Source organism: Cotesia typhae, unplaced genomic scaffold (genome assembly GCF_013202065.1).
Source record: "Cotesia typhae breed Kobodo isofemale line unplaced genomic scaffold, CoteBio_Ctyphae contig_4, whole genome shotgun sequence".
In the NCBI taxonomy this organism is placed as follows: domain Eukaryota; kingdom Metazoa; phylum Arthropoda; class Insecta; order Hymenoptera; family Braconidae; genus Cotesia; species Cotesia typhae.
Window position 1 is genome coordinate 7036697 of NW_027423748.1, and position 232214 is coordinate 7268910.

The 232214-nt window shown below is 28.6% G+C and overlaps 19 protein-coding genes, 1 long non-coding RNA gene and 1 other non-coding gene across 35 annotated transcripts; 11 read left to right on the forward strand and 10 right to left on the reverse strand.

The window, feature by feature from the left end:
• Positions 1-1716: 1716 nt before the first annotated feature.
• Positions 1717-25783, reverse strand: LOC141527045 (prostaglandin E2 receptor EP4 subtype). Of its 4 annotated transcripts, none has more exons than XM_074242298.1 (7): positions 8009-8281; positions 6882-7121; positions 5865-6042; positions 4877-5118; positions 3842-4070; positions 3190-3299; positions 1717-2277 (listed from the first exon to the last, which is right to left on the reverse strand). In XM_074242298.1, the coding sequence occupies exons 1-6, from the start codon at positions 8201-8203 to the stop codon at positions 3202-3204; spliced, it is 1182 nt and encodes a 393-aa protein (XP_074098399.1). In that variant the 5' UTR covers positions 8204-8281; the 3' UTR covers positions 1717-2277; positions 3190-3201. The 4 variants fall into 4 exon arrangements, with proteins under 4 accessions (XP_074098399.1, XP_074098398.1, XP_074098400.1 ...); XM_074242297.1 differs by lacking the exon at positions 1717-2277 and adding an exon at positions 2845-3109; XM_074242299.1 differs by lacking the exons at positions 1717-2277; positions 8009-8281 and adding an exon at positions 25667-25783 and having other exon boundaries at positions 2845-3299.
• LOC141527041 (beta-taxilin-like) lies at positions 11934-15629 on the forward strand. The gene is made up of 5 exons (XM_074242289.1): positions 11934-12014; positions 12563-13212; positions 13645-13803; positions 13882-14916; positions 15419-15629. The coding sequence occupies exons 2-5, from the start codon at positions 12673-12675 to the stop codon at positions 15437-15439; spliced, it is 1755 nt and encodes a 584-aa protein (XP_074098390.1). The 5' UTR covers positions 11934-12014; positions 12563-12672; the 3' UTR covers positions 15440-15629.
• Mtg (mind the gap) lies at positions 15766-25056 on the forward strand. Of its 3 annotated transcripts, none has more exons than XM_074242291.1 (7): positions 15766-16582; positions 19602-19736; positions 20681-20793; positions 21741-22172; positions 22445-22723; positions 23354-23658; positions 24064-25056. In XM_074242291.1, exons 1-7 carry the CDS (start codon positions 16543-16545, stop codon positions 24494-24496), a joined length of 1737 nt encoding a protein of 578 aa, XP_074098392.1. In that variant the 5' UTR covers positions 15766-16542; the 3' UTR covers positions 24497-25056. The 3 variants fall into 3 exon arrangements, with proteins under 3 accessions (XP_074098392.1, XP_074098391.1, XP_074098393.1); XM_074242290.1 differs by having other exon boundaries at positions 15828-16582; positions 24061-25053; XM_074242292.1 differs by lacking the exon at positions 19602-19736 and having other exon boundaries at positions 15828-16582; positions 24061-25052.
• A 109-nt stretch (positions 25784-25892) lies between the features above and the next one.
• Positions 25893-27607, forward strand: LOC141527046 (dynein light chain Tctex-type-like). Its single transcript, XM_074242301.1, has 3 exons — positions 25893-26240; positions 26322-26487; positions 27083-27607. The coding sequence occupies exons 1-3, from the start codon at positions 26220-26222 to the stop codon at positions 27229-27231; spliced, it is 336 nt and encodes a 111-aa protein (XP_074098402.1). The 5' UTR covers positions 25893-26219; the 3' UTR covers positions 27232-27607.
• LOC141527039 (uncharacterized) lies at positions 27341-34897 on the reverse strand. 3 transcript variants are annotated; one of them, XM_074242285.1, is made up of 5 exons: positions 34830-34897; positions 34637-34686; positions 33501-33563; positions 30945-31602; positions 27341-30117 (listed from the first exon to the last, which is right to left on the reverse strand). In XM_074242285.1, exons 2-5 carry the CDS (start codon positions 34669-34671, stop codon positions 27682-27684), a joined length of 3192 nt encoding a protein of 1063 aa, XP_074098386.1. In that variant the 5' UTR covers positions 34672-34686; positions 34830-34897; the 3' UTR covers positions 27341-27681. The 3 variants fall into 3 exon arrangements, with proteins under 3 accessions (XP_074098386.1, XP_074098387.1, XP_074098385.1); XM_074242286.1 differs by lacking the exon at positions 33501-33563 and having other exon boundaries at positions 34637-34887; XM_074242284.1 differs by lacking the exons at positions 33501-33563; positions 34637-34686; positions 34830-34897 and adding an exon at positions 31729-31946.
• Positions 33824-140810, forward strand: Mgl (low-density lipoprotein receptor-related protein megalin). Of its 2 annotated transcripts, none has more exons than XM_074242283.1 (7): positions 33824-33899; positions 123663-123797; positions 124893-125024; positions 125108-125614; positions 125710-138307; positions 138719-138815; positions 139168-140810. In XM_074242283.1, exons 1-7 carry the CDS (start codon positions 33839-33841, stop codon positions 139435-139437), a joined length of 13800 nt encoding a protein of 4599 aa, XP_074098384.1. In that variant the 5' UTR covers positions 33824-33838; the 3' UTR covers positions 139438-140810. The 2 variants fall into 2 exon arrangements, with proteins under 2 accessions (XP_074098384.1, XP_074098383.1); XM_074242282.1 differs by lacking the exon at positions 33824-33899 and adding an exon at positions 118869-119181.
• Positions 35418-53426, reverse strand: LOC141527043 (calcium uptake protein 3, mitochondrial-like). 3 transcript variants are annotated; one of them, XM_074242293.1, is made up of 12 exons: positions 53036-53426; positions 41074-41215; positions 40833-40943; positions 39384-39431; positions 38410-38492; positions 38078-38140; positions 37194-37307; positions 36783-36902; positions 36463-36686; positions 36215-36372; positions 35816-35973; positions 35418-35711 (listed from the first exon to the last, which is right to left on the reverse strand). In XM_074242293.1, the coding sequence occupies exons 1-12, from the start codon at positions 53243-53245 to the stop codon at positions 35643-35645; spliced, it is 1500 nt and encodes a 499-aa protein (XP_074098394.1). In that variant the 5' UTR covers positions 53246-53426; the 3' UTR covers positions 35418-35642. The 3 variants fall into 3 exon arrangements, with proteins under 3 accessions (XP_074098394.1, XP_074098395.1, XP_074098396.1); XM_074242294.1 differs by lacking the exon at positions 38078-38140 and having other exon boundaries at positions 53036-53414; XM_074242295.1 differs by lacking the exons at positions 37194-37307; positions 38078-38140 and having other exon boundaries at positions 53036-53414.
• On the reverse strand, positions 58937-90789 carry LOC141527040 (uncharacterized). Its single transcript, XM_074242288.1, has 3 exons — positions 88144-90789; positions 71002-71105; positions 58937-61582 (listed from the first exon to the last, which is right to left on the reverse strand). Exons 1-3 carry the CDS (start codon positions 89273-89275, stop codon positions 60095-60097), a joined length of 2724 nt encoding a protein of 907 aa, XP_074098389.1. The 5' UTR covers positions 89276-90789; the 3' UTR covers positions 58937-60094.
• On the forward strand, positions 93831-93903 carry Trnak-cuu (transfer RNA lysine (anticodon CUU)). Its single transcript has one exon. It is a non-coding gene; the product is annotated as a tRNA-Lys (tRNA).
• Positions 109671-114868, reverse strand: LOC141527227 (cytochrome c oxidase subunit 6B1-like). 2 transcript variants are annotated; one of them, XM_074242586.1, is made up of 3 exons: positions 114734-114868; positions 112242-112346; positions 109671-109992 (listed from the first exon to the last, which is right to left on the reverse strand). In XM_074242586.1, exons 2-3 carry the CDS (start codon positions 112325-112327, stop codon positions 109824-109826), a joined length of 255 nt encoding a protein of 84 aa, XP_074098687.1. In that variant the 5' UTR covers positions 112328-112346; positions 114734-114868; the 3' UTR covers positions 109671-109823. The 2 variants fall into 2 exon arrangements, with proteins under 2 accessions (XP_074098687.1, XP_074098686.1); XM_074242585.1 differs by lacking the exons at positions 109671-109992; positions 112242-112346 and adding an exon at positions 112435-113908 and having other exon boundaries at positions 114734-114831.
• Positions 139688-143835, reverse strand: LOC141527047 (uncharacterized). Its single transcript, XR_012479126.1, has 3 exons — positions 143400-143835; positions 142386-142980; positions 139688-142322 (listed from the first exon to the last, which is right to left on the reverse strand). It is a non-coding gene; the product is annotated as an uncharacterized LOC141527047 (long non-coding RNA).
• Positions 143836-147607: 3772 nt separating this feature from the next.
• LOC141526957 (metabotropic glutamate receptor 8) lies at positions 147608-156390 on the forward strand. The gene is made up of 14 exons (XM_074242130.1): positions 147608-148217; positions 148477-148692; positions 148861-148992; positions 149233-149412; positions 149568-149737; positions 150777-150931; positions 151048-151320; positions 152114-152269; positions 152433-152559; positions 152721-152832; positions 153427-153653; positions 154549-154829; positions 155298-155602; positions 155856-156390. Exons 1-14 carry the CDS (start codon positions 148011-148013, stop codon positions 156270-156272), a joined length of 2958 nt encoding a protein of 985 aa, XP_074098231.1. The 5' UTR covers positions 147608-148010; the 3' UTR covers positions 156273-156390.
• Positions 156391-157291: 901 nt separating this feature from the next.
• Positions 157292-161778, reverse strand: LOC141526958 (uncharacterized protein KIAA2013 homolog). Its single transcript, XM_074242131.1, is given in 8 exon segments — positions 157292-157886; positions 158931-159205; positions 159420-159644; positions 159817-160058; positions 160130-160367; positions 160832-161339; positions 161613-161639; positions 161642-161778. Coding segments are annotated over 8 exon segments (1833 nt in total). The 5' UTR covers positions 161772-161778; the 3' UTR covers positions 157292-157698.
• Positions 161779-161918: 140 nt separating this feature from the next.
• Positions 161919-163647, forward strand: LOC141526959 (U6 snRNA phosphodiesterase 1). Its single transcript, XM_074242132.1, has 4 exons — positions 161919-162050; positions 162151-162302; positions 162952-163286; positions 163351-163647. Exons 1-4 carry the CDS (start codon positions 161941-161943, stop codon positions 163540-163542), a joined length of 789 nt encoding a protein of 262 aa, XP_074098233.1. The 5' UTR covers positions 161919-161940; the 3' UTR covers positions 163543-163647.
• LOC141526956 (tonsoku-like protein) lies at positions 163451-169193 on the reverse strand. The gene is made up of 3 exons (XM_074242129.1): positions 168972-169193; positions 165519-168518; positions 163451-164568 (listed from the first exon to the last, which is right to left on the reverse strand). The coding sequence occupies exons 1-3, from the start codon at positions 168982-168984 to the stop codon at positions 163622-163624; spliced, it is 3960 nt and encodes a 1319-aa protein (XP_074098230.1). The 5' UTR covers positions 168985-169193; the 3' UTR covers positions 163451-163621.
• Positions 169194-170722: 1529 nt separating this feature from the next.
• Tom20 (translocase of outer membrane 20) lies at positions 170723-171989 on the forward strand. The gene is made up of 3 exons (XM_074242533.1): positions 170723-171130; positions 171322-171587; positions 171855-171989. Exons 1-3 carry the CDS (start codon positions 171007-171009, stop codon positions 171897-171899), a joined length of 435 nt encoding a protein of 144 aa, XP_074098634.1. The 5' UTR covers positions 170723-171006; the 3' UTR covers positions 171900-171989.
• A 9-nt stretch (positions 171990-171998) lies between these two features.
• Positions 171999-174890, reverse strand: L(3)02640 (porphobilinogen deaminase-like protein l(3)02640). The gene is made up of 4 exons (XM_074242532.1): positions 174368-174890; positions 174127-174199; positions 173864-174047; positions 171999-173136 (listed from the first exon to the last, which is right to left on the reverse strand). The coding sequence occupies exons 1-4, from the start codon at positions 174431-174433 to the stop codon at positions 172359-172361; spliced, it is 1101 nt and encodes a 366-aa protein (XP_074098633.1). The 5' UTR covers positions 174434-174890; the 3' UTR covers positions 171999-172358.
• Positions 174891-175066: 176 nt separating this feature from the next.
• LOC141527187 (putative ATP-dependent RNA helicase DDX55 homolog) lies at positions 175067-178223 on the forward strand. Its single transcript, XM_074242531.1, has 6 exons — positions 175067-175270; positions 175928-176035; positions 176125-176397; positions 176467-176825; positions 176937-177840; positions 177940-178223. The coding sequence occupies exons 1-6, from the start codon at positions 175166-175168 to the stop codon at positions 177976-177978; spliced, it is 1788 nt and encodes a 595-aa protein (XP_074098632.1). The 5' UTR covers positions 175067-175165; the 3' UTR covers positions 177979-178223.
• A 610-nt stretch (positions 178224-178833) lies between these two features.
• Positions 178834-192893, forward strand: Cyst (rho guanine nucleotide exchange factor 18 cysts). 4 transcript variants are annotated; one of them, XM_074242938.1, is made up of 15 exons: positions 178834-179149; positions 179619-179708; positions 181578-181898; positions 181989-182368; positions 182475-182624; positions 182732-182922; positions 183411-183563; positions 183898-183973; positions 184058-184187; positions 184271-184457; positions 186189-186242; positions 186366-187887; positions 187976-188158; positions 188248-188957; positions 189102-192893. In XM_074242938.1, the coding sequence occupies exons 2-15, from the start codon at positions 179669-179671 to the stop codon at positions 189469-189471; spliced, it is 4467 nt and encodes a 1488-aa protein (XP_074099039.1). In that variant the 5' UTR covers positions 178834-179149; positions 179619-179668; the 3' UTR covers positions 189472-192893. The 4 variants fall into 4 exon arrangements, with proteins under 4 accessions (XP_074099039.1, XP_074099041.1, XP_074099043.1 ...); XM_074242940.1 differs by having other exon boundaries at positions 183414-183563; XM_074242939.1 differs by having other exon boundaries at positions 178852-178918.
• Positions 192894-194609: 1716 nt separating this feature from the next.
• LOC141527455 (WD repeat-containing protein 89) lies at positions 194610-196559 on the reverse strand. Its single transcript, XM_074242954.1, has 7 exons — positions 196280-196559; positions 195985-196211; positions 195581-195915; positions 195371-195499; positions 195101-195195; positions 194912-195014; positions 194610-194848 (listed from the first exon to the last, which is right to left on the reverse strand). The coding sequence occupies exons 1-7, from the start codon at positions 196447-196449 to the stop codon at positions 194696-194698; spliced, it is 1212 nt and encodes a 403-aa protein (XP_074099055.1). The 5' UTR covers positions 196450-196559; the 3' UTR covers positions 194610-194695.
• Positions 196560-197073: 514 nt separating this feature from the next.
• LOC141527456 (uncharacterized) lies at positions 197074-231239 on the forward strand. Its single transcript, XM_074242955.1, has 11 exons — positions 197074-197226; positions 223006-223224; positions 223590-223894; positions 224357-224428; positions 225160-225383; positions 225884-225981; positions 226197-226508; positions 226977-227363; positions 227447-227966; positions 228548-228704; positions 228806-231239. The coding sequence occupies exons 2-11, from the start codon at positions 223114-223116 to the stop codon at positions 230436-230438; spliced, it is 3819 nt and encodes a 1272-aa protein (XP_074099056.1). The 5' UTR covers positions 197074-197226; positions 223006-223113; the 3' UTR covers positions 230439-231239.
• The last annotated feature ends 975 nt before the right edge of the window (positions 231240-232214 follow it).

Sequence of the window (232214 nt, forward strand, 5' to 3'; positions counted from 1 at the left end):
GGGGTGGTTTAACAATGAAAATTTTTATTTTTTAAGCCATAACTCCTACAGACTCCAAATTTAGCTGGAGTCATCTATATGTGATGCAGAAATAATCTAAGAGCAGATTTTACAACAACTCACCGCTGAAAAAGTTTCCGGTGGTGGGTGTTAAAATGTGAAATTTCTATTTCCAAACTGTAACTTCTACAGACTCCAAATGATTATTTTTTTACTGTTTAAATAGAAAAGGTTAAAGTTAATTGTTTTTTTTTTTTATTTAATTAATTTGATTTGTTTTTATATAACCTAATTAATCTTATGATAAAACGTCAGTTCATAAGCGGTTGAGAAGTGAAATAAAAATGTCCGACATTTCAATACAGAAAGTATTGAAAGTTTATGTTTGTGTGCTGACTATGTGTTTGGTTCTAAAAACTGGTCTCATGAGATAAAAGCTCAAACTTTAGGTAAGTAATGATTTGTAAAATATATTGATATATAATTAAATTGTAAATTACAAATTTTTATTAATAATTCGACATTAACTATCAAAAGAATCAAGAAAGTCTTATATTGGATGTTTCACAACAGTCCGAATCACTTTAAGTGACAGAAGATTCCATGAAGGGATTGGTTGCTTTGAAGAATACGATAATATAAGTGAATTTTCCTTTGCAGAGATTAGAGAGGTAAATGTGCATAAAAAATAAAATAAAGTGATGATAAAGTTCAAGAGTTAATTATAAATGTAATAAAAATTATTTGAATTTATCTAGAAATCGTTAATTGACGGAATTTACAACGCTTTATTATACTTTCAAGAAATACGAACTTACTTTGAGAGAAAAGAACAAGTACGAATGATGCGTTTGGTTAAACAGGCTAAACAACAGCAGGAGTGGAAATTAAAAAGTAATTTTCTATTTGTTAATTGAGATATTTATATAAAACATAATAAATAAATTTAATTTTAATACAACCCCATCAGATGAAAAAAACATCGCGACGGAATCAACTGAGATAGAAGACGAAGAAGTCATAAAAGGAAGAGTAGGTGAAGTGGATAAGGAGAAGAACGGAGGAACAAATAAAGGAAGAAAAACGATTAAAAAAATAAAGAAGGAAGTTAGAAAATGTCCAGAAAACAATATTATTGATCTACATTGACGTACATTTAGCTCTAAATTTCCGTTCATTTTCAAGCTACCTTCTCTATTTTTAAAAAAATATTAATGTTTATTATTGTAATTGTAATAAGATTATTTAATATAAGTGCAGCAGTGATAGCTATGCAGCTGGCGTATGATTCAGTTGATCACCCAATCTATGCAGCTTTTAGAGTGGTTAGTACTTTGATGGGTGATCTTCTTAAGAATACGATTGGCCTGCATGAACATCATTGTTGTTAGGTATAAGTTAAAGGCTCATTGATCACTACAATGCAGAATTTTAGTGATTAATGAAAATTTGCCTATCACCGATTGTACTGGCGTGAGTTTTCTCTGTGGTTTCCTCATGTCACTGTGTTCCGCCATGTAATGGGACACAGGGTAGATACGGTACAATAAAGCACATGTCGGTCCACAGCCGCAAAATATATATACATACAAATAATTAAATAAATTTTGTTTGTCATTGATAAATAATTAATACCGTAATATATATATATATATATATATATATATATATATATATATATATATATATATATATATATAGGAGACTTTCTATAGATATAGTCACTCATCACGATATCTCTGGAACTATACGACCTAGAGACTTGAAATTTAGCAGGAATATTCCTTTCACGGAGTAGAGGTCAGCTAAGAACGGATTTTATGAGATTCCACCCACAAGGGGGTCTGCGGGGGCGTTAACAACGAAAAATTCCCGTTTTTAAACTATAGCTCCTATCGACTTCAAACTTGGTAGGAATCTTCTGTAAGAGATGTAGAAATAATCTATCAATGAATTTTACGATATCTCACCCCACAGAGGGTTGCGGGGGTAGGTATTAACAATGAAAATTTTTAATTTCCAAGCTATAGCTTCTATAGACTCCAAATTTAATAGAAGTCGTCTACATGTGATACAAAAATGATCTAAGAATGGATTTTACACCGAATCACCTCCAATAAAGATCGCGGGGGTGGGTGTTAACAATAAAAAATCATAATTTTTAAAATATAGCTTCAAAAAGCTGCAAATTTGGTACGGATCTTTTATTTGTCATGCAGAGATCATCTCAATACGGATTTCAATAAATTCTACTTCCGATTCGATGGAATGTGGAACCTGTGCAAGTCAAAATAATACTCCAATTGAATTTCAAGTCTAGATCTAAAACTACAATTCTATAAAGTGCCCAGCGGAGCGGGCGGGCAACAGCTAGTTTATTCTTATATTAATTGTAATTATTAATCACTGTATAGAACTATTTTAATAAGTACACATTTATATCACTTAAATTTTTTTACTTCGATACTAAAAATTATTTTCTATTTAATTATTTATTTATTTAATTATTCTATTTGTGTTAATTTTTTTAATGACTAGAATATCACTTATGACATTAATTTTTGAGTATTAAGAGACAAAACAAAATATTAAATTAATAAAAAAATTAATTTACTGTTTTGATTTAATTTAGATTATCAATATAAAACAAATCATCTTTAATTTATTTATTAGAATATGTAAAATATTTTTTTCATTAAATAAAGCCATAAATATCACAAGAATAATTGATGATCATAAAAAAATCATAAAAATTTTTTACGTCATTTTTATAAAAAGCCATTAAATTAATATTTTAATATATCTACAAGAGATAAATTTGATTATACAATTTTTTTCGATATTTTAATGAATTTTACTAATTTTTTTTACTTAGTCTTACTCTCTTTTTTTAAATTTAACATGATTTATTAATCAGTACCTTATATGAGCCAGTTTGCCGATAATAAGTCATTAATTAAAATAACTAAAGCGTTTTATATCATAAATTAGTAAATTGATATTTTTCAACGTTTCCGTTTTGTCTCAGTCCTTACTTATAAATAATATAATTACAATAAATAGACAGTAGCATCTTGATCATTCGTTTATGACAAATAACTTTGAGTTTCTTTAGTTGAAAAAATAATTTAAAAAATGTAAGTAAAAAAAAAAAGATAAACCATTTAAGATAGATAAATATTGACTTACAGTGGAAGCGTATTAAAGTGCAATAAATCTTGGATGTTCCGCGATAATTGAAGTAAGTGGTACATCTGTAATTGGTGTCGGAGGATCTTCACCACTGTGATCATGATGATCTAGATGAAATAAAATATTTTTAATAATACAAATCGACGGTCTAATTAGCAATTGGTCTAATTCCTTATTTTTAAGGGGCACACCTACATGGAAAGAACAAGATGACACTGGATATCATCCTAGATTATATACCAAGAGAAAAAAATTTTTTAGATAGTAACCAGTATAATCCATATTATAATGACTATCATCCAGATTATAATGAGTATAATCCAGATATCACACAGTATAATCTCGATTATACTAGCTACTATCTGAAAATTTTTTTCACTACAGATGTCACTGAGTATAATCTGGGATGATATCCAATGTCATCTTGTTCTTTCCGTGTAGTAGATATTGAATGGTTTTTTAAAGTGACAATAAATTATGAATTAATTTTTTTTTTCGTACAAATAAAAGGTTCTTTAAAATGGAGTTAAACAATTTGCTAATTAGAACATCGAAATAATATTTTACAAAAAGTTTAGTAAAATAATTAATTACTCATAACATCTAAAAAATATTATTTTTTCAATACAAATAATATTAAATTTTTTACCACTCGAAGAGCTTGAACGACTTCGAGCCGGCCAACAAATTTTGCACAAGTGTTTCAATAGCGAAAATTTATTCTTCGGTATACGCAGCAGTACGTAAAAATATGGATCCAGGGTAAAATGGACACCAAGTAGTACATCGGCTATTTGGAAAAATATTTTAATACTTTTTTTTATTACAGTCGTGGTCTCTTTTAAACTCAAGTAATATTGAGCTACGGGTATTGTAATCTACAATAAAAATAGATGTGTAATTATAATTAATTATAATTGTACATAGTTTTATTAAATTTGTATTTTTAATTGTGCATAATTCATTTAAATATAAAGTTGTTTTTGAATATTTATTGTTTAAGCATCCGGTAAAACATAAACTTTTTTTATGCAGTTAAAAATATCAACCAACACTCAATACAATAATCACGTCAATAAAACGTGACAATAATACATTACTCGTCAATTAAATACTCGAATTTCTTTCATTAAAATTTACTTAAGAGTTACTCGTACTTTAATCCTTTATCAATTTTACCGTAGGATATTAGGGTGTGCCAAAATGTAACTTCCTTGATGGACCTTATAAAATTGGAATTTTAAGTTCCGCTTTTGAAATCAGCTGTGTTTAGGCCTTTCCTAAGATATTTTAGGGTAAGACGATAAATTTGATTTTCATAGAATTTTTTAACTGGAACTTAGTTAGGGCACTTCCGCTGAAAATTCAAATTTTCGCCGGAAGTGCCCAATTAAACCTCCTGCTAAAAAATTCTATGAAAATAAAATCTATCTTCTTACCCCAAAATATCTTAGGAAAGGCCTAAACACAGCTGATTTCAAAAGCGGAACTGAAAATTCCAATTTTAAAAGGTCCATCAAGGAGGTTACATTTTGGCACACCCTAGTAGGATATATTTCAGTCCAACTTTTAATAAAGAAATGAAATATTTTTTCTATAACTTAATTGATTGAACTTTAAATTGATTAATAGTTCAAGTAATAGAAATTTATTTATTTATTTTTTTTTTTTTTTTTTTAATTACCATGTGAGGCATCCAGCAAATTACAAATGATGTAGAAAGAACGGTCATCAATCTAGCAAATGCTCTTTCTTCACACGTAGAACCAACTTCTCCCAGCGAAAAAGTTTTTGAAGATGAAAATGCTTTATTGTGGGATGCTGCACGTGAACATCTTCTCAATAGTTTATTTTTCTGGCGAAATTTACCCAATACTTTAGTCACCGCTAAATTAAACCAAACAATAGAGAAGCATAGACAAGTTCCTAGTGAAAAAATTTAATTTATTTATTTATTACAACAATAAAATATTAAATATCAATACTACACTGAGAGAAAAAAATTTTTTTGAAAAATGTGAAGAAGAAATTAATTTTTTGGAAATTTTTAACAATTTTATTTATCAGCTGAAGAAATAAAAATTTTTTTCACAGTAACTTTTTTGCTGGAAAAAAGTTTTCTAGATATTCAAAAAAAAAAAAAAAATTTAGATAGACAATTTAAGTCTATCTGAAAAATGTTTTTGATTTTTTTTTTTCAAAATTATTGAAAATTTCCAAAGAATTAATTTCTTCTCAGAAAAATGTTTTTTTTTTTTTTTTTTTTTTTCAAGAGAAATTTAATACTAGATAAAAATTGACATTCTCAAATTTTTTTTTACGTTGCATTTATTTAAAAAAAAAATAAGATAAAAATTTCAAGCTCTTTTTTGCCTTTAAAATTTGTACAAAATTTTGGCGCTCATATTTTTGAATAAAATTTATATTTTATTTTTTTTAGATGTTTTTGATATATATATATATTTTTTTTTTTTTTTGAAAAGTACATAAAAAAACGAACAATTAAAAAAAAAAAATTGATAAATTTGATCAAAAAAAAAAAATAATAACATGGTTTGACCCCACTTGTAAATAATTACCATTTTTTACTTTCAGTGTCATAGTCAAAAAAAAATATATATATATATATATATAGATATATCATCTACTAATGATTATAATGAATATTTTACCAAAAGAAAAAGATAGATACGCATAGGCAATATCTACTGGCATTTTAGCCTCACGATAACGAACACACTGCCCATTATCATAAAATAATCCAAATCCAAATAGTGGTAAACTCGTTACTGTTAACGCAGCTATCCAAAATATTATCATAAAATGTACAATCCTTGGGTAAGTCACGTGCTGAAATAATAATTGAAGTTTTTAAATTTTTACTTAAAAATTATTCTAAAATTTCTTAGCATGTTAAAAAAAAATTAATAAAATTTTAATTATTAAAACATTTTGAAAAAAAAAAAAAAATTTCTAACATTTTTATTTGTAAATTTAAATAATATTTTCAACAGTGTAATTATTTACATTAAAAATAATATTTATCAAATTTGTTGACTCATTTATAGGATGCATATGATTTCTTCTCAAAGACATAACACTAGTATTTACATTGGCACGTTATCAATGAACAATAATTTACATTATTATTACGATATATAATTTTATATAAAAAGAAAAATAATTTCTTATTTTAGTACAAAATTTTAACGAAAAAAAAACTATCAAATAAAAATTATATTGAAAAATAAAAAAAAAAAAAAATACAATAATTTTTGCTATCAATAGTGCAAAAAAATATTGACAGTCTATTTATAATAAATGTGTATGAAATGTAAACAATTATTCAAATAGATCAATAATTAATGGCCAACCGTTCATTATAAAAAATAGATAATGATAACCCACTTAATGAAACTGAGCAATATAAATAAGAGAAAAAAAAAAAAAATTGAGTTTATTTTGAGAAATTCCATTGCTTCTAAATCAATATAACAATACATGTGTTTTAAATTGTTTTACACTTTGATGACCCACGAACTCTACTGATAATTAGTAAATACATTAACTGATATCAGCAAAGTATTTATAAAAAATAATAATAATGAAAACAAATAAAAATCACGTACTTCACGAAGTCAATTATAAATTTTGTGACTTAGAATAGAGTTAAAAATTATTTGATTTACCTTCTGATAAACAAACGGACGCGCTAAAGCTAGCCATCTTTCAACAGCCATAACAATCGCAACCCCGCCACTAAAAAGCCCGAAAGTGCGCCAAAGTATTCTTAACGCGCAAAAATATTGTTGGGTTGCAATTGAAGGTGCATAAGTCGCTACGTACATTTGAACCAATTGCCCCAGAAGAGCGATCAGATCGTTAAAGGCCAGGCATCGCAGCATTAACAAATGCTTATGATTTCTCCTCTAGAAAAAATTAAAAAATAATATTAATTTATGGTGATAATGCAGTTAATGGAACTTAAATTAAGTGATGTCCGAAAATTTTTATTGAAAAAAATTATTAAAAATCTCGTATAAAAAAAAATCGTCTTAAAATTGTCATTTGCTTAAAATCTTAAGGTGACACAAACCAAAACTTTTTTAAGATGCAAAAAAAAAAAAATTCCGAGAGTAGATTTTTGAAATTTGGTTCTCGAATTTTGTTTTGAAAATAAGACGATGTCACAGCGACAGCTCCGGAAAATTATTATAGAGTCTTAAAATAGTCTTAAAATAATCTAAAAATCGTCTTAAAAAAATCTTGAAATAGCTTTAAAAAAAATTTTAAATGGTCTTAAAAAATCTTAAAATAGTCTTAAAAAATTTTAAATACTCTTAAAAAAGTTTTAAAAAATTTTTATCGACTTTTTTAAGATGAGCTAACAATAACAGAGCCCCGGAACATTAAAACGGAGTGTCTTAAAAAAATTTTTAAATTGTTCAATAAAAAGTTTTCAACAATTTCAAATACAATTTAAAAAAAAGAGCGTACTCAAAAATAAAACGGTTAGAAAGTCGTAAAATCGTCTAAAAATTAATTTTCATAACAAATTCAAGAACCAAATTTCAAAAATTTTCTCTCGGAAAATTTGCTCTTTTTTTAGCGTCTTAAAAAAGTCTCAAAATAGTCTTAGTTTGTGTCACATTTAAGATCTTAAACAAACGACAATTTTAAGACGAATTTTATTTTACACGGGATAATAATTTCCTAATTTTTGAAATTTTTCAATTTTTTAGCCGAAAGTTAAAAAATTAAATAAAAACTCTAAAAAATTTTTATTTAAAGTTTCTAATGTATCTTGTATCTCTACCTTGTCTTTATAAAAAAGTATAATCAAAGCTGAAATATTGCCGATTATTCCAAACATAAACACAAGCGTAAGAATAATTTGCTGAACAGCAGTAAGTTTTTTCGGAGTTGTAACATCGGTAAAAGTAATCATTGTTGTTAAATTCAAATCCCAAGTCAATAATGAGTTGTTCCATGACTCTAGTGTACTTGTCATTGTAATTGATTAAATTTAAAATAAATAAAAAAAAAAAAAAACACTGGTTCACATTAATTAAAATGACAAACACAAACAAAAATTAGTTCCATCAAAAACAGAAATAAAATCCGCGCACTTAAATTTACAAAAAACACTAAACTGCTATTTAAACGATTCACTTGATTACTTTGTAATTTAACAACAAGCGCGTCAAATTTAAAATTTTAAATTAAAATTTAATATTTCACAGATAAAAAATTGTTACGATAGTAATTTTTTATTTTTACGATCATCGCTCTCGACAAAATCCTCAATAAAAAATAAAAGGAACTAGAGCTGATTAGTTTTTACTGATAATTATAGTCGGCCGATATAAAAAGTGTGTAATTAATCATTGAAGATGTTTTAAACTTAAAAAAAATCAGAATTAACGTCACTACGATAAATTAAATTTCATAAAAACGTTATCTCATGATTTCTTGAATACGGTTGGCGCGTAACTGATGCCGAGCGTTAACACCGCAGTCGTTTTATTATATTTCGATTTTATGTTATACATCACGCGAATTATTGCAAATTAATCTGCGCAATTGTTTCTACGCATATCTCACATCCCTTGGATACATACAAATTAAATAATAATAATAACAAGTTACTATAAATGATAAGTATGTGTTTAAATTTTAATGAAAATAATAAAAATAGTTCCTGTTGGATATTGGATCTATTAAATAATGCACAACACGTAAGACGCCGCTGCATTGATTTATCATGCATGCATCAATGCAAGTCTGTTACCGGACTACATATGCACCTGATTGCCGATCATTGATGGCCATATCATTTCATTTTATATAAATTTACAATACATGTGTGTGTTTGTGTGAATATTCGATGTAAGGAAACAAAGAAGAAGTATAGTTCAAGGTGGGTTATATGATAAATTTGGCGATCAAAATATTCAATGATTAAAATTTTAATTTATTTTTTTTTGCTTTTGCTTAAAGAGGATTAATTGCAGAAAAATTGCTGAATAATTTTATCATTTTTTTTTTTTTTTTTTTTTTTTTTTTTTTTTTAAGAAGAAGAAAAAAAAGGTGAATTTTAAATTGTCATAATTCAAACAAATTTCACGGAAATCAGATAATTATCGATCTTAAAAATTTTAAATGCTAATTTTAAGCAATGTTGGAAATTTTTTTCTGTCATCAGAAAAATATAGTAATAATAATAGTAATATTGGAATTATTCATTTTGACGGTCATCTAGTTTTTTGGTGATAAAAAGTAGTTTTTAAATTTCGATTTCTTCCTAGTAAATTATGCACAAAAAATTATATTTTTGATAAATTATTGATAAAATTTTATGATTTTTTTTTTTATGAAAGTAAATATTTTTAGATATTTTGTGTGATACAATTATAAAAAAAATCTCTATCAAAAATGAAAACTTTTAAAAAATTTATTGAGACTTGGAAAAATAAAAATTTATTTTCTTCTTTCATTTTTTGATTAAGCCGCATATCTAGTGTGACAGCCTGAAAAAAGGCGATTTTTAGAAATTAAAATTTTGGACTTAATTTTTACTAATTTCTAATTTAAAGAGTTATATTATTTTAGTTAACAAAAACACGATAAGTATACTTAAATAATAAGTAAATAAATTCTATTACGATTATTTAGAGCCCATTATGATTGTAGATTAGATATACAATAAGATTTGATTATTTATTTATTTAGTACACATAGAGTCTAACAATCAAAATTATTTTACTTTCATCTTTTCGTTAGAAAACATTCTGTTTTAAAAAATCCAAGAAGCTATAATTTTTTTCAGCGACTAAAAATTCATTTAAAATTTTACTTAAAGAATAATTAAAGATTACAAGCTAAAAATAGAGTAACTTTGTTTCTTTGCAAAGATTTCAACGATTAAATCAACTCGGTGGTTTTATGAATAATAAATTATTCAAGTTATTTAACAATAATAACAATAAAGTATAAATAAATAAATATTATTCTACAAATCTAAATGTAGAATAGAATATTGAATGAGGCATTGTTAGTAGGCCATTGAATCGTAATTAAAAATATCAGTTATCGTCTGTATGCATGTCTACATCTATTAAATGATTATTGTAATTATTAAAAAAATTTTTAAAATAAACTTTGAATAGTTTATCATAAAAATACAATAGAGATTTATGAATATAATGAGATTGAGGAAATGTATTAAAATATGTGATAAGTCAAGATCACACTTGTATAATGATATTTTTAGTGTGTTTATAATTATAATTTTAATAAATTCTATACAAAAACAGAACGAATTGGTTAAAAATAATTCGGAATAAATTTTAAAAGATATAATTAAAAACTTATCACAGTAAAATATTTATTTTTAAGGGGGTATTCTGGTCTAGAAGTTTAAATTTTAGGTATTTTTCAAACGAACATAAAAAAAATGAAAAACATATTTAGTATCCGTTTTTTATATGATGTTTATTGACATTTCAAGAATATAAAAAAAAAAAATGATAAATTTTACAAATTACAGGATTATACTCAATGATATCTGTGGTGAAAAAAAATTTCAGAAAAATCCAGATTATACTGCGTGATATCTGGATTATACTCATTGTAATCTGGATTATACTCATTGTAATCTGGATTATACTCATTATAATCTGGATTATACTCATTGTAATCTGGATCTCCAAAAATAATTCGAATTTTGAAAAATCCATTTAACGACATTTTTTTAAAAGTTTAAACTTTGATAATATGCAAAAAAAAAATCAATTTTTTCAAATTTCTAGATCAAATTTGTTCTAAAAAATTATTAAAAAAAAATTGCATTTTTAACTTATTAAAATTTCTACTTGTAAATTTTTTTTATAATTGTTTATTTTGCTATAATTTATATGTTAAAAAAAATTCTTAAAATTTTCAAATAACTGGTGAAATAATTTTCATAAATTTTCGTTTAAATATTATTATTGAAAATTAGTTTTGTAGTGACGATCGCGTTGTCCCCACTAGATTTTCAACGTCGACGAATCTAACTTTAAATATATATGCCTATTCCCAAAATAACTGTATGGATTTGGCTTTCAACTCATGCTTCTTTACCTCACTTGTTCACATTTAGTCGATTACGTTCTTTACTATTATTCTTCATATTAGTTTTTTTAAGATTTATCAATAGTTATCTTTTTTGTTAATAAATTATAAATATTTTACAATAATATTGTTGAACTTCATTATCATCATAAGTGACCGAGTATTGTGGTAAGTTTTTTTTTGTAATAATTATTTGTATTTCATCATAATTTTTTTTTTTTATAAATTATAAATAATAAAAAAACTTTATTAATATTTTAAATAAAAAATAAGTTTTAAAAATTTTTCAATTGCAAACTAAAATTATTTTTTTAATAAATTTTCTAACTAAAAATATGATGAAAAATTTTCATTGATAAAATAAAAAATATAAATATATAATAAAACATAAATTTCAATTGAAAAAAAATATTAATATCAATTGTTAATAAAATAGAAAAATGAATTATCAACAAAGTAAAGTTTTTTAAATTCTTGTGTTGAAATTACGAACTAAAATGGTATATAAATAGGTATATCTATATATATATATAATAAGACACCGGATGGGTTATATATTATTGTACTTTGGTTAACGATAAAACTTTTGCTAAATATTTATTTATTATTTATTGCACTTAAAATAGTAAACAATGGATCTGGACAAGGAGAGCTTAGCAGTTTTGAATACTGTACTCAATAATCCACAATCAATTCCTGATGAAGATGTAAGTTATTATTATTTACAATTAAATTAACCTTATAATTTGTTTTTTAAGTTAAATTGTTTATAAAATAAAACAAGTTATTAGAATTAATTGACATTTAATTATTTTCAAAATTTTTTCAACAAATAAATTGTAAAGTTAATAAAAAAAAATCGAAAATAATTTTATGATGTTAATTCTAACAAATTTGACAATTTAATTATAATGCATTAATTATAAAGACTTTTTTCATTAATTAAATGTCAGCTGTTAATTTAAAAAATTTTTTTAACAAATTAATTACAAAAAAAAATGCTTCTGAAAATTTTCACTTGTAATTTTTATTAATTTTCACATGTGAAACTTTTTAATTAATTTTTTTTTATAACAATTGCATTATTATAAAATTTTAAAATAATTTTTAATGTCTGGCAACTTCAGTGTCATTTTTTTAAAATAATTTAATTGTTATAAAATTCCAAAAAAAATTTTAATATCTGTCAACTATATATCAATTAAAATATAAATTTAATAATTATTAATTTAATTTTTTTTTTTTTTTTTGACAGCTGGGCGGAGGCGGAGGAACGCACGGTAAAAAACACACCAAGCCAAAAAAAAAGATTCATCATTGAACCACGGTAATGACTTGACCGAAATATTAAAATCAAATAGCTCAATGGATGAAAAATTGCAATTAGTGTGTAATAAATACTCTGAAATAATGCACGCAAATCGTAAACTGATGGTTGCATACAAAATGTCTGAGGGACGTGCTACTAAATTGCAACAGGAGAATGAACAATGTCAGCAGCAACGTTCAAAAGCAGTATTGGCGCGCTCGCGTTTGGAAAATTTGTGCCGAGAGTTACAGAAGCTTAACAAGGCGCAAAAAGAAGAAATTGATCTTAAGTTACGGCTTGAAGAGGAGAAGAGAAAAGAAATATCGGCTACTTTTCAGAGTGCCTTCGCTGAAATGAGCACTCTTACCAATCAGAACACGGAGAAAAATACTAAGATGCGGGAGGAAAATTTGGAAATGCGGGAGAAAATAAAATCTGTACGCGAGCGTATTGAGTTGAGTGAACAGCAGTTGGAAAAAGTACGTCAACAAGCTCAATTAGAAATTGAACTAGCAGAAGCTAAAATGGCTGCTTCGAAGATGGAAATGGTTGCTGAAAAAGAGAGCTTGTTGAAAGAAAAACAACAATTATTACTGGTAAGTTTTTTTTATAATCAATATTTTTATAATTGTCCATTTTTTTAATTTTTATAATAAATCTTAAAAAATCTCAATAATTAAGAACTCACTTTGCTATCTCGTCAACTAATGATATTTTTGAAGATATAAGCTCATCTCGATATTACACTCATCAAGAGCTTTCATTTAAGTACCCACATCAATTTTTCATATATTTATATATATTATATATATGTATATATGAAAAATATATCAAAAATGCATGTGGGTATTCAAATGAAAGCTCTTAATGAGTGTAACATCGGGATGAGCTTATATCTTTGAAAACGTCAATAGTTAAAAAAATATAGTGCAATTTAACAAAAATTATTATTTAATAAAGCAAAATTTTATTGTTATTAGATTGGTAATAAAATTTAAATTATTTGTAAAACAATTTTTTTTTTACAGAAATTAACGGAGTGTCAAGTACGAATAAGTGAATTACAAGCAACTGAAGTAGGATTGAGAAGTCAAATTAGTATGTACACTGAAAAATATGATGATTTCCAAAATGCATTAGCTAAAAGTAATCAAGTGTTCAGTGGATTCAATGAAGAAATGGAAAAGGTATTTATTTAGTTAATTGTGGATTAGCAGGTGATGAAAAAAAGATAATAAAATAAAATTAATTTTTTTTTTTTGCAGATGTCTAAAAAAATAGTAAAATTAGAAAAAGAAACGAGCTTATGGAAACAACGGTGGGAGAAAAGTCATGCATCGTTGCTGGAAATGGCTACTGACAAACAAAATCGAGATACTGAAATGTCCAAGCTAAATCATAAATTATCATTGCTTCAGGAATTATGCAAGGCTTTTCAACGTGAACGTACGGAATTGTTGGCTCAACTGCGAGCGGTAAATGGCCCCGCTGCATCCAGTGTCCATAATATTAAATTGGATAAGGTTGATATAAAACAAGTTGAAGAGTTATCACAAAACTGTCAACAATTGAAAGATGACTTGGCGCATTTACAAGATAATTTATCTGAAACTATTGTTGAGACTAATGAAGAGAATAGTAAGTCTGGGACGAGTAATGAAGATGATGGTAAAAAGTCTGTTGGTGATAAAAATGAAAGCGATTTAGAATCAACAATTAATGTTAAAGTTAATTCTCAGTCGAGTGAAAATGATGTCAAGGACAGTAAGCCAGAGGTCGAAGTAAAATCAATTAAAGAAGAAGGAAATAAAAATAATGAAGTTGAGCTAAGCAAAGAATCTAGTGACGGAAAAGGAATTAAAGAAGGGAATGAAGTTGAAGAAATTGTTGTAGAAAGCCAAGTTAAGGAAAATAAAATGGAAAGTGGGGTAAAAGAAAATGAAATAAAAGAAAGTACTGAATTAATACCTGTGACAAATGAAAATGAAAATAAAAAATCAAATGATAATAATAATGAAAGATTAAATAGTAATGAATCTCTTCCAGTGTCTCAGTCAATAAACACATCTAATTGTGATATAAATGTAGAAATTCTTAAAACTGATAATTCTAGTGTTAACTCATGCTCAATAATTAAATCTACCGGCAGCTCTACATGTACTGACCTTCAAGAAATTAAAGTTTCTCAAACAAACGGATCAACGCCAGAAATTAAAATTAATGACAGTGATGAATCTAAAGCAAATACCAATGAAGAAAAAAGTAGTAGCTGTACATTGAATAAGAAGAAAAAAGGAAAAGTATGTCTTCTGTTTTAATTTACTCGATTATTTAATAACTAGCTATTACTCGCCCGCTTCCGGGGGAATTTTATAAAATTTTATTTTTAGATTTAAACTTGAAATTTAATTGGAGTATTGTTTTGACTTGCACGAATTTTAAATTCCAAACAGAAATTAAATAAAAAAAAAAAAAAAAAATAAAATAATAAATCGCATTGCTGATGCTATAAGGGCGTATAATAAAAATCATATTTTTTTTTCTAAGTCCAAAAAAAATTTGTAGTTCGGAGAAAAATTTTTTTTTGCATTTCTACACGTTTCATACAAAAATACGTTGATTCCCAAAAAAAAATTTTTTTTTCGGGAAATGCGTGTAGAAATGCAAAAAAAAATTTTTTCTTCAAACTACAAATTTTTTTCGACTTAGAAAAAAAAAACAGAATTTTTATTATACGCCCTTATGGCATCTGTAACGCGTTACATAGATTGCTAAATAATTAAATTTATTTGTTTGTTTCAGGATGGAAAGCGAAAGAAATAATTTATTTTATACGGAAGACTACAAAAATTAACAATAATTTTTACGATTGATTTAAATAGTAAATTAATTAGACTTATCAACAATGAACAATTTTTTTTTCATAATTCATTTAATTATTTATGTAACACATTAATCATTTAATATAATGAGTGGTAAGATGAACTGTTAAAACTAAATCCAATAAATGCGTAAGTAAAAAAAAAAAAAAAAAAACATTTTCAATAAAAAACTTTCTAGCAGAACAAACGTATTTAATTAAAATTAAACATTTTTAATAAATATTATTATAAGTAATTGTCATTATATTTTAGATCAGAAAGTCCCTAATTTTTTAGTTCTCAATCAAAGTATTATTATTAAATTAATATGCATCGCAGAATATATACTTTCTCTCAAATCTTTATACCGTAATTAGAAGTTTAATCTCATTTCACTTCAAATTTGCCACAGCAAATTTTTAGATAATAACCACATACAATTTTTAGTTTTTTATTTTATCAGTCAAATTACGTCAGGAATTTATTTTATTTATATTTTATAACTATGAGAAACAATTTCTGTGGTTTAAATAATTTATTTTTAATTAAAAAATTCTAATGTTTTAGCCAGTTAGTACTATGGGGAAAAAAATTTTTGAATTCTGGTGAATTTTTTCAATTTTTTCAACAGACTCATTCAATAAGTTTATAATATGATACACGCCACTACTGTCCCGTTATAGTTTTTATAAGACTTGAGTGGGTCAGCAGCACTTTACTTATTTACTACATCATCGTGTACAGGCAACACCAATATTATCAAGAATAAAAGTATTAACCGTGTGTAAACGCTATTGGGACTTGGTGGGGCCTGGTGGGGCCTTTTTAGTCTCAAAGTACAACGCGTGCTTGTCTTCTCACTGGGCATTGAGCGATATTAGTGATCGAGAACACGAGATACCTGTCGCACGTATTTTTTAGTCAAAAAAAAAAAAAAAAAAATTAAATTTTAAATTACTAAATAATTTTTTGTGTAATTAATATTATTAAATTATTTCATAAGTTTTTTCATCGACCAATTCAAGATTTTGTAATTTTTAATTTAACCGTGGATTAGCTTCAAATATGAAGTTTACCGCGATTTATTTATTACTCCTGACAATTGGTATGTAAAAAATTATTCAATGTAATTTATTAATTTTTTTTTTTATTTTTAAATTAAAAAAAAAAAAAATATTTTTTTAATTTTTTTTTACCGTTGGTTGAACTTTGTTACTTTTAAAATTGTATTTAAATATTTAGTCACACACTAAATAACATTGTTAAGTTACAATTACACTTTACTTGTATTATTGTTGTTCTTAAAAATGAGAAATCTTGTAAATTTTTCTACCGTAAGATCTAGAATGTTCGCATTAATCAATGTGTCCTTGAATGCTCAAATTAAAAATTGTAACTTGGTTTTAATCAGCAGTAAAAAAATTTATAATAAAAAATAATGGGATAGTTCTTCTTGTAAAAAGTATAAATATATTTTATTCTGTGCTATAATCTATCATAAATTTTCTCATGACTATTATTATTTATCTAAAAAAAATTCTGACTTTTCTCACTAACACATCTTACTATTTTATTTAATTAAATAGTCTGTAAATAAACATTTAAGCAATTGTAGTTATTGAAGTTGCGTGTACATTAAATCATCTTATAAATTATAAATAATAATTACTTCTATTAATTTTTAGATTTTATTTTTTGATTTAAAAGCACTTTCATTTTTTACAGACTAAAAAAGCAAAACTTTTGTATAAAATAAAAACTGTCCATTTCACAAACTAGATTACAAGGATCTAGTACTAGAAAGTGGAAATTAATCGGTAGTATTGGTAAAATGAAAATAAAAAAAATAAAATTCGATCAACTCAGCTGTAAAAAATAGGTTGTATGGATTATTGAAACTTTGGTGTAATCATTAGGTACAAACAATGCCAATTTAACGAATGATATATTAATTGAATAAAAAATATTAAATGAAAATCGGTTCAATAAAATAAATTTTAGATGTATAGTAGTTTTATTATTAAAAATAATTACACTATCGCGTGATGCTGGCAAGTAAAATAGAAAGGTATTTGATATGTTATTAAAAAAAAATTTGCGGAAAACTATCTCAGTGTTTATTTTACACTGACCCTTGTATTTACCGCGGACATTTAATTTCACTTATCTCATTCTCGACAATTATTTTTTTTTACTATAATTAAGTATTTTATTTGTATTTATATTTAAATTACTCTACATAATTATGTCTTTTGCAAGTGAACGAACTTGTCTAGTTAGATAATGAAATTTTGCGGAGGAACGAGATGCAAAAAATGAAGGTAATTATTTACAAGTGAGGTCGAAACTATTTTTGGCCATACAAATTTTATGGCAGATTTATGGTGGTGATATTGAAAGTATCAAAAAATTAATATTTCAATTAAAAAATCATCTTTGAAAGTTGGAAAAAATTTTTGCTCTTATGTACGGAGAAAACAAGATGACACTGGATATTATCCTAGATTATACCGAGAGAAAAGTTTGAAAAGTTTAAAAAAAAACAATTAAATATCACAATTTTCTAAAAAGTTTATAAATTTTTTTGAAAATTTGTAAAATTGTGATAATTAACTTTTTTTTTTTTTTAATTGTTCATTTTTTATGTATTTTTCAAAAAAAAAATATGTCAATACAATCAAATAGAAATTTTGTTCAAAAAATTGAAAATTAAATTGACCCTACTTGTAAATATTTATTATTATCAAAAAAAATAATATCTAAATAATAAATCGATTAATGGTCATTGTCAGGTCATCGAGATTGTCAGCGGGTCATCGTACAGAGTACAATCACACCAAGTGGGTCACTAGGCTATGGCCAATGGCACACCTGTATTTTATTGTGAATGTTTTATTCAGTTGTCTTTAAGATTGAAACAAAGATTTATAATTTTTACAATATTTTTGGAAATTATAACTTGCAAAAAATTATTTGTACAAAGAAAATTAATTACAGAAAGAAAAAAAAGTAAGAAAGTAAATGATATTAAAGTATTAAATAGAAAAATATCGTGAATTATAAATTTAAGATAACGGTAATTCGCGTGGTCGGTGAGAAAAGTTGACTAAGCTTAAATTATATTGATGTTACTCATCCAGGATTTGATGAGTAGTTCAATAATATAATTTTAGTAATACTCATCATTATAAATTATAACTATATAATTATCTACATGCAAATATAAAAGTTATTCTTTGTATTATTTATTTATACTACAGACAAATAAAATACATCCATGTAAATCAAAATTACAAGTAGCTAAATTGCTAAATAATTTAATAGCTAAATAGTTAGCTATTGCTACTAAAGTACACATAATCGTAATTATTATGATATGGTGGCCTTATGACGACGAAAGGGAAAATATACTTTCTCTTATTTTTATAATTATCTCGATTATTGATAATTATTAATAAATGCTATTGCTACGCGTTGATTTATTATTTAAGTAATAATTATAAATGAAATAACAATAATAATTATTATTATATAGTACTGCAAGACGTGTAATTAATCAATTGAAATTATTTGCAATTTATTTCCTAATACAAATAATTTTAATAAATAATAATAATAATAATAATAATAATAATAATAATAATAATAATTTTTTAAAAATAATAAAAGTACACGGGAAGAACAAGATGACACTGGATATCATCCCAGATTATACTAAGTGAAAAAAAATTTCAGATAGTAGCTAGTATAATCCAGATTGCAATGAGTATAATCCAGATTACAATGAGTATAATCCAGATATCATCCAGTATAATCTGGATTTTTCTAGCTACTATCTGAAATTTTTTTTCGTCACAGATATCACTGAGTATATAATCTGGGATGATATCCAGTGTCATCTTGTTCTTTCCGTGTAGTAATAATAATTATAAATTTTTTAAAATAATAATAATAATAATAATAATCAAAAATTTATAAAATAATGACAATAATAATAAAAAAAAAAAATAAAAAAGATCATAGCACAGAGTATAAAATAAAAAAAAAAATCTGACGAGATTTTGATTGATTAAATTTGATAATAAGTGAGGAAAAAAAATGGTATTGCCGGTTTGGTGTTTTAGGATGTACATGGAGAGAGACAATAAGTACGTGTGTACTGGAATCGGACTTTGGTTTCATGCTTAACTGTGTCTTCAAAAAATCATCCCTCTTTCGAGTAAGAAATCTTGGCGGTGTCAAAGGTTACGTCGGCCTCGGTGAGTGTCCGACATCGAATTAAGAATTTTTTTTTCTGACTGTTTTTTTGCTATTGTTATTATTGTGTTTAATATATGACTCGAAGATCGGTGTTTATTCCTTCACTATAATATTTTTTCGGTATGATATTATTTAATAAATAACTGAAATAAGGTCATTTAAAGTTACCTTGAAAATTATTCGAGGGCACTTTCCAAATTCTCGGTGATTTTAGAAACGAAAAATAATTAAAGAAATTTGCGTGCCTTAAAAATTAATTTATAAATTAACAGTTGATTGTTTTTTATAGCAATTCAATATTAATTTTAATTTATTTCTTACTAATAATAATAATACTAATAAAAATTTCTTCTTTTTATAAATACAAATTTATCTTTTCTCTGCATGTTTATTAACTTTTGTAAAATAAAAAAATAATTTTTTAATTTTTAAACAAACACTTTTCTAATATTTATCTATCATAAATAAAAAGAAAAATTTTTTTTTAAACATTTCCTAATAACAGGTAAAATATCTACACATTATGTACAAAGATTACGACAGATACAGCTCTTCGACCTAGATATTTTTCATCTCGTGTGTTAAAATATAAATATAAAACTTTTTTACAGTATTTATTGATATGAATTATTCATAAAACATTTAAACTCATCTGTAATATCAATAAAAGATGCATGTAAAAAATATGTCATTGCCGCTAAAGTGTTTGCATGTATTACACGTGAAGATATACATGTGCACTATAATAGATAAATATTAATATACATTATCCTTTTATGCTATTGACATAAATAAGTTTCATAATTATCACATGGGCTTGCATCGACAATTATTTCTTCTAAGTAAAAAAAAAAAAAAAATAGAATCTTTGGATGAATTATTAGTGTGAAAAATAATATTATAATATAACTGATGAAGAATGACAGTAAATTTTAAATTACAGGTTTTTCTGTCGGTGATGAACTCGGATTTCAAGAATCATTATCCAATTTGGAGAGCAGCAAGCGACGTAGTGTACAAGCCGATGGAAGAAATACTGTTGGTATAGGAAGTGGGGTAAGTTGACTTGACACTAATTATTTATCTACCATACTAGTTATTCAGTCAATCATTTTTTTTCTTGTTAAAAAATATAACTTTTTCGTAATAAAGTTTAAATTATAGATAGCAAGATATTTTATTTTTTATTTTTTATTTCAGTAATATTTATGAAAGTATTAAATTACCTTGTTACCAAATAAAAATTTATAATTTTGCAATAAATTATTTTTTTAAATTTATGTCATTGTCTTATGGGTCAGTTAACTCTAGATTATTATTATTATTATGGATAGAATAAATTATGAATACATTCATTCAAATAATTATATTGAAAGAGATGGAAAGAAAAAAATTTTTTTTTTTATTTTATTAATTTATAATTTAGAAATTTTTTAGAAAATTGTGATATTCAACTTTTTTTTAATTGTTCGTTTTTTTATGCATTAAAAAAAAAAAAAATTAATTAAAAACATCTAAAAAAGATAAAATAGAAATTTTATCCAAAAACATCAGAGCCAAAATTTTTTCCAAATTTTGAAGGCAAAAAAGCTACCGAAAATCTTTATTTTTTTTTTTTTCACATTTTTTATTATAAAACGGGGTTGACCCCACTTGTAAACAATTACCAAAATTTTAACAGATTAAATATTGGTCAGAAAAGTTTAAAATATTTACAATGTTCAAAATTATTAGATTGAGTCTTAATAAGCGCTTGAATTAATAAAAAAAAAAAAAAATTCAATTGTCAGAAAAACTAAAAAATTTAATATTTTTGATCCAGTAAATTTACCAAGAATCAGAATTTAATAATTCAATAAGCAAAATTGATATATTTTTCTTGATTTTTGTTGAAAGATTGTAAAAAAAATTCTATTGTAATTCCATTAAATAGAATAAAATTATTAATTTTTTTTTTTAAATTGTAATAATGAAATAAAACTAACTACCGAAAAATTTTCTAGTTCACCAAGCGAGATGACTTGAGAACAAACACGAAAGTAGTACCTCCGTTCAAGCCATTGCCTCCAGGAGCATCTCGCCCAATGGCAGCTCAACCAGAGCTCCAACGACTGGTCGTTCAGAAAAACTCGACGGCTTTGAAAACAATTCCAGCACCATCGCTGTCAGCAATGCAAGAAGCAGCAGCATTGCGCCAGCAAAAATTGCAACAGCAACAAAAATTAGCGTTGCAGCAACAGCAGCTGCAACAAAGAGCGCAGTACGAAGCAAAGCTGCGCCAGCAGCAGAGGATTCAACAAGAAGCTTTGGCCTTAAAAGTGCTGAAAGAGCAGCGACAACAGCAGCAAGAGGCTCTTATTCAACAACAAAAATTGGCTTTGCAACGTCAGCAGGCCATTCAGCAATCACTGGCTCTCCAGAACAAGCGTGTTCAGGTACTCAATAGTCAATAGTGAATTAAATTATTGGCTCGTGGATAATAAACTCGTATAATGAAATTCTTAAATTAAATAACCCGTCCGTTATGTTTTAACTATCGTTTCGTGTCAATAAAACATGTCACTACTTTCTAAAGATGACGCAGCTTTATCTCAGTATTCTATCAACCAATTTTCCTCTTTCTTATTATCTTCACAAATATCTCTTCTCTCTTCTTACAGTGATTTATTAGACACGATCGTTTAATTATTTGATGAAATCATTACAGGTACCGCAGACCTTAGCAATGAATGTCAACGATCTTTCGTACGCTCAACCTTTGCCGCACATCGTTGCTGCGATACCTCCAGCTGGAAGCATTGTTAACATGAACAACAAAATAGCTAGCGATTCAAAACCTTTGACGAGTGTGGTATCAGTTTCTAATAGTGGGCTACCTTTTATTGCGATGCCTGAATCATCTGCCCAATTGACTGATCGGATTAGTCACAGTCCAGCTATCATACAGGATTCTGATAATCAATTATCTAAGGACAATTTTATTCAGGTAAATTACCTTGTATCTCGTGAACCATTGACTTTTTTAAACATATAAGCTCATCCCGATATCACACTCATCAAGACCTTTTATTTGAGTACCCACATCAATTTTTCATATATTTATATATTTATATATATTTATATATATTATATGTATATATGTATATATGAAAAATATATCAAAATGCATGTGGGTATTCAAATGAAAGCTTTTGATGAGTGTAACATCGGGATGAGCTTAGATCTTTGAAAATGTCAATAATTAAGAAATAACCTTATATCTTGTGAACTATTGAGATTTTTTATTAATTTTATTAAAATTAATTTTGGTGAAAAATAATAATTTCATTTACTTAATCGTATTTTATAAATTGTGTAATAATCTTAAAATTCTAATTTTTCTAATTTATTTTACCATAAATATTTATATTTATAGTCTTCATATCAAAAATAAAAATTCAACCTATCAAGGTCGGGGTCAAAATCAAAAGGCATTTTATTATTCCAAAAAATTGATAAAAATATTTTTATAAATAAATTCCATCCATTAAGTATGGACATGTACTTCTATAATTATTCATTGTGAAAGAAAATTATTTAAAAGATTACATTCTAATAAATAAATTTTTTGTGTTAGCTTCCATTGCCAAATGACGAAATGACGGCATCAGTTAACGAAATGACACTTCAGTCACTAAATCCAGCGAACACAGCAGAAGCTATCGAATCAATAAAGCAACAGAATGAAAAACGTCAATCTCTACCGTCATTAAAACCGATTCAAGGAATGGAAACATCTCTGAAAGCTCTTGCCGAAGCTAGTAATATTACATTGGAAGCTCTCGAAGCAGCTATTCTGCTCAGACAGCAACAGTTGATGGAAAAGCAGCAAGGAACTACGATCACTACAACTACTACGACAACCCAATCCCCAATTAAAAGGTACAATTAATTTATATTATTAATATGCACTGTAATTTCTTAACTATTGACGTTTTAGAAGATATAAGCTCATCCTGATGTTACACTCATCAAGAGCTTTCATTTGAGTACCCACATGCATTTTTTATATATTTTTCATATATACATATATATAATATATATAAATATATAAAATATTGATGTGGGTACTCAAATGAAAGGTCTCGATGATTGTAACATCGGGATGAGCTTATATCTTTGAAAACGTCAATAGTTAAGAAAGTACAGTGCAATTTAATAAAAATCATTATTTAATAAAGCAAAATTTTATTTATTTATAATTCACAAATTACGGCAAATTAATAATTATGATAATAATTAATTAAAAAGACTTTGTTTAATTGATCGTTCATTATTTTCCAGCAGTTACAGTAATTCAGGGACAACAAAAGTAATGAACGCGCCCCGAGAATATTACCCGATGAGTTATGACAAAAATTTCGATGACAATTTCGCAAGCAGAGTTGATTTGCCGGACACGAGTTTTTACTGTGGCGATCAGAAGCATTTTCCTGGATTGTATGCCGATGAAGATCTAGGCTGCATGGTATTCCATGTATGCGCGTTAACAGATCAAGGTTTAATAATGAAAAGTTTTCTGTGTCCTGAATCGACGCTCTTTGATCAGACAATTCTCAAATGTAACTGGTGGTTCTACGTCGACTGTAAATCATCAAAGAGTTTGTATGACAGCAACATTCCTATCAGTAAAAGCTACCAGCTGATGAAAGCACTGGCATTCTTTTCCGCTTACAAGAATCATGATAACGCGACAATGAGCGCTGAAAGTGGCTCTTGAGTTTGTTGTTAACTTTTTATTATTTTAAGACTTTTGAATTTTATCATCAGTCTTTGACGCTCAACGATAAACAATTAAGTTTTTTATTATTATTATTTTTATAATGTATATTGATAAATAGCTTGGTAAAAAGGTCGAAGATTTACTCAGCTTCAACGCACTGTACAATACCTAATTTATTTTACTTTTAAGAGTGACACGTATTTTTAGATTGAATAATTTTATTTATTCAAATATTTATAATATATTTATTGGCATAATTAATTGTATATTCAAAATTCATCATATTGATTTTTTTAAGAATGTATTAATTATTGTTAACTGTAGTTATTAGTTTAAAAAATAGTTATATGGTTTTTTAGAATTATTTTAGACAGTTAATCTCTTTACACAGGGTTGTTAAATGTTATTTTATAATAAAATTAGTAAAAATGGTAGCTATAGTGAAGTTTATTCTTGTCATTCATTTTTTATCATGTTCACGTCCAATAACTCAACTTAATTTATTAATTAACAGCAATGTGGAAAATAATTTAATAAAAATTCTTTTTTTTTTTCTAAGTCCAAAAAAATTTTTAGTTTGAAGAAAAATTTTTTTTTGCTTTTCTACACGTTTCATACAAAAATACGTTAATTCCCGAAAAAAAAAAATTTTTTTTTGGAACCGACGTATTTTTGTGGAAATTGAAGACATATTGAGAAAATTTCTATTACACATTGGTTTTTTTATAAAGAAGAAATCAGTAGACTCTTAAAATATTTTTCTTTTTAAAAAATTAATTAACACTTAAAAAAATATTTTCAAAAATTGCAATGACATTAAAGTTAGCAATCGCTTGACCATTTTTTAATTTTTTATAATAAACAAATTTGCTCCGTAAAATTATTCCTAAAAAATTGCATTTTTTATATTTTTTATTTTCTAAATGTCAATTTTTTTTCTTTTTTTTGATTTTCTTTGACATAATTTATTTATGAAAAAAATTGTAAAATATTTACTAAATTAATGTCATTAAAGTTAGCTGTCACTATTATAATTTTTTTATTTTTTTTTTAATAAATAAATTTGCTCCAAAAAATTATTTCTGAAAAATTGCATTTTTTACTTTTTTAATTTTCTAAATTCTAAATCATAATTTATTTGTTAAAATTTTTTTAATTAATTATTACCTGTTAAATTGATTCTCATATTAAATTAATTTTCATAAAATTGCATTGATAACTTTTAAGAATTTCTGCTTATTTAATAAAAAAAAAATTTGACACCTATACTCAGTTTGATTTTTTTTATTGCGTGATGAAACTCCGTGTCTGACATGTTATTTCTTAAAGTCACGGACCACTTTCTAAATTTGGTTATTTTCTAGTAATTTTCCGTGACTTTAGGAGCATACCAGCTGGTGTCTCAATACTACTCTGTTTTTTTTTATCTACCCGAACAATTGTTTATAAATTTTAATTTTTCAATAACTAAAATACTATACATTTTATAACAAGCAAAAGTTTATTTTATATAATTAACATTCAAACATTTTTTACCAATTAAAAATCAACGAATAAATAAAATAGTTACAATAGTGATTACCAAAAAAGGATTTTATTTTGTTGTCAAATTTTATAGACATCAAAAATAATATATATTTATAAAAAGTTAAAATTTATTTATTAAATCAATTATTTAAACAGACACTTGAGTTATTTTGAAATTTAACAAGGATTTATAATGGACGACATGCAAGAAGAGGTTAGTAATGTCAATATCACTTACTTGATTTTTTTATTCATAAATTTATAATTAATTATTGTTGTTTTTTATTTTTTACAGCCGCAATTTGTTGTCGATGACGTAAGTAAAATAATAAAAGAAGCTATTGAAGTAGCGATAGGTGGTGATGCCTACCATCAGAATAAAGTAGCTCAGTGGACATCTCATGTTGTTGAAAGCTGCTTAGGAAGTCTAACTAAATTACAAAAACCCTACAAATATATTGGTAATTTTTTTTTTTTACTTATTATTATTTTAATAATAATTCAAAAATTATTTTAATTAATTAATAATTAAATTTGTTTTTTGTAATATAATATTAAGCTCATTGTCAATTTTCAATTTTTATCGCGTAAGATTACACTGAATATAATCCGAAAAAATATCCCGTATAATTTGAATTAAACTCAGTAGAATCTTGGATTATATAATTTTTTCCAAAATTGTAAAATTCAATTTTTTTCTTTTGTAATTTATAAATTCTTTTGAAAATTTGTAAAATTTGTGAAAATTATGATAATCAATTTTTTTTTTATTCTTCACTTTTTTATGTATTTTTCAAAAAAAATTTATCTATAAAATCAAATAGAAATTTCGTTCAAAAAAATAAAAATTAAAAAGGTGACACACCACTTGAAAATATTTACCAAAAATTTTTCAACTCCAAATTATCGGAAAAATTGTGCTTAAATGCTCCTTTAATATTTTCTACCCATTGAATTGCATTTTTGAAAAAAAAAAAGAACAATTAAAAAAAAAAATTGATCGTCGCAATAAATTAAAATAAATACAATCGCAATAACACTTGCAATAATTTTCAGTGACGTGTACAATAATGCAAAAAAATGGAGCTGGATTACATACTGCAAGTTCATGCTTCTGGGACAACACATCCGATGGAAGTTGTACAGTCCGATGGGAAAATAAAACGATGTATTGCATAGTATCTGTTTTCGGGCTCGCAATTTAGATAATCTAATAATTTAAAAAAATTGTATTTTTCTTATGTTTAAAATCGTCAGTCTTATTATCAATTATTTAAAAAAAAAAAACATTACCAAAGTCTTGACACTAACGAATTGACTAAAATTGTAATATGTTTATTTATTAATCCACATTTAATGTAAAAGTGCACAATTCAATTTAAAATTAACAAATCAAATATTTGACAGTCTTCTCCATTAAAATGTTTTTATTATTGCTTATAAAAATTGATTACTCATTTATTAATACAGTCTATTAAATTAATTATCAAGTATATATTTATAGAATATCCATTAAGCTATCATGTTAATTTAATTATTTTTATAATTTGACTTTTAAATGTATTAATTTCTTTATTTAAATCATGGTTTATAAAATTATTTAATTTAAAACAATCAATTGTTAGAAGATAAGTTAAATTGATCACACAAATTAATTAAATAATCTCAGTTTGATTTGTTTGAAAATTCTCTTCGCTTATATTGTCAGTGGTTGAATTTCTGTAAGAAAGAAGCATATTTGGTGCGAGATTATTCTCAGTAAACTCATCGTCAATGTAAAAGTCTTCAACAGCCCCATCAGCAATGTCTATTTTTTTACTAATTTCTTTAGCTAACGGTGACTCAGTTCTAGCATTACTACTCCCATTATTTCTCAACTGACATAAAGCAGGCGGTAATGACCGTCTGCGAGATAAAGTTATTTCTGAGTAAGACGTATACTCATTATTTTTCTGTAAATGATCACCGAACAACTCAAAATTATTCTTGTCATAATTACCAAACTTAAAATTTTTTTCCTTTAAATCATCAGAATTAGAGTCATTGATCTTCAGTCTATCGCTTTGAATTTTCTCCTCGTGTCTGATAAATCCTGCGTACTCCTGACAAGTGCGAATAGGAATTCCACACTGCAGAGCAGTTTGTACTTCGACCAAAGTTGGAGATACACGTTGCTCAAAACTCGCCACTGCATGTTGATATTTTTGACAGTCTTCGTCACTATTGCTATAAAATTTTTCAATCTCCAATGTAAAAGTACCAGCGCTCACAGACCTCTCTATCGGACGTATTTCTTCTTCAACATTGTCATTCAATTTATAAAGCTCCTCAAAAACAGACTCTGGAGTGTGCAGAGTATCGTGAGTTTCACCGTATTTTTGAAAGTCTTTGAAGTTCTCAGGCGACGTCAGCGACTGCGGTGACGGATTATTTAAATGTACCGAAGTCTTTACCAAGTCAGTTACGCGATCCAAAGTATCTTTGAGCGCTTTCAGTGATCCAGAACGTGGTATAGCGCTGAGAGCTTCGTCAGTACCACCTTGATTGACAATTAGCTTTCGATTTCCATTTTTACTGCTCACAATAATCTCAGGGGAATTTTTAACCGTGAATGTCTTGTTGCTAGAAGGCGACAAGTTTTTATTGTCCTCCAAGGAATCGTAGAACTGAGTTCTGGAGGCGCACAGAGACCTCTCTTTGCTCCAGAGCGACGATTCAAAAAAACTTTGAGAGTTGTTGTTCAAAACTTGAGGCTGTATTACAGAATTTCTTACCGGAGGCGGTACATAAGAATAAGGCGACCTGGGAGTTTTTCTAGGTGTTACTTTAGATAAAATTGAGTACTCGCTGGACGAATTCATCTTGGGCTCAATACTCGTCTTGTGACTTGCTGGTTTATGGGGCTCGTAGTCTTTGCTGGCTCCCTGTTTTATTATTTGTTCCTTTGTGAGTTGATATCTGTGGAATGGATTGTTATTAATCTGTGAAACATCAGTTGAGAAAAATGAGTTTCGCCGATTAGCTAAGACTTGTTTTAATCTCGTTCGATCAAGCCGGGGCTCTTCTATCGTTTCTTCGGGTATTGAATCGTCTACAATTACTTTATAAGTCGGCCTACGCTGTAGAACTGGGCTCTGTTGAAATTCACGGGCGAAAACGACCTCAGAATGATCATTGCAGTCAATGCTTTGAGTACTTGAACTGTTAAATGAATGATCTTGGAAATTTTCATTCCGATTTTCATCATTTTCAAATAATTTTCGTGACTCTACTTTTTTTTTAGACATCGGAGTAGTTTGTTCAGCTGCAAAATTTTTATGAGCTGGCGTTTTTTGTTGAACTGAAGTTAAATTTCTTTCTTTAGCCAATGGAGTTTTTTGATGGGTCAATGGAGTATTTTTTTTAGTCAGTGGAGTATTTTGCTTAGTCAATGGAGTTTTTTGCTGGATCAGCGGAGTTCTTTGATGAACTATTGGAGTCTTTCGTGGAATTGCCGCAGGAGTTTTCTGTTGAACTAAAATTTTTTCTGGAGATTTCAGCTGATTAATTGAAATTTTTTGTGAGTCAGGTATTTTAATCTTGGCAATAATTTGTTGTGGATTATTAGAAGAAATTGATACAGATCGTAAAATATTTGGCGACGTATCAGAAGTAAGTATCGAAGATTCAGACAAATAACTGTAATCATTAATTGTATTGGTATTAACCAAAGACTGATCAACATAAAGCGGCTTTTGGTTTTCATACTGCATTTCAAGTCTCTGCAAATACCGGCTCATCTTCATCATATCCAGGGTTCTTTTGCTCACATCCAATTGCAATCCAGTTTCCAGTAAATTCTGAAGCTGAGGAGGAAAGTGATTATTACCAGTCATTAAACCTCGCTTTAATTGAAGATACTGGTATTCAAGCTCTTCTTTATTCAAATCTACCCAGGGTACACTCATCGTAGCCATTTCCCAGACAAGTAGCGCCAGTCCATAAACATCAGTCGCCGTGGTGGGTTTCTGACGGTTAAAAAGTTCTGGTGCTTGCCATCTAAATATCTCAGCTCTCAAGCAATCTTCATACTTGCGTGCATCGACAGTAATCTGGAATTAATTTGTTTTTAAATTACAAAATCAATATCATCAATAAAATTATTGAATATTTATTGATAGTCATAAAATAATCATAAATAGCTCTGATCAGTTTATACTGATCGTGTATATGTACCCCATGCAATAGTGATTAGTGTACTTAGTGGTTTTTTGTAGCTGTTATTTGAGAGTTTGAGTGATGTTAGCTGTAAAATTATTATGGCTGGTGATTTCAATACTAATAAGTTTATCAGCCACCAGGCTCGTATATTATATGATGCAAGATTTGCGCTCTTAATGAATTTAATAACTTACTTAAATTTGAACAATACAATCTTGTTACTAATTTGCATTACTGATGCCATAAGGGCGTATAATAAAAATCCCATTTTTTTTTTCTAAGTCCAAAAAAAATTTTTAGTTTGGAGAATTTTTTTTTTTTTTGTATTTCTTCACGTTTCATACAAAAATACGTTGATTCCTAAAAAAAAAATTTTTTATACGCCCTTACGACATCCGAAGTGGGTCCCGGGAGCCATAAGGGCGTATAAAAAAAAATTTTTTTTTAACCGACGTATTTTTTCGAGAAATGCAAAAAAAAATTTTTTTTCTTAAAACCAAAAATTTTTTTTGGACTTAAAAAAAAATAATATAATTTTTATTATACGCCCTTATGGCATTCGAGGTGGGTCCGTGAAGCCATAAGGGCGTATGAAATTTTTTTTTAACATTTTTGCACGTTTCGGACAAATCTACGATTTCCGAAAAAAAAATTTTTACACGCTTTTGGATTTGTTTATATAAATAAATAAATAAAATAAAATAAATAATCAACTTACTTTATTAAGATCCACAGCAAGCTCCCAGCCACCGAGCTTGATAACTCCATTCGATGTCAGGAAGACAGAGTGTGAATTAATAGCAGAATGAACGTATCCTCGCATGTGGACATACTTCAACGCCGCTGCGAGCTGTTCAGTATTTTTAACGATGTCTTGGATAGAAATTTGTTGAAACTGCTCGTGGAGATGATGATGGAGTGTACAATCAATGGGTTCACAAATAGCAGCGATATTGTGGTTAACAGTGTGCGTTGTACCCATCAGCAGCATAATATTTGGGTGCCGTATTTCGCTGAGAATTTTAATGTCAGCTTTTATGGCATTTTTACACCCACCATTGAGATGTCTGCGTAATGAGACTTTTATATTATGCCATTCTGCGTATAACAGCTCAATGTTGCGGTCCTCAGTCCCAGCTACCCAGCCTAGTTCAAATATTTCTGACGGAGATGCGTACGGAATTTCACAGATAGTCACCAAATCCGATGAAAATTCACTCTCGTCAATATTCTTGGCCGTGTTTTCGTAGTTTTTTTTCCACAAAATTGATGTGTTATCTGTACGTCCTTTTTCTGGGGTATTGTTGATGAATCCTGGATCCCCTGGATTGCGACGGCGGTCCAAAAATGCTTGGAATGCCGTACGGTAGGCATCACTATTGAAAACAAAACAAAATAAAGTTAATAAAAAATAATATTAACCAATAAAAATTTTTTTGTCACAAATTTACATAAATTTTAATAAATTAATTAATTAAGTGTACAGACAAATTTTTTTTTACCTCTGACTTTGTTTATTTCTAACACGGATTGATGTTCTAATAATATAAGTCCGACCATGTGAAATTTTTTTTCTCAAACGATTGTTATAACAATAATTATATTCATTGGAAGAATATGACAGCAAAGAAGATACTGATGAAGACGAATCATTATCTGATGAAGTATCAATTGAATTTATCAGCTCGTCAATTAAATCAGGCATTATTATTTTATTAATTATTTAATTTTATTATTAATTAAATAAATATAATTTTAACATTTGCATCTTACATTTTTACGGTTAATTTCTAAGTGATACCAAAGTCCATAGATGGCGACAAAATTTCTTTTTTTTAGGTACGTATTAAAGGGTTCGCAATCCCGCCGTTTTTCATTTACAAAATGGCGTCTAACGGTCAAACGCGCAAAAAAGTTCTTGTCATCCTCTAGAGTCAGTAGCCTTTCTTTGTTTGTTGATGATGATGATAATTGTAAATTATTGATTAGAGTGTTTTGATATTTATTTGTTTGTTTGTTTTAAAGATTTATTTTTTCGGTAATATTTAATTCGATCATTTAAAAGCAAATATATATATATATATATAATACTGAAGTTAACCGTCAATCATTAATTAAAAAAATTTTTTTAATAAATTAATTACAATAAAAAAATACTTCTAAAAATTTTCACTTATAATTTTTATTCATTTTCACATGTGAAACTTTTTAATTATTATTTTTTTTTAATAATTTAATTGCTAGAAAATTCTAAAAAAATTTTTAATATCTGTTAACTTCAGTGTTATATTTTTATGACAATAAAGTTAGCCGACATATAAAAATTTTTTTTATTTTTTTTTGTTGAAAAAATAAAGAAAAAAAATTTTTTGAAAAAATTTCACATGAAGAAAATTTAAAAAATTACAGGTATAATTTTGTAAAAATATTTTTTTTTTGTTTTAATTTAATTTAATTTAAAAAAAATTTTTTTTGAATGTCGCTTAATTTTAATATATTATTTTTTATTGATATTGTTATTATTATCTTTGACCTTATAGTAGAATGAAAATTAAAGTAGCAGATATTTAATGAGTTTTAGAATTTTTTTAAGAAATTAGTACAAAAAAAAATTGATATAGAGAAATTAAAAAAAATTAAAAGTGCAATTTTTTAAAACAAATTTGTTGGTTAAATCTGATTATTGAGGTGAAATAATGAAAATTATTTTTTTATTATCAAAAATAATTTTTAAAATAACAAAAAATTTGTAATAATTTTTTTGGTATTAAAAAATTAAAAAGTTATAATAGTAAAATTAAAAGACATTGCAAAATTTTCTTACAAATAAATTTTGTCAAAAAAATTTCGCAAAAATATTTTTTAAAACTAATTTATTTGTTAATTAAAATTAAAAATATTGAATTATCTGCTCAGATTTCAGAGCCATAAAAAATTTTAATTGCTAAAAGTTTCATTCATTAATTATTGTTGTTAAAAAATAATAATTAATCCCTGATATTTATCAATTATTTTATTTAAAAAAAAAAAAAAATAGTTTAAACTGATCAATCATGCATGTCGTCAATAATGTTTCCCTGATAATGTTTAAATCAACAAACAAATAATGTAATTTAACTAGAATAGGTGTGCCAATTTTTTACGAATAAATTTCCGGTGATTTGTGTGAACGTGAGTTAATTATTTATTCAGTGAATTAGATAATACGCTTTTATAGTTTTATTTATAGTGAGTTCTTAAAAATAAGTGAAAAGAAAATGACAGAAATACGTACTTGTTAAGACCAGATAATTTCGGTGGCAAACTTTGACGACTTCTATCTCTTTGAATCATGTCTCTACAACGATAGGTAAAAAAATTTATTACACGTGTATCGATATTATTTTTGATATATAAATTTATGTAATAATAATGAAATATATTTTTTTTGTCAGTGTTTTAGCGGAAAAATTGGCAGAGGAATTTTAGCTAGTAAATCAACAAGTGTTCGATCGACAGTAAATATATATACAAGCATATTGTACAGGATTCGTCGATTTATTTCATCATCCTGTCTATTCAAAACTCACTTCCTGACATTAATTGTGTAATTTTACAGAAACGGAAGCTTCAATGTTTGATTTGTATTATAAAATTCAAAATACTTTCAACGAATTGGAAACAGCAAGTAAGAGTGAGTAACATAAATTTTATTCATTATTATTATTATTGCAAAAATTCAATATACATCAGCATAAAATGGTTTATATTATTACCGTTTAAATAACATCCAGCGATTCTTTTACATTTTAAACGGAGAAAATCGACCGATAATTTGCTAACATTTTAGTAGTTTAAAATGTCTAAAATAGTTTTATGAGGGTCTCTGAGTATTCCCCGGAACAAAAAGCCCATATTTAACAGGTCTAGTCAGACCCTCAGCTGTTGCCTGATAGGCAAAGAGAGTATTAGGGTTGTAAAGATGGATTATTGGAGACAATGAAAAAGATATTACTAGGTAGACAAGTGTTCATCCGTAGGAAAATTAAGATTTTCACAAGAAAGTGAGTTTTAGCTTAAAATAGCATTGAAGATGTGCTCATTCTACGAACCGTAAATACCCAAAAATTAAACTTGAAGTATACAATTGTTGGCCAACGACCATGACATTCACTTTTACCGTTTAATGCCCGTATACTTCCTTTACTTAGTATATTATTCCACTTATCAGGTAGATTTGTCTATTTTTCACTAAATGTATTTATTTTATTTTTGTTAAATTTATGAACAAATTATTTACTTGAATTTTTTTAAAAACAATATTTACTATTTAAATATTAATATTAAATCCACATTTATTTTGTTTAAAAATATTTTTTGCTCCAAATTAATGCAAAAAAAGAATTTATTTATTAATTGATAAATTCTTACCGTCTAAACCACTTGAATACACCGGTCATTCCCATTCCTCTGATAAAACACTGTTAGCAATTAACTTAAAATTAATTTATTTACAAAATAATAATAAAACTACTAGAGAGAATTAAAATCTCGAGTTAAAAATAAAAAAATATAATAATATAATACAAATTAAAAATAATTACGAATATTAAAACATTCGTACAAGTTTGTCACGTGGATTCTTAACAGAAACTGAAAAGCAAATTTTGCGACGTACTACGTTAACCGACCTGCACTGACTAGTTTACTCATCGTCAACAATACTCTATTGGCCCCCTCCTATTCAAAATATGAATTACTCTAGGTACTGGGTTGGTACAGTTGTAGGGAACTCAATTATACTTAACTTTCTCTCTTTTTCGGCTTTACTACCTTTCGCCATCTATTAACAAATTTAACATAAAAACTACTCAGGTACTATAGTAAGGTGTACGTTCTTCTGAACTTTAATAATTTAAACTAAACAAAGGAATAAATAAATAATAAAAAATTATATAAAGTCATTCAATTTAAATTAATTATTAAAATTGATGTAATTCATTGTTAAAATAGCTTGTCTGAGTTTAAATCAACGTTCTTTAAACCGGAATGCTATGAATTTCCTCAAGACTTGTGATGTGAGGATGTGAGGATGTGAGAGTTTTTTTTTTACGCAATAAATTTATTTAATAGATGACAATTAGATGGATGATAAGTACACACATAACGAGACTTGTTAACTGACAATAAAAGTGTGTTAACTGACAATAAATATTCATCATTTATATATTTTATTTTGTATATACGTTTAATTATTTACATAATCATAAATGATAAATTTTAAAAGTAAATTAGCAAAAAATTAAAAACTTAAAATTTTCTACAGTAGTTTTGCATTTAAATATTTCAATTAAATCGCGAAAAAAAATTTGGCACGGGAAATGATTGCTGATGAGATTGGAGAGATTAAAATAAAAAACAAGTTCATAAATCTTTCTTAGGGTGCTTTCATTTCTTGCTTTAAACAGTATTTAAAAGCTTCCCATCCTTCGCCCCTTGGCTGAGTCTGAAAAAAAAAAAAAAAAAAAAAAAAAAATCAATTAATTTATTTAGTCGTTTCAACTTTAATTTTATTAGCTAGTTTTTTTTTATTTTTTATTTTATGCTTACTTTAAAGCCGCGGTGCAAGCGATCTTTCATTATCGCGATAAACTCCTTGTAAGACAGCTCTCCATCACCATCAGTGTCAAATAAAGCAAATACTGTCTCTATCATATGCATTGGAATAATTGTTCCAGTGCAAATTTTTACTGCGCGGTAAAATTCATCTAAAATAATAAAATTAGTTGAAAATTAACTGCTCTTAAGTAAATTTTAATTGATTCAAGGCAATGCAATTTTTCAAAATTATTTTTTTGGTACAAGAATTTTTTGTAAACGTTGCCAAAGTGATCACCATAGTAACGAAAAGATACAAAAATGAAAACGTCACATTAACTTTTTAATAAAGGAATTTGAACTCAAAATAAAAATTACTTGAATACTTGATAAAAATAAAAAAACAATTACCCTTAGAAATTGGATGATCAGCAAGCGTATACATTCTCATAGCAATTGCAAAGTCATCCAAAGAATTTAAAAACTGATAAAAAAGTCTAAACTCCGGAAAATTAATGTCTTCATGACGTTCTGGATTTTCTAACAATCTACCTAAATATTTGTCATACCTAAAACATGAAAAATGATGTCATTAGGCTTGATATGAATAATAGTAGATTTATTTTTAAATAATAAAAAAAAAAAAAAAAAAAATTAACTCGTCCGTATCCAAATCCGTGTAGCGCAGCAAAATTTTAGCAAAATCCAATGCCGAAATAGTATCACTTCCCTTTGAAAATTCTTGAAACTCAATTTCCAGTACTTCATGCTGTAAATTCTCCATAAATTGTCTAAAGCCATCATACTTGAGTTCTTTGGTCCCGTCTTTTCCAAAGAAATGAATCATAATTGTCGTATCTACCGCGTGCCTTCGTTGCAGTCCCTGGATAATTATTTATCATAACAAAAGACATTAAAAATAAATTAAAAGTAATTTTGTAGCAATAACTTTAAATTATAAAAATAAAAAATAAATTACCTCATCTTCTCTAGGCGTCTCAGCAACAACATTATTATCGCCGGCTACTTTATCCTTATTAGTATTTTGATCATGACCACCGTGTCTTCCTTTCCACGCATAACTAAAAATTTTCTCCATCTATTCCACAAACGTAAAATAAAAATAAATGAGCATTAAGTATTAATTGATAATAAATTAATAATTTTATTACGGAGGCATTAGAGCTAAGAAATAAAATTAATTAGTAAATTATAGAATAAGAGGATTAAATACATATAAAAGGTTTTAAGTAATATAGTACAATAAGGTTGGGATTGGTCCATCAGAATTATTTTAGCAGCAATTTATAATAAACTAATAAAGTGTTAAATTTGCATTTGCATACATAGATGATAGAGTTTGTTGATGATATGTGTTTGATGAACTTACATATGAACTTGATGAGATACTTTGATTCTTTGATGAATTATTATCATGGTTTTCTCGCAGTATTGTTTTCGTGGCAAGTGTCATCTCTTCGCTCGGGGTAACTAGTTTTTGCAGCTGATTTTTTTGAATAAAGCAAACATAATTAAAATAAACTTTTTATATTGCTGAGGCTTAACTACATTTCAAGTGAAGTAAAAACAAAATAAAATAAAAAAAAAAATGTGTAGTTAGTTTAAAACAAATAACAAAAAAACCAAATGTTAGTATGTGTAAAAAGCATGTGTGTGTATGTGTGATAGCTAATATATATTTTATAAAAACAAAGGAAAAAGGATGTGGAGTGCTAATGCATTTTAAAGTGTTTCTATAAATTAATTTTAAATCAACAGTAATACAAAATTAATTAATTAATTTTAATTAATGCGTATAGTTGTTAATTTTTTATATTAAATAATTAAATTGAACAGACATTCGTCTATAAGCATTAATTGGTAATTTGAAAATTAATAGTTAGTAATTAATAATAATAATAACTAATAGTTAAATATATTAATTATTGATACGTCAATTAATAGCTGTTTATAATTTAGCAAACGTATAGTCTTAATTATTAAACAAGTGAAAGTTGTAATTTATAATTAAAGTGATCAATCGGACATACACGTAAAAACACAGCAGATGATTAGAAATTATAAGGCTCCAGCATCTTCAAAAGCAAAAATCCGATTTCCTTCGTAGCGTCATCTAATCTATATATATAAATGTACTTAGATGTTGATAAAATATACACAAGTGTTAATTATATAAATTTTTTAAAATTTATATTATATTATATCATTATGTTCACGTTGCGAAGCGTTTGGAATTCCGCGGCTTCAACTCACGACTCGTTCAGTTGCCTCGTGGAGCTGACGATTTCTTACTCCGGAACCGAACAGCTTCCTCATCTGTGAAAAAATTTATTTCATGCAAAGACTAATGTCAATGGTGGTCCCTCCCACTATTTGTTCGTTTCTTTTATTGATATAATGAATGTAATGTATCCGTGAATTTTGTTTTATAAAATGTCTAAATATAAAAAAATAGAAGCTTTGATGTCAAAGGGATATTAATAAAAATTCAGTCTTAATTGAATGATAATTTAATAAATTAAATAAAATGCACTAAAAATAGGAACCGTTTAAGTGCAATTTTTTTTTTTTTACGTTTGTCTTACCACAAGGAACTCGTCTTTGTCGACTATTTCATTTCCATCGGTATCAAACATATTGAAGGCGATTCGGAATCCAGTTTGTGGTTCTGTAAGATTTAAATTATTTATTAAATTTTATTTATATTTAGATTGAAATTTAATGATAAATTCTTTTTGGTTTTTGTTGAATATTATTTTTTACACTTAAACTTAAATTGATAATTTTAAATTACGGTATTTTTGTTGAAAAAATTAAATTATATTCTATAGAATATCGAGCTGTTTTATTTTAAAATTGTATTTTCAACAAATTTGATCGGTTTATTTTTAAAAGAATTAGTTTAATTATTTTTTCAATTTTTCTGCCTCAATTTGTTTTTATTTAAAAAAAATTTAGAGTATTCAAAAATTTTTTTTTTATTAAAATTAAAAAAATATTTACAATTAAAAATTTAATCAATAATTAGTAAGTTATTACTCCTTTTAAAGATATCAATTAAAACAATTAAATATCCATAGTAAATTTTTTTAATTTTGATGTGACAATTTGATCAAAAGCTACTGCCGTCGGAATTCAAGTAATTTAATAGATGCTGATATATATAAATTTATAATTCTGGTCGCGATGAAATCTTAATTATTACAAGAAAACTAATTTGCGAAATAAATTTATCGCGGGAATTATAATGATATTATAAAGCCTAATACATAATAAAAATAACTATGAAATGTATATTTATTAAACATTAAATTTAAATAAAGATATGAAAAAGTTAAAAAGACAATTCAAATATTATAGAGATGTGTATAAGTATATATATAAGCCCGTTTATAACACACAAGTAGGAAGGATCTTTTCACAAAGATAAATGTACACACAAACGGGTTTTAATATCAGGGTATAGGAAATACGTTAACCGATGTGTCTCGAAGTTTGTTTAGCGCAGTAATTTACGCTATAAATTAACTATAGAATACTGTACTCTTGAGATACTTACTTGTGAGTATAGACAGTAGAAACAGGTACTCCGTGTAAGAAATTATTCCTGAAACCGAGTAAAAAATAATATATATTAAAACCAAAAAGAATATCTTAAACTAAACGATCCATCTTAAAAAAAAAAAAAAAAAAAAATAATAATAATAATAATAATAATAATAATAATAATAATAATAATAATAATAATAATAATAAAAAATACTCGTTAATTTCTTACACTCGCAATAAATTGCTGAGTAAGGTCATATTTAAAGATCACGTCTACCCGCAATGATTTTTCTACCAGCTCAATAAACTCGTTGCACTCTACTTATATTATTATACTGCTGGCTCTATATCTACCTTAATAAAATTATAGACATACATCCTCCAACCTCATACTCATATGATACTATACTCCCTGTTTATTTACATTTGATGTCTCTATAACATGTCGTCGTGTATGGAATAAAATTAAATAAAATAAAATCCATTTTCTGCTGATTCTTGACATGTGTTTTGATAGATATCCGCATATGCTTTTACTCTTCACTGTCTTCCATGTACTGTGTCCATGTTTAATACTGATCTCTACTCTCTTTGTGGTCGTCGAATCACCAATCACTTTCGCAGATGTCGTACGTCTATGCGATATGTCTTACTTTCAATCTAGTTGACGAGTTGTTACGTTGAATTAACCACCATAAACAGTCTTAGCTCATAAATTTATCATGTATGTGTCTATGATTTATGGTAAATAAATAAATCAGCATTGGGGCAGTCGTCAATCCTTCTAAAGTTTTACACAACGTGTAATTTAAAGCTAGATATTTTTTTTTGGTTTAATTATTAGTATGTATTGTGATTCATTCTGCGGTGATTTATGTTTTCTTGATATTCAATTTTTTGTTTGATTTTTAAAAAAGTATTGTGAAAATTAAAAATTTAAATGGTGTTTCATTGATGTAAAAAATTATTTTATGACTTTCAGAAGTCGAAGAAAAAACAAGATTACTAATAATTTAAAATATATTTCTAAAATCGTTGATTTCACTGATTAAAAATATTGATTAAGCCAACTTCCCTGATCCAAATTTTAGATATTTAAAATTTTATTAATTCAATACCACACCATTTCGACGTTTTTTTTAAATACAAATTTTTACTTAACATAATTCAAATTAAGTCTAAAAAATTTTTATTTAATTTTTCATGTCGCAACGTCGTAATATTGAATTTATAAAATTTTAAATGTCTAAAATTTGGTCAGACTTATTCATAATTTTTAAAATAAAAATTTTTTTTTTTAATTTATGAGTTACCTTATAAAAAAAATTATTATCTACATCAAATAAAATTAACTTATAATTAGAATCTTATATAAACAATCAATGTCTGATGACTATGCTTAAAAACTGGTACTTGATGAGTTTTTTTATTATAAAAGGATGTTATTGTTAACACGTACCTTTGTCTTTGAGATTTCTAAACATATGAGAATTCCCTCGTTGCAATAAAGGCGTTGTATTTTTAATCATTTCAATATCTTTGTTAGCAAGAATTCTTCGTTTATATCTAGCTAAAAATATATAAAAATTATTTTTACTTCAAGGTTTATGGTTTTACTTTTTTATAAATTTTATCGTCAACTGTGACATGAGTAAGAGATTTAATGAATCGCGGGAGAAATAAACAATAAAACAACTTACGTCTTGGTTCAGGCTCGATTATACTGTCAAGAAAATCTTGAGGTGTCATATAAAGCTGGCCATTGAATTCGACTGACGCAAATTTGATAAATCTTCGTTCCCTCATAGTCAATTTAACCGCCTTGGGAAAATCATCTTCTCGCTGTAAAGGATTTAAATTTAATTGCTTTTTGTTTATATATAATTTCTTATTAAACAGTAATCTCGGTATTCGATGTAATAATAATAATACATAAAGAAACAAGATAATAGCAACAATAATAAATTTATAAAACAGTAGATTTATGTGTAATTAAAAAAAATTTTTATGTAATGTTTGATTTATGATTAGCGTCAAATAAAAATGATACCTATTAAATTCGAGGTGAAAGGTCGGGGAATTTTCGATAAATTCTAATAAAATAGATAAATAATCCATTTAAAGCTGGAAAAAAAATATTCTCGCAAGCGGTCTTGTTATAGCAAGTTTGAATATAAGAAAAATAGCTGTTGGATTGAAATGTTTCTTCAAGCCGCACGGCGGAGCCACCAACAGGGTTTTCATAACTCATATTAGCTCTGAGGAAGGTCCCTGGATCCCTGGCAGAAAGTGTCGTAGTTTAAGACTACTAGCCTCCACTGCTTCTCAATACAAGGTGGGACGCTTAATTCCTGGGATTTGTTTCTCAGGTTGCTGATCTTTGAGATTGGTGTGAGTGTATTGGTCAAAGTTAAAGTGATGTGCGTTGATCGATTTATCGACAACTCAACAGGGCCTACTGCGAAGAAACTTCTTTTTACACACTTTATAAAATAAATAAAAAAAATTTATGGACAATTAAATTTATTAAAAAAATCCAACGGGAACATTAAATTTTATTATGAAAAAATTTATTAGATAAAAATAATTATTTTTTGGTGAAATTAGAGGAAAAATTTTTAATCTTAAATTTTGGGCTCCAATTTAATTTTATTAACGATAATAATTTATAAAAGTCCAAAAAAATTTTATTACTACATTCGGCCTTGTGGTATTTAATTTTTTTTATTTTAAAAAATATTTTTACAAAGTTAAAATACTAGTAGTTTTATTTTATAAATTATAATAAAGATTTTTTTTTTTTTTTTTTTTTAAATTCGTTAATGTGTTTTTCGCGTAAACGTGTTACGTGCGTTGAAATTGAATTTAAACACGCACGGAAGCGCCAGTTTGGTTGTCGAAACGATCGCTCTGGGAGCTAACGAGCGCACCGAGGGGCGCCAACATATAACATATAAAAGACATAACACCACACGGTGAGATCAAATATAATAATAAAACTCGACCAACAAATAATGCAAAATATTCCGAAAACTCGTTGGTATAAGAGACAACAGTTGGTAACGAAGTCGCACAAGGTTAATGGGAGTTATTTATGATTACCAAAGTCAATAAATATTTTTTTCCTTTTTCTATGACAACAGACAAATTATTATATATTAATTATTATAAAAAACATTCACGAATTTATAATTTCTCTTTTTTATAATTTAAATATCAAGATAACACGTGTATTTTAGCAACCCCCGCCGACTAATGAATAAATTGGTATCTTGTCTCTTGTCTTTTCAACTTATATAGAATCCATTCTATGTCCAATACATTCATACATAGCAAGTCTTACTATGAGTACCATCAGCTATCAATTCATAAAAATAACTTTAGAATTAACCAGAAACACTCTCAAATTCCCGGAAACGGTCGAAAATTATTAAAAAATTTCACAGAATAGTTAAAAAAAAAAAAAAAAGAAAAGGACATATTTAAAACGCCTCAAAAATTTTTAGGTGTCTAAAATAAAAATCAAATTAATGTCCAATAAATAAAAACCGTCACCCAATGAGTCAAAACACTTGTTCTTTAATAGATAAAAAATAAATTATAGCGATAATGATAATGGTAATAATATATTAGTGATTTTCTTAAAGTGGAAATTATTGACATGGGTGGTCCGTTATTTATTTTTAATCACCCACGTTACTTGAATTATATCTCTGAGATGAAATCGTATCAATGGTAATCGAATGTACGTGTAATACATTAACATACGTATATATGTGCTATAGAAATAACTTTAAACGGCTTGATGCCGCTGATAACATCAACCCTCTCAATCCGATACAGGCGTTGTTTCACTGGACTTTGGTGCTGTTGAGCGTGAGGCCACTGGCATGGGCTACTTTTTACGGTTCTCTTACAACCTAACATACCTTACCTTGATCACACTTTACTTACACCTTTATTAAACGGACACCAAAACAATGACGGGTGACAACTGACTCTAAATAATTGTTCCCTGGATAACAATCTCAATCCATTTACTTTACTTCTACTTCCAAGGCCTTTTATTCCTTTTTTGAGCTATATATAAATTACTAACGCGTTTTTTTTTTTGTAACACGTGCTCGAAGGATACTCCGTGACTTTTAAGTTCATCAATTTTAATCCGATTTAACGCAATAATAATAATAATATTAATTTAATTTTATAAAGTAAGTGATTTATATTTTTGATAAAAAAATTAAAAATAAATCATTTTTAATTTTATAAGTAGATTTTTTTTTCATTTGAAAAATAGGTTTCATAAAAAATTTTTTGATTTTAATTTTTGCAGTAAATTGCAATAAATTTTTTACCTCTATTTTTATTTTAAATATTAAATTTATTAAATAAAAATAATTAATTTCTATTTCATACTTGGAAGATTTTTAAATTTATCGTCCGACTAATTGGCCGTATAATCATCGAAATAAATAAGTTTTAGTATTCTAATCAGCCGTGAAATTAACAAATTGCAGAGAGAATTTAGAGTTAAAAAAAACAACTTCAACAATATTTTTATTACTCCATTTGTTTTTCATTATTGTAATGATAAATCAAACAAAAATAGTAAGAATAATTGAATATTTGAGAGGGTAATGAATTTAAAAAAGCACCTTTGGCGATTCGGGATCTTCCATTCAAACGTTAATATAATATATAATATTTGCCATTATAATATAAATTTTGCGTGTGGTTATTCTGTATAGTGTGAGATTATTCATCAGTATTATAAATAATGACTTGGATTTGCTTGGCTACGTACATACCTTTTATACATATATATGAATATATACGCGCCTCATTTTAAATATTTAAGTGTGAACGTGATAACTCGATAATATAACTCAAAATATTTATAATAACGATTTATTTAAATTGATTCCTTTATAAAAATTCCTGCACAGCACTTAATAATATTTTGTTACACTAAATTACACACCCGATCCATGTATCATATATATTTCAATCAATTGCCTCGTTTAGCTTTTTTTAAAGAAAGAGAAAGAGAAATAAAAATAATAAAAAAACAATTTATACATACGGAGAGCCTTTAGGGCTGGAATTTTTAGTAATCCGATAATCACAGGTCCAAGTAAGATTTATTGTCGTGTATGCAAATCGCTCTTTGATCTCAAAGATTTTTTTATTAATTTTTTATCTGAGTTTTTATTTAAGTTAACTGGAGATATTTTTTATTAATGAACAAGATAGTGAAGATGAAGATTTCCTTGGGGATTATAAAATATAAAAGTATCATTCAAGATCCATTAGTCACTTCAGCGGCTCGTCAAGTTTAAACTCGGTAATAAAGACGATGCTTGAGTAATGTTAAATGATAATATAAAATATATTTACACGTACCAAGTGCTAGATACATTAATTTAAAGCCGTATACATATATATACATACTTTATATGATGCACAAGGATGAAAATTGTATTGCAATGTCATCAGAATATATTTAATTTATTTAATCGGAGTAATGTACGATGTTATTTACTTGTAAACTGTCAACATCTCTTATATGCGATTTATAATGTAGGCGATATTTTTATTGCTGACAATAGACACCATGTCAACTTCATTATACACATTTTTAAGTATATCATTAATTTATATATTGTATCTTCTTATCAATTATTTATTTGGCCATTTATTAATTTTTTAATTGGTAATACTTTTAGCGACCATTCATTTAAGTGTTGACAGTAAGAAATTTAAGTAATTAATTAATAATACAGAGCGTAATAAAAAAAAAAATGAAATAATTAGAGTTTAAATTGCATCACAAGTGGGCTTTTTCTGGCGTAAATCGATGATGGAACAAAATTAAAAAACAAGAGTGAATAAAAAAGGGTAAAGTGCCTTATCGATTGGCCTGAAAGAGGCTTAAACGAGAATGAGTAGAGCAAGTTAAGAGTGAGAAAGGGTGGACGTACGCTCCCGCACCCGGAGGCGTCGAAAACTGGTAACTCTCTGGCTTGTCGAGACATGTTAAAAAACGATTCAAAAAGAAATAAATGAGAGTGAATAAAAGATTTGCGATTTGTTAAATACAAAGATGCTACACTGGACACTGGCGTCTCGCGAGTGTCTGCGATCGCTAACTTGGTCCCATTCCATATTATACAAGCTTTTGTATACAAGAGTCTTGTTCTCGGTTTATAAGTATAAGTACAGGTACTGTACCGGTTGTACATGGTTCACTTACACTGATAAAGAGTCCCGTGTCTCGTTGTTACGTTGGTGTCTTGTGTTCATGCCTTTTTTTTTTTTCTTCTTTTCATTTCCTTAAATAACACTTGATTGTGTGTGTCAAAGCACAGTCCGCCGCGATTCGTAAAATCTTACGAGTTTATACATCCAGGTATTTTAATGTACATCTACGTGAAGTACATACGTACCATACACGTTTAGTTACTATTATTTGTATGTAACTCTGTGATTCTTTGGTTATCTCATTGATGTATCAAGGAAAAGAGATAACTGGTTTTGTATCTTGTCGACTTTTTCCTCTCTCAAGAGTATATGAGAATTCAATGTTGTTTTAAACTAAAAAATCCATCTTTTTTTTCGTCTCTTTTTACTGTAAATTCTTAGGGTTTTTTTGCTGCCACTAAATTGAGAATCGACAACTTCACGATATTCTCTTTCTCTCCAGGGCATGATATATCTATTGGTTAATATTTAGTTCCGCCCCTAAGTTTGTTTTTGGAAGCATAGATTCATCGATGATACGGTTTATTAGCCTTTACTCAAATTATATCTTTATTAAATTGTTTGTGGGCTTACAAATTAGCTTAGACGTGTACCATATACCTTACTCTTCTAAAGGAATTCTTTATGTATTGTAATTATTGTGTACGCTGTACCTTTGATTATTAATTTAACTAAACATCTTGATAAGAGTGTACTTTTGTAATTTATACATTTATTATACATTCGTTACATATGCTTATGAAAAAATTAACTTGGTCCAAGAGAAAAAAATCTTGCATTTAAAAAATTACTTTTAAGAATTTTTTTTCTTGGAAACAAAATTTTTCTTATTCTCTTTAAAATATAGATTACTTAAAAAAATGTTTGGTACAATTAAATAAAATTCGAAAAATGTGGTATTTTAAGAAGGCAAAAAATAAAATTATCATGTTAATGATGGTTAAATTTTACGACTTAAAAATTTGTGCTAATTAGACCATAAAAGTTGAATACGGCATAAAAGTCTTGAAATTTTATTTTAAATAATTGGCAGAGTGACGAAAAATAATGAATGGAGGCTGAAATTTTTTAGTGAAAGAATAAAAAAATTAAATAAAAAAAAAAAGTATGAATTGGTAAACTGGTAAACTGAAAATTGAATTCGTTTAGTGTTATATAGAGGATTGTCATGTCCTACGTGATATTCTTATACCAGAGCCAGCTTTTATTTCTCGCCCATTGCACTTGCTGTTTTTTTAATTCTTTACACCTGTCTATCTTATTTCGCGCCTCGTCGACTGCAAGCTGGTTATTCTACATCACTTTAGCACGATCAACATGACGCCCGAAAATTCCGTCTGAGATTTAGCATAATAATATTCACCCTAACGTCTCTTATTAGCGTAATAACTTGTCCATTCACATTTATTTTTCACCAAATTTATTTCTATTAAAATAAGTTTGAAAAATAAAATCAACAAAATAACTAAAATGTTAAATTCAACTGTTGAGTTTATTTTTTAAATAAATAAAAAATACCGTTTTAGAAATAAAATAAAATTGTAAAAGATACTTTCTTTTGAATTATTTAAAGTAGATATGGGAAGTATTCTTGGAAGAAAAAATAATAATTATAATTTTTATTTTATTTCTCGGGACATTAGACATTATAGCTCCAAAACGATTTAGATCAATGTGAACATTTCAGTATTCAGTAGGGACATAAACTTTTCCGGTGACATGATCTGAAGAAGTGTTAAAGAATTTCCGGTACAAAGTTACTACGAAAACACGAAAGCCCACATAACAAGGGAATATCTTGTTTACTTAATTTCTCTGGTTTTATTTTATAGTAAAACATCTAATCGAAATTTCAATACAATATATCAGTTAAGGGCAATAAAATTTTTTTAAATGTTGTAAACAATTTAAAGCAAACGTTTACGATCGAATTTAACAAACTAGACGTTGAATAAATTAAAAATAATAAATTATAAAGTTTAAGAATGGAACAACTAATGTGTGATAATTTTTACTTAACGACTTTGTTATACTGTTGACACAGATTGTGATGAGATATTTCCTTAAAAAACACGAATATTTATAATTCAAACATTAACTCCATCGTTTCAGCGTCTTAAATCCATGGGGTTCACATTTTTTAGGAGAAAAAAAGTTACACAAATTTATATACCTATATACCTCCCGTGGCGATGGTTTTAATTTCACAGATATATCGGATAATAGAGACATTGCCACACTCTTTTTTAAATAACCAACACTTGAGTGTGCTATGCGCCATCCAAAATAGAAGTTAACAAAATTTTCCATTTTTTGCGCCTAACTAATTTTTGTTTATTTTATTCCACCTAGAAATCATATGATTGATGTCGGGTTAACACTATGGTGCCACGGTTTATCTAAATATTTTCATTGGTGAATAATAGACGTGTCGATAGGTACTTTCTTTCAAATTAACTACCAAATTCTCTAAGAAAATTTATATCAAAAGCTACTTTTTTATTCAATTTATATAAAATAAGAATTCTTGGCTGAAACATTGATTAATTATAATATCAAATTTCAATCATAAATTGAATTCTTGATAAATTTTTGCTTCAAATATAATTTTATAGCATAAAAAAAACCACCTAAAAATTATTGAACAAATTAACAATTATTAAATAAATTAAAAAATTTTTATTTTCGTTATAAAAATTTAATTTTTAGTTTTCCAATTTTTGAATATCTTTTTTTTTTTTACTCCAAAGAATAAAAAATCTATTCAATAGAAACAAAAATTAGACACATCGAACACTGTACTGGAGAGTATATTATGTATATTTATCATTTAATAATATATAACAATGCATATCTGATCTCTTACTCGTGTTATCTACGGCGATGATCAAAGTCTTCGCACCATCCAAACAGGCTTGCCTGATTTAGTGAGCCGAAAATTGGTCGGCACAGTCAACGACTTGAGAAGAATATAACGCACATATTTAATATATATATATACATTCATTCATATATATATATATATATATATATATATATATATATATATATATATATATATATATATATATATATAATTTCAGCGAAAGGCAAAATTGAAAATTTAAAGGTCTACTTATAGTCTTTCACGATACATCGCGTGCAGCATCCTTTCATTTTCTTGTGTTATGTATATCGTTTACCCCAAATTACATGTGTTCTTTATAGAAGGTGGAACGGTATTAAATCGGTTTTTACTATCGCTATGCACGTCACATTATTTCCAAAAGATCTAAAACTAAGTTACCTTAAATTTATTTAAAACCGTAGAAAAAGAAACCGAGTTTGAAAAATAGTGATACAATATATAAATATTTTTTTTTATTTTAAACAATATTTTGACTTTATCTCGATGGCAGTGTGTCATCGGCGGACCGCACGACCTCCACGATAGTGTCTCAGGTTCTTTTTTTTTGTTCGCGGAATAAGATGTCTAAATTCACTAGATCCTGTGACTCCAGGTCACTACTATAAACTTTTTTAAATTATGCGATGAGAATTGTAGTAAAGCACCTTGCTTTTATTTATTTGTTTTTTATTTTTCATCAACTTTTAAACGACACTAATCATCAAATTATTATTTTATTAATTTTTTTTTTTTTTTTCATTTATTTAGAAGATATCTTTAGCAGATTTTGTTGATGAAAAAATAAATGTTTGGTTATCGAATTTATGTCTTTATTAAGTTCTTTGTGACACTAAAGAATGTGTGTTGTATTTACCCCTCTTAAAAATAAAGTAAAAAGTTATTTTCTAATCTTCGTGTGTCTCGAACTAGAAAACATTCCGATTCAAAATTCCACTTTAGCCCATTTGAAGTAAATTCCAAACGATTTTCCCTTATCTTTTTCTACTGACGATCCTTTTGTTCTTTACTTAATTATTTTTTCCGATACTTGAAACAATTTTAATATAAAAATAAAGTACACTGGGGCTTAATTTTTTTTTAATTAAAAAATATTTAAATCAATTATACAAATTGAACAAAAATATAACAGTAAAATCGAATTTTTTACAGTGCCATTTTTTAATAAATTATTTTAGTATTTACTCCATTTGTTCTTTTACCGGAAAAAAATGAAAAAAATTATTTTTAAGTGATAATAAAAGTCGAAATAAATAAAAATTTACAGTAGCGTGGGCCTATCGAGTTCAAAAAATCCGAAATAAATATGTACGAACATATATATTCAAAAGTCGCGGAATAAAAGTATCGGTGCAAAGGGTAACCGAAAAAATCATGAATCACAGAGCAAGGTATATAGATACTAAGTTGTAGCTCATATATATATATATATATATATATATATATATATATATATATATATATATATATATATATATATATATATATATATATATATATATATATATATATATATATATTACAGTAGAGAATCGACGGCGTGTTTAACGTTTTATAAATTCCCTTTCATATATAGCGGTGCGGCGGATTTTAAGCAGTTTTAGATACTCGAAAGAAAAAAAAAAATGAACCGTTTTAACAAAAAAAAATTTTTTAGTCTCTTTTTAGGGACCGTAGATTCTATGAAGTAAAAAAAGAAAGATGATATTATTTACGATAACTTTGGGTGGCGCTGCTTTCTACACAAAAAATAATATTTCAATTTTATTGAGTCGATACAATGATAAATTTCGAATAATCTTTAATTAATAACGTCTATTTTATTATTATTAAAAAGCGCACGATGATAGATTTTCTTTAAATTGACAACGGTTACTTATAAATCTAGTATCTGTAAAAAGGAACTATAATTATTGAATAAAATATTTAATAAATTATTAAAATGTGTTATACGCGTGACTTAACATATTAAATCGTACTTAATAATTATTATTTATCGTGTATTTCAATTCATTGATTCCTATAAATGTCTCATATATCTTTAACGGCGTGTTCTTTCGCACATTTTATAATAAACTAAAAAATAAAAGTAATAATAATAAAACTCTAAACTAACGAATCGAATCGTTAAAAACATAAAATAATTTATATGAAAAAAATTAAATAATCAGGCAAGTTTATATGAATTTTTATGTTGCCCTATTGGTCATATGTATGTCACATAAAATATACTCGAATAAACTCTATGGATATTTTTTTTTTCTCTGTTATTATAATTACATATATTTATCTTATATTTTAGCCCTTCCGCATATAGTAATTGCTTCTATCCACAATAAAAGTTGATGTAAAAATGATGATTTATATCACTGGCCAATTAGGAGTCGGTTGAGATCTTAAATCAGGGCAACACGTACACTCCATTTAATTTCTCTCCACTCGTTTTACTTTGCGCGTGGATGATGAGTTGAGAATAAACAAAATAAAATCAGATGAGAGGGAGAATTTAAAATAAAAAAAAATAAAAATAATGACAAATGTTTGCAAGACAAAGAAAACCGATGTACAAAGGGGGTTTATATCGTTCCCACCCACGTGGAAGACATGGCACTCGTTATTATAGCCTCTAATGTATCAACAAACTCTTTAAAGCCTCAGCTTAAATTATTATTTTTTTTTTTCTAGTCGTTATGAACTTTAATTGAAATCAATTTGTATGTGAGCGATGCTGTTAGTGTCAATAACCCATCGACAACAAATTTTATGTACTTGTAATGTTATATATATATATAGTTTTTTTCTCGATAGTTTATGAGCATCTTGAGTGTGATAATTTACCCATGTCATTCGAAAAATTCTTTCGAGTAGTATAAGTAATAAAATAAAAATAAAGTAGACAGGCGCCATTACTATCTCTGCATTAGCTGGGTGGCAAGTGGGATGCACTGGTCAACATTTCATTGAGTTAGTGTCTTTATTTGATAAGTTGAGGTCGCTTTTTCTTAACATTATACATTATATTAATGTCTGCGTAGGAAGATCATGGATTTTAATTTAGATTTAGATTTTCGGAGATTTATGGGATTCTAGAATTTTTTACTATCGGATTAATCAAAAATAACAAATTATTGCTTTTAAATTAATTGTACTCTTTCGAAATGGTATAATTAATAATATCGGTCCCATGTTTCAATTTTAATGGAATTAAACTGATAAAATTTTAGTTACTGTCTCTAAAAACGCTAATGGGAAAATAATATCACCGTGTTCTATTGATGAAAGGCTTGTAACCCAAATAAAAAATACTCTTGATTTATTGATGATTGACATTTGGAGAAAATTTTAATTCGATAACGTCATTTATAAATTTATTTTTTTTTTATATTGATTCAGTTGACTTTTGATGCTTGTAGATCGATACTTGTAACTTTACAGAATATTTTAAATGATAAATATGCAAAACTTTAGCAAACCGACAAAGAAAATTCAGAGCCAGTACGCTAATTAACAACTTCCTTCTATCGACCACCCGGCGGCGTGAAATAACCAGCAGTTGAAACATCAAAAGGAAAATACAGTAAATTACAAATTACAAGCTGTTACGGCTTAAATAAAAACGCAAATAATGATAATAATAATTTCGTGTACAAAAGAATTATTGAAATTTATTTTTGTAATTTTGGGAAGTTATAGTGTGAATAAATTATTTATCAGAGGCATTAATGCTTTGAAATTTTTTTTATAAGATCAAAAAGATCAATAAAAAAGTAGTATTGAAAGTAGTTAAAAGATTATCGATCAATTTAGAATCATATAACACCCAGAAATGACTATGAATAAAATATGAAATTATAATCTAACCCATAATTAAAAAAAATAATTTCGTAACTATTAATGAAATATTACAGCCTATTGTTTGATTAATAATCCTTTTAATAAACACGATAAATTTCGTAAAAAAAATGTTGTCGCTAAAAGGAAATAAATTATTCACAGTAATACAAGATTAATGTTCGAAAATACTTTAACAATGTGCGTGTATTTCTTCTATACTACTAAATGGAGGTACTGAATGGATTTAAAATTTAAATTACACCAGAAATTACATTATTGAATTTCCCCTAAATAACAAAAACTCTACAGAATACTCAATCATTTTTATCTTTTATTTGAAATTTATCACAAGTATCTATTTTATTTTTATAAAAATAAACTACGAAAATAGTTAACATTTGAGCACAAAATGTTGGGTGATGCGCGCGCATACCAGGGAAAAATCAAAACATTATTGATACAAGATTGTATATATGGGTTGTATTTTGTACTTGTACAATAATTAGTATAATGATATCTTGGTAAGTAGGCTATTAAGACAATATTATTGGGCATTATGTTAATAAATTCAGATAATAGTAAATTAAAACTGTGATAAGATACAACGAAAAATAAAAATAAGTAACATGTTTTCCGGTCAAACTGGATACAAGAAAAGTTACCTTGCGTGGTCGAGCTGCTGCATGGACGACATTGACACTGTGATATTTTTTTCCGGCGTAAAATACAATGCCACCGATGGCAATTAATCCAGCACTTGTTTTTATAAATTTAGTTATATTTTCGTTTGTTTTAACGATGTAATTATTAGTAACAATGTTGCTGTAACAATTTTTAATCGGTCTAAATAAACGTCTCGAGATATTCGCCATATTTGTGGTACAATACGGACACGATAGCTTAGTGATCTGAATGTTGTCGGAAAACGATGTGAACTGTTTGCGCGCGCGTACTAAACGTACCGAATATCTTTATAAAGATCGACTGTTATGTACTCACACTACTTAAACTTGTTTGGATTATAAATAGATTTAAATGAGAGATATGTAGATAATTTGTGATATGTAGGTACTAATTGTCGTTTCCTCAATACTGAATACAACATAACACTGAATAAAAATACACTTGAAATAACTGTTGAGCTTACACATACATTTATGTATTATAACTTATAAATTATAACATAAACCAGAAGTGTATGACAATAATTTGATATTTTACTCAGACATACTAACATTCGACTCAATATTCTTAGAATATTTTTATCGGGCATCAAGTTATTTTGGTAGTATACTAATAATAATCATAATCACTTAGAGTTTGAATTATATTGTGTCAAATTTCTTGTTATGAACCCAAGACCTCTTAATCACCGTGGCAATTACTGATAGTGCTTGAGCTTTATTTCCCATGCCGATATTTATAAATAGAAGATTACGTATTCAATTATTATATTTATTTTTAATTTAATTATTATACTGATGGAAAAATTAACTTCATTAAAAAAAAAAAAAATAGTGGACCCGAAAAAATTTTAGTTTTTAATTAAATTGAAAAGTTTTTGAATTAAATTAAATTTTTTTGGTTGCTTAAGAAATTATTAATTAATTAAAAAAATTATTAATAAATTAAAAATTAATTAATTTAGTGTAAGTACACTGAAAAAAAATTCTTGACTGAAGTGTAAATTTTCTTGGCTCAAGAAAATATTAAGGAAATTTGAGAATTTTTCTGATTATGCCGCATAAGATTACACTGGATATAATCCGAAAAAATATGCCGTATAATTTATATTATACTCGATAGTATAATCTTTTCATTTTGTTCTTTCCGTGTAGTTTTAATATTTTTTCTTTTTACATTTTGACGCTCAGTATTTTTTTAGATGTTTCATTTATTTTCGAATTTTTTAACGGAAACTATCCAACGCGCGAAGAGTTAAAACTTTGATGATTACGGTAATTTGTTCGTACTTCCTTGTGGGAAAAAAAAAAAAAAAAAAATAAAAAAATAAAAATAAATAAAACAAAAAATGATAAATAGAAGGGTGCCGTTGGTTAGTTTATTATTTCGTATCCTGGGAGAGGACATTTCATGAGTGTGGACATAAACTAGTCCTGATCGATCGAACGTAATAGTCGATTAATTACCATTACATCGCGATAGAAAATGCATACCCAGAGATATGTACAAGTCATAATTCGTACAATGAACTTTCAAGGCCAATTATTTTTGTACAAGAAAACCCTTCGTAGATATGATATAGTCTTTACCGTTCTATAAGTCATATCGATAATACGGCAATCATCAATGATAACTAGGTAATCCAATAAAATTATTTTAATTATCTAATATCAACTATCAAATCTTGATGACTTTATTCTTACCGTGGGAAATAAACAAATCTATTTTATTATCCCTTGGCAATTAAAAAAAATCAAAGTCAACAGTTTTTATCTATTTAATATCTAAAAGAATAAAAATAAAAAACCGAAGACTATCAAGATAATTATAAATACAGAAATAATTATTCGCTGCATCCCCTTTCCATTTCTTCTCGTATCTTATGCTTCCTAGTTAAAACGAACATGCTTTTTCGCACCAAGTCTTCGAGCCTTTGATATATGATCGTCCGATTATAAAAAAGTCTCATAGTTAATTGTTAATTTCACTTTAAGGATTTAAAAATTTTCATTTTTTCCATCACTTTACTATTTCTTATTTCTACTGTTATGTTATAGTACAAAAACTTGTTATTTCTCACCTCTATGTGCCGGGAGTCAGAAGAGTAGACTCGTAGTACTGCTATAAAATAATATATGTAAGTTATCCTGTTAAGCTCTTTATTACACTCGGAATCCTGCAGCCACACTTTTTATCCACAGGACATAAAATTATTGATGGAAGATGCTAGATGCTAGGTGAATGGTGAATCTTGTACCTGCTAAAATAAGTAACAAATCGAGCTGGATGCTTCACTTTATCAGTTGATCGCATCTTTCTTCATCTCACATATATGTATTATATATACAAAGCACAGCAACATCTATGTATATTTTGGTTGCTCATTTGAATACAATATAGTTATAAATTACATATTTATTCGTCATGGAGTTTTACTTTTATTTTAATATTATTTTAATATTCCGAATGCAAACCGGGTTATCAAAATATACCTGTTTAGACTTTTTTTTATAAAGTTCGAGTATATGTAACATGTGCTTATGATTAATTCTGGAATTAACATCCTCATGATGTTAAGATACATACGAGCATTATTTACGTAATGATATTAATAAATTTTTATTACTTAAGGATTTATCAACTTTTTTTTAATAAATGCAAAAACTTTAATTACTGTGCAATTATGATACAAAGTAGTATAAGATATGTTCTTGAATTTTTTATTCATTTGTTGGAATCTGAGTATGCAAGAAAAAGAATAGTTGAATTTTACAGTTTATAATTCTAATCCAATACCTGCTTCAAGCTAAAAACTGATACAAATTATTTTTACAAAATTTGTAAGATATACATTCTAAAACTGTAAAAATAACATTTTTATCAAATACAGTTTTAAGTATACTGATTTTTAATATTTCAAAATATACAAAGAAAAAAAAGGCTTATTGTGAATTTTTTTTGGAAAGATGAAATTATTTTGAGACAAATTTAACTTCAGCTAGTAAAATTTTCATTTTGCTAAATATTTTATTAAGTTATTAAAATTAGTTCTCCAATAAAGATTTTTTTTTATTGAAAAATACCTTGATAAACTTTAAAAATTCGACTATTTTTTATTTGTATATGTACAATCAACAATTTGAAAGTCTTTAAAATCTTTTCAATTTATCAGTTCAAATATTTACAGTTAGCTTGACTTCATTACATAATTACTAATAATAGCTCAATAATTTTTCCTAGTCAAATGACACTTTAATAATTGAAAATAGTTTAGAATAATAATATTTCATAACATAGAATAATGATAAAACGCGGTTAGAAGATTGGCTTACGAGCCGCAGGCGATTAACTGAATGCTTGTTGCTCGAGTCTTAAATATACATTTGTATTAGATGTATACTATAATATACAATAGGGTTTATTAAAAAATACTGAAAGCACAACCTGGAAGATGCCTGCAGATGAATTGCACCGATTTTAAATTAGACTCAATAGCGGTTAGTAACTGGGTTTGACAGTTTGATGAAAAGTTTAATCAAATGGTAGGCCGTTTGTTGACAGTTGATTTGTTTTATACATAGGTACTGTTTACAAGTGTGACATAAAGTGCAAGTTTAGTGCAATGTTACTGAAGTTAGGTTGTTACACGAGTATCTTTGTTATATTTATATTACTACAACTGTATGGGACATTAAACTATATAGTTTGTTATATTTTAAGGGAGCCCACGCTTTGCACGTGTGTAATCAAATGAAGTACAAAATTCAAGACACAGAAGAAAATTATATAATTCTATAAAAAAATTAAATGGAGTCAAAAGAAAAATTTTGAATCAAGAAAATCACTTTGAATAAATTAATACTAGCAACCTTCTTAAATGAAGTAGAAAAATTCTTGAGCTAAGTAAAATTTAGTTAAATGATCTTCTCGATTCAAGATTTTTTCTCTTAACTCAAGTTAATTTTTTTTATCCAGCTTAAAGGCACAAAATAATTTCTTTTTTCCAAAATATCAGCCGATATATGCAAAAATAAATATTATTTTCATATTCTTAATGCATATAAAATTTGTCCATGACTATTTTTGGTGATAATACATATAAAATAAATATATTTGTGAACATAAATTTTTTATGCAAAAATTGTTCATAAAAAATCCGCAGAAGACCACTTTTTATAAAACTTTATTTGTAGTTTGTAATTTAAAGATTTTTAGTTGTTTGAAACTTACAAAAGTATGAAAAAGGATGTTCTAACTACGTTATTATAAAATTTATTATATATCAATAACATATTACGGTACGTAATAAATGATCTATAGCAAGTCTATAAAGAATATAATCGCATTGAACCTCAGGTAATATAAATTTAACGCCTCGAGCAGTATAATACCCGAGTACCTATGGATAATTGTCTGGATTCATATATTACCTCGATGTAAATCACCTTATAAAATGATAAGTGACACTCGATAATTTCCGGCTGGAGGGAAGCAAAAAATAGTTTTAAACCCCACGAAAAAATAGTGCCTGTCTGAGCTACCAGAATACATTATATTACATGAGTTAAAAAATAATGTGGAATAATAGCAAAAATGGATGGACAAGGCAAAGGTTGAAGTGGTAATTCGTAATGTTAGTTGGTTACCTGGCTGACGATCCATTCAGTTAGCGTCTCAACTCGTTACGTTTAGTTGTTAGAAATATTCTCTTGTGTACTGGCAGGACGTAACGAGCCCAGAGACTTTACGCGTCCTGCTCATAATCGTTAACCGCGATAAAACGGAGAATTCACTTGTGTGTGTGTAAGATACTCTCCTTGTGGGCTGTTAGATTTTTTAGAAAAATTTATCTCGGGTTACTTGCAAAAAGAGTACCTACACAAGTAGCCGTAAACAAAAAATAAAGTAAATAAATAAATAAACAAACAGCTATAGAGTACTTTTAATGGCGGAAAACGTATCTCAATGTCTTGAGTGCGGATTGGCTGGATAAACGGTGTAGTGTCTGGATCTCAACCATCTGGGATTTCCGGTGGTGTATTATACTCAATTGGCTTAAAGTGACTTTTCTTTAAATAGAGAAAAGATCACAAGATAAAGTACTGTACCAGTCTACTCTTTGATCTCATCACATCACTATCAACTATTTTATGTCATCAAGACAAAGTGTAACCTCGTATATCTAAAGATACTTTTATATACTGTAGTTGTACCTGCCTGGAAATAATAATACAACTTAACTCCGACAGCAAAGTCTGGCACTACAGCAGATTAAAGTTCCTCCAGCAGTTTATTTCTTGCGGTTCTTCATACACTATTGATGTCCAGCCGTCCTTTTGCTTCACTTCATCTTGGTTGGGAAAAATAAATAAATAGAAATAAAAACCACGCGTGAGATTCTTGTGCGATCTTAACAAACTCAATGGATCTTAGATATATGTATAATATGATATATGATACAGATTTAATTATTCGACGGCATAATTTCTTTATGTTTTTCTGACCCTATAAAACCGTATCATATTTTTCTCATCGCGATATGTCCATCATATATTTATTAGAAATGAGTTTATAATTGACAGATGGACAGATTTAATTGTTATTTTATAATCGGGCCAATGAACGGATAATTAAAGTCAATTAATATATCGTTTTTGTACAAACAATCAATGAAGCTATATATGACCGCTTAATTTTTGTTTTATATTTTTATTCGCTTTGTTATAAGTTATAATTAATAATTATAGAAGAATATTGTGAATAAGGAATAATAAATAGAAGTTGATATATTTTTTTTTTTAATAATTATTATTGAATATTTAATTAAAATTTTAAATTCCATTATAAGCTTATGTATTTCAATGAAATATCACAAGAAATGGCATCTAAATTTTATATTATAATTATTAATTTTAATTAATACTAAAAAATAGTTATAATAATTTTGTTGTGTGTTTAAGTCACATGTTGACTCTAACGTGACATTATTTACATTTATTGATAAATATAAATTATAATAATTATTATAAATCGTCGACGATTTCCTATACGTCCCCATTGCAATTTTGAAAGTTAGTATTAAATACTCGTTTAACGTTAATATATTTATTTATCGTCAGTCTATGAGATTAAATACATTGTTGCTATTAAAATGGCAATGGGATCTGGTGATATTAAATATATTTATATTTATATTATCATCATTTCGATCCATGAGAATATTCTTAATCACATTTTCAATTAAGTGTTAAGTCTATTTTATTTACACATACTTTATTGACTTTTAAAGTAATTATTTAAAAAAAAAAAAAAAAATAAAACATTAAAATATAAAATACATATATCAATAACATGCTTACAAAGGGGATAGGAATACTTTGTAAAATTTTTAATAGTTATAAATAATTTTTCTCATTGCATTTTAAAATTATAAATTACTTTTTAATTACATAATGCTTAAACAAAGACACTTATTATTATTTATGCACACACATACCTACACACATTAGTTGTGACGTAAATAAATAAAATGTTTTTTATTTTTAGTTATTTTCTTTTTTTTTTTAATTAATTTTTTTTTTTAATAAATAAATCGCTACATTATAATAAAATCGGACATATACATATATAACCATCCGAGATTCGCAAGGAGATTATCATCAGCCTCTTGCTATTAAAGTAATAATTATAATCATCATCATACTGTCGCACTTAATTATTTTTATCTAAAAAAATTAATTATTTAAGTCTCTATTATTCTCTTAACGCGAGTTAATGAATCTCGGTTGTCTTTTATCCCATTTATTATATTCATTAATGTATATAATTATTATTTTGATTAGTAGTTTAATAAAACGTGCAAAATATTTGGGATATTTAATCATTATTATTTAACAATAATTAATTATAAATTACATTGATTTATTGACGTATCCATTATTATTATTTTATAATGATAATAATAGTAATAGCAATAATAATAATAAGAATAACAATATATACACTTTACATAAAGTCTTAAAACACGACAAGAGTTTTCACATAGCGAGTCTCCGAAACGGGAACGAGGAATCGATTATAGATCGATTTAAATAATCAATTAGCGGTCGGCTGGCTTCGATAGACTCTAAAATAGATTGCGTAGTCGTCTTGGCATAGTCTTCGGTTCTCTCCGGCGGAGTGGTGTCCATGGTTGTCATCAGGACGCCATAATCAACCGGGGAAATCCCGTCATCCTCGAGAGTCTCATCCTCGCTTTCATTAGAGCCGTCGGTCAATAAATTTTCAGTTTCCAGGGCGGATAGACTAGTATCTAGAGTTGAAATTTCCGTACTACTGGGATTCCCCTCAATTTTACCGACATCTAAATCATCAGTGTCCTCTTTCTCATCCATAATTATCTTTGGATTCTCAAATGATTTAGTGGCTTGATTGGTGACAGTTGTCGATGGAGTTGATGCTGATTTACGCTTAATGAAAATCTCCCAAGATGACTGAGTTGTTGAAGTCGGCTCGTTGAACCAACTAGCCAGTGTTGCGTTTGAGTTCTCCGATGATGGAGCCGGCACAGTTGTTCTTATCGATCTTCCTGGAAATTTCTTTTTTGATGGACTTAAATTCTCTTTAAAAATCAGTCCCTTAGACTGTTGGACTTCCGTGGCTGGAGTTGAGCCCGCAACGTCGACTAAAATTACTTTTCTTGAATTATTCAATTTTTTATTATTTTTACCTTCTTTTTTCTTATTATTGCGATTATTATTATTATTATTATTATTATTATTATTATTATTATTATTATTATTATTATTATTATTATTATTACGATTATTACTATTGTTATTACCGTCATTTTTGTTAACTAAATCTATCCGTGACTTTCTTTTAAGGACAACAGTCGAATTTAATAACTGTCGCCTGGATAATTCATCAACAGCGGTTGAATTATCGTCGCAGGATGATCTTTTAGCAGGACTGTCATCGCTCCCATTAATATTGTCCTCGGTAATATTATCAGAGCACGGTCTCTCTTCCTTGATATTTAAATTACTATTTATGTTTGTGTCACAGTTTGAATCGACTTTATCATTTTTCTCGCAGCGTCGTTTGCGTTTTTTCCGTTTTCTCCGTTTTCTACAGCGGAACCTGTCGCGGCCGTCCTTCTCCTGGGTCGGGAAACTCGGACAGATCGATTGTTGTAGATTTTGGTGATGCTGCTGGTGATGGTGGTGTTGAGACTGTTGTTGCTGATGGCTCATATGATGGTGCCTTACTTTGTGCTGGAGACCCATCATTCTTGCTTGCAAATTTTCAACACGATCCGGCGATACCACGACAGTCATCACTCGGGCGTAACTTGAAAGCCGGCCTAAATTATGACCCCGGGCTTGAACTCTTCGCGGCTGTCCGTGACGGTTTAAACCAACGTAAAGTGTTTTACGGGGTGTCGACCATCTTATTGAGCTGTATGTGTTGTAATTGTGTGCTTCAAGGGTCTCGTTAAATACGCAGTCCTCGGTGTAGTCCCGCTGAAATCAGATAAAAATAAAATAAAATATTACTATGATAAAAACATGTAATTAATAATACTTATTAATTTTATTTCATTTTAATTACTTATATATATACTAAAAAAAATTAATTTAATTCTAGAGAAAAAATTTTGAACCGAGAAAATTATTTTTAAGAGCTTTATTGTCTGGATTTAAGTAGAAAAGTTCTTAGACTGAAAAAATTTTCTTAATTTAAGTAAAATTTGCTTGACAATGAATTTTTTGTCTTGATTCAAGACAATGAAATTCTTCAAAATTATTTTCTTAGTTTAAAAATTTTTTTCTTAAATCAAATTAATTTTTTAATAAAATTTAGTATAATGGTTTGTATAAATTAAAAAATTTTGAAATTCCATAAAAATATCATCTTATCAGTCAAAGTTTTTTTTATTCATAATTTACAATTCTCAGCAATCACATAGTGACTGCAGGTTGCTAGTTAATATTAATGCCACAGTAAACTTTTTATTGAATATTTAACCGATTATCTGAGAAATAAAATTAGTTGAGGATAATTTGAGTTTAGTTTCTTATTCTTGGTGTTTCAGCTTTTGAAGATAAAATATATTCAATGTAATGGTGATAGATCGTTTTTAGGTATCGCCAATCGAGAATCCTACACTTTTCCTCCTTCCTGAATTCTTTGTAATGTAATGTAATGTAATTCAATGGTTTTCTCATCTTATTCTACGGTATAGTATAAAATAGCTTAGTACTATACCGGATTGAAGAGTGAGTAGATACCAATAGCTGTAGTATAAAGTTGAAGTAGGATAATATGTACAAACCGAGATGTTGAATCGATCACGTAACTTCCTAACGAGACTCTTCCGCTGTCACGCGTCCTATTACTTTCAGGTTTTATTTATTTAACCGTGCAATAAGACATTTATGGAACCAGCGAGTTCAAGTTCAAGATAAAGAACTTTAACTAGCGTACAAAGTAAAGCGTATACACACTGCCAGTCAATTTCCTCCGGGTATTTTATATACATAAACTAAAGAAGTGATTCATTACTTTTCTGTTTAAATAAAATATTAAATTAATCTGCTATAGTACTTTTAAATTGAAGAACAAAAAAAACGCTGCCGATTTAAAATTTAGATTTTTATTATATATTATAAATGTGAGGATATATGTTTGTAAAAAAAAATTTATAGACATGTCGGATAATTTTTTATCCGGTGGTCATTAAATCGCCACGCGAACGTAAGGGATAAAAAAAGGTATGAGGACACCAGTCATCGTCTTCACTGTTATGTTAGTTGTTATGTACTATACATATGTTATATTATACTGTATGTATACTATATAATGTAATACGTTACTCTTGAGTCTTGACTGCAGTGTATATGTAGCACTGGCATGGCATCACACACTTTATAACTATACTACACTTGGGTGATCGTATTGCTTAGATGCTGCTGCCAGGCAGTCGTAACTTTCATCAGACATGATTTATTGTTAAAAACCTACTCTTCTATACTCATGCTTAAATTAAGGCAAATGTACCAGTCAGATGAAATATTCTAGTTTAATTTTAGAATTTATATTTTTTAATCTTGTAACCATCGGTATAAATAAATTTTATTGGTCAGGTAATGCATTTTTTTGCTAAGTGCCCTAGTAATGTAGAGATAAGAAAACAAAAGTTTAATTTTAGAATCATATTTTTCTAAAAAAATCTGGATAAAAAATTACGACATTAAATATAAAATTTTTTTTATCAATTTAATAAAAAAAATAAAAATTAATTGACGAAAAAATGTGTCATCGAAAAAAAGTAAAATTCATACATTAAAAAAAAAAAAAAAATAAAAACTACATTAAATAAAAAAAATTTAAGAAGTATAGTTAAAAAAAAATTAATTGATCATTAACTTAATTATAGAAAAATGTTTCTTTTAAAAAAAAGTTTTATATCAATGAAGACTTTTAAGAAAAAAAAAATTAATTTAGCGGATTTGTGTCTTAATTAATATTTATCTACTTTAAGACGTGTATCCAAATAGAGACTTTAAAAAAAGCGCTATGAGGAATTTATAAAATAAAGGGTGTTAGCAAGTCTACTAATGAAATTTATTATACACAGGAAAGTGTGTTGATAAAAAAGAAGTTTAACAATAAAAATCCATATTAATTATTATTCCTGTAAATTTAGCGGTTAGAGTAATTTAGAAAATTGTCATGTGATTTAGAGAGTATTAAATAATGGTGAGATGTTAAGTGTTAATAGGCAAACTGCTGTCGAAATAATTTTGTTCGGGATTCGGTTTTTATTCATATCAGGCATATTATATAGGATAATACAAACGCGCCGAGATCATAAAGTTCGAAAGAATACGATGTCGATGGCGTCGAAAGACTTGCCAAAGATTGTCAGATGGGAATCTTCCGAATACGCATTTCTTTATTTTTTATCTTCTATAGATATAAAATCTACATTTTTATCCATTTTTATTTAAACATGTACGCCTTTAATCCTCGGAATTAACTTATAACGTCATAAATTTATACCAGCAAAAAAGGGCAAAAAAACTGAAATAGAGTTATTCAAGAACACCGATAAATTTTGAAAAAAATATTTTCTAAAAATTGATTCATTAAGTACAAAATTTTTTTTATCGCTCCAATTTATTTTTTGTTTCTCTCTCTTATTTTAATTTAACATCCAGTGATTACCGTACGTTAAACAGATTACCACCCGTACCGTGTCGACTCGTATTTCAATCTGTATAGCCTCCTAGCTTTTTATAAAAATTAAAACTGCTTATATATATTTTGTTTTATTTATTCTATTTAGCAAGGAGTTAAAGTTTCCACACTGTCACGTGCTGGCTGGTTTTAGCAACGAAGTTAAAAGCTAAACCAAAAGGATACCGATACCAATGATACTGTATCTTTGTCCTTATCCTTTTAAAGTAACGTCAGAGTCCGTAGGATAGCAGCCTACCAGCCGTGTAAAAAAATCAACGGGGATTATTTAAAAGCATTCTCTTTTACGAAACCTAAACCCTTTTATTTATTTATTTATTTATTTTTTTTTTTCCATCAGCATCAACATCAACATTTAATCCTCACCATACTCTTATATACTCTTGCTCTCACTTGGATAATTTTATTTATTTTTTATACCGTGCAGTATATTATATTATAAAACTATTCTCCTGAGCCTTTGAGCTGAGACAAGTCTCAATGGCATGAGTGCGACGTTAAACCGTCCATCATAATATTTGTGCACGTGTCAACGGTTTGAATTATATCGTTAGTATCCATATCCATCATATCCTTATAACGTATAACTTATAATACTTAGCCTCAGCTTGCTGCTATATTATACATATATATTATATATCACATATGTATAAGCTTTTATTTTCTGGCGAGTAGAGGCATTATACCCAATCGCATTTAAAATATACGCGTATGACTCACAAACCTTCTTAACCTTTAAGATGTAATGTACTTAAACTTTTAACACGGACATCCCGACGAAAGCTTCGCTTGTTTATTTTTCGCTATGAATAAGAATACAAATACATTTTTTATTTACTTCCATAAATTTTACAATTGTTTATTTACTTGTAAGTACTCAAGGGAATTCCAAATAACCAACTTGTGATGTACGACCACTGAGACAAGATAGCAAACGTGTTAACTTTAACGAGTCTTTCATTCAGGAGATCTCATGAAGATAAAATAACCAGATACATATAGAGATGTATAGTACTGGTTATTTATTATAATCATAATAATTGCAATGACTGAAGTGACGATAGAGAATTTTTTTTTTACTATGAATCATTTTTCTTTTATTGACATAGCATTTATTGCGATTGAATAAGTTGTAGAGGTCAAAATGGATACGGAAGTTAATGTGGAGTTTTGTAGGCGAATTTAAAATGTTTTGGAAATCCAATGCCTTGTTTAGAGTCTAAAATTACTCGCTCGGATTTCATATCTTACGAATGGTGGTAAATATATGTAAAACAATCACGATGATAGAATAACATTTTTTATTTTAAAATAGAATCGAGTGTTTTCATTACTGAAAATTTTTATTGAAAAATTTATAAATAAATTTATTCATAAAAGATATAAAAAAATATATTTATGCATAAATTTTTTTTCAAGAAAACAATTTGTATAAAATATTATTGTATTGTATAACAACAAAGTCTAAAAAAGATTTATAGATGATATTTGTATTAATGTATATAAATTGGCGTATACAATCTAAAGTATATTAAAGTCATGGTGAATATATATAAGACCGAGAACGAAATTTATATTAGCCAGTGAGTGCTAATTTAGTACTCCAATTGATTTAAGACCAGCGTAGATATTACGCACGTATTAGACTAATATTATTCTAACTAACAGCTTTCTTTTTTTTAGAGTAATAAATTTGTAGGGTAGCACATTTTTATCTAGATCATTTTGTTAGACTAGTAAACTATTTATCAGAATGTCAGCGTTAGTATATTTTGATTAGTAAATTTATACGCTAAAAACTAACTTTATTCAGCCATTGACATTCACATTGAATTAGAAGGAAGCGTAGTATTTAAATTTTGGTGAATGAAACTAAAATAACTTTTGGACTATTTAAAAATGAATATATTTTATTCATCCGATCTACAAAAAAAAAATAAGGCTGGTTATTATCTCGTATGGTAGTCAATCCTATGATATGTTGAAGGTTAAAAAAAAAATTAAAGCCGCGTGGAAAAAAAATAATAGGACTGGTTATTATCGCGCACAGTAGTCAGTACTCTTTTGTGTTGAGTAAAAAAGGGATGGTAGTGGTTGCTGTATAAAAAGTAATGATCCCTCTCAACACAGGAATCAGTCTTGTATTTTTTGTCCGTGAGGTTACAATTGTTTTTGTAACACATGAGCCGAGAAAAAGTTCGTAATGTGTCGGCAAAAAGATCAACTTCTATCACTATAAATTCTTGGTTAGTTAATTTAATTAAAAATTAAAATTTAGAAAAATTAATTTTCTTGAGAAAAATTTGAGGATTGAAAATTCAAATTTGGTTGCATTGTCATCATTTTTTTTTTAATTTAAATCTTAATAAAATTGACAAAATTTCAATTTATCGATTTACTAAAAATAAATTTTTTATTTTTATTTAATAATTCCTTATGTCGATTTTTTATAAAAATTCAATTGAAAAATTCTGGAGAGTTGAAAAAAAAATTGTCATCAGTTTTAAGAAGAATAATTGTTCATTTCACTGTCAGTAGTATTACTCAATAATAATCGGTCAATAGATATTTTACTACTTTCAAAATTGATACCTGTATAAATTATTAAAAAATTACCAAAAGTACAGTGTAGTTATTAGAATATAATCACGCGATAATTAGCCTTTATAATTGATAATTTCCCAGAAAACTAAATGAGGATTTTTTACCGACTCTTACGGTATTTTGGCATGCTTCTAAGTTTCATAAAGTTCCCATCTTCGGAATCTTATAAATAGGGATTCCAAACGATAATTATTACCATGGGAAATAATTTCCATGTATTCCCATAAAATTATGAGTTATTTAGATGAATTACCATAGGAATTTATAAGCTTTTTATAATTTATTACAGATTCTTGTGGCTTCCAGCAAACTCATATCTAACATCTCAATTCTTCTTAAAAAATAAAAAAAAAAAGTAAATTTCGAATTATAAAATATTATTATTTTATTTTAATAATTTATTTTTCATCAGTGGCATTTGTGATTAATTGATACGTTTATTCGAATAACCATGCATTATAATTATGCTAAATTAACTTTAATGAACTTGTACAGTATAAAAAATGAAGAAAAGTAAGAACTCGGAGACTATAAAAAACTTGCTCTTAAAAGTTGTTTACAAAAGGGCAGACAGATTAATTATATACTCTAAACCAGTAAATTCTTATTCTATTTAATTATTCAAATAACATGAAATCAATCACAGGATGAGAAAAATAAATAAAATTATTTTCTAGTTTCTTATTGTTCACTTTTGCACGAGTTTACTTTTCATCTTACTCGACATATTATTACATACATTTTTATACTTTGTAGAGGCATGCTGCAACCGACATCTGTCTGAGCGATTACATATTATGTTGCATTACATCAAATAGGGGATCCTATTTATTACTAAAGTCACGCTCATAAATTGTCTCACTATTAAAATTAATGATTTTATTCTAAAAAGTAAAGGAGAAATTCTAAATTTAATCGATGCAATTTTTTTTCTTTTTTTTTTTCCAAGAATATGATTTATCGAAATGTAACTCTAGACGATATTGTAAGAAAGGAATTGAATAAAAAATTTTAATTAAGTCGTTGGCGTTTAAAATTAGAAATAAAAAAAAAAATTGTTGATTCTTATCGTCGCGTCAAGGAATGAAAATTTTTTACGAAACAATTTTACGACGGCATATTATTATATATAGGTATAGAGAATTAATTTATAACTTTAATTTAAGACAAGCATACTTTCGATATATAGGATTATTATCAAGATTTTTTTCTAACAGATCCTTAAACGATATAATAAATAAAACATTTATGCTATTAGGATACGATATATATTTACGTTGGAATTTATTATCGCGATGTAACACGCGCATATTTATATTTATATTTATATACATATGTTTTGACTTTAGTTGAGTTAACTAGTAAATGTTGAGTATCGCGATTCAATCTAAGTCAAGTTCAACACGCGTGGGTGTAAGTCTCACAATTTAAATTCATAGCAACTCAACCGTGAGAAAACTCCAACGAAACAATGGGAAATTTTTTACCCTTCGTTAAATTTACTTAAATCAAATATTTTCGCCTATACTGTATTTAAAAAATGATGTTAGTACCGTTGTCGTTATTAACAGTACCAGCTACTTATTTACCGCTAAGAATTCAACAATAATATAGATTTCACGAAAGACTCTGCATTTCGTTCTATAAATAACATTTGTATGGATCTCAATACTAAATAAAGATAAATGTTACTTGTATGAGTAAAAGACGAATAATTCCGCGTTCTTGAGAAAACGATATCTGTCCCTCGGCGTAGATCTGTACATCTCGACTCTCGATCATTGCAGCAATGAATAATGTCAACTAAATCACCCCTGAGAGATTAAATCGTTCAATCCAGCTGCCAGCGAGCTGTGAGCTTTAACTTACTATTATTGGTTCATGGAAAAATAATCTACAAGTATCTTTAGTGAGCAGATGACTTCCAGCCGTAGACTGTCTATCGTCGAGATTGTCAGAATTACATTTATCAGCTATACAAACATACATACTTACATACTGTGAGAGAGAGAGAGAGAGAGAGAGAGAAAAAAAATTATTGTCTAGACAAGGATTTCTTGGGTCAGGAATTTTTTTAAATGAGTTATTTAAATTTATTTATTTTTTGACAATATCAATATTTTTATTCGAATTGAGTAAAAACTATTTTGATTAATTTGATCAATTCTTTAGTCAAAATAATATATTCTCGATCATTATTAAGAATTTTTTTTTTCCTTCACTGTAGAAATTATTAATTAATTTTTTGTATTGATTTTGAAAAATTAAAAGAATTGATTTTTGAGTAATTGAGTAAATGGAAATTTTCATACCTCTGAAGATCGTAACAATTTTTCTCTCTTTCGATAAATTCATGCACAGAAAAAAAAATTCTTGCTCCAAAAAAATTTTAAGGAAAACAAAAGTTATTTTAGAGCAAGAAGAAATTTTCTTGGTTCAATAAACTTTGACTTCATTTAAGAAATTTTCAATCTTCCTTAATATTTCTTGAGCTAAGAAAATTTACCCTCGCGGACTTTTCTGATTTAAAATTGCGATTGATAGAGTCATTTTTAATCTAGAAAAAAATCAATATAAGGGATGCGTGTTAAAAATTACAAGATTTGAAATCCGAGTTTTTAATGTTAAGAAAATATTTTTTTTTTCTCAGTATATAGAAAAATCCTTTGAATTTTATCCAAAATTTAGAGCAAAAACACCTTCCGATTTTTTAAAAACAATAAACTAAGTAATAAAACATGCTGTGTAAAAATATTACAGATAGAGTTTGCATGTAAAGTGATGTGACCTCTTATTAAGTATCCCTCATACTCGTTTCCCGTGAAACTGAAGCACGTATGTGCACGCGACGCGCGTGGCTCGCGTCTGCTCCGGTGTTGTGTATAATACAGTTTAGTTGACTTGAGGCAATACGCACACGGTGTGGCCTAGCGTGGAATTTCCTTCAGGCGTTATGCAAGCAGCCAATACATTGATACATTTATGCACACACATATATTGACGCACATCTGTGAGTGTGTGTGTATAAGCAAGTAGCATAAGAGAGCAGCTTATGCCCTCGAGTCTTGTAGTTTCTGAAGTCACGGGACAACTTCAACTCACCGGTGGCAACAGCCAAAGCATCTGGTCGATCATATCGTTTTCTCTCTTTAATTTTCTTTACCTATTATATACTGCTTTATCCAAGACTCTGCCAGTGTAACTAACTAAAGCCACATCACTGGTTTGTAATTACAAAAATCGTTACATAGTTTTGCTTGAAAATTCTTGACTTTTTTATTCATAAAACTCGTGATATTTATTTTTAATCCTGTTTTTAAACTAAAATATCCTGTTTATTTCATCCTATCCCCTTGGCTGATATTTTTTTCATAGAATGTTTATATTTAGTATGGCGGTGATATAAATTTCAATGAGCGTTGTTATAAGGTCATGGCGAATAAAAATAATAAATATGTGGCCAGTGACACTTTTAGGTAGCGGTATAGATCAATTCATGGAAGTTATAAGTTATAAGAAAGCCGTATAGGAGGCAGAGTATAAATTAAATGCCGCGTGTAATGAAGAATTAAAGATACAAGGAAGCTGAGCTCCCGATTGCTCTCGATGCCAATGACATTTAATTAAATTCTTAGGCGTATTTTATTTATTTATTTATTTATTTTAATTATTTTTTTTCGCAACTGAAAAAGGTAATTGGATAAATTCTGGGAATTCATTGAGACATATGGCTGCTAGTAATTCTTGTACAAGCTCTCTTCGTCTGATTAGGAGTCACGATTCTTATTGGCATTCACCTTGCAATCCAAAGCGTCAATTAGACTTGAACTAAGTCATGTTTCATCATGTTTTATATATAAACTCATTTTTTATTTTTCACCCTTTTTTTAATAAACGTCCTTGCGGATATTTTCTTTACGTGCTATCGAGCCATTTATATTAATTTTTAAATTAAGTTGACGACTTAACTTAACTGTTATTATGTCAAGTTTCATTTTTTTTCCTTACTCTAAGATTTTACACTTCCTGTTAGGGGTATTTTTATTATATTATGGTAAAGTATTAAAATACTCACAGATCCGTAAAGAAGACCGCAGGAATCCATGCAGAGGTATAGACATGTCGCGACTCCTTGGATCTTCAGTTGACCACTTGATACGGAAATCCTTTGGAATATGTCTAAAAGCAAAGTATAATCATAGTATTTATTTTATATTCAATAAAATAACATATTTTTTGTATGAAAATTTTATATATTAAAAAAAATTAACTTTTTTTTTTAATTTAATTTAAAAAAAAATATTAAGGAAAATTTTAAATTTCTTGAATGAAGTCAGTTTCTTGAGCCAAGAAAATTTCTTCTTGCTCCAAAATAACTTTTGTATTCCTTAAAATTTTCTTGGCGCAAGAATTTTTTTTTTCTGTGTAAAAATATCTAAATTCATTACTTTACGATACACGGAAAAAAAAAAATAAAAAAAAATTTCATTATCATGTAATAACTGATGACTAGTAACATCTTTGTGGGTAAAGAAATCGTTTACATCAGTTCTGTATATACTACTAACTAAAGATGGTAGCAGTTACTGTCCAACATAATCAATGCAATATAAATTATAATTGTCAATATATCTGTCATCAGGGCATAAAAGGATTATAACTCAAAATAATTTTTTTTTTGTGTATACTATTATAGCTAATTAGAAAATTTTCCAATGACCCGTTTATTACTTTGAAATAATATTTTACAACGAATTTAAATTGACTGACTTCGCGTCCTTTTTCCTACTTCGGAGGATAATTGTAAAACAAAAATTAAAAAAAAAAAAAAAAAAAAACAGTTGATTAAGAGATTGCGAGAATTAATCAAGTAATCAAAGCAAGTTAATATATGTCATAAGTTATTAGACACATATGTGTGAGTTGTTCGGAACATATGTTGAGAAAAATCTAGCGAGTGAAGATATAGTATAGGCACGCTTCTTGAGAATCAACTGGACATTTTGCTCGCGTTGCAGTTAACGACCTCAACTGTTAACAAACTACGACCGGTCTAATTAGTCTCCGAGATCGTTTAGTCTCCAGGCAGTATGCAAACACTCGTAGGGAATATATAGACTGATTTTCAATTATAATTCTTTATTGTTGGCCTTTTTTTTGTTAATAAATGTATTTAATGATATTAGTTAGTAGTTGATACCGGCGAAGGAGTAACGATAATGCTTAAGAATTTAATGAATTTATTATATATAAATATATTTTGAATTTCTCACGTGTTGAAGTTTCTCATGCAATATTCATTAGACTTAATCGCTAATTAAGGCGCCGTGATACAGATTTAACGTGTTAGACTTATCGTGAAATTACGCAAACTCTTTGCCCGTTTTTACATGATAATACCAACGGGATTTTTTTATTTTTTTATTACTAATCGACTTAATATGCCTTTAATTTTATTTAATGGAATTTTTCCGTGAGATAATAGACTTTAGTTTTGATATTTAATAGGGTGTGCCAAAATGTAACTTCCTTGATGGACCTTTTAAAATTGGAATTTTCAGTTCCGCTTTTGAAATCAGCTGTGTTTAGGCCTTTCTTAAGATATTTTGGGGTAAGACGATAGATTTTATTTTCATAGAATTTTTTAGCAGGAGGTTTAATTAGGCACTTCCGGCGAAAATTTGAATTTTCAGCGGAAGTGCCCTAACTAAGCTACAGTTAAAAAATTCTATGAAAATCAAATTTATCGTCTTACCCTAAAATATCTTAGGAAAGGCCTAAACACAGCTGATTTCGAAAGCGGAACTTAAAATTCTAATTTTATAAGGTCCATCAAGGAAGTTACATTTTGGCACATCCTAATATTTAATATTAAAAAAAAAAATTATATAAATTTTTGAAATAAATTTAAAAAAGTTAATCAATAAATTAAAGCCTTTTAATGTACGAAAGATTGAAATTCAAAAAATATGTTAATACACGAGTCGTGCGAAATTTTATGCAAATATTTATGCTTATATAATAAATTAATAAGTATTAAGTGTGTAATAGGAGAAAAAAAGTAAGATGTATAAATTATGGACAATAAAAAAGCGTGTACCGTGAAATTTAATAATTATATACAAAGATAGATAAGTATAAATGTATTTGAAGGTATTTGAATATTAATTAGATGATTAGTTTAAAATAATTTAAATTGAGAGTAGTGTCACGAAAAGGCCACTAACCCGCGGGTTATGTCACTGGTCGCGTCGTTTTCTTATTCACCTCACCGAAATAGAAACTACGTCTACTTAACTTTAGTTGTCTTACTCTTATATTGCCGGCCATCACACAACTTCCTGATCTTTTTAGAGAATTAGTTCATCTGTCTTGCCAGTCACTTGAATCATAAAACTATTGCCTATTGTGGATTCTAGTGACAATAAAACAACCCTGCTCTTATTCATTATTATCCTCGATCTATTCTTTGCCTTGTATTTTATTTATGGTAAACTTTACATTGAATTTTTGGTACAGAGCAACACAATCGTAGGGAATTTAAGCGTCTTCCTGGATTATAAATTTTTTTAGTACATTTTTTTTATTAGTTTATAGAATTTAACCCATCATATTGAAGGTCATAAATTTTTTTACTATAAAAATTATTTTTTAACAAATAAAATTTTAAGGTACAAAATAAACCGTTCAAAATTTTTATGAATAAATATTTCAAGGAAGTTTGGATAGAAGATTTTAATAGAGCGAATTAATAATTTTTTTTATGATGACAATAATTTGTCATTATTTTTTATAGCTACTTTTTGACTAACGGAAAAAATTCAAGCATTAGAGAAAAAAATTGCCAAATGATAGGCATGAAATTATGTCAACGAAATGATATTGGGCAACAGTTCAATGCTTTCTTACCAGCAGGACTTTTAATCTCATCGGTGAAATTCACAACTCGATACTTTAGCACGGCTATCCTATTTCAAAACCCGGTATCTGCAAAATTTTTAATTTTGCTTTTTTTTTTGTTTTATTTTATAGTACTTTAAGTAAAAAATCTGATATTTTTTTTGTATATATCTTCTAATCCGAAAACAAAAATTTTATGGTCAGAATTAACATTTTTTTCCTATAAGGCAAATTTTAAAAAATTTTTAAAATAGCGTGTGTTTAAAATGAGCCAGCTGGGTAATTTTGGCTATAACGGACTAAAAATGACGTAATGTGTGACGAAAAGAAACGAAGTAATAAAAAGCGAATTAGACGCTAATATCAGTAATTTAACATAAATCATCTATATGTAAAAATATTTACTGCTAAATCGTAAAATATTTGTAATAATATCGACTGACAATAGAATATGTTTTCATACTTTTATATCTTTACAAGAGGAATCCCCGGGGCAAAATGATTAGATACAGAACTATAAAGAAATACTCTACAACAAAAAATTCTTTTTGTAAAACTTAGTGTCTTATTTTGTTCTCAAGATCTAAATTTTATGGTGTTACAACTTGCCCTAAACAATAAAAAAATATCTGCTTTAGGCTCCTTTACTTTTTTTAAATTTATTTTTTATACATAATATTTTTCATCAAAAAAATTGATCTTAGTTATTTTTTTCAAAGTTCAAAATATTTTCATGGTTTTAAAATTATAAAACGGATAAAGTTTGAAGTCTTGCCCTTTATCGCATATTATTCATTGTTATATATTCAGTAAAATTTTTAATGGTTTATCAGGGAGTATTGTCACTTGAATGAAGCAAAAGATAGATGATAATGAGAGATTAATGGCCAAAAAAATTTATTTACTCGAAAGAAAGTAACAGTTTGGAAAGGTGTGGCACGGTTCGGTACTTTACAAACAGACCGACTCGATATTGATCTTTCGCGGACTCAGCAACTAATTTGTGTTGCTAAATTGGCAACTGTTGTGTCCAAACATTTAGTTACCACGTATTTTATCCTTTATTATCATTATTTTATTAACATTTTAGTTTTTTCTATTCAACACTATCGAATTGACGACACGTATATGTTAATGATGCGATATAAGAAATTTCTCGCAGAAATTATTGACGTTAAATTCCTGGTTCGTCAATTAAGTTTAATAAAAATAAAAAATAAAAAATCTTACCATATAAATATGTGCGTATAAGTATAGGTATATATATATATATATATATATATATATATATATATATATATATATAATATAAAAATTCAGAACATCTTATTTTCTCTTTCTCCTTGTTAGGCAGTAGTTTTTAAAAAAAATTTTTTCTTTCCTCGTCATTCATAAACGAATATTCGGCGACCATGAAGCCCAGCGTGGCGTCAAGCGTTTTGAGACAAGACAAGATGAAGTATAAAATAAAGTGAAAAAAAAATTAAATAAATACATATATATTTATATATATGTGCACAATAAAATAAAAGAATAAAGTATAAAAATTCAAAGGCTTAGATATTCTACGGTAAAAAAATGTATATGGAGAATCGGTGGTTCTTAAAACGCGGGACGCAATAAACGTTGATTTACAGGACGTATCAGTGTCATTTGTATGAGGTATGGCGACGTTAAATTCGTATATGAAAAGTAGTACTTGAAGACCAACAAACCCATCGTTTTAAAAATTCATGCAATATTATGTGCGATAAAATATATATATATATATATATATATATATATATATATATATATATATATATATATATATATATATATATATACCTATATATCCACATACATTATATATATATATATATATATATATATATATATATATATATATATATATACCTATATATCCACATACATTATACATATATATATATATATATATATATATATATATATATATATATGTATAGGTAGGTATCAAAGAATTAGGCAGAATATCTAAAGGATTATACGCGTTATTTGAATTGCCAATCGTTCAAGGACTAAGTCTTAAAGTCGTTTTATTTTTTTTTATCTAATTTACGATAATTAAGGATTAAATTTTATTTTTAATTTTTATCTTTGCATGATATTTTAAGTTTTTTTATCGGGAATTCCCGAATGGGAATGTTATAATAATAAGTAAGTAATGGACCAAAAAGCAATTTCTGTTCTCTTTATCCGAGTCCTCAAAATTTTTGAATAAACTCAAAAATAGGTAACTAATTTACTCGAAAAAAAAAAACGCATTTAATAATTTTAGTCCTTTTCCAAATTTTGTCAAAATTAAAAAAAAAAATAAAAACAATTGTAATTTAATAATGAATTTGGCATAATATAATTTTTTTATAAAAATATAAAAAAAAATTATAAGCAAAATTTCAGGCAACTAAATTCACTGTTTTTTTTTTCATTCTATTTTTTTATAAGAAAATTGAAATGATTTTATGCCAAATTAATTAATAATGAATAAAACATTTTTTTGCTCAGGTAAATAATAAATGTATAATCTAATTATAACGAAAGTATCAATTAGAAAAGCAGTATATCAATAAAATAAAGTAAATTAATGCAGTCTCTTGCAAAACTAGAAGATAGTAGCCCGATTAATCCTTCAAAACACGGTCGTTAACTCAGTAAATTTAATTAATAATCGATGGTCTATAGATTTTAAATACCGGAGGCGTGTGACTTTTCAGTTGAATCCTTTGCGTTCTCATAGAGTGTGTCGGCGAACCGATAATGCAAACATGCAATTAATGTCCTGTGAGAAGCGTGAATTGCGTGTAATGGGAGCATTCGTAATGCGTCAGATACGCCTCGAGCTCTTTACTTATTATTTTATCAGTAGCTAATACCTAAGATATATTAATATACCTATACGTATATAATATAGCGTTGGCTGATTGAGTTGATAGAAGTGCGAAGAGTTTAACTATTTTTAACACCTGTATTAGCCACTTAATTGCAATTAAGTAGCCATTTATTTTGTCTACCAATAAATTATTTGTCATAACGATAAATAATATTTATTTTAATTTATAATTTCCTTATACGTCGTTAATATTTGGTGAAATAAATCTTTAAATAAAATCATTTATCATCAGTGAAATGGCAAATGGAATAATTAACACCAGGAATTAAAATAAAACCTGGAGAAAGATAATTTTTAATTCTTAAATAAAGAGATGAGAGTGAAAGTATACTCGGAAGATCAATTAGGCAATCCCTTGTATTGTGAAAAAAGAGATTAGAGCAGTAGGTATATGTATTTAATTAAGGGTGCCCCATCGGCAGTGTGGGCCTCCTCCTCCTTATTTGCGGTGTATAATCCACCTACTCGTTATGTCGATCCGTCTTGTCGATAATCGTCCGAGTGATTTAGCATTCGTACACGCCGTCCTTAATATAATTGGCGGTGGAAAAGGTGTGCAGTGTCCAAGAAGAAGAACGAGGGCATAAATTTGATTGAATAAATTAAATAGAAAGTATTAAGCATAAAATATAAGATTAAAATATTTTAAAAGAAAAGGAGTCCAAAATAATAAATTATATTACATCCGATAATATTTATTTATATTTTTTTTTTTTTTTTTTTTTTTTACCATCTAAAATATTATTTCGCTCGGCTACTCATCCGCGTCATCAGCAGGTTTAAGCTCCGGTGCAAAGAAAATAAAATATAAAGTATAAATTGTCGAACGAGTTAACGGCGGTATTTATAAGAAATGGAGAGAGGATCGGGAAAATTGATCGCTATCGTGATTAAAGATAAGTGAACACATTAATTGACTCGGACCATTTATATCCTTGTTTACTAAACGTACAATCACACGTAATTATCGTGTTCGGTTGATTACTTGTAGATAATTAATTTTAGGACAACCTCGAATTGCCGCTTTATTAACACCGCGGCGCGTAAACAGCCAAGTGGGAGGGAGAGAAGGCGATGATGAATGAATAGTTAATTTCATATAAGTTTGTTAAATAAATTGAGTGGAAAGATGCTGAGTGATTTGACATTAAGTGCAGACAACGTGATTACTCGAGTGACTGATAATCTTCTCTACGAGGTTTATAATACATAGTGAGTCGATATAACGTCAGATAAGTTGTTATTATCAATTCTTTGGTGATTAAAGGCCACCTCCTTATTTCTTATCGTGAATTGAAACTTAGGATCGAGATGAGAGAGCTTACAACAACCAGATTACTGTAAACAGGTGTATTCAATTTCAATAGAGCTTATTAGTTTGTTGTGATATCCGCGCTGGTGATGGTGATAGTGCTAACGATGATCAGTTCTGCATCAACTGTTTGCCCGTAGGTTAATTCGATGTATAAGCTATAAAATTCAATGAGCCATTTTATCATTATCCGTGAAACACATAGTATAACGAATATCGAAAACGGGTTTTAACAGCCAGTATAATAATCATTAAAATAGTTTACTAAATGCTTGAGAGAATTATTATTCAACTACTTGAATTTGCTTTTGTTTGTATTTAATATTATATTCAAGTAAATATTTTTAAACACATATTATTTTTCGAGGTTGAGTTTATAATTTATTTACTTTACTTATTTTCGTTACTTTTTTCAGATTATTTAAATTTTATTTTTTGAGTGTCTTTTTAAATATTATACTCACTAAATTTCAATTATTTATAATGAATTACTGATGTAAGACACAAAATAAATTTTTTTTTTTAATTTGAACCCTTTTTAATAAAATTAATGTCGAGTAAATTTTGACTAATTTTATTACCGATTTTTTGTAAAAATTAAGAAAATGTTTTTTTTTTGCTCTGATAAATTTTTTTTTTAATTCAAAAAATTTTCTCTATAAAAGTCACACTGTCAAGTTAGTACTCTCAGGATTGCAAAAGTCAAAGGTCAAATACAAACTTTCAAAAAGAGACAGAAATAATTTTTAATAATTATAATCACATGCTTTGAATTTGTACTTTTAATTATTAAAAATATTCAATGTTATTTTACTTAATTTTCATCAAAATTTGAACGGTCCTTTAAATAAAATAAAATAATATTTCTCAACAAAAATTTTTTTAATTTAATATCTTTTCTGTAGCTCTTCAAAAATTTAATTTGATTTTTATATTTCTCTATTCTACTAACATACCAAATTTCTTTAAATTCTGAACAGTAGCTCTACTGCCTTAATAACTGCGCAAATTCAGCGACACGCTAACAAACTAATGTTTGTTTAGTCTTCTCAGATCTGAACAAAGTCAAGTACCTTTAAATCAGATAAAATTATTTACACAATGTTAACTTTTTTTTATCTCTGAGCGAATTCATAAATTTGATCATTTAAACACATAGAAAATTTCTACGTTATTCTATATTTAAAATCTTCATATTTTTAAAGGATTTATTTATCTAAAATGATTTTGTTAATTTCAAAAAATTCTTCAAGTTTCAAATTCCAAATAAAAGTCTCAAACATTTAAATTCCGCGACCTATTGGCATATACTAAATCATAAAATGATTTTTATAAAATTATCATTCATTTATTCCTCATTAATCATCAACTATTATCATTTAAATTCGCAATATTCACAGAACTAATCAAAAATAATTTATTTTTACCCAGAAATTGTAACTATTTAACACAAATCGAATCTCTCTATTATCTTTCACATTAAATCTTTAATTTTGCACCCTTTTTTTCTTATTCTAACGCTCATTTATTCTAATAGAAAAAATAAAAATTAAGACAAGACATATTACAAGCATTCTAATCTGTTTCTTAGAATTCATCAAAATAAATGATCATAATAATGATAAAATTTGAATAATGAAAGTTAATTAGTTAATTTTCACAATATATCTTATTGCATTAAATTTACTTAACGCACAAAGTATATCCACATATTAATTTCTAGAATTTTACTGCGGTTAATTGTGCGGTCAACTTATAGTCATTTCGCAAGGAATTTCTCACGCTATTCATAGCTCACAATGTACACATATGAATGAAATCGGTGGCTAATTTCATTCTGCCCTCTAACCAAACAGTTAAATATTCTATAAATAAACAAAATTGATAGCCAATCCCGAAAATAAATAAAAAATCCATAAATATATAAAGATATACAACGCCCATGATCCATGATCTAGCACTTGACGTTTAACATTGCAATATCTACTCATAAACCCATATTTTATCAGGATAAAATATCCAAACATCGATCTATAAATCGGAGCAGAAAAAAAAAAGAGAAGGAGAGGCGCCAGAATCGTTGATTTGAAACCTCCATCGTGGAGATGTCTTAATCTTAATAATGAACGAGTTTGCCTTCGAAGAGGGTCCGAATCCGAGTTCGCGTGTCCGTGGGTGTTCTTGATAATTCATTCTCGATATATATAATGCATATTTATACACATATGTTACATAAAATAAAATATAACATCGGCGTTTATAAAAAAATTCATCATTTTCATATCTGGGTCACTAGAAAATTATTGTATTATTCAATCAAGGCTTTCTGAGGAAAAAAATTCAATTATTTTATTTAATTTTGAATGAAAAAATTTTCGAACAAAAAAAAAATGCAGAAATATTTTTTATTTTCCTCGTTAACTAGAACGAATGGATGATAACTTAAAAGTATCTCTAATAACGTTAATTTAGAAAGTTGTTATTTATTTTTCCGTAACGGAAAAGTTTTTATCAATGATAATGATAATGATATTTTATAATTGCATAGACATAGACAAGAGGGGCAATAATTGTTTGTTGTAAATCGTTAATTAAAATATAAAAATATAAAAAAATGATATTTATATAAAATAAGATAGGATGAAAAAATTTTATATGAGGATGATTTTTAGTGTCACCGACATTCCGACTGCTTTGTGATGGTTGATGGTCCGAATGGAAGCTAAGCTACACTATATTATGTCGTACGGTGGCCGTTAGCTCTTTTCCAGGTATTAAAGTGACATTTAGCGTACTTTTATTAAATACGTGCTAGAGATCTAATGAACTGTAAGACTCAGACTCATAGTCGAGCTTTCAGCGTCATAATGACTTTTCTTCTATTCTAACAAATACTATCTCTTCTTCACCCATTATCAGCCTACAGAACACTCAGCCGGCCTACACGCTATTATATTCTTCAGTATCATGCAGTAGTCACTCTTAAACTGTCGTAAAGAAATCTAATGTTCCGTTTTCTCGTTAAGCTGAGGGCGGAAGGGCACGAAAAAGTGGACAACCGAGTTGTTTATCTGACGATCATCACACAAATGAACCCGAGAAAAATATAAGACATTCTCAAAGTAAGGAAAATAGAAAACATAACGTAAATATCTATAGTAATGATAGAAAAAATTTTTACATGGATTTTTTAAAAAATTTTTCATCCCGAGACATTTTCAAAAAAAGGAAAACAGAGCGTAAATACCTGTAGTAATGATAATTATAATGATAATGATATTAGTATACATGGCTAAAAAATTAAAAAAAAAACTTTTACATTTTATAATAATTTTTTTTATTTTATTTAACAGTAAACTCAAATATTTGTTAATTATTAATTTTTTAAAGCTCCACATTCTGGGATTTTAATTCTTAATTAATAACAATTAACATTTAATAATGGAGGGTAAGATAAAATGATGAGTATGAGAATTACAGGTTTAAAATATTCTTGGCATTCAAGTACATCAAAGTGCATGGTATTGTCTTCTATAAAAGTACATACACACTCGGTAATGGCAATTAGTGAGATGAGATAAATAATAAAAATTAAACACTCAAATTCTTCATGACAATATTACTTTTTTAAAATATTTTTTAGCTTACGGTTCTCGTCTTGTGTTTACTAGACAGTTACTAACAATAATTTTGCAGATGCCTCACTAAATTCCACAATTCAACAGACAATTTTTTTTTTATATATATATTGAACTTACAAGTCAGTAATAAAACGTATGACGTAAGCGAGTATTTTTAAACTTGTGCAAGTCTTATTAATAACTGATTAAAGTAACACAAATATTTAAACGTAAATGTATTTTTTAAAAGTTGTCAAATATCTGTTATGTTGATACTTGGAATTTTTATAAATGTTGTCTGTGGGGATCGTTGAATTTATTCATTATTTTTGTATATTTAACACTATTTTTTCACTTTGAATAATTATTTCATAGAAATTAGTGAGCTTTGAAACCACAAGAATGTCAATCAATTTGTTGATGCAGGAAATACCGTAAATGAAAAATTTGGATGATAATTTTTGGATCTTCTTTTAGTATTTCGTTATCTATTGATTAGATTTGATGGAAAAAGCGTGTAACTTTTTACATAAATCATTTAAGATAATGTAAGATGAATTAAAATCAATTGTTGAATTTTTTCTACAGTAAAATCTTCATCAGTAAAAGTTGAAAGTAAATTAAAAAAAATTTATTTTAAAAAGTTAAAATTTTTACTCAACAAAATTTATTTATTCAAAAATTCAACAAAGGTTTTTTAAAAAAATTTTAATTTTCAAAATTAGCAATTAATTTCAAATTCGAAAAAAAAAATTACTGGAATAGTAAAAATTTTAATTTTATCGGTAAACGATCATATGAAAATGGAATTTAAATAACCAACTGACTCATCTGCTGCGAAGAATATTTATCAATGAAACTGCCGTGAACTCTGTCAATGAACTTTCTATTAACATTCAAATGCGCGCTATAATGTCATGGATGCAATGATTGTCAAGATTAATAATAGATAATAGCATAACCTACAGATAAAAAATAAACAGAAAAAACTAATAAATAGACACTAATAGTGTGATTAATCACCAAGATGGCTTTGAGTTTATGATGTTCGTTGAATAACAATAAAAGGAGGCTCTAAAACTAAATGAAGATAAATTCGATGAGGTGTAATGAGTCGGTAGTAAAATTAATGATCGGAGTTATTATTTCTTAGCCGCGATTTAGTGTGTTACATCATTTCAAGCTCGAGTTTAAGGGTCAATAGTACAACTTCGTTGATGAAGAGAATATTTACTATTCAATTGATCTAGATATCGGGGTTATTGACTCTCAGACTTCAATTGTATATTATTTGTGATGCGTACGTGCAAAATGACACGTTCTTTAAAAGAGGTTTATTTTATTCTCTGCCAAGAAATTTATTGTTTTATTTGTTTATTTAACTCCAGGCTCTACCCGGTGCTTTTATTTTTTTACCGCATCCGCGTTCACGTAATTTTAGTATTTAGCTTATATTTTTATCTTGGACCCTTTACTTTCTATCTGCAGACTAATAGAGTACGTACCAGGCCATCCGGGATATTTCAATTACAATAAACCGTCGGGTTAATCAACAGTGTAGTACAGGCGAAAGCAACTTACTTCCGTACTTCGTGGATACTATAACTATCAGCCACCGGAATAACATAATATACTTATCATTTAGCATATTGGATTTGCATACATTGTAAATATATGTGCATAAGACCTCGGCACACTCCATTCAATACCATTGATTTCAATTTCATTTTATACGTAAGAAATATTTATGTATGAGATAATGCAAACAGTTATGTTTCTTACGAAAAATTTTTTTCCTATTATTTTTTTTTTTTAATTAAATTTGAAGGGCAGAATAGGCAAAATATTTTTTATTTTTCTGATTTCAACTTACGAAAATTTTAAATAAATTTGCAGAATCATAATTATTATATAAATTAGCCAAAATTTTTGTTTGCTATACTTAGAATGCATTCTAATATTAATACAGCGATTGTTTGTGCACGATGTAGTTAAAATAACTGTACAACATCGTTAAGCCTGCATATTATTGTAGAACTGTTTCTATGTTAAAATTATAATAATTTCTATGTTATTATAGCCCTAATTCCCATACAAGCACAGGAAAAATTAACGTATTAAATTATACGAATTAGTTTATTCCGGTATTTTTAAATGAATTATTCTTCAATTGTGAGTAATGTTTGTGGAGTAAATATAGATTTTTAGGCTCAAGAATTTTTTAAAATAAATTTGAATTTAGTGAAAATTATTTTGATTAATTCTTCAGAAAAGAAAATATATTCTTGATAATTATCATTGTTCCAGTGAAATTTTCTCAATAATAATAGTATTTTTTTCTTCAGTAAAGATTGATAATCTTAGAAAAAATGAAATTTAAATAACAATTCAAAATTGGAGTATACATTATATCAAACAAATATTTATAAAAAAATAAACCCGATAACAAGATCCGATATTTTTATCACTAAATTTAAAAAAAATCTTCCGATTCTCTATTCTTTTGAAATTGAAAATAAATTTTCTTTTACTATTGTCATCTTTACAAAAGAAATTAAAAATTCAAATAAATTGACAAAGTTCTTGTAGAAAATTAATGGTAAACATCCAGAAGTGTTCTTCTGAAAAATGTTTTTGACTCTTCAGAATTTTATTTATTCTCATTCCGTAACTATTTGTCTCTGTAGATTGGATAACAAACAAAATTTTGAGCTCAACTTTGTCTGTCACCTATAAGAATCCCACTTATTATTTTTTTTTTCATTTTTGCTCGCAAAGAATTAGGAATAAAAAAAACATCTAAATTGGTCGCGAGATAATTTTGAGCCGAATTCCTCGCTTCAAAATATATACAAACTCTAAATGATTCGGCAATAAAATTTTAAATGAATAATTTATTTGAATGAACAATTTCTAATACGCAATCATTAACATTGCCGGATAAAATAATAAAAAAGTCTTATACATATGTAAGAAGTACACTTGACTTTAAAAAGTATACGCAACAGCCTGTGCCTGCATTGAGGTAGGTCAATACTCAATGGTATGGCAAGTTTATATGCAGAGTACGTGTTACTTTATCTTTGGACGTACGCCCACACATTTTTTTTTATTTTAAAATATAAAAGTAATTTTTTTCGCAAAACTTTTATTTACAAATCAAATAGTTTTTTATTTGACTAATTAAAAGTTTATTAGTCAGATTAAATAAACTCAAGGATTACTATTTTATTTTTCAAGCAAATAAAATCATTAGTAACACTAATAACAATAATTAAACCGGAGCGTATTTGCATTAGCCGAAGACTTAAATAGCCTTGTAAATATTTACTATTTTTAAAAAATTTATTAAATTTATTGAGTATGCACTAACTATTATTTAAAAATGTTATCAAGTACAGAGAATTCGCGTGACTAGATATAATTCGCAGTAGATCAATCGCAGTAACCAAGATGAGAAGAATGAGAAGATAGGATAGAGAGTTAAAGGATAGAGTTATGCTAGAAGCATAAATAGAAACGAGAAGAAATAGACGTTGAAGAAACTACGAAGAAAAGAGCAATAAAAAACAGCAACAAAGTTAAAAAGTAAACAGCATCAAGAGTATAAAGGGTGGATTAAAGCCTGAAGGAAAACTGAAGGAAATATGGAGGAGGAGCGGAACGATGAATGCAGTCTCGATGTACGTGATCCGTCCGTTCTGATCCTATATAACCCTTGAACTACCAATGCAGTTCCAGCTTAGCTAATCGCGCGTTATAATACCCGCTTATTCAGCAATCGAGCAATACAACTACAAACTCCAGTTATTCTATTTTATTTTATCCTTTCTGCTGGATCGCATTGAAGTCTGGTAGCTTTATCTTGATATTTAATCGAGATTACACGACACCATTCGAAATTTTCTCATTTATTTATCATTATTATTATTATTATTATTATTATTATTATTATTATTATTATTATTATTATTATTATTATTTTTAAATGCTTTTATCCAATTAAATTACACACAATTACTCGTAATTTTTAAAGCTTCTTTTTCGTTCGTTTGGTTCAATTAATGCTCGGGCATACATTAACATTTCACGCAGTAATTTAAATTACTAATATACTATGTTATTTTATAATTTATAAACTAATATACCAAATGTGTATAATTAATACTTCCGATCTCGAGAGTACCTATCAGATGTTGTAGGTATTGAAATAATAACCAGATAAAAAATTATCTAAAATGAGGAAAAAAAAATTTTTTTTTTTTTTTCTCAATAAGAAAATAAAATAATTTACTCAGCAGGAATGTAGTTTTAACAACTACAAAAGAAAAAAAAAACAGGTTGCAACTACAACTTCACAGAAGAAATAATATCAAATTATCTCGTAGTTTTCTCGCTTGTAATTTGCATACGTATGAGAGTATGTAAAACCAATAACTAGCAACAACCATCTCTAGTATATTAAAGATATATATATACTGTATCAAGTAAATGAAACTATTTGTATCATCGGAATACATTACAGATAATTAAAACGGGGCAAATAGTACCGGCTACTCAAAGTAATAACGAAGATCATCAAAAATACAAATTAACTGTATAAAAGAAGAGATGAGAGTAGAATTAAGGCGATCAGTTGGTCGCAACAGACATTTAAAGAAAATAACGACACGTGATCACTGCTAGTAAATCTAAATAAGTACAGGAATGAAGAATCACGTATCCAGGTAGGAGAGGCCAATTAAGTAGGCCGGATTCCACGATGATTGATATCCAAAGCGATCTGGTCGTCTTCGTCACTGGACTAAGAATTGCGAATCACCGCCGCTACTATTATCATCATCACCATCATCATCATCATCATCATCTTCATCATACCTTCCGTCTAAGAGTTTAGATTTTTATACTCACTCGGTGATCGGTGATCAGTCTGCACGTGGACCATGTTTAACCAAGTTAGAATAAACTCTCCACTTAATATCATACAAAGCAATCTTGAGAGTTAAATCAAAGCTAGTTTAATTGAAATAGTTTTAAATATGGGAATGAAGTGATCTGAATAATACTCGCTACCGTTCTGTTTCTACTATACTTGTACTGATACGATTATTTCAGCTGTATACACTTGTAAAATACACAACACAGAGTTTACTATGTAATATGCTAAGTTGAGTTACTCTGTGGTTACTAGAATTTAGTTAAAGCACTTGTGTATTGCGTTTAAGCTAAAGTAAACGGGGGACTAAGTAGTGTAACAGCCGGTGAATCGTTTGGTAAGCTTCCAAGTGAATAAGATGTTCTTATCCAATATAACTTGAGTCTTTTATAATTCATATTAAAACATATATAGTGTTATTATTTTCTAGCAGCTTTGCCACGGCGTACCGACAGACAATCACTTAGTATAATTCCCTGTGTAATTTACACCGTCAACCCTTTACACTACCAAGCTGTGTAGGCATAATAATCTTTTTGCAATTACTCTTACAATGTGTTGAGAGTTTTTATTTGCCGAACATGACTATAATAAGGGCAAATAAAATAAAATAAAGCGACTTAAGTATGTAAAAGGAGTGTAAGAAAATTAAAAAACTGTTGGTGAATGTTGGAATTGCAGGAAGATATTTTTATTATTTATTTAGTATCTTTTAGTTAAAGAATGAAGAATGCTGTCTCAAGCCAGGATAGCAAGTAATTAATTGATTGATTTTGCTCTATTTATTTTTTGTTTTTTAAACAAAATGTGTACGTGTGAGAAGGCTAACGAATAACGCCTGTAATTAGGATGAGGGAGGTTGATGAAAAGGTTACTTACTCTACTGTGGACTACTTTAATACAAGTTGGATAGTCGGTGTATTCTTGGATCGCAACTGCTCCGCCAAGAATACACGTCAATCGTTAAATTTGTTGATTCTTAAAAGTTCTTTTTTAAATCTACAGGTAACGCGATCAGCTTTACGGGTTTTAAACTCTTGGTAATTAATTAATTTATTTATTTATTCTGATGCAACTTTAATTATATGGTTATTATTTATTTGTGATTTCTTTTTTAATAATTTATTTTTGAGATAATTAGCCTCTCATTAGTTTCATATTTTCAGATTTTTGATATTTATTAAGGGTAAAATTAATTAAGCTGATTAACTTTCTACTTAATTAATCGTTTATATTAAAAATTTGTAAATTCGTATTTTTTATGATTTTTTATTTGTTGATGAAAGTTTATGGCAGAGAGTTAAATGGACCATCCTCGAAATTTTTAAAGAAAATAATTTTTTAGTAAAATTTTTTTATCAAAATTTTATGCAAATTTTTAATTTTTTTAAATTATTTATTTTTTGTAGAAACTTCATTAATTTTTAAAAATTTTAGCAAAAATAATATTTCATAAATTTTTTTAATTTTTAAAAACAAAATTAAACTTCTATCTTACTCAATAAATATGGGAAAAAAAAAAAAAAAAATAGACTCACTGTAATCAGCAGTAAAGTTTTCCGTCCCATTAACAGTGCCATCGGGTAAAATTTGAAGATATTTATTCTTAATAAATATAAGTATCTTTCTTGAAATGCCAGTGAGATGAGATAAATTAGCAGAGCGTTCAGCCCTAATACCAGCATCACCCAAGTCAACTGGCGCAGCTTTAACGCCGGTCACACCGAACATCGTACCCACGGTAATAATCCCAAGTACACTTGATCTAGGTACACCAATCCCGATGCCCGCTCCGACACCCGTCTGTCCACCAAATGCAATAAAAAACAATAAAAGCACAAATTGGATGTAAAACCGTCTGCATGGGATTCTACGGTCACACTTGTCTTTCAATTTGTAATAACTTGTACTACTTCTACCGCTACCGTTACTTTTGAAACTACTGCTATCAATATCATCATCATTATCATTATCATAATCATTATCATTACTATTGACAATATTATTGTCTTTAAAGTTACACTTGTCACTTTTATAACTCACGAACCATTCATTCTCCACTCTACTAAGCTTTTCTCTGTCAATACTGCCTCTTCCTTTGGAATCTCCCAATGTACGGAAGCGTTGACTAGACTCGACCGGAGACTCAGTTAAATAATTACTAACCCTAGTTAACACTGAATTTTTTTCACATGATGATTCTTCATTTCCACATTTTTTATTATCGTAGCATAAATGCGTCTCACAATAAATCGCGGATTTATCAGCACTTTTTATCAATAGATTTCGTTTATCATTATCATCATCATCATCATCATCATCATCATCATCATCATTATCATCATCAATGGTGTATTTATCCATTGAAGAATATAAATTGTCCTGGATAAGTTTTTTCTTACACAACTTACGGTTAAGATAACAATTTCTGTCTCTGTCTCTCCCTCGTCTGGAGGGTCCACTGGATGAAAATTCATAATTATAACTATTATTACAACTAAAACTATTGCTATTAAAATGATTATTGTTATTGTTATTGCTATCGTAAAAACTAAAACTAATAGAGTCTCTTCGGTAATAAAAAGGTTGAGTAGAATTGGAGATGGATCGTGAACTATCGGTATGAGACTTCACCACTTTTGGATCGCCCGTGTCGATCTCACCGAGCATGACGCTCTCATCTAAACTCTTTATTGCAATCTCCTTCTTCCTTATTATCTTTATTACTATTACACCAGCTATTACTTAGCTATTTTTCTATTTACTCCACGGCTACTAGATTTTTATTGAATTTTTAACTCTATTATTATTTGCTACAAATAATAATTACCACCAACGATTACCAAGTCGATTATTCTCGTTTCTTCCATCAGACAGCCGTGCTGTCGGCTGGCAATCCACCTAGCCTCGCTGTCTTTTTTATCCTGTACCATCATGATACATTTATAAAATAAAACTTAAAACTACCGGCAATAATAACACACCAGTCTACTAAATAATAATAATAATAGTAACAATAATAATAATAACAAAAACAATCATAATAATAATAATATTATCAAGCAAATATTCACTTTATTATTTTGTTTAGAAATAAATGAAACAGCTGTCGCTGGTAAAAGCATAATGAAGATACCACCGCGTTATCATAATCATAAAAATCCTCTTGCGAGTTATTAAACGAATTCATGCTCTAGTGGAGCTATTGTGTCTTCTCATGGTGGTTTACCTTTGATTATTCCTATTTCCTCCCTGCTGTGCTCTACTATTCTTACTCTTATTATTACTCTTATTTGCTCTATAGAGATATAGAGAATAAGAAGAAACTTATCCGTGAGCTTCCTCTTCTTCTTCTTCTTCCTCTTGTTTTATTTCGCGGTTGTTTTCTCGGTCTATCAATCCCACTCTAACGGATCGCCTTAATGGGTCTTGTATATCTTTTTACCACCTTACTGAAAATCCACCCGATTATTCTCGCGGTCAGCCCTACTTACATCAATTCGTTAATTTATTTTTAAAAATACTATTTTTCTATTACTATTAACTTATTATTTAACTCAACTTAAAAAATTTATTTATTTATTTTACTCAATTCAAGTAATGTGTACCACATTGTCCCAGTATAAAGTCATCATCTTTATTACCTCGACACACACGTCACTGTTTTATTAAAATCACATCCAATTAAAAATTTTAATTTACATAATTCACTACACGGCTCTAATCCATTTAAAATCATACGTTTCATTTGTGATTTATTTCTTCCTACTAAATTCAAATATTTAATATTCCTTTCAGCTCCCTCGAACTTTTCTTCTTCAGAGTAAAAAATTTTTCCGAGCAAAGTTGGAGTCACGTGTAGCTAGCTCATCAAAAAATTCCATGTGATAAGGGTGGAAACACACACATATATATTTCTTCTTTATTTTATTAAAAAAAAATTTTTTTTTTTTTATTTAAAAGCGTATTTATAGATCGATATGTTTATTTATTTATTTATTTATTTATTTATTTATTTATTAAGTATAAATAAATATGTATGTATAGGTGGTAATGAATAGTAATTAAGACCAGAGGGTTATCTCTGGTGTATTATTGGAGGTCGGATGATGCCGGTGCGCCGTCCGAGAAACTACTGAACGAGTGCCGTGGTTGTCTTCTTCGGCTTGGCTCGGCCACTTGGTCGGTTCACTCTCGTGTCGGGGCACATAGTCAGGCGCACAGACAGATCACAAGTACACTAATACACAGATGTATGTAAAAAAAAAAAAATGTATATATATATATATATATATATATATATATATATATATATATGTATAAAATATAAGTACAACGACAGCGATAAATACGACGTTAGAGCAGACGTTGGATGAACCAACGAACAGAACAAGTACATAAGTATAAGTGGAAGGATAAGGATAAGTGTAAGTATAAGTAGTGTATAGAGAAGATATAAAAGAGTAACCACACTCGTCGGCACTCTCAAGACTCAAGATCGACCGTGTGCCAACGCCACCGGGAGCATCAACAGCACCAGTATCCACGCCACCACCGTCCTTATTATTTGCAACCAGTATCCAACTAATATCCGAGCGTTTCTCATAACTACTGATTTTAACCATAACCCTTGTGAACTAGTTATACAAGTTTTAATGGTGAAAGTTGCTTCTTGCATTGTTGGTTGACGTTACGCGGTTTTTTTTTTTAATTTTTTTTTTACTCAAATCCTTTCCAAGGGTTGGTGGTTATTATTATCGTTACTATTGCTATTATTCTTATCCGTATTTGTATTTGTATTATTTTTCGTACGTTTTGTAACAATTTTTGTCGGGAGTAGATTAAATCTTTTGAGATTTCATCTTGTATGACAGTAACATCGATCACTAATAACAATGCACCTTGTTTAGGTGATCCTTTCATCCACCTTTTTACTTTTTTTACCTCGTCCAAAAGGTTGTCTGTCAAAGTGTTTTCAGAACAAGTTTCTTTATAGTTTGAGCTCATGTGCTCATGTATGTTCTAGTTCTTTTATCCAACTATTATACATAACTGTGATGCTATTTTTTTAAATCCATTTTTTATTACTGTTCTTCGGGTGTTTCTGCGTATGCAGCCAATCTGAAAGCAGAAAAAAAATATTTATTTTTATTAGATTTAGATTTTTTTTAAGTAACAATGTAATAGGATTTTATTTTGATAAAATAGATTCAAGGAAAATAAGAAGAATTCCTTTGGATCGATTAGACTTGTGGGTTTAAAGGGACTGATAAAATATATTTGTTTTTTTTCCTTTTTCCTGATTTATCCTGGGATACTTTGAGATAAGAATTACGTTAAAAGCCACTATGATTTAAGAAGTAAAAAAAGAGAGACAAATTTTAAACAGGGCTCTTTTTTTTTTTTTTTTTTTTTTTTTTTTTTAAGGTCATTACTCCTTTTTTCTGGGGCTACGTGCCAAATGGTGTCTCTATTACGTCTCTGAAAACCCGTGAGGTATGAGCGGAGGAATTCATACATACATTCAAGTGCCAAAAAATTACTCGGTCACTGAGCGCGTTTTTAAAAGGTTTTGATGTTTTTTATGGGATAAAATTTTAGACAAATTTTTATGTGCAAAAAATTGTTTTACAAATTTTTAATTTGTATTTTGAAACAAATATAATTTTATTATAAAATTTTTTAATCTTCTTACAAAAGTATTTAAAAAAAAATAACGAGTCTGATTTTATAGATTTTTTTACAGTCGAAGCAAAAGATATTTTTTGATTTGTTATTACGTTATTAGAAATCAAAACAATTAAGAAAAGTAATCAATTATAAACTTGATCTGGATTATTATTAAAATAGAGAAAAATTTGTATTGATTCAAACTAATAATATGTTTAGAAAAATGACCTATCAATAATTTTTGTCTGTAGGAAAAATTTATTTGTGATACTATTGTTGCAAAAAAAATTTCATAAATTATGGTCATAAAATTGTATAGATTCATTCCAAAAGTACGATATTTTTGTTTCAACATATAAATTTAAGAACAAAATTCATAATAAATTTTTTTTGCACTGGTATTTTAAATTTTCAGCTTGCAAAATATCACCGGGCCTAATTTAATAACGAGTTTTTACTTAACAGAATACGCTTAATCATTAGGTAAAAATTCTCTGTGAAGTTTTTGCTCTTAAAAGAAGAATTCTAGGTAGGTTATTCAGCGAATCGCTTCATCCGATTTAAAATAAAAGGATGAGATGAGACGAGTTGCTATACGACGAAGGTTTTTCCATCTTAACTCATACACTTACCCCTCGAGTCTGACGCTTTATATACACAGCTTTTATTTCTTTTTCGCACACTAACGACCTGATGTTAACGTCTTTCTATTTCACTTTAAATTGACGTTAAATTTACATTTGATTCCATTTTATTAGGGCGGGCTCGGAAAAGTACGAGGGTCTAACAGACTTCAAAGGATAACGTAATACTTCGCGAGCCGAAAGAAATCTAATAAAGGGGAAGTCAAAGGACTTGGAGTTTGTTCATCAACTTTATTTGATTGAACATAATTTAAAATTTCATTATTAAATTTTTTAATTTACAGAAGAAATATTTTTTCTTCTTCTTTCAGCTTCTGAAATTATTCTACAGCAATGATTATCATGTAAATAAATATAAACGCGAATTGCTCCAATGGAAATGGAAATCATTATCATATAATTTTCTACATGCTGTTTTTTTTTTAAACGGCTTCAAGTCATGTGAGGACCCATTAACATTTTTCACTGAACACACATGATTGTTTCATGACTGATCGCTGGAAAAACAAACGCCAAGACACTTTATGATGTTGGCGTAGGGAAGAGGAATACCATTTACAATAATAGATGGAAGCGCTACAATTTCAAGCAATTTTAGCTTACTGCTTTAACCCAAGACCATGACTTATGTCTTATGTGTTGCTATAAGATTTTAATTTAAAGCGTTTCTTCTGTTCGATCGACAATTTGTACATCGATAGTGATCAAGGGGTTTATTGTTGAATGCAAAAAAATTGAAATGTGAGCAAGTTTCAATGAAAAATTTAACTTTGAGTAAAGAAATACTGTAAAATATGTTATATTTTTTTTTTTTGGGTTGGTTTCATAAAAAAATTTCAAAAATTTCAATAATCCCCAATTTCGTTGTATTTTATATATTTTTTGAACCGCAGTGCCCGTGTGCCACAGTCGCCCGGCTAGCTCAGTCGGTAGAGCATGAGACTCTTAATCTCAGGGTCGTGGGTTCGAGCCCCACGTTGGGCGTTACTTTTGGTTCCAAAACCAAAAAATTCAAAATTTTAATCATTTTTTCGATATTTTGCTCTTTTGATCGATTTTGGAGGACAATAACAACTGATTTCAACCTTAAAATGCTTTTAAATCGTTAAAAATATATAAGTATACATACATTCATATACATATACATTTCGAAACAAATTCATTGGTTATCAGTCTTCCGAGGACTATTGACACCCATTATCGGTCTATCAATTAAGATAAATTTGTATAAATATTGTGATTCAGTCATCTAATAACATGAATGTGTGAACAAGTAATAACAAATTCATTTTTTTTTTTTTATCAATAATGACCCATAACAATATTTACCAAACTTTAGGAAATGCTATGCACTTTCAATACTAGGGCCTCTAGCGGACTATCCTTCAATTTCTTTCGATGCTTAACTATCTACTTGTTCTTGTCAGAAACATTAACGTTTAGAATTTCATGAAGATTTATACCACAAGACGTGAAAAAAATGACGTCAAATAAGTATAGTTTGCTTACGGCGTTGGAAAAAAAAATATGGAACATTCTTCATGTGTGTTGAACCAATTGTTAACGCATATAAGTTTTCCAGTGAAAGAGCGTATTAAGTAGATATTCTTCATTTTTTTTAATGTAGATATAAATCAGACGAAAAACATATTCTTTCTTTCAAGATATCATTCTTCAAACAATTCTAAAACTACTGAATCAATTAACATCAAATCTAATCAGATCTACATTGATAAACTTTTTCAATCACTACCAAGTCATTCTAATCGCTTAATTTCTTCCAAAGATATCTTCCGGCAAAAAAATTACACTCTTACACGTTTTATCTAATAAATTCAGTAACTATTATTTATAAATGTTAAAACAAAATCAATAACTTTTTCAAAAATTTGTATTTTCCTGACGGAAAATTTATCAAAGTATTTTATTTTAAAAAAATTTCTGCGCAGACATACAAATTACTTCTAACAGAAAAGTAACAAGCGTATTTTATCTAGGTGCCTATAAATAAAAACTCCAAAAAAAGATTAAAGCAAAATATTTTTTTAAAAAAAGCTTAGAATGCATATATAAATAATAAAATGATAATTCGTCGAGTTACAGATCATTTCAATAATAAACCGTCATTCACGTCATACTTAACAATAAAATTGACCGAAACGAACGGTACAAATATTATTACTGTTATGATTATTTTTATACAGCAATCAATGTCAATCTTGATTTAAGTCTTAACTTGATTAATCTAGTCATAATGATGCCTTTTGATTGTGATAAACGAGGCAGCTGTTATTTATCTCTCTAACAACTCTAACTAACTCTTGTCCTGCACTTACTACTTTTTTATCAAACAAATTTATTTATTTTGTTCATATAATGTATCGAAGGTACGTACTACACCCCTTTTCAGCAAACCTTGTTCTTCATATCATTATAAACCCACTTCACATACTCATACACATATCCATTAACACAGACACTTACAACACTTTGATAAATGTAGATTATCGTTTTATAATTTCTGTAACGAGTTCTTCGATAATATTTTTTTAGTACCACATGCAGAAATCGATTCGCCATCATAAAACGACCGATTTACACGTGGAGCTTACGCGAAACCCTCGGATTATATAGTATAATAATAGAGCGGTATGGTAAAGGTGTTTGCTTATCGGATACACCTTGTTTGCTCGGGCGTTTGATTTTTGACTCGTAGAACTTTTATTAACAACACATAACCAACTTAATATCGAGAATATACAAAGTGTCTTCGAGGGAATAGGTTAAGGTATTCCCGGATAATAATCGGCCATTATTTCGTCTGGGTACTTGGTAGAATACGCGGCGCTTAAGGCATTAAAAATCCATTTTTTTTTATTACCTTGATTATGATTATGATTATTATTATTAATATTATTATCATTATCATTATCGTCAGGGTGTTCTTTTTTTACATTTTATTTAAATTTACTCTAAAAACCAAGGCGACAATCTTTCCTCTTATCCGGGAGTAAATAAGTGCGTTCATATAACGATGTATAAGTAATTTACATTTTCCCTTACGCTTATTATTATCCTCACTTTTATTTCTATTTCAAACTTGTAAACGTGTGATCACCGTAATAACGATAATTATTATCAATACAAGTAAAAACGGATATATGATATTTAAAAGCCTCAGGGATAATTTTACTCTATTCTAACTAGAATTTTTTAGTTTTACAGCTTTAAAGGAGTATTTTTATAGGCATTAATTTAGGACATTCTTTAAAACATGAAAAAAAAATCCAACATATTTTTTTGCCATTCTTTAATATTTTGAGAAGCTACTAAAAAATATTCAAATGGAATAATTGAAAAATAATTAAGTTACGGATAAGTTAAATAGAGGGTCCAAAAATGAGATCATTCTAGCTCTGCTAGTCATTAAAAACCAAAAAAAAAAATTCTCATCAGTAAAGATTTTGTTATAGTTTCTATTTCAGAGAAGAAAAAAATTTTTTACAAAATAAAATTTTTGAAAAAATAGGTCAATTTTTTTTTTTTTTTTAAATAATAAAAATAAAAATTTTAAGGTAATTATGGTAGGGGCTATTGAGAAATGTATAAAGAAGGTTGATACCGAATTTCAAGCAAATCAACTGATTAAAACCGAAGATATCAGTTTCGTAAATAATTAAAATTTCGAAATCCATAAAACAAAATTTTGGATTTCTATAAATTTAAAAATTAAGATACCCCTTTAAACATCCAGCTCTGAAATCTTATTTAATGTCCGCTGGACTTATAAAAATTTAGATTTGATTGCCAAAAAAATGTTAAACATGCACAATTTCGTTGCAAAAACCTTTATAAGGATTATCTGTATCATCGGAGCAATAAATTCAGAACGGAGGATATATGTTTGAAGTGATTAATTGATAACATAGTAAAATAATCTGTAGGTGGATTAACAGCGACAACGTCGATCTGGATGAGTGTATGTAAGCGAGGGAAAAATTAGCATGAAATAATATTATTATTTAAAATTAATTGTCTACATTTAAAATGATGATGTCACATTTAGTGTAAATATAAATAGCGTATAGATAAGAGATAATATATAATACTAAAGTTCACACGCTGTTAGTGTCTCGGAATTATAATAATTTCGTTGTTAATTTTTTTCGTAAGAGAGGTAGACACTTGAAATGATCCCACTGTCAGATATCACCGCATCTCGCATCGGCTTAGAACCCTTTGGGTCCTGGAACTTTGATGGATGAAACCAATCTCTCAACTCGATAGTCATAGTCTCTACATATATATATATATGGATGTAAAATGATATAATACAATATCATAATAAAAAATCATAGTCATGGCATGATGCGTGTGGGTGGCAATCGCCCATTTTACAGATCGAACTTGTCAAAATTATTTTTTATCTGTCCCTTTGCAAATTATATCTCATGCTCGAAGATAATTTACAATGACAGATAACGTAATAGGAAAAAATTTATGTGAATGTAATAGACAAAAATAGGTCATTAAAAGTAAACTTTAAACTCGTTTAAATAAACGAGATATATGCTGTACTAGTGAGTGACGATTCACACAAAACTATTTGTTCCTTTTTTTTAAGTGATTAATGTCGCGAAGATATATTTATATATGTGTTAGAAGTTGTGAATATATATACACGTATATATGTTTATATATTTAATAGTGAGGCGCGTGAGCCTCGACAAGGCGCCCGGTGCCTCGTGTCGCTTCGCCAAAAAGGATCTCCCAGCACGAAAGAAAGACCAGAAAGAAAGCCATTCGAAAAAAAGTGCAATAAATATAAAAGGATGAGTACAATGCTTGTTTGTTATAAATCCTTTTGTATTTTATTATTACATTCTTTTAGGTGTGCCATTATACCAATTTTTATAGGATTTTTTGAAATATTATTCCCTAATTTATTTTTCAAAATCGTTTTTATAATTTTTTAGTGAATCATCTTTCGTTTATTTTGTAGAAAATTAAAAAAAAATTTTTTTTCTTAATTCTTATAAGTATTCACTACTCTATTAATTTTTTTTAAACAATTAACAAGGTGGTATTATAATAAAAACTAGTTATAGATTTTTAGAAAAATTTTTTACCTCAATTTTATAAATTAGAGATTTTAAGATTTTAAAAATAGGGAAAGAATCATTTTGATGTTTTCTATGAAAATTTTATTACTATTTTTATTATTTATTATAATATTCTAAGGCAATTACAAAAATCAGATGTAATGAGTTATAACTCTAAATACAATAATTAACGTTTATAAAAATTATAAAACTAGAAAATCGAATCAAATTAATACAGTAAATTTTTTAAATTACGCGAAATTCAATACAACAAAATATTTAATTCTAAGATAATAATAATAATGAAATATATAAATATATTGAGAAATGAGTGATAGCAAATTCATTATATAGATTGTCTATTAATTTTTTAGCCAACACGACTACATGCCATGGTAAAAATTAATTTTTAAGTAAATTTGAACGTTTAGAATGTAAAAATTCTACTAAAATTACTTTGACTGGCTAAGAATTTTTTTTTTACTCCAAAATTAATATGCAATCCATTCTATGTTTTAACATAAATTTCAACATTCCATACGATGCAAATTTTACTGATAATTATCTTGAACAATTTAGACAATTGTATTTTTTTAAAACTACTCTCACTACTTTACAGCTTCAAGCTTTTAACTCGATAGAAAATTTTTTTTATAAACTTTTTGATAAAAAGTATAAAAATAAAAAATAAATTCAATAACTAAATCTCATCTGAAATTATCAGTATCAGCTCACGTTTGACATTGTTTAATCTTTCATGCTGGTACGAAATTTTTTGTTGAAACGACAAAGTATGTGATGAATGCGATAGAAGGTCAAAAGGTTGACAATGATATCGATACCGTTCAATCAAATTTCAGTCTAGTCTGGCCAAAAAAATCGAGAGAATTTATTTCATTACTGCCCTTTCATGTCACAGCAAAAAATCTAATGGATCGTAAGAGATTACAAAAAAAAAAAAAAAAAAAAAAAAGCTGTCACAAATAAAATAGACATAAACAACAAATACAAACAAAATATTATTGAAGTAAAAAACATATTTCGTAAATGTAATAAATTGACCGATAAGATTAGGATTAAAACGGTAAAAAATTAGCAACGGCAAAAAATATCACTGACGTAACACCGATATAAATTACAATCTTTAATTCTCACGGTTAAATTGGTTATGAAAAGGAGCTAATCAAATTTGGGTGAATGGCATGTAAGCAGATGCTTGTCTGTAGATTAATATTAAAGTCAATCGTACCAATATTGAATATTGAATTGGACTTTAGATAAAATAAGACAAAACAAATAAATTATTTGTTGAAATATTTAGACAATGCGCACAACAAACCAACCAAGGACAGAAGTGTTGGGATACCATTTATCGTCTGAATTACAAATAGGTCATCGTAAGTGTCAAGTCATTTGTCGTGGTAAGTGATCGCGAACACGCGTCAAGTTCGAGGACCTTAAAAAAATTTATTATCTCTTAAATTCCCGATTTTTTCTCTCGACTAGACAGTATTTTATATTTTTCATTAAATTTTTCTCTGTATCAGTATCACGTGTGTCAAAATAAGCGAATCCGACTCTTCATTCGGCTGCACAGAAAAAATAAAACTCAAAAAATTACAGGATATATTGCAACGTGGCGCTTCGTGATGAAAACTGGAAAAGTTACAGTTTTAGATTGTAATTATTACAGGTTTTATAAAAATTACATTGTAGAATGTAATATTTACATTGAAAGCTCTGAAAATTAAATTAAAAAATTGAATTTAGAAAAATATTATTTCAAACTGTAATTTTTCTAGTTTTGATTATTACGGGATCGATTTTACATTTTATACACAGAAAAAAAAAATTTTCTTGAACCAAGAAAATTATAAGGAAGACTGAAGTTATTTTGGAGCAAGAAGAAATTTTTTTGGTTTAAAAAAATTTAACTTTGTTCAAAAAATTTTAAGATTTTCTTGATTTAAGAAAATTTACGTTTGACTGAAGACTTTTTTTCTTTCTGTGTACTGTAATTATTCCTGTTTTATTTTTTCCGTGTATAACATTCATTTGATACACTTATTTATTTCTTCTTATTCATACATTTGTACATCTATATATATGTTATATATTATTTGAGAATACGTGGTTTATATTCCTCACCAGATCCAGGGAATTCAACTCGTGCGGGCATTGATCAAAGGGGAGATAAAATTTTTGCATTTTAATGTCATTCTTCATTAAACCAATGTCCGCTTGCTTTTGTCCTATTATTTTATAGTCAGTCGGTTGTTTCCAGGACAAAAGTTTTATCCAGACACATAACTTACCACTTTAGTTATAGTATAAAGTATATATATCATACAGATATACATATATAGTCTTCCTAAATAACCATTAACCATTTCTTCCTGGCAATAATTTTTTCACTTAGATGTTTGTGATTTTCATACCAAAGCCCATGCGGCGATTCGAATAAATAAAATATACATTAGGCCTAATCCTGATTAACAAAGCTCGAGAAAAAAAATTTCTACATATATATTTATAGTTGACTATTTATAAATAAAAAAGATAAATCAGCCCTTGACACTTGTTAAGTAGGCGTTAATGGTCTTAGGCCTCCCGGATGCTACGGTTAATTAAAGGAACATAACCCCGGTAATGAGTCTGATTTGATTAAGCTGAGGATCGTGTATTAAATCATCTAAAATAAACGGAGAGTGAGTGAGGACAGAGGCGGAATCATTTAAATTTAAACGAGACAAATTACTTTGTTTAAGAGTTTAAATTTTTCAACGATGTAATTCGATGTGTTTGAATTTTTTCGGGAGTGTTTTTTATCACTATCAGCCTTGGGGAGCAAAAAAACTAAATTTGATTGCCGCAAAGTGTCTCATTGCTCTTTTAAACAGTGTCCCATGTAAATTTATTCTCTTGGAGGTGTGGTGCTGTCTTGTAGCATTGTGTATCTCGTTGTTGAGATAGTACGAAAGGACACCACAGACTCAGACTGCAAAGCAGCGAGGATTCGAGGACGGAGGTACAAAATCCTCGTGATGGCTCTCCGAGGATCCGCATAAGTTATATGCTTCTGCTGGTGATCCTTACAGCCGGTGTAGCTGAAGCTGATGCTGATGTTAGCTCTGAATCCGGCGAGCGCTGTTCTCTGCCAGCTCCACAAAATCACCATTAAAAGGGACAGTATAGAAGAGAGAGAGAGCAAGAGCAAGTCCGAGAGAATTGTGGTTACTTTTGCTTTCGACAAGAGATCGGCAGCGGGGAAAAAACAACGCCGACATGGGTCAGAAAAAGATGGAATTTCTACTGTACTTTATTTCTCCTTCCTTTATAGTCTTCTTTTTAATTCTTTTGTACACTTTATGTATATATATATATATATATATATATATATATATATATATATATATATATATATATATATATATATGCTATTTAACTTTTTTTATTTTTTATTCTTATTATTTTATTTACTACTCTCCCTTTTTAAATTCAAGCATCCAACGAAAATCATGTTCAATCAGCGGCCAATTCGTTTCGAGGATCAGTATCAAATTAGCGATCACCAATACCCCCTTTTTTTACTTATTTTATATAAAGAATATTTATCGACGAATTAGCTGCAACAAATGTTTATCAAATACCCTTTGAGAACATTATTGCTTAGCTTTTTATTTATTTTTAAACATTTCTCAGAGATCATTAAACCAAACCCAACTAAACTAAATTTGAACTTTTTTTTTTTTTAATTATACAAAATTAAAAATTTTTTATTTTTGTCATAAAATTTTGAATTATCTACATTATTTAGAGAATAAGAAAAATTTTGTTTCATAATTAAAAAATGACCTTGTATCTTGTGAAATATTGACTTTTTGAAAAATATAAGCTCATCCCGATGTTACACTCATCAAGACCTTTCATTTGAGTACCCACATCAATTTTTCATATATTTTATATATTTATATATATGAATATATGAAAAATATATAAAAATGCATGTGGGGACTCAAATAAAAGCTCTTGATGAGTGAAACATCGAGATGAGCTTACATCTTTAAAAACGTCAATATTTAAGAAAGTAGAGTGCAATTTAACAAAATTTTTATTTTTTATAGTTAACAAGGTTGCTAATTTCTTTTAATTTATAAAAATTTTTGTTCTACACATTATCGTCAATAAATCTCTGAACAACATAATTTTTTCTTCAATTTAAAGTGTAAAAAATTTTTTTTAAAAATAAAATAATCTGTCATTGTATTTTAAAATAGGTCACCCGACTGTCCAAGATAAACAAAACAAACTTCAATAAAATATCTAAATAAATAAATAAACTTATAACTTGAAAGGATTTTCAAACGTGTAAACTATCGGTAAGATTACTCATCATCAAACAAAAGATTATAATAAATGAATGAAATCTAACATGTTAAACATCTTCACTTATTGCCCATAACAGTTATAAATTTATTTCATTACATACACGTATATACACTAGTACTTGTATTTTATTTATCCAAATAGCCTTTGCTCTGATGGCTAATTCCTAGAACTCTAAAATGATATACATACACATATATTATTCATACAAACACCGTAGAACATAAACATCGGCGCCAACATATTACGCCTTCATTTCTTTTGAACCCACATATATACAAATATATATATATTCAAAGTTGTTCCTTCATTTCTTATATTACGAATCCAGTTTAGTTGTTCATTTAATTCGATGGTAGCATTTCATTCTATTCGGGTTGGCTCTGACCCGAATTTCTTATTGCACCGAAAACCCATTTGAGCCGCAGATAAAATTAGTCTCCAGCCCGAATAATCAATTCGCACATCAACAGCAACAACAACAACTACAAAATGGTTAATGGTTAAGGTGAACTTCCTCTATACATTTCGAGAATCACATTCTCATTTGATACTGATACTTATAGCTTACTATATACACGTACGCACTAAAAACACGTGTACTTGTTATTTTAATCTTTTATTATAGTTCCAAGTACGATAATATCGTGGGTGTTATCAAACCGACGATCTGGTCAGTAATGCTCAACCGTACAACAAATCCAGACATCATCGTCAATTAATTAAAATAGATGGTACAAATCACATCTAGATGGCTACACAGCTCGTAGGAGGTTCTCACATTGCCACAATATATTCGCTATGAATGGCCGAGACTGAGCTTATACTAAGACTCTAACTGAAATAAGTTCATAACTACGTAGCTATTGCTATTGCCATATCCATAATCACAATATATATGTTGTGTATATATATATATATATATATATATATATATATATATATATATATATATATATATAAATACTACATACTTATTTACCTGTTTATTTCCTCGGTTAGTGCACACGAGATTCCAGTAATCTTCGGACTTACGAAAAATCCGCAAAGTAACTTCCTTACAAAACCGGTTCAATTTTTTTTTCAACATTTTTCTCATATATCACCTGTTTTATTCATTAAATCCGTCTACCATATATCATTTTTAAAAAATTTTTATTAATTAAAATTGAATTATTACTCAACAAGCTGCTCATGAGCTACTATCACGGTCACTTTGGTGTTACAATATAATTACTGTAATTGAAGATAAAAAGAACATGCAAAAATATTTAGCCAGCGGCTAACGACCTAATAACGATCGGGGGTCGCGACTGGGGTTGTAAGTTGTTACCGGGGACATGATGAGCAGAGACCCAGGTCCTTTCTGGCTGATGATCATCTCAAATTATAGCTTTGCAATGACTTAATCCGGCATTTGAGTAAACGCCCCGAGGGATCAGGAATATCTCGCAGTCGGGATGGCGGTGATTAAGCGATGGTTATTGTGGGCGGACGTGAGGACGTTGGTAGCACTCGTTTAACCCGCTCGATTAGCAACACCTCGCATTTACTTCCATTCGCGAACCACGGCCATGGACATACACTTTTCTCTCCGGGCATGTACGTTTATTTTTATACACTGACCCCCGGGGGTTTATGACAAGCCGCTTTCACACTTTAGTTACGCATGTCATGCAACTCTCTCGTTATCATACATTACTTGTTCATTCAATCAGCAATTGTTGTTTATTTCGCTCGATAGATAAGCAAATAAATTTAATTATGAATGGTGAAAACATTTTATCTTTCAACATATCAACTTTTACGCGTAAAAGTTATTTTTTACGTTTTTTTCGAGCAATCATCTATATAATTAAGAGAATTAAGAAAATTTTGTATCCAGTGTATTTATGATGATGAAATTAGTTTTTTTTAGTTAAATTTATTATAATTAAAAAAATCAAATTGAATTTATGCCTTTTTAAGCTTTTATATGATTTTTCAGCGATAGTTAATTTATTTAGATACATTATTAAGAAATGACCTTGTGTCTTGTGAAATATTGAGATTTTTAAAGATATAAGCTCATCCCGACATTACACTCATCGAGATCTTTCATTTGAGTACCCACCTCAATTTTTCATATATTTTATATATTTATATATATGAATATATGAAAAATATATCAAAATGCATGTGGGTACTCAAATGAAAGCTCTTGATGAGTGTAATATCGGGATGAGCTTATATCTTTAAAAACGTCAATATTTAAGAAAGTACAGTGCAATTTAAGAAAAGTCTATATAATTAAGAGAGTAACGAAAATTTTGTCTCCAGCGTATTTATTATGATACAATGAGTTTTTTTAGTTAAATTTAGCATCATTTAAAAAGTCAACTTAAATTTTTGCTTTTTTAAGGTTTCACGTGATTTTTTAGAGACAATTAATTTATTATGATAAATTTTTGGAATAGTTATAAATAGATTGAAATTTCGCGCTTGATAAAATTTTTTTTTCATTTACTTTATTTTGTACATCTAAATTAAGTTATAGGTTAAATATCAATCCCCTTATACCCCGTGTACCCATGAAAAATTAATTTTATTCAAAAGGAAAATTTTGTGTCAGACATATATTAATGTAAAAAAAAAAAATTTCTGTAGTTAAATTTTTTATGTAAAGTTTTTAGTAATTTGTTGATTTTATAAATTTATTCCGTCACATTTTTTATTAAATTATTGTTAATTAATTCTGTCAACAATACTATTTTTAAAATTTATTTCAAAAGTAATCAAACTATGTTAATTGTGATGAAAAATATCGAAAAATCATTAATCCAAAGTTTTTACATTCATAATTTCTTAACACTCGACAGTCTAATAGCGCAGGTTTCTAGTTACTATTAATTTAATTTTTTATTTTATTATTATTGCCGACTAAATAAAATTTAATTGCCAAAGAACACTTTCAGTATTTATCTTAATAGTTTATAAACCGACAAAGTGATAAAAAAAAAAACAATTATTGGCAATTTCTCAGCAAAGGTTCCATTCAGCTTAATCATCTTTTGATAAATAATAAGGACCGTTACGGATAAAATAAAACACTGAAATTAATTTTTTATCAATATTAATATAATCTAAATGATACAGTGAATATTGAAATAATTATTAATTACATACTCTGGACTTTGATCTTTCAGTGAGTAAAAAATTTATTTAATATGAAAATATCAATCATATAAGTCCAAAAAAATTTAATAAAAACTTCATGAAAATCATACGTGAATTTCTCGTGATCTTGTAGAAGATTACAAAAAGTGTTCGTAGGGAGGAACTGGTTTTCAATCTATTTAACTCAGACATGCACTTGAGTATTCACGACACCTGCTAAGATCTCGAGATCGTTAACGAATGCACTAAATCCATTTTACCGCACTTTTGGATATTTTTTTTTTTACTTTCAATCTTTCTCATTATTTAATGTTATTATCTTCACTTAGAATATATTCCAGCAAAAAATTAATACCAATAATAATAATAAAGATAAAAAAATATTTAATAATGTCAGAATTTCGATATTCCAGGTAATTTAATCGATAGATTCTAATAGATTTCATCCGATTAAAAAAATGGTAATTTTTTTGTACCGTTACTTTTTTTTAAAAACTTCTCTGTCTATATACACGCATTAATGAACACAGATATTCGCCCCCATAAATGTGTGTCTGTACACACGTGTTGTAAAATAATCATGACAAAATTTTAATATTCGTAAGTAATTAAGTACACACCAGCAAAACCGTTTGGCAGTAAAGAATGCGGACTTAGGATCAAAGTCGACAGATAACATTTTAAAATAAAACTTTAGAACTTAGAAATTAAATAAAATCTAACTTGAAAAGCTATTTAATTCCGAGTGTAATTTTTTTTTTTTTTTAATTTATTAAAAAATATACGGATGCTTTTTTTTTTCTGTAAACACACATTAACGTAATACTGAACGTATATAAACATAAATTACAACTTATTAGTCAGTAAACGCAGTGAGTATCAATGTTTGATTACGCTCAATAGATATTTATCCATACTTGATTATAATTTAATTCACATTCATACCACTTAATTAGGTATAATACTCTCAATTAGTTATTAAAATTTTTAAATAATTTATATGTATTCTCTCGCTCGTAATCCTTGTATAGAATTTTTATATCACCGCTTTCACTTTCAGATAACACTACTGAGGCTTTCCATCGTTAATAAACATTAAAAAATTATTAAATAGCATCAATAATTAAAACTAAACAATATTAAAACCGCAAATATTCAAATTTATTTCTATACTTCTGCACAATATTTAAATTACACCGTAAAATAAAAGGGAAACGGCCGTAAAAAATAGCAACTACTCATTAGAGCTTGGAAAAGATCGGGAACTCTCAGTTCTGTAGCGTATACCGAGTTACCAGGTATCAAGTGCATCTCAGATAATCTCTGTACACGTAAAACTGAAGGCCGAGATACCTTCTTTAATTAATCGCCTTATTGCACGAGTAGGGATGAAAATGATGATGAAGATGATTATTATTAAGATTATGATTGTACCGATAGAATATAAATTTAGCCGGCTGGATATTTTTAATACTTTAACTTCAACTTCAGTTAATATATTTTAGCTTCTCTAAATTTTTTCATGTATTTTCACCGTTGTTTTTTTTTTTTTTTTTAATTTTATTTAGCAAGTTATTTATTACAAACCCCCGGTAATTAATGAAGCAATAAAAAGGCTGATTGATAAACAACAGAGTATAATAAATTAGTTGTTTAATCGCAAATATTGGCTATTCTTAATGGAAAGAGACACTTTTAAATATTTTAGAGATAGCTTATCTGAAACTATGATTATAGTTCAATGGAAGGAATTAATTATCGATGTTGTAAATACGTATCTAGATATTTCTATACCGCGTGTACGTTCGATCTTCGATTGTAAATTAATGAGGATACAATGTTAATAAGCCGAAAAAATGAGTGGATATAATAGCAATTTAAAAAAAAAAAAAAAAAAAAAAAAAACGTGGGGAATATATATCATGTTTAATTTATCGTAATTAAATTCAACACGTAACTCAATATATTATCATAGAATGAATCGAATCTATTGCAGTAAATAAAATAATAAATATTATAATAAATTAAAGTAAATTCTTGCCTCTAATAGATCCCATATCATATCACCGGATCTTCCTCACTTTAAACAGTTTATTTGCTTTAGTTTTTTTTATTAATTTTTTGATTAAAACTTTGCCGATAATTGAGCCGTACTTAAACTTATCACCACCGAGAAAAATACCACAAACAATAAAAAAAACTTTCACCAAATAATTTATCGCGAAAATAAAATCGAGAGAAGCTGCTGGTGTAAGTATCAAGTCTGATACATTTTACCGTTATTGTTAAGAATTATATTAAATAACTGCGCATGCTCACCCGTGACATTGTATCAAATCAGGTGAAACTAACTGATAATACTAAATTTAAATTAAAATATCTATTAATATCTGAACATTAATTTTGCACAGTATTTATCATTTACAGATAGTGTTTGTTAGATTTAAATAATTAGCGGTCTGTGCTGGGTAAAATAAAATAAAATGTTGGTATTAAATAAAGAAGGAGAAGAGACTCGCGGAAAGAACGGAGATCCTCGGAAAAAAAGCGCTCGGAAGAAATATAAAAGAAGAAATAATAAAAATCTTTATTTAATGATAATGACAGATTGTCAAACGGTCCTATCAGGTTGAGTGTGCACGGGGTACTGAACTGCGATTTACTCGTTTCTTGACGTGGTCTCCGTTCCTCGTACACTTGGTGTGCTGTGTGTCTACAAAACCGCTTCTGTATGTACTATACGGTATAGAGGAGTTATTTTATACATGTATATATAAATACGAGAGATGTATGAGCGTGTAAGCTGAGAAATAAAGTAGTGGGACAGGTGGTTTGCTTTTCTGTCTGTTACGACGATTCAACCAACCTGACTGATAATAACGATGTGTACGTGACACTGCACAGCTTTTGCGCTCCTGCATCGGCATCATAAACCGCAGATTTAAATACAAATACATTTACACTTACACTTAAACATAAGAGAACATATCTAAACGATCTTTTATTTCTTCTCTTTATTTCTTCCTCGCCGGTGTTCGTTAGCCCATTAATACGCATTTATAAACTTAACGTATCCTCCGAAATCTTTTCGCGTTCGTGTCTCTTAATGATTTATTGCTTTGAATTAAAAATTGGACCACCGCGTCATCAATCGAAGAAGAAATAAAATAAAAATTTTTTTTTCTTATTTTAATTTATTTATTTTTTTTTTTTTTTTTAATTATAAAACTTTTTTTTCTTCTTATTGTAATTTAGTTTAATTTTTTTTTTTTTTTTTTTTTTTATTATAAAATTTTGATTGAATTATTTTTATTGAGATTGATAATCATTGTTATTATTAAAATTTATTCTGACTAGATTAATCACATGTTGTCAATGAAAATTATGCATAATATTAATATACATAGAAGCATAGTTATAGTGTCTAAAGAAGTTACATTTGTGGGCGTAGCGAAACGTGAAATTAATTTATACCATCTCAGACGCACCCTCTTGTCAGTTAACAGTAATGGCATTTCTCTATGATAATTTTTTTTACTCCAACAGAAATTTTGCCCGTATTTAAATACTTTTAATTATTATTAGGCCGCTTATTACTACACCCTTGTCATGTTTAATTTTATAAATATCAGTTGATATACTCGAGTATTATAAAAATTAATAAAATAATAAAAGTAAGCTTTCTCTGTTAGAAAATATCAACTCACATTTGGGTTATTATGTTAACGCCTACATAAAATAAAGCAAAAAAAAAGATTCACCTAAGAAACAAGTTGAGCTGTTTCACTTCTCATTCGCCGTGTATAATTTTCTTTACAACTTATTATATTATCCGGGACCGCAAACAGGCCATTAGTTGTCTAAGACTAAGCGTCAACAAGACATAACAGTCGGAAATACCATTTAAATTATCTACAATTTAACAATCTCTTATATTTAATCCTACAATTCATTCCACTTATTTATATTATAATTGTTTGACTCAACCGACAACTTAAGTATAACTTCAAAAATACATTAGGCTTAAATATTGTGCAACAAACTACTTATTTCTACAGTAATAAATTATTATTTATTTGATACTAAGTAACAAAATAAAACGGTTAATTACCTTAATTATTTAAATTTTATTTTCATTTTTATTTAATAATTATTGATTTACAAGTAGCAGTAGTTTTCATAATTTATTTCTGCCATGTACAGATTAACTAACTGAGAATATAAGTTAATAGAATAATCGACTTGCTTAACAATAACTTATTAAATTTTACCAGCAAATCTTCCTTCTGCAATTTGTTCGTCCCACTTTTCGATCCACGCATTTGGGCAAATAATTGTGTAGATACGTTTGAAATATTTACAAGCTTCAAAATCTTCGCCACGCACTTTCTTGCATCGGTGAAAATCAATAAAGTTTTGGTAGCAATTCCTATTTAAATAAAAAATGAAAATTATTATTATTATTATTATTATTATATTAAGGGGGTATTCTGGTCTAGAAGCATGAAATTTCAGGTAATTTTTGAAGTGTATTTTTTTATATTATTTATTAACATTATAAGAATACAGAAAAAAATAAAAAAAAATTGAAAATAAAAAAAATTAGCAGCTGATAAAATAGGGAGGGGGGGTCTCAAAAAATTGGCACATGACTATACCCATGATTCCAACCCTCCGAATAATTGGAAAGAGTCATCCTCAAATTTACTATTTTTTAAAAATTCGAAAAAGTCAAAAAAAGTGTTAAAAAAAGGTTTTTTTTTTTTCAGACAGTCGCTATTTTGTAAAAAAATTTTTTTTCAACTTTTCCGTAGTTCCAACCATAATGACATTACTCTAGATTAATAATCTTAATTTAATTAATAATAATAATCTAATTTTATTTTTTTAATTCCAATTGCTAATTTTTTGAATTTTCAACTTTTTTTATTTTTTCTGTATTCTTATAATGTTAACAAATACCTTATAAAAAAAAAAAATATATATATATATATATATATATATATATATATATATATATTAGGGTGGGTCAAAAAAATCGAATAATTTATGTTTGACTTTATACTCTGAAAAATAGGTTCATAGACACCTAAAAAGAATTCTCTCCAAGTATAAGCTCTTAATTATAACGGGAAGGTCCTCCGCTTTGCGGGTTTCTATTTTTTTCGAATAATCAGATAAAAAAATTTATATCTCGCTTCCAACTGCTTGGAAAAATATTCCGTGGCATAGATTTTGTGAGAAATTGAATGCTTTACAAAAAGGTCTCTTATGACTTTTTCAAAAACTCAACCGATTAAAAGATATTCATAGTTGAAGTTTGGCTATTTTAAGGAAAATATTCGTTTTTATTATGAATTTTATAAGTCGATGAAAAAAATTATTTCGGATTGCGGAACTCATGATTTTGTAGGAAATTTACTGCTCTACAAAAACGGTCTCTTATGATTTTTTGATTAAGTGAAGCCGTTACGAGATATTCATCGTCAAACATTAACGAATATCAATATTTCCAGTTTTTGATCAATAATTCGATAAATTTTAATTTAAACTATGAGTTTCAGGAAAATTTACATAAATTTGAGTTTCGATCGATAAAGAAATGTTATAATAAGTTAGATAAAGAATTATTGGAATTATCATTGATTTTCCTTGGAGAAATGCAAAATGAAGAACAATTCCAGTACTTATTGCAAGTTGTCAAAGAACATCAAAAAACATTCCCAAATTGTAATAAAAGAAATTATTTATAGTAATAGCGTACTGTTATGTTAAAAATATAGACAATTATATTGCAATTGATAATTCAATAAAAAATTTATCTATAAAAAAGTTAAATACTGGTTGTTTCTCACTTGATTCAATACTTTTCATATTAAATTTGACAAAGAAATATGTCATTCACTTCAAATTAAACTAATCATTGGCTATATGTCGAAAAAAATGCTCTAATTTCTTGTTTTAATGCAATCAAACAAGCTCAAGACTGAAAACAATATTAAAAAAATTGTTTATAACATTTCTTTATCGATCGAAACTCAAATTTATGTAAATTTTCCTGAAACTCATAGTTTAAATTAAAATTTATCGAATTATTGATCAAAAACTGGAAATATTGATATTTGTTAATGTTTGACGATGAATATCTCGTAACGGCTTCACTTAATCAAAAAATCATAAGAGACCATTTTTGTAGAGCAGTAAATTTCCTACAAAATCATGAGTTCCGCAATCCGAAATAATTTTTTTTCATCGACTTATAAAATTCATAATAAAAACGAATATTTTCCTTAAAATAGCCAAACTTCAACTATGAATATCTTTTAATCGGTTGAGTTTTTGAAAAAGTCATAAGAGACCTTTTTTGTAAAGCATTCAATTTCTCACAAAATCTATGCCACGGAATATTTTTCCAAGCAGTTGGAAGCGAGATATAAATTTTTTTATCTGATTATTCGAAAAAAATAGAAACCCGCAAAGCGGAGGACCTTCCCGTTATAATTAAGAGCTTATACTTGGAGAGAATTCTTTTTAGGTGTCTACGAACCTATTTTTCAGAGTATAAAATCAAAAATAAATTATTCGATTTTTTTGACCCACCCTAATATATATATATAAATGACCAGAATACCCCCTTAATTAATGATTTTTTTTATAAAATAATTTGTACATATTTACCTAGTTTGATTTGTGTTGGGGAATCGCGGATCATAAGGTGCTGACACGTAATTCTCAATGTCTTTTGGAATTCCACCGTAAGCCATTGTAGCTGTATTTATCTATCTGTTTAATAATTATCCATACAAATGAAATTTATTAATAATAGTAATAACATTAAAAAAAATAATAACTCTAATTGACAAACAATAAATTGTTTAAAAACATTATTTATTTTTCAACTGAAAATTTTTTAAAGATATATAATCTTTCGCTCAATTAAAATAATTATCTCTTATTGTTTATTAAAATTATAATATTTTTAAATCTTAATTCAAATATTCAAGTTCATACTAAGAAAGTCTAGCGATAAATAAAAAACAAAAATAAAATAAACGCACTTTAAGTGGTAAAAAAATAAAAACCAAAAATACGTTAATAGATAATCAAATATCAAATAATAAAGCTAATAAATTTAAATGAAAATGCTTAAATAAAAAAACCGAAGAAAATTATTTTACAAGAGGTCTTGTATTATCTTCTTCTTGGCAGCAAACTTCGCGATATTTTTTAACCTCTGCCATGTAAAGAGACCAAGCATCCTTAGGCTGTTCGACAACTTGTTCAGTTTTAGCTTTAGCAACCATCCCAGTCTTAAGAATTCTTCCACCGCGTCTTTTGCCAACCATCAACGGCGGCGGGACAACAGGTTTGTCCTCGAGTAACGAAGTAGCTGGCTTGTCAGCAGCGGGTTGCATTTTTTCTTGCATTTTCTTGAACATCTCCATGAAGCTGCCGTCATTCTTAAAAGCGTTCGACTGGACAGGAATGATTGGCTGAACAATCTGGCCCTGGGGAAAACCGAGGTGATGGTGGTGGTGGTGGTGGTGGTGGTGGTGCTGCTGCTGCTGCTGCTGCTGATCAATGATATCAGGAATATAATCCGAGTCATGCGAAGACGTACGGTAGTGCCTACTATTGCCACGGTATCTGGAGTCTCTTACAGAATCACGGATTTTATTATTCTGACCATTGCTCCTGCTCCTGCTGCGACTACGACTGTAGGTCCGACTGCGTTGACTCGGGCTACGACTGTAACTTCGACTGTGGCGATAGCGCTCGCGCGATCTAGACCTCACTCCCCGTGATCTCGACCTGTTTCCGCGGGATCGCGATCTGGCCCCTCGGGATCCCGACCTGGGGCCACGTGACCTGGATCTGGGCCGCGAGGCTGATCTGGACCTGCGCCGTCGAGAGTATTTACGAGAACGGTCACTGGAGCGCGACCGCTTGTGACGTTTCCGGCGTCTCTCGTGTGAAGACGACGACGAGGACGACGGTATCGTCGTGGTGGTGGTGGTGGTGGTGGTGGTGGTGGTCGCCGCGGTCGCAGCAGATAATTCCTGCATTGATCTTGATGATTTAGTACTGTACTCAGTGTAAGGTGATTGTCGTGAATTAACTTTATAACTTCTTTGTGTGGGTAACTCACTAGCTATCCTGGACTGGGCGCTATAGCTGGGAGGTGAGGGTGGCTCAGGGGGCGAGTCACTCTTCCTGCCACGGTCATATCTTCTTGAATCCATTAGTACTGACACTTTATATCAATCAATCGCTCTCTTTCTTTATCACCCTCGATTGACTGGTGTTGCCGTGATCGCTCTCCAGTTCAATTGATGACAGGTTACCTACAAGGATAGAAACTGCCTTCTATAAGTACACAACCTACTTTCAATACCCTACGCCACTATCGAATTTTATTGTTAATTATTATTATTTTATAATTATTATTATTAATAATTACAATAAGAGATATTTTTTTTTTTTTATTGAAATTGTTTTATAAATATTATTATTAATAATTATGAGGCTGAAGTTACCAGACACTTGATAATTTTTTAATTTTTCTTGAAAAATTAACTAGGCATAGAAAATTATTTATAAAAATGTCATTTATAATTTTTTAGAGCTTAGTTGTTAAAAAAATTATAAAAATTATCAGATGTCTCCCAACTTCAGTGTCATTAATAATTACAATAAGAGACTTTTTTTAATTGAGCGATCTTATATTTTTTTTAACCTTGAGCAGAAACGAAAAATAATTTTTTTTTTCTCATTGAATGTTCAAAGTCAGTACATTAATTATTATTATTTATTTATTTATTTGGCCATCAATACAATCAATATGTCAATATAATTTTTTTAATTATTTTTCTATTTTAATTATTTAAAAAAATAAATTTTGAAAAATAATTTAAAATTTATTAAGCATAAATTAAAATTATCATTCGTCATAATTTATTCCATTTTCATAAATATCAATTTTTTTATTCAATGGAACAAAATAAGGCGAATACTGCGGAAAAAATTTTCAGTAAAAATGAACATTATCACATACTATAAATAATAATATATTGATAAATCCTCAAAAAATATTATCTTAAACGTTTTTATTCATCCTTTAGAATAGTTTATTTATTTTATAAATAAAAGGATTTATCGTTGGTACTTACCCAATTTACTTTAGGCGAAAACAAAATGGCTACTGTTATAAAATTATCCTGGTTTTGATGGTTGAAAATTTCTTACGTTACGTCATGGACAGGGATCGTTTACGGATGCAAAAAAATAAATATAATGTAGTCAGCGGCTATTGCCACGGAGTTGAAAGTAGGTGAAATAAGATCGTCGCGCCATTCAAATGTACCGGAGAAATTTGAACTAAAATCTTTTTTAAAATCAACTCTTATAATTCAGATAAAAAATATAAAAATATTCAACTCTTATAATTTAGATAAAAAATATGAAAATATATCATGTAAGCAAATTATTCGTAACGTGATTAGTCGAATATATCATAAGCATGAAAATATATACAAACGCTACAGTAAGGCGCGCGCTTGCGCGCGCAAATTTGAATTCTAGTTTGAATTTAAAAGTTTATTATATTTTTAATATGACATTAAAGTTAGCTGTCACTTGACAATTTTTTAATTTTTTTTAACAAATAAATTTGCTCAAAAAAATTGCATTTGTAGTTTTTTTAAATTTATAGATATCAATTTTTTTTTGCCATAATTTATTTGTTACAAAAATTCTTAAAATTATCAACTATCTGCTCAATTAATTTTCATATTTTTAATGACACAAAAATTGCTACATAATAAATCACTTTGTGATATTTTAATTCAGTAAACACCTGACAATTTATTTTTATTTTCATTACAAATCAATTGTAAAAAAAAAATGGTTTTAGTAAAAATTTGCACTTGTTAAGCAATGCAAAATAAAAAAAAAAATATGAAACTAAAATTAGCAGTCATTTGACACGTTTTGATTTTTTAAATAAATAAAAAATATTTTAAAAAATTGACTCATAATTTTAAAAATTTTACACGTTAAATTTTTTCTTTTAATAATTTTTTTTGATTAAAAAAATTATAAAAATTTTCATATGTCGGCTAATTTAATTTTAATAAAAAAAATTTAACTTTAAATATGGTACAAATTTTATACAACTCTTTTTAATACAAAGCATGCCATCTATTAGCTACTTTCTATCGGTATTTATTTTAACAACATCCAATACTGCAGTAAAATCTTTCTTCAGTTCCTAAAAGTCAACGAAAAGATTAAAAAAGACCCACAAAGCCTTACAAAAATTTTACTGTAAATATTTCTAATAATTATCTCATAAATAAAAAATATACAAAAGTTTTTAAGTTATCCAATAGCTGAAATTTGCAAAAAACAGGGACACGATTCATTGGTTAAAATTAAGGCGCGCTTAGCGCAATATTCAAATTTCTAGCACACTAAATATCAATAGCGTGATAAATAATTCATAAAATGAAAAAATTGTCAACTTAAGAAATTCCAAAGAGATTTTAACAATCTACTATATCACCATCACTTGTACAATTATCTTCAGCTTGCAATTAAAATGATTTTTTATCGCCCAATAATCAATTAATTATTTTAACTCCAATTAAAGGAACAAATTTTTATTTTATAAAATTAATATTCATATTTTTTTTGTTTTCATTTAAATGACAAGTTAAATTATATAACAGCTCCATAAAAATTGTATTTTTACCAAGAATTTATTTAATTAATTTTTTTTCTATAACCGATAATAATTCTTTCAACGACTTATATCTGTAATTACATACTTGACTAGTCGTTACAATTCATAAACGTTATTTAAAACAAACGAAATAAAAATATTTTATCGCAAACAAAACGCTGAGGAATGAAAAACATTTTTCCCTTTAAAGTATTAAAATTATTAATTTAAAATAAAATATTAAAATAATTTTTTTAAAAAAACAATCACTGTAAGTTAAAGATTATCGAATTCTTAACATAAATGTTTTTGAAATACCATCTCGTACCAGTCGTATAATGACGTCAACATTTTTCTGGTACCATTTAAATACAGGTGTTCATAAATCTGTGGAATTTATTTTTTTAGGAACTCAGCACTATAATAACATGAAATAAAAATAAAAATAAAAAATCTGAAAATTAATTCATTGAGTTACTGTAAATAATAAAAAATCAATTAGAATAAAATACTGATAAAATGTTTACGTAATAATTTTTATTATGATTGATGATTGATAAAAATAATAGTCTTCGGCATTTGCAGAATGCAGATTTGTATGTGCATCTTATAATGTTATATGTTACGTTATAGTTACTAGAGGTTACATTGTTGTCTCGATGGAAGGCGCAGCGATCTCGCGGCGTTTTCTGTGCGCTTACAAGTGACCTTGTGGCATTCGGTACCTGGCTGTACCAGGCTGAGTGTGCACACCACTGATTGTAAGAGAGCCATAAACGATCCCACGAGAACACGGGATTATATGAACGACTCTATACAATATACACATACATTTATAAAACTAAATAACATATAACATTAATACCATCAACCATTGGAATTTTAAATCTGGAGATATTAATTTACTTTTCCATACATATAATATTGTTTTTTCCTTTTTGCATAACTTTTAATTAATATAATACAAGTTTGCTAAACAAAACAACTAAATACTTTAGTTTTCTCTTAAATTTTTAATTTTATTACTAAATTTGCAATTTAGACGTCTAAATAAACTGTCATTAAATTTAGTTTGTTAAAAAACAAATTATACGTACAAAAAATTATTATGTTTAAATTATTTGCGCCAGAAAAAATATTAAATTTGTAGTTTTAAAAATATATTATTTTTAAAGTTATATGAGACGTAAATTTTAAGGATAAAAATAGATCTAACTGTGTATTATGTTAGAAAAACACCTGCTCTATCCTAGACTAAAAGATTTAGGACCTGGGTAGAAAAAAAAGGAAGAAAGGTTAAAATTTCTAAGAAACCTGTTTTGATTTTTCACTTTTCACTAAGTGACCGAATGACTTGTAATATATTTTTCCTTCCCTATTTATATTACAGACAGGACTTGTTACCAAAAAATCACTGACTGTAAAAATTGGAAGGTTAATTTACAATCAAGGTCACCTAAAATAGAATATAATTTTATTGCATGTGAAAAAAGACCGCAAAAGCTGTAAAAAATAAGTAAAAAGTTATAAAAATAAAAAAGAAAAAAAGAAAAAAAAAAGAAAAGAAAAGAAGGTAATGTTAGGATAAAAAAGGAGAGTAGTAGCGGTGATGGCAGGCAAAAGGGGGCCTTGTGTCGTCGATGGGCCTCAAACTTTCACAGACACCAAGAAAGAGCACCAAATAAAATAACACCTAAATGCACATGTACGTCGTACACGAAGGATAAAAAGAGTGGGGCTTGAAGAAGGTGAGGGATTGGCTGAGTGAGGTGCCAGCGTGGACGTCGTCTTCGTCTACTTCTTCTTGGTCTTGATCGTGGTCTTCTTCTTCTTCTTCTTCTTCTTCTTCTTCTACTTGAACAAGTTGGTCTTCTGGTTCCTTGGCTGTACTATACTACGTTATTATAAATGTATAAATGTATTCCATGTCTACTTCATATTCACTTGGTCTCGTCTCCTATCCGACTTGGGTTGGTCTCTCTCAGACCTGATTCCAATAGGTCTTGGTATCTTGGTCTTGCATTATAAGCCAGTGGTAGTGTCGGTGTCTTTACTTAATCGTGTAGGTAACAACACATTCAATAAAATATATAATACAACAAGTAGTTGGTTGGATGGATGATGTCGCGATGAATCCTGTGTGTACCAGAACAGAAAGAGACGATTACCATCACATTGGGTCTCTCTTCTTTGCTGCGCCAGTATAACCAGACCAGTATATGTTGGTTGCCAGTCGCCCAGTGACCGCGATCGGATTTATATCGTTCGGGTTTTGTGTACAGACCATGGATTTATTTATTTATTATTATTATTGTTGTTGTTATTATTATTTTTATTATTATTAATTATTAGCAGTAGTATTCATAAGCCAAACAATTTTATTTTATTTATTTTTTTTATTTATTGCAATAAAGAAAAAAAGGTTGTGCTACTGTTAAAGTTAATTAACTATTAATTATCCAGTGAATTAAATGCTACTGGAGGTATCAATTTTAAAAGTGAATTAAAAGGTGAATTAGTTATTTGGAGCGCTCATTATTTTACTTTGTATTTTTTTTTTTTTTTTTTTTTTTTTTTTTTTTTTTTTATTACTGGAGGTCCTTTAAATTGACCAAACTCCAAAACAAGTTTATTTTTATTGTTGGTTTTTTTTTACGTGGAATAATAAATAATTAAACTGACAATACGTGCTTCAAAAGTGTATGTTCATTGACTACACGATGCCGGTAGCCGAAATGCTGCCGGTTATCACTTCCGGTCTTCTTAATTTTCGGAGTAGAGGTGCTCGATTTCGTCGTAGAATTTCACCGGCGATTATTAATAAATTTTTTTTATTTACTGTTATTCTCACTACATTTACGCAAGTCTGTGTTGCTGATGCGGCTAACGGCTCTGGTATGCATTTTTAAATATTCAAAATATTATTTTTAGGTTTTTTATTTATTTATTTATTTTTTTTATTTTTATTTTTGCATTGCTAATCAAGGTTTTATTTTAATTTATTCAAGCTGAGAAATCAAGATAAAGATATTTTTATTTTATACAAATGATTAATGAAGATCAAATTGTACCGTTTAAATTTTAATTACCTGTATTCATAAGTAATTATTTTATTAATTATAATAATGACAATTATATTTAGCTGGCATTTAAATTTACTGTCGGCGTGTTCATTTTTAAAATTTTTAAAATTTATTATTATTTATTTTTTATTATTATTAAAAGAAGCATTCAGATGAAAGAAAAGATAATTTAAACCGGAAAACAATTCAGTTAACATGTTTTTGTAGAGGAAAATATTTTTGTTGAGGATGAAAGGTGCTTTGTCGTTTTTATTTCTCTTTTTTTTTCTTTATTCGTTTGGTAATAGTAACGGTAAATTTTATCGACGAGAAAAAAAACTAAAATCTAGTCCTGAAAATCCAACAAAAAATAATATTATTATTAAATTTAAAAAAATCCCATTAATATATACACATTTTAATTATTTTATTAAGTAAGTTAATAATCATAATATCCATAATGATTATATTGTTCACGATAAATTAATACTCATAAAATTGCTTAGTAATAACAATAATTAAAATATCATCTATTTCATTCACTACAAAGATGATTTTTTATAAAAAAAAATCCTAGAAAAGCCTTAATCGCATTTTAATTTTAAAATTACCTGTTAATCTTTAACGTTTTCTCAATGCTACTTAATAATAATAAATTTTCCAAGATTTTTAAAAGCAAGATATTAAATTAAAATCTTTATTAATATCGTTGCTTAACAGCTTTTATCAATACTTAAAATTAACCGCTAAAAAATGTAAATAAAATTTAATATTCGCAATTTATAACTCGGTAATTTTTCTTATCAGTTTTTACAAAGCATTAAGTAAATATGTATTAATTATTATTTTTTTTATTTTTAATATTTTAATGTCAAATAATGATCATTAATTCGAAGAGAAATACTAAATAAATTAAATACAAAGTTTGCAAAGAGAATAACACGGTGACGATTAATATTATCTAGACTAGTATACATAAAATGACCGTGACACACCCGAGTGTAAAGCAATGACCCGACTTGGCGGCCAATCACGCCGGAACTTTATTTAGCTGTTAATCATTACCATAATTTTGCGAACATGTCACATATCGGTGATATCAATAAATTAATAACTATAAAATTTATTAAATTATTTTATTTAAAAATTATCGAGCAATTTAATTCATTGCACAACTATTGCCCGTAAAAAAAAAAAAAAAAAAATAAAATATGCATATGTATAAAATTTATATTCAGAATTAATGCGCAGAAAAAATGAAATAATTATTTAAAATTGTCTTTATCAGTAACAAAATAACGAATGATGATATAACACCGTCAATACAATAGATCTATTGACAATAGTCAATGTCATGAAAAATTAGATAATTATTACGAGTGAATAACAAATTTTTTTATTGTCATCATCTCTCTACAACAATCTCCAGTTATTGTTATAAATTAATTGATGTTTTTATATTTAATTTTTTTTTTTTTTTTTTTTTTTATTTCCGTGATTGCTGTGATATGGAACACGATGAGGTAGAAGTAAAGTAGTTAATCGAAAGAGAAGGACAAAAGCGAGTTGGGTTTATAAGAGACACAAGTTGTTGGATTGCTAGCACCCGTACTGCCGGCAATGCAAGTTAAGTATTATAAAGAAGAATAAATATATATATAGATATACAGCTCAGGTAAACGTACGTAGGCTCGGGGGTACCACGTAGTAGTTGGGAAGGTAGGCGGACCAAGTTTAGTTCATTGACCTGGTATATACACTAGCGGCCGCGAACGAATAGCGGAACCCTGATGGCTTCCCGCAATGGTCCCGTCCGATTACACTTTGCTCCGGTCTTATGCTCAGACTCGACGTATCAATATTCCGTATGTGGCATTCTTTAAGCATGTTCATGTTCATGTACATGTACATATCCATCTACACCCACAATCAAGCCCCGGCTTTTCATTTTTCCTTTAACTTATTTCATTAATTCCTATTACTTTGACCCAATTCTTGACAGCAATAATCTTCACTGCTGCTGCTACTACTACTATTATTGCTATAAATTAATTTAATTACACACAACTCCTTTATTTTATTTTTTATTTTGACCCAATTACCTCAAAAGTTTTTAAAATTGATTTATCGCCCTCAATTTGTAGTTTACTTGATTATTAATTCAATTTCTCGATGCTTGATACGGCTACTTACAATTGACACGCAGATTTTATTTTTAAGTACAAGATTTGTTCTTGACTTACATTTTAAATGATTATGTCCATTAGTACACACTGTCACAGAAGACAGATAACTAAAGCAATGTCCCACCTGTTGAGTTGTGAATGAGCTTTAACTCAATACTCAAATGGTATTAACTTTAAAAACACTTTTAACCTTGACCTACGCAACAAGTGTCTCGATTATTATATATATATTACATTGCTTAAACTTTTAGTACATATTTATATTTTTAAATCTCTTTACACGTGAAACAGACAAGCGATAATGAACTTGACCGGACAATTACTCCCTAAGATAGCTTAATCAAATTTTTGATTACTACCGCTTGCTAATTATTACATTCATTTTAATTTATACTTTTTATAAAATTTCATAGAAACAATTTAAAAATCGAAATTATTATTTTTTTTTTTTTTTGATTTGATAATAATACATGAAAATAAAATTAGCCGACATCTAAAAATTTTTATAAATTTTTTAATAAAAATAATTGTTGCAAAAAAATTTTTAAAAATATTTTTCATTTTTAAAAATCTTTAAAAACTATGAGAGCAATTTTTAAGTTCTAATTTGATAAATTGACCAAAATTAAAAATATCGGGTAACTTTATTAATATTAATAACAATAAAATTTAAATATACTTTATTGTAATTTAAAAAATTTATACTTTTTATAAAATTTAAGAGAAACAATTTAAAAATCAAAATTATTACTTTTTTTTTTTAATTTGATAAAATAAAATTAGCCGACATCTAAAAATTATTACAAAAAATTTTTTTTTTATTTTTTTAATTTGTAAAAAACTATAAGTGTAATTTTTAAAAAATATTTTAAAGTTCTAATTTAATAAATTAATCAAAATAAAAAATCTCGGCCAATTTTATTGATATTAATAATCCTAAAATTTAAATATACTTTATTGTAATTTAAAATATTATATAGGACATTAACGTATCGGTGAAAGTGTAAAACCTTTCACAGAATTTAGCTGATGAGAACAGTCATCGTGAATTGCACATCAATGCTCTAGTAAACCATAGATAAACAGTGCGGAGTATAAAATATATATATATATATATATATATATATATATATATATATATATATATATATATATATATATATATATACAGTAGCTATTAGTATGCCTCACTTTTCTTTATTCAAATGTACAAATAAATTTAAATGCCAGCCTAGATAAATGGATTGAAAATTTTTCTCCAACTAAAGTCTTAATTGATAATTTAATCTAAGACTGCAAAAATCGGTCAATTAAAAGCGACATAAATTTCGGAGGTTTTTATCAGTAATTATGCATAAGTAAGATATGATACTTATAAGTCAAAAGTTATGACTGATGAATATATGAATAAAAAAAAAAAAATTATTGAGATGACACATATATAATTTGACAGTAATTTTAAGCGCAATTTAAAGCTATATATGACCTTTATACGTTGATAATTCAAGCTTGTTAAACTATGGCAAGTGTGGTATAGTACTATACAGTGCGATGTAGGTAATATCTGTATGTATAGCCATCGGGCGAATGTTCCCGCGGTACCAGGCCACACGGCTGCACGGCCTGGCACGATCGCTGCACTTTAGAAGACGGAACATCCGTATTTTCTATCTCACTTGCTCTTACTACTTATTCATCACATTTACCATTTGCCTACTATTATACACTACAACTCTAACTCAATAATGCATATTTGTTCATAATATATATATATAAATATGTATGTATATCTATAAATATAATGCACTTCACAATGTAATTCATTTACGCACTATCTTGGAGATAAAAAAAAAAAAAAAAAAAAAAAAGAGAGAGAAAAAGAAAAAGTAATTTTATTGTTTTTTTATTTTTACTTTAATACCATATATAAATGAAAAGTCCATTTCATTTTCAAATTTTTCCGCGTAAAAGTTTTACATTAATTTTATGTACCAAGAATATAATTTTATGTTTTATATCTAAGTGAAGGCTTGAATTTTTATTTTTTAAATTGTAATACTAATGTTAAGAATTAGATTATTGTTACAGTATATAATTTTCAACATTTTTTTTTTATTTTCTGCAATAGAAATTATAGATACCTCAAAAATAACTTGCCATGGACTATCATTCAGGTGTCCTGAAGGAAAGTGTATTCCTCCGTCGTTGGTCTGCAATTATCAAAAGGATTGCGAAAACGGCGAGGATGAAATGCAATCGTGTCGTAAGTATTTTATTATTTTATTTTGTTCTTATTTATGCTTTTATATATTTTTAATTTACGTATCGCTCATCGGTGAATTTAATGACACAGCAAATTTTTTTTACAAATTGACGACTATTAATATTTAATCAAGGCCGGTTATGCAAAAAATTCATAAAATAAATTTTATTAAGTCAATTTATGTTTTTGTTTAAAAAATATTTTACTTGTCAAATAAATTACAATGTTTTTATTTAGTAATTACTTTTCATGTTAGTTTTACTTTATATTTAAAGTTCGCTTAGTCGCATAATAATTATTTATATTTTGTCCGTAAGAAATTTTTTTATTATATTTGATAATTTATTTTTAAAATTAAAAAAATTAATTTTTTTATCGTCAATGTTTAAAAAAATCTTCTAGAAAATTTTTCTCTCTTTAGTATTTAATTTAATTAAATACAAAAATTTTTACTGACATAACTAAAAGAAAAAATTAAAAAAAAAATTCCCTTTAAACGCTTGAATAAATTTTTATTTATCACAGAAAAGTTATTGTCTTCAATTATCTATCAGTTTAAAAAAAAAACTTTTGGAAGGAATTTTTTTTCTTTATTATTTAATTTAATTCAAAACATAACTAGCAAACTTGCAGTCACTGTGTGACTGCTGTGACTTATAAACTATAAAAAATTAAAATTTTGTTTTTTTAATTTATGACTTTTGTTAAATTGCACTGTACTTTCTTAAACATTGACATTTTTAAAGATATAAGCACGTCCCGATGTTTCACTCATCAAGAGCTTTCATTTGAGTACCCACATGCATTTTGATATATTTTTCATATATATATATATATATATATATATATATATATATATGAATATCATATATATATATATATATATATATATATATATATATATATATATATATATATATATATATATATATATATATATATATATAAAATATATGAAAAATTGATGTGGGTACTCAAATGAAAGGTCTCGATTAGGGTAATGTCGGAGTGAGCTTATATCTTTAAAAATGTCAATAGTTCACAAGATACAAGGTCATTTCTTAATTGTTGTATATAAATGAATAAATTTTTCAGCACCTCCTGAATGTGACGCGAATCAATTTTCATGTACGCAATATATCTTCAACAAAACCTACTGCATACCAAAATATCAAAAGTGTGACATGACTGTTGACTGTATAGATGGTTCAGACGAGGCTAATTGTCGTAAGTAAATAACAATAAAAATAACAAAAAAAAAAAAAAAAAAAAAAAAACTAATTTATTAACCGACAAAAAAAATTTTCTAGCGGAAATAAAATGTCAACCCGACGACTTCAAGTGCGGTGGTACAGTACCTGAACACTGTATAAGAAAGGAGAAAAGATGTGACGGGTATCTGGACTGTAGAAACGGGAAAGACGAAAAAAATTGTCCGCTACTGCTGAAGCAACCGTGTACTCTAGACCAATTTAGATGCACTTCAACCCAACAATGCATCGAAGAAAGCGCTCGGTGTAATTACAAAGACGATTGTGGAGATAATAGTGACGAGGAAGGCTGTAATTTTCCTCCTTGCAGCGCTGATCAAATTCGATGTGCAAACTCGCTCTGTGTGCCCAAAGGCTACCCTTGCGAGGAGTATATCAATTGTAGCGATAATTCAAATGACAAGCAGTGCAAGCTTACCGTCTGTTCGGGTAATAAATTCATGTGCCCGAAAGGTGCTGAAGGGAAGCCGCTCTGTATTGAACGGGCTCAAGTCTGTGACGGTAAGCAGGATTGTACTGATGGAGCCGACGAAGGAGTTGCCTGCTGTAAGTATATCGCAATAATTTCCCCTCAAATTATCAAATTAAAATTAAATATAACAATTAAAATTAATCTAGATTTTATTTTTTATCTTTTAAAGCAATAAGTAACTGTCCGAGCTTAAATTGCCAGCACAAATGTCAAGCATCACCAACTGGGGGTATTTGCTCCTGTCCTGATGGCAGAGTTCTGATGAATAATACCGGAATTTGTGTCGACAGAAATGAGTGCAATGAATGGGGCTTTTGTGAGCAGCTTTGTGTCAACACTGACGGCTCGTATGTTTGTCGTTGTGTCCCAGGATACAACCTTGTTGATCGTAACAAGTGTCGAATTCAAGACAATCAAAGACCTGTACGTCTATTACTGGCTCAAGATCGTGCTTTATGGAGTATGGATACAACCGGTGAAAAGCGTCAATTAATTGTCAATACCACTGGCGCAAGCGGTATTGATTATTTGTACTCTGAAAATTTGATATTTTGGAGTGATTTAAAAACACGTAAAATTTATTCACAATCATTGACCCAAACTTCGGACAATTATCAGCAAATAGATATATCTTTGACGGGTTCATGGGCGCCCGTAGCGATAGCAGTTGATTTTATTGGAAGAAAATTGTACGTAGTAGACTCAATGGTCCAAAAAATCGACGTATTTGAATTAGACGGTCGTTTTCATGGAATTGTTTTGAGCACAAATTTGACCAGTCCTACGGACATAGCGCTGGATCCAACAGTAGGATTGATGTTTATTGCTGACAGTAAGCAAGTTGTTAAAGCCAATATGGATGGTACTTCGGTAACTAACGTTATTTCAGAGGCAGCTTATAAAGTTTCTGGTGTTGCTGTTGATTTAATAGCCAAAAGAATTTACTGGTGTGATTATTTGCTGGATTATATCGAGACTGCTGATTACAAAGGTGAAAAAAGATTTATTATTCTACGTGGGTTGCACGTACCAGCTCCAATACGGCTCACTGTTTTTGAAAACCGGGTTTACTGGACAGACAGCACTAAGCAGGCGCTGATGAGTGTTGACAAGAATGACGGAGAGTACTCGATTCAAACATTATTCAAAGTACGAGACGCTAAAGCCGTTAAAGTATTGCATCCAATGGCGCAAATAGGTGCTAAGAATATTAAAAATCCCTGTGGTAACAACAACGGAGGCTGCCAGCATATGTGCATCGTCACTGCGGCAGGTGGACGTGAAAGTGGTCTAGGATACCGATGCGCTTGTAATATCGGCTGGAAATTGTCTACAGATTTGCGTAATTGCATTTTAGTCCAGGAATTTTTGATGTACTCGCAACAAAGATTTATCAAGGGACGTATTTTGGATCCAGTTATGGACAGCTTCAGCGATGCAATTCTTCCAGTTGTTTCAAGACGCGCGAGATTTGTTGGACTGGACTACGACGCTCATGATCAGTACATTTATTACAGTGATGTGCTACAGGATGTAATTTATCGTGTGCATCAAAATGGTACGGGAAGAGAAATTGTATTAGCTAGTCAGAATGAAGGTGTCGAGGGCCTTGCCGTTGATTGGGCAGCTAAAAATCTTTATTACATAGACTCACGTAAAGGAACACTAAATGTTTTAAGTACGAGAAATTTTACGTACAGGCGAACACTTTTAAAAAATTTAAAACGGCCTCGAGCTATTGTTATACATCCTAATCACGGTTATATATTTTTCTCTGAGTGGGATCGCCCGGCAAATATAAGCCGTGCTCACGCAGATGGATCTAATTTAGTTATCTTTAAGAACCTTACGCTTGGCTGGCCAAATGGGCTGGCTATTGATTTCGAGAAAGATCGTTTGTATTGGTGTGACGCTTTGTTAGACCACGTCCAACATTCAAATCTTGACGGCGGTGATGTAAAAAGCCTAAGTCCGAAATTAATTCGTCATCCATTTTCAATTGCCATTCATGAACAATGGATGTACATCACTGACTGGCGACTTGATGCTATAATAAGATTACATAAAGAAACTGGAGAACAAGAGAATATATTAGTACATGAACCAGCGACTAATCGTTTGTATGGTATTAAAGTATTTAGCCGTAATATTCAACAATTGACAGACCATCCGTGCTCAATTAATAACGGAGGATGTGAAAAATTATGCTTTGGTATTCCGGCTAATTATACGACTTTACCAAGTACTGTTAAGCCCAAAGAAGACGGAGAAGAAGTTGAAAGAAAAAGGCTTATTCGAGTGTGTGGTTGTCCTTACGGCGAGCGTTTGGCTTCAAATGGACTCTCCTGTACTTTGGACCCTGAATCAGAGCCACCAGTACAGGCGTGTCAGAATCCTTGGGACTTTACTTGCGCTAATCAGCGCTGTGTTCCACAATCCTGGGTTTGCGATGGCGATGATGATTGCCTTGACAATAGTGACGAAATGCAGAACTGTACCAAGCCCACGTGCAGTCCCAATGAGTTCCAATGCAAATCTGGCAAATGTATACGCATGTCATTCCGCTGCGACGCTGAGAACGACTGTGGTGATTACAGTGACGAGATGGGATGTCCTAATGTTACTTGCAGCGCGAGTCAATTTACCTGTGATAACAATCGCTGCATCCCGGCGTCCTGGAAGTGTGACTCTGAAAACGATTGTGGTGATAGCTCTGACGAGGGGCAATTTTGCGCAGCTAAAACGTGCTCTTACTTTCAATTTACTTGTCCCAGATCCGGACACTGTATTCCACAATCTTGGGTCTGTGATGGAGACAACGATTGCTTTGACCACGCAGATGAGCTTGACTGTCCGCCTGTTACTTGTCTCAGCAGCCAATTCCGGTGCGCGGATCGCAAAACTTGTGTTTTAGAATCGTACAAGTGCGACGGGCTGCCCGATTGCAATGATGGAAGCGATGAAGTCGGGTGTCCTTCGCTGGGACCTGACCAATGTAATCCAGAGAAACAATTCCAGTGTGTCGGTACCGGTAATTGTATACCCAAGAGCTGGTACTGCGACAGCACGCCAGACTGCAGTGATAAATCTGACGAGCCGGAAACTTGCAACCAATTTACATCGCCTGATATGTGTGGAAAGGACTTCTTTAAATGCATCTCTCCGGTAAATAAAACATGTGTATTTAAAACTTACATTTGCGATGGCAAAGACGACTGCGGAGATGGCTCTGATGAAGATCCGCTGATTCACGCTTGCGGTCCGCCGCCATTCAAATGCGAATCTGGCGAATGGAAGTGTCCAAATGTCACCAACAGGTGTATAAACATGACAAATGTTTGTGATGGTAAACCAGACTGTCCCAACGGCGCTGACGAAGGAATAGGCTGTGATTTGGCTGAGTGCACTCATCAAGACGGACTTTGCAGCAATGGATGCATTAAAACGCCTCTTGGAGCTCAGTGTACATGTCCGCCTGGAGAAGAACTACGGGATGATGGATTCAACTGTCAAGATGTTGATGAATGTGATCCACCGGGTCGTTGTTCACAAGAGTGTAGAAACACAAAAGGAAGTTACGCTTGTAGTTGTGTTGATGGCTACACTCTGGAGCTTGATAACCGCACCTGCAAGGCTTTCAATCATAGCGCAGCATTTTTAATTATTTCTAATCGGCACACAATCTTAGTTGCAGATCTGCAGGATCAAGCGCTGGAAAGAGTTCCTATAAATGTTGAAAATGTTGTTGCGACAGCCAGCAATATGCATACTGGTACTATATTCTGGTCTGATATGAAGCTAAAGAAGATTTCCCGATTGGAGAGAGGAGGAGATCCACAAGATGTTATTTCAACTGGCCTTGATTTAGTTGAGGGACTTGCTTACGACTGGATTGGCAAGAATTTATACTGGCTGGATTCTAAATTAAATACTATTGAGGTAGTAAAAGAAACTGGAGAAAATCGTATGATTTTAGTGAGAGAAAACATAACTCAGCCACGTGGAATGTGCTTGGATCCAAGCCCTGGTGCTCGTTATTTATTCTGGACTGACTGGGGTGAAAATCCAAGAATTGAACGAGTTGGTATGGACGGAAAAGATCGCTCGACAATTATCAGCACTAAAATCTACTGGCCTAATGGTCTGGCTCTTGACATTGCCAATAAAAGAATTTATTTTGCTGACAGTAAATTAGACTTTATCGACACCTGTAAGTACGATGGGTCACAGCGAATTCAAGTGCTCGCTGGGTCACATTATCTGCTGCATCCTCACTCGCTTACACTCTTTGAGGACACGATGTACTGGACGGATCGTCAATTAAACCGTGTGCTGTCGGCTCACAAATTTTATGGCCGGAATCAGACAGTAGTCTCGCATTTAATATCTCATCCGCTGTCTATCCACGTTCATCATCCAGTTCTCCAGCCAATTACGCAAAATCCTTGCGCAAACGCGTCATGCGATCATCTCTGTCTTCTATCAGCCAGTGACCCCCGTGGTTACAGCTGTAAGTGCCTCAGCGGGTATAAATTAACTTCTACGGGCGGTTGCGCGGAAGACGATATGCCGTATTTAATGGTGCTACGTGGCTCTCAGATCGTTGACATGTCTCTGACGCCGGGTGAAAGTAAGAGTGGATTTATTACACCTGTAGTTGGAATAGAAGGTGGCACAGTAATTGATTATGACCGGCGAGATCGAAAGATATATTGGTTGCAAAGTAAAGATGATGACAATGAGAATGGAACTATTTATACTATTTCAACAAAAGGTGGTAACAAAACAGAATTTCCAAATCCAAATGGTGATTCTGGTATTGTTGGCTCACCATCAACAATTGCCTTTGATTGGTTCGGTAGGAATTTATTCATTGGAAATAAATTTGCCGCTAATATTGAAGCTATAAAGGTTGACGGTGAACCACGTTACCGTACAGTTGTCCTAGCGAACGATGGAAATAGAACGTCTGTGGCTAAACCAAAAGCAATGTGTATTGATCCTCTTGAGGGACAGATCTTTTGGATCGACGAGGGAGATTTTGGAGTACCACACAAAATAGGTCGTGTTAATATGAATGGACAAAATTCAATAGTTCTTGTCGATGATGTGCCACATCTTGAAGCTTTAACAATAGACGTATCTAATAAAATGATTTATTTCAGCTCTCAGTATCCCGCTTTTATAAAGGTCATGACAACTGACGGTCAAAGCATCCGTACAATTTTAACTGAAGCCAATAATATAAACACACCGAAAGCTCTAGCGGTTCATGAGTATAAATTGTATTTCTTGGACCCAGTTTACGATAAAATCGAGCGGATTGATTTAATAAAAGACAATCCAAGTCCGATGATTATTGTTGACAATGATTCGACACTTAAAACTCTGACTATTTATAAAAAACGCGTCACTGGGTCACATCCTTGTTTGGTGAACAACGGAGGCTGCGAACAACTTTGTTTGCCCTCGATAGGTGGTACAAGAGTGTGTGCTTGCAGTATGGAGTACAGAATGGTCGGTGATACCAAATGCGAGCCCTACAAGACATTTGCGATAGTATCACAACTGGACGTAGTACGTGGATACAGTCTGAGCGACACCAAGGAAGCTATGATCCCGATTGCTGGAACAGGACATCATATTCTTCATGTTGACATGTATTACAAAGACAACTGGATCTACTGGGTCGAATTCAACCGTGGAATGTGGAACGGTATCTTCCGTATTCGTCCAAATGGCACCGAGCTAACGACGATTATCAAAAATGGTATTGGGTCTAATGGAATACGTGGATTGACAATTGATTGGATCGCTGGTAATTTGTATTTCTCCAATGTCTTTCCACATGACAATTACATTGAGGTGAGCCGATTGGATGGCAATCATCGAAAAGTCCTGGTTAAAACAACAACAGACGCACCGCGTGAGCTAGCGGTTAATCCAATAAAACGCGTGCTGTACTGGATCGATAATGGGCAGTATCCAAAAATAGGAAAATGTAAATTAGACGGTAGCGAGTGGACGCCAATTGTTACCTCGGGAATTAGCACACCCAGAGATTTAACAATAGATCCTATTAGCCATGATGTGTTTTGGGTTGACTCCAAGTTGGACATGATTCAAAAAGTATCTTGGACTGGAGGAAATCAACAAGTGATACGGAGAAATCTTCCTAATCCAATGGGAATTGCAATTTACGGGTCTAACATTTACTGGGTTGATAGAAATCTTCAGACTGTTTTTAGCTCGTCTAAAACACCAAACAACACTCTGCCAACACGAGTGCGTACAAACTTGCCAAAATTACGAGATATTGTGATATTTGACCCGAGTAACCAGCCAGCGGATAATTCAAACCCTTGTTCAAGGGACAATGGGAATTGTCAACAGCTTTGCTTTGCTTTTCCATTACTTTCAGAGCCCAAGTGTGATTGCGTGACCGGAAAATTGTCGAGTGACCAACGTAAATGCGATAATGTTGACGAGTATCTGATATTTGCTACAAGAACAGAATTAAGAGCCATAAATATTGATCCGCAATCAACAAGTGTACCATTCAAGCCGGTTGGCAACTTAACAAACGTCGTGGGTATTGATTTTGACTATCAAGACAATAAAATTTTATTCACTCAAATACGACCTTGGGCTAAAATAGCCTGGCTATCTGCGGACAATCCACAGTCATCTGATGTACAAACTATTATCAACAAAGGAATAAATCCTGAGGGAATTTCTTATGATTGGACTCAGAAAAAAATTTACTGGACTGATTCATCAAACAACAGCATTTATGCTATGAATTTAGATGGTACATCTCTTGTTATGATTTCCAGAGTTGATAGACCGCGTGCAATAGTTGTAGATCCTTGCAATGGCACACTTTACTTCACAGATTGGGGTCGTTTTGGTACTTCAGGAAAAATATTCCGGACAACAATGGCTGGTTCACTTAAAAAGGCTATCATTGACAAAGATTTATCCCAACCAAGTGGCCTGGCAATAGATTACGAGGAGCGTATGCTCTACTGGACCGACGCTGTTAGAGAAAAAATAGAACGATCTAATTTAGATGGTAAAAATCGTCAAGTTCTTATCAGTGCGACAATATATCCATTTGCAATAACGGTATTCCGTCAGCATATTTACTGGACAGATTTACAGCTACGTGGTGTTTATCGTGCGGAAAAATATACCGGTGCTGATAAAGTTGAAATGGTAAAACGTTTAGAAGATTCACCACGAGATCTACATATTTACTCGGCAACTAAACAACAATGTAAAGTAAATCCATGCAATATAAATAACGGTGGCTGTGATCAGTCTTGTCATCCAGGTGCTAATGGAAAAGCCGAGTGCAAATGTGATGATAACAGTAGACTGGTTAATGAAGGAAGAATGTGTGTTTCAAAGAATGTTACCTGTGACGCCAGTAAATTTGCATGCAAGAATGGAAGATGTATATCACGTATATGGGCGTGCGATGGTGATGATGATTGTGGTGACGGTACTGATGAAGATAAAAATTACTGCTCTTATCACTCATGCAGCCCCAATGAATTCCGTTGTAACAATGGCCGTTGTATCTTCAAATCATGGAAATGCGACCATGAAAATGATTGCCGAGACGGCAGTGACGAGGAGGGCTGCAAGTATCCGCCCTGCGCTCAAGGAGAATTCACTTGTGCCAATTATCGTTGTATACCTCAAGCTCAAGTCTGCAATGGCGTTAACGACTGCAAAGACAACGTCACCTCCGACGAAACCCACGAGCGGTGCCCTAGAAATAATACCTGTCATCCAAATCACCTGCAGTGCAACACAACAAACATCTGCGTGGAGCCTTACTGGCTGTGCGACGGCGACAATGATTGCGGGGACAACAGCGATGAAGATCCGCTACACTGCGCTCAAAGAACTTGTCCACAAAACAGCTTTCGCTGTCCCAACCATCGTTGCATTCCAGCTACCTGGTACTGTGACGGAGACGATGACTGTCTGGATGGAAGCGATGAACCTGCTGGCTATTGTCAATCAGAAGGACGTACTTGCTTTGGTGATTTGTTCACTTGCGACAACGGCAATTGTATTCCTCGGATTTATATCTGCGACGGTGACAATGACTGTCTGGATAATTCAGACGAAGACGAGCGGCACCAGTGCAACGACCGCAAGTGTGACGAAGAAACAGAATTCACTTGCGACGCCAATAAATTGTGGAATCGCGCTCAATGCATACCCAAGAAATGGCTCTGTGATGGTGATCCCGATTGTGTTGACGGAGCTGATGAAAATGTCACGTTGCATCACTGCCCGCCGCCGGTTCCATGCGCGGATAATCAATTTACCTGCGATAATGGAAGATGTCTCAATCGTAAATGGCTCTGCGATCACGATAATGATTGCGGTGATGGTAGTGATGAAGGAAAGTTTTGCAACAGCCAATACAAGCCTTGCTCGGCAAATGAATTTACGTGCCAGAATTTCCGATGTCTGCGTAAACAATTTAGGTGCGATGGCCAGGACGACTGCGGGGACCACTCTGATGAAGTCGGCTGTCCTTCTATCGGATATCATCGCAACAACACGTGCGCTAATCCCTCCGATTTCCAGTGTGGTAATGGTAATTGCATTAATCAACAATTAGTGTGTAATAAAGAATCAGATTGCGGTGACGATAGTGACGAACCGGCTCACTGTAATGTCGATGAATGCGCAAGAGTTGAATTAAACCAGTGTGGCCACAGATGCGTAGATACACCGACCAGCTACTACTGTGAGTGTAATCCAGGCTACAGATTGCTGCCCGACGGTAAAGCTTGCGCAGATATTGACGAGTGCATTGAATCACCTCAAGTATGCAGCCAGCAGTGTGAAAATACACCTGGAAGCTTTTACTGCAAGTGTAATGAACGGTACTACGAGCGAGCTGCTGATGAACATACCTGCAAGCGACGGGATAGAATAGAACCCTGGATTATATTTACAAATAAATATTACGTACGCAATATGTCTTCCGACGCAGCGCAATACAGTATTATGCATCAAGATCTTGTTAACGTTGTCGCTCTTGACGCTGATTATACCAACGAGACTCTCTACTTCTGCGATGTTACTGCTAAAACAATCTACCGTGCTTCCCTGAAAGGCAGAGCGAAAGAACCGATAATACGCCACGACAGTCTCGGGCTGGAGGGTATCGCTGTTGATTGGGTTGGACGTAAACTCTACTGGCTGGATCGTCATGCAAAACATCTGGATGTCGCTGAATTGGACGGATCTAATCGTAAAACTCTGAAGAATGACATCGCAGATCCACGTGCTATTGTCGTACATCCAGGTACTGGTTCTCTGTACTTTACTTCCTGGCATTTGCAAGCTTACATCGGTAAAATGGGTATGGATGGAAGTAATTTCACAATGATATTAAATTGGAATGATGATATTGCTTGGCCTAATGCCCTCACTATTGATTACTTTACGGATCGTATATTTTGGGCTGACGCTCATCTTGATTACATAGCATTCGCTGATTTGGAAGGACACAATCATCGGATTGTTCTCTCTGGCGTTAAAGTACCCCACGTGTTTGCTATTACGGTGTTTGATGATCATATTTATTGGACGGATTGGAATCTCAAGGCAATAATGAAAGCCGAGAAATTCTCTGGTGCAAATATCAAGATGTTGCGTAACACAACTCACCGACCTTATGACATTCATGTGTATCACCCGCTCAGGCAGTTGCCGTATGAAAATCCTTGCAAGGAAAACAACGGCGGCTGCTCACATTTGTGTTTAATCGCGCCGCCTATGAGCTCTTACTTGCTTGAGGGCTACGGACAACCCGGTGTTACATCGTACAAATGCGCTTGTCCGAATCAATTCTTCCTGGACCATGATGGTAAAACTTGCATCGCTAATTGCACAAGTGGACAGCATCGTTGTGGCCAGCCGGAAGAAAAATGCGTCCCCTGGTTCTGGAAGTGCGACGGTGAAAAAGACTGCAAAGACGGATCTGACGAGCTGGCTAACTGTCCCAAGCGTGTTTGTCCACCTAGTCAATTCCAGTGTAAGAACGGCAACTGTACTCCAAGTGTCACTGTATGTGACAGCACTGATGATTGCGGTGACAAAAGCGACGAGTCAAATTGCACTGGCGAGTGTCCAGAGCTGGAATTCAAGTGCAAGTCAAACGGAAGGTGCATTCATGCATCATGGAAGTGCGACGGTGACGCTGACTGCAAAGACGGCAGCGATGAAGATCCAGCTATTTGTCACAACAGAACTTGCGATCCAAATACTGAATTTAGCTGCAAAAACGGCAAATGTATTCCAAAATTGTGGATGTGTGACTTTGACGACGATTGCGGTGATGACAGTGACGAGCCGGCTTACATGTGCCGTCAGAAGAACTGTACAACTGGGTGGCAACGTTGTCCAGGTCATGCGAACTACCGTTGCATACCCAAATGGCTGTTCTGCGACGGGAAAGATGACTGCCGTGATAATTCTGATGAATTGCCAGAAAGCTGTCCAAGCTGCGACCCAATAACGGAATTCAAGTGCTCGAATAATCGTTGCGTGCCCAAACAATGGATGTGCGATTTTGCCGACGACTGCGGGGACGGGAGCGATGAGTCCGAGGCTCTATGTAAAGGAAAATATCGATCGTGCTCAGAATCAGAATTCCACTGCAGCAATGGTAAATGTATTGCATCACGTTGGCGTTGTGATAACGAAGATGACTGCGGTGATAACAGCGATGAAGTAGATTGTCAAGTCTTCCCATGCAAAAATGATACATTTAAATGTGCCTCTGGTCACTGTATAGCCTCATTCTTGCATTGCGATGGTACACGTGATTGCCGGGACGCAAGCGATGAGATTGGATGCCCGCCTCGATATCCCGACGGACGTTATTGTCCGAAATCACGTTTCCAATGTAATAACAATCTATGTGTATCGCTATTCGATCGTTGCGACGGAAATGATGACTGCGGTGACAATTCTGATGAGGATAGAAATCTATGTGCAAACTTTACGTGCGATGTCCTACGTAGATTCCAGTGCAACAATCACAAATGTATACCGAGATATCAATTGTGCGACGGTATTGATAATTGTGGGGACGGTTCTGATGAAAATAATCTGACAATGTGTGCTAAGAGAATACGATCGTGTGACCCGACCACTGAGTTTCAGTGTGCTAATAAAAATTGTATCGATCGCAGCAAGATATGCGACTTTGCCGATGACTGCGGTGATGAGTCTGATGAATTGGGTTGTCATCAGTACAAACATTGTGATTTGGCAAGCAAAGGCGGATGCTCACATCTCTGTCATAATGTTACTGACGGCGGTTATATTTGTATTTGCTACACAGGATATATTGCATCAAGGGAAAATAATAAAATGTGCGAAGACGTTAACGAATGTACAACAGCAAGCCATCACTGCTCTCAGATATGTATTAACGCTAAAGGGGGATACTCTTGCGATTGTCGTGACGGTTTCCGTTTAGTAGACAGCCAAAGTGGCGTATGTCAGCTAATAATTGAAGATGCTTTATTGTTATTCGGCAACGGACCAGAAATACGTGGGTACAATATACATAAACGGGAGGAGATTGATGTGGTAGTCGATGAGAAACGTGTAAAGACTATTGATTTTGACCCCGTTCTAGAGTATATTTATTGGATCGACAGTCATGATAATACAATAAAGCGCTCGTATATGATTGACGCTAAAAAGGGAAAAGCTAAAATTGGATACGCACAGGATTTAAATATCAGAACAAGTGATACTGAGCCGGTCAGCTTGGCTGTAGATTGGCTATCGAATAATCTTTATTGGGGTGAAGTCAATAATACTGGACTCCAACAGTACGGTAGGATACTTGTTGCTAAAGCTGATGGCAGGTACAGAAGAAGTTTAATAACTATTGGACTAGAAAATCCAGCGGCAATAGCACTTGATCCAGAGTACGGGAGGATTGTTTGGTCAGATATTGGCAATCAACCGAAAATAGAAACAGCTTGGATGGACGGCAGCAAAAGACGCACTCTGGTAGAGGATAAATTGGGCAAACCCACGGCGATTGCCATTGACTATGGAATGGATCACACTATTTATTGGGCGGACAGCAAGCTTAATACCATTGAGTCGGTATCACTTGACGGGTCTAATCGCAAACTTATTGTCAGCGGTGAGGGCTTGAAACATCCGGTTTCTTTGGACGTGTTTGAACATTATTTGTTCTGGGCGTCGAAGTATACGGGCGAGCTCATTAAACAGGATAAATTCGGACGCGGAGTGCCGGAAATAATTGTCAAGGGGATTCAGACTGCGGGAAGTGTCAAGCTTTATCACCAATTGAAATACAATACTAGCTCACGTGACCCCTGCAATAGTGCAAGGTGCAGTCATCTTTGTGTTGGTGTACCCTCGGGATACCGATGCCTCTGTCCTGACAGCGCTGGGCCTAGATTATCTCAGACCAGTGAGAGAATCTGCGACGCATCTATTGAACGCCCGAAACCTTCACCTTGGATTTGCCCCTGCGAACACGGCGGACAATGTCAGCAGACGGATGATAAACTTGAATGCGTTTGTCCTAGTAATTATCACGGTGAACACTGCGAGATTAGTCTTATCAATTCAAGGCTGTCTAACTCCACGACAACTATTGTCATACCTATTGTTGTCTGCTTGCTGGTACTGTTTGTTGCAGCTGCTGTTATTCTTGTTGTCAAGAAACGCCCTTTGTAAGTATTTTATTATTATTATTTATATGATACTTAAATCAAAGGATGTTTAAAAACTTTTTTAATTCAATAAGAACTAAAAAAATATTTTCTAAAAATTACACCTAAATTTATTCCGTGTGAAACTATTTATAAATTTAAAAAAAAAATTTTTTTTCAGATGTCTGATGATTTAATTTTCATTTATTAATGGTACTAAAATCAGCAGATGTTCAAAAAATTTTTGATTTTTTTCACTAATTGAATTATAATTTTAAAAATTGCACTTTTATATTTTTTTATCTTTGACATATGAAATTTTTATTTTTATTATTTTTTTTTTTTAATAAAAAAAAAAAAAATCATAAAAATGATCAAATGTCTGCTAATTCCACTTTCTTTAATTAATAAAAATTTTGTTTTGTTAATTAGCGGTAAACCTGGTGGTCTCGGTAGTCTTACTGCTCAAAGTGTATCATTTAGACAAGGTAGCAACGTTGAATTCGGTACACCCGCTCACGAGAGAATGGTAAGTTTTTTTAAATTATATAATAAAGGTAGCCGTTAGTGATTGCATATTTAACTTTTTAACGAGCACCGAGAATACCTATTCCCATTTTCGCTTTATTACTTTTTATTTGTTTGCACAAAAGCGGGCAAATTTAAATAATAAATACTCGAAAGATAAATAAATAAAAAGTTTGAATAAAATAGTAAATATAAAGGATATATTTAATGAAGTCATTAAACTTTTACATGTGAATAATTATTCTAATTATTTATTATTATTATTATTATTATTATTATTATTATTATTATTATTATTATTATTTATTTTTATTTTTATTTACTATTTTTTTGTTTGTTTTTTTGTAATATAGGAGCCACTTGATGTAGAATATAGTTTAGGCGAGGTAACGGATAAAAATCGCGACTTCAGTAACCCAATGTACGATGCAGTGAATTTAGAAACAACGAATGGTACAAGTGGAAGCTCTATATACGAAGTCCCTGCAGAAATGAAACCATCAAGTATGCAACATAAAGAATTACCGCAGCTACATCATAAAAGACGAGAGCTAGATCCTACGACAATAGATTCAGGAAAAGATACTCAGCAATTAGTTGAGGAAGATAAATCCGAAAGCTAAATTGTTTTTATCATTAAATCATTATATATATTTTTTTTTTTACAAATATATAAATATATATATGAATATAAATATAGATATAAATATTGTTTTTGTTTCTGTATAATGCAGAGTTGAATATTTTAATAATTATATTGACTATTGTAAATTTTAAATCTCAATGTATTTTTACTACGATCTATTGTAAGGAAAAATTATGTGATTTTTTCAACATTTATTAATTATTAATTATTAATTATTGCGATCATGATTATGTTTTTTTTTTTTTTTTTTTTTTTTTTATCGAGAGATTTATTAGACAAGTCATGAATGTGTCATTTTTGTTGGATGTTATTTTTACGTATATAAGATTTGTAAATATTCAATCAATAATGAAGTATTAACGTTTTTTCATACGGTTCGTGTGTACTATAGATAAAAAAAAAATATCATAATTTAGTGTAACGTTTACTTAATAAGAAAAAATTTAAAAAAAAAAAAAAATTCTACGATTATTATAATAATTAAAGAAAATTTAGAGAATTTATATGAATTGTTACGTCATATGCGATTTTAGGTAACTAAATATTTTTAGCTGTGGAAAGTTTTAATGGAGATTAATTATCATAATTAATTTACACTGGGACCAACTTTTTTTTATAAATAACTATATTTTACAAGCTAACTTTTATATTTTATAAATAAATTAATATAATTAATATTTGTCTTGTAAGACAAAAAAAAAAGCGACAGATAAAATAAAAGTTAAGAAATAAATTGAAAATTGTATAATTGTAACTGAGTTAGAATCGTTGTATATTTAAGTGTGTGGATTTTGTCATTGAATTTTACTTATTATTTATAAAAAAAAAAAAAAAAAATTACTATTTTATTGGTATAGAAATTAATTATTGATAAATTGGTAAAAATGCTAGAATAATGAATTCAATATAAAAGTAGATTCAACGACACAATTATTTTTTTTTTTTTGTTATAAAAACAAAATAAAAGATTTAAATTTAATAAAATGATAATAAGTACGCAAATATTCTCAATTACCTGGGCCGGACTCCAGCGTTTTTTAAAAAATTATTTTTTTTTACTTCATATATATATAAATATACAAGTAAATATAAATAAATATATATGTATATGATGCAATTATTGCTAATTAAAGCCGTCCAACTAAACGTAGTTCTAAAAAATCTAACAATAGTTTATTACATTTCTAAATATTGCATACCATATAGTTATAAAAAAATTATAGTTAGTAAATTTAATTTAAAAAGAAAAAAAATTAAAAACGCAATTAAACCGGCAATGAGAATTTTTTTATTTAAAATATTGTTTGTACAAAAAACAAAATAATAATAAAGAAAAGTTAATTAATTTAATTTTTTTATGTTTCATGTATTAATTAAACCTTCCAAATTACTTGTAATCTGTAATATTAAGAGAATAAGTGAAATAAGCTGCATTAAAAAATGCTCTATCCCTAGATGGATAATTAAGAAAGGACCTTGTATTTTGTGAAATATTGACATTTTTAAAGATATAAACTCATCCCGATGTTACACTCATCAAGACCTTTCATTTGAGTACCCACATCAATTTATCATATATTTATATATATTATATATATGTATATATGAAAAATATATCAAAATGCATGTGGGTACTCAAATGAAAGCTCTTGATGAGTATAACACCGGGATGAGCTTATATTTTAAAAAACGTCAATATTTAAGCAAGTACAGTGCAATTTAACGAAAGTCATTTTTTAAGAAATGACTTAAGCAAAATTTTACTTATTTATAATTCACAAGTCACGGCAGTCATATAGTGACTGCAAGGTTGCTAGTTTAATTTAATTAAACAGATAATTTTTGTTTCGAGTCTTGATAATTAATGCGCATCAAATTAGCATGATCAACAAGCTCAGTATTCTCAATAAACTCATCATTACCTACAGTAACGTCATTCACAAAATTATAATAATTTGTTATTATAACCATTATTTTCAATAGATTCAGCATGATCATTAGCATTGTCATTTATAATACTGCCACCATCAATATCATTACTCAGATTTGTATTTGCATTTGCATTTACATCAACAGCATTAACATTACGGCTGTTATTTAAATTATTTTTGGCTTATACTTTGGTTTACTACAGTGTCTCTCCATACTATTCAAGTCATACAAGGCCACAAATTTACCACAACCAAACGGTTTATCACCAGCATGCGTCTACAAGTGTCTCCTAATGCTCCACTGAATGTAAACGCAATACCATAAACATCACAAACACAAAGTTTGTCGCTTGTTTTGTAACAATGTACAAAACAATCTTCCTGTGTGGATTTTTACACGTCGCTGGGGTTTGTTGTTGGTCTTTTTCACAAACAACAAAAGAACAGCCCGTACCTATATGTCTGATGGTCGACAAAATAAGAGATATGAATGAATACCTCCGAGAGATTGGTATAATGAAGCAAGTACAAAGTACATGGATATCATATCGCACCGCTTTGACAATTGATATCTTTCATTCCAACGAGTGTGCCATTAATACTACCTAATAAATTATCACTCAAATTGTATCACAATCCCGGTCTAAAGCGTTATCATAACTCTTATTTTTATTGATTTTTTCAGCCACTGTATACGCCTCCTCTCCTTCATCCCCTTTGGGGTTGAGCTACAGGCTCCAGGCTCTCTTCTATTTCTTCGTAATTTATGTATGACAAAAACATGTAATCTAAAGATGGATCAATAGCGTTTATTGGCTCATCTTTAATGCCTAATGTGGAATTCTCCGGATCATAATGTAATATAAAAATAGGAGATCTGATTATTTCTGTCGTCCATCAAATAAATATTCACTGCTTCTTCATCCAATCTCTGTAATAGAAAAATTTTATCAATAAAATTAAAGAATATGATTTAAAAAAATTATTAGCTTACCGCAGTTAATTTTTTTTTTTTTTTAAACTTGAGTGAGGTACTATGTATGATTCTTGTATTAAATTTATCTTTTAAAATCATCAAATGGTAATACTAAAGTTAGCCGACATTATTAATTTTTTCTTTTTTTTTTTAATTAATAAATTAGAATTAAATAATATTTTTAAAAAATTGCATACTGAGTGAAAAAAAATTTCAGATAGTAGCTGGTATTATCCAGATTACAATGAGTATAATCTAGATTTTTCTGGCTACTATCTGAAATTTTTTTTACCACAGATATCACTGAGTATAATTTGGGATGATATACAGTATCATCTTGTTCAAAAAAATTATTTTTAAAAAATTTTGCATTTTTTAATTTTAAAAATTTTTGCATGTCAATTTTTTTTTACCATAATTTATTTGCTATAAAATTTTTTAAATTATTAAATATATGCTAAATTTATTTTCATATTTAGACCTGATTAAAGCAATAAATGAATAAATAAATAAAAAAAAATTTTTAAATGTCAGCTAACTTAATTTTCATCATAAAAAGATTTTTTTATCAGCACATTTAAAATGATATTTTGTTGTCATAATTTTCACTAACCTGAAAAAATAATGAATTGATCAATTAAAAAGTTATTATTAATCATAAACAAAAATTATTAATCGAGTTTTCAAAACAATTTTCATAACTTTTATTTTAATTATTTATAAATTGTAATATTTAATTACAAACTATTACAATGAAAAGTTTATAACTGTCTGAAATTATGACCATTAGAAATTAAATTAATATAGGTACAATTTCATCAATTAAAATAATTTCGTAGCATATTAAAATGGTAATATTATATTCTGAAATAATAAAATTATTTTATCTCTTCCGTTTTTGGTAAAAATATGAGGGAATAAATTAACTTGGCAATTTATCTCACCACAATAATAATAATAATAATAATAATAATAATAATAATAATAATAATAATAATAAAATTAAAATAAATTTAATTTTAAAAAACTTACATCAATATCCGGCAATTTTTTAAGATTATCATCAAAGTCAAACAATGACAACTGTCGACGGGTTTTCATCCATCTTCAGGAAATCTCTCCTTTGCTCATTATTTACCTCAAATTGTAACATATTTGATCATTAAAAAATATTTTAATAACCTGGAAATGGAATATTTTTTATACTTTTTACCTCAAAGTTAATCCTAAGTAATTTATTATCTTTAATTACGACGTATATTTTCAGGTTTGTTATTAAATGTCACAATTAAACTCCAGCAATCACACACATGTTTTTTAATTATCAAAGTAATTATTTACCATTGTATTATTATGATTATAAAAAACAAATTAAGCAAAAATAATTGAAATATTAATCAATCAAGTGAGTAAATAAATTACAAATAATACAAAACAAAATAACTAACCAACAACACTTGTCTGCATATGTAACAAAACCCCAATACGGATGAAGTTGGCGCTGATTCATACTCTATATATTTTTTTCTCTCCCTACTCTGACAGAGACCCTGCGAAAAATCGACAAGGAAAATTATAAATTTCCCAATAGAACTGGTGAAAAATTTTTTTTATTTTCCGCGGGAATATTCAATAATTAATGTAAATTAAATTAGCCGACATTTAAAAATTTTTAGAATTTTTTTTTACTGAAAAAATGATTACAAAAAAATAAAAAAAAATTTTCAAATGTAAAAAAACTTGAAAAAAAATGCGGGAAATTTTTTTAAAATATTTTTTAGTTCTAATTTTTTTTTTTTAATTTTTATTTCTAATTTAATAATATGACATTAAAATTAGCTGTCACTTTACAATTGTTTTAATTTTTTTTTACAAATAAATTATTTAAAAAATGGACCTGTAGAAATTTTAATAAATTAAAAATGCAATTTTTTTTAAATAATTTTTTTTGTCAAAGAAAATCAAAAAATTCAAAACGTCGGTTAACTTTAGTATTATTAATAATAAAATTTTTCAATTGTAAAAACAATGCGTAAAATTTTTTTTTAATATTTTTTAGTTTTTAGTTCTAATTTAATAATTAAAGGAAAATCAAAAAATTAAAAACGTCGGCTAATACTTGATAGTATTATCAATAATGAACTTATTGTGTGTGTGTGTGTGTGTGTGTGTGTGTGTGTGTGTGTGTGTGTGTGTGTGTGTGTGTGTGTGTGTGTGTGTGTGTGTGTGTGTGTGTGTGTGTGTGTGTGTGTGTGTGTGTGTGTGAAGTAACTTACACCTATAGATTTTACGTGGAATGAAGATATGAAGATAGAAGCGAATATTACATGGACATGTGCTACTTTATAGATTTTTATTTTGATCACAGACCTCAAGAGCACCCACTAGCTATTCTTTTATGGACTGAGTGCACTCGAGAGTGAAGATACGTGAAAATCCTAGAATCCAATTACCGAGTGAGACAAAAGATATTTAATCTTTTGATGTATATTTAAATTAGACCCGAAATTAAATTTTTTGAATATATTCACTCAATTATAAAATCAATTAAATAAATGAATACCTATGATATTAAATTGTATTTTTTATTCCCGATTCCCTTTTAGCTATTTTCGGTTCCGTAAATTGAAAATTATTAAACCATGCTTTATAAACATTAAATTGTGATATTTGCCTGAAGGATCGGTTGTTATTTATGCAAATATTTGATTACTACTAAACAATCCATTTTTTTTTAAACTATCAATTTTTTGAATTCTTATAAAAAATCAATCAAATTCTTATAGAATATAATATAAAAAAATTCAATACTTTGCTGTCGATTTATTTAATAAATTTCAATATTCCGACTGAAATAATAATTCCGACGTTTGAAAATAAAATTTGCAAGTAAAAAATTCAACCCATAAAACTATCGCATTGATTTAACTAAAAATGTATGGACTTTCTAGGATCTTGTCATCTCGAAAAATTCAAAATATCTTCAACATTCAGTCCCACGCTATCACATACTTTACTTTAAAGTTCTGATTTAATCTTATAAAAACAACGAAATTTTTATTCATCGTAAAAAAAATAAAAAAAAAATAAATATATCGGAAATTGAGTGTTTTCATAACATTGAACTTATACGACAAAACTTTTAAAGAAGAGTAAGAATTTCAAATTTAACTTACGACCGAGATATCTTTTGCAATTTATATTTTTCGTTAAGTAATTTTTTTTTATACAAGAGCTAGGACTTTATATTTTCAGAGTAATTTCAGGCATAGATTTTCCGAATCATAGAATATTGGGGTAGCTTAGGCCTTGAAAGGGTAATTCAGAGACCCTCCCTTAAGAGTATGATAAAGCGTTTTTTATCATTATATTGAGTACCTTTCCTTTGGATTCTAAGCCATTGTTGATTGTAAGAAGAAAAAAATTTTTCAAGTTACGTCTAAATATTTTTTTTTTTTTTTTTTTTTCAGCTGGGTAATGTTATTCTGACAGGCTTAAGTTTCCCCGATTGCATAATTTTTTTTTTTTCTTCAAACATATAAATTCGGTCAAAACACATTTTTATTTACAAAATTAAACATTTAGCAAGCAGAGTAGCTTTATTTACAATTTAAATTATACAAATTTGTGGCAAATGTCTTGTAGTTTTTTTTACACTGAGAGAAAACATTTTGTTTGCAAAAAAAGGGCATTTTTGTAACAAAAAATTTGATTTTTTAGCTGAAGAAATCAAAATTGTTCTTACAGTAACTTTCTTGTAGAAAAAAAGTTTTCTACACAGAAAGAATAAGATGACACTGGATATCATCCCAGATTATACTGAGTGAAAAAAAAATTTCAGATAGTAGCTGGTATAATCCAGATTACAATGAGTATAATCCAGATTATAATGAGTATAATCCAGATTACAATTAGTATAATCCAGATATCACTCAGTATAATCTAGGATGATATCCAGTGTCATTTTGTTTTTTCCGTTTAGATTTAGGAAAAAACAATTTTGGATGAAAATTCTCAAGTTGTTTATCTAAAATTATTTTTTTTTCCAAATTTAAGAAATTTTTTTCCAACAAGAAAATTAATCCGAGAAAAATATCGATTTTTTCAGCTAAGAAATGAAATTCTTTAAAATTTCTAATAAAAATTAATTTCTCGCACTAAAATGCTTATTTTTTGCAAAAAAATTTTTTCTCAGTGCATTTAATGAGCTTAGAGATAAATAATGAATTTGAGCAGTTAATTAACATATTAACCAGTGTAATCGATACTTATTTACGTCGAAATATTTAATAAATTTCTAAATATGTTTTATGTATCTTCAGATTGATTACAGATAATTCTATAAGATAATAATATCCTAATAATCACATTTTGTATTATCGTGTAAGTTAAGCTCCATGATCCTAGTAATAAATAATAATCAGATAGAAAAAAAAATATCAATAAATCTGAAGATAATATTTAATTTGAAATTGAATTAATGATTGATTGATAGAAGATGATATTAAATATTGATATTATTTATTTAAATAAAAACGAATATAATTGGATACGGAAATTACTGTTTATTTTTTGTAATTATTATTTATTGTATACGGTGGTTCGTTATTTAATTGAGTAATCTACACGATGGGCTGTTTTGTATGAAGATAGATACTTATACAAACGTTTGGAGGTAGCACTTCTATTTCTATCTGTATTAGAGAAATTATACGGTACAATGAATAAAATACCAGCTTCAGGATATGTACCTGGTGAAATAGAAACAAAATAAAATCTAAAAAAGCAATGATTGCATTTGCGCAAACTCGTTGATTTTGGTACAACAAAACGAGAATCCCGATGAGCGCAGCATCAGTTTGCTCCACGAATTTCACTGTGAAGGTACACACTTGTTATATCCATATATAAATTTCAGATTCTATTCAATATCCTTCGTAACCTTCATTCTAAATTTTTTTTTTTATTATTATTATTTGTCTCTTTTTACAGTAATTTATCATGTATACCTCATACGTGATTAAGTGGACATTCCACATGTGGATCGTGTAATTTATATCACAATCGCGGTCTTTTAAAAATAAACCGTGTAAAAAAAATTCTTTAAAGTCCTGGGAAAAAAAAAAAAAAAAAAAAATTAATAATGATAAAGGATAATTATTGTTAATAATAATGGTGATAAAAATTTTTTAAGTGCTGTATTTTAGAAATTTTTAAATAAACCAATTATTCGCGCGGAATTAAATAATTTAAAAATAATGCTGATTATCATCAGCAAAAATTTACAATAATTCTAAAAAAAAAAATTAGTATTATAAAAATAAAAATAAAAATACATCGATAAATGAAAATCAAGATAAAAAATAAAATAAATAATACCAGAACGTGATTTATATTCACAAAATGATCACGAGCTACTTGAATTGAATTTAAGTAAAGTGTTAAGAAGAGTTTTTATAAAGAGAAGCGCTCAATAAATTTTATCTTCTTTTATAAAAAGAAAAAAAAAAGCAATCTAAGTGCACGATGTTTTTAAAATATTTATAAATAATAAAATTCAATAATTTATAAATTAGTGTATAAAAAAAAAAATAATAATAATTTATAAAAACGACTACTGATAAAAAATAAAAATAATTAATAATGAAGAATCAAAAGCGGCGTAGCCCGATGAGTGCACTAATTAAAATTTCAATAATATTACTATGGATATTTTTAATATTTTCGGTGTTTTCTTTAACCAACGCTTATAGCAATATAAAAAGTGATTACAATGGAGCAAACAGCTCAAAATTAATTAGAATTGACGGTGATATTATTTTTGGCGGGATTTTTCCAATGCACGAACAGGTGATTATCATAATTATTTAGTTATTTGACGACGGCATTAATTAATACATCAATCAGTTTATCAAGGTTTAATTGATTGGTAATGAATGAAATTTAGTATTATAATTATTATTGATAAATTGATGATGTTATTACGAGGATAGTAATAGTTATTATCGTTATCGATTAATATTATTATTATAATTATTAATTTTACATTTATGTATTTTATGGGTGTAATAGATGTAGATATTACAAAATATTGAATTTTGGAGTATAGATTGTGGGATTAAGTGGTGAATTACCTTGTGGAGCAGTGAAAGAGGAGAAAGGCGTCCAGCGTTTAGAGGCAATGCTTTTTGCGATCGATGAGATCAATAGAAATGATGAGTTGTTACCAAATACCACTCTTGGAGCACTTATTCTCGATTCATGTAGTAGCGATACATATGCTTTAGATCAAAGTATGGAATTTGTGCGTTCATACATGAATCAGGTATTTCTACAAACATTAATATTAATATTAATATATTAATATATTAAATGTGAAATATTAAATCGATATTTCTGAAACTTTTACCGATATTTACAAAATCAGAACACGGAAAAATTTTAATATCTCTGTATCAAAGCTCACAAAAATATTACCATTGATTTTTTTAAGGATATGACCGAGTATAAATGCGAAGATGGTAAGGCACCGCTTTATGTGCCTCATAAATCTGTCACTGGAGTTATCGGAGCATCATTCAGTGTCGTTTCAATAATGGTTGCTAACATATTGCGGCTCTTCAAGGTAGAAAAGATATACACTGTAACAAATCCTGTTATTATTTTTACTTAACAAAATTTTTGGTACTTATTTGGATAAATACTACTTACTAGAATTATTTAATTTAAAAAAAAAATAAATTTTAGCTCAGCTCTAGCTCTAGTTCTAGTTCTTTAGCTAGTTACAACAGCTTTTTTATATTTTTCGTATTTTTACTTTATTTTTAGTACTCTAATGTATCTACTCGGCGATTCCTTTTGACAGATCCCACAATTGAGCTACGCATCGACGAGCACAGAGCTCTCGGACAAAAGTCGTTTTGAATACTTCAGCAGAGTTGTACCACCGGATAATTTTCAAGCGCAGGCGATGGTTGAAGTGATACATCAGCTCGGATGGAAGTATGTCTCGACGGTTGCTGTTGAGGGGGATTACGGTGAAAAAGTAATATTAATTTATGTTATTACTAAAATAAATTTAACTAAAAAATAATAATTGAAAATAATAAAATACTAAAAGTTTAATATAAGTTTATATGAGAAGTAATATGATAAAATTGAAGAATAAAATTTAATTTAATATACCTCTATGTCCTCCAGGGAATAGCCCGCTTCATTGGTCTCGCCTCAGAATATAACATATGTGTTGCAATAAGTGAAAAAATTCTTCGTAATTCACGTGCTGAAGACTTTGATCGTATTATTGAGCGACTTGGATCTAAGCATAATGCCAGAGGCGTCATTTTATTTGTCGATGAAGATAACATCAGGTATTTAGTTTTTTTTTTTTTTTTCTTGTCATTTATTTCTTCTCTATTTTTATTTTTAATATTTATTTCGTTCCTTTGCTGTGACTTTTCTATATTTATACTTATAAATATCTTCCAGATCGTTAAATTAAACTACAAAATAAATTTAACTGATAGATAAAAAAGTTTTGTGTTGTAATGGTCATTTTACTTCTTTATATTATTAAAAGAATAACAAAAATTTTGTGTTCAGGATTGTCGAATGATAAAATCAATTTTTTTGATGAAATTTGGTGTTATTGCAAAGGTCTTGACTTTAATTTGGGCTTTTGCAAGGTTTCATATCATTTTCATGATAAGTATTTAGGCTGCATTCAAAAATGCTCTATTTCTAGATACATAATTAAGAAATGACCTTAAATATTGTTATCTCTTGACATTTTTACAGATATAAGCTCATCTCGATGTTACACTCACTAAGACCTTTCATTTGAGTACCCACATCAATTTTTTCATATATTTATATATATATGTATATATGAAAAATATATGAAAATGCATGTGGGTACTCAAATGAAAGGTCTCGATGAGTATAATGTCGGGGTGAACTTAAATCTTTAAAAATGTCAATAGTTAAGAAAGTACAGTGCAATTTGATAAGAGAACTTGTATCTTGAGAACTAATGACATTTTTAAAGATCTAAGCTCTCCCCGACATTACACTCATCAAGACCTTTCATTTGAGTACCCACATCAATTTTTCATATATTCATATATATAATATATATAAATATATGAAAAATTTATGTGGGTACTCAAATGAAAACTCTTGATGATTATAACATCGGTATGAGCTTATATCTTCAAAAACTTCAATAGTTAAAAAAGTACAGTGCAATTTAACAAAAGTCATTATTTGATAAAGCAAAATTTTATTTATTTATAGTTTACAAGTCACTGTGTGACTGCAAGTTTGCTAGTTATTATTATTAATAGAGTTAAATATTTATTGTTATTAGTTTTATCATCATCTATTTATCTAGTAACTATTTTTTATTAGAAAACTTTTGCAAGCAACTGTTCGTGCCAATAGAACAGGGCACTTTATGTGGGTCGGAAGTGACTCGTGGGGCGCAAAAGTTCATCCGGTGCGAGATCAAGAGTTTGCTGCTCAAGGCGCGATTACAATCTTGCCATTTGGAAATTCTCTAAAAGGTATATAAAACATTAAAAGCTACCAACTGACACACAATAGAAACTTAAACTTTACCTCATTACTCATGTCGGCACGAAGTCAAGAAAAAATACATTAAAAAAAATCTTTGCTGTAGATTTTGATGAGTACTATAAAAATTTAAGACCTCGAGTCGGTAATGAGTGCAACGGACAGACGGAAAAGAATGTTCCTTATCCATTAGGAAGTAAGACAGGAAAAATGGTTAACTGTCGTAATGTATGGTTCCGTGAGTTCTGGTCCCAACACCACAAGTGCCATTTTATCGAGCAAAATTCTAGCTCTTCAGCAGCTAAAACTGGGGTGAAACGCTGCACAGGTGATGAGGAGCTTGTTGATTATGATCAAGAAGGACTTGTTCCATTTGTAGGCAAGTTATTTTATTTTATAAATCATACTGATTTTTTTTTAACGAAATTTTTGTTTGAAAGTTTTTCTAATTGTTCGTTTTTTTATGTAATTAAAAAAAAAGATAAAATAGAAATTTTATCCAAAAAAATGTGAGCCAAAATTTTTTCCACCTTTTGAAAGCAAAAAATCGATCAAAATATTAATTTTTTTACAGAATAAAAAAAAATTAAAAAATGTTAATTTTTCACCTAGATATTGCCAAAAATAAGTTTGATTCCACTTATAAAAAATTACCTTGTTTTTTTGTAATAATTTTTTTAATAAAAAAAAAAATTGTAAAAATTTTTAGATGGCTAACTTAATTTTTATAAAAAATTTATAACACTGAAGTTGAAAGCCATTAGAAATTTTTTCTCAATTTTATATCAATTAAATTATTATAAAAAAAATTTCACATGTAAAAATTCAAAAAAATTATTAATGGAAATTTTTAAAAGCACTTTTATTAAAGTACTTAAATTGTTATAAGATTTAAAAAAATTGACATTATTCAAAACTTCAGTATCATAAAAAATTTTACATGTAGAATTTAAAAAAAAAATTACAAGTACAAATTTTTTAAAATATTTTTTTTTATGGTAATAAATTTATTATAAAATTTTAAAAAATTGGTAGATGTTTGTTAATTTCAGCATTATGTATTAAAATAATCTTCAACAGACAGAATAAATAATTAAGCTCGCTTAATATAAGATAAGTTGATTAATTATTTAGCTCATTAATAAATCATTTAATACTGTGCCATATTTTAGTTGACGCTGTGTACGCGATGGCACACGCAGTACACAACATTATTAACGACGAGTGTGTTAAAACTCGTGGAACAGTGCACCATCTGTGCGACAGTCTGACGCCAGCACCACCAGGACAACATCTTCTTCACTATATTCGCAATGTAAGCTTCACGGGTATGTATTATTTTTAAAGCTTTAAACTATCTAACGACTAAGTCACTACTTATTATTCTACATATCCAAGCTTTTGAGCTCCATGTAATACCAACAGATATTTATTAGTCTTCGAGATTGTGAATATATTTACATTTAATAATATCACATGAATTTTTTATAGGTCGTCAAGGTACTGAAATAAGATTCAACAATGACGGCGACGCTTTTGGCTTTTATAATATTTATCAGTATCAACATACTGATGAGAATCGTTATGACTACGTCCTTATTGGTTCCTGGAAAGAAGTGTAAGTATTAATAACCGGATTGTCAATGATTTTTTTGGAATAAGTAATAATAGATGGATGAAGATAAACAATAAGCTATTTTATTCATACTCTTGGTATTTTATAATAAACTACTTGCATAATAACAAGCTATTTTATAAATGTTGTGTTTATACATACAGACTAAATCTGGATATAAACATGACCCATTGGCATGGTGGATCTGGTGAAGCTAATATCCCACAGAGCGCTTGTAGCAGTGATTGTCCGGTTGGATATGTTAGAAATTTTCAGGTAATTTTTTCTTCTGTAACTTAAAATAAATCTATATTATTAAGAGAATAAGAAAAATTTTGTGCCTAAAATTCTCTATCTCTAGATTCATAATTAAGAAATGACCTTGTATCTTAAGAACTATTGACATTTTTAAAGATATAAGCTTATCCCGACATTACACTCATCGAGAGCTTTCATTTGAGTACCCACATCAATTTTTCATATATTTTATATATTTATATATATGATATATATGTATATATCAAAAATATATAAAAATGCATGTGGGTACTCAAATGAAAGCTCTTGATGAGTGTAACATCAGGATGAGCTTATATCTTTAAAAATGTCAATAGTTAAAAAAGTACAGTTCAATTTAACATATATCATTATTTGCAAGGTTACTACTTTATTTTAATAAGAATAATTCACAATTAAATAATTTAGAATTAAAGCTTTCAGAATCTTTTAAAAATAAATAATTTGAAAAAAAAAACTAAATATTTAAAATTAATTACTAATAATTGACTATTTAAAATTTAGCAAGTCGGTAAAAAATTTATTGTATAATATTGTTTAAGAAAAAAAAAATTAATAATAATTAATTTATAGGATATGTGTTGTTGGAGTTGTATGCGGTGCCCAGACAATGCCTATGTCTTTAATGACTCGTGTCGAAACTGTGAGCCCGGATGGGCACCTGACAATATCTCAAAGTCACGATGTATCAAAATACCTGCCGAGATAATAACATGGGCAAGTCCATGGGCTATAGTACCTTTGAGTTTTGCAAGTATCGGCATATTAATTACACTCTTTACGATAATTATATTTATACGGTAAGTATTACCTAGAAAATTTAATACTATTATTTAAGTGCTTGAAAAAGAGTAAATTTTTTTTAATGGAGTGAAAAAAAAAAAGTCAATTTATCGGTAAAAAAAATTCTGATGGAAGCTGAACTTTTTTTTTAAGATAAAAAAAAACCTGTGACGGCTGGATTTAAATTTTATTTAAATTATGCAAAAAATTATAGTTTCTAGTAAGTCTATCTATGTATGAAAGTTGTGATAAAAATTCATCAATGCATATTTTTATAGAGAGTTTGATGCTTTGCATAATTTCCCGTAGAGCAAAGTTTCTAAATCCGACTATGAAAAGTTAGAGTATTTAAAGAGAAAATTATATTTAAATTCATTTTCTATTGACTCATGCACTAAAGCTATAAACCGAAAGAAATAATTTTTTAAGTAAATTTTAAATTACTATTTTACAGAAAATTTAATTATATATTTTATTAAACTCTATTAACATTATTTCGTGAAGTTTAGCTCATTTAAAAGCTAGTTGTTACACAACTTTTATTTTAAAAACTTTAAACTTAAAAAAAAAAAAAAAAAAATAAAAACTCTTAGAATTAGAAGCTGGACACTGAATTTTTTAGAAGCCATAAATTTTAAATAGAAATATAGATTAATATACTTGTCATCTTGAGTTTCAATAAGGACTAATTGGGTCACAGGAATAAAGAGATATCGACATAGTTGAAGGCTTTTAAAGTCGCGCTTGAAAATTCTGTTTACCTGGATGAATTTATTTTGACATTCGATATTCTGACTTTTTTTTCTACCTCCAGCTAAAAGAAAATTTTCACTTTTATTTATTTTTTTCAATAAAAATGCAAATAAATTTGATGCGACTATTGATTTTTTAATGAATATTTTTATTGAATAGATTCAATCATACCCCAGTAATTATGGCCTCGGGACGTGAGCTGTGCTACGTTCTTCTAGTTGGAATCCTCTTATGTTATGGAATGAGTTTCGTTATTTTAGGCGAACCAACACGCTGGAATTGTACATATCTACGTATCGGTTTAGGTCTCTGTTTAAGTATCTGCTACAGCGCTATTTTAACAAAAACAAATCGGATATCTAGAATTTTTACTCAAGGAAAAAAATGTCTTAAACGGCCTTCTTACACTTCACCTAAGAGTCAAATAGCTATTTCATTGGGTAACTATTACAATAAAAACTAATAATGTTAACAATAATTGGTAATTATTTAAAAGTGGGGTCTAACATTTTCATTTTCATTTTTTTGGACAAAAATTTTTTTTTGAAAATTTTGATATATATTTTTTTTTAAATACATAAAAAAATGAACAATTAAAAAAAAATTGATTATCACAATTTTAACAAATTAAAAAAAAAAATTTATAAATTTTTTAAAAAACTGATATTCATTTTTTTTTAATTATTCGTTTTTTTATGTACTTTTTAAAAAAAAAAATATATCAAAAAAAGATAAAATAGAAATTTTGACGAAAAATATGAGCCAAAATTTTTTCCAACTTTTGAAGGCAAAAAAAAGCTATCGAAATATTAATTTTTTGATATTTATACACTTGAAAATAATTACCTAATAATCTTACAAATAGTTTAAAAAAATGTAAATATTAACCCATCATTATCCATACGTAGGTATCACATCAATCCAATTAATTGGTACAATTGTCTGGTTGATAATCGAACCACCCGACATAAAAGAAATTCATCCAAGTCCATTAACAGCAGTTCTCACTTGTCGCGTATCAACATTCTCACTCATGATGTCTTTAGTTTACAACATGGTTCTAATCTTAATGTGCACACTTTACGCCTTCAAGACACGTAAAATACCAGCGAACTTTAATGAAGCTAAATATATTGGATTTACGATGTATTCCACGTGCATCGTTTGGCTGGCCTTTGTTCCGATATACTTTAGCACTTATAACGATTACACGGTATTATTACTTAAATACCAAGTTGTCGCACGTGTGTCGTTAATCCACATATTAGATGTTATAGTTATTATTCTTAAACATTATTTTTTTTTGTAAGTGTCCTTGTAATTTTGCACGTTTAATATCCACTGCATGTACCTGTTATTTATTAATATTAATAGATAGAAACCTAGATTAAGAAATTAAAATTAATTTTTATATCTTTAAAATTTACTCCATCCAGCTATCTAAAATTATTAATTTTAAATTACAGATTCAAATTGCCAGCATGTGCATGTGCATCAATATATCGGCGACTGTCGTGCTTGGTTGTCTTTTTATACCAAAAGTTTACTTGGTGCTATTTCAACCAAATAAAAATGTACGGTCTGGTCACACGAATACTGTAAGTGCTGGTGGTCCTGGAAGCGCTGGAGCTCCTTCAGGTGGCAATGCTCAAAACAGTTCGTCAACACACTCAGGATTACGCTCGACATACAGTATGAGATTTGTACCATCTAGAAGCCAGACGATGCAAAGTGTTACTTCATGTTCACGCAGTAGTCCCGTTACTGGTGACAATGATGATACTAATAGTATCAACAAACCTATTACCACAGTATCAGCTTCTACTGAAGCAGTAGTTACAGTCAATGGCGGTGACGCTCAAATTAGTCCTCTAAGTGACTAAATTTTTTTAGCTGAATTACTTTTTTATTTTTATTAGGTAGATTAGCTATTATTATTATTATTATTAATTTTATCAATAAAAAAAACGATGGACGAAATAAGTCTCAATATTAAAAGTAATTGATTAATATATAAGATATACATACCAGTAGTAAAAACGATTATTATTTTTTTTTTATTATTAATATTTTTATTTGTATGAATGTTCATGCTGTTTATGTATTAATTTGAATGTAACTTTTAAAATGTTTCACGGGATCCGTCCACTCGTTATTTCTTTGAAATACTATTTATTATTATTATTATTATTATTTTGCGTGCCTAATGCCAAAAGAGCGTATAATTTTAAACTTCCCGCTAAAAAAATTAAAAATTTATAATTAAATTAAAAATTATTATAATTATTCGAAGTCAAAAAAAAAAAAATACCAGAAAAAACTAATATCAAAATTCGGAAAGTTTATTGGGGTATAATTCTTGCATTTTCTCTATCTGCATCTTCTACATTCTCGTCTGAAAAAAAAAAAAATTTTATAAAAAACGTAAACATTTTAGTACGCAAAAAAACGTTTAATTCAAATTCTTTTTGAATCATTAGACTGTCCAAGATGACAAAAACTATTTTTCGAAATTTAAAAAAATCCTGATTTTTTTTTTTTTTTTTTTTTCGAAGAATGGCAAAAAAAATTTTTTTTATACGGCCTTTTGGCATTAGACACATGATTTATTGCTTTTTTTTAATATCGAGGATAAATTATATCGTATTCAATTAAAATTAGATAATCAAAATAGCAACTAATCATAATCAAATTATTGTAATAATCTTCAGTTGCTTAATTCCAACTGTATTATATTGTCTTCCATACGTGACATGATGCGTGACATTTCAATTGAAATAGAAACAGCATTTATGACGATTTATATTATTATATTGAATTATATTTAATTAAATATGTATATTTGAATTAACAACATGAATATCATTGTTATAGGAATTACTTCTATATATTCTATTGATGATTTTATTTATTATTAATTATATTTCTATAAAAAATGATTATCAATGAATATATATGTATATATATAAAAATACATACTCATTTATTAAATTACTAATATCCTCCGACAATGCTGGTACAAATAATAATCCGCGAAAACTGAAAATTTTTTATATAAATTTATAAAAATCTTATAAAAATAGTTAAAGTCGATATCAAAAAACCACGTTGCCAAGGCCTTACCCGATATCAAAATTATCTCTTTTTACTTATTATATAGTCAGAGAAATACAATTAATATAATTAACAAAAAAATCTTCTTTGATTATTTTTTTTTTAATAAGAAAAATATATACACATTTACACGTGTTTCACTTTTAATTATATTATTGTAATTAATTAATTAAATTAATTAATACCATAAATAAGTCACGGTTTATTGTATCGTCCTCGCTGGCGATCCTGACGGCCATAGTACTCAGTAAAAATGAGTTTACACAAAAACATGTGGAATACTATTATTAGAAAACATATGCTGACCCAAAAGAATGTGGGCAATCCACCAAGTTGATGGCCGTGTTTATGAAGAGCCATAACATGATGATCATGAGCTGGTGCTAAAATATTAATTTTAATAATTAATTAGTAATATAACAATCAATATTGTATTATATTAATAATCTGTACTACTAATAATTGTAATAATAGTAATAATACATAAAAATTCACAGGTAGTTGGAATTAATAAATGATAAAAGAAAACAATCATGTTATTGTTATTATTGCGATGTTTCGACTCTTTGTTGAGTCTTTAATAGGCTCTGAAAAATACATACATAAATTCATCAATACAATTTTTATTTTATTGTGCTCTATTAAAATTATTATCACCAACTATAAAATTTTACCATAACTAGTACATAAAAGTAGTCAAGCAAATAATGTATGTCAAAAAAATTTTTATCTGAAAACATATTCTTTTTTTTTTTTTTTTTTTGTAAATAATTAAACAAATATATTTGTTAAATTATTGACAAAAAAAAATATAGAATGTGTTCATGGAAAGAACAAGATGACACTGGATATCATCCCAGATTATACTGGATATCATCCTAGATTACACTGAGTATAATCCAGATTATAATGAGTATAATCCAGATTATAATTATTATAATCCAGATTATAATGAGTATAATCCAAATATCACGCAGTATAATCTGGATTCTTTTCACCACAGATATCACTGAGTATAATCTGGGATGATATCCAGTGTCATCTTGTTTTTTTCGTTTTCTCAGATAAACAATTTTTTTTTGTAAATAATTAAAAAAATATATTTTTTCAATTATTTCAAAAAAAAAAAAAAAAAAAAAAAAAAATAGAAGGTGTTCTCAGATAAAAAATTTTTTCACATACATTATTTGCTTGACTCCTTTCATGTACTAATTATGGTAAGACTTTATAGTTAGTTATAATAATTTTAACAGAGACCAATAGAATTAAAATTGTATTTTAATAACATGATTGTTATCTTTGTCATTTATTAATTCAAACTACCTGTGAATTATTTTGTATTATTTTATGATTTTGGATGCGATAAAAAAATGGAACTAGTAATAATTATAAAAAAAAAAAAAAAAAAAAAAAAAATTGTAATGTACCCTCTTCGACTTCATGTACATGCAGCGCATTGCGAAGATCCTGCATATGCTGATAATCGGAAGTAATATATAATATAGATGTTAGTGGTTTTGTTAATTTAACCGGAAAATTTGTATAAGACTGACTAAGAAGTACTGGTGAATCTAAACAACCAGCATCACAAGCGTAGTAATCGCTATCACTACGATCCAACGCAACACTCAATATTGCACGATTGTCGTTACCAACCGTCACTGATATATTTACGTGTGTAATATTTCCATAACTAATTCGTCTGCAAATAAAAATTTAATAATTAATAATTATTAATTACACTTAAACTGTTGAATAGTAATTAAGTAATCTAATAAAAAATTTATAATAATATCGGAAAAAATAACATATATATATATATATATATATATATATATATATATATATATATATATATATATATATATATATATATATATATAAATAGTAGATAATAATTAAGAAAAAGCTTTTACCTAAACAAATAATTACGATGTAGATATTGCGGATCAATATTAAAATCTAAATGCTGATTACTAAATCTTAAGCCACCAAGACTCAATACAATTGCTTGTTGTACAGATGATGGCCCAGCTAGTAAATGATGACAACCTTGTTTTTCTAGAGTTATTATCCAAGCTTTAACTACGGAATTTATTCCGTCAATTGTGGACGTATCTTTCCACAAATTTATTGCGTCGCTGTAATAATAATTAATAATAAATAATAAATAATAAATAAATAATGAATAATAATAATAGTTATAGTTATTAATAATTATATTAATTTTACACTTTTAATTGTTAATTAATGTAAACAATAAAAGTAAAAATATATGCTAATAATATTAAGTACGGTAAAAATTCTACTAACAGCGTATGATGGCCGCGGTAACAGCCTTCATTATTTGACATAGATTTTTCAATATTAGGAGTACCGCGTGGTATTTGTGATAGCACATAGTAAATAGTTGAATTTATTTTATGTCCATTAATAGCGCCTTTTGCTTTCGAATCACTGATACTGAACCCAGTATTCCAGTAACTTTGCCAAGTATTTACATGCTGATTTAATAATCCTTCCTGTAGTTGGATACTCACAGCATCTTTCAATGCCTAAAAAATAAATAAAAGATTTTAATAACAAAGAATTGTTTCTCTTTTTATTAATAATTATAAGTACATACTTTAATTGATTTTCGTTCAGTATTTTTACGTTCATTTTCATACTGTCCTAGAGCAACAGGTTCACTGTAACAAATACTCGTCAAAAATTCTAATTTTGTAGTACTTTTTGGTTTAATAGACAAATATTTTGATGGTAATACATAAACAATTGTCACGACAATTATTTTTTCAGAATTTGGTGATGGTACGAAGCCTGACGTAACCATGTATTTGTAATTAGATCCCTCTACTTGAATACTGAAACAGATTTAATTAATATATTTGATATAAAAATATTTAAAAAATCTATATTATTAAAAAGATAAGCAAAATTTTTTGAAAATACTCTATTTCTAGGTACATAATTAAGAAATGACCTTGTATCTTGTTATCTCTTGACATTTTTACAGATATAAGCTCATCCTGGTGTCACATTCATCAAGACCTTTCATTTGAGTACCCACATCAATTTTTCATATATTTTATATATTTATATATATGTGAATATATGAAAAATATATGAAAATGCATGTGGGTACTCAAATGAAAGCTCTTGATGAGTGTAACATCAGGATGAGCTTATATCTTTAAAAATGTCAATAGTTAAAAAAGTACTGTGCAATTTAACAAAATTCATTATTTAAAAAAGCAAAATTTTCCTTATTTATAGTTCACAAATCGGTTGCTAGTATTGAATTAAAAAACTATTTAAATTTACATACTTTGTTGATTTGCTGTCAGTCCAATGTTGATTACCATTCAATTTCAGTGTAACGCTTTGCGCCAACGAAGAAGGATTGGCGATAGTGACATCCTGAACCAGGATTTTATCTAGTACTTGATGTACATAATACTTATGGCTAATTGAATAGCCTTCTCTGATGCACTCATACCTGGACACAATACCCTGAGTGAAGTGTATGACATCAGCGACCCGCTGGTTATTATTATCAGACGTTATTGAGACTAACGGGTCCCATTGAATGTTTAACGAAAGTGTTCTGCCGTGTTTTATAAAAACACGCGCACTATTTTGATTAATTTCCACTCCGAACAATCCATTGCCTATGTAAGGTAAATATTTGTCATCAAATGACAATAATGGAGCTGACAGTGATGATGAGGAAGACGTCTCGTCATCGCTAGTGTGTTCAGTTATTGCTGCATCGTAAATTCGAGCTTCTGCATAAGCACTTGATAATTTTTCTTCAAGGCAAATATCTTCAAATGCTAAAATAAATTATTTGTTAATTAATTAACTAATTTTAATTTATAATTTGTTATAAATAAAATGACACTGAAGTTAGCAGACGTTTAACAATTTTTTATTTTTTTTATTAATTAAATTACAACTAAAAGAATATTTCTAAAAAATTGCACTTGTAGTTTTTCAAGTTTTTACATGTGAAATTTTTTTTTTAATTGTTTGATTCAAATTTTTTCAACTAAAAATTAAAAAAAATTTTTAAATGTTGGCCAACTTCATTATCATTAAATAAATACCTTTTATTGGTGTTTTATCATTAAAAACCACTGAGCTAATGACGATCCAAAGTAGAGTAAAAATAAACAAAATAATACAAGAAATATAAATATTTTACGATTTATTGAATTACTACGTAAACGTTTACCGAACTCATAAATACCACCATTCCTCATCATTTTATTTACAATAAATAAATTTTGTCAACATTTACCACTGGTGCATTATTTACTATTCAACAAAAGTGTGTGCGTGTAATAAAAACAGCTGATTCTTTATTCACCATAGCTTTAACAACCGGAATCCGTAAGCCGTCAAATACAACTTTTAATCCTAACCCTAAAAAATATGGCAGGGTTTAAGTTGATACAAAATTATTTATCTTCGGATTCTGATGAAGACTGTGATAATGAAAAATTTGACAGTAAACCTGTAGCAGATAGTCAATCGATTAATAAGTAAGTTATTAAACTAATAAATAATTTTTTTATTATTGTGAGTATGTAGGTTATGTATTGAAATAATTTATTATGGACATAAATTACTTTTTTTTTGCAGTAAAAATTTACCTTTGCCAAATAATTTATTATCTTGGACAGATAATAAAATTGAACAGTCAATTATTGAAGATAATCCTGAGAAGCATGATGGTCGTATCAGAAATTTTAAACACGTACGTGGTAATTGGGCCACACTTGTTTACATTGAATGTAAGGAATTGACTTTTTTTTTTTTTTTTTTTTTAATTTTACTTAATTATTGTGATACTGAAATTAGAAGACACTTGATAACTTTATGACATTAAAGTTAACCATTTTTTAATTCTTTTAACAAATAAACTTTTTCGAAAAAATTACTCAAAAAAAATTGCATTTTTTATTTTTTTAAATTTCTACATGTCAATTTTTTTCTATAATTTATTTGTTTAAAAAAATTCTTAAAATTATCAAGTATCTGCTAAATTAATTTTCATGACAGTTTTTTGATTTTTTTTTTTTTTTTTTTTTGAAAAATATATTAAATCTGAGAAATTATTTTTGAAAAATTGCATTTGTAATTTTTTAGAGCCTCCAAAAATGGAATTTTTTAAATAAATTTTTCTTGCTATAGTTAATTTGTTAAAAATTATCCGATGTCTCTCAATTTCAGTATCATTAAAATTTTTATAACAATTTAATTATAAAGAAAAAAAATAAGCAAAAAAAATTTCACATGTAAAAATTAAAAAAAATAATAATTGCGAATTTTTTAAAATTGACTTGTTATAAAAATTCCAATAATTATCAGATATCTACTAATTTCAGTATCATAATTTATTTAAAATATTTATTACTCAAATAAAAACAAAATTTTTTTTAGACGAATTATGGGATTTGCTGCAAACATGGATGCAGTCATCAACTGAGGCCTTTACTGATGGTAATTTGATAATTGAAAATAGTCATATTAGTTTGACACGTACTTTAATATTCAAATTTCACTGGATTGACTCTTTTGTGGCTAGTATGAAGAAAATATGCTCATCAGTTGACCCATTTATACTTGAGTTAAATAACGTTAGAGTTTACTGCAATGAGCAGCGAACACGAACGTTCCTGGGGATCGAGTGCCACTATTTGGAGCCAAGCTTCACCTACTTGATGGAGTCATTGAATAAATTATTAGCAGAGTATCAGCTGGAATCCTTTTACGAGGTAATTTTCAACTTAAATCAATTTTATGAAAGCTCAAAATAATTTTTTTCTATTTCACTTTTAGGAAGCCTCATATCACATAAGCTTTTTTTGGATGCTTGGTGATCGGGATAAGGAATTAAAATCTTATGTTGAGGAATTAAATAATAGTTTAAATCAAGTCCTTATAAAAGATTTAGATAAAAACTATATTAAAGTATCAAAATTACACTGCAAAATCGGTAATAAAATATACATATTTACATTAAAGTCATAATCACATTGAAAATTTATTTATTTAGATATTTTTTAAAAAAATTAACTGTAAATAAATAAATTAATAAATATTTTTATATTCAGTAAAATGATTTGAAAATAACAATGTCATGAGGCATTTTAAATTGTTTAGCGCGCCCGTACCATAATATTTCCCAAGAATCACAAACATCCGATGTCATACTAGTTTTTAGAGTGCAAACTGATGGATCATCGATTACTAAATCATAATTTGGAAAAGTATCTATTTTTTGGCATCCAGTAGTATCAATTAAACTGAGCGTCGGCTTGTAAGCCAGCAAAGATTCCAATGCAATTGACGTTACTTGAGAATTATTATTTAAAATGATTTTAGATAAATTTCTACAATTGGTCAGTAATTGAATAACATCTGAATCTGTTAAATTACAACCAGCAAGCTCTAAATTCTCCAAGGTTGCGTAAGCCATTAGATTTATTTCATTATTTACGATAGGAAATCGTGTGGTTTGAGATAAATTTAAATGAACTAATTGTCTTTGCAGTAAATAATCAACTTCATTATCATGCATTTTATTCCACGATAAATCTAAGCTAACTAAATTCGCACTAATAGTGTTTGTCGAATTCAATTCGAGCTTCTTTAATTTACAATTGTGTAAATTCAAATCCTGCAAGCAGTACAGTGATGTGATCAAATCGCGTAGCTTAGTTTGTGATTCAGTATTTAGTGGATTACAGCTTAAATTTAAAATTCGTAATTGTGACGGAAGACTATCTAATTTTTTAATACACTCAGAGTCAATATCACAACCAGATAGATGTAACTCTTGTAGCTGTTTCAATTGATTTAATGTGTAATTAAGTAATTCACCATGACTGAACAAGCTGCATGATGATAGTTCCAGTACTTTAAGATTTTTTTCATACTCAAGACTCTTGAGTAATGCTACCATTTTAATATCTTCGTCTTCGCCTTTTAAACGTAATATTTCTGAATCTTCACAAGCCCGTAATGACTTTAATTGCTTTGAATCACTATTTACACCTAAAAAAAAAAAAAAAAAAAAAAAAAAAAAAAATTAACACATTAGTAACTGAATAAATTAAAGATTAATATAATCTAGCAACCTTGTAGTCACAGTGACGTGTGAACTATAAAAAAATAAAATTTTGCTTGATCAAATAATGACTTTTGTTAAATTGCACTGTACTTTCTTAACAATTGATATTTTTAAAAATATAAGCTCATCCTGATGTTACACTCATCAAGAGCTTTCATTTGAGTACCCACATGTATTTTTATATATTTTTCATATATACAAATATATTAGGGTGTGCCAAAATGTAACTTCCTTGATGGACCTTTTAAAATTGGAATTTTCAGTTCCGCTTTTGAAATCAGCTGTGTTTAGGCCTTTCCTAAGATATTTTGGGGTAAGACGATAGATTTTATTTTCATAGAATTTTATAGCAAGAGGTTTAATTGGGCACTTCCGGCGAAAATTTGAATTTTCAGCGGAAGTGCCCTAACTAAGCTCCAGTTAAAAAATTCTATGAAAATCAAATTTATCGTCTTACCCTAAAATATCTTAGGAAAGGCCTAAACACAGCTGATTTCAAAAGCGGAACTGAAAATTCCAATTTTAAAAGGTCCATCAAGGAAGTTACATTTTGGCACACCCTAATATATATAATATATATAAATATATGAAAAATTGATGTGGGTACTCAAATGAAAGGTCTTGATGAGTGTAACATCGGGATGAGCTTATATCTTTAAAAATGTCAATATTTCACGAGATACAGGGTCATTTCTTAATTATCTAGAGATAGAGAGTTTTCGAATGCAGCCTAAATATTTAACATAATAAATTTACTATCAGTGAGAATAACCTTTGCAATGACACTTAATTTAACTAGAAAAAAATTTAACTAAGAAAATTATTCTTATTCTCTTAATAATATAGATATAAAAAAAAAAAAAAAAAAACTTACGTATATCCATTGCTGAGCAAATTGTTTTATATCTCTCACTTATTTTTGGCACAACGAGATCAATGATTTGTCCATAGAGACTTATAAAATCATTTTGATTGGTATAAACTAAATTTAATAAATTTTCAGGTTGTAATTCTTCATCATTACCAGTAGTAAGAATTATTTTAGCAATGCAACCAGTATTTTGATTAATATATTTAGTAATATCATTTATTAAATTATTATACAAATAACTACTTTCATCTGGACGTTTAAGTTTTAAATTAATTGTCATATTTTCGATAATTATTTTAAAATTTATCGATTCAATATTTAAGCTAGATTTTTTTAAAGTATCTACATCGTTTGTGAATTTTTGTATTGACAACTGATTTATTTGGAAAGTATTTTTGGTAAATCCCGTTACAAATAATGTCTTTTGATTATTTACTTTTTTCGGCTGACTTCGTGAAATATTTTGAATTGCTTTATTATTTTTATTACTAATAGTATCCGAAGCACTGTTGTATCTTCTCACACCTTTTATTGGACTCTTTTTTTCAAAAATATTTTCATCATCATCAATATGATTACTATTAGAATTATCATCATGATAATTTCTATCTCCATCTCCATCATCATCAGAAATAGTAACAGAACTAGAACTAAAGGACATTCTCTTGGAAATTGGATTGACAACTTCATCACTGCTAGCTCGTTTCAAACTACTGGAAGTCACAGGTGCAGACAAATCATCTTCAAGCCAATCGTCAACCAGCTGTTGTTCACTATCAATCAACGGTGTAACTTTGGTGTTAACTGCTTTTAAGCCAGCAGACTCATACGAGTGATTTAAATAATTTCGATTCTTCAAACTTTCAATCGTTCTGCGGTAATCCTCACCAGCAGAAATTTTTTTCGGAGATTGTTTTTTACAAAATTCATCTTCTTTGAAGTCTACAGTAGCTTGGGAACAAATATCTTCATCAATTAAGGGTTCGTTAACAGCCTTGGTGGGTTTTGTTGGTAAGACACGCCGCAATCGATCACGAATAAATTGATAGTCCTGTTCATCAGCATCTGTCCAGTCAACAATTCCCTTTTTACGATCATTCTCCAAACGGCTACGCCAGGTTTCAAAGCAATCCAATATCGATTCACCGTCTTTAGTCTTTAAAGTAATATCCGCACCATGTTTGATCAATAAATTCATCATAGAAAAATGCCCACAAGACGCAGCATCGTGAAGTGGCGTAATATTGCCACACTGTGGACCACCAGGGTCATTTACATTAGCCCCATGATCTATTAATAACTGAGCTATTTCAATGTGACCAAAATTAGCAGCCTCGTGGAGTGGAGTCCACCCAATATTATCCCGAACATCAACAGGATGTCCAGCTGCAAAAAGATTAACAACTTCTTGTATATTATTATTAATACAAGCAACATGAAGTTTTGTTTCTCCTTTTTCATTTCTTTTAATAACAAACCCACGCCTGGATGAACGACGAGAACCTTTTGGTTTATCTTCCTTCTGCAGCTCGGCTTCAACGTCTGACAATTCATCTAAATCAATGTCCATCCCTATAGCATCATTTTCTTCCCCCTCGCTATTATTTGAGGACTCATAATCAATTATCAATGCCCTTAATGTCTCTATTTTATCATTTATCTCAGAAGCTTCCTTAGTAGAGCCTATTTCATTATAATATGCTTGCATTTCTTCCAGTACAGTGAGCTGCAGCCGTTGATCTGATGATTTAGATGCATTAGTTAGCGCTGATTGATAAGCCTCCCGTATCTCTGACTCAATGATTGACGTCCGTTTGATGTTACTAAGCAGATCTGCAAGGAACAACGCTGATCGACAGGCTTCTCGATAATTTTCACTCCAAAGTTTGAGCTCTGATCTAGCATAAATACATGCCTCTTCAAACTGCTTAGCATCTTTGAGCGTTTGTGCCAGACTTACCAAAGCAGCGCTTACGTTACTTCGATTATCACGGGGTTTTTTTTCAGCACACGACAGCATACCTTTATAAAATTCTACCGCTTTTTCATAACAACCACCAACAGCCGCTGCGTCTCCCAAGTTTTCATACAAAGTCATCCGTTTTTCATTGTCCTCTTCTGCGCGTAAATCAAGCTCATATTTGTCAATTACTACGACTATTTTTAATAACTTTTCTATGGTTGAGCTCAGTGACGGTACTTTTTTTCTACTAACATAAAGTGAAACAAGAATTTGCCGTGCTTCGGACCATTCACCCATTTTTATCAGCAGCTCAGCTCGACTAATACGCGCACAAGCTATTTTTTCAGGTTCATGAGCTAACTTAATTGCCAAATCATAACGATTTAATGCATCATCATAATTCTCTTGACGCTCATGAACAGCAGCTAGGGCAATATGAATTCTGTAAAGATCTTCATTCAACTTATGCTTCTCACAAAGCTGAGCAGCCTTTTCAATCAACTCGATAGCTTCATCAAGCTTTTTCTGGACCTCTAAAACCAATCCTAAATTCAACAGTAACCTGGCGCGCATCATCATCACCTCCATCTCCTTGATATCCTTATTTTCTTCCAATTTATCGCACAGTTTTAAACTCTTGCTGTAAGCTCTCTTAGCAGCGGCCAAAGGCTCATGTTCCTTTCCCGTTTTTTCACAAGCTTCGCTCATACAAAAATACATCCTTCCCAATGTAGCGTAAGCTCGTTGCTGTTCTATTAAATTTTTAGTTTCTTTTACACCTTTTAAGTACTTACTCAAATGTGATAAAGCCTCTTCATAGTTACCGCTATCAGTATGGATTTCACCGATCATTCTGTGAGCGACTGCTGTGCTCAGTGGATCATTCAATATTTCACATAATTTTAATTGCTCTACGTACTCTTCAAGAGCTTCATCCATCCGCTTTGATTCAAAGTATAAATCTCCAAGCTCTTTAACTATCTCTGCTAGCTGTTTTATATTTCCATCTTTTTTTGCACGTTGTTTTCTTTTTTTTAGCTCTGTAAATTAAAGATTGTTAATTATTTTAACACTTATAGTTTTTCAAATTTTTTACAGGTGAAAAAATTTTTTTTTATTTTTTTAATTGAAATTTTTTCAATAAAAAATTTCAATTAAATTTTTAAATGTCGGCTAACTATGACACTGAAGTTGACAGATTTAAAAAATGTTTTTAGAATTTTATAGCAATTTAATTATTATAAAAAAAATATTTTTAAAAAGTTTCACATGTGAAAATTAATAAAAATTACAAGTGAAAATTTTTGGAAGCATTTTTTTATTGTAATTTTGTTAAAAAAAATTTTTAAAATCAACAGCTGACGGCTAACTTCATTTTCATTTAATTTCAGTAAAGTATTTATCTCAATACTAGTTAATTAAATTAATTAGCAGATTAATTAATTAAAAAAAAAAAAAAAAAAAAACAGTAATTAAATTAAATATTAACTTACTTTCTTCCTCCATTGTCAAGTATTAAAATATTAAAATTTAATCAACACTTTTAATAATTAATTATGTACTTAAAGTTTAGTTAAAAAATAAGTCATTATTTTTTTTTTTTAATAAATTGGAGTTATTTTTTTCTTTCTTAAAAAACACTTGTTATTTTATTTAAAAATATTTATTCGTAACTATGATAAAATTTTTAAGCCTTAACCACTATCAACAAGTGAATTGACCATCACATTAGATTTAGGCACTAACTATTGGGAAATCCTCCACTTGAATACGCCACCTGGCAAATCAAATGTGAACTACTCTATGCAGGTCGAGTATAAACAGCTAATGTCATATAATATGCCGAAGCTGTAATTAAAAATTGTTGAAATTCTTTTTTAAAATGTTAAGTAATTAATTATTGTCTATAAGCTTAGTTACTATTGAAAATAAGATCAACTTTAACACTTGACCAAAAATTTGTAATCATTGAGTTTCCTCTACGAGAAAATAAAAATAAAACTTTCTGCTGCGTATATGGGTGTAATAGCAAGTCATGACAATAAAGTTAGCCGATATCTAAAAGTTTTTAGAATTTCTTTCATTAAAAAAATTAATTGAAAAAATTTCACATGTAGAAAGTTTTATAAACTATACGTGCAATTTTGTAAAAATATTTTTTTTATTCTAATTTAATTGATAAAAAAAAATCTAAAATTGTTGAATGTCGACTAATTTTAATGTCATTAGCAAGTCTAGTAAGAACAATACAGTTTGATTTTATACTTTTCCTCCGGCAAATTCTAGTTCTGTGGTGATAAAAATAAATTTGGTGAAGATGAAGTTATAAACCGTCGATTAGCTTGGAAAATGCATTAAAAATCTGAAATGAAGTTACACAGCCCAAGAGAGTGTCCATTACATTTCATCAAAAATGACTTTATACCAATTAACATAAATATTGTTGTAATCACAAAAAAACAGTAATTATAAGCTGTGAATTTTAAAATACAATGTAATACGATAGGCTTACATTGCTTAAATAACTTAATAAATATTTTTGTAAAATTAAGAATCGTAATTATAGTTGCAATGTTATAACTACAGTAATAAAAATAAGTTACATGAATAATTTTTAAGTAATTAAGAATTTTTATGACTGGGCTTAGTACTTGCAAATTCATGATGCTGAAAGGGACAGACATCTGTCAATTTTTAGGTTTTTTTAATAAACAGATTCTTACAAGAAGAAAAACAAAAATAAAAAAAAATTAACATATAGAAGTTTTAAAGAACTGAAAGTGAAACATTTCTAAAATATATTTTTGTCTTAATTTAATTCTTTAATAAAATAAAAATTTGACACGTTATCTGCTGATTTCAGTATCATGCAAATTCACAAATTTCTTTAATTGAGATTTTTATTAATTATTTAATTTCTATTAAATACTCGATTCTAATAAAACTTGTAAATACATGATTCAATATAAAAACACGGCAGCTGATTTAAAAAAGCGTCTTAAAGTAGTAACTGCTTCTGCCGCAAGGAGAAGCCACGCCCCCGGCTGATTTCCCAATACTGTGGTAAATAAAAATTTTTATGGAGAATGAAATAAAAAAGGACCAAAATGGAGGGAAAAGAGAAAAGACAATTTTGAATAGTTCGCATGCGCAAATATATATCATAGATATATATTTAGATATATATAAGTATATGTATAACCTCTTTTCTATAGTTTGATGCTAGTTCTCTCCGCTCGATTTTCATTCAATGATCCCATTTCGTCGTGCTGATTGCTAGTAAAGAGGAGCTTATCTTTTTTTTTTTTTACTAAAAAGTACAGTTCTTAAAAGATTTATTCATTCAGCGTTTAATTATGACATAAACTTTATTTTGTTTCGCGTGTTAATTGCTATTCATCAATTACACGTTTTACTGAAGTCTCTGCAATACCAGTTTACTGAAATAAACTTAATAGTTATAGCTTGATAAATTTAACCATTATACATATTATTTTAAAAAAATTATCACTTTTTTTTTTTTACAAAATGACAATGTCTAAAGCTGCGGTGAGCATAACCGTTGGTATTGCTGGTTTATTCGTTGGTTACTGCTTCTACTTTGATAAAAAACGACGGAGTGATCCAGAATTCAAAAATAAATTACGCGAACGTAAGTTGAATAATTTTTTTTTAATAGCAAAATTGAAAAATGTTTTTAAAAAATATTCATTGTCAATAATTTTTTTTTTGGTTTTTTTTTATCAATGAGTCATTTGTAGAGAATTTTTTTTTTTTTTTCATTAAATTTTTAGGTTATATACTCACCCATGAGTTATTTTTAACGTGACTTTATTTTTTAAGGGAGAAAAGCTAGAAAACAAGCACAGAGATCTGGCACGGTCATTCCTGATTTAAAAGATCCCGAAGTCATACAAAAGTTCTTCCTTCAACAAGTTCAGTTGGGTGAAGAGTTGCTTGCTAACGGCGACTTGGAGGGTGGAATCGAGCATTTGGCTAACGCTGTTGCTGTCTGCGGACAACCACAAGAACTCTTGAGAGTTTTACAGAAGACACTTCCTCCAGAAGTCTTTCGTTTACTGTTACAAAGATTACCATTTGTTGGACAGGTAACTAAAAATTTTCAATGAAAATTATTGAAAATTAAGTTAGCCGACGTCTAAAAATTTTTACAATTTTTTTTACTGAAAAAATTATTAAAAAAAAATGCCATTTAAAAAAAATATTTTTTCGTTCCAATTTAATTAATAAAAAAAAAAATTTTAACGTCGACTAACTTTAGTATTATAAATTTTCAATATTAAAATAATAAATAAATCAGTAAATAATTTATCTTAGTCATAAACTAACTAATAAATAACTTTTTATTATTCCAGAACCTCGTATCACAAACTACGATGGATGATGAAGATGTTGAATAAATTATTTTACATACTATTTGTCTTATTTTAAACAACGATAAAAATGTTAATTAAAAAACAGTAATATTAAAAAAAAAAAAAAAAAAAAAACTATTGGTCTTTAATTTGTAAATTCATTTTTGTTTATTAACAAATTGATCAATAACGATCAATATACTATAAATTCTTCCTGCTACATATTTACAGCATTTTTTTAATATCCTGATTATTATATTACATTGCAATCATTACAGACATTATTTAGTCGATGATATTTACAATAAAATTTATTTGTTTGTCTAAGATATGGAAGATAAGTTACGTATGTAAATTCAATTAATAAAATAGCCGCATCACATCATGATAAATGATTTATAACAACATGGTAAAAAACTATACCGTCGGTTGTGCTTTTAAAATTAATTGAACACTTATATATATTATTTATATAAATATTTCCCTAAATAAACACCCATTTTATTAAGACCGTAATATTTCATCCCTAGCCCTTGACATAACATCTAATGCGTTTTTATCAATTAACTTATTAGCCACCTCTTTGCCGAGTTTCTCAGCACCAAGAAGACTCTTCTCATTCATTTTACCTGGAGAAACACTGCAATAGAGTCGGGGTTCTAAAAAAGAGCATTTTTTCGGCGGCTCGTCGTCATTGTCATCATTATCATCTTGGTGGTAAAGTTTCGCAGAAAGTGTATCCTTTATCAGAGTTTCACCATCAAGAGACCAAACAGCACCGGTCATTGACAGGTCGTCGTCAATTAAAGATGAAGCGACTGCAACAGGTGCCGAACAACCACCACCCAGGGTTTTTAAAAAAGATCTTTCGCAGACACACTGCAAAGCAGTATTGACATCCGCGAGTGGCTCGAGAATTGAAAGAATCTTCCAATCAGACTCACGACACTCGATTCCTAATGCTCCTTGACCGACTGCATACAATATCTCCTCGTTAGGTAATTCCATTAGTTCACTTATTCGATTTTCCCAGCCCATTCTTTTCAATCCAGCAATTGCTAATATTATAGCTGCAAATGGCCCGTCTTTGTCATCTAATTTTTTTAAACGCGTGTTTAAGTTTCCTCTGATGCTACGTACTTCTAAGTGTGGTAAGCTTCTAGCTAGTTGTGCTGACCTTCGCAGTGAACTCGTACCAATTACACTACCTGATGGTAGAGTGTGTAATGTTTTGTCAGACATTCGCTTTGACATTACGACTGCATCTCTTGGATCTTCTCGTCTAATGGAAATTAATTTAGCAGATATTTAGTAATTTAAAAAATTTTTGTAACAAATAAATTATGGCAAAAAAAAATTAACATGTAGAAATTTTAAAAAATTAAAAATCCAATTTTTTACCACACTGAAGTTGACAGACATTAAAAATTATTTTAAAATTTTATAATAATACAATTATTATTAAAAAAATTTTATTAAAAAATTCCACATGTGAAAATTAATAAAAATTACAAGTGAAAATTTTTAGAGGTATTTTTTTATTATAATTGATTTGTTATAAAAATTTTTTAAATTGTCAACTGACTGCTAACTTTAATGTCATTCTCGTTTAATACATTTTAAAATTTTAGAAATTATTTATATAAAAAAAAAAAAAAAAAAAAAAAGCAATTGAATTTCTTTATTATTAATCATAAAAATTATTTTTATTTTATTAACCGGATGGATTGATAATTTTTATTTTTTTTCAACAATAAATTTTTTTTAAGCGTATTACTATTAAAAATAATTGTCTTTATCTTTAATCTTCACTATTAAGCGATTCATGAAAATGACTAATCATTTTTTAAGTAAAAAAAAAATTTTTTCCTCAGTAGAAAAACAAAATAAAAGTTCTTGATTATAAAATCGTCCTCTACTTTAGATAAAATTAAAAATAAATATTTTTATCATTATAAACAGCTGAATCAACAGTATAATATGTCAAAAAAAATGTAACAGATACTCACTTCATAATTGCTCCTAACGCCATGCCAGGAGGTAATGTGGTAGGTAAATCTTTTAATGAATGCACGACAAAATCAACATGTCCACGCTCTAAAGCAATCTCTAATTCTTGAGTAAATAATGCCTTCTCCCCAATTTTAGGCAGGGATATATCTAATATTTTATCACCTTTTGTGTTCATTGTCACTGTAATCAAAAACAACAGTCGTAAACATCATTTATATAATTAGTCGCCAATTAAAATATTAGAAAAATTAATGATTACCTATCTCAAATTTTTTTTTTGGATACAAATCTTTTAAACAATCGATTACATAGTTGGTTTGGATGAGAGCCAGCTGAAAAAAAAAAAAAAATTATTATTAATAAATAAAAATTTTTTAAGAAAATTACATTATATAATTTTTTAAAATAATAAAAATGTCATTCAAATATAATTTTACAACTTAAATTCATTGTTGCACTCATATTTTTTTTTTTAGTTTTATGAATAAATGATAACTCACCTCACTTTTACGTGATCCAACTCTTATTACGTCAACAATCGAATTTTCATTATTATGTTTAGACATAATTATCAAAATAACAAGTGATAAATGATTTTTACAATATAAACATTAAATAAAATTTTTTACAAATTTTTTGTATAAATATATTCATAAAAAAAAAAGAAATATGTATTTTTATTTTATAACGGTAACATAAAAATTAAATAACTTTTACGTATTATAAGTAAAACTTGATAAATTATACAGCAGAGAATTAATAATGAACTTTTAAATTACAACTACGAATAATTCACAGTCACTGTCACTGCAGCAGATTGTGAATTTAAATAATTGAATTGACAATTACTATTCTAACTACATTATCACACTTAAAAAATATTGTAAATTTTTATTTAAAAAATAACGTTCCTGGTATGCCATGTGCTACCGTGGCACTGAGAGGAGATCAAGTGAATGTACGATGACTTGGTGAACTCAATAAACTACTCTTTCATCATCATAATATACATCAAACTTCAACGTTTGCGTATCTCGGTGCACACTACACATATGTCTGTAAAATTGCAGAAAACTACATAAGTGTGGATAGCTAAACAGTACTTGCGCGGTACAAAAGAAAACATATTAACCTTCTCGGCTATACTCCTATCTAGAGTGAGCTTTTTCTCCCCACCTCTTTCTGCGCAGTACATTAAAAATAGACATTTAAGTCAGTCGGGGTAAGGTTAGAAAAACACGTGGGTCAATGTTAATAAAATATTTGATTATTTTTTTTATTAAACTCCAATTAACAATATGGCTGATAATAAACAAAAGTGGAGAGATTTGAACATCACTTTGAGTAGTACAATATTAAAAACATTGAAACAACTTGGATTTAAACACCCAACTCCAATACAAGTATGTAAATTTAGTAAAATATGAATGTTAATAAAGTTGGCTGACAATTTTTATATTTTTATTTTGCTTAATTTGTCATGATAATTAATTTAGCAGATATTTATTAATTTTTTAACAAATAAATTATGACAAAAATAAATGAGAAAAAAATTGACATGTAGAAATTTTTAAAAAATTATAAATTCAATTTTTTAAAAATAGTTTTTCAGAAGGGATTTATTTGTTAAATTAAATTAAAAAGTTGTCAACTATATCTGCTAATTTTAATGTCATATCATTAATTTATCAAAGAACTAAAAAATATTTTTTTTTGTAATAATTTTTTCAATAAAAAAAATTATAAAAATTTTTAAATGTCGGCTAACTTTATTTTTTTTTAAATATGAATGTGTCATTAAATATAAATGGAAATTGATTTAGCAGATATTTGATAATTTAAAAAATTTTTTTGACAAGTAAATTATGGCAAAAAAAAATTATGTTAAAAAATTGACATGTAGAAATTTTAAAAAATTAAAAATGCAATTTTTTAAAAATAATTTTTCAGAACAAATTATTTGTCAAAAAAAAAATAAATAATAATCAAGTGACTGCTAACTTTAATGTCATTAAATATAAAATTCTTTGAACAATAACAAAATAATTTTTTTTTTTTAGTCAGCTTGTATTCCTATTTTATTGAATGGAAAGGATGTTGCAGCAGAAGCTGTCACAGGAAGTGGTAAAACTTTATCATTTCTTATCCCATTGCTAGAAATATTACAGGTATTATTTTATTAATCACGATAATTTAATTTTTCGTATATTAATTTTTATCATAAACAATTTTATTCACATTAAATATATTATTGTAGAAAAGAAATGAAGAGTGGAAAACTACAGAAATCGGTGGGATAATAATTTCGCCCACAAGAGAATTAGCTACTCAAATAAGTGAAGTATTAGATAAGTTCCTGATAAATATTCCAAAATTAAAACAAATTTTACTAGTTGGTGGAACAACTGTAAAAGAAGATGCTATAAAGTTGAAAAAAGGTGCACATATTATAATTGCCACTCCGGGAAGATTAGAAGATATTTTTTCTAATTGTAAAGATGTTGATTTAGGGAAAGCAGTCAAATCATTGGTAATTTTTATATCATTATTTGTAACTCAACACTGTAGAGATACTATTAAATATTTTATATTACTCTAGGAATTATTAGTATTAGATGAAGCTGATAGACTATTGGATTCTGGATTTTCAAAAGCAATAAACACAATCTTAAGTCATTTGCCTCGTTTACGACGAACTGGGTTATTTTCTGCAACACAAACAAAAGAAGTGCAACAATTTATTCGAGCAGGCTTAAGATACCCAATAATAATAACTGTTACTGAAAAATCTAGCGTTTCAACACCTGCATTATTAAACAATTATTATGCTATTGTTGAGCCTGATCAGAAGTTTGCAACTTTAGTGAATTTTATTAAATCAACGGGTATTAATCGGAAGTATATGATATTTTTTTCTACATGTGCTTGTGTAGATTATTTCAGTGACGTATTAAAATTGTAAGTAAATATTTATTAAAATTTTATAACTGTAATATATACTAGCAATTTTATTGGACTCAAAATTTTTCTTATTCTCTTAATAATATAGATTATTTTAAAAATTTACAGAATGTTCCCTGGTGGAAATATATTTTCTCTTCACGGAAAATTAAAAGGCCGAAGAAAGAAAATATTTGATGATTTTCATAAAATTGACAGTGGTATTCTTATCTGTACTGATGTAATGGCTCGAGGAATTGATATTCCTGAAGTAGATTGGGTTCTGCAGTATGATCCACCATCCTCTGCAAGTAACTTTGTACATCGGTGTGGCAGAACTGCACGAATCGGTCATAATGGAAATGCACTACTCTTTCTTTTACGTACTGAAGATGCTTACATTGAATTTATTAAACGAAATCAAAAAGTAGAATTGGACCAAATGAATTTTGATAATTCAATTGATGAACTTGTTCAACAATGTTTGAAAACTATGAGAAATTTACAGCTCAGTGATAGGCTTTTATTCGATAAAGCTAATTGTGCTTTTGTTTCATACATACAATCGTACAGTAAACATGAGTGTTATTTAATTTTAAGCTTAAAAGATTTAGATCTCGGTCTGACAGCTATGGGTTTTGGTCTTTTACGAATGCCGCGGATGCCAGAACTAAAAAATCGAAATTTATCGTCTTTTATAGAAGTTGATGTTGATACTAATTCTATTAAATACAAAAATAAACAAAGAGAAGAAAAACGGTTGGAAAATCTTGAAATTTATCGTAAAACTGGCAAATGGCCCAGTAATGTAAAACGACGTATGAAAAATACAGTGTCTTGGTCTGAAACGAAGAAAAAGAAAACTGAAAAACAGGATAAATGTATTGTGAAGAAAGAGAAAAAGTCTAAAAAAGGAAAAACCGATGAATCTGGTAAGCTCAAAAAACGGAAAGCATCTATGCAAGAGATTTTAGATGAATTATCTGTTTACGCTAAAGAAAATGCATTGATGAAGAAATTAAAGAAAAAAAAGGTAAAGCTTAATTAAATATTATTGACAATTAATTAAAATACATTTAAAAGTTTTATTTTGTTTCAAAAATTTGACTCATTAAAAATTATTTAATTCTAGATATCACAAGAAGATTTCGATGAAGCTGTAGACATGTAAGATGTGCCTGTTCACTTTATTAATTATTATATAAATTATATTGATTAATAAATTGAAATTAGTTTTAAAATTTTATTACTAAAAAAAAAAAAAAAAAAAATAATAATAAGAAAAATGTAAAATATATTTTATATTATGTACATAAGAAAAATAAATATTTAAATCTTTTTCTGTATAAAAAAAAATATTAGATATTTAAATATGTAAGTGAATAAAGAAATGTTGAATGTTTTCTTATAAATAAATCTGTATTTTTACTTATTATACTAAGATATTTTAAAACCGACATTTAAAAATTTATTTTATTGAAAAATTATTTAAAAAAAAAAAAAAAAAAACAAAAGAAAAAATTTCACTTGTAGAAAATTTTAAAAATTACACATGCAATTTTTAAAAAATTTTTTTTTTGTTATAATTTAATAAATGAAAAAAAATTAAAAACGTCAGCTAACTTTAGTATTGTGAAAACTGTACTGTCTTATCATCGGCTGAGATATTGCAGTTCATGACTATCTAATGTCAATAAAAAATAATTAAATTTTTCAAGTTCCAGCCATTTAATTATTTTCATTTTTTTTAATTTTTAATGTTAAAATTTTGATAAAAAATTCTTCGTGCACAAATTAATAATAAATATTTAATTATTGTCAAGAAAAATTTAAAGTTTTGAGGTTAGCTGTCAAATAAAACAAAATTATTTAAATTATTTAAAGAGCGCGCTTTACAATAAATTCAAATCAAGAGTGACCAACAAAAAGTTTGAATTTGAATAAATTTATTGGGTTAAGTTGGTAACATAAAAGCGTTATCTTTTGTTCACTTCTCCACTCAAGCACTTTTTAGCTAGTTGTTCAACATCATCAAAAGCAGAAGGTAACAACCACAGAGGTGCTCAGAGAAAGGAGTGTCAGATTTGGAGCCAGTGCATGTATATCTTAAAGTTAGTTACGTTGTGCGTATATGTATTAATATATAAAATGGTCGACGTACGATAAGTGTACGAGAATAATATAAAATATAAAAAATATATAGAGAAGATAGAAACAAAGGGAGCTACTTAGATTTTGGAAATAAATAAACACGTATTCATGGAATACTGAATATGGAAGCATCTGTATTGTGACTGTGTTGGCAGTGACTTGGTTTATTCATTTAAACTTACTTGCGCTGGGTATGTATGTACAATGTACACATACATGTATCTAGATAAAAAAAATTCACATGATTTTTTAGTGAAGTAAATTTGTATTTTGGATAATGTGGCCAGACTCAATAACTACCTGTCATTGCGGCTTTCCCTGGCAACAAGTGTCGTTTCCACCTCCGGAAATAATAATAAATCGACTGTTGGCCCGTGCCTTAGACGCTCATTATATACATGTATAATGTACACACACATACACATACATATGTATAATTTTATTTTTTTTCTAATAGTTACTATAATCGTTATACTTTCACACCGTATAACAATATAAATTTATTGACACGCATGTTGGAATTTTTTTTACAACGATTTCTCAATTATCTTCAATAATTCATCACCGTGACGGCTATCTTGTGTCTTATTTTACTATTTTATATTTATTTTTATTTACTTTTTACTATTTAATTATAAAATCAATTTAACGTGCTTACAGTTGGTGAAAATTGGAGTTTTTAAGTAAAATCATATAAATTTTACGGTAATATGGAAAAACGTCAGGAAGGACTCGCTCCATTTTCATCAGGTAATTTTTTATTTGTTTTATTTTATCATTATCATTAATAACACTGAATTTTACAGATAAAAAATATTTTTTGAATTTTATAGTAATTAAATTATTAAAAAAAAATTTAATTAAAAAATTTTTACATGTGAAAATTAACTTAGCAGATAGTTGATAATTTTAAGAATTTTTGTAACAAATAAATTATGGTAAAAAAAAATTGACATTTAAAAATTTTAAAAAACTACAAATGCAATTTTTTTTAAACAATTTTTTGGAGCAAATTTATTTGTTAAAAAAATTTTAAAAATTGTCAAGTGACAGCTAACTTTAATGTCAAGAAAAATAATAAAAATTACAATCGAAAATTTTTAGAAGAATTTTTTTAATGTAATTAATTTATTAAAAAAATTTTTAAAATTGAGAGCTGATCGCTAACTTCAGTATTATTTATCATTATCATTATTTTTATTATTATTATTCATGTATGAAGGTAAATTATTCATGTGTATTCTTTATTTGTATTGATATTTAAATGCATTTGTGATGCTTCGTAAAGTCGAAAAGAATCCGTGAAAATGTAGGATAAAAATAAAGCTCCATCCACAAAAAGATTTAACGATAAGTGCCAGTGGGATGCCATATATATCGCTATATATCTACACATATATATATATATTTATATGGAGTGGGAGAAGCAGTACGACTTTTGTGATTTTGTTTTATCCAAGGGGTTGGTTGGGGATGGCCTGGATGGTTGACTCTTGTGCCAACAACATAGCAGGGTAGTATAGTAGTAGAATATACTGAGAGGACAGAGAGCACTGGGAGTTGTGCGAGTGCGAGGTCGCGATCAATTCGTCCCCGAGGCTTTTTGTAGTGGATGCAACACCGCGTTTTACTCTTTGCTAAAGGCCAGAACATTTTTTAATTACTTTTTTTCACTTTGTTTGTTCATTTTTTTTTTATCTGTAATTACTCTTTTATTTATTTACCCATCTTTTTGACTGCTGTCAATTTAAATTAATGTTTATCAATACTGTTAAACGCTAACGGTAATTAAAATTTAATTATCGACTAAAATTAAACGACATACTTACTTGGAAAAAAAAAAAAAAAAAAAAAAAAAATACGTATTGTGACGTAAAACTCATCGGACGTATTTTGTATCAGCTGTGCTACTTTAATACTAAAAATGTTTCAAGAGCGAAATCAATAGTTTTAATATTATAATAAAATACATATAAAAATAGAAATGAAATTTATGTAGATTGTTAAATAGAGATGTAGGTGGTGATAATAGTTAATAATGGTCTATTGAATTAAAATAATTGAATACATCATTAATATTATTATTATTATTAAATCTGTGAGTTAAGAATTATTTGACGTTTTTATTCAGTCTCAGTGGTTTGATAACTCTTGACCATGATTTTAGCGGAGTATTATTGTACTATGGCGTATAAATACAAGTCCGAAATATCGATGACGATTTAAATAATAGTTAATGTATGTATGTATAAATATAAATACATGGGTATAAATAGTGACCTGGTTTCTATTGAACATCTTTTGCGGTTACTAATGGGAAATATCTCGAGATAGATGTCTACTAGTTTGAGTACGAGTTTATTCGCTCTCTATAAACCAAGTACAAGTGTGTACTTCATACTTACACATGGAAAATGGATATGCCGTATCGGTTTTCTCATATCTTGATAAATTCCATCTATTCAATTACCTGTACCAATGTCAAGCACTGATGTTACTTTATGAATAAAAATAATTGGATAGGAATTTAGATTTTTTTTATTTTTATCAAGTTATTCAATTTTTATTTTCACTTATTATAAATAAGTAAGTGTAATGTAATGTGATTTTACTTTACAGATGAATGCCCCAATAGCGGAGAAGATAGTGACGAAGATGTGATTACGGATTACTTAGGTTCTGAAATCAATGACTGTAATCACCATGTGTCTGTAGTGAATGGTGAATTGGCGTCGTTGAATCTTGATGACGACAACCATACTAACGCTGAATATACCAAAGATAATCCGGATATCATAATGTCTGAGAGCGGCGAAGATCAGCGTCATTCAGATCCTCCGACGCTTGAAGTTAATATTCGTAACCAACAGAATCCACTGGTTCCGATTATCAGCGTTACTCCTCACTCTCCGGGATTAGCTAAGCATTATCCTGTTTTAGGTAATCTTCAATTTTTATTTAAATTACTTGATATTGTTCTCATAAGTATTGAATCAATAATAAGAGCTCGTTATTTTTTAATTTTTGCAGAAGATAATCTCCAACAGCTTCATGAAATTCATAACAGTATTCAGCGAATGCGTGATTTGACATTATGCACCTTAGGCTTCGGCAATCGTTTACTACAGAATGATCAATCACAGCGACTAAGTGCATCATGTCCATCACTTTGTCCTTTGAGCTTAGCAGCCGCAAAAGGACGTACTGGTGATCGTGGTGGTCCTGGTCCTGGTTCAGATCCTGATCTTGCCAATTGTTCGACCAATAGTTCTCCGACACATTTTCCAAATTCTGGACAATTACCACCTTCAATGCTGGGCGTAGATCGACGTCGCAGTTGGACTGATCTTGAGGAAAGTCGACACCGTCATCGGTGTCAAATTCAAAACCATTTACAAGCACAAAATATGGTATATAAATTTTTTTTTCTTAATATTGGATATAAAATTATTAATTTGATTAATTATCTGATGATTTGATGTAAAAAAAAAAAAAAAAAAAAAATGATATTTTCAGAGACAACGCAGTATCAGTCTGAGTAGTCTAGATAGCGAAATAGACCTTGAATCGGACGGTAAATCACGTTCCCCTTGTGCAGGAGTTACTAATAGATCGTGTAGATCTCAAACAAGTACCCACTCTCTCAATGAGGCTGACCTTGTTCAGGTAAAAATTAATTACACCGCATTTTTAAAATATATTTGTCTCGGGATAATGTAATTAATCATAGATTAATGAATCTTACATTTAACGTGTGAATCTCTTGGATGCAGATTGATTTACAGAAGCTAGCGGTTAAAAGAGGTGGCAATCAAAGGTCGACGGAAACATCAAACTTACTACCAGGGGTTACAGGATCACGTTTACCCCTTCAAAAATCAATTTCCACACCATCAATCATCACCCCACCTGGACAAACTTTACTTGCTGAGTCAGGTTCACGCGCAACCCCCTCTTTAGCCGCGTAAGTTATTTCTAATTGTCGATATTTTATACCATAAAACAGCAAAATTTTTATATATTATACATATATTTAGCTAGCTACAATAATATGCAATCACTTTCAAATTTTCTTTCTTCTTTCTTTAAATATAAGACTGAATCTTTTACTCAATTCATGAGTGCTTGGATCACATATTTATTTGTCGCACATTCAGCATGTCAGTAATACAAATTATCTATCAATTTATCAATTGTTTATATAAATAAAATAAATAAATTAATAGAATAGAGTATTAAAATATTTTATCAATTTTTCTCAATACACTATGTATTAATAAAATATCTATATATTTGGTGTATTTGTTTCTATTTCTTAAGTAAGTTTATAAATTGATATTTAGACTGAGATAAATGATTAAAATTAGACACGATCGTGATTTAGAGACACAATAGTTAATTAGTTTAGTGTGTGTTGCACTGTATATCATTTGCTATAATCATGCATGACAGCAGACGACTTGAAAGAAATGAGAAAGGTAGTGGAAGTGAGACTGAGACTGAGGACCTTCATACAGCCCATAGTCATCATCACCCATTCCATGAAGATTTAATACGTGAAGATTCCGCTAATGTTCAAGTTTCTCTCGACGAGCTTATGACTGAGTGAGTAATTAGATGTATATGTATTTATAAAATAGTTTTAAAAACTAAACTATCTTCTATTTAACACAAGTACTATTTTAATATTTATCAAATTCTAATGATTATAATTATAAATTATAATCCTATCACATTAGTTCAAAGGGTTATGGTTAGTACTTAAACTAAGTCGTGTATATCTGAGTGTATTAATTTTTATCACTGCATTATATTATTTTAATCATTAATCATTATCACAAATAGCTTGTCGAGCTATGCTTTTGCTTTTTATTTATAATTATTATTTTAATTATTTAAAATTTATTTTAAATTAATAATTCATCTGTAATTATTACAGTGGTACAGCTTATGATGATCAGCATTCGGAAAAAACACGTAGGAAGAGAGGTTCATTATTTTTCCGTAAAAAAAAAGTTGGTATTTTTTAATTAATTTATTTTATTTTTTTATTTTATTCTATTATACTAATTGGGTATTTTACTTTTTTTTTTTTTAAGGACAAAAGTGGGAAGAAACCTAGTCCGCAGTCCCATCATTGGATAACAATGACTGCTGGGACTCAGGGAACTGTTGTTTGCGATATTTGCATGAAACAACTCAGCAATAAATCTATTTTACAGTGTGAAAGTAAGTATAACTATAAAATATTATTATAATTTTTATGTACATATTAACATTTACTTATTTTTATTCTTTCTGCATAATTAAAGTTTGCGGAGCATCAGTACATCAAAATCAATCATGTCGCGATCAAGTGTCAACAGAATGTTCAAAGACAAAGAGTACTAAAGGTGCTATTAAATCAATATCAAATGTTTCAATAGCTTCGAGTGTAGGACACGTTAAGCGCGGTTCAACGGCTTCTCTACCGCCAACAAGCTCATCTGGTTCCACTAAGTAAGTTATTAATAATATTATTTATATTAAAATTCGATTATTGCATCGAATCTACGTGTTTATGGTCCAAGTTTCGCACGCTGCCGATGCACAGGCAAATTGAATCTACAAGTTTTTATTTAATATCCATCGTAGCTGATAATTATCCATATTTTTAATAAAAAACAACAACAACAATAATTATCAACTTGAAGTTTCAAATTGTCTCAGGAGCTTATTTAAAATTAATTTTATAATTATTGCAAGAGATAAATAGAGCGGCAGAATTTTTATTAATTACTTTACTGATCGTTGTATTAAAGTAGAAGCGTTGTAGCCCGGTAAATAGTGCTTTACAATCACGTAACTAATTATTTTTTAGCTGATACAATAATATTTTATAATCATAATAATAATAATAACAATAACTAAATGCTAATTGGTAATGCTAGTCAATAAAATAATAAATATTAAAATAAATTGAAATAAATAAATAGAATAAATCGTGAGTAAATGGCAAGATAATGCAAGGAGTGAAGGTAAAAATAATAAAGGGAAAAATTGATTTAAAAAAAAATATAAATAATGAAATCAAAATATGGTATTGTCGCGGATATTAAAAAACATAAGGTTGCGCTAATGCAATGTGTGCTTTTTCCTTCCTCCGTGCATTTCCTCCCGTGCTCTACCACAACGAATACCGTATGGTCACTGATAACAACGATAAAAGGGAAATTACCACCAAGAAAACAGTGACAAGCTACAGCCCTTGGCGGCGTGTTGCCACCAAGCTTGGAGTCAAGTAAGTCGACCCACAGATATCATCTCACAATGTGTCTCACTCTTCCTTATCGAATCGTTTATACTGTTATTGTATATTATGTATAATACATAATCGTTACCTATTTATATATATTTGATCCGTATTATTGGATACACATGTATCCTACGTATAATATTTATACGTATTTTGTCTTTAGGAAAAAAAAAAAAAATTATAACGTGACGCAAGCTATTTTTTATTTTTCGCACACATACTACTCGCGCGTATTTACTACTTACTATTTATTATAAATACCGAATGACCGGCACATATTGCGAAATATTTAATTATATTTTCTGCTTGTCTGAGCTTTTAAAACTTGCCTGCTTGTATTTATTTTATTTATTTATTTTTAATTTATTTAAATGTACCTTTCATTTATTACTGATCGTTATTTTCTTTATTATTTTAATTATTGTATCAAATATTATAGTTTATTTATCACTTATTCCACAGTAGGTAAGCATACATTCCCATGGAAAAAGAAAAAAAAATTATCCTAATTATTTATAGAGTACAAAAAATTAAAAAATAATTATATTTGTGCCTTGTGTCTTATTTTTGTTTTTTTTATTAAAAATTAAACCTTCTCTATGGAAGGTATAGAAATAATAAAATTTTTACGTTGTGTAAATAGACCTTGTTTACCCAATCAGAAGTATAACTTAAAAATTGACTTTAAAATTTTTACTGAAATTTTATCACTAAAAGTTTGATACAGTGCACTCTGTTAAACTATTAATTGTTATTTATTTATTTATTTATTATTTATTTTATTTTATTTTATTTGTAATACCTATGCTTAAATGATTACGCTAACGTTAGGAAAAGGCAACAATCGATCATCTTTTTGCCTATCCAACCGATTAGTTTAATCTATCGGAAGGACTTTATAATGCACTGACTCATGCTAAGAGAATTTTTTACAGTCAAATAATCAGCGAGGAAAAAGACGGCGATACTGGACATCGAGATATTGTTAGGTCAGTTAAAAAATATATTTTTATATATAAATAAACATACATATTTTTTTTTTTTTCCAATATGAATTTATAAACTTGAACTTTAAAAACCATCGATTAAAATGATTTATTTTATTTTTACAGCGGGTGGGAAGAGTTTGACTTTGGGGATGACGTCCACTTACTTACAGTCAGCGACATAGAAGGGCTGGATCCAGAGTTAAAATTGGGAGGAGATGAACCAGATTCTTGGAGCGCAGCAATAGGACGTAGCGAAGCATTGAGACTTGCTGATAATAATGATCGTGAAGTTAAGCGTCAAGAGCATATTTATGAATTTGTCCTTACAGAAAAGCATCACTGTCTTGTATTGCTAGCAATGGATAGAATATTTGCTGAAGGATTGAGGCGGCATTTCCGTTTGGGTGCACCAGATCTTGAACGAATGTTTCCACGGTTGCGTGATTTAATAGACATCCACTTGCGTTTTTTATTAAAATTACGAAAACGCCAGAGCGCTAATTCCGTAGTACCGACGATTGCTGACATACTTGTTGATCAATTTTCAGATGAAAATTCAGCACGTATGACAAGTGCTTACGGTGAATTTTGTAGCCGTCATCGTGATGCTGTTGATACATACAAGTATTATTTACGCATGGACGCTAGATTTTCACGGTTTGTTAAACTATGTCAGACTAATCCTTTGTTGAAGAAAAAAGGTATACCTGAATGTATTTTATTTGTAACGCAACGTTTGACAAAGTATCCATTGCTCGTTGAGCCGTTGATTAAAACGGGTACAGTTAATGAAGAAAAAGAAAATTTACGTCAGGCATTAAATCTTGTTAAACAAATACTGGGTGACGTTAATACTTGTGTTGCTGATAAAGAACGTGAAGATAGAAAATTAGAAATATATAATCGTATTGATGCTAAATCATTTGCTCATCATCGTGGTGTTAAATTTAAGAAATCTGATTTAATGGCATTTAATCGTGTTTTAAAATTCGAGGGTACTGCATATCTTATGCAAGGTCGTGGAAAAATGGTACCAGTAACTGTAGTCGTCTTGTCTGATGTATTATTATTTTTAGCTGAAACACGAGATCAAAAGTATGCTTTCTTTGTACCTGATAATAAAGCTGGAGTTGTATCACTGCAAAAATTATTGGTCCGTGAAAAGGCTGGCCAAGAGTCTCGTAGTATATACGTTATCAGTAGCAATCCCTCTGAACCAGAAATGTTTGAGCTAAAAGTACAGAAACCAAAAGATAAACATTTGTGGATATCGGCTATACGTTCTGCTGTTGAAGCATGTCCACAGGACTGTGAAAATGACACTTTAGATGAAGGCTCTATTGGTGAGATTCCTGGTACTAGGTCATCATCTGCATCTACTTTGTCTATTGATGAACGACAGCGTATTGCTAAAGCCAAGGAAACTCATATACTTCGAATAATAAGTGAGTTGAGAAAAAAAGACACCGAACAAGCGCTTTTGTTGGAAGAAAAAATGGCTCTACAAATGAGGCTGGTCTACGAGGGTAATATGTGCAATGAGAATGATAATGAAGCTGATAAAACCGAGCGGAATGAAAATATACCCGATTACACTCGATTGTGTCGTGGTGATGGCTCTGATTCGTGGCAAGTATGGCAAGAGGTAAAAAACTTATACACTGTGGATCATTATTTAAATATATTTTTATTGATTTATTTTTAATAATTAAATGGTTTAAAAATTTTTTTAGGTTGTAGTAGCTGTACAAGAAGCAACACGACTTGCAAGCTCTCTATCATACGGAGCGGGTGGTGGTTCATTGTCACGAAGTTTAAGCTCTGCTGGTGAACGACACAGTGAAGCTTATATTCCTCCGGCTCTTTGTATTCCGCGGCGAGCAGAAACTTTTGCTGGATTTGACAACAACAATAAAGTAAATTTATTATTTATTTATGTTTTATTAAATTTTACAACATCTCTAGAATATTGTCCTAAAATTTTTTATTTTATTTTTTTACTCAGGAACGATATCCATGGCGAGATTCAGCTACACTACATTCCGTAATGACACCACCAAAAACAAGTGACTTTGTGAAAGAAAGTGATATTAAAAAGGAGGGTGACGCTCATGAAATCAACAAAGATCAGCAAATAGCTGCAATAAGACTGTCCCATTATATTTACACATTACTTTGCATAATAAGTAATCAAATGACGACAATAGATAGCCTTCAAGCTCAATTATCGGCGTGTAAAGATGGTGGAGTAGGTAAATCATCAAACAGCCGGCCAAATCCGAATCGTCAATTAGAGGAGCTGAGAAATTTGCAAGATCAGTTGAGTCGTGAGAAGGCAGCCTTCCGGGCAGCCACTCAGCAGGAACGGAAGGAGTTGTCTGAGGAGCGTGCTGAATTAACGAGACTTAGAGAACAAGTAGCCGCTGAACAGCTCGACGTGACAAATCAACGTGATCAATTGTATCGACGACTTGAAGCATTGGAACGCTCGGGTGTTGTTACAACGCCGACAGTTTGTTCAAATGCAACTCACGTGTCTCACGTTAACCAGTCCAGTGACACTCTTCAGTCACGCAAGTCATTACCGGATGCTAAAAGGATACCGTTGAATTTAATAAGTGCTACTAATCAACAGAAAGCACCAAGTAATCTACCGCCTGTTAAGCAACAACTACCACTTAAGCTTGCCAGCGGCAGCAACAACAATAGTACAAGGTGAAAAATAAATAAATAAATAAATTAGAAAAAACAGCTATGACTTGGCGCATGTGGTATTATTTATTTTTGGGCGAAAAAACGTTTATCAAAGTGATATCGATGCTTATTTCCATTGAGATTAGTCTTCGATGTGTTATACAGGAGTGCCAGTACTGGATGCAATAACAGCCCGGATCGTCACTCACGGACCAGTTCTAGCCCAGCCTCCTCAGTGGTCACTACTTCGGCCTACTCATCTCCAGAATTAGGTCATAACCATCATCATCTCCATCATCACCATCATAACAATGGAAATCATTCATTATTGTCATCGTCATCATCGTCATCATCATCTTCAGCATCTTCATCGAATCGTTCAGTTCGTATTGCACGCTCATCAGTAGAATCTTACCATCATCAACAACCGCAACAACAACAGCAGCAGCAACATCAGTCGACACTACCACCTCAACCACATCAACAGCGTGCTGAGCCACAGCAACCACTCGAAGAGGAAGTTATATTTTTCTGACGATTCTTTCGTTTTGGTCGAAAACACAGTCGACCACCTCGTGCCTCTACAAATGCACCAGGCACACCCACCTCAACTCCAACTCCATCGCGCAGCCCGTCGAAGGAGGCACAATCAAGGAGCCGCGTTAAATCATTTTGACTTCCAATATTCAAAACTGATGATTAATGTATTATTTATACACTGAATAAGGTCAGTGAGTTTGTTTGTTTAAGTCTTTTTGGTTTATAAACAACTGGATAATTTGCTTTTTTGAAATTATTATCCACACGTTTATTTATTAAAGTTACGATATTATTTAAATTATATTTTTAAATATAAACGTGAATAATATAAAAAAAAAAAAATCACAGGTAGTTGGAATTAATAAATTACAAAGAAAACAATCAAGTTATTGTTATTATTGCGACGTTTCGACTCTTTATTGAGTCTTCATCAGGGGGTTGCAGTCAACTAGTCAGACTGACAACATTCCGAATTAATAAATTACTAGAACTTGGAAAGTTAATATAAAATAATTAATTTTACAAATTTTAAAATTCCGAAAAATATAATGTTGAGTAGACAAAAAAACTAAAGCTATATTAATATAATCTTTCAAAGTCTCAATAAATTAAAAAACATAACAACGAAAATTTTTACGCCAAAATTAATGAACAAACAGAGAAATGTATAAATAACATGATGGATTTTTTTTGTCATTTATTAATTCCAACTACTTGTAATTTTTTTTTTTTTTTTGTATTATTTTATGATTTTGGATGCGATAAAAAAATGAAAATAAACGTGAATATTAACGAAGATAAAAAAATTTTTTTTTAACAATGAAATCGATAATTTTTAGATCAGTATAAAACAATAGATAAAGTATTTCAAATAAGTATTAATTAACCGTTTTGGTGAACTAATTTAGATCATCTTGTTGCTAATTCTGGTAATCGACTGAAAGTTTCTTATATAATACTGACAAAATACAAACTCACACATACACACACAAGAGTCGATAACTAGACAATTGTTGAAAATCATAATAAATATATTAAGATTTTTGGACATATAAAGCGTGATCAGTAATTATAAAAAATAATATTTTGAAAGTTATGTTTGTGTTGCTTTTCCAATTTATGTACATATGTATATATTGGTATATATATGTATGTATGTATGTATGGATGTATGTGCAATCGACATTTTTTCTGTCCTCTTACTCCAATAAATGGATAATGATGATCGATTATTATTTTTTACTATTATTGATACAAAAAAAAATTATTTTTGTTGTAAAAAAAAAAAGCCTGTTTAGCGGGAAAAATAATTATTTTTTAATACATTTTCAAGAAATAAAAAAAAAAAAAAAGTTGAAAGCCACGACGATCGGTACATACTACAGTATTAAAAAAATTTATAATAAAAGAATATAAATAAATATTATTAATATATGAAATGATAAACGCACTGTTGAACAAAATAAAGCAATCGTTATTTTAAATTCGTCGTACTTGATAATCGTTAACTTCCAGTTTTGATTGAATTTATTATATAAAAAATGATTCGTCATTGTGTACAATAAAATTTTATAATTAATTTTAAAGATTTTGTATTTGTAATTTGAAATAATGTCATAGTTTGAAAAAACAAAATCCATTAAAAATGAAAATAAATTTATCAAGTAAAACATTTCCTTATCCAACGATTAGACAAAGCAGGTGTTACCCTAATTACGTGTCCTACGACTGATTATTTAAAAAAAATTCTTACCAAGTGTATTTATGAACCAATAAAAATAATTTTGATTCATAAATACGTTTGATGAAAATTTTATTAAATGATGATAGGTTCCGGGTAGTATTCTTTATCATCGAATATTATAAGAGAATAATCTCGATAAAAGGCAACGAATGTGCCTCATTAATTTAATTACAAAATATTTAAAAAAAAAAAAAAAAAAAAAAAAAAAAACCTTTTTGTGATTTTTTATGCATTTATTTTTTATTATTTTTTTCCATGCGCGCTCCAATATATTCCAAGAATAATTGATTGAAAAAAAATATTTATACTCGAATAAATAAACCTGGAGCTCATTTATATTGCATTTAATTAAACAAAATAATTTTAAAAGTAATAATCAACATTAAGAATGGAAATTAGCCAATTGTGAGGAGATATCCTCATTTTCATATTAATTATATCTCACATAATAAATAGCAAATGAGGATTTGGAAAGGCTGGCTTATTCACTGCCATTTGTTAATTAATGATTTTTTAATGACTTTGAAAATTATTTATGATCATTATAATTATTATTAAACTAATTATTGCTTTAAATACGATGGATAAAACATTCAAATGACATTAACTAGATTCATAAAATAAAATCTGTATTAAGGAGAACAAATGTCTTTTTTTTTTTTTTTTTTATTCAATAAATTGATTAATTAAAATTACGTGTAAGCGTGCAATACTTTTAGGGAAAAAAAAAAAAAAAAAAAAAAAAAAACGAATTAAATAATCGATGCAAAAAAACCTGAAGAGAAAATGATCCGTACTTAATAATTAATAATCTGTATAAATTAATATTAAAAAAAATCAATTATAGATTATCATATAATTATAATAATAGTAATATTAATTACTGTTATTTAATAATAACTCTTTAAAAATCAATTGTGGTGACAATAGAATTTTACCGTTATACTGTAAGTTTGTCGGTTGTAAGAGAGTAAATAATAAATAAACAATAACACATGTATCGTGATATGTTAAAAAAAAAAAAAAAAACGTAAGATTGTTACTGGATTATTGTATGTACTTTGTATGTGTGAGTGTATTGATGTAGGTAAACATATATTGTTAAAAAAGAAATTGTATTTAATAATTGATGATTGATTGATTGATAAGTAATATTAAACTATTATTTAAGAAGACTTCCGGTAAAGAATATGGTATATAATAAGTCATTGAATTATTATAGTACTGTAGTTAAAAAAAAAAAAAAAATAATTATTAATATTAACTGATGAAAGATTGATAAAAGTTACTCTGAGAAATTATGTACTAGTTCATGCTCACTAAGTTTAACTTTACTAAAGTCTTTGCTGCAATCGATTATAATTATAATTATATATGTATATATAATTGTAATTAAGCATATACATATGTTGTTTTATGCTCATAAAATTAAATGACACTGTCGTTGATTATTACTATCATTATTATACTACTAAATTGTTAATGCCAATGCCGATTTATTTATTAGTCGGTGCTGTTGATGAAACGTTGGATAATGTCTTACGGCCTACTTTTTATCATAAAAAAATTTTTTTTTGCTTTAAATTGTAAATTTATTTGCGCGTACAATCGCTTATACTTTTTAAGACGTCTTAAAGAAATAAAAAAAAAAAAAAAAAAAAAAAAAAAAAAAAGATAAACAATAATAAGTAAAATGAAATTAAAAGTTTCTAGATTATAAAAATGGGAGGAATAAGAAACATAAGCGGCCCCGGTATTGTCATATTTAAAAATTGACGACAAATATACATATATATATTTCTAATTATTAAAAAATATTTCGGAGCAAGTATTTTTGTACTTAAACTCTGTAACTACTTCTATTGTTATTGTGATATCGGTAATAATGTTAATCGCTTTATTTTTTTTGCTTATAATTGAAATATTTTCTTAATATGAAACTTTATATAGCTGAAATTTCAAGTATTTTTTCTCGCATCGAATGTTTAAAAAAAAAAAATATATATATATATATATATATATATATTTTTAAAAAAATACTCGATTGACGAGCCTCGTAATAAAATAATATACAAATGAATAAATAATGCAATTAAAAGTATTTAAGCGAGACTGTGTTTTAAAATTGCAATTAAAGAGAAAATCATTTTTGCCTGAATTTATATTCCCTTTTAAAGACTTGTTACTATTAAATCTAATTATTATATTTACATAATCAATCTACGCGCTCATAATAGTGATCTTTATTGTTATTATTATTATAATAATTAATTAATCGACTTATTGATTAATTAATATTACTACTTATTTTCTTCTTATTCCAACTTTTTATACTTACATTTAATTAGCCACGTGTTATGACAAAAGCAGTTTTATATATTTATTCCTGTTAAATCGTGTATAAAGTAAATCTTAAAAAGAAAAAAAAAACATTTATTAAGGTGCTCGTAGATAAATTATTTTGATGAGCTAGAACGATTTTGTCGAAATAAAATTTGGTGAAAAAATTTTTTTAGGCTTAATAATTTAAGGGAGTATTTTAGTCTAGAAGCATGAATTGTCGATTTTTAAAAAATTCGAAAATCAAAAAAAGAAGTAAAAAAATTTTTTTCTTTTTCAAACAGTCGTCATATTGAGAAAAAATTTTTTTTCTACTTTTCCATACACGGAAAGAACAAGATGACACTGGATATTATTCCAGATTATACTCAGTGATATCTGTGGTGAAAAAAATTTCGAATAGTAGCTACAAGAATTTAGATTATATTGCGTGATATCTGGATTATACTCATTATAATCTGGAATCATACTAGCTATTATCTAAAAAATTTTTTCATTCTATTCTTGTAATGTTAATCAATAACTTAAAAAAAATGTATAGTAAAAATATTGATTGCCTTTTTTTTACGGCACTTTAAAAAATTACCTGAAGATCATGCTTCTAGACTAAATACCTTCTTAACGACTTGGCAAAGCAGTTGTTATCTCACTTCCATGCTCTAAAATTAATCATCTGGAGAGACACCGCTGGTCATATTTATCTGTACTAAAACTTAAAATTCGCGAATATTAAAATTAATAGAGAACAGTTATCTTAAAAAAAAAAAAATTAAAAAAATATACAGTGTTAACTATATTTTCTAATGACGCCTTACAACTTTCTTATAAAATCATAATAATAAAATTAAAAAAATAATACCGTGCATTTGAATGAACGGAGAGTATACATTCCTATATAATTTAAAATGACATTCTATGTTTTTTATATATTATGAATAATTAGCTGCCTGAGGAAGAAAATAAATGAATAAAATATACTATTTATTATAAATGTAAATAAAACTGTTATTGTAATAAAAATAAAGATAATACATAAATTATCAAATTTATTACTTTTAAATATAAAGATCCATTTATTTTTTTAGGTATTAAATGTAAAAAATTGTACAAAATTTCACGGCAATTTCCATTGCGATTAGTATGGTTTCGTCCTATGCTTATCACGGGCTTTTCCATTGGATTTAGCAATGGATTTACGTTCCGAATGCCTTGGAATTGACAGTGACTCAGGACTTTGCTTCCACAAGTTTAAAATACTGCTCTCCCCTCCAGTTATCATGCATCCACTCTAAATTTTTAAAATAAATTGACATAAGATTCTACTATTAAGTAGTCGTTATTAAAAAATTACCTTCGAATGAAGCCAACTGTCTCGTACAATTTGTTTGTTTCCTATAAAATCATAACATATTTCCATGCCATCACTATTGACAGTGACTCCAGATAAATTCTCGCTAAAAAATAATTATAATTGAATTAAAAAATTCTCACAATAAATTTATTAAATTTAAAATTTACTATCATAATTAATTATAATTACCCTTTCATTGTACTCGAACCAATTAATAAAAATGAATGATCTATTGCCTCAGATTTGTTCATCTTAACAAGGTAACAACTATCTGGATCTTCATTCTAAAATAAATGAAATTAAGTAAATAAAAAACTAAATTATTAAAAATAAATAAATAATTAAAATTAATTAATAAGTCAAAATAATACTCCAATTAAATTTCAAGTTAAGATTTAAAAATACAACTTAATAATAATAATAATAATAATAAATAAATAAATAAATAAATAAATTTACCAAAAAATTGGCAATACAACTGCGGTTATATTTAATAAAAGGTGATGCATCCTCACATTTCCACATCTGGAGTGAATGAGTATGTGTGGTACACCAAATATTACCATCTTCTAGCCACCCTACTCTATCCTGAAATTAAATAATTATTTTAAATATTCTATGTAATTAATCAAGAACATTTACAATCTTATTAATCAATTGTAGTCTCACCACAGATGATTCAGTATTGAGAGAATAGTTAAGAGCAGAGTCTTCAGTGGTTTGTGTTAAATCAAAAATATTTATAAGTCCATCAGTACTTCCCGAAGCAAGGACATTATCTTTTTCACAGTGAAAAGCTAAAGATGTAACATCATCCATGTGAGATTCCCAGTACCCGCCCAGTAAATTATTCTTGCTGTCAAACTTGGAATTATTAAACCTGATGTCCCAGAATAAAATGAATGCATCTCCACCGATGTGCTCAGTACCTGCAGCGACGAGCCTGTCGTCACAGCTAATATCAAAACTGGCTAGAGGTTTTAATTTTCCTTCAGACGAATTATCTACTCAAATAATTTATTTATTAAAGCGATTGTTAGACAGAGTATCTGCGGATAATAAAAAAGTAATACCTTTTAACTCGGCCACGGGTTTGCCCTTAGCTCTCAAATCACATGCAGTAATACTTCCATGCTTTGTAGCAGTATACAAAATATTTTTTGAACCATGACAGAATTTAACGCCGACAATTGGTGACGTGTTGTGATCTAATTTTAAAATTTTTGATAACTGGTCACCAACATTGTAAACAACGCATGTGTAATCAGACAATGCGGCGCAAATACGAAATTCTGGTTCGCTGCAATTAAAAAATTACTTTTAAGAATTTTATTTAATTGATAAATTAAATTTCAGGAAATAAATTACCTCTGAGTACCACAGATACCAAGTATATAATTGTCTTCGGTGGAAATAGTATCTTCCATTGACAATATCATCTCACATCTGTTGATACTCTTATTACAAATGATGTTATTATCTTGTATTTCGCCATTTTCTCCATCTCTCTTTTCGGTTTTTTCAATCATATTCGGCATTTTTTTAAGATATCATTTATCAAAAAATCTTTAATCAATTTTCAATAATTACAAAATTCACTTTTCAAAAAAAACGCATTAGAGTTTTAAAATAATTTAAGTATGTCAAATAGGTTAAGATTCGAAGATAGCAAAGACCCGGGAGTTGAAAGCGCATGAGTCAAAATGTACTTCGTAAGTATCCTGCAAGATGGAAGAAGAATAATCTTCCCACATAAGAATTAATTTAGCAAATATTTAATAACTTTTAGAATTTTTTTAACAAGTAAATTACGGCAAAAAAAATTGACATGTAGAAATTCTTAAAAATTAGAAATGTAAGTTTTTAATACTAAAGTCAGCCGACATTTTTAATTTTTTTTATTCATTAAATTAGAGCTAAAAAAAATTGCACTTACATTTTTTCAAATTTTTTACAAGTTTTCAAAAAAGATTTATTTATAAAATAAAATAAAAAAATTACCAAGTGACTGCTAAAATTTAAATTTCATTTTTCCCGCGCGTGGTGAGTTTTTTTATCGACCCGCGAAAATTTGAATATTTCAAACAAGAAACAGCAGGTGGCGCTGAGCTAGCCGTCAGTTTGACAATTGTAGCAGGAGAGCAGTGTTGCTGGCGCGAGTTGTTCGATAAAAATCAGTCGTTGACGAGGGGCTGTTTTGGCGTGGTCGTGAAAAGTTGTCTCAGTGATAGTGAAATAATATTCTCCACCAGTGAATAAAATCAGTGACTAATAAAACCACCAGTGGTTGCCGTATTTGCAAGTAATTATTCGAGGTGAGTATCTCTGAATAATCTAGTTAATTTATCTCAATCTAGGAGTTAATATTTACCAAAACGTTAATAATAAAATTCATCGAAACATCCGTAGCTGTAATATTACTCCAGAGCAAAATTTAGGATCAGCTGTATCCTTCATCTTGACAATAAAATGATCCAGAAAACAATTTGGCGGGTTGGAGGAAAAAAAATAATGATAACAAATTAAAAAAAAAAACTTACCCTGGGTTGCACCTGCCAAGTTTAGCCGGTTAAAGTGTGTAAAAAACAGTCGATTACTGGCTGGCTGAGGCCAAGGTTAAAGCCAGAATCTCAGTGCATAATCTTCAGTCTATTTATTAATTTAAAAAATTTAAATAATCATCGCAAGTATATAATAATAATTTAGTAATTTAAAAACTAATAATTTAATCTGTAATTTCATCAATTGACGTTTATCCATCATTATTATTATTATTATTATAATACAAATTGGTCTGGTCTAGTCTGGTCTGATCTGTAATAGGAAGAGCTAGAAAATTAATTGCTAATGAAAATGAATTGTTAATGATGAGAGACAATAGATACTTACGTTCCCGAGATAAGACAAGACTTGTATTAACTCTGCTATACATTTATACTACACGAATTCGAGAGTTTAATTGAATTTCACTTGTTTGTCAACTAAAATCGGGTAGGATCATAAGATCCGATCACCCTGAGCTCCCTGACATGGCTGGCGTGTTGTTCATTATTGACGATTAGCTGGATTAAAATCAAAGGGCGTCGAGCGTTGATCTCATGGTCTAAGCTGGTCTAATGCTTTAGCCAATAATAACATAATACAAACCAAGCGCTGTCTGATTAGTTTGATGTGACATAATAGCTCGATTTTATAATAGATTATATGGTTTTACCTTGTGTACCCATGTGAACACGAGTATCACTCTGTCGGACATTTAACTGTCGTCGCCGTTGCTGTAGTCGTTCTGCTCGTGGTCAGTTTATTGAGTCCCGAGCTGTAATTCAATTTGAGTACCGACTACGTCACCTCTCATCAACGGCATTCCATTCTCTCTCTCTCGCTCTACACGAGATCACTAATATAATTCTGATTCAATCATTAGATTATTGGACATTCAATCGCTTATTTATGTTTATCATACTTTTACGTTTTACGTTCATCCACTGACTAACTTACATCCGCAGAACTCCAGGAATTTTAAACTTACCGGTTAAGTTTATCTTAAAACTTTATCATCAGTATTAAATGTTGAGCAATTTGGAACCGTTTGTCTAAAACTGAATTCTACGGTGAATTAAAATTAGCATTAATTAAAATTAACAACAACCACCGCAGGAATTTGTGACCCAACGCGGAAGTCAAGATTCGTTGAGTGTTTTCAAGCTTATTCCAACTTCTATTCGGTGATGAGTCAAAAGTTTACTTTCATCAACATAGCATAGAATATGTATTATTGAGAGAATAAGCTAAATTTTGTGGCCAGTGTAGTTTTATGATAAAATGGGTTTTTATGGTTAAATTTGGTATTGTTGGAAAAATCTTGACCTGGAATTGTGCCTTTTCATGGTTTCATATCATTCTCACCAATAGTCAATTTATGATGATAAGTATTTAGGCTGCATTCGAAAATGCTCTATCTTTAGATACATAATTTAGAAATGACCCTGTATCTCGTGAACTATTGACATTTTTAAAGATATAAGCTCATGTCGATGTTACACTCATCAAGACCTTTCATTTGAGTACCCACATCAATTTTTCATATATTTATATATATATATATATATATATATATATATATATATATATATATATATATATATATATATATATATATATAAATATAAATGAGTGTAACATCGGGATGAGCTTATATCTTTAAAAACGTCAATAGTTAAAAAAGTACAATGCATTATTCTTTATCAACTTGTGTTGAATTAGATTCTCTGTAAAACTCTTGATCTCGGTATAGTATTTGGTCTGCTCTGCTAGAGATCTTATTACTTAGAGCAGTTTTCATCTTGCATTATATTGACCTACGGTTGTGCTGTATTATTACCGCGGAAGCGAGCTATTTTTTTTTATTTTATTATATCATTATATTTATTTACACACTTCCTCATCACTGGAGATTTATCATCACACATCACACCACATAACGCATGCTTATTTTACTCCACACGTACCATTTTCTTTTTTTTTTTTTTTTTTTTACTATTTTTCCCTCTTAATCGTATTATTTACATCTCTAATCATACTATTTATTCACCCATTCATGATAATAACGTTGAGAAAAATTGCTCAAGTAATTTAATATCCACGTAATGGAATATTTTGTTTAAATATAAACAAATAAAAATACACATCCTAGTTTTTTACTATTATTATAATTATTAAATCTCGGTATCCTTGAAGCTTATATCGTCTTGTCAATCTCCGAGTATACTTATGTTCTTGTACCTATCATATGTACTTATGCTTATATTATGTCGCTATATATATATTTATATAAAAAGCTTACGTCATCGCCAAAGCAACGATACTGAGGCATGAAATAACTTTTACCCCAGTAAAGCAAAAAGAAATTTTATGTATCGACTTAAGACGAAAAATAACATAACTGCTTACTCCGTTTTCTTCTTCTTATTATAAGACACTTACTTTTCTTCTTTTCTTAAGATGGAAGATATAAAAAAAAAAAAAAAAAAAAAATGGAGGCGTTTCGCTACAGTTTCTTCGAATCTAGTTGCAAAGTCCGAAAAGCATAACCGAGGATTAGATGATGGGAAAAAAAGTACATCAAGATTTACTGAAATAAAAAAATAAATATGTCGGAATGAAGATACGATTTATGTAGTTACGCTGGTCGCGTTCTTTATGTACACCTGTTCCCCGTTTCGCTCTCTTTCGTTTCTTTATTTGTACCTAACTATTCATAATAACTAAGTACTCGTATCTTTAAATTTATATTTATTTATTTATTTATTTCTTGTTTGCCTAGCGAATGACCGAATTGATTATAGTAATTATTATTTTCAGCCCTAATGATTTGACGCGTTACTAGTTCCAGTTAGGTCTATTCATACGTTTTTTTTTTTTTTTTTTAATATTAAAATAAAATTAAAAACTAATGAAGCAAATAGTTGATTATAAAATATAAATACTTTAAAAAATTTTATTAATTTATTATAAAACTAGCTGTTACCCGCCCGCTTTGCTGGGCGTTTACAGAATTGTATTTATACGCGTAATCCCTTTTGAAGTCAGAATTCGAGAAAAGCTATTTCTAGCTGAATTTAACATCATATGTGAATTTATTTTGTTATTAATACGCTGAAAAATATGTAACCTTGAAATTATTAAAATATTTTTAACCGAGAACACCATTTTAAACAAATAAATTTTCTTGAGTCAATAGAAAAAATTATTGCCTCAAGGATAATTTCTGGGCAACAATTGATATCGCGACATGTTAAATGCGTAAGAATTATGAGGTAGATGTGTAGGAGGAGGTGGGTAGATCAAAAGTATTTTCAAATTCAAGGTTTGCAGGAGCTAAAGCTCGGATATTAAAAATCTTAATTGTTAACACCTACCCCCGCAATCCATATTATAAGTAGGCTATCATAAAATCCGCTCTTATAGCATTCCTACATCACATACAAAAGATTCTTACCACATTTAAAACCTGTAGAAGCTATAGCTTGGAAATTAAAAATCTTAATTGTTAACACCCACCCCTGCAATCCATTTTGAGAGTAGGTTGTTATAAAATTCGCTCTTACATCATTTTGAAATCACTTATAGAAGATTCCTACCAAATTTGAGAACGATGGGAGTTATAGCTTGAAAATTAAAAATTTTCATTGTTAATAGCCACCCCGCAACCCTTTATGGGGTGAGATTTTATCGTGAAATTTGTTCATAGATAATTTCAACATCTCTTACAAAAGATTCCTACCAAATTTGGAGTCGATAGGATTAATAGTTTAAAAACGGGAATTTTTCATTCTTAACGCCCCCGCAAACCCCTTTGGGGAGAAATTTCTTAAAATTCGTTCTTAGCTGACCTCTACATGGTAAAAGTAATATTCCTACGAAATTTCAAGTCTCTAGGTCTTTTAGTTCCAGAGATATCGTGATGAGTCAATCTACCTATAGAACAGCTCCTATATTTTTCATTGTTAACGCTCCCGCAAGTTCCTTTGGGGATGGAATTTCTGAAAATTTGTTCTTAGCTGACCTCTACATGGTAAAAGTAATATCCCTACTAAATTTGAAGTCGATGGGAGTTATAGCTTGAAAATTAAAAATTTTCATTGTTAACAGCCACCCCCGCAACCTCTTATGGGAGTGAGGTATCGTGAAATTCGTTCATAGATTATTTTTACATCTCTTACAAAAGATTTCTATCCAATTTGGAGTCGATAGGAGCAATAGTTTAAAAACGGGAATTTTCCATTGTTAACGCCCCCGCAACCCCCCTTGTGGGTGGAATTTCGTAAAATCCGTTCTTAGCTGACCTCTACTCGGCGAAAGGAATATTCCTACCAAATTTCAAGTTTCTAGGTCTGATGGTTCCCGAGATATCGTGATGAGTGACTTATAGATAGGAATCTCTTATATATATATAGATTATTAATTTATAAAACATAGGTCTAGTTTGTTGATGATTGCGTGCAGATTCGAAGCGACGCTCTACGAGAAAAATAACAGAATAATTGTATTAAAAACAGGCTTTGTATTACAAAAAAAAAATTATTAATTAATTAAGTTAATGGTTTAACAATGTAGGCTGAATTATTAAATAAACAATAGTAATAAAATAAAATGTTTATACGGTGAACTAAATCGGTTTAGCCATCGGGTCAATCGATGACGGCTTGTGCCAGTTTTTATCACTTAGAATCTGCATCTGACCTATGTACATATAATAAAGACTTTACTTATATTCATGCTCTATATATAACTTTTGACCCTGATGTTAAAGTTAATATCATACTTTTTAATATCAAAAACACAGTCACTTTCTTTCACACCAAAATAAAAATCACTATCACAATAATTTTAATAAAATTAAATTCCTAGAGTATTAAAAAAGTAGACTATAAAAATTAAAAAAAAAACCATAAGTGAGAATTTAAAAATAATATAAATACAAAGTTAAAATAAACTTGCAATGATTACCAAAATTAGTTTTTATTTAAATCTACTTAAAGTAAATATTCAACTGCACAAATTAAAATTTAGTATCGGATTATGTTGGTAGGAATAAATATTATGGCTAGAACAAAATTAATTAAAAATATCCAATCCAAAGAATTGTTAATTAAAACACTTTTAATTACCGATTTAAATTCTAAAATAATAACCTACTAGCATAACTTAAATATTAATTGGCTCAGAAAATTTTTTCAGTGTAGCATTAAATTTGCTTTAAAGTTATAATCAAAACTTTCTGTTAAACTTTATATTTACATAAAAACTCGAGATGGATATTAAATTATTTAATTATAAAATATAAGTTTTTAAAATATTTTAAAGTAGTTTTACAACTGTAGTGGAATAAAGAATAGTTTTCTCTACATATACTTTTTAAAGTTTGAGAGATCCAATGTAGAAGTGGATCCCTCAAACTATTATATCTCGAGATTGATATTATATATCTATACTTGCAATATATAAAGATGCAAACTCTTGAAGTAGTAGAAGGAAAGTCTTTTATTATACCAAAACAAGCCGATACATGTTTAATAAAACTAAAATAGAGTTCACAAGCACAGTAGTTTTATGAGTAATCTTTTGCTTACGCTCGAGTATGTAATATAACTGATATTTCCTAGGGATACTACGTACGCTTTGTATTTTTAATACTCGTTTGCTTTAATACGTCTATCTTTATATATAATATGATGGTATCAGATATATGATATCGTACAGGAGCTTAAATCATTCATTCTAATGCAAATAAAATATTATAATGTCATGGAACTAGGCCGTAGATGCGCATCATTTTTACCTTGACATTTTAACGTACCATGACTGATTATTTTGGCGGTTTATTAAAATCTAGAGCATGACTAATCGCTCTACTCGTCTCAAATTTCAATTAATTATTTATTATTTATTTATCTTCATACTATAAATTTTTTTACTTAGTAAATTAAATAAAGAGGTTCGGTATTACGTGGGAAGATATCCGGGATCTGAAAGCTCATGTGTTTTGAACATATGTAAACTTTTTTTAAAGATTTTTTATTTCTTGTCTTCATGATCTCGTATTCCGGTGGCTACACTTTATTTTGTTATTCCAAAACCGCAGCGAAGTGTGAGGAGACGGCGTCATCGACACGTGTGATGCTGGAGACAAATAATAATGCACGTTCTTTCTCTCAAGACTGCTGTGTATTATATGTGTAGTAGACATCATGAGAGGGCTTCAAACTACTGACTAAACCATTTTATAAGGTTGTGATTACAACAAGATAAATAATGTACATTTTTTGCTATTCTTGTTCTCTGGGATTTTTATCTACTATTTTATCGTAAAATCAATTAATATTTCTGGTCACTTATTTGGGATTGAGATTTTTTTTTAGACATTCATTTGTAAAACCAATCAATTTTTGTCTTTAATAATTGATACGACTCAGATGATTCCAATTTTAATCTGACAGAATGTATTGATTTAAAAAAAATAATTTTTCTTAAGGTTTGATGCTTGAGCTTGATGATTTAATAGATTATAAAGAATTTCTTTTTCAAATGAAATTGCACATAAAATTTTAGTGTTTTGAGACTTTTTCCCTTTTTGACGACAAAAAATTAAAAATCAACTCGTTTAATTTTTTTTAATATCATGAAAAAAGAAAATAAATAAAAATTGAAACATTAAATTGATAAAAAAAATTTTTGACTGGAGTATAAATTTTATTGGCTGAAAACATTAAGAAAGATTGAAAATTTCTTGAATAAAGTCATAGTTTTTTAAGCCAAAAAAATTTTCTTTAATCAAGAAAAATTCTTCTTGCTCCAAAATAATTTTTGTCTTCTTTAAAATTTTCTTGGCTCAAAAAATTTGTTTTTTCTGTGTAGAAATTTTATTTTCGCTCCAAAATAACTTCGATAATATTTTTTAATTTTAACGTAAAAAAATCCATACTTGGCTTGTTTTTTATCATAAATATTTTTTATCAAAAAATTTTCAAATTTTGAGGTTTGATGAACTATTGAGAGATACTGTGATAATCTTTCAAAATAAAATCCTCTCTTTGTATTATGCATTAAGAATAGAAAAATTGGAAAAAAAAAATCTTTGATTTTTTATGAGCGAAAAACGGTAGAGCGAAGAGTAAAGAGGTCATTTCATAGAACTGTACTTAAATAGAAGTTTACTCAGTTTTGGAAATACCGAAAAAAACATTTGTGGTTAAATTATTAATATAAAATCCCAGTGATTCATCATCAGCGCGATACATACATTCTAATGGAAAGTTAGGATAAATCAAACGATGCTACCAAAAAAATTAATACAATTTTTTTTTGAAAATACCGTTTAGGTGGGCCGAAAACCACGTAGAGAGTTAAAAAAAAACTCTTTAATGTTTGTAGTCTTTGTTTTTTCTCATTCCACGAATTTCATCGCCGGCCGAGCACCAAAATCGATCAAGCTTTTGCTCGACTCGGTCCGCTGGTCAACGCGAGTGGAGCACCAGCATCTGCAAGAGATATTTCTGACTTCTCTCTGCTCTGTACTCATGTGTTCTCGTTCGCGTCACTCTCCACGTACGTTTGTGAGCTCTCTTCGTAATGCATGAAACGTAGTTCACCTCTTTCAATGTCCGAATTGATGCCGAGCTTCAATTAAAAAAGTATAATATATTCTGCGCTGAAATAAAAAATCAGAAATTCAATTTTAAGGTTTTAAAAAATTTTTTTGACTTATAAAATTTCAACCGACCAATGGATAAACGGAGAATCATATTTTCTTATCAACTCGGGTGAATGCACTGGCAATGTCCTGACCGGAAATGAGATATTTGGACCGTCAGACAGAATTAATGAGAACAAAACCCACCGCCACCGCGGAAAGTAAAAATTCCTTGGGTCAACTTGTTAGTTCTTTATTTAATATTAGCAACCTTGCAGTTACAATGTGACTGCCGTGACTTATGAACTATAAATAAATAAAGTTGTGCTTTATTAAATAATGACTTTTGTTAAATTGCACTGTACTTTTTTAAATATTGACATTTTTAAAAATATAAGCTCACCCTGACATTATACTTATTAAAAGCTTTCATTTGAGTACTCACATCAATTTTTCATATATTTATATATATTATATATATGTATATATAAAAAATATATCAAAATGCATGTGGGTACTCGAATGAAAGGTCTTGATGAGTGTAACATCGGGATGAGCTTATATTTTTAAAAATGTCAATAGTTCACGAGATACAGGGTCATTTCTTAATTATGTGTGTAGAGATAGAGCTTAAATACTTATCACAATAAACTGACTATCGGTGAGAAAGATATAATACTTTGAAAAGGCACAAATTTAAGTGAAGACCTTTACAATGGCAATAAATTTCACTAAAAAAAACTGATTTTATTTCATCTTGAATTTTTAAAAAAATTTTTCATTCAATTTGCGCAGAGCTGAAAAATTAATAATTTAGTTTTAGAATTTTGTGCGTTTGATTTAAATATTTGCCATTAGCTATTTATTATTTAGTTTCAATAAACGAATGTTGGGATTTATAAACTTTAAATCCAAAGCTAAAAATAAACCGGGAGCTTAAATTGTTTGCTAGACCAAAGTATGATACATAGATGTTACATATATTTATGTGTACATGGGGCTTTTGAAGACAGGTATATTTTTCCCCGGAGGTGATAAGGTTGTTCACTAGACCAGAATTTCAGCCGACAGCGTTAAATTTTTATGATCCCTGTCGGGAATCTCTGGGTCTTTAAAATTTTTTAAAAATCAATATTAACCCTCAAAGACATTATCAGAGATTTTGCGAACATTAATCAACTCAAACAATTCCACTCTAAAATAAGCTCGTGATTTTTTTTATTTAATTATTTTTATTATATATACATTTTATTAATAAAAGACAACTCAAGAGAATTTTTTTTCTTCAAACTTTTTAAAAATTAACATGAAAATTTTATTTTAAAAGTCTGGAAGCTGGAAATAATTAAAGGTTATAAAAATAATCAATTATATTATTATTATTTAATTTTTTTTGTTAAAAACAAAATTATCGTGGGTAAAATTTAACAAACAAAATGATAAATTTGCAGAAAACATAAAGGTCAACGAACTAGAGATGAGTTTTAATAGCAGAGAATTCGGTGGGAAAGTGTAAAAAATATTTAGATAAATATAAACTCGTGGTATTTAAAATAACAAATTAAAATTGCAAAAAAATAGTTTAAAACAATTATAAATCATTTATTTACTAGTCGTATTATTTCTTTTTTTTTTCTCATTTATTTTTTTAACGACATAATGAAGTAGTTGGAGAAAAAAAAATAAATCATTTACAAAGGATTCCATCAAGTCTAAGTGGCTTTGTAATCGAATTCCGTTAATTAGAAGTCGTTCCTCAGAAACTAAAAGACCTTCTGTCCTTCGAACCCTGCCTCAGTCTAAATGATTAATTCAGCTGATCTGCGGGAACGCGAAAAAAGAACAACAATATATTTTATTTATACGTATCATTTTTACGTACATTTATCTAAGTATTATTTATACAAGTCAGAAATTTTCTCACGTGTGCTTAAGAACAATCTATTGTATAGCATAAGTACCGCGGAATTTATACTTTATACTTACTAAATTAATATATCAAATAGCTATACAACTTTTGTATATTTTGTCGTGTTTGCTTGGAATAACTCCAGCTTATTTTCTCTCCGTATAAATTTTCTTAACAGTAAAAAAATAGCAAGGTTAATAAAGGTTTTTTTTTTTTTTTTTTTTTTTTTTTTTTTTTTTAATAATTTCTTCTTCTTAATATATATAAATCTCCTGTCACGATGTTTGTCCGCGATGTACTCCTAAACTACTTAAACGATTTTAGTTATTTTTTCGTTTAAATGGGTGTTTTGTTCCAACTTAGGAGATAGGATAGTTTTCATTTGAATTCATGGTCGCAACATTTATTAATTAACAATAAAATGATTACTTATGTTGATTATTGTTATTAATTGTAAGTTTCATAAGTCTGAAACAGATGGCGCCTTACAGTTAACTGTAGTACTGCCTGACATAAATATATCATAAATGGCGGTACGTTTTAATTCAAATTTTCTCAGTGTTGTACACGTTTTCTAAATCACTCAGCCACAGCAACGCGTGGCCGGGTCGCTAGTAATATTATATAATATAAAAAGTAATATTCTTATTTAAGTTTTCAATCCATAAAACTTTTTAACAAGTTCGATGCTGAATTTTCAGTACATAAAATTTTTTATTTCAATGATTTAATTCTTAAGATGTATTAAAAGTTTATTACAAAAAAAAATTGTCAGACGAGACATGAATTTATTTACACTTCTGAAAGTCGCTCACAGTTTCTCACATAAAATAAATATATAAATAAATATGAAAAAAAAAAAAAAAAATTGAATAAATTAAGCGAAAGAATATTAAAGCAGTGCTTTTACGATGACGGATTTGTAATTGTGATTTAAGCCGGTGCATTGGAGTTAATTGATAGAAATTGCTAACAATGAAAGACCGACTTGACCCATTTAAAAGTTACACTGTGAAAAATAATTCTTTAGCATTTTGCATTAACCCGGGTATAAATCCACAGCAATACTCTGTAATCACTTAACAGAGCTCTTAAAAAAATAATTACTTTTCTCTGTTAACAAAATAACTTATAAAACTTTTAGTGAAATGTATCAATTAAAATGATAGAATATAAAATTAAACGCTAATGAGAAGTCACATTAGTCAAATTAGAGCTTAGCATATATAATGATAATTTGATTTCTATAATTACAATGTTGTGCTCTCGCTTTATTACTTCTCGGCTTCCTTGGAGAATTTCTCGGTGATTTATATTCTTGGTCTTGTTATTATCAACATTAATATTTCTTCTTGTAGTTTATGGAGACGCAATTGAGTCTTATGTTAATTCTAGTTGATAACGATAACTATAGAGTACGGACGCCGAGAGTGAAAATTTAACCGCTGGTTGATGCTGGCTGATGCATCAAAGGATTATTTTATGAAAAATTATTACAGCATTCGGTACATTAGACACACACACACACACACACACTGGATTTAAAAGCATGTACGAGAAGACAAGTGTGTGATATGAACTTTGTGATGGCCAGTATGTGGGTTTGGGTGTCTGTTATGGTCACTAGGGAGTGCAGAAGACGTGGGTTTGATGCTTGAGTGACATTGTGCTGCTCATATGAGGCATATATAATACAATTATCGATGTTGCTACAAGGATTATTATAATTTTGCTTTACATTTATGTCCATCTACATATTTAGATGTAAAATATCTGCTGGAACAATTCAAAAGATTAGAATACTGAAATAATAATTGCGATAAAAATTTAGGTCTCTGTTTTAATTAAAATTTTTTAATATTCTTTTACTAGACTGATAAAAAAATTAAAATGAATAAAGAAAGAAAATCTTGGACCAAAAATACCATTTTGAAAAATTTTATCCTTTTGAATCAGAAATAATCTTAAGCTAAAAAGTTTTTTTTGGTTCAAGAAAAATTTAGCTGATTCTTAAAAAAATTTTTCTTGTTTAAATAATTTTTTCTTTCATAAGAAGGGTTTACATTTTTTTTCTCTCGTCCTCTATCAGACAAAAGAAAGTATCTCCGTCATATTTGTACAACAAATGGAATCTTAAAACGCATTTTATGCATAAATAACTGCAAATTTTTTTAATTATTAAAGATTATTTAATTACTTTAATAATTAATATAATTTTTTATTATACATAAGTAAAACACGTTTAAAAATTAACTATCAACCGCTCTTAAGAGATTTTTTTTCTTATACATCGATAATGCCATTCTAATTTGTCGTATCTCACATTTAGAAAATTTTTTCTAAATGTTTCTAAATATTTTTCTATTTTTTGCTATTCTTGCCTCAAACTTATTCTAAATAATTTTATTTTAGTTTAATTTTATATTAAAGCGTGTTTTTTAATTTTTTAAACTACAATTTACAAAAATATCAATGAGGAAAAATTTCGTTTGAGTGATTAAGTTGATTTCATCAATATTTGTAACCAAGAGATGATGAAGTAGTTTAAAAACAAAACAATAGCTTTGTTTAACGAAGCACTCGAGAGTTGATAAGTACAACTTAAGTACGAGAGCAAGTAAGAAAATAAAATTTAAAATCGACGCTCAAGAAGTTAAGTAAAGGAACAAAGTTCGCGCTCAAATGAAGGAGATTAATAGCTAAAAAATGATAACCTTATTTTTATGATTTTTTTTTTTAATAAGTGCTATATCTAATATACGTATAGTTCTACGAGTAAAACTTGATCCATAGCACTCGCAGAGCAGGAATAATCTTTTGTCATCATTCGTTCGTTGACGTCATGAGTTTTTCCTGGGCCACTGCCAGGCAGCCAGTGAACTCTTTTTAAAAATACTATCAAAAGCCGGAAACAGAAAAAGTAGAATAACGCTTTATTGAAATTATCTTAACTGACCCGGTTCATTGTTTATTTTTTTTATTGCATCTCCATCTACATACTTAATTTACTTTTATTACTCCGACAAAAACTTGAATTTTTATTTTTTTTAGCTCATAAAAAAAATACATAAATTTTTGCGGTACTTTGAAGTTTTAAATTAGAGTAAATTTTTTTTTTTATTGAGAACAAGCTGTGACTGTGATACTTCTGATGATGAATGGTAACAATTAACTAATTATTTGAATGATAAAGTTATACAGAAAGTATAAAAAAAATGAGTAAGAATAAGAAGCAAAGTTGTAAGCGAACAAAGTGATTTTCTCTTTTAACTAAAAGTATTGTCGTCGTGTATCAGTAGTTATTCTGTGCAGAAAAAACTCTTGCACTACTTGCGCACAAATAAAAGAGTCAGGTACACATATTATGTATTATATACAATATACGATGTACGATACACGATAAATATATATTACAGATGTATATAGTTGACACACGTGTTTGCTCGGCAGAAAGCGATTAAATTGAGTGATAATACAGAATAAGCTTAGACGAGTGGAGGGCAATTCTGGGTTCTTATACTTGATCACGTTCTTCTACTCTTTGTTACTTTATACTGTATGTTCTACGCTTCTATTCGTAAAAGGGTCAAATTGAATGTAAAATAATACTTTAGAATAATTCATTTATATCATCTATCAATTTAAATTTAAAAATAAAAGTTTGGCTCGTTAAATTATTTATAGTTGAGGAAAATGAAAAAATAATAAATTTAACATTTAATTTTGCGGCTTTAAATTGATGTCTGGAGTAAGGGAATATAAAAATTGCAAGGCAATTTTCCGATCATTTAGCCGCCTACGGTTTTCATCAACGTTCTGCCATTCTGTTATACGAGGGTGGCAAGCTGAAGCTTCAGATACATCTAGTGTGAGTTGTAAAAAAGTGTTGGGTCTACCAGACATACTTTATCATGGTATATAGCATTCTACTTACATACATATGTATGTGTGTGTAGATACCCGGTATAAATGTGTGCTGTATAATATAAGAGAAAAGGGATGAGGTGTAACGAGTAGAGGGTTTTAAACAAAGGAAGACTTAGAGCTACTGGAATTTTTTTTCCCTTCATGACCAAGACAAATATATAGAGTGATACGTCATAGACCACTTTCACTGATGCGAACTTATATAGTTGTGTTGAAAAAAAAATGTTATTTTTCGATAACAAGTGATTGAAAATTTTTTAAAACAATGTTATTTAAATATACTGAGAAAAAAATTTTTTCTGAAGAATTCTGTCTTATCTGTGGAATTGGTCAAGTTGATTAGAATAATTTTTATTTAATTCAAGTGAAGTTATTTTCTTATTTTCTTATAATACTGCAAATGAATATTGACATTCTTCTCTAAAAAAATTACTATATTGAAATGTTTATTTTAAAAAATTCTGGAGTCAAAAAATTATTCTCTGAATATAATTTTTATTTTTATGTTTCTAGAATGGGGTTGAAAATTTGTGAGTTTAAAAATTTTGAATTAAGAATTGTAAATGTAATTTTTTGATTAAATTTTTGGGTAAAAAATTTAAAAAATAGGTTGTGATTGAAATTTTTAAAATAATTTTTAAATAATGATGAAGTAAAAAATTAAGAAATTATTTTCTAATGTAAAAAAGAACTTAAAATTTTTTATTTAATTATTAAATCCTATAAATAAATTTAAATCATTTGACTGAAAGAATTTTTTATTTTAATTGACTGGATGTCAACTTATTAAATTAGTTTAATTGAAAGACGTGAAAAGTGATTTGTGAAGAAAATACTAGTTGACAGGAAGGTATAAATATTTTTATTAGTACCAATGATAGAGAACACATGATTAATTTAAAAGATATTACAAGCTGTCATTCGAAACGCTTTCTCGTCAATAACTATAAAAAAATAGATTGAGATAAAAAAGTTTAAGGTTTTATTTCTATCTTACAATATCATGGTCCAGTAAATCGAGGGTAACTGAAACTAACCACCATCATCTTTGTTGACCTAGATCAATTCACAACAGAGCACGGGATTATTGCTCTGTACTGACAAATTAATTTTTTTTAAATTATCGAAATAGAGTGATAAAACGGTTTAGTGAAAATATGATTTAACAATAGTATGAATGATAACAATAGTAATACGTACAAAAAAAAATACTAAACAGAAAAGGAAATTGGTGTTCTGAGAAGCTTACAGTTATCTTGTTCCAGTTACTTTGCATCTTAAACTCTAGTGCGCAGGTCCTGGACCATAAGATCCTGGATAGCTGTTGACCTACTTAATCCTTGATAAAACATTAATATATACTTAATACAATTTTATTAATTACAATTATTAATCAACTCAAATCAATTACCCTTTGCAATTTCTCCGGAAAAAACTCTTATGTAGAGATATTTTTTATTCAAAACTAATTTATAAAATTATCGAGGTCTTAACATCATTTAAATTAATAACTAAATACATTTTTTAACGTCTTCAAATTTTTGTAATTTAAGTTCCGTAAATTGATTTTAAAATTTATTATATTTCATCATAAAATCATTTTTTTATCAATAAAAACCGTTTATTTTATTTTTAATAGCTCTTACCGTCGATTTATTTAACTTTTAACAGACTTAATTATTTTTAAACTCTGTTTTACTTTCATAAGAACCTAAAAAATAATTTTATCAATTTTTAATAGAGCCATTAATGTCAAAGTAATTTACTAAGTAGAATTATTTGTTTTATAAAGCATCAAAGTATTTTCAAATTAAGGTTAGCCTTAGACAGTGGTCTTCAACTTTTTAATAAAAAATTACTTCATAAATTTTTTTTTTAATTGAAAAAAAAAAAAAAAAAAAAAAAGTACAACATTAACATTCAATTCAGAATTTGAATAAATTTATACAACTCGTACAAAGTTGTAGCAAAAAAAAATACTAACAGAATCAGTAAAAGCTTTTCCGAATAAACCAGAAAATTCACAAAATTTATTGCAAAGTTACTTTGCCGAAAAATCATTGTTCATTACTCTTTCGGTAACAATAAAATACATCGCACAATACTTGATAATATCTTCTTTAAAATTGAAAATAAAAAAATTCTTTGCTATATGCATTAAACTGCCAAATCTTTCAAGTCTTTTTTCACTTAAAAATAATAATCCATCCTACCCACATTCTTTGTCATCTCATCCTCTTTGATACGGCACATCCGAAGAAACTATGTGAAACTATCCGCAGTGGTGATGACAAATGGCCGCGGCGTTTTCTACTGACATACTATCATATATGATGCATACATGTATGTACAACATAATCGAAAAAAAATTCCTTCAGAGCAGACGTTTCTTTGCATTTAAAACCACCTTACTCATACTCTTATTACGTAGACCGCTTTCGAATACATCATCCACTTGCGTTATCTCTTATTCTCGCCCTTGTTACTTTTATTTCTTACATACTACGTACTCTACTGTGTACCAACTTGTTTCATTTTATTCCAGAATGACGATGATGATATATAATGGACGTGAAAGATTAATGCTCGCAGGAAATGCTTCAATATCTTTTTTTTTCAGCCTTCAGTCTGAGCAAAGTAGATTTAGCAGTTTAAAATATTCAATTTTCGCTGATACCACATTACATTACTTTATTTATTCGGATAATCCTCAAGAATATTCATCATCATATTATCGGGCTTTTATTGGTAAATCAACTCGATCAAAATGTAACGAGAATTTTGGAATAATATTCTGTTACACACTGATGGAAAGATTTATTAATTATTAATAATTTAATTTATTTGAAGTTTAATTTATTAAATTTTAATAAATATTTTTTAACACTCAATAAATATTTATTTAGCAGGAAAGTACATTCATTAATAGTTAAAAAATATTTATTAACATTTAATCAATCGTATTTAATAAATCATTTATTAACAGTTAATAAAGCTTATTAAATATAAACAAATCCTTCTACCAGTGCGCATAATCCTCAAGAATATTTATCATCAGGCTTTTATTCGTAAATCAACGAAAACTTCGGAATAATATTCTGTTGTACATTTTTTTTTTGCTAAATGTAGTTTTTTCGCAGAGTTTATTTGCTAAAATAAACATCGCTAAAAATCACCGTAAATTATTGACAATTTTTTGCCAGCGCGTATTCACTTACACGTTTGTTCAACTATTATATTGGAATACTGCATCCACCCAGTACATCACATGTATATGTTATAGAGGATAGGAGGGTCATAACACACCCAGTACTTCGATAGTCTCGATAATTTCCAATTGATAATCGGGCGATTAAATTGAATGGTTCTTCTGTCATCGATAAACGCCATAGTCAGTAATCATAAAATTTTCTTTCCTCTTTTTTATGTAGACATAAATAAATATACCAGTAACGAATCTATGACAAGGTAAAATTTTTATAAAAATCACCTCGTTAAAAAAAACTCTTGTTGTCAATCGTCCACTTCGATGAATTTAAAATTTAACTTTTTTGATTTTGATATATTTTGTTTGTTTTTAGGACAGCTTATTCCGAAATTGAAATACTGTAATAAAAATTCATGAAAATGCTTCATATTTAAAGTAATTAAAAATCATTGAATTTTTATTTTAAATAAATGCCAAATAAAAAGAACAAATTTAAAATTAAAATTTAATTTAATAATTTTTTTCATTGAAAAAAATTATTACAAAAAATTTAAGCGAAAAATCTCACATGTAGAAAATTAAAAAAAATTAAAGAAAAAAATCAATTTTTTTTAGATCTAATTTAAGTAATGAAAAAAATCCAAAGATAATTTAATTTATTTTTTGCTCAATCAAAAAAATGTAGGTTACTAAAACCTTCTTTGATACATGCTCCACCTTTTAATATAAATTTAATCTATATTGGTCTGGCAGTTTGTTTAATTAGGCACTTAGAAAAAAAAACTTTTCATTTATTATCAGTGTAAATATAGATTTTTGAACAGTTTAAGTTTTGGATATTCATTGATATATTTGAAGCCAGTGAAAATTTCTACATCAATAAAATATAATTTTCGACTTCTAACGCATAGAAATATTCAGATTGTAGAATCAAAGACATTGTTTGCTCTTGAAAATTCAAATTCCAAGCTCTTGTGATGACCCAACATTCTTTTCTTCGGTTAAATTTAAACAATATATATGCTAAATCATCGACAGGGTATTGCTCTGTTTCTTTGAGCTTCAATGGACATATTGAACTGTACGTCGCTTCTCTTGAGTTCTTCGGTATATAGCTGGTGTATTGCAAGTCTAATCATTTGAAGTAACCTTTGACATCAAGTCTCGCGGAAACTGATGTGTCTAAGTTGACCGAATATTGGAGAAGTAGCTCTGCACGAGCTTGTAAAGTGGTAATATTAGCTCAATTGTCAGCCTCTAATTATTGCTCAAAGGAATTTCTCTATCTCCATTGTACTCGTTTAAAATAATGGGATAACAATCGTTCTCATAAGTTTACATTATTATCAACACTTTTATTCCATTTTTCCACTTGTTTTTATTTTCATATAGAGTCGCTAAAAAATTTTATCGCTGTAGATGATGAATAGTTAAATTCTGACGTTATGTGACGGGTTTTATGTGAGGACAAATTACGATAGGTTTTGTTGCGGTGTGTAAACTTTACCTTTTTTATGTCTTTGAAAATAAAAACAGCTGTCCTGTAAAATACAATCACGTTATACATTTTTTTCATTCAAAATTTCTGACAATAATCTATATTATTAAGATAATAAGCAAAAATTTTTTGTCAGTGTATTTATATGATAAAACGGGTTGTTATGGTTAAATTTTGTATCGTTAAAAAATCTTGATAATTAAAAAGTGACCTTCTATCTTGTGAAAAATTGACATTTTTAAAGATATAAGCTCATCCCGATGTTATACTCATCAAGACCTTTCATTTGAGTACCCACATGCATTTTCATATATTTTTCATATATACATATATATAATATATATAAATATATGAAAAATTGTTGTGGGTACTCAAATGAAAGGTCTCGATGAGTATAATGTCGGGGTGAGCTTATATCTTTAAAAATGTCAACAGTTAAAAAATTACAGTGCAGTTTAATAAAAGTCATTATTTAATAAAGCAAAATTTTATTTATTTATAATTCACGTAGTGACTGCAAGGTTGCTAATTTAAAAATTATTTCTTCTCAATTTATTAATTTTTAGAATACTATTCAATTAGGAGTATAATTTAATTAAAATAATAATTTATATTTAAAAGTAAAACTCTTCCCATTCTGAACTAAATATTTGATAGCTATAACTTGAATTTATATTTAAAAAAAAATTGACCCTTAAAATGGTCAACCCCCTGCTATTTTATTTTCCCAACCAATATAAGAAATGTTTGGGTCCTCTAAAACAATTAATAATCGTATTATTATCCGGAAATTGATCCAGAAAATTAATAAGGAAAATACGCGGAGGTAGACCATGACATAAATTCCCAAGTACCAGTATGAGATACAAGGGTCGGTGAAATTGAACTTTCATTGGTGCACGTAGAAAACATATTTATCATGATCGTGAGTGAGGGATCATGGTGCATATAGACGTCTGGCTGGTCATAGACATTGTATACGTCGATGTATGTTATACTGAACATGTTGACTCGTGAATGCCCTCCATTCATGCTCATACTACCTGATATGATGACGATACACGTGTGTACAAACTAAACCTGTTGTGGTTAATCGTCGCCCGGGGATTTATACTTGTAATAGCTTGGCTATGCTTGTCATGGTATAGCATTAAGTCTGCACTACTACAAGTATTACAATCTCTGTACACATTAGTAGTACAGTCTTGGCACATTCATCTGAGAATTACTAACCTCAGTCTTCTTTTCTTTATGACTTTTTCTTCGTTTAACTAATGCGAAGATCATTGACCTTTCTCAACCTATACATCCCAACTTTTAACACTTACTGACAATTTTATAACAAGCTATTTTAGTTTGTATAAAAAAAAAATAATAATAATAATAATAATTCCATGAAATCAAAAGTTTTTATCATGTTTCAAAAAGTATCATTATTATTTGTTTCATAAATATTATAAGTTCAAAATAATATAATAATAATAATAATAATAATAATAATAATAATAATAATAATAATAATTTTTTAAACTTGATTAAAGCTTCTGATTTCAGGAAAAAATTTCGGTAATTATTCACAAGTAGGGTCAACCCATGCTAGCCCATGTTAATTTTTTTTTTTTTTTTTTAATTAAATTGATCAATTTTTTTTTAAATTGTTCGTTTTTTTATGTACTTAAAAAAAAATATATATATATATATATATATATATATATATATATATATATATATATATATATATATTAAAAATATCAAAAAAAGATAAAATAGAAATTTTATCCAAAAACATGAGAGTTAAAATTTTTTTTTCAACTTTTAAAGCCAAAAAAGCTACACGGAAAGAACAAGATGACAATAGATATCATTCCAGATTATACTCAGTGATATCTGTGGTGAAAAAAAATTTCAGATAGTAGCTAAAAAAATTCAGATTATACTCAGTGATATCTGGATTATACTCATTGTAATCTGGATAATACCAGCTACTATCTGAAATTTTTTTTCACTCAGTATAATCTGGGATGATATCCAGTGTCATCTTGTTCTTTCCGTGAATTGAAATCTTTATTTTTTTTTTTCACGAAATTTTTTATCATAACTGCACCATAAAAACAAGCAGAATCAAAAAAAAATTGAAAATGTTTTATTTTTCACCTAGTTATGGCTCAAAATGGGGTTAATCTCACTTGTAAACAATTATTAAAATTTCCATTTTATTTAAAACCATGAAAAAATATTTAAATCTAATAATAATAATTATAAAATAAGCATGTGATGTCTGTTTAAGAGAGGAATAAATGAAAAGAATATAAAAAACATTACGGAGTAGTTAAAAGATGTTTACATAAATTTATCATGGTGTGATTCGTCAAGTCCGGCTGGTCTCTTTTTTTATAATTTATTTTTAAGCTTGTATAAAAAAGAGCTTAAGTACATTGTACATGCACATATACCTAGAAGTATTAGTAGTCTAGGTTGTGTCTTTACTTGAGCAATAGCCGGGTTTTAAGGTTACAAGTACTCGTTAGCTTCCAAGTGGGTCAAAAGTCGGAGAATGCTGTCTATAGATCATTAAATCTAGTTGATGTATTTGTCTTAAATAAATATCCAGTTAGCAGATATATACTATCGCTAGACTCATAAAACATTTAATAATTCAAAAGTTTCGAGATAAATTTAAATGGTGATTTTATTTTCATCGCTTAACTGTTTTCGATAATTAGATTGTTCGGGGACTTTAATTTTTATTATTTAAATAAAGTTAATTGAGCCGGCCTCATTATTTAAAAGTTAGTGTTCTCAGTGAGGCGTTTGCGACTGCATAATTACTGCAAATAACTCTTACACGCAAACAATCGATTAGCAGCTATCGTGGAGCAAAAAAAAAATATATAAATAAAACAGTGAATAGAAAAGTACGTCATTGTAATTTTATTCGTGTCTATATAAAACTTTAAAAACCACATCCGTTTAGGCACGTACCAAAGGATCAGACGTAAATAAAATTTTTTAACCTTTTTTATCTCAGATCGTTCGTCTCGACTTAATCGTTTGCTCGCTTCAATTTTCAATAATCCTTGAATAAGTTTCTGATAAATAACAGACTAACAGAATAACAGTAGTAATGATTTTCGATTATTCGGGTAAATAAAGAAGGCAGACAAAATGGAAATAAATAAATTAATGATAAAAATACAGACCCTTATCTTCTGCGCACCAAAAAATCGATAACGTTTACAAAAGTTCTGACATTGAAATTATTTATAATATTATTACGGTTTATGTTGGTGTGTAAATACATAAATAAATATAAGTCTGCCAAGCTTAATTTTATTTTATCGGGCTTCGATGAATAGAATTATATGGATAATAAATTCATTCACATAATAAAATATTTACTTCAAATATAGATTAATAATTTTCCATTTCAGTCAACTCAATTCGCCGTTTTTAGTGGAATTAAAATTAGGTTTTTATTCATCTGGAAAGATTTTTCTGCGTGAGAGATTATTAAAGTTATTTAAATAATAAATATTCTCAAAATATACTGAAAGTATTTAAATATTAAACAGCGCCGCGTCCAGAATTATTAAATTCAATCCAGAAGCCTAGCGTTTATTGATTTTTCTCATAGAAACACGTCACATGGTCTAATTATTCGGAATTATTTTTCTAGTCTCGTTTGTCAAAAGCCACGAATTTTATTTGACAGTTTTTTTATGCTTGTATATTATTAATCATAATCATAAATAAAATTATTATTCATAAGATATTTAATGCTGAAAATGTGATATGGTTTTTTTATAAATTTACGTGCAGCGAGTGAGTATACTTGATACGCATGTAATAATATTATTATTGATGTAAGAAGAAAAAAATTTAATATCACTGGTATTATTTGAGGCATCATTATCCTGACCGCTAATTGACAGTCAACAAACGTGGTTCTGGTACTTGCGACCTCTCACTGATCCATTCTGTTTACTCATTGTATAAAATGCATTTAAAAACATGCAAGAGTTATTTTAAATATCTTGAGTTAAGAAAATGATTTTAAAGAATTTTTTTTTTTAATTAAGTTGAAATTTTTTTGAACCAAGTCAAATTTGCTAAAATTAAAAAAACTTCTTAATTGACCAATTTTTAATTAATAAATAAATTTTTCAAAATAATTTTTATGATTTAAATATTTTTCAACTTAAATTAAATTAATTTTTCTCATCAGTGCGTCTTAAAAAAAATTTAATAGGGAGTTAAAAATTCTTAAAAAAATTCATAAAATAATTATCAATTTAATATTTTAAAAAAAAATTAATTTTAAAATAAATATTACGCAAAAAAAAAAAAAGAATAATTTAATTTTTTTAATTTATAGTGTAAATTTTAATAGTCCGGTGCTTCGAGCAAAAAAAAATTAAAAATTTACAGTTTCAAAAAATTTATCTTGAAAATATAGGAATTAGATTCAAATAATATTTTTATGAAATACAAAAAATTGATCAAAGATAATCAGACAAAAAACGGATTATTATTATGTAATTTTTATTTTACGACATCTCTATTGTCATGATGCCGCGCACATTGTAATTGTGAGTCTGTTTATTTATTTAGTTAATAAAATTTTTTTTTATCAAATTTAGAAATTGTATATTGATTAATTAATCGAAAAATTAATTAATGTAATGTTAGATTGTTCATGACTAGTGTTTCGGATCTTAAAATACTTTATGACACTCATGGTTTTTTTCTGAACTTGCTGTAGACTAAATAAATAATTTGAAGGTCGTAAAATAAACATTTTATGATAGTCTGTTTTTTATCCAATTACCTTTGATCAATTTTTTACATTCTACAATCTGGATGTGATTAAAATAAAAAATTCAATTCTAAATATTAATTTTTACAGTATTTAAATTTTTATATTTACAGAATTTATGAAAATTAAAAAACTTATTAAAAGGAAAATTAAAAAACTTTGAACGAGAAAATAATTTTAATTAAAAAATTTTTTTTAACAATAAAAAAAAAGTTATTTGTTAAACTAAAATATAACATCAAAGCTCTTAATTTGATAGCCACTTAAAAATTATATTGGCGTTCATAGATGCCTATAAAACTCATGTCTATCTTTACAACCAATGGTTTTATTAAACCATCAAGAGAAATGTGCTTTCTGAAGCAGATAGTCTCGAGCGCAGTAATTATTGCACAATAAAGTCTTCAATATTTTCGCTTTTTGCTCTATAAACACACTTATTTTTTTTTTTTTTTAATTCTAACTCATTCATTTATTTATCAAATTCTTTACTTTCATTATAGCTTTATTAATAACAGCAACAGTCATATCAACTTGTTTAATGACATATATGCGCTTTATATTAAATTTCATGAGTCTGAGTAATCTCGCAACTTTTCACGTACCCGTGACACTCTTAAACAAGTTCCTGCCGATAATGCTATTTACTCACTCGTAATCTTGTATTTTAATTACAAGTCCATTAAATAAATATTTATCTTTATCTTTTAATTAAACCTCAAACTTTAAGATATTAATCAAATTTTATTCAACATGAATTACAATTAAATTTAAACTGATTAATTTATTAATTGAGCCTTTAATATAAAACAATACAATACAAAATATAATAAAATAACTTTTAATGCGATAGTATTTAAAACATTCGATTGTTCGGCAACAATTAAAATTATTCCGTTGAATTTCTATCCCGCGTACTTGTACTGTCGCTCGAGTACATTTTCTGAAGCTTGATTATAAATATATATATATATATATATATATATATATATATATATATATATATATATATATATATATATATATATATTCAAGCTATTAATACTTAAACTATTTCGTGCATTCACCCATAATTCAAGAAATAAGAACTAGTAAAACTCTATTCATTGTACAGTACGTGAGAACAATTTGTTACTGGAATATCCGATCTCTCTAAAAGGACCTGACCTATTTTTTTTTTTTTTATATTCTTTTTTAAATATTCTCATCTGTCAGAGGAGTTAGTTACCAACCAGCATGTACTGTGTAGTCTACCTTGGAGTAAACAACCAAAGTTTTTTTTTTGTTGTTAGAGCTTTTGTAAATTCATGATATGAGACATATCGTCGGGCGTAATTAGATCTCTGTCTTTTCATGTCGACCCGGAAGCGAAACAAAATACCGGATTTTTTTTATTAAAACTCAAGGTGTTGTGCTGTAACAATCTGTAATTTTTCATCTTTATACATTAAGGTAATTTTTATGATACAATATTGTCAAAAAATTGGAAGTATATGAGCTTGTAGCTAAGTAATCCATAATTTTTACGAAAGACTGTACCCGTGGAGACGCAACCCATACAATTGTTTCTGTACGACTCCGTAGATATATACTTTTTCATAAATTGTACCCAATTTTTAGAAATATTCGATTTTTTTAACGAAAAGTTCAAAATTAAATTTCAAATTTTTTCAATGAATTTCTACAAAATACGAAAAATTGTAGTTTTAGTATTTTTCGTATTGAACTTTAATCCGTTATTTGTAAATAATTAGACGGTCAAAAATTTTTTTTTAAACTCACAACAAATATATTAAAAGACTGTTATTTTTTTTAAAGTTTCTGACAGTTAGTTTTTATATATATATATATATATATATATATATATATATATATATATATATATATATATATATATATATATATATATATAACTAAGAAACTGGTACATAATTGCTGAGAGCGTATACAATCACTGTTAAATATCAAATTTTTCATTGAATTCTTCTCGGGTTATAGATGGTGGTCAATCGACTTCAAATTTTAAGGGTAATTGTATCATCTTCCCATTAAAATTTTTTTTTTCTTAAATCCAAAAGAGCGTATGTCGAAAAAAAAATTTTTTTTGGCTTTTTACTTCTTTACATTTCACAGTTGATTGAAGAAAAAAAATTTCTACGCCCTTTAGGCATTAGTAAAGCGATATATACTTCTTGAATAAATCTTCATCTTCACTGATAAAAAAGTAACTTGATTGAAAAAAATTTCTCTTTAACTAAAAATAATTTCATTTAATATTCCTTTTAAGAACTTTTACAAATTGCATTCATTCAAACATAATTTAAACTGTTGAAAATAAAAAATTCAAATATCGATCGTTGAAATAGTCCAATTTTGCAGTATTATTTAAAGCTTGTGTGGGAGTTACCAGCTCTTACTGATTAATCGATTCACTGTAAATTAAACTTATAGGTGGTAATAAAAAATTCAAAATCAATGATTAACTTTTTATTGAGGTTAAACAACTAAATGATTTATTAATTATTATTGTTTTTCATTTTACAGAAGAAAGAGGAATGATAAATGGTGGCAACAAGCAACATGGTGTATGAGGAGATAGTGGGTGTTCGGGGTAGCTGACCCCAGCCCCCGCGCACTCTATTTACGCGCGACATGCCCCATAATTTAAATATTACGTCTGCGAACTCTGCTAATTCCGGACCTAACCATCAGGTTTATCCTCCACCTCAACCTTATCATATTAATGATGGACTCCAACCTGAGGTAGGAATGAAGAAATGACCTTGTATCTCGTGAACTATTGAGATTTTCAAAGATATAAGCTCATTCCGATGTTACACTCATCGAGAGCTTTCATTTGAGTACCCACATCAATTTTTCATATATTTTATATATTTATATATATTATATATATGTATATATGAAAAATATATCAAAAATGCATGTGGGTACTCAAATGAAAGCTCTTGATGAGTGTAACATCGGGATGAGCTTATATTTTTAAAAACATCAATAGTTAAAAAAATTAAGTGCAACTTAATAAAAGTCACTATTTAATAAAGCAAAATTTTATTTATTCATAGTAACTACAAGGTTGCTAGTAATTAATTATTAAAAATATTTTACAGAAAGAACCTGTTGAGTTTGATGCAAGTCATCTTCGAGGCGCACCAGCCGAGGTGGAGGCCTTGGTACACAATATTAAAGAAGTTGCTCAACAATTTTTGTACCACTGGCGAACATTTCCAATTGTACTGCCACCACCACTATCGGCCTGCACTGATGGAGAAGATACATTGGTCCGGAAGAAGTATCACTTGAGAGATTTATTCGTTGCACCGAGTTTCGACGAGCTTGATGCCGTAGCCGTCGACAGCAAAGGAGAGCCGCGGAGGCTCACAAACAAGCAGCTAGAAAGTATCCGAGAACGAGGGTGGGTTTTATTTAGCCAACATAAAAAACTATTTAAAATTTTAATCCGATAAAATTTAATTTAAACAATTAATTATTTAATAATCAATAATCTCATTTTTTCACAATTTAGCTCGTCCTCATACAGCTAGTGTCTTATAATTAGTAAAAAATTAGATACGCTTGAAATTAATGTAGCTATAGAAAATTTACATTTTAGATTTTTAAAATTATAGTCAGATAGATTTAATTTGAATTTATTTTTATACTCTTACACTGCGTATTTAAAAGATCAATTTTTTTTTTAAATTATAAAGTCATGTTTAAATAAAAAAAATTTTTTTTTACACAATTGGCAATTTTGCGCCTCAATAATAATACTTTAAAATTAAATAAAATTAATAAATTAATATAAAAAAAAAAAAAAAATGAAATAATTACTTAGATAAATACTTGACTTTATTTGTTAACAATTTCTGTAAAGCTTGCACAAGGATAAGTATGGAAAGCCGAAGAAGCTTAATGCCACTCAATTGGAGAGCATTCGGAGATGCGGGTACGTTATTACACAATCCCGACACTCCATCATGTTAATAATAATTATACAATTATAATAATATTATCCACTGTGTTGACTTTTAATTAATATAATACTAAATATAAATCTGTGAATTAATAAATGGGGAAATTAAAGTCTAACAAATTTAAAAAAGGCTATTTAAAGTTTATATGAGCTTTTTAAATTTTTTACCAGCATGACTTGTGTACATAAACATAAAAAATAACTTGCCAAAAAAAATGGTGAAGGTTTTTAAATAGAAAATAGCACAATGAATGTATAAACTAGTTCTACGTTTAATTATCATAAAAGGGGGAATGTGTAAAATTAAAAAAAAAAAAAATGTATTTATAAATATACACTTACATTTTTTGACAATAGAAGCAATTAAACTATTTCTTTAAACATTAGTGAGCTTTGTAAGCCTATAATAGTATTAATTAGAACAATTGGTGTGTATATGGTGGGATTTTTTGGAATCAATAATTTTTATGCTATCTTATTTCATTAATTATTTATGTATATTATTTATAATTTAATTTTATTTAATAATTAATTGTTTTAATAAGTGTTTCGTTTTTATCCTGATAATTTAATCATCACGTATTTTGTATAAATCACCTGGTTTGTCAAATGTGCGGCAAAAAATGCTAACGAGTGCGAGACAGTGAGGCGTGTGTGCTAACATTATCTGGTTTTTAATTTTTAATGAGGATTTAACTTTACAGAGAATTTGAGGTGGATTCAATAAATTTCACGGGTCAAACACACCGATGGCGACTCAGTGGACTTCTCCAGCGAGGCAGAGATCGCAGAAGAGAGACTTTGCTGAAAGATTTAGCTTTGGCAACAAGATTTATTGTCGTTACTGCGAGAGCGCGACTAGTATCTCATTGTTTTAGTATTTCACAAGCACTCAAAGCATTGTTGACTGGACTTTTAAGACTTCTGGGTAAGTTTATTATTATTAGTTAATTATTTATTAATAATTTATTTTAATACGGTTCAGTTTCAGATGAATAAATAACGAATATCTTGAATTAAATTTTTGATAATTAATTTATTAATTTTTAAAAATTCTATAATACTTATTATTTTCAAAATTAATTTCAAAAATTTCTTAATAATGTATGTTGTGATTAAAAATAGTAAAAAATCATTAAATCCTAAATTTTACATTCTCTGCAGTCATATTTTTTATTAATAAAATAAATTTACAATTTTTAAATAATCATTAATGTGATTTTTAAAGATATTTTTTTCAATTTTAATTTTTTTATTAAAAAATTAAAAAATTTTGATCAATAATTAAATTATAATTTTTGATTATGATTATTTTTTTTTTTTGCACTTTCAAAAAAACAAATTTATTAAAATTAATCCTTAAAAATTTTCCAAAAAAAAATTTTTTAATAAAATTAAACTAAATAATAAATAAAATTAAATTTTCAGATATAATTATTGGAGTACCGTCACTTCAAGCGCAAAATTTAGATGGTAAAATTCGTGAAGAGAGATGTCGTTATCTTGTAGCAGAGTTAGTTTGTCGGGTAAGGTGACAGAGTTAATTATTATTTTAAAAGTTTAAATTTAATTACATAAATTTCTATTTCTGATTCTGCAAGTTGAAATTTGAAATTTCAAACTTGTAATTGATAACTTTTAATTTGTTACGATACTTAGTTATATGTTTAATTTTAATTAATCCCATTATTATCATTATTATTTCCATGTACATCAAATGGATGTGTATTAACAACAAAAGCCTGAGTATGACGATTCACTGGAATTACTTTGCGGTTTTATACGCAAACAATTACGACGAGCGACGATGGAAAAGTTTGAAGTGGAACGCGAATCATCGCAATTGCTACCAGTCTCGGTGCCTTTTGTCTTTGGGACACCTGCCGGTACTGCTGTTGACTTGAGATTATTTAGTCGTGACATCATTAGAAAAGCTTTATCGACTCTGGTAACTATATTGGAACGCGAAACGCGTGGATGGTTTTTACATTTTCGCGAAAAACTTATTTCGGAATTACGAGCACAAAAAAAGAGCGACGAAGAAATCGAACAGGCAAGTATTTCTATTTGTATTTTTTCTGTTCAAAGAAATAAATTGAAAAACTGTAAATAATATTTAAAAATTAATAATTAATATTTTTAATCAGTTTTAAAAATATTTATGCCAAATTACATCAAATTATTATTATTGACAACATGGATAATTATTAATAATTAATATTAACTATAAATAAATAAATTAATAATAATTATAAACGATAAATTAATAAAATAACAATGAAAAATAATAAAATAACTAATATTAATTATAAATAATAATTATATCAATTATCAAATTATTATGCCAATTTTTAATTGTCAATATTTTTAAATATTTAAAATTTTTTAATTTTCAAATACAAAACAATGATAATTCAGTGACAATAATTCAATTCAGTTTAAAAAAATATGCAATTTTTCATCAATGTTTTTTTACAACGTTATAATTTTTTTTTTTTTTTTTTTAATTATTATGTTTTAGCAAGTGAATGAAGCGGTAATGCGAGAATACCTCCAACGAGTGTACTCAAGCATACTTTCTCATCCGGATATCTTGGCCCTAGGCGATGGGATAGCCCAGCTTTTGATTGAACAAGCTCAATCGGTGGTACTGATGCACCGAGCAGTTCAAAATGTCCAGCGAAAGTTGCAGCATACCAAGGAATCTTTGCGTTATAAAATGGAAAGTGAACATCCGGTTCTCGCGCGAATAGGACCATGGATGCGGGACAGAATGAGAGAAGCTGAAGCTAATTTTATTGAAGAATGTGAATGGAGTGCACACGAAGAGGCATTGTCTTTGTGTAATCGACAGAATTTACGTCAAACTGTTTACTTCCTCAATCGTGACTTGACATTCATGAAAGAGGTACTTTAATCTATTTTATTTTATTTTCAACCAATCTATTTATTCATCTAATGAGTTACAAATTAATTGGATTAAAATTACAGCGTGAACCAGTTTTACTAAAAGAGTTACGTAAAGTAAAAACACCAACACGTAGTTTCCAATGGCCAACGCAAATCTGGCTACCACGTAACTGGATAGTGAGACGAAATTTCCAAGGAGTATCCGAAATAATCCCTACAGTTTTGAGCAACACACCGACATCGATTACAACCCCTAGAGCAGATCCTAGTCAGCCGGTATTTTTGGTTGAACGAGAGATTTGTCACACAACGACAACACGATGGCCAATGTGGCGGTGGATAAACTACATTGCCCGAACGTGGTGCTGGACGTGGAACGCAATGTTTCTATTTGGCGTAGCAGTACCCTGGTGCAGCCGTGTCTCGTTACGTGCGCTTCTACTGGTTGAGCCCTTCACACCGGATTTGGAGTTGAGCCAACTTAATGGGACACTTTTTCCGCGAAAATCCTCCCAAACACCGACATTATGTTCACGATTGATTGCACTTTGGCGGCATATCAGTAAAAGTCGGACCCACTTTGAGACTGAGCCTGACACTGGTAATTTATTATTAATAATTAAAGTAGTACGATCACCAAGGCAGCTTTTAATAAAAGGCTTCATATTTTTTTTTAATATGAAGTTTAAATATATCTAAATAAATTCCGAAAAATTTAAGGAGATTGCCTGATTATTTAAATAAATAATTAACTTTTAAGTTAATTATGTCGGTAATTATTTTAAAAAAATTTATGGATGAAAATAAATATGATAAATTTAATTCAAAAAATGTACACTTGCACCACTAATTAAAGTGTATTAATTAAAAGAAAAATAAATGCCGCCAAAAATTTCAGATAGTAGCTAGTATAATCGAGATTACAACCACTATAATCCAGATTATAATGAGTATAATCCAAATTATAATTAGTATAATCCAGATTATAATTAGTATAATCTAGATTATAATGAGTATATAATCCAGATATCACGCAGTATAATCTAGATTTTTCTAGCTACTACCTGAAATTTTTTTTTCACCACAGATATCACTGAGTATAATCTGGAATGATATCCAGTGTCATTTTGTTATTTCCGTATATGAATAAAAAAATAAATTTGTTTTTTTATTTTTTGGTAGGATTTATTGGAAAAGGAATGACGAGACACATAAATAGACTCTGGAATTATGGAGTAAAAGGTCTTATGGGAACTATGGGTATTCTCTTCCTCTTTCCCATAATCTGCATTATAGCGAGTTTCAGTTCACTCGTCATCGCTCTTTCTGCGTTTTTATGGTCTGTTGTTATTATTATTCTTTGTTTCAAAGCAGCATTATTAGCATAGTAATGAAGTTAAATCTTTTATAATACCTTTTTTTTTTTTTTTTATTTTTCAGGATGCCAATAGTAACATTATTACTGCATGCATTCATGGCGCTGGTAATGGATTTCGACAGTCCAGAGCCAAGTAGAAATCGATATTTAGTTGTAATGGAAGCACTAGTGTGGAATATCGGTATCCAGGGCTGCTTACAGCCTATCGTCGCACTATTAGTCACCGTATGTATATGTCCAATAATTTCGTTTTTGATACTCACAATTGCTGTGATAAGATACTGGATACGAGTAATGTGGGACACGGCAATGTTCCATCTTGTGATTAAGAATCGAGGACGTGTACCTGCAAGCGACAGTTTTGTTGTGAAGAGAATAGCAGGCCCTGGACTAGCTTCAGACTATTATTATCAAATAAGACCAGAGCAAGCGTTGGCGGCTTTTGAAGCTAAACTTGAGCTCGATGAACTTTTGGCTTTCCAACAAGAAACTGAACGTCTTATAACACAACCGCAACGTGACTTTACGCAGTTTGTTGAGGCGTGCTTCAGTCCATTTGCCACTAGTTTGGCTAAAACACGTGATCCTTACAAGTCATTGGAGAAAGAGGCGCGCGATTTGGTTGCTGTGCTTCACGAAAAGCTAGATCGCCGACGCAAGGATTTGCAAACTGGTCTCGGAGTCGCTGTAAGAAGCAAGATTAAGTTGACAACATTTGATCTTAAAATTGTTATACAGCAAGCTGCGTTGATGCTCGAGCGACTGTATCCATCGCACGTGCTGGCACGTCTCAACGGTTGTGAGGAAGATTTCTGGGAAAATAAAGGCCTGAATGTTGGTGACTGGGCCGGATTGGCTGGTCTTATGTATGCCGACATATTTAGCTTGGACTTTTTGCAGCCTCTCGACGATACTGACACCAAATTCAAGCTTGAACCACATCCAGGAGTCGATCTAACTCGTTATACTGAAATGGTTCACAGCACCGAACTAGGTGGTGTCAATGGATTAGATCTACTGGGCGCTATTTACGCGCCACGAGGTAACATACAAGTACAGAGTCCATATCTCGAGGTCTCGTACTTTAATCCGCGAGCCAAGCAGGCAACCAATAGTCGCAAGCCAGAAAAAAGATGTGAGACAAGTTTATTGACATCGCCAAGATCAAGACGTAAAACTAACTCGGGATTATCCGTTAGTGATGGACGCTGGCAGCCATGGAAACGTGAAATACGTCCTTACAGTGCTGAAAAACTAGTAATACCACTTCCCATACCACATCCAGCTCATATTGCCGTAAATATTCATAATCGCGACTCCGAAGACCCTATTGATCTTGACTCTGAGCTCTGTCAAAATATTCTAAGAGCTATCGAGGAATCACCCGGTGAAATGGCTACCGAGTGCGTTGGTCGCTATCGCGGGGGTGGTGGTGATTCAAGCTTCGACTCTGTTGCTTCCCAGTCATCAGTGTCGCTGGAGACCGGCCTAGACACTGCGGAAGTTCTTCATGGGGGCGAGATCAAAGGCGAAAGTGAAACCTATCACTGGACACTTTCTAATTGGGGCGGCGGCATGGCCAGACGTAGAAACAATTCGGGATCTATTAAAGTTGATCTTGCGTCACCGGAAGACGTTACTTTGGATACTGATACCACTCGGGTGATGTTCAGCACTTACGGTACGACCGTTTAAAATTTTGACGTTCAATGCTTCCCCATGATATCATTTTAAATTATTATTATTTTTTTTTTTTTTTTTTTTTTTTTAAGTGACTCGTATTCGTTAATTTTTTTTTAGTTTATTTATAAAATTATGATAAATGAGGGCTCAAGATGTTGATATTACAGTGGCTCGAATTTTGTTTTATAAATTTTTTTTATATCAAGTTATAAACAATTAATTTATGTATCTATTGATGTTGTTAAACAATTTATTATGAGGGCAATTCATTTGTTTAATATTTCACTTGCCATAACATATACGTTTTCATTCTGTGCAAATTAGAATGTAGCGAATTGTGTTATGAATACAATATAAAAAAAAGAACAATTAAGCGGTTAAAATTAATCTATTTTCTAAGTTTTATTATTTTCTATTATATTTTTTTAATTTATTTTCATTATTATAATGATAATAATAAAAAATTGATAATTATGTTTAATATAATAAAATAAATGCTGCATTTAAAATTAGACGCACACATGATTTTTTAAAAAATAAATTGGAGCTCGCGAATAGAATATTAGCAGAGAATCAAAATTGTACTCTAGATATCAGCTAGAAAATCATTTAATTTATAATTTAAAAAAAAAAACTGCTTGAACAATTAATCTATTTAAAATATAAATAAATGCAATAAGATGAAATTGCACTGATTAATCAGCGACATCGAGCCATCATTCGCGAAAGTCGTTTTTATAAGCGACTTGAGACATCTTTTATGTACATAGTTAAGTTGTTATTATCAAATAAAAATATATTAAAAACAATTAAGACGTATACCAAACAGATAAAAATAAATTAAACAGATTAACAATAATAATAATAATAATAGTAATAATGATTATAAGAATTATTATTATTATTGAATAATAGTAAAAGAAAGCTCTCTTCTCGATGTTCGAATTATATGTATTAATTTTTACGCGCGCCTCAAAGCATCAGCTATTATTATATTATATATAAAAAAAAAAAAATCTTCTGTTACTGTATTAACTAAATAATTAAATTTAAAAGTACAACTCCATCCAAAGTACGTATTATTAATAAATAATATTAAATCTGTTTAAAGTACTGTAGATGGGGTACAAAAAAAAATGATTTATTAAGATAATTATTAACGTTAATTCAATTAATTAGATTTTATTAATAAAAATTGATAAATCTACTGAGCGTGGTTGCATTTACATTTTATAATAACTTCTGTAGATTTTTTTCTTGCTAAAGGTATTATTATGAAGTTGTATGAGCTTCTAAATTTTTATCTTGTTCTCAGTAAGAAATTAATTGCTACATTAGAGTTATCAATAATTTAAATCCATTATATGTATTTTAAATGAATGAATTTGGATATTAATAATGCATATATAATTAATTTTTATAGAAAGTAAGATAAAAGTATTGCAATCATGTTTCCTTGATATATTGTGATGCTTATTAAATTTATAAAATTCAATTTTATTAACAGGTGAAATATTTAATAGACATAATTGAACATTGTCCATCCATAAGAAAATATTAATTAGATATTACAGTACAATTTTATCGATTAAAAAATAATAATTAATGAATAATTATTTGATGAATAAATACGGGATTAAATCAAAAGTATTTATATTTGAGGTGTGCGTTATTTGCGATTTATTATCAATAAAAAAATAAAAATTGTCCATCACTTTTTAATAACTAAATAAAAAAAAATTAAACCAACAAATTTGAATTATTTATTTAATATTATTTAAAGTATTT

Excerpts from the sequence above, each read along its gene's own strand:
- LOC141527456 (XM_074242955.1), top strand. The coding sequence starts at position 223,114 with ATGCCCCATAATTTAAATATTACGTCTGCGAACTCTGCTAATTCCGGA. Across the intron at positions 224,429-225,159 it reads GAGAGCATTCGGAGATGCGG|AGAATTTGAGGTGGATTCAA; the intron begins GTACGTTATTAC and ends TTAACTTTACAG. Across the intron at positions 227,364-227,446 it reads ACTTGACATTCATGAAAGAG|CGTGAACCAGTTTTACTAAA; the intron begins GTACTTTAATCT and ends TTAAAATTACAG.
- LOC141527039 (XM_074242284.1), bottom strand. The coding sequence starts at position 31,931 with ATGCCTGATTTAATTGACGAGCTGATAAATTCAATTGATACTTCATCA. Across the intron at positions 31,603-31,728 it reads AGAAATAAACAAAGTCAGAG|TGATGCCTACCGTACGGCAT; the intron begins GTAAAAAAAAAT and ends TGTTTTCAATAG. Across the intron at positions 30,118-30,944 it reads TTGCTGTGGATCTTAATAAA|ATTACTGTCGATGCACGCAA; the intron begins GTAAGTTGATTA and ends AATTAATTCCAG.
- LOC141527227 (XM_074242585.1), bottom strand. The coding sequence starts at position 113,806 with ATGGATTCAAGAAGATATGACCGTGGCAGGAAGAGTGACTCGCCCCCT.
- LOC141527046 (XM_074242301.1), top strand. The coding sequence starts at position 26,220 with ATGGACGACATGCAAGAAGAG. Across the intron at positions 26,241-26,321 it reads TGGACGACATGCAAGAAGAG|CCGCAATTTGTTGTCGATGA; the intron begins GTTAGTAATGTC and ends TATTTTTTACAG. Across the intron at positions 26,488-27,082 it reads AAAACCCTACAAATATATTG|TGACGTGTACAATAATGCAA; the intron begins GTAATTTTTTTT and ends AATAATTTTCAG.
- LOC141527041 (XM_074242289.1), top strand. The coding sequence starts at position 12,673 with ATGGATGAAAAATTGCAATTAGTGTGTAATAAATACTCTGAAATAATG. Across the intron at positions 13,213-13,644 it reads AAAAACAACAATTATTACTG|AAATTAACGGAGTGTCAAGT; the intron begins GTAAGTTTTTTT and ends TTTTTTTTACAG. Across the intron at positions 14,917-15,418 it reads ATAAGAAGAAAAAAGGAAAA|GATGGAAAGCGAAAGAAATA; the intron begins GTATGTCTTCTG and ends TGTTTGTTTCAG.
- LOC141526956 (XM_074242129.1), bottom strand. Across the intron at positions 164,569-165,518 it reads TTGCTCAGCAATGGATATAC|GTGTAAATAGTGATTCAAAG; the intron begins GTAAGTTTTTTT and ends TTTTTTTTTTAG.
- LOC141526959 (XM_074242132.1), top strand. The coding sequence starts at position 161,941 with ATGGCAGGGTTTAAGTTGATACAAAATTATTTATCTTCGGATTCTGAT. Across the intron at positions 162,303-162,951 it reads CACACTTGTTTACATTGAAT|ACGAATTATGGGATTTGCTG; the intron begins GTAAGGAATTGA and ends AATTTTTTTTAG. Across the intron at positions 163,287-163,350 it reads AGCTGGAATCCTTTTACGAG|GAAGCCTCATATCACATAAG; the intron begins GTAATTTTCAAC and ends TTTCACTTTTAG.
- Mgl (XM_074242282.1), top strand. The coding sequence starts at position 118,989 with ATGTTCATTGACTACACGATGCCGGTAGCCGAAATGCTGCCGGTTATC. Across the intron at positions 123,798-124,892 it reads GGATGAAATGCAATCGTGTC|CACCTCCTGAATGTGACGCG; the intron begins GTAAGTATTTTA and ends TAAATTTTTCAG. Across the intron at positions 138,816-139,167 it reads CACCCGCTCACGAGAGAATG|GAGCCACTTGATGTAGAATA; the intron begins GTAAGTTTTTTT and ends TTTGTAATATAG.
- LOC141527040 (XM_074242288.1), bottom strand. The coding sequence starts at position 89,275 with ATGCTCGGTGAGATCGACACGGGCGATCCAAAAGTGGTGAAGTCTCAT. Across the intron at positions 71,106-88,143 it reads AAACTTTACTGCTGATTACA|ACATATTCCAAAGGATTTCC; the intron begins GTGAGTCTATTT and ends CTTTGCTTTTAG. Across the intron at positions 61,583-71,001 it reads GCGGTCTTCTTTACGGATCT|CGGGACTACACCGAGGACTG; the intron begins GTGAGTATTTTA and ends ATCTGATTTCAG.
- LOC141527043 (XM_074242293.1), bottom strand. The coding sequence starts at position 53,245 with ATGGCGAATATCTCGAGACGTTTATTTAGACCGATTAAAAATTGTTAC. Across the intron at positions 36,903-37,193 it reads GTATCTCATCAAGTTCATAT|ATGGAGAAAATTTTTAGTTA; the intron begins GTAAGTTCATCA and ends TTTGTGGAATAG. Across the intron at positions 36,687-36,782 it reads AGACGCCTAGAGAAGATGAG|GGACTGCAACGAAGGCACGC; the intron begins GTAATTTATTTT and ends ATAATTATCCAG.
- Tom20 (XM_074242533.1), top strand. The coding sequence starts at position 171,007 with ATGACAATGTCTAAAGCTGCGGTGAGCATAACCGTTGGTATTGCTGGT. Across the intron at positions 171,131-171,321 it reads CAAAAATAAATTACGCGAAC|GGAGAAAAGCTAGAAAACAA; the intron begins GTAAGTTGAATA and ends TTATTTTTTAAG. Across the intron at positions 171,588-171,854 it reads GATTACCATTTGTTGGACAG|AACCTCGTATCACAAACTAC; the intron begins GTAACTAAAAAT and ends TTATTATTCCAG.
- LOC141526957 (XM_074242130.1), top strand. The coding sequence starts at position 148,011 with ATGAAGAATCAAAAGCGGCGTAGCCCGATGAGTGCACTAATTAAAATT. Across the intron at positions 148,993-149,232 it reads ACATATTGCGGCTCTTCAAG|ATCCCACAATTGAGCTACGC; the intron begins GTAGAAAAGATA and ends TCCTTTTGACAG. Across the intron at positions 150,932-151,047 it reads ATTTGGAAATTCTCTAAAAG|ATTTTGATGAGTACTATAAA; the intron begins GTATATAAAACA and ends TCTTTGCTGTAG.
- Cyst (XM_074242938.1), top strand. The coding sequence starts at position 179,669 with ATGGAAAAACGTCAGGAAGGACTCGCTCCATTTTCATCAG. Across the intron at positions 182,369-182,474 it reads ATTTACAAGCACAAAATATG|AGACAACGCAGTATCAGTCT; the intron begins GTATATAAATTT and ends TGATATTTTCAG. Across the intron at positions 187,888-187,975 it reads CGTGGCAAGTATGGCAAGAG|GTTGTAGTAGCTGTACAAGA; the intron begins GTAAAAAACTTA and ends AAATTTTTTTAG.
- LOC141527187 (XM_074242531.1), top strand. The coding sequence starts at position 175,166 with ATGGCTGATAATAAACAAAAGTGGAGAGATTTGAACATCACTTTGAGT. Across the intron at positions 176,398-176,466 it reads GGAAAGCAGTCAAATCATTG|GAATTATTAGTATTAGATGA; the intron begins GTAATTTTTATA and ends ATATTACTCTAG. Across the intron at positions 177,841-177,939 it reads AGAAATTAAAGAAAAAAAAG|ATATCACAAGAAGATTTCGA; the intron begins GTAAAGCTTAAT and ends ATTTAATTCTAG.
- LOC141527045 (XM_074242298.1), bottom strand. The coding sequence starts at position 8,203 with ATGACAAGTACACTAGAGTCATGGAACAACTCATTATTGACTTGGGAT. Across the intron at positions 6,043-6,881 it reads GTCCGTTTGTTTATCAGAAG|CACGTGACTTACCCAAGGAT; the intron begins GTAAATCAAATA and ends TTATTATTTCAG. Across the intron at positions 5,119-5,864 it reads GTATCTATCTTTTTCTTTTG|GAACTTGTCTATGCTTCTCT; the intron begins GTAAAATATTCA and ends TTTTTTCACTAG.
- Mtg (XM_074242290.1), top strand. The coding sequence starts at position 16,543 with ATGAAGTTTACCGCGATTTATTTATTACTCCTGACAATTG. Across the intron at positions 16,583-19,601 it reads TTTATTACTCCTGACAATTG|GATGTACATGGAGAGAGACA; the intron begins GTATGTAAAAAA and ends TTGGTGTTTTAG. Across the intron at positions 19,737-20,680 it reads CAAAGGTTACGTCGGCCTCG|GTTTTTCTGTCGGTGATGAA; the intron begins GTGAGTGTCCGA and ends TTTAAATTACAG.
- LOC141527455 (XM_074242954.1), bottom strand. The coding sequence starts at position 196,449 with ATGCCGAATATGATTGAAAAAACCGAAAAGAGAGATGGAGAAAATGGC. Across the intron at positions 195,916-195,984 it reads ACCCGTGGCCGAGTTAAAAG|ATAATTCGTCTGAAGGAAAA; the intron begins GTATTACTTTTT and ends TTATTTGAGTAG. Across the intron at positions 194,849-194,911 it reads ACAGTTGGCTTCATTCGAAG|AGTGGATGCATGATAACTGG; the intron begins GTAATTTTTTAA and ends TTAAAAATTTAG.